This window comes from Lissotriton vulgaris, chromosome 6 (assembly GCF_964263255.1).
Source record: "Lissotriton vulgaris chromosome 6, aLisVul1.2, whole genome shotgun sequence".
In the NCBI taxonomy this organism is placed as follows: domain Eukaryota; kingdom Metazoa; phylum Chordata; class Amphibia; order Caudata; family Salamandridae; genus Lissotriton; species Lissotriton vulgaris.
The window spans coordinates 884,586,659-884,875,016 of NC_141694.1; positions in this window are offsets into that span (position 1 = coordinate 884,586,659).

The following is a 288,358-nucleotide window of genomic DNA, read 5'->3' on the forward strand; positions in this document are numbered from 1 at the left end:
GGGGGCGATCTCAGGCCTCACCAGGGCAACACGACTTGGGGAGGGGGCAGGAGCCAAGCGCCCCCTCTCAGTCCGCGCCATCTCACCGCCCCTCAGGAGCCTCCGTCAAGCGGTTTAGGGAGGCACCGTATCACATTGTTTTCCAATGCAGTCAGGTCCACAAATGGACCCCACTACTTTGAATAGTGAAGCTGCAGCAGGTGCAAATAAGGTTTAAACAGTGTTACAAGAACTGCTTAGAACTCTGAAGTATGGCACTCAATAACCAGGACTTATGCCATTTATGTAAGGCAGTGACATGGAAGCAACTTAGGGACAAAAAGCATGAACGAACATTCACGTATGAAAATCTTATTTGGAGAAGGGGTAGAATCCAAACGCCCCCTGCCAGTTCGCGCCACTACACTGTATGTGGAAAATCTGAAGCCATCATTCTACAAACTCTCAACGCTTGTTATCAGTGCATGACTTTCATGCTCGATCGATTGAGCTAGCCGGATCGGGCAATAAAAAGTATAAAATAGTTATGTAAATAGTTATTTAATAAAATGTTTTATTCTGTTTCTTTGGTGGTGTGTTGTGTATATTTATAATATTTGCATAGGGTTTGCCGTTATTTTGGGCGGTGTGGGTGGCGGAGTCGAGCTGTTTTGCAGCCCTCATGGTGTGGAGCTCAATTCATTTCACTATTTTCGTATTTCTCATGAAGGGTTGTTCCTAATGTTTGTATTTTACCGAGGTTAAAAAGAGATCGAATTAGTGGTCTACTGATTTTGCTCGATTACTTTTATTTTTTTACACGATTTTTCACTATCTGCAAAGACTAAACAGAGTATTGCGACTTTGTGCTTGTTTGTAAATAGAGAATGATCCAAAGAGAACCAATTGTAAAACAGTAAATGCTTGGATAATAATCAATCAAATGGAGAGACAAGCAGGTACGACGGATTACAACAGGGGTAAAGGTCTGCGTTAACTACCGTTCACTATCTGCAAAGAGAGAGTACTACTAAGAGAAAAGAGGGGAGTGGGGGGGGGGCAGCGTTCAAAGCACATCAGCGTGCATAAACACGAAAACGTTTTTACCTATCACGTACTTGACATTTGACAGCTTTTGATGTTTGCTATTAAAAAACCATTGAAATTCACAGAAAAAACCATAGGTTATACTCCATATATAGTTAGGAATTTGCATTTACAAAACCTTGAAAATTCAATGAAAAAACCATTGGTTTTAGGCCATATATAGTTAGGGATTTGCATTTACAAAACCTTGAAAATTCAATGAAAAAACCATAGGTTATACTCCATATATAGTTAGGAATTAGCATTTACAAAACCTTATTTTACTCGCATAAAACCATTGAAATTCCATATATAGTTAGATGCGCTAACTATATATCGCGCACCCGCAATCCACTGCTGATGATGTCACATATTACATCATTCATGACATGGTCAGTGACATCACTGATGACATCACTGATGACATCTCAAATGACATCACTGATGACATCACTGATGACATCTCATTTGACATGACTGATCACATCACTGATGATATCATTCATGTGATAATACGATGAACCTCTTCAGACTCTAATATAACCTTAGATACAATCAGTGTAAACAGACACTCAGAGACTGCCACTCATCCATGGAGTTACTCACACACCTAGTCAGTCATGCAAAGAATCAATCACACCTCCATTTCCTCAACTATACAGTTATACAAACTTTACTTATTCAAACATATACTAACACATATTTACTCTCTTATACAATCCCTGATACAAGTTCACAATGATCCATACAGCCACTCACACATTCACTGGCTCTTATGCACAGTTATTTATATATGTCAACTCTCACATGTACTGTGTTTTACATATGTACTTACTTTGACATGTAGCACTGAGATATCCATTCACTCACCAATACACTCATGCACACAGTCAACCGCCCATACAGCTGTTTCCACATGCACTTTTGAACCCATACATCTAGTGTATCAACTGCTCACACATCTATGCACAGAGTCACACACCTCCCAGCCACCCACACACACACTCAGTCTCCCATACATATACTTGGGCAACCAATCAATAATCCATATAGTTACTCATATAGCTACTGATCAACACATGGAACAGTTTACAGAACAACAGACATAATGATGCACAAATTGAGACAGTTTAGTCATTAACCCATGCACTCAGTGAGACACATTTAATCACTCACTCATATAGTCAGTCATGCACCTACTAAATCCTTCATCCAGACACTTATATATCCACTCATTCTTCAATATGTAAGAGATATTTTAACTTTACAGAAACATACAGTCACTGGATGATGTCATTTGAGATGTCATCAGTGATGTCATCAGTGATGTCACTGACCATGTCATGAATGATGTAATATGTGACATCATCAGCAGTGGATTGCGGGTGCGCGATATATAGTTAGCGCATCTAACTATATATGGAATTTCAATGGTTTTATGCGAGTAAAATAAGGTTTTGTAAATGCTAATTCCTAACTATATATGGAGTATAACCTATGGTTTTTTCATTGAATTTTCAAGGTTTTGTAAATGCAAATCCCTAACTATATATGGCCTAAAACCAATGGTTTTTTCATTGAATATATATATATATATATATATATATATATATATATATATATATATATATTCACTGAAAAAACCATAGGTTTCACACCAGTTATAGTTAGGAATTAGCATTTAAAAAACCTATTAAATTCACTGACAAAACCATAGATTTCACACCATTTATAGTTAGCTGGAAATTTTACTGACATAAAACCATTGAAATTCCCACGTTATAGTTAGTTGGACTCACTATAACTTGCGCGCCTGTAATGCACTGCTGATGACGTCACATATTACATCACTCATGACATGGTCAGTGACATCACTCATGACATCACTGATGACACCATCCAGTGAATGTGTGTCTTTCTGAAAAATAAATTTGTTTTATATATGTATTTGTAAAGGTCGATGGAAGAATAAATGTTTAAATAAGTGTGTAAATGGATGTTTTTTTAAACAAAATTGGTTGGTTAACTGGCTTATTAAGTGTATCTTAGTGAATACATATATTAGCGAGTATTGTTTAAATATTTAAATGTTTGTATCAGTGTTTCTCTTTGTGTATAAGTGGCTGCAGGGGTTGGTGACTGACTCACTGTTTGTATGTGTTTTGAAGACAGCATATGTGCAGGACTGTATGGGTGGATGAGTGTCTATATGTGTGTGTTAGTGAGTGAATGACTGTCTCACTAGTGTCTTCATTAGTAACGACATATGTTTTAATCTAGTATATGTGAGTATTGATGTATATAAGTGAGTATAGTATATATAGTGAGAGATTGTAGGAGTTCCTGTTTAAATAAGTATGTGTTTCTATAAGTGATTGTTTAAGAGAGTAAGTATGGGTAAGTTTCCTTAGAAGTAAGGTGGTAGTGTGTGTATAAATGTATATGCAAATAAATGGATGTTCAATAGTTTATTTGCATGTGTGAGTATGTGTGTGAGTAACTTTTGGATGACTGCTGATGTGTAACAGGATGTATAGGTGTATCACTACATATGATGAGTGAGTATATATATGAGTGACTATATAGAACTGTTGGTGAATGAGTGGATGTGTATATAGATGGTGGAATTACTGAATTGGTTGTTGTTACTGGTTTGGGTATCTCCATTTTTTTGAAAATGTTTGTTTCTATTTTTGAATATGTGTTTCAAGCGTTACATTACACTGAAATTAGGTCTGTCACTCTGTCACAAGGATGGTGTCATCAGTGATGTCATGAGTGATGTCACTGACCATGTCATGAGTGATGTAATATGTGACGTCATCAGCAGTGCATTACAGGCGCGCAAGTTATAGTGAGTCCAACTAACTATAACGTGGGAATTTCAATGGTTTTATGTCAGTAAAATTTCCAGCTAACTATAAATGGTGTGAAATCTATGGTTTTGTCAGTGAATTTAATAGGTTTTTTAAATGCTAATTCCTAACTATAACTGGTGTGAAACCTATGGTTTTTTCAGTGAATTTCAAAGGTTTTTTAAATGCTAATTCCTAACTATAACTGGTGTGAAACCTATGTTTTTTTCAGTGAATTTCAAAGGTTTTTTTAATGCTAATTCCTAACTATATAAGACCTGAAAGCCCACCAGGAATCTCCAGTATGAGCCAGGGGACTGCATTGCAGAGAGGTGTAATGAAGCCACAACCCTTTTTACACCTCTCTGCAACGCAGCCCCCGTGCATGTTTGAAGAGGGGGAACTAATTCCCCTTGCATACTGGGGGCCCCTGGGGGCCAATTAGCCCACCTGGAACTTCCAGTATGCGCCAGGGGCTGCATTGCAGAGGTGTAATGAGACTATGCCCCTTGTTACACCTCTCTGCAACGCAGCCCACTGCCGCGTTTGCAGAGGGGGAACTAATTCCCCTTGCATACTGGGGGTCCCTGGGGTCAACTGGTCCACCAGGAGCCTCCAGTATGCGCGAGGGAGCTGCATTGCAGAGAAGTGTAATGAGGCCACACCCTTGTTACACCTCTCTGCAATGCAGGCCACTGGCGCGTTTGTAGAGGGGGGACTAATTCCCCTTGCATACTGGGGGTCCCTGGATCATATCTGCCCAAACACCGATATTCCGAACGATTGTAAATTACTTTTACTACTCTCTACTACTCACTCTACTATTCACTCTACTACTCTCTACTACTCACTCTCTGCTACTCTCTCTACTGCTCTCTACTACTCTCTACTACTCACTCTCTACTCTCTATTACTCACTCTCTACTCTCTACCTCTCTACCTCTCTCTTCTTCTCTCTCTACTAATCTCTACCTCTCTACCGCTACCTCTCTACCTCTCTACCTCTACACCTCTACCTCTCTACCTCTCTCTACACGCACACATATACACATATATGCATATATATATATGCATATGCATTTATATATATGTATGTGTATGTATAAAAAAAACAACAAAACATTTTTTTTTTAAACAGCTACTTTTAAAACTGTCATTCTTTTTCCCCATGGTACACTCCCCGGTACGCTTACCGGTGCGCGTACCGGTGCGCGTACCGGGCGCTCACCCCGCGAAAATCAAATTTTTTTTACATTTTTTTTTTGCTCCGCGGGGCCCTTTTATGGCCCCCACATCAAACCTAGGGGGTCAAGGGGGTCTACTCTGCCCCCTTATGGTCATTTCCCTCTTTGTTTTGGCCACCTCTCGTGTCTCGATCCTACCGAGACACAAGATGGCGGCCGCTCCGGACTGTTTAGAATGTTTACAGACACCCCAGAGCCAATCAGCTTTCTGCGCGCAAGTCGCGGTAAGCGCCCGGTGCGCGTACCGGTGCGCGTACCGGAGCGCTGCTATAGATATATATTTTTTTTTGAACCTTAATTACTCAAAATCCACTGGAGGACATATCTTGAGACATAGCAAAGGCACATCGGGCTACCAGTCCCTACAATTTTGCCAAGTTTGGTGGAAATCCATTCAGCCGTTCGGGCTAAAAGTGAAATCGACCGCCCTATGGAAATTAACATGGGGAAAACGCGTTTTGGGACCCCCCTTTTATCTCGGCCCCCGCTTGACGAATCCCCCCAAACTTTCAGGGAAGGACCGGAACGCCGCGAGGCCATTTTGAGGAAATTTTGAGGCAGATTCGTCAACCGGCGCCAAAGTTATTCCAAATAGAATTTTGAGATTTAACATTGAAAAAAATCCTAACTATAACTACCTACTGGCGACCGCCAGTAGGTAATATATATATATATATATATATATATATATATATATATATATATATATATATATATATATATATATATATATATATATATATATATATACATTACCTACTGGCGGTCGCCAGTAGGTATATATAGTTAGGATTTTTTTGAATAGGGATTTCTGAAAATTCTATGTTGAATAACTTTGGCGTTGATGGACGGAATTGGCTGAAATGTTCAGGAAAATGGCACATTTTGTTTCTGAGCGTCCCCTGAAAGTTTGAGAGGGTTTCGTCATGCGGGGGCTGAGAAAAAAGGGGGGTCCCAAAACGTGTTTTTAACATTGAGTTTTCCATAGGGCGGTTGGACTCACTTTTAGCTTGAACGGCTGAATGGATTTCTATGAAACTTGGCAAAATTGTAGAGACTGTTTGCCCGATGTGCCTTTGCTAGGTCTCAAGATATGTGTTCCAGTGTATTTTGAGAAATTAACGTTCAAAAAAATATACATATCTGTGACAGCGTCCCGGTTAGCGCCCCGGTTCGCGTACCAGACGCGTAACGGAACTTCGTGAGGAGAAGCGGATTGGCTCTCAACATTCTAAACAGTCCCGAGCGGCCGCCATCTTGTCTCTCGGTAGGATCGAGAGACAAGAGGTGGAAATAAATGAAGGGGGAAATGAATGAAAGGGGCAAGGTAGACCCCTCCTGACCCCCCAGGATTGATGTGGGGGCTATTAAAGGGCCCCGCGGGGCAAAAAAATTAAATACATTTTTATTTGATTTTTCGCGGTGGAAGCGCTACCCGGTACGCGAACCAGGTAGCTCACCGGTAGCGTAACGAGAGTCCACCATCTTGTGTTTCGGACGAATTTAGTCACAAGATGGAGGATAAACAATGTTGGGAATGGGTATAAGGGGGCACGGGAGACATATCCTGACCCCCTAGGTTTTCTGAGGGTGGCTGAGGAGGCCCATATATGTAAAAAGAAAAAACTTTTTTTTTCAAATTTTCGCATGGTTAGCGCCCGGTCCGCGCACCAAGGGGAAAACCAAGGGAAATAGTAACATAATATTTTGGAGTGCTTTGAGGTAGGGTAGCTCTGAATAGAGCTGTTGTGTTGTGTGGGTGATGTAAGTACCAACATGTAGGTACCAATGAAGAGTCTGAAATTCAATGTACACCGTCTCCTCTGTAGATATTTTGTATGTTCTGATATGGGTTATTTAAATGTAAATGTGTGGAAAAGCACTTCATGCTTTAAAGCAATTGTAATTTTGAACTGACTGTTCTTTCCTCTTAGTCCTCCTCTTTGTTTTTTTTTCCCCACACTCTTCTTCAGCATGATAGTTGATAAATTCGTTCCCTCAAAAACTTTATATACATAAAAAAAATATATTAAATACATATAAAATATATTTTTCCTTTAAAAGAAGAATACATTTTACAGCTTTTGCTATTTGCTATTAAAAAAACCATTGAAATTCACTGAAAAAAACATAGGTTATAGACCATATATAGTTAGGAATTAAGAAAAAGCAATAAAGACTTTCACACAGTTTAGTAACTACACATTATATGTAGTGAGACTCTACAAATTAGTCAAGGAAACAATCAGTGACACTGTTACTAAATCCACCATGCACTCATTTATATTTATATATCCACTCATTCTTCATTGCAAAGTAGTGTATTTATAATACATATTTAAATATCAAAGCAAACCACATTCACTGGATGATGTCATTTGAGATGTCATCAGTGATGTCACTTACCATGTCATAAATGATGTAATATGTGACACCATCAGCAGTGGATTGCGGGCGCGCAAGTTATAGTGAGTACAACTAACTATAACAGGGGAATTTCAATGGTTTTGTATGAGTAAAATGTCCAGCTAACTATAACTGGTGTGAAACCTATGGTTTTTTCAGTGAATTTCAAAGGTTTTTTAAATGCTAATTCCTAACTATAACCAGTGTGAAACCTATGGGGCCTTTTTTACGAGCCCCTTGCGCCTCCGGAACGTCACTTTTTGTGACGTTCCGGTGGCGCCGAAGACTGAGTGATATTTATCAGGCAGGACTAGGCCACTTTTTGTGGCGTAATCCTGCCTGATAAATATCAGTCCCTTTAACGCAGTGTCCTGCATTAAAGGGGCATGCAATGGGTGTTGCTGGGGGCGTTCCCAGCAGCATCCATGGACTTGAGTAATTTATAGCATCCTCAAAGTCAGCCTTTCAAAAATTCCAAAGTAGAGGACATGAAAATCCAAATCCAAATCTTTCTCAAGAAAAGTCATAAACTGTGTCTGAGGGTCATATTTGCCAAAACGCCGATATTCCGAACGATTGAAAATGACTTTTCTTGAGAAACATTTGGATTTGGATTATCATGTCCTATACTTTGGAATTTTTGAAAGACTGACTTTGAGGATGCTATAAATTACTCAAGTCTGCCCGAATTGTGTGGGTAAAATTGATACCTAGTCACTTTTAATAAGAATGTACTTACGTTTCGTCTAACATTTGGAAGAAATATCTTGTTATATGACAACAGGATACCAACATACCTTGAAGAAAATAAGAACGCCCTGAAGAAGTTCTGTCGTACAGAACGAAACGCGTCGGCTGGCTGTGGTACATAAACTTAAGGAAAATAAAAGCATTTGAATATACACCAAGATTCAGCGCTTCAATAAGGACTCTAAGTGATATGATTTGATTGGACTTGTTGTGCAAGTGGTGCTGTGCCAAACTTTGGAATATTCTCCACTACTCTCTACTACTCACTCTCTACTACTCCACTACTCTCTAATACTCACTCTCTACTACTCATTCTCTACTAGTCTACTACTCTCTACTACTCTCCCTCTACTACTCACTCCCTACTACTCACTATCTACTACTCACTTTCTGCTACTCTCTACTCTCTACTACTCACTCTCTACTACTCTCTCTCTACAACTCACTCTTTACTACTCACTCTCTACTACTCTCTACTACTCACTCCCTACTTCTCACTCTCTACTACTCTCTACTACTCACTCTCTACTACTCTCTCTCTACTACTCTCTACTACTCACTCTCTACTACTCACTATCGACTACTCTCTACTACTCACTCTCTACTACTCACTCTACTACTCACTCTACTACACACTCTCTACTACTCACTCTCTACTACTCTCCACTACTCACTCTCCACTACTCTATCTCTACTACTCTCTCCTACGCACTCTAGTACTCACTCTCTACTACTCTACTATTCTCTCTCTCTGCTACTCACTCTCTACAACTCACTCTCTACTACTCTCTACTACTCACTCTCTACTACTCTCTTCTACTCTTTATTTACTACTCTCTACTACTCACTCTCTACTGCTCTCTACTACTCTCTCTACTACTTACTCTCTACTACTCTCTACTACTCACTCTCTACTACTCACTCTCTACTACTCACTCTACTATTCACTCTACTACTCTCTACTGCTCACTCTCTGCTACTCTCTCTACTGCTCTCTACTACTCTCCACTACTCACTCTCTACTATCTATTACTCACTCTCTACCTCTCTCTACTTCTCTCTCTACTAGTCTCTACCTCTCTACCTCTACACCTCTACCTCTCTCTACACGCACATATATACACATATATATGCATATATATGCATAAGCATTTATATATATGTATGTGTATATTACCTACTGGCGGTCGCCAGTGGGTATATATAGTTAGGATTTTTTCACTATGGAACTTTTGAAAATTCTATGTCTAATATCTTTGGCGTTTGTGGACGGAATCGGCTGAAATTTTCGGGACAAATGGCACATTTTGTTTCTGAGCAGCCCCTGAAAATTAGGGGGGGTTTCGTCAAGGGGGGGCCGAGAAAAAAGGGGGGTCCCAAAACGCGTTTTTAACATTGAGTTTTCCATAGGGCATTTGGCCTCACTTTTAGCTCGAACGGCTGAATGGATTTGCACGAAACTTGGCAAAATTGTAGGGACTGTTAGCCCGAAGTGCCTTTGCTGGGTCTCAATATATGTGCTCCAGTGGATTTTGAGAAAAAAACGTTTAAAAAAACAGATATATCTGTGACAGCGTCCCGGGTAGCGCACCAGTTCGCGTACTTTTCGCGTAACGGAGCTTTGCGAAGCGATGCTGATTGGCTCTCCGGTGTCTGTCAACATTCTAAACAGTCCGTAGCGGCCACCATCTTGTCTCTCGGTAGGATCGAGAGACAAGAGGAGGCCAAAACAAAGGGGCAAATGACCATAAGGGGGCATAGTAGATCCTCCCTGACCCCTTATGTTTGATGTGGAGGCTTTAAAAGGGCCCCGCGGGGCCCAAAAAAAAAAAAAGTTTTTTTTCGTGGGGTGCGCCTGGTACGCGCACCGGAAAGCGGTCCGAGGAGCGTACTATAAGGAAACAAGAATGATTGACTTTTAACTTATTGTATGTTTATTGATTGTTCGTTTTGTTGTTTTTTTTAGTTTTTTTTTATTTACGTAGCAACATGTAGGTACCAATGCAGAGTCTAAAAATCAATAAACGCCGTCTCCTTTGTCGATATCTTGCAAGTTGTTTCTGAAGTTTTTGTGGTATATGGAATTCATACCATAGTCTGTCTGGAAAGCCGAAACAATATGGAGGTAGGAGATGATAAAGAGATGTTAAATACACATTGGAGATAATATAGTGGAAGAAAGGAAGTAACTATGAGCAAACTTAGTATGTAACACAAGAAAGTTGCACAGTATATTTAAAGTCTGACTTCACATTATAATCAATTTGCTACTAGTTGACAATATACATATAAAAATGAATAATGTGTCAAACAATTTTTGAATTATGAAATAAAAATTTATTATTCTGATTCTTTTTCAAAATTTAAAAGAAATTCTAAAAATTCATTATCATTTTTTTTTTCATTTTCCAGTAGGAAATCTACTGCTTCCACACATTGCAGAAGTTCATTGTTCTGTGAATCATCATTGAATTCATGGTCAATTTCTGACTCTTTTTTGTTCCTGCTTCAATTTCCAAGTTATTTTTCTGTTGTCCTTCCATTTTGTAGGCTGAAAAATGAATTTTTAACAAAATATATCAGTACAGATAGGGCACTGTTGGGTTTAAGTACATACAGGTAGTTTGGTTTTTTAAACAGTGATTTTTTCGTTGGGCAGTGCATGGTATCAAACTGGAAGTAGAAATATGAAAAAAATTATCAAATAAACTCTTAGTCAATTCTGAATTATAGAAGACAAGTCTAACTCCATCCATAACTAAAACAGAGAAGTCTATTTTATTCTATAAGTATTACAGAGTGATAGAATATAACTATCAGAAAATGTTTTTCTAATTAGCTTACAGTACAGAACATACTTCAGTTTTTAAAATAATATCTTACCTTTTAAATACAACTTGAAGTTATCAGTTGAAATGTAGTGGATATGCACTTCAAGAAGTAGTAGTCAAAATGGCTGTGTTTCTTTCTCTTTCTTTATATATATTCAGGTACATAACCAATCAAATGTCATGATATAATAGTAGAAATTGAAAGTAATATTTTAATTGGTTGTCAATTCCAACACTTTCGATATGTTTTGTGAAGTAATTTACCTCAGGGATTTTAGAGAGTTCTACATGCTAAATGGCTAAATGGAATTCCAACGAAATTTGTGAAAATGGTAGGGATTGGTATGTAGTATGAGCTAATGTTTAATTGGTGAAAGTGTCTCCAGTGGTTTTTATGTAAATTACTTTCCCACCTTTTTTGAGCGAGTGCTTGTCAGTGCGTGTCCCGGTACGCGAACCTGCAGCGTTTCGGGAGTCCTCCATTTTGTGTTTCGGTAGAATTGAGATACAAGATGGAGGGTAAATAATGTTCAGAATGAGTAGAAGGGGGTACTTTAGACGTATCCTGACCCCCTAGGTTTTCTGAGGGTGGCTGAGGAGGCTCATATATGTCGAGAAAAAAAATTGAATTTTTCGCGCGGTGAGCTGCCGGTACGCGAACTGGGTAGCGACCCGGGAAGCGGACATAAGTGAAAATTAGTGAAAAAAGGTACATTCGAAATTTCAAAAGAGTAAATAAAGTTAAGGTAGCTCTGAAAAGAGCTTTTGGGTTCTGTGTAAGTTCTAGGTACTTATAAGTAGGAACCAATACACATTCTTAAATTTAGTATGAAAACTCTGTTCCCCTCATCTGAGAAATGCACGCCATCTCCTCTGTAGATATCTTGCATATAGTAACGCAAGTTATTGTTGTAGATAGCACCCATTCCATGGTCTCTCATGTAAGCTGAAACAGACTTATTTAAATGCTTCCTCGATTTTTCAATTTGTGGACAAAATTGATTGGACCACCTCCATTTTTGTCTTTGGCATATATTGGAATATACCAAGGCAGTTTGAGGAAAAAGTGTCATCAATTGCTCAAAGGTGTCTTTTAGGAGCATTTCCAGACCTACCCCCAGTCAAAGTGCCCAAATCATTTCCTCCACAGTGCACTATTATGAGGTCAGGGTTTGGCAAATGTAAAAAGGTTTTCACCAATGGTATCAATTGGTGACATTTCAATCCTCTTCGGCCAATCCATTTGATTTCCACATTTTGTAAATTGAGGTTGTGTAAATTTCTGTTATCAGCATACCTGTGAGCCCAGTGGATGTAGCTATGTCCAAGAATCCAGACTGAAAACATGGCTAGAGGAGTTTTTGCTGCAGTCAGATGAAGTGTGGGAATGAAATGGCAGTTGAAATAGTGAAGTTTGTAATGAAAAAAAACTGTGGAGTTTGAGTGCAAATGATTCATTAGTAGTGATTGGTGTATTTCCATTGCTGAAAACAGAAAGTTAGGGTGCATGGATGTGTTCTTTGAAAGATGTAATTTGAATGGTTATTTAAAAATGTTGTTATGAAACATTGCAGTGGATTAGCAGGTGTACTGAGAGTTCAGAGTTCATTTGAAACATTGTTGTGTGAACTTGTAAACATGAGAGGTCTGGCAGGCGGTAGTTGCTATGGAAAAAGGGCAGAAAGAGCAGAGGGGAGAAGCCTGTTGATTTGAAAATAGTGAGGGAAGAGTTTTGATTGGCTGACATGAGAGATATGTGTGATGAATATCAGCGTTTCAGTGGCTTTGTTGGTTCCAGCCTCTGGAGTGCATACCTTTAATTCTGCTAAAGAAAAATTGGTGTGTTTCTGAGACTGTTTTGAAATTCAAAAAGAATTTGTAAAGGTGAGTTATCGTTTCTATATTTTAGATAAAGACTAGTATGCTTTTTTGCGTAAATAAGAAAGCCAGCTGTGTATTTAAAATAATGTTTTGCGTCAAGTGTTTGCATTATGCTTTCAAAGACGATTTTGCATTCTTTTACCAATTGTAATTGCAGATAATGTAAAGTATTAGTACTGACAAGGTGTGTATGTACATAGGAGCTGTGCTGTGTTTTCAAACTATGATCAGAAAATCGTTTTTAAGGAAAAGGCATGCTTTAAAAAATTATGAGAATTTATTTACTTGTGATGTGACTCCTGCAATGCGTCGCTTTTGCGGAACAGATGCATGATGCATCTGTGTTGTTATTGCCCCATGCTGCTCTACAGTGTACATGTAAAAAATGATGCATAAGTGTTGCACGGGCATTGTAAATACTCTCCTATGTGTGCTTAGCCATTTCAAGCCACTTCCCCCTGGTTCAAGGGCCTTGTAAATACGTCCCCATGTGTGTCTGGTCATTTGTAGTCACTTTCCCTGTGGTGCAAGGCCCTTGTAAATACGCCCCCATGTGTGCTTGAAAAATTTTGATTTTGATTGTTTGAGTTACATAGCCATGTTAAAAGGTATTGAAAAAAAGTGCAAGTACCTTAAAAAAACGTTTTCATGTTTATTAGGGCATTTTAAGTCAGTTCCCCATGAATGTAGGTATATCATTGTTTTACATAAAAGGTTTAAAAACGTTTTTTGAAATCAATTGCATGCACACCAGAATCGGTATTTTGCCATCAAATTGGTTTTGATGGTAAAATACCGATTCGTTAAGGCTCCTGGGACTCTGAAGAGTCCCACCTACATATGGGTGGCTTCAAATCGGTATATTTACCGATGTTTTATTTTACCGAATCGGTAAAATTACCGGTTTGGTAATTTTACTGATTCAGTAAAATATTGCCCCCTACATGCCAAATTTTGTAAACCGGTCGGTAACGGCCAAAAATACCGTTTTTCGGCCGTTACCGACCGACCTACAGCTGGCCCTTAAAATCTTAGGGGCAGATTTATGATGGTTGTGCGCCTCTTTTGTGCTGCTGTTGCGTCACTTTTATAATGCAGGAGAGATTTACAAGATGCACCATGTTGCAAGATAGCAGCCGCGGGTCGTGGAGGGAGTTACGGTGGGGCAGGCAGGCGGGGAGGGGGAGGGGCAGGGTGGAGGGACCTAAACACTGGCATATGGATTATTGCAGGTAAGTACACAATTTAATGTGCGTAAAGTTTCATGTAGGCTTTTTGTTGCAGGGTGGGCAGTCATTTGCATGAAAGCCCTATAATACTATCACTATCAAAGTAAAATTAAAAACATTTTATTGAATCATCTTTATAGCATTGCTGAATCAAATTCTTTCTGTTATTGATTTACTGTTTGGTAATAGTGGTTAATAACATTTTTAATTATATTTTACCACAGATTCAACTGCAGATTATTTAGAAATTAGACTGTCTAAGGATAGAATCCGAAAGGCTACGAAACGTCAAAGACAGCAGATTACTAAATGCTTGCAGCAGTCCTCTACATTATAATCACCTCAACGCACGAAGAAAGCTCCGGGTAAGAGAACAAAATCATTCCTTAGAAACATTTGTAGAAACAAAAGTATAACTACAGAACAAGTTTTAGTCCAGAAAAAGAGAGCCAATTTAAATGGAAAGGAAAGGCCCGTCAAAAAAGTTGAAGGGAAAATACATTCAGGGACATTCGTAGGCGAATGTTCCGCAACAGGGTAATTGTCAATTTGCTAAAACAATTTAAGAAAGGTCAACAGAAAGTGGCATTTTATCAGAAAAAGAAAAATCTAGAGAAAAATATTGATCAGGCTTTCGAAATTAAGCGAAAGTTATTTATTTTGGTAATTAATAGAATTAGGAAACTAAACAAGGTAATCTATGTTTTCAAATCAAATAGTAGATGGAAGAGAGAAGTTAATCAAAATAATTTTTGTGAAGTTTTCTTAGGAGAATGGATGCGTAGTTCAACTAGTGAGGCATTTTTTAATGAGGAGAGTTATTTTCAGGACAATGATTTGGTGCATGCAGTTGACAGCAGTGGTCGAGCATATGAGGTAAAAGATGGTCGTTCGGTTGAAAAAGAAATACTTGTGTCTGCAGATGCAGAAGAGGTGTTAAGTGATGAGGTTTTAGGGAGACGTCCTAAGGGACCAGTGTACACCTGGAAGTGTAGTTCTATTTGCAGTGTGCGACAGGATTCCATCAATTTGCTTTGTGATTTTATACGGACATTTAATAAGAAAAGTTTAAAACAAAAAATAAAGTTGTTGCAAGAATTATATCCTTGCAGAGTGAGATAAGTGACAGGTTTGCATGGTCATTCACTGGCTTGTCTTTCTAGTAGAGTATGCCAGAGTGTTTTTCATCATTTCAGGATGCTAGCAGTGCATCATAATAAAGTGAGGAAATTAGTTAGAATGTTGTATTATGCTAAAAGTCCAGCAATTATGCTTACAAAATTAAGCAGAGCTCTTTTGCATGGTTCTGAAGTAGATGTGAACAATATTTGTCAAGAAATTGAGTTCTGTTACTTTGCTGGTAAAGAGAACAATGTTGATATTGAACCACTAGAAGAAGGTAATGTGGAAGACAGTGTACAGATTTTCAGTACACATAAGTTTCACAAGGAAATTTCCACGTTTATGGTGAAAACATGTGAGAGGCCTAATTTCACTTGTGTGTGTTGTCGACGGACTTATTATAAGAATCAGACTAAGTTAGTGGATTTACATGCAAAAAGTGATATGGAAAACAATAGTGAATGGAAGGATTTTGTCACATACTTGATGGTAGAAAATTGTTTTGATTTGGGAGCAGAGCAACGTATGTGTACTTATTGCTATAACAAATTAAACCAAAACCAGATGCCTGCTAGAGCGGTTTATAATAATCTGGAATTAGTTGACATTCCTTCTGAATTGAAGGATTTAAATACTTATGAATCTATTTTGATTCAAAGTGTCCATCCCTTTCAGGCTATTGTACGAATGGAGCCAAAGACAGGGAAGTTGCCTCCATCAGATTTACAGAGAGGATTGAAGGGAAGGGTTGTTTATTTGCCTTTGGATTTGAAGAAAAACATTAATACAATTGGAGTAGAGAAAGTGGAAGAGGAACCTCTGGTTATCATAGTTAATGGTGTTCCGACAAAGAGTAAGAAAATCTGGCAAGATTTAGTGGATGTTAGGAAAGTCAAAAAGGCAACATTGTATTTGATAAAAAATAATGAGTTCTACAAGAATGTATGTGTTGCAGAAGAGGAAGTAAGTGAAGAAGAGGACAGTGATTTGTGTCCTGGACAAATTGAGAAAGTAGAAGCCTCTAAAAAGGAAGAAATATATGAACATTATAGTGTTCATCCTTTGCATTCCAAGGAAGTCATGGGGAATGCTATTGAGTTGTTTCAAATTAAACAAGCCAAAGGGAGTCCCATTAGTGTTTGGGAGGAAAGTTTGGAAGCTCGATGTTTCCCACAGTTATTTCACACAGGTCGAGGAGGACGATATGATGAGCGACCTGTTCAAATTCCTGCTTCAGAATACCGGACTTTACGATTGTATGCAGAAGATCCTAGGTTTCGTCAATGCATTCCCTATTTATTTCATCTACTGTTTGAAAGTGATCTCTCTGGATTGTCTTATGCAGTGAACCACATCTTGAAAAGTGGTGTACAACTGCGAAATATCTCGGCAAGGGACTTTATGAATAAAGTCAATGTGCAAGACAGTATTTTGGATTCTCACCTGATTAATCTGATGGCATGTCAGCGTGGTACTAATGAGTATTGGTACCGTCATCATGGTGACTTAAAATGTATGCTGAGGAACTTAGGAACTCCCACATGGTTCCTCACTCTCAGCTGTGCTGAGTATTGCTGGGAAGACTTACTTGAATTTCTACGAGAGGCAAATGGAAACATTGAAAATATTGAATTCAAGACACCCGGAGAACTGTGCTCTTTGGATCCTGCGAATGTATGCAGGTACTTCAATCATAGATTTGAAGCTATGATGTCTTTCATCACGAACAAGAAAAATCCACCTCTTGGAGAGGTGTTGGATTTCTTCTGGAGAAAGGAGTATCAAGCAAGAGGAGCTCCTCATATACATATGCTGCTATGGATCAAAGATGCACCCAAATTTGGAACAGATCCGGATGACTTAGTGATGAGTTTCATAGAACAGTATGCTACATGTGCTGTTCCAAAGACAAATGAAGACAAAAGTCTAAGAGAACAAGTTTTACGGTTTCAAAGCCATCGTTGTGGAAAGTACTGTCGCCGTAAATTCAGAAACAAGGACAAGTACTACACCAAATGTCGTTTTGCATTTCCACGGTCGGTGATATCAAAAGGAAGAGTTAACAATTTGATGTCATCGCTGCGACATAATGTGACAAGGAAATCACCCAAAAACACATACAATTTGAAAAGAAACGAAGAGTCCAAGTACATTAACGACTACAACCCAGTGATTTTGTCCATGTGGAATGCTAACATGGATATACAGTTTGTGGCTGACAACTGTATGGCTGTGGCTCGGTATGTGACGTCTTACAAAAAGAAAAGACAGAACTCAAGGATATGTGGGAGGATATTTCCCATGAAAAGAGCCTCAGTAAGAAGTTGTACAGTTTCAGTCTGAAGATGTTGTCGCATCGAGAAATCAGAGCTTACGAATGTTCTGACCGGTTATCTTCAGCAAGTCTCTATGCCAAATCTAGGAGTATCATTTGGGCGAGTCTTGGTCTTGCTGCAACGCGTAATCGAGTTCTGAAACCTGTATGGGAAATTGAGTATTTGGCGGAGAAGGAGCCAAACAGTACAGATATTTTGAAGACCAACATGTTGGATACATATTATCCAAATAGAAGCAGTCACCTGGAGAATATTTGTCTGTATGATGTTCTTCAAAATTACGTTTTCAAGAGGAACATCAAAGAAGATATTGATAAAGGAGTGTATGCTGTAATTGGAAGTGAGGGATGTCTGGTCAAGCAAAAAAAATGTCAATTGATTAACCATCGAAAATTGGATTGCGAATCTCCAGAAAGAAAAGAGTTTTTCTATTTAGCTCTTTTGCAACTTTTCAAGCCTTGGCGTGCAGAAGAGGAACTGCTTGGGGATTTCCTCTGTTACGAAGACTCTTTCAATGCAGCCAAGGAGTCCATAGAATGTCCTGTTTTTCCAAAATATCTAGAAATGTTGAATGCAGAAATTGAGCAGGAAGCAACAATTGCAGCCGAGATTGCTAGAGACAGTTCTCAGGACAGTCAGAGTTCTGTTTCATTGAGTCAGGATCCACTAGGAGGACCAGTTATCGAAAATGAAGCTGCCACTGCCATGATTGAAGTGGAAAGAGCCATGGCACATGCTCAGGAGGATGCGGTTAACTTAGAAGATTTGGAAAGACAACTCAACGTTGAGCAGAGGAAAATATATGACAAAGTTACCAACCAAATTGAGCATGGATTAAGTCATGAGAAGAAAGAGTGCTCATGTACGTCGTTGAAGCCTGTCCGACTATACGTGAGTGGAGAAGCAGGAACTGGAAAAAGTTTCCTTATTAAAGCAATTTCATGTTATCTGCAGAAAAGGACTGAGTCATCGCTGTCTTGTGTTGTGACCGCTCCAACTGGACTGGCAGCTCATAACATTAATGGGATTACTTTGCATCGGTTACTGATGCTGCCAGTGGAGCATGATAACAAATTACAATACCACAAGCTATCTGGGGATGCTTGTTGTGAAGTATCTAGAGTGTTGAAGAAGATGAAACTTCTTATCATTGACGAAGTAAGCATGGTTTCCAATGTCATGCTTGCCTTTGTGCATTTGAGAATGCAGGAAGTTCTTAAAACAGAGTATGATGTGTTATTCGGTGGCAAACACATCATTGTTTTTGGTGTCCTTCTGCAGCTGACACCAGTGAAAGGACAACCAGTGTTTAAACTGCTTACACATGAAGATACCAAGAAATGCCTAGGGAGCATTGGCAACGTTAACATATGGTTAAACTTCAGTTATGCTGAGCTGCGTGAAAATATGCGTCAGGCGAAGGACGAAGATTACAAGAATATTCTACAAGATGTTAGAATCGGGAAAGTGACTGAGCGTGGTAAAGAAGCTTTACATGCACGATTACTGTCAAATTTATATCCAGAAGAAGATGTTTTGCCAGAGGATATTTTTCAGAAAATTACTGTGAAGAAATCTGGAATATGTTTGATGCCAACTCTTGCAGAATGTTCCATCTTCAACAACAAAATGTTGAATTTAGAAAAACAAGAGATTGTGAAACTGGAAGCTATTGACAAAATAGAGCATATGGGAGCAACAATTATTTTGTCTGAGAATTTGAAATCTAAATTGGATTCATTAGAGAAGACTATATCTAAAACTGCTGGTTTTGAAAAGACTCTGAATGTGTGCTTAAATTGCCGTATCATTTTGAGAAGGAATTTACATGTTGAAAGAGGTCTGGTAAATGGATCAATGGGTAATGTTGTTGATTTTGAGAAATACAGAAGTAGAGATGGAATTGAATTTTTAAAAATTAAATTTGATGGTATTGAGGAAGTACAGCTAATTGGTCGTTGCACAGCAAGGTTTTTGCTTGTAAAAGACTTATATGTTCGCCGTGAGCAGTTTCCTGTTTGCTTGGCATATGCTGTGACAATTCATAAATCGCAAGGTTTAAGTGTAGACACTGCTTTAGTGAATATTGGCAGTTCTGTGTTCAAAGAGGATATGGCTTATGTAGCATTGTCACGAGTCAGAACTTTATCGGGATTGTACTTGATTGACTGTGATGTCACAAACATTTGTGCGGATCTAGATTGTGTTAAGGAATACAATAGGTTAAGAAGAGAGTATGCGCCACATTCGCCTCAATATCCTTTGTTTGAGAAACGTGTGGTAGGCCGGAAACGAAGAAATATCAGTAATAGTAGGGAGGTTGAAGCAAAAAGACCAAAAGTCGATGATCCAAAAATTGTAAGCAGGAATAAAATGAATTCTGTTGAAAATGTTGTTGGTTTTCAATTTGAAAATAGTTCTGGTGTCAACTGCTATGCTAATGTAGTTGTTAATGTTCTCTTTTCACTACAGACTTTAAAAGAACAGATTGTGATCAATTCGGAACAAAGTTTATGCTGTTTCTTGAATTCTGTGTTAGAGAAATGTAGTGCTGATAGAACGAGAGTAGAAAGTGTGTCTGAAATTCGTTTTCTGTTAGACGAATGTTCAGGTCAAACAAAATTCTCTGAAAATATTCAGCAGGATTGTCAGGAGTTTTTAATGTATATGCTTGATGTATTGCAAGATGAGGGTGTAGATGTAGATTATCTGTTTGGCCTTTCTTATCTATGGCAGCATGACTGCGAGAACTGTAGGCTATCAAGTACTACTAGTGTAGACTCAGAAAGATTTATATATTTAACTTTGCCTGACAGTAAATCAGTATCCTTCAATAAGCTAGTAAAGGCAGCCGATCAAAACATGGAGTCTAACCAATGTAAGTCTGCAATGCTGTCCACGTTAATTTTACGAAGTTATGGCCAGTATGTCATTTTAATGTTCCAACGATGTAGGCCTGATGGAATTAAATTGACAACTTTAATTAATAATTTTGTGGCTTCGCAGTTGTCAATATCAGGAAGGACTTTTATAACTACTGCAATTATATATCATGACGGTCCTTCAACTAATTCAGGACATTATACAGCTTATTTAAAATCTGGAAACGGCTGGTCATTCTGCAAGGATTCTGTTTTAACTTTCAAAAAAAGATTGCCTTTCCACCTTCAAAATTCTTACCTGGTGTTCTTACAACCAAAATTTTAGGAAAGGAATCTTGGGATTTGTTTAGAGGAATTTTCAGAGGTTCTAATGGCTCCTACTCTATATGGCCTTGTGGATAATTGTAGTACAGAGCGAAAACTGTTTGTGTTTATAAGCTAAGTCAAGCAGCAGATCAAAATAAGGAGTAGAGGAAATGTAAGTCTGCAATGCTGTCCATATTTTTTATGGAAACTTATGGGTGAAATGTCATTTTACAATTTGAACTACATAAACTGGATGAAAAAAATTTGTTAAGTCTAATTAAAAATGTTTTGGCTACACAGTCATCGATTTCAGGAAGAACATTTGCAACTGCAGCTATTATATATTATGATGGTCCTTTGACAACATCTGGATATTACACAGCTTATTTGAAATATAAAAAAGGCTAGTCTTTCAGCAAACATTACCAATTGAGTACGAAGCAATGTTGCCTTTTGACTTGATTACTGAAGTGAGAATTTAGGGTAGGTAATTGGACTATAATGATTCTAGGTGTTGCTGTAATTTAGTGTGCTGTTTTAAATTGCTTTGTATGTCTCAGTTTTCTTAAAACGATGGAGTTTATCTTTCAGAAAGTGGCGGGCAGAAAATAGTAACAGCACAACAGAGTATAAGCTGTTCATAGGACATCCTTTGACGTCATAGAAAGTAAGTTACTTTTGAGGAGTTCTGATTTCTGCTTAGTTATATTATTTGGGTTTTTTAAACACAATCATTTTGATTGTGGTTTTTTTTTCCCCGCTGTTATATGATGAATACCTTCAACTCACTGTTTTCAGTGAAATTTGATATTTTCTGATAACAGCAAAAATAAACCATTAAATATGTATAATTAATTTTGTACTTTGAATTGTGATTTATATTATGTATTCATTTTGTCTCATGCTCACTCTTTTTTTTACTACCTTGTATTAATTTACATTTTTTTGTTCTTTCTTACCTAGATTAAAAGTATAAAAATGATAATTGACTACGTTAATGACAATTATAAGGTAAGTGTTTAGTACTCTTTACGTTACATGTCTATCAGATTTAACTTTTATTAGTTCCACTGCTTCATTTCTTTAACCCTTAGTTTCCTGCCTTTGCTACTTCCTTCATTTCTTTTTCTATTACTTATTTATACTACTCTTTTCACTCCTTTTATCAGTCCCTCTTTCAACAGTAACTGTGTGTTACTCCCTCTATTTGTCTTTCTTTTCACATTACTCTCTGTTTATTTACTCGTCTTTTTAAAAAAAATAAAAAAAATTTAGTTCGCTCCCGGTTCGCGTACCGGAGCGCTAACCGGGAAGCGAATCAAAAGAAATAGAGGATGCTAGAGTGCTAAACATTCTAGCAATTTTTTTTAAAAGGGAAGGTAGTTCTGAAAAGAACTTTTTTTTATTATTTTTGTTGTTTTATATTTTTTTTGTGTTTTTTTAGAGGAAGGGGAAACAAAAATGATTCACTACAAAGGGCTCAACAGGAGCAACAAAAAAAAAGAAAATTTACTTTCTTGGACGTTTTGGACATTGATGATGTTCATATGCTCTATTTATTAGAGTAACACTCCTCTCTCCACATGAAATTAATTTGCCACAAGCTATACATGTCATTTTCATCTGTCCAAAGTTCTTCTGAAGATTTGGGACCGTTTCCCTTGCCTCTGATTCTGTTATTGCTAGTTCATTGGTGGATGTACTGGCAGGCCGGGGGTTATCCAACAAATCTTGAATTTGTGCAGCACTATAATTAATCGGGTGCCACCTCTCCATGTGTCGATGCATGGTATGATTACCATAACTATATTTTTTTTCGGTACCTCTGGAGAGTACATCGTGGCAGATGAGGCAGGTAACCTACCTGGCATTTGCTTTTTTTTCATGTGGAGGAAAAGAAAAAAATTGCAAAATAAAATTTTCTTTAACATGGGACGTCCTTGGCATTTCTTTCAAAAACCCCCTTGTCCCTTGCTCCTGTTCCTCGTCTTCCTCTTCTTCCTCCTCTTGTTGGAAGATGATCTGTGGAGTTGGTCCTCTCTTCCTTGGTGGTGATGGTGGTGGTGGGGATCCACCAGCTGCAGCTACTACAGATGCCATGACTAAACAAGCAAAAACAGGTCTTTCTCTCATAAAAATGAAAGTCAGAGTGAGGAAAAAAGGTGGGACTTTCATCATTTGGGAAAAAAAAATGTTCTAAACCAATGAAAAGTGTTTATTTTACGTCATATGATCAAGCGTTCCATCATTAGGAAACTAAAAGTAAAATGAACCAATGAAAATTTTTATGAACTAGTCACATGACCTGTTATGCTTATGTTACGCGCTCCGCGCCGCGCCTCGGATCGTTTCCGGGGCTCTGCGTTTCGCGCCTTGGTTCGCGTTCCAGAACGCTTCCGGGTACGCTAACACGGCGCGTCATAAGGCGCATTACACAGTAACCCAAAACGTTGCGATTAAGTGACGCGTCACGATGTGGCTTTCTAACGCGGTACTTGCACTGACGGAACGTTTACCGGTTCGCGGACCGGCAGCGAAACAAGAAAAAATTATTTAAACTATAATATAAATTAAATTAAAAAAATATAATACAAAAATATATAAAATATATTTGTGAATTAGAATAAGAATACATTTTACAGCTTTTGATATTTGCTATTAAAAAACCATTGAAATTCACTGAAAAAACCATAGGTTATAGACCATATATAGTTAGGGATTAGCATTTACAAAACCTTGAACATTCACTGAAAAAAACATAGGTTATAGACCATATATAGTTAGGGATTAGCATTTACAAAACCTTAATTTACTCGCACAAAACCATTGAAATTCGCATATATAGTTAGTTGCAATAACTATATATTGCGCACCCGCAATCCACTGCTGATGATGTCCCTTATTACATCATTCATGACATGGTCAGTGACATCACTGATGACATCACTGATGACATCTCAAATGACATCACTGATGACATCTCAAATGACATCACTGATGACATCACTGATGACATCTCAAATGACATCACGGATGACATCACTGATGACATCTCATTTGACATTACTGATCACATCACTGATGACATCATTCATGTGATAATACGATGAACCTCTTCAGACTCTAATATAACCTTAGATACAATCAGTGTAAACAGACACTCACAGACTGTCACTCATCCATGGAGTTACTCACACACCTAGTCAGTCATGCAAAGAATCAATCACACCTCCATTTCCTCAACTATACAGTTATACACACCTTACTTATTCAAACATATACTAACACATATTTACTCTCTTATACAATCCCTGATACAAGTTCACAATGATCCATACAGCCACTCACACATTCACTGGCTCTTATGCACAGTTATTTATATATGTCAACTCTCACATGTACTGTGTTTTACATATGTACTTACTTTGACATGTAGCACTGAGATATCCATTCACTCACCAATACACTCATGCAGACAGTCAACAGCCCATACAGCTGTTTCCACATGCACTTTTGAACCCATAAATCTAGTGAATCAACTGCTCACACATCTATGCACAGAGTCACACACCTCCCAGCCACCCACACACACACTCAGTCTCCCATACAAATACTTGGGCAACCAATCAATAACCCATATAGTTACTCATATAGCTACTGATCAACACATGCAGCAGTTTACAGAACAACAGACATAATGATGCACAAATTAAGACAGTTTAGTCACTAACCCATGCACTCAGTGAGACACATTAAATCACTCACTCATACAGTCAGTCATGCACCTACTAAATCCTTCATCCAGACACTTATACATCCACTCATTCTTCAATATGTAAGACATATTTTAACTTTACAGAAACATACAGTCACTGGGTGTTGTCATCAGTGATGTCATCAGTGATGTCATTTGAGATGTCATCAGTGATGTCATCAGTGATGTCACTGACCATGTCATGAATGATGTAATATGTGACATCATCAGCAGTGGATTGCGGGTGCGCGATATATAGTTATTGCAACTAACTATATATGCGAATTTCAATGGTTTTGTGCGAGTAAATTAAGGTTTTGTAAATGCTAATCCCTAACTATATATGGTCTATAACCTATGGTTTTTTCAGTGAATATATATATACATATATAAACATATATAATCTGCATATTTATATAAATACAAATATAAATGCATGCATACATATACATATATGCATACATATGCATGTTATTTACATGAAAGTTTGAAAAACACTAATAAAAGCAAAGCTAAAAAGCCACCTCATTATAGACAGAATAGCCTTAACTTAAACCAGGGCGAGCTTTATTGCATTTTCAATGCTTGTTTACTTTGGTTCCATCAAGAAGGCATTCATATGTGTCTCACATTTGCCATAAATTCTGAATGTTAGCACTCTATTTGCTCATTAGATCACTGTAGTAAAGCTACTGCTCACCAGGGAAGTCTGCTGCTGGCATTCCAAGTGCATGTCTCTGTCTGCATGTCAGAATTTTTTTAATGAAAAAGAAGAGGATTTGAGAAGTCAAAATGTGCCCTAATTTTTCTTTCTTCAGCACTAATCATAATTTCTATGGCAAAATGAACCCCCTCATTTTGTTCCTTTGCAAAATAAATGTTTTAAGTGTTAACACTTTATTCCAATCAAGATAACTTCAGGTGTGCCATACTTTTGTCATAAGTAAGACTATTAGCGCCCTAGTTGTTCTTTAGAACACTCTGGGACATTCTGTCATTGGGCTATACTTGGGCTACATCTGGGGGATATTTGTGCTACATGTGGGCTCTTTTGTCTCTGGTGGCCATCTTGGGAGACTTGTTTGTTATGAAGTTTCTGAATTTCCTCATTTACTACAGTCTCCTCAGTAGGAAATACTTTCAGTTTTCTACTTTGATTCCATAAAGAAGGCATTCAGATGTGACACACATTTGCCATAAATTCAGAATGTTAGTGTGCTAGTTGCTTATTAGATTACTGTAGTAAAGCTACTGCTCACCAGGGAAGTCTGCTGCTGGTATTGAAAGTGCATGTTTCAGTCTGCATGCCAGAATTTTTTAATGAAATAGAAGAGGATTTGAGAAGTGACTCAAACTGTGACCTAATTCTTCTTTATGAAGCACTAATCATACTTTCTATGGCAAAATGAACCCCCTCATTTTGTTCCTTTTTAAATTAAATGTTTTCAGACTTACCACTTCATTCCAATCAAGATAGCTTCTGGTGTGCCATATTTTTGTCATAAGTAAGACTGTTAGCGCTCTAGTTGTTCTTTAGAACATTCTGGGACATTCTGTCATTGGGCTTTACTTGGGCTACATCTGGGTGATATTTGGGCTACATTTGGGCTCTTTTGTCTCTAGTGGCCATCTTGGGAGACTGCATGTCAGAATTGTTTAATGAAATAGAAGAGGATTTGAGAAGTCACTCAAAATGTGCCCTAATTTTTCTTTCAGCAGCACTAATCATACTTTCTATAGCAAAATATACCTGCTCTCATTAAATGTTTTAAGAGTTACCACCTTATTCCAATCAAGATGGCTTCAGGTGTGCCATACCTTTGTAATAAGTAGGACTGTTAGCGCTCTAGTTGTTCTTTAGAACACTCTGGGAAGCTGCAGTAGAACACAAAGGAATCAACTGACAGTCTCTGTCCTTGTTGGATGTACATGGTTTACTGAGAATGTCAGACTTCATTCTCACATGACTGAGAAAGATAATGTGAATTTACAGAAAATATGCTTTCAGTTTAGCTTATAGATCCCCTTCCAAACCACTGTGGGAAAAGCATGAGATAATAGTTTTCTTTCAAACATGATTCATGATATCCCAGCAGAAGTCTTTTTCACATGGTAAAATCACCTTAGAACACACCACAATTCCTAAAATGAGTATGGTACCATCAACAAATGATTTATAATGTAACTAAAGTCCTAAAACCTTCTATTAACTGCAATGCTTTTTAAGGAGGTGCTATCATGTATATAGGCCCCAAGATGGCTGCCAACACTTCTTGGATGAAGTGCTAACAGCCAATCAGATCTCACGATGAGATGTGTGGTTAGGCTCCGCCCAGATATTTATATATATATTTATATATATATTTTTTTTCTTATTATTTTCTCAGGAACTACTGGAGGTATTTACACCATTTAACCAAAAGTGTGATCTGCATACCAGACCCTACCATTTTCCCAAATTTGATGTAATTCCGTTCAGCGGTTCAGGCTGTAGCCGTGTCTAATCGTCCTATCGAAATTTACATGGGGAAAACACGTTTTGGGACCCCCCTTTTTTCTCGGCCCCCGCTTAACGAATCATCGCGAGACTTTCAGGGACGGAGCAGGCCATCTTCTTTGAGAAATTCGCGAAGATTCAACAACCGCCGCCAAAGTTATTCCCAATAGAATGTTGCGGATTTCCTATGGAAACTAGGTCCTAACTATATCTACCTACTGCGCGACTGCCAGTAGGTAATATATATATATTTTACCTACTGGCGGTCGCCAGTAGGTATATATAGTTAGGATTTTTTTCCTATGGGATTTTTGAAAATGTTATGTCGAATAACTTTGGCGTTTGTGGACGGAATTGGTTGAATTTATCAGGAAAATGGCACATTTTGTTTCTGAGCAGCCCCTTAAAATGTGGGGGGGTTTCGTCAAGGGGGGGCCGAGAAAAAAGGGGGGTCCCAAAACGCGTTTTTAACATTGAGTTTTCCTTAGGGCGGTTGGACTCACTTTTAGCTCGAACGGCTGAATGGATTTACACAAAACTTGGCAAAATTGTAGATATGGTTTGCCCGACGTGCCTTTGCTATGTCTCAATATATGTGCTCCAGTGGATTTTGAGAAATTAACGTTTTAAAAAACAGATATATCTGTGACAGCGCTCCGGTTCGCGCTCCGGTTCGCGTACCTGACGCGTAACGGAACTTCGCGAAGAGAAGCTGATTGGCTCTCCGGTGTCTGTCAACATTCTAAACAGTCCGGACCGGCCGCCATCTTGTCTCTCGGTAGGATCGAGAGACAAGAGGAGGAGAAAAACTAAGGGGGAATTTAATGAAAGGGGGAAAGGTAGACCCCTCTTGACCCCGTAGGAATGATGTTGGGGTTATTTAAGGGTCCAGTGGGGCAAATAAAAAAATTTGATTTTTCGCGGTAGAAGCGCTTCCCGGTACGCGAACCGGGTCGCTCACCGGTAGCGTAACGGGAGTTCGCCATTTTGTGTTTCGTTTGAATTAAATCACAAGATGGAGGAAAAACAATGTGGGAAATGGGTATAAGGGGGCACGGGAGACGTATCCTGACCCCCTAGGTTTTCTGAGGGTGGCTGAGGAGGCTCATATATGTTGGAATAAAAAAAAATCGAATTTTTCGCGCGGTTAGCTGCCGGTACGCGAACCGGGTAGCGAACTGGGAAGCGAACATAAGTGAAAATTAGTGAAAAAGGGTACATTCAAAATTTGGAAAGACTAATTATAGTTAAGGTAGCTCTGAAAAGAGCTTTTGTGTTCTGTGTAAGTTCTAGGTACTTATAAGTAGGTACCAATACACAGTCTCAAATTTTGTATGAAAACTCTGTTGCCCTCATCTGAGAAGTGCACACCATCTCCTCTGTAGATATCTTGCATGTAGTAACGCAAGTTATTGTTGTAGATGGCGCCCATTCCATGGTCTCTCATATAAGCTGAAACAGACCTATTTACATGCTTCCTCGCTTTCTCAATTTGTGGACAAAATTGATTGGACCACCTCTATTTCTGTCTTTGGCATATATTGGAATATACCAAGGCAGTTTGAGGGAAAAGTGCCATCAATTGCTCAAAGGTGTCCTTTAAGAGCATTTCCAGACCTACCCCAGTCAAAGTGCCCAAATAATTTCCTCCACAGTGCACTATTATGAGGTCAGGGTTTGGCAAATGCAAAAAGGTTTTCACCAATGGTATCAATTGGTGACATCTCAATCCTCTTTGCCCAATCCATTTGATATCCACATTTTGAAAATTGAGGTTGTGTAAATTTCTGTTATCAGCATACTTGTGAGCCCAGTGGATATAGCTACGTCCAAGAATCCAGACAGAAAACATGGCGAGAGGAGGTTCTGCTGCAGTCAGATGAAGTGTGGGAATGAAATGGCAGTTGAAACAGTAGGAGTTTGTAAAGAAAAAAAACTGTGGCGTTTCAGTGCTAATGGTTCATTAGCAATGATTGGCTGATTTCCATTGCTGAAAACAGAAAGTTAGGGTGCATGGATGTGTTCTTTGAAGGATGTAATTTGAATGGTTAAGAAAAAATTATTTTATGAAAGATTGCAGTGGATTAGCAGGTGTACTGAGAGTTCAGAGTTCATTTGAAATATTGTTGTGTGAACTTGTAAACATGAGAGGTCTGGCAGTAGGTAGTTGCTATGGAAAAAGGGCAGAAAGGGCAGAGGGGGGAAGGGTGTTGATTTGAAAAAAGTGAGGGAAGAGTTTTGATTGGCTGACATGAGAGATATGTGTGATGAATATCAGCATTTATGTGCCTTTCTTGGTTGCAGCCTCTGGAGTGCATACCTTTTGTTCTGCTAAAGAAAAATTGGTGTGTTTCTGAGACTGTTTTGAAATTCAAAAAGCATTTGCTAAGGTGAGATATGGTTTCTTTATTTTAGATAGAGACTAGTATGCTTTTTGGAGAAAATAAGAAAGCCAGCTGTGTATTTAAAATGATGTTTTGAGTCAAGTGTTTGCATTATGTTTTCCAAGAAGATTTTGCATTCTTTTACAAATTGTAATTGCAGATAATGTTAAGTATTAGTACTGACAAGGTGTGGTTGTACATTGGAGCTGTGCTGTGTTTTCTAATTATGATCAGAAAATCGTTTTTAAGGAAAAGGAATGCTTTTTAAATTTATAAGAATTTATTTACTTTCGAGGTGACTCTTGCAATGCGTGTTTTTTATGGAATAGATGCATGATGCATCTGTGCTGTTTATGCCTCATGGTGCTCCACAGTGTCAATGTAAAAAGCGATGCATAAGTGGTGCAAGGGCCTTCTAAATACGCCTCCATGTGTGCTTGGCAATTTTAAGTCACTTGCTCCTGGTGCAAGGGCCTTGTAAATACCCCCCCCATGTGTGCTTGGCACTTTTAAGTCACTTCCCCCTGGTGCAAAGGCCTCTGAGACTGTTTTTAAAATCAAAAAGCATTTGGTAAGGTCAGATATGGTTCCTTTATTTTAGAAAGAGACTAGTATGCTTTTTGGAGAAAATAAGGAAGGCAGTTGTGCATTTAAAATGATGTTTTGTGTGAAGTGTTTGCATTATGTTTTCCAAAAAGCTATTGCATTCTTTTACAAATTGTAATTGTAGATAATGTGAAGTATTAGTACTGACAAGGTGTGCTTCTACATAGGAGCTGTGCTGTGTTTTCAAATTATGATCAGAAAATCGTTTTTAAGGAAAAGGAATACTTTTTAAATTTATAAGAATTTATTTACTTGCGATGTGAGTCCTGCATTGCGTCGCTTTTGTTGAATAGATGCATGATGCATCTGTACTGTTTTTGCCCCATGGTGCTCCACATTGTAAATGTTAAAAACGATGCATAAGTGGTGTATAGGCCTTGTAAATACTCTCCTATGTGTGTGCATGGCCATTTTAAGTCACTTACCCCTGGTGCAAGGGTCTTCTAAATATGTCCTCATGTGTGCTTGGCATTTTTAAATCACTTATCCCTGGTGCAAGTTCCTTGTAAATACGCCGTCATGTGTGCTTGCACATTTCAAATCACTTCCCCGTGGTGCAAGGGCCTTGTAAATACGCCCCCATGTGTGCTTGGCCATTTCAAGTCACTTCCCCCTGGTGCAAAGGCCTTGTAAATACGTCCCCATGTGTGCTTGGCCATTTTAAGTGACTTCCTCCTGGTGCAAGTGCCTTTTAAATACGCCCCATGTGTGCTTGGCCATTTTAAGTCACTTCTCCCTGGTGCAAGGGCCTTGTAAATACGCCCTCATATGTACTTGGCCATTTTAAGTCACTTCCCCCTGGTGCAAGGGCCTTGTCAATACGGCCCCATGTGTGGTTGGCATTTTTATGTGACTTCCCCCTGGTGCTGTGTTTTCAAATTATGATCAGAAAATCGTTTTTAAGGAAAAGGAATGCTTTTTAAATTTATAAGAATTTATTTACTTGCGATGTGACTCTTGCAATGCTTGTTTTTTATGGAATAGATGCATGATGCATCTGTGCTGTTTATGCCCCATGGTGCTCCACAGTGTCAATGTCAAAAGCGATGCATAAGTGGTGCAAGGGCCTTCTAAATACGCCTCCATGTGTGCTTGGCCATTTTAAGTCACTTCCCCCTGGTGTAAGGGCCTTGTACATACGCCCCCATGTGTGCTTGGCTATTTCATATGACTTCCCCCTGGTGCAAGGGCCTTGTAAATACGCCCCCATGTGTGCTTGTCTATTTCAAGTCATTTCCCCCTGCTGCAAGGGCCTTGTAAATACGTCCTCATGTGTGCTTGGCCAGTTAAAGTCACTTCCCCCTGGTGCAAGGGCCTTGTAAATACGCACCCCATGTGTGCTTGGCCATTTCAAGTCACTTCCCCCTGGTGCAAGGGCCTTGTAAATATGTCCTCATGTGTGTTTGGCAATTTTAAGTCACTTCCCCCTGGTGCAAGGGCCCTCTAATTATGTCCCCATGTGTGCTTGGCCATTTTAAGTCACTTCCCCCTGGTGTAAGGGCCTTGAAAATACGCCCCCATGTGTGCTTGGCAATTTCATATGACTTCCCCCTGGTGCAAGGGCGTTGTAAATACGCCCCCATGTGTGCTTGGCTATTTGAAGTCACTTCCCCCTGGTGCAAGGGCCTTGTAAATACGCCCTCATGTGTGCTTGGTAATTTTAAGTCACTTCCCCCTGATGCAAGGGTCTAGTAAATATGCCTTCATGTGTGAAGCAAAGAGACTTATACCGCACCTTAAAAAAAATGGAGATAATGGACCTTTGCAGCAGTCCTCTAGAATTAAAAGTTGTGAAGTCACCAAAAAAATTCCGGGTAAGACAACAAAATCTTTTTTAAGAAACATTTTCCGACGAAAAAGTATCACTAGAGAACATGTTTTAGTTCAGAAGAAGAGAGACAATTTAAACGGGAAGGAAAGGTCCCTCAAAAATGTAACTGCTAGAGCAGGAGATAACTCTGTGCATGGTAGTAGAAGGAAAAATTTGTTTAGAGACATTCGTAGACGAATGTTCCGCAACAGGATAATTGGCAATTTGTTAAAATTTTTTAAGAAAGGTCAACAGAAAGTGGCTTTTTATAAGAGAAAGAAAAATGTAGAGATAAGTATTGATCAGGCTTTCGAAATTAAGTGAAAGTTATTTATTTTGGTAATCAATAGAATTAGGAAACTAAACAAGGTAATTTATGATTTCAAATCAAATAGTAGATGGAAGAGAGTAGTTAATAGAAGTAATTTTTGTGAAGTTTTCTTAGGAGAATGGATGCATAGTTCAAGTTGTGAGGCATTTTTCAATGAGGAGAGTTACTTCCAGGACAATGATTTGGTGCATGCAGTTGACACCAGTGGTCGAGCATATGAGGTAAAAGATGGTTGTCCGGTTGAAAAAGAAAAACTTGTGTCTGCAGATGCAGAAGAGGTGTTAGGTGATGAGGTTTTAGGGAGACGTCCTAAGGGACCAGTGTACATCTGGAAGTGTAGTTCTATTTGCAGTGTGCGACAGGATTCCATCAGTTTGTTTTGTGATTTTGTTCGTACATTTAATAAGAAAAGTTTAAATCAGAAAATGAAGTTGCTGCAAGAATTAGATCCTTGCAGAGTGAGAGAAGTGACAGGTTTGCGTGGTCATTCACTGGCTTGTCTTTCCAGGAGAGTATGCCAGAGTGTTTTTCATCATTTCAGGATGCTAGCAGTGCATCATAATAAAGTGAGGAAATTAGTTAGAATGTTGTATTATGCTAAGAGTCCGGCAATTATGCTTAAACAATTAAGCACTGCTCTTTTGCATGGTTCTGAAGTAGATGTGAAGAATATTTGTGAAGAAATTGAGTTCTGTTACTTTGCTGGTGAAGAGAACACTGTTGAAATTGACCCAGTAGAAGTAGGTAATGTGGAAGAGAGTGTACAGATTTTCAGTACAGATAAGTTTCACAAGAACATTTCCACGTTTATGGTGAAATCAAGTGAGAGGCCTAATTTCACTTGTGTGTGTTGTCGACGGACTTATTATAAGAATCAGACTAAGTTAGTGGATTTATATGCAAAATGTGAAATGGAAAACAATAGTGAATGGAAGGATTTTGCCACATACTTGATGGTAGAAAATCGTTTTGATTTGGGATCGGACCAACGTATGTGTACTTATTGTTTAAAGAAATTAAACCAAAACCGGATGCCTGCTAGAGCGGTTTATAATAATCTGGAATTGGTTGACATTCCTTCTGAATTGAAGGATTTAAATACTTATGAATCTATTTTGAATCAAAGTGTTCATCCCTTTCAGGCTATTGTACGAATGGAGCCAAAGACAGGGAAATTGCCTCCATCAGATTTACAGAGAGGATTAAAGGGAAGAGTTGTTTATTTGCCTTTAGATTTGAAGAAAAACATTAATACAATTGCAGTAGAGAAAGTGGAAGAGGAACCTCTAGTTATCCTAGTTAATGGGGTTCCGACAAAGAGTAAGAAAATCTGGCAAGATTTAGTGGATGTTAGGAAAGTCAAAAAGGCAACATTGTATTTGATAAAAAATAATGAGTACTACAAGAATGTATGTACTGCAGAAGAGGAAGTAAGTGAAGAAGAGGACAGTGAATTGTGTGCTGGGCAAATTGAGAAAATAGAAGCTTTTAAAAATGAAGAAATATATGAACATTATAGTGTTCATTCTTTGCATTCCAAGGAAGTCATGGGGAATCCTATTGAGTTGTTTCAAATGAAACAAGCCAAAGGGAGTCCCTTTAGTGTTTGGGAGGAAAGTTTGGAAGCTCAGTGTTTCCCACAGTTATTTCCCACAGGTCGAGGAGGACGATATGATGAGCGACCTGATCAAATTCCTGCTTCTGAATACCGGACTTTACGATTGTATGCAGAAGATCCTAGGTTTCGTCAATGCATTCCCTATTTGTTTCATCTAGTGTTTGAAAGTGATCTGTCTGGACTGTCTTATGCAGTGAACCACATCCTGAAAAGTGGTCTACAACTGCGAAATATCTCAGCAAGGGACTTTATGGATAAAGTCAATGTGCAAGACAGTATTTTGGATTCTCACCTGATTATTCTGATGGCATGTCAGCTTGGTACTAATGAGTATTGGTACCGTCGCCATGGTGACTTAAAATGTATGCTGAGGAACTTAGGAACTCCCACATGGTTCCTCCCTCTCAGCTGTGCTGAGTATGGCTGGGAAGACTTACTTGAATTTCTACGAGAGGCAAATGGAAACATTGAAAATATTGAATTCAAGACACCCGGAGAACTGTGCTCTTTGGATCCAGTGAATGTATGCAGGTACTTCAATCATAGATTTGAAGCTATGATGTCTTTTATCACGAACAAGAAAAATCCACCTCTTGGAGAGGTGTTGGATTTCTTCTGGAGAAAGGAGTATCAAGCACGAGGTACTCCTCATATACATATGCTACTATGGATCAAAGATGCACCCAAATTTGGAACAGATCCGATGACTTAGTGATGAATTTCATAGAACAGTATGCTACATGTGCTGTTCCAAAGACAAACGAAGATAAAAGTCTAAGAGAACAAGTTTTACGGTTTCAAACCCATCGTTGTGGAAAGTACTGTCGTCGTAAATTCAGAAACAAGGACAAGTACTACACCAAATGTCGTTTTGCATTTCCACGATCGGTGATATCTAAAGGAAGAGTGAACAATTTGATGTCTTCGCTGCGACATAATGTGACGAGGAAATCACCCAAAACCACATACAATTTGAAAAGAAACGAAGAGTCAAAGTACATTAACGACTACAACCCAGTGATTTTGTCCATGTGGAATGATAACATGGATATACAGTTTGTGGCTGACAACTGTATGGCTGTGGCTCGGTATGTGACATCTTACATCACAAAAAAAGAAAAGACAGAACTCAAGGATATGTGGGAGGATATTTCCCATGAAAAGAGCCTCAGTAAGAAGTTGTACAGTTGCAGTCTGAAGATGTTGTCGCATCGAGAAATCGGAGCTTTCGAATGTTCTGACCGGTTATCTTCAGCAAGTCTCTATGCCAAATCTAGGAGTATCATTTGGGCGAGTCTTGGTCTTGCTGCAACGCGTAATCGAGTTCTGAAACCTGTACGGGAAATTGAGTATTTGGCAGAGAAGGAGCCAAGCAGTACAGATATTTTGAAGACCAACATGTTGGATACATATTATCCAAATAGAAGCAGTCACCTGTAGAATGTTTGTCTGTATGAGGTTCTACAAAATTACATTTTCAAGAGGAACATCAAAGAAGATATTGATAAAGGAGTGTATGCTGTAATTGGAAGTGAGGGATGTCTGGTCAAGCAAAGAAAATGTCAATTGGTAAATCATCGAAAATTGAATTGCGAATCTCCAGAAAGAAGAGAGTTTTTCTATTTAGCTCTTTTGTAACTTTTCAAGCCTTGGCGTGCAGAAGAGGAACTGCTTGGAGATTTCCTCTGTTACGAAGACTCTTTCAATGCAGCTAAGGAGTCCATAGAATGTCCTGTTTTTCCAAAATATCTAGAAATGTTGAATGCAGAAATCGAGCAGGAATCAACAATTGCAGCTTAGATTGCTAGAGACAGTTCTCAGGACAGTCAGAGTTCTGTTTCATTGAGTCAGGATCCACTAGGAGAACCAGTTATCGAAAATGAAGCTGCCACTGCCATGATTGAAGTGGAAAGAGCCATGGCACATGCTCAGGAGGATGCTGTTAACTTAGAAGATTTGGAAAGACAACTCAACGTTGAGCAGAGGAAAATATATGACAAAGTTACCAAACAAATTGAGCATGGATTAAGTCATGAGAAGAAAGAGTGCTCATGTACGTCATTGAAGCCTGTCAAACTGTACGTGAGTGGAGAAGCAGGAACTGGAAAAAGTTTCCTCATTAAAACAATTTCATGTTATCTGCAGAAAAGGACTGAGTCATCGCTGTCTTGTGTTGTGACCGCTCCGACTGGTCTGGCAGCACATAATATTAAAGGTATTACTTTGCATCGGCTACTGATGCTGCCAGTGGAGCATGATAACAAATTACAATACCACAAGTTATCTGGAGATGCTTGTTGTGAAGTATCTAGAGTCCTTAAGAAGATGAAACTTCTTATCATTGACGAAGTAAGCATGGTTTCCAATGTCATGCTTGCCTTTGTGCATTTGAGAATGCAGGAAGTTCTTAAAACAGAGTATGATGTGTTATTTGGTGGCAAACACATCATTGTTTTCGGTGATCTTCTGCAGCTGACACCAGTGAAAGGACAACCAGTGTTTAAACTGCTTACGCATGAAGATACCAGGAAGTGCCTAGGGAGCATTGGCAACGTTAACATATGGTTAAACTTCAATTATGCTGAGTTGCATGAAAATATGCGTCAGGCGAAGGATGAAGATTACAAGAATATTCTACAAGATGTTAGAATTGGGAAAGTGACCGAGCGTGGGAAAGAAGCTTTCCATGCACGATTACTGTCAAATTTGTATCCAGAAGAAGACGTTCTGCCAGAGGATATTTTTCAGAAAATTACTGAGAAGAAATGTGGAATATGTTTGATGCCAACTCTTGCAGAATGTTCCATCTTCAACAACAAAATGTTGAATTTAGAAAACCAAGAGATTGTGAAACTGGAAGCTATTGACAGAATAGAGCATATGGGAGCAACAACTATTTTGTCTGAGAATTTGAAATCTAAATTGGATTCATTAGAGAAGACTATATCTAAAACTGCTGGTTTTAAAAATACTCTGAATGTGTGCTTAAATTGCCGTATCATTTTGAGAAGGAATTTACATGTTGAAAGAGGTCTGGTAAATGGATCAATGGGTAATGTTGTTGATTTTGAGAAATACAGAAATAGAGATGGAATTGAATTTTTAAAAATTAAATTTGATGGCATTGAGGAAGTACAGCTAATTGGTCGTTGCACAGCTAGGTTTTTGCTTGTAAAAGACTTATATGTTCGCCGTAAGCAGTTTCCTGTTTGCTTGGCATATACGGTGACAATCCATAAATCACAAGGTTTAAGTGTAGACACTGCTTTAGTGAATATTGGCAGTTCTGTGTTCAAAGAGGGTATGGCTTATGTAGCATTGTCACGAGTCAGAACTTTATCGGGATTGTACTTGATTGACTGTGATGTCACCAACATTTGTGCGGATATAGATTGTGTTAAGGAATACAATAGGTTAAGAAGAGAGTATGCACCACATTTGCCTCAATATCCTTTGTTTGAGAAACGTGTTGTAGGCCGGAAATGAAGAAATATCAGTAATAGTAGGGAGGTTGTAGCAAAAAGACCAAAAGTCGATGAACTGAAAATTCTAAGCAGAAAGAAAATGAATTCTGTTGAAGATGTTGTTGGTTTTCAATTTGAAAATAGTTCTGGTGTCAACTGCTATGCTAATGTAGTGGTTAATGTTGTCTTTTCACTAGAGACTTTAAAAGAACAGATTGTGATGATTGTGATGAATTCGGAACAAAGTTTATGCTGTTTGTTGAATTCTGTGTTAGAGAAATGTAGCGCTGATAGAAGAAGAGTAGAAAGTGTGTCTGAAATTCGTAATCTGTTAGACAAATGTTCAGGTCAAACGCAATTCCCTCAAAATATTCAGCAGGATTGTCAGGAGTTTTTAATGTATATGCTTGATGTACTGCAAGTAAGCATGGGCGAATTTTGCGAATCTCGCGTTCGCGAATTTTGCGGATTTGCGATTTTTTTTGTGTGTTTGCGCGGGTTTCTGCCAGTTCGCGAGGGTTTTGTACAATTTCGCAAATTGCAAACTTACCTGTCGGGTGGCAAGTTTCGCAAACTTGTTGTTTCTACGTGTCCAGCCTGTTTGGGACACTCTTCTTCATCACTGCCACTCTCTGTCACCACTGCCACTCTCTGACTACTCATGCCACCCTCTGGCCCACCCATGCCACCCTCTGTTTCATCACAGCACCCTCTGGTTGTCCAGTCAGTGTACATTATTGTGGCAACGCAAGCACACCTTCCCTGCCTCAAGTGACCTGAATTAATTTGGGGCTGATTAATGTGTCACAGAATATTTTTTTAGCTGGCACCTGCTTCCTTAGTGCTTCCTGATTAGTGATCTTTTGCACTTGCTAAGTGCTTTCATTGTTGCAAAATTAGTTACAACACCTGCCCTGCCCCAACTGACAATAATGAATTAGGGGCTGATTAATGGATTTGAACTTCCAGCCTGGCTCCTGCTTGTCTCCCTTAGCTGTAATTCAGGACCTTTGTGGCATATGTGTAACTATTCTGAGGTTCAGAGCAGGGTCACATAATAGTTGCAACTGGCAACTGAACTCTGGAGGGGCCCCTCAGGAAGCACTACAGGAAAAGGCTACTAATGATGAGCCTGAACTTTTGAACCTGGTAAGTAGTTTCAGTTTTGCTAAGATCGTATTTCTGCAATTTTGCACTTATTCGCGGGGCGCGAAGTTGTACTGGGAAGCCGCGAACTCACGCGAACAGTGCGAGCAGTGCGAGAAAAATCCGCTGCTCGCGGATTTGCGGATTTTTCGGGAGATTCGCGAATCTCGCGGATTGCGAATTTACCGAAAATCCGCAAAATCCGCGAGCGAAACGGATTTTCCGCCCATGCTTAATTGCAAGATGAAGGTGTAGATGTAGATTATCTGTTTGGCCTTTCTTATTAATGGCAGCATGACTGCGAGAACTGTAGGCTATCAAGTACTACTAGTGTAGACTCAGAAAGATTTATATATTTAACTTTGCCTGACAGTAAATCAGTATCCTTCAATAAGCTAGTAAAAGCAGCCGATCAAAACATGGAGTGTAGCCAATGTAAGTCTGCAATGCTGTCCACGTTAATTATAAGAAGTTATGGCCAGTATGTCATTTTAATGTTCCAACGATGTAGGTTTGATGGAACTAAATTGACAACTTTAATTAATGATTTTGTGGCTTCGCAGTTGTCAATATCAGGAAGGACTTTTGTAACTAGAGCAATTATATATCATGACGGTCCATCAACAACTTCAGGACATTACACAGCTTATTTAAAATCTGGAAACGGCTGGTCATTCTGCAATGATTCTGTTTTAACTTTCAAAAAAAGATTTCCTTTCCACCTTCAAAATTCTTACCTGGTGTTTTTACAACCAACATTTTAGGGATGGAATCTTGGGATTTGTTCTGAGGAATTTCAAGAGGTTATAATGGCTCCTACTCTATATGGCCTTGTGGATAACTGTAGTGCAGAGCGAAAACTATTTGTGTTTATAAGCTAATTCAAGCAGTAGATCAAAACAAGGAGTAGAGGAAATGTAAGTCTGCAATGCTGTCCACAAATTAAAAAAAGGCTGCTCTTTCGGCAATGATTAGAATTTGACTATGAAGCAATGTTGCCTTTTGACTTGTTTTCAGTAGTGAGAATTTAGGGTAGAAAACTGAATTATAATGATTCTAGGTGTTGTTGTAATTTAGTGTGCTGTTTTAAATTGCTTTGTATGTCTCATTTTTCTTAACACGATAGAGCTTATCTTTCAGAAAGTGGCGGGCAGAAAATAATAACAGCACAACAGAGTATAAGCTGTTCACAGGACATCCTTTGACGTCATGGAAAGTAAGTTACTTTTGAGGAGTTCTGATTTCTAATTGATAATATTATATGGGTTTTTTAAACACAATCATTTTGATCGTGTTTTTTTCCCCGCTGTTATATGATGAATACCTTCAACTCACTGTTATCAGTGAAATTTGATATATTCTGAGAACAGCAAAAATAAACCATTTAATATGTATAATTAATTCTGTACTTTGAATTGTGATTTTTGATATGTACTTATCTTGTCTCATGCTCACTCATCTTTTACTACTTTCTATCAATTTTAAAATTTGTGTTCTCTCATTCACAGATTGAGCGTATAAAAATAACACATGACTAAGTTAACGGTAATTATAAGGTAAGTGTTTAGTACTCATTCTGTTACATCTCTTTTACATTTAAGTTTTATTAGTTCCACTGCTTCATTTCTTTAACCCTCAGTTTCCTGCCTTTGTTACTTCCTTCATTCCTTTTTCTATTACTTTTTTTTACTCTACTCTTTCCACTCCTGTTCTCAGTCCCTCTTTAAACAGTATCTCTGTGTTACTCCCTCTAACTGTCTTTCTTTTAACATTACTTTCAGTTTACTTACTCTTCTTTTTTAAAAAAAAAAAAAATTTGAGTTCGCTCCCGGCTCGCGTACCGGCGCGCGAACCGGGAAGCGAACCAAAATAAATAGAGGTTGTCAGAGTGCTAAACATTTTAGCAATTTCTTATAAAGGGGAGGTAGTTCTGAAAATAACTTTTTTTTAATTATTTTTGTTGTTTTATATTTTTTTATTATTTTTCTGAACTTTTTTTTTTTTTTTTTTGAACAGTTTTATATATTTTTTGTTTTTTTGATGGGGGAGAAACAAAAATGATTCAATATGAAGGGCTCAACAGGAGCAACAAAAAAAAGATAATTTATTTCTTGGGACGTTTTGCACATTAGTGATTTTCAATTGCTTTATTAATTAAGTTTATGCTGCTCTCTCTGAAGCAAATGAGTTGTCCACAAAAAATGCAAACATGCTTCACACTTGCAAATTTCATTTGAATATTTGGGACCATCTCCCACGCCTCTGGTCCCGACACTGCCTCTTCATTGGTGGATGTACTGGCCACAGGTTGGGGATTATCCACCAGATCACGAAGTTGTGAAGCACTGTAATTTATAGGGTGCCACCTTTCCATATGGCGATGCATTGTATAATTACCAAAACTGTATTTCTTGTCTGTTCCTCTAGACAGTTCATCTTGCTCTCAGCAAGGCACTCGAAGCATGATACAGCAGCGCTGCCTCAAGAAAACAGCAGACCCAAAAGCATTCCGTGAGTTGTTTTTTTATTCCGCAACGAACAGCAGCATAACGTTTCGGCCTCTCAAAGGCCTTGGTCACATGGTGTTACACATTTACATGGCAGAATTTAAAGTGCAAGTGCATTTAGTGGTAACCAACCAAATTGGCAAAAAATTGCAGCAGTATGATAAACATAGTAAAAATACTATGCGTCGACCACATTTCAGACATTGAATATTTGCTTAACTTTCTTGTCATTATTAACAGTTTGCCGGTGTTGGGATAAATCCCTAAAACTCCACCTTCTCCCCCGCATGTATGTGCAAAAGAATAGATACATTGTGCTATGTCCGGTTAAATCCATTGATGACTTATGGTTCAAAAGAGTATAATGACAACTCAGTAAAAAACGACCCATGCATCTATTGCTCAATACCACCTTATGGTCTAAGTATGCAACATTATGTCTATATATGGCTAAATCCATATTAATGCTAGGGCAACACCGGATATAATAAAAGTCCAATCATTAAGACCATTATAAATGCACATACAAAGCCCATCCCGGGGAACAATAACGTATAATACATTCTGCTCTGTTTTAAACCGGCAAACAAAACTCATAAATACGCTGCATTGGTTGCATTACTGAAGTGTGAACATAGAATATAAAGTGAATGTGATTAAAATCATGAGACAGACACATCAATCTGATTACAAATATGACCATGATGTTAAACTAATTGTAGTCAGATCTGTCAAACTTGATGATAGGATCACTGAGCATATCCTACAGACGAATGGACAACACGTAGGTCAGCAGACCTCACTGGCCAAGCTGGAATTACATATACATAGCCATACTGTGGGATCTTTTAAATATGACATATAGTGTTGTCGTTAAGGAAACAGATATTCAAATATACAACAAACATACAGAAGAGAAACATCGTCTACAGACAGGTATAAAAATCCTCCGAAGAGTTAAGCCCATTGAGTGATTTGCTGTCTAACATGAGGATGTATCTCGTTTCTAACCTCCTCAACGCAGCTTCCCTGTTACCACCCCTTCTCATTGGTGCAATGGAATCTATGGCATAGTACTTCAGTAACGCACTGTTGCTGTCGTGCCTTTCCCTGAAGTGCCTAGCCACTGGGTACGCTGGGTCATTGGTTTTTATGGCCCTTAGGTGTTGTAAGACCCTTTTATGCACCTGCAGTTTTGAGCTGCCCACGTATCCTAATCCACATGGGCATTCCAAAACATACACTGAGAATTCACTTTTGCAGGTAAGTTTCTTCTTAATCCTGCATGGGGCATCTGAGAAGGGAATACAATACTCTGTCTTGTTAACCCCTTGTATGCAGGCCTTACACGAAGCGCATTTTCTAAAGCCTCTACTACCCGCCAACCAGTCTTGTCTAGCTGCTAGTTCGGGACTGGAAGTCACCAGTGCGTCCTTCAATGAAAAGGCTTTTCTATATGTTATTGCCGGTTTAGCGGGCATATCATTGCCTATGATTGGATCACACTTAACTAGGCCCCAATGCTTATTCACGATCTTACGTAAAGCGCCATGTTGGCTGTTAAAAGACCAGATGAGTCTGACAGGTTGTTGGACTGGAGTCAAGATGGAATTGCGTGACCCCCTATGTACTAAGGCTTCAGACCGAGGTATGGCATTAGCTTTCCTGATGGCTGCTGAAACTACCCTTTCATCATAGCCTCGAGCTAGGAATCGCTGTCTGCAAGCTTCTTGCGCTATTTTAATTTGGGCTTCCGTGCTGCACGCTCTTCTAATCCTCAACATTTCCCCGTAGGGAATGCTGCGGATTAGATGCGGTGGATGATGGCTCTGGGCATGCAGCACCGTGTTGCCTGCCGTGGGTTTTCTGTACAATGATGTTTGAATCTCTCCATTGATGATGTCAATTGCTACATCTAAGAAGGTGGCGTGTATATTGCTGATGTCTGAGGTAAATGACAAGTTATAGTTATTAACATTTAACTTGGCGATAAATTCTGTTGCTTGTTCAGTGGTTCCCTTCCAGATCATACAAACATCATCGATGTATCTGAACCACCGAACTATATGATCCCTGCAGATAACAGCGTATTCACCACTGAGGACCTGTCTCTCCCAGTACCCCATATGAAGACAGGCGTAACTGGGAGAGAAACAGGCCCCCATGGCTACCCCTCTGACCTGCTGGAAATGCTGTTTGTTAAACATAAAATAATTGTTGTTTAAACAGAAATTTATCATAGACAACAGCATCTTATTGTGTTCCACTAATGCAATTGGACGATACCCCAAATAATGTGCCACAGCCCTGAGTCCATCCGCATGGATGATGCTGGTGTATAGGGCGGTGACTTCAAGTGTGATCAGAAGGTAAGATAGATCCCAATCAACAGTACTTAGCTTTCCTAGAAAGTCACTTGAGTCCTGAACGTACGAGGGTAATCCCCCAACATACTCCTGCAAGAATGAATCCACATAGATCGTAGTTTTTTCTAGCAAACCCGAACATGCAGAGATGATGGGTCTGCCTGGGGGCTTTTCCGAATTCTTGTGAATTTTGGGGATCAAATAGAGGACAGGCATTATGGGGAAATCGTTCTTGAGGTATTTGAGTTCATCCATGCTGATGAGTCCTGATGATCTCCACCCCATGAGCATGGAATAAAATGTACTTTGGGCTTTTTTGATGACCGCCAAATCACAATGTCTGTAACAAGTGGTGTCATTCAGCTGTGCAGCTGCCTCCTCTAAGTACAGTTCCCTCGCCCATAACACAATATTGCCCCGCTTGTCCGATTGGCGGACAATCACATTGCCGTTCTTCTGGATCTTAGCCACTAGGTCAGTGTATTTTTTGTTGCAATTGTTCTTGCGTTTGTTGTTCCTTAATGTCTGTGAATATAGTGCCTTGATGTCTTTCACTGCAGCCTCTTGGAAGATGTCAATATTATCGTGCAACAACTGGGGTGTATAGGTGGATTTGGGTTTGAATTTTGTGAGGCTACTCATAGAGGTAGTAGGAGAAGTATCAGACAAATCAGTGTTTTGTGTCAAAGATTGTTCATATCTCAAGCTCTCCAAGTCTTGAATCAATGGCAAATCGTGTCCAATGAGTGTTGGACTATTGGAGATGATAGAATCAGTTCTAACCTCAGGCTTCCGAGACTTGTTATTCACAAAATGCTTTTTCAGTTTTAATTTTCTTGTGAATTTAAACAGGTCGATACGAGTATCCACATAATTAAAATTGCGAGGGGGACAGAAAGATAAGACCATGGATAATGTTTTTGTTTCGGAATCTGACAATTTCATTGAGGTTAGATTAATGATAGAAAAGTTTGGCACACCTGATAACTCTACTATTGCTTCTTCTTTTTGCTCCACTGCCTCTTGTATGGTTTGCGTTTTGGAGCGTCGTCTTGCCCTGGCTTCTCGGCGTTGTCTTCGTTTGATGCTGGGGGTTTTGAAACCTTTTGACGATCGACTCTGGGGCGCAATATATCCCTGTTGTCCTGGTTCACTAATTCCAACTCCTGCGCCATAGTGAACCGGGTAAACCCCAAACCCGAACGGGTTCTGCCTCCTTCATACTCCGAACCACTATCAATATTCGAGCTCAGATCTGCATTTGAAGAGCTCGCTGGCGAAGTTGCACGTTGGGCCCCTCGTTCTTTCGGAGGCCCCTGATTTTTGGGTGGTTGGGACAATTTCCTGGCGTCATATTTACGCGCAAACGTAAAAATGCGCCCTTCTAGGTAGTCAGTTTTGTCCCGCTGGAACTTGTACTGTTTTCTTTTAATGATGATATCCTCCTCCTTTTGCACTCGGGCCATCATCTCCTCTCGGAGTTTCACACTTTCCGCCACTTTATCAGCACCAAGACTCTCAATCTCAAGGTTCAGTTCATCTATTTGAGATTGTATTTTAATCCGGTCCGACTCTGCGTAATGTACTAGTATCTGTACTAATCTCTTTGAGGATTCCAAGTTACACTCAGCCCACTCTCTGAGCATCTCTGGGTCAGGTTGATCATATATATATATATATATATATATATATATATATATATATATATATATATATTCACTGAAAAAACCATAGGTTATAGACCATATATAGTTAGGAATTCGCATTTACAAAACCGTATTTTACTCAGACAAAACCATTGAAATTCCATATATAGTTAGTTGCACTAACTATATATCGCGCACCCGCAATCCACTGCTGATGATGTCACATATTACATCATTCATGACATGGTCAGTGACATCACTGATGACATCACTGATGACATCTCAAATGACATCACTGATGACATCTCAAATGACATCACTGATGACATCACTGATGACATCTTATTTGACATTACTGATCACATCACTGATGATATCATTCATGTGATAATACGATGAACCTCTTCAGACTCTAATATAACCTTAGATACAATCAGTGTAAACAGACACTCACAGACTGTCACTCATCCATGGAGTTACTCACACACCTAGTCAGTCATGCAAAGAATCAATCACACCTCCGTTTCCTCAACTATACAGTTATACAAACTTTACTTATTCAAACATATACTAGCACATATTTACTCTCTTATACAATCCCTGATACAAGTTCACAATGATCCATACAGCCACTCACACATTCACTGGCTCTTATGCACAGTTATTTATATATGTCAACTCTCACATGTACTGTGTTTTACATATGTACTTACTTTGACATGTAGCACTGAGATATCCATTCACTCACCAATACACTCATGCACACAGTCAACCGCCCATACAGCTGTTTCCACATGCACTTTTGAAACCATACATCTAGTGAATCAACTGCTCACACATCTATGCACAGAGTCATACACCTCCCAGCCACCCACACACACACTCAGTCTCCCATACAAATACTTGGGCAACCAATCAATAACCCATATAGTTACTCATATAGCTACTTATCAACACATGCAACAGTTTACAGAACAACAGACATAATGATGCACAGATTAAGACAGTTTAGTCACTAACCCATGCACTCAGTGAGACACATTTAATCACTCACTCATACAGTCAGTCATGCACCTACTAAATCCTTCATCCAGACACTTATACATCCACTCATTCTTCAATATGTAAGACATATTTTAACTTTACAGAAACATACAGTCACTGGATGTTGTCATCAGTGATGTCATCAGTGATGTCATTTGAGATGTCATCAGTGATGTCATCAGTGATGTCACTGACCATGTCATGAATGATGTAATATGTGACATCATCAGCAGTGGATTGCGGGTGCGCGATATATAGTTAGTGCAACTAACTATATATGGAATTTCAATGGTTTTGTGTGAGTAAAATAAGGTTTTGTAAATGCGAATTCCTGACTATATATGGTCTATAACCTATGGTTTTTTCAGTGAATTTTCAAGGTTTTGTAAATGCTAATTCCTAACTATATATGGTCTATAACCTATGGTTTTTTCAGTGAATTTTCAAGGTTTTGTAAATGCTAATTCCTAACTATATATGGTCTATAGCCTATGGTTTTTTCAGTGAATATATATATATATACATACATATATAAACATCTATCATCTGTATATCTATATAAATACAAACATAAATGCATGCATACATATACTTATATGCATACAGATGCATGTTATTTACATGAAAGTTGAAAAAACACTAATAAAAGCAAAGCTAAAAAGCCACCTCATTACAAACAGAATGGCTTTAACTTAAACGAGGGCGAGATCTATTGCATTTTCAATGCTTGTTTACTTTGGTTCCATCAAGAAGGCATTCAGATGTGTCACACATTTGCCATAAATTCTGAATGCTAGCACTCTAGTTGCACATTAGATCACTGTAGTAAAGCTACTGCTCACCAGGGACGTCTGCTGCTGGTATTCAAAGTGCATGTTTCAGTCTGCATGTCAGAATTTTTTTAATGAAATAGAAGAGGATTTGAGAAGTCACTCAAAATGATCCCTAATTTTTCTTTCTGAAGCACTAATCATACTTTCTATGGCAAAATTAACCCCCTCATGTTGTTCCTTTTTAAATTGAGTGTTTTCAGACTTACCACTTCATTCCAATCAAGATGGCTTCTGGTGTGCCATACTTTTGTCATAAGTAAGACTGTTAGCGCTCTAGTTGTTCTTTAGAACACTCTGGGACATTCTGTCATTGGGCTATACTTGGGGTACATTTGGGTAATATTTGGGCTACATTTAGGCTCTTTTGTCTCTGGTGGCCATCTTGGGAGACTGTATGTCAGAATTTTTTAATGAAATTGAAGAGGGTTTGAGAAGTCACTCAAAATGTGCCCTAATTTTTCTTTCTGCAGCACTAATCATAATTCATATGGCAAAATATACCCCCTCATTTTGTTCCTTTTTAAATTAAATGTTTTAAGAGTTACCACTTTATTCCAATCAAGATGGCTTCAGGTGTGCCATACCTTTGTAATAAGTAGGACTGTTAGCGCTCTAGTTGTTCTTTAGAACACTCTGGGACATTCTGTCATTGGGCTATACTTAGGCTACATCTGGGTGATATTTGGGCTACATTTGGGCTCTTTTGTCTCTGGTGGCCATTTTGGGAGACTGCATGTCAGAATTTTTTAATGAAATAGAAGAGGATTTGAAAAGTCACTCAAAATGTGCCCTAATTTTTCATTCTGCAGCACTAATCATACTTTCTATGGCAAAATATACCCCCTCATGTTGTTTTTTTTAAATTAAATGTTTTAAGAGTTACCACTTTATTCCAATCAAGATGGCTTCAGGTGTGCCATACCTTTGTAATAAGTAGGACTGTTAGCGCTCTAGTTGTTCTTTAGAACACTCTAGAAGGCTGCAGTAGAACACAAAGGAATCAACTGACAGTCTCTGTCCTTGTTGGATGTACATGTTTTACTGAGAATGTCAGACTTCATTTTCACATGACTGAGAAAGATAATGTGAATTTACAGAAAATATGCTTTCAGTTTAGCTTATAGATCCCCTTCCAAACCACTGTGGGAAAATCATGAGATATTAGTTTTCTTTCAAACAATATTCATGATATCACAGCAGAAGGTTTTTTCACATGGTAAATCACCTTAGAACCCACCACAATTCCTAAAACGAGTATGGTACCATCAACAAATGATTTATAATGTAACTAAAGTCCTAAAACCCTCTATTAACTACAATGCTTTTTAATGAGGTGCTATCATGTATATTGGTCCCAAGATGGCTGCCAACACTTCTTGGATGAAGTGCTGACAGCCAATCAGATCAGATGTGTGGTTAGGCTCCGCCCAGATATATATCTTTTTTTGAACCTAAATTACTCAAAATCCCCTGGAGCACATATATTGAGACCTAGCAAAGGCACATTGGGCTAACAGTCCCTACAATTTTGCCAAGTTTCGTGCAATTCCATTCAGCCATTCGAGCTAAAAGTGAGGCCAACCGCCCTATGGAAATTAACATGGGAAAAATGCGTTTTGGGACCCCCCTTTTTTATCGGCCCCCCCTTGATGAAACCCCCCCCAAATTGTCAGGGGCTGCTCAGAAACAAAATGTTCCATTTTCCTGAAAATTTCAGCCAATTCCGTCCACAAACCCCAAAGTTAATAGACATAGAATTTTCAAAAATCCCATAGAGAAAAAATCCTAACTATATATACCTACTGGCGACCGCCAGTAGGTAATATATATATATATATATTCACTGAAAAAACCATAGGTTATAGACCATATATAGTTAGGAATTCGCATTTACAAAACCTTATTTTACTCACACAAAACCATTGAAATTCCATATATAGTTAGTTGCACTAACTATATATCGCGCACCCGCAATCCACTGCTGATGATGTCACATATTACATCATTCGTGACATGGTCAGTGACATCACTGATGACATCACTGATGACATCTCAAATGACATCACTGATGACATCACTGATGACATCTCATTTGACATTACTGATCACATCACTGATGATATAATTCATGTGATAATACGATGAACCTCTTCAGACTCTAATATAACCTTAGATACAATCAGTGTAAACAGACACTCACAGACTGTCACTCATCCATGGAGTTACTCACACACCTAGTCAGTCATGCAAAGAATCAATCACACCTCCATTTCCTCAACTATACAGTTATGCAAACTTTACTTATTCAAACATATACTAACACATATTTAGTCTCTTATACAATCCCTGATACAAGTTCACAATGATCCATACAGCCACTCACACATTCACTGGCTCTTATGCACAGTTATTTATATATGTCAACTCTCACATGTACTGTGTTTTACATATGTACTTACTTTGACATGTAGCACTGAGATATCCATTCACTCACCAATACACTCATGCACACAGTCAACCGCCCATACAGCTGTTTCCACATGCACTTTTGAAACCATACATCTAGTGAATCAACTGCTCACACATCTATGCACAGAGTCATACACCTCCCAGCCACCCACACACACACTCAGTCTCCCATACAAATACTTGGGCAACCAATCAATAACCCATATAGTTACTCATATAGCTACTTATCAACACATGCAACAGTTTACAGAACAACAGACATAATGATGCACAAATTAAGACAGTTTAGTCACTAACCCATGCACTCAGTGAGACACATTTAATCACTCACTCATACAGTCAGTCATGCACCTACTAAATCCTTCATCCAGACACTTATACATCCACTCATTCTTCAATATGTAAGACATATTTTAACTTTACAGAAACATACAGTCACTGGATGCTGTCATCAGTGATGTCATCAGTGATGTCATTTGAGATGTCATCAGTGATGTCATCAGTGATGTCACTGACCATGTCATGAATGATGTAATATGTGACATCATCAGCAGTGGATTGCGGGTGCGCGATATATAGTTAGTGCAACTAACTATATATGGAATTTCAATGGTTTTGTGTGAGTAAAATAAGGTTTTGTAAATGCGAATTCCTAACTATATATGGTCTATAACCTATGGTTTTTTCAGTGAATTTTCAAGGTTTTGTAAATGCTAATTCCTAACTATATATGGTCTATAACCTATGGTTTTTTCAGTGAATTTTCAAGGTTTTGTAAATGCTAATTCCTAACTATATATGGTCTATAGCCTATGGTTTTTTCAGTGAATATATATATATACATACATATATAACATATATCATCTGTATATCTATATAAATACAAACATAAATGCATGCATACATATACTTATATGCATACAGATGCATGTTATTTACATGAAAGTTGAAAAAACACTAATAAAAGCAAAGCTAAAAAGCCACCTCATTACAAACAGAATGGCTTTAACTTAAACGAGGGCGAGATCTATTGCATTTTCAATGCTTGTTTACTTTGGTTCCATCAAGAAGGCATTCAGATGTGTCACACATTTGCCATAAATTCTGAATGTTAGCACTCTAGTTGCACATTAGATCACTGTAGTAAAGCTACTGCTCACCAGGGACGTCTGCTGCTGGTATTCAAAGTGCATGTTTCAGTCTGCATGTCAGAATTTTTTTAATGAAATAGAAGAGGATTTGAGAAGTCACTCAAAATGATCCCTAATTTTTCTTTCTGAAGCACTAATCATACTTTCTATGGCAAAATTAACCCCCTCATGTTGTTCCTTTTTAAATTGAGTGTTTTCAGACTTACCACTTCATTCCAATCAAGATGGCTTCTGGTGTGCCATACTTTTGTCATAAGTAAGACTGTTAGCGCTCTAGTTGTTCTTTAGAACACTCTGGGACATTCTGTCATTGGGCTATACTTGGGGTACATCTGGGTGATGATATTTGGGCTACATTTAGGCTCTTTTGTCTCCGGTGGCCATCTTGGGAGACTGTATGTCAGAATTTTTTAATGAAATTGAAGAGGGATTGAGAAGTCACTCAAAATGTGCCCTAATTTTTCTTTCTGCAGCACTAATCATAATTCATATGGCAAAATATACCCCCTCATTTTGTTCCTTTTTAAATTAAATGTTTTAAGAGTTACCACTTTATTCCAATCAAGATGGCTTCAGGTGTGCCATACCTTTGGAATAAGTAGGACTGTTAGCGCTCTAGTTGTTCTTTAGAACACTCTGGGACATTCTGTCATTGGGCTATACTTGGGCTACATCTGGGTGATATTTGGGCTACATTTGGGCTCTTTTGTCTCTGGTGGCCATTTTGGGAGACTGCATATCAGAATTTTTTAATGAAATAGAAGAGGATTTGAAAAGTCACTCAAAATGTGCCCTAATTTTTCTTTCTGCAGCACTAATTATACCTTCTATTGCATAATATACCCCCTCATTTTGTTCCTTTTTAAATTAAATGTTTTAAGAGTTACCACTTTATTCCCATCACAATGGCTCCAGGTGTGCTATACCTTTGTAATAAGTAGGACTGTTAGCGCTCTAGTTGTTCTTTAGAACACTCTGGGACATTCTGCCATTGGGCTATACTTGGGCTACATCTGGGTGATATTTGGGCTACATTTGGGCTCTTTTGTCTCTGGTGGCCATTTTGGGAGACTGCATGTCAGAATGTTTTAATGAAATAGAAAAGGATTTGAGAAGTCACTCAAAATGTGCCCTAATTTTTCATTCTGCAGCACTAATCATACGTTCTATGGCAAAATATACCCCCTCATGTTGTTTCTTTTTAAATTAAATGTTTTAAGAGTTACCACTTTATTCCAATCAAGATGGCTTCAGGTGTGCCATACCTTTGTAATAAGTAGGACTGTTAGCGCTCTAGTTGTTCTTTAGAACACTCTGGGACATTCTGTCATTGGGCTATACTTGGGCTACATCTGGGTGATATTTGGGCTACATTTGGGCTCTTTTGTCTCTGGTGGCCATTTTGGGAGACTGCATGTCAGAATGTTTTAATGAAATAGAAAAGGATTTGAGAAGTCACTCAAAATGTGCCCTAATTTTTCATTCTGCAGCACTAATCATACTTTCTATGGCAAAATATACCCCCTCCTGTTGTTTCTTTTTAAATTAAATGTTTTAAGAGTTACCACTTTATTCCAATCAAGATGGCTTCAGGTGTGCCATACCTTTGTAATAAGTAGGACTGTTAGCGCTCTAGTTGTTCTTTAGAACACTCTAGGAGGCTGCAGTAGAACACAAAGGAATCAACTGACAGTCTCTGTCCTTGTTGGATGTACATGTTTTACTGAGAATGTCAGACTTCATTTTCACATGACTGAGAAAGATAATGTGAATTTACAGAAAATATGCTTTCAGTTTAGCTTATAGATCCCCTTCCAAACCACTGTGGGAAAATCTTGAGATATTAGTTTTCTTTCAAACAATATTCATGATATCACAGCAGAAGGTTTTTTCACATGGTAAAATCACCTTAGAACCCACCACAATTCCTAAAACGAGTATGGTACCATCAACAAATGATTTATAATGTAACTAAAGTCCTAAAACCCTCTATTAACTACAATGCTTTTTAATGAGGTGCTATCATGTATATTGGTCCCAAGATGGCTGCCAACACTTCTTGGATGAAGTGCTGACAGCCAATCAGATCAGATGTGTGGTTAGGCTCCGCCCAGATATATATCTTTTTTTGAACCTAAATTACTCAAAATCCACTGGAGCACATATATTGAGACCTAGCAAAGGCACATCGGGCTAACAGTCCCTACAATTTTGCCAAGTTTCGTGCAAATCTATTCAGCCGTTCGAGCTAAAAGTGAGGCCAACCGCCCTATGGAAATTAACATGGGAAAAACGCGTTTTGGGACCCCCCTTTTTTCTCGGCCCCCCCTTGATGAAACCCCCCCAAATTGTCAGGGGCTGCTCAGAAACAAAATGTTCCATTTTCCTGAAAATTTCAGCCAATTCCGTCCACACACGCCAAAGTTATTAGACATAGAATTTTCAAAAATCCCATAGAGAAAAAATCCTAACTATATATACCTACTGGCGACCGCCAGTAGGTAATATATATATATATATATATATATATATATATATTACCTACTGGCGGTCGCCAGTAGGTATATATAGTTAGGATTTTTTCTCTATGGGATTTTTGAAAATTCTATGTCTAATAACTTTGGCGTTTGTGGACGGAATTGGCTGAAATTTTCAGGAAAATGGAACATTTTGTTTCTGAGCAGCCCCTGATAATTTGGGGGGGTTTCATCAAGGGGGGGCCGAGAAAAAAGGGGGGTCCCAAAACGCCTTTTTCCCATGTTAATTTCCATAGGGCGGTTGGCCTCACTTTTAGCTCGAACGGCTGAATGGATTTGCACGAAACTTGGCAAAATTGTAGGGACTGTTAGCCCGATGTGCCTTTGCTAGGTCTCAATATATGTGCTCCAGTGGATTTTGAGTCATTTAGGTTCAAAAAAAGATATATATCTGGGCGGAGCCTAACCACACATCTGATCTGATTGGCTGTCAGCACTTTATCCAAGAAGTGTTGGCAGCCATCTTGGGACCAATATACATGATAGCACCTCATTAAAAAGCATTGTAGTTAATAGAGGGTTTTAGGACTTTAGTTACATTATAATTCATTTGTTGATGGTACCATACTCGTTTTAGGAATTGTGGTGGGTTCTAAGGTGATTTTACCATGTGAAAAAACCTTCTGCTGTGATATCATGAATATTGTTTGAAAGAAAACTAATATCTCATGATTTTCCCACAGTGGTTTGGAAGGGGATCTATAAGCTAAACTGAAAGCATATTTTCTGTAAATTCACATTATCTTTCCCAGTCATGTGAAAATGAAGTCTGACATTCTCAGTAAAACATGTACATCCAACAAGGACAGAGACTGTCAGTTGATTCCTTTGTGTTCTACTGCAGCCTCCTAGAGTGTTCTAAAGAACAACTAGAGCGCTAACAGTCCTACTTATTACAAAGGTATGGCACACCTGAAGCCATCTTGATTGGAATAAAGTGGTAACTCTTAAAACATTTAATTTAAAAAGAAACAACAGGAGGGGGTATATTTTGCCATAGAAAGTATGATTAGTGCTGCAGAATGAAAAATTAGGGCACATTTTGAGTGACTTCTCAAATCCTTTTCTATTTCATTAAAACATTCTGACATGCAGTCTCCCAAAATGGCCACCAGAGACAAAAGAGCCCAAATGTAGCCCAAATATCACCCAGATGTAGCCCAAGTATAGCCCAATGACAGAATGTCCCAGAGTGTTCTAAAGAACAACTAGAGCGCTAACAGTCCTACTTATTACAAAGGTATGGCACACCTGAAGCCATCTTGATTGGAATAAAGTGGTAACTCTTAAAACATTTAATTTAAAAAGAAACAACATGAGGGGGTATATTTTGCCATAGAAAGTATGATTAGTGCTGCAGAATGAAAAATTAGGGCACATTTTGAGTGACTTCTCCAATCCTTTTCTATTTCATTAAAACATTCTGACATGCAGTCTCCCAAAATGGCCACCAGAGACAAAAGAGCCCAAATGTAGCCCAAATATCACCCAGATGTAGCCCAAGTATAGCCCAATGACAGAATGTCCCAGAGTGTTCTAAAGAACAACTAGAGCGCTAACAGTCCTACTTATTACAAAGGTATAGCACACCTGGAGCCATCGTGATGGGAATAAAGTGGTAACTCTTAAAACATTTAATTTAAAAAGGAACAAAATGAGGGGGTATATTTTGCCATATGAATTATGATTAGTGCTGCAGAAAGAAAAATTAGGGCACATTTTGAGTGACTTCTCAAACCCTCTTCAATTTCATTAAAAAATTCTGACATACAGTCTCCCAAGATGGCCACCAGAGACAAAAGAGCCTAAATGTAGCCCAAATATCACCCAGATGTACCCCAAGTATAGCCCAATGACAGAATGTCCCAGAGTGTTCTAAAGAACAACTAGAGCGCTAACAGTCTTACTTATGACAAAAGTATGGCACACCAGAAGCCATCTTGATTGGAATGAAGTGGTAAGTCTGAAAACATTTAATTTAAAAAGGAACAACATGAGGGGGTTAATTTTGCCATAGAAAGTATGATTAGTGCTTCAGAAAGAAAAATTAGGGATCATTTTGAGTGACTTCTCAAATCCTCTTCTATTTCATTAAAAAAATTCTGACATGCAGACTGAAACATGCCCTTTGAATACCAGCAGCAGACGTCCCTGGTGAGCAGTAGCTTTACTACAGTGATCTAATGTGCAACTAGAGTGCTAACATTCAGAATTTATGGCAAATGTGTGACACATCTGAATGCCTTCTTGATGGAACCAAAGTAAACAAGCATTGAAAATGCAATAGATCTCGCCCTCGTTTAAGTTAAAGCCATTCTGTTTGTAATGAGGTGGCTTTTTAGCTTTGCTTTTATTAGTGTTTTTTCAACTTTCATGTAAATAACATGCATCTGTATGCATATAAGTATATGTATGCATGCATTTATGTTTGTATTTATATAGACATACAGATGATATATGTTTATATATGTATGTATATATATATATTCCCTGAAAAAACCATAGGCTATAGACCATATATACTTAGGAATTAGCATTTACAAAACCTTGAAAATTCACTGAAAAAACCATAGGTTATAGACCATATATAGTTAGGAATTCGCATTTACAAAACCTTATTTTACTCACACAAAACCATTGAAATTCCATATATAGTTAGTTGCACTAACTATATATCGCGCACCCGCAATCCACTGCTGATGATGTCACATATTACATCATTCATGACATGGTCAGTGACATCACTGATGACATCACTGATGACATCTCAAATGACATCACTGATGACATCTCAAATGACATCACTGATGACATCACTGATGACATCTCATTTGACATTACTGATCACATCACTGATGATATCATTCATGTGATAATACGATGAACCTCTTCAGACTCTAATATAACCTTAGATACAATCAGTGTAAACAGACACTCACAGACTGTCACTCATCCATGGAGTTACTCACACACCTAGTCAGTCATGCAAAGAATCAATCACACCTCCATTTCCTCAACTATACAGTTATACAAACTTTACTTATTCAAACATATACTAACACATATTTACTCTCTTATACAATCCCTGATACAAGTTAACAATGATCCATACAGCCACTCACACATTCACTGGCTCTTATGCACAGTTATTTATATATGTCAACTCTCACATGTACTGTGTTTTACATATGTACTTACTTTGACATGTAGCACTGAGATATCCATTCACTCACCAATACACTCATGCACACAGTCAACCGCCCATACAGCTGTTTCCACATGCACTTTTGAAACCATACATCTAGTGAATCAACTGCTCACACATCTATGCACAGAGTCATACACCTCCCAGCCACCCACACACACACTCAGTCTCCCATACAAATACTTGGGCAACCAATCAATAACCCATATAGTTACTCATATAGCTACTTATCAACACATGCAACAGTTTACAGAACAACAGACATAATGATGCACAAATTAAGACAGTTTAGTCACTAACCCATGCACTCAGTGAGACACATTTAATCACTCACTCATACAGTCAGTCATGCACCTACTAAATCCTTCATCCAGACACTTATACATCCACTCATTCTTCAATATGTAAGACATATTTTAACTTTACAGAAACATACAGTCACTGGATGTTGTCATCAGTGATGTCATCAGTGATGTCATTTGAGATGTCATCAGTGATGTCATCAGTGATGTCACTGACCATGTCATGAATGATGTAATATGTGACATCATCAGCAGTGGATTGCGGGTGCGCGATATATAGTTAGTGCAACTAACTATATATGGAATTTCAATGGTTTTGTGTGAGTAAAATAAGGTTTTGTAAATGCGAATTCCTAACTATATATGGTCTATAACCTATGGTTTTTTCAGTGAATATATATATATATATATATATATATATATATATATATATATATATATATATATATATATATATATATATATATATATATATATATATATATATATATATATATATATATATTGTGTGTGTGTGGGTGTATGTTAGGGCAATGGTCATTTTAGGGTTTAGGTAAATAGAGGTTTTTGGGAGGCAAGGGTATTTTAGGGTTTATGGTCGGCATAGGTTTTGGGTGGCAAGGGCATTTTTAGGATTTAAAGTGGGTATGGTTTTTGAGAGGCAAGGGTATTTTTTAGGGTTTACGCTAGGCGTAGGTTTTTGGGTGGTAAGGGTATTTTTAGGGATTAGGTGAGTATGGGTTTTTAAGTGGCAAGGGCAGTTTTAGGGTTAAATGTGGGTGTAGGTTTTTGGGTGGTAAAGGTAGTTTAGGTGTTTAGAGAGGGTGTGGGTTTAGGGGTTTATATGTTAATAAGGCAAGATATATAATGTACCTCATCCCCAAATACTTAAAGATCCCAAGCAACTATCAGGAAGGCCGAACACCCCTGCCAACTAAAAGTCTTTTTGAAAACACTTCAAAATACGTAGATTATTTTCTGCAAGGATGTGTTAGAAATCTACCCTCATTTATTAAGGACACTGGTGACTTTTTAAAGAGAGTGAATGATATTCCACGGAGTGATAAGTACTTGTTGATCATGGTTGACGTTTCCTCTTTATATACAACTATCAATCATGATGATGGAATTCGTGCAATGGGGCACTGTTTGAAAAGTAGACCATTGAATTTGTATAAAAATACAATGATGTTGATCTCTATGATGAAGTGGTGCTTAAATTACGACTTTCTTTTCAATAATCAGGTTTACAGGCAGTTCATGGTACCGGAATGGGTATGGAGTTTGCCCCAGCTATGCTTGTTTGCATATGGGCTGGTGGGAGGAACAGGTATTCATCAATGACCATGGGAATGTAATAAATCAGCATGTCATTTGTTGGTTATGATTTATTGATGGCCTCTTCATGACATGGAGGGGATCATTCCAGTCTGTCTCTGAATTCATAGAAGCCATCGGCCAACATTGTCTTAATTTGCATTTCTCTTGCAATATAAGTACTACTCAAATAGAATTCCTTGACCTAAGTGTTTATAAGAGGGGGCAGATTAAAGACAAGACTATACTTCTTGTCTTTTTCCAGTAACAAGGAGGACAAGTACCTGTTAAAGGACTCCCGGCTTATTTGACTTATATTTAAAGTAAGGTTTTCATTTTATTTTCACTTCTCTTTCTGAGACTAAGCAGTAGCGAGACTGGTCCTGAAGAAAGCAGCTGGACACCTGCCTTGGATCCAAAGTCTGCAGAAACATACCGACCATTTAAATCATAGTAGTTATTTGTTATCACCTACTATATTTCCGCACTGGTTTTTAACTTTGGAAACGTAATACATCTAGACCCACAGTTACTCTTGGTGATGTATCTGGTTCTTGCGGGGTATGTGACTGTGCTGGTCTTTAAACTTACCCTCGGAACCTCTTTCTTACTGTAGTGCTATATACAAAAAAGACATCAGGCAACTCGACTTTGCATGCACGTAGTTTTCATCCTCATCATTTAAAGGCTAGCATCCCCTATGGGGAATTGCTCAGGTTAAGGAGGAACTGCAGTTGCATAGACAATTGACATGTAGAAAAGGATGAGATGTTGGAAAGAATCTTGTAGCATGTTTATACTAAGGTGTCTTTGTCTTTAGCCATAGCCAAAGTAGAATCGAAGAAGAGGGAGTCTTTACTATTCCCAAGTAGGTAAAAACAGAAACAGGAATCTGCCATCAGACTGATAACAACTTTCACTAGGCAAGAAATATATTTGCGAGGCATACTATGGAAACATTGGTACTTGGTGAGGCGGGTTTACATTTCTAGGCCCATGATACCCCAAATCCCCGCAGATAGCTTTTTGATTGGCGTATTACGTGAGGGATGCCTTGGTAAAGAGTCATCCTGAAGTAATTAAGTAAAAACTGCTGGTTGCAGGGAACCAATGGTGTATATAAATGTCATAAGTGCAAATCATGTGCCTAAGGAATCAATACTAAAGAAAATATGACACTATTCAGTGATCAACCAAGCAAGATTAAAGGTACAGTCAACTGCAAATCAGAGTTTGCAGTATATGCGTTGGTTTGTAATATGGCATGCGGTACATTGGCAGGACTATTTTATAGGTTCATCACAGAATATTGCAACTTTTAAGAGCAGTAAAGAACAAAGATTGGATGTACCTAGTGGCACAACATGTTTGCGGTTTACATGTTCAAGACACCATGTGTCTAACCCATTTTGCAATTGATACAATTCCAAGATACCCTGCGGGGGCAATCGAGAAAGAGCATTGAGACAATTAGGGAGCAAATACATTGTAAATTTATACACTTAATTTCCCAACAGTCTGAACACTAAAGAGGAACTGTATTAATTTCTATAATACTATTGGTCAGTAACTGGCTTCACATAGCACACATTTCATTGATATCCATGATCTTATTTAAAGTATGGTAAATTAATTTGAACTGAAAGAATTAAATGTTTTGGTGCAATATGAATTATCAAAAATAGTAACTGGGATGTAATAAGAGTACTCCATGTCAAGGGGTGTATGTATTTTTTATCAGTTTTTGTATCGGAAGTATATATATGAAGGTCCGACTTTTATGATACAGAAATTGCCCACTAGGGCTAAATTAGGTATCATGCATTCACAGCAAAAAGTTTGGTCTGTGTCTACTTTGGAATGCATTTATGCAGGAGAAGTACATTCAGGAAAATAATCTATTTGCAAAATCCAATAAAAAACTTGGTGCTGCATTGATGGAACCATATCCTTTACGTTATAATGATTACTGTGCCCAATGCATTATGCAAAATTACCAACTGCAATTTATTTATGTATTCATTTGTTGTATGAAATTCAGGGAATTCCTAATTGTTGGGTAATACATTTATAAATGTGAAATAAAAAACGATTTATGTTTGAATCTAATTTTGTATTGTTACAATGAAATGAAGGCAGACTATGAAATAATGTAGTAGAATATAATTTAGAAGGTAGTGTTGTATTTGGAAAATTGTTTTAAAGAGGTAGTGTGATTGAAGTTAATGACAAGATTAAAATTGATAGATGTTAAAAATATATAAAATTAAAAATAATAGTTAAACCAGAAAAGTGTATTGTGTTGTAGTACATTGCATTCATGCTTTTACAGATTCACATTGGGTGCTCAAATCCACAAAATATATATTTTTTTGAATATGTTTGTAAAAAAAAATTGATTCACTATTGTGTTATAGGGTGGCTCAAAAAGAAGCTCATGTTTTCATTATGAGTTTGTTGTAGCTACATGTAAGTGCGGATGCACAACTTTAGGTTGTTGAAAAAGTCTCTATTTCCTTAATCTGCGAAGTGTACTCCATCACGTCTGTATATGTCATCCATATCAAAATGTAGATTGTAGCCCATCCTATGGTCTCTGAGGTAAGCAGCAACAGCTTTATTGACATTCTTTCTAGCGTACTCAATCTGTGGACAAAATTAATTTTACCACTTCCATTTCTGTCTTTGGCATATATTGTAGTATACAAAGACAGTTTGAGGTAAAAGCAACATCAATTGTGCAAAGGCGTCCTTCATTAGCATTTTCAGACCTACCCCAGTCAATGTGCCAAGTCACTGCCACCACAGTGCACAACCATGAGGTCAGGATGTTGGAGATGCAAAAAGATTTTAACCAAAGGCATCAATTGGTGCCAATTTAATCCTCTCTGTGCAGTCCATTTAATATTCACATTTTGCAAAGCTAGGTCTTTGTCAATATCTCTGCGTTCAGCATACCTTTTGTACCAGAAAACATAGCTGTGCCCAACAATCCACACTGTAAGCATCTTGAAGGGATGTCTGGAAGTAATAAAAATATCTGTAGCTGAGGTAGTCAGTTGGCAGAATGAAAGGTGACTAAAATGGTGGACAAGATTCTGTTTAAAAAAAATAAGAAATCTGATTGGCTGCTTAAGAACATTGTACATTCAAAAATAGGGTGCATGTTGCTTTCTTTAAAAAGCATGTTTCTTATTGGTTAGTAATTTGTTTTTAAAAAGTACAGTAGATAGGATAAGGTGATATTTTGCAAACGTTAACCACACCTACTGTTTGCATTTGTATCCTTGTGTGCTGAACTTGAAAATAGGGTGAACTTGTGAACTGTCAGTTCAATTTAATGTTCCATGAACTGTTACAATAGAAACTGGTATTAAGCAGAACTGGGGAAGGGTTGAAATTTAACTGCGGCCTTAACATGTGAAATTGTAATTTATATATAAGTGATATGTTATTAAAGTATAATTTCCCAAGTCTGTACTATCTTTAGAAGTGGTTTGTTCTTAAAAAATAGTGGTATTTTTATTTGTAATATATTTTTGAACTCCCATATGGGAAGCACAAAAAAGAAAGAGAGTTGCAGAAGCAGATGAAAGAGGTGCAAAAAGAAGGAGGAGCAGTACAGAAAGAACCAACAGAGGTGTAGATGTAGGCAAGAGGGGTACAGATATTTACAAGAGATGTACAGAAAGAGATAGGAGCATTGCAGAAAGAAACAACAGAAATGCAGAAAGAGGCAAGAGGGTTGCAGAAAGAGGCAAGAGAACTTCAGAAACTGAAGAAGGATGTACAAAGAGGCAAAAGGGGTACAGAAGGAGTAACAGAAATATAGAAAGAAGCAACAAAAGTGCAGAAAGAAAGAAGAGGGGTACAGCAAAGAGACAAGAGGGGTGCACAAAGGGGCAGGAGAATTTCAAAAAGAAGCAAGATATAGAAAGAGGCAAGAGGGGTAAAGAAAGAGGTAAGAGAGTTGCAGAAAGAAGCAACAGAGGTGCAAAAGGTGAGAAGAGAACTACAGAAAGAGGCAAGAGAGGTGCAGAAAAGGGGAACAGGGGTGCAGAAAGAGGCAAGCGAGGTGGAGAAAGAAAAACCAAGGGTGCAGAAAGAGGTAATATGGATGAAAAAACAAGCGAGAGGTACAGAAAGAAGTAAGAGAAGTACAAAAAGAAGCAATAGAGGTACAGAAAGAGGCAAGAGGGATGCCGAAACAGGCAAGAGAATTACAGAAACAGGCAAAGGAGGAGCATAAAGAAGGAAGAGCAGTACAGAAAGAATCAACGAAGGATAAGAAGTAGGGAAGTGGGGTTCAGAAATGTACATGAGATGTACAGAAAGAAACAAGAGCATTGTAGAAAGAAACAACAGAAATGCAGAAAAAGGGAAGAAGGCTGTAGCTGGAAGCAAGGGTAGTGCAGGACGCAACAAAAGAAGTGCAGAAAGAAACAAGAGGGGTCCAGGAAAAGGCAACTGAGGTGCAGAAGGAGGGAAGAAGTGTGTAGAAGGAGGCAACAGGGACACAGAAAGAAGAAAGAGAGGTGCAGAAAGAAGCAAGAGAGGTACAGAAGGAGGTAAGAGGGGTACAGAAAGAGGCAAGAGGAGATCGGAAAGCAGTAACAAAGCTGTAGAAAGAGACAAGAGATGTACAGAAAGAGGCAAGAGAGTTACAGAAACTGACAAAAGTAGTACAGAAACATTCAAGGTGCAGAACGAGTGAAGAGGAGTGCAGAAAGAAGGAACAGGGGTGGTGAAATAAGAAAGAGATGTGTAGAAAGAGGGAAGAAGGATACAGAGGGGGCAATAGTTAGGTATTAAGTATAGGCAAAAACAAAGCAGCAGCCCTTCACATATTTCTGCTGTAAGTTTCACCATCTTTTTGAAACCATGCTTGCATGAGTTTGTACTGTTTGCTAGTGTGCTATAAATAAAAGATGCATACAAATATATGTATACTTCTGTTTTATATGTAAGCATATTGAAATGATTGACACATATGAGAATACATGTGCAAGTAGAGACATATCTCAATCACAACACTATGTAGGTCTTAAAACTTGACAGACTGCACTTTACATTTGATTTGGGTAGCAGTAGAAAAATCCTGTAGATGTGCTCTGTGATTGTGTTGTAGAGCTTGTGATGTCTTCTAATTGTAAGAATTGTGCTGTGTCTGACATAGATTTGCAATGCTACAAAAATATTTATTTATTTATTGATAAGAATATTTGTATAAAATTATTTTATTAATATAACATTATTTGACAAAACTATTAAAACTTTTCTTTGTTTTTAGATATCCATCGTTCTTAGTAATAAAGATTGAGTAAGGCATGAAAAGAAAAGAAAAGAAAAAAACAGTACCATTTAGAGGATAGAGAAAAGCAGAAATTAGATGTGAAGTACAACATGTGACATTGAAGAAAAAGACTTCTTGAAAGAGAACTAAAGTATTTGTTAAAAGAACTTTTAAAGAATGTTAATAATTTTTAAAATGGGGACACGAGAAAGAAAAGTACTACAGCCAATCAGAAGGAAATGAAAAAAAGGACAAATTAATGGAAAATCAGGTTATGGAAACACACTCTATGTAGAAAGAAGGACAAAAGAATATAAAGACATTAGGAGAAGAATGTAAAAAAGTAGAGTACTACAAAAGGTATTGAAAGATTGCAAAAAATATAAAAGAAGATCAGCATTTTACAAGAAAAAACAACAGATTAAAAGTGTAGTCGAAAAGGCTTTTGAATTGAAAAGAAGATTGTTTATATTAGTATTGAAGAGAATCAAAACATTGAATAAAACAATGCAATTTATGAAGGAGAAAAGTAGAAGAAAATGACTGGTTATTAGAACTAACCTGTGCAAAACAAATTCAGAAGAATGGAAGCACACTTCTTGTACTGAACCTTTTTTTTAATGAAGAAAGATATTTTCCACAAAATACAATAGTTCATGCAGTTGATACCAGTGATCGTTGTTATGAGGTCAAAATGGTTGTCCAATTGAAAAAGAAAAGATGGTACCTAGAAATGTGGAAGAAGTAATAGCTGAATAAGTTTAAGGGAGACATACACAAGCTCCAGTGTATAAGGGGGGACTGTCATAATATTTGTAGTATACGATAGGAATCTATTGATATAGTACGAAATTTTTTACTAGATTGTGGTAAAAACAAGAGTTAAAAAGAAGATTAAGATGTTGCAAGGACTAGATCTCTGTAAAGTGAAAAAATATACTAACTTACAAGGTCATTCTCTGGCTTATCTTTCAAGAAAAGTGTGTTGAAGTACTTTTCATCATTTAAGAATGTTAGCAGTACATCACTCAGAAATGCGGAAGTGAGTAAGAAGATTGCACTATGTGAAAAGTCCTGTGTTATCTTTAAGTGAAATAAAGACAGCTCTTTTGCATGGTTCAGTATTCAATTTAAAATAAGTTTCTGATGATATACAGTTTTTTTTATTTGGTCCCCAAGAGGAGTGTACAGAAAGTGAGAGCTTGATAAGTGTAGGTGTTGAAGAAGAGGTGCAGGATAGTACTACTGAGAAGTTTCTAGAAGAACTTACAAAGGTTTAGGTACTTTCTTGTAAAAAACCAAACTATGTTTGTATTTGTTGTTGACGTACTCACTATAGAAGTCAAACTAGGAATGTTGATGTGTATTTAAAAAGTGAAAAGGAAAACTATGATAAGTGGGGCTTTTTGGTGCTTATTGGTTGGTGGAAGGTCGTTTTGTGTTGGGTAGTGATCAACATATTTGGAAATACTGTTACAACAAATTAGAAGAGAACAAAATGTCAGCTAGAGCTGTACATAACAACCTAGAGTTGGCAGCTATTCCTCTGGAACCGGTAGATTTAAATATGTGTGAGTCCATTCTTATTTAATCTCTGCATCCGTTTCAGGCTATATTTCGTATGAAGCCTAAAACAGGCAAGTTGCCTCCATCAGATTTACAAAGAGGTTTAAAAGGAAGAGTTATGTATTTACCTTTAGATTTTAAGAAAAATATGGAAACTGTTGGTATAGAGAGAGAGGAAAGTGAACCTGTAGGTTTTCTAGTTAATGGTGTACCAACAAAGAGTCGGAAAACATGGCAAGAATTAGTAGATGTCACCAAACTTTAAAAGGCTACAATATATCTTGTACAAAACAATATTTGTTATAAAATGTATATGGGGTGAACAAGAAATATGTTTAGAAGATGGTAGAGAAATTTCAACTGGCTAAATAGAAAAAGTGGACAACTCCAGGAGTGAAGAAATTCATGAACATTACAGCATACATCCTCTACATTCAGAAGAAGTTATAGGAAATACTATTGAATTATTCTAAATGAAGAAATCAAAGGGAGCTCCCATGAGTTTATGCAAAAAAAGTTTAGAAGCTTGTAGTTTTAACAGCTGTTCTCACTGGAAAAGGTGGACGATATGATGAAAGACCAGTACAGGAGTGAACCACATATTAAAAACAGAAGTTCATCTTACACATGTTTCTGCAAAAGAATTTTTGGACAAAGTTCAACAAAGAGACGATTATTTAGAATCTCAGTTAATTAATTTGATGGTATGTCAATGTGGTACTAATGAGCATTGGTATCGGCGTCCCAGAGAACGTAAATATATGTTAAGAAACTTAGGAACCCCTACATGGTTTGTTACGCTTAGCTGTGCTGAATATGCATGGGACGATTTACTTGAATTTCTACGACATGCAAATTCAAATGTAAAAAACATTGAATTGAAGATAACTGAAGAACTGTGTTTTTGGATCCTATAAATATGTGCAGATATTTTAATCATAGGTTTCAAGCTGTGGTGTCTTTTATGTGCAATACAAAATAATCCACATCTTGGAGAAGTTATTGAATTATTTTGGCGAAAGGAGTACCAAGCCAGAGGTGCTCCTCATATACACATGCAATTATGGATTAAGAATGCACCTACATTTGAAACCAATTCTGATGAAACTTTTTGTCTTTCATTAAATACTATGTTACCTGCTGCCATTCCTAAAAAGGGAGAAAAAAACAGCTTAAGACAACAAGTTTTACGGTTTCAAAGTCATCGATGTGGAAAATATTGCCAATGAAAATACACGTCAAAGGGAAAATATTATACTAAGTGTCATTTTGGATTTCCAAGTCCAGTAATTTCAAAAGGAAGAGTCAGTCGTTTCCTGTCAGCAGTAAGGCACACTATAACTCAATAATATCTGAAGAATACGTACAACATAAAAAGAGCTGAAGATTCAAAGTGTATTAATGACTACAATCCAGTGATTTTGACAATGAGGAATGCAAACATGGATATCCAGTATGTGGCAGATAATTTGATTGCTGTTGCTCGCTATGTTAGGTCATATATAACAAAATCTGAAAAGATAGAATTAAAAGAAATGTGGGAAGAAATTTCACAAGACAAGGCACTCAGTAACAAGTTGTACAGCGTTAGTTTGAACATGCTTTACCATTGAGATTGAGAGATTGGATCCTACGAATGGGGAACTGGGTTTGAGTCTCGGTAATGACGCTAAACATCCTGTGATTCTGGGCAAATCACTTAATCTCCCTGTGCCTAACAAAAATGAATGTGTGTCCTCATGTAACATAACTGGTGCTATGTAAAGCGCTCTGATACCCGATTCGGATCCGGGTCAAGTTTGTGCTATATAAAACTGAAAAAAAGAGGATTCATTTAGGTATGTCTAGGTCTTGCTGTAACACGAAATCGAGTATTGAAATCTCTAAAAGAAATTGAATGAACCAGAAAGTACAGATATTGTTGAAACTAATATGTTGGATACGTACTTTTCCCAAAAGGAGCCCACATCTGGAAAACATATGTCTCTATGAAGTACTGCAACAATACAGTTTTTAGAGAAATGTTACAGAAAATATAAATTAAGAAAGAAATGCAGTTATTGGATGTAATGGATGTTTGGTAAAACATGCCAGAGGAAATCTTATTAACCAGAGGAAACTCACAGGAAACTCAGTTGCACTTCTGCAACTCTTCAAGCCTTGGGGCAGTGAAATGGAATTACTTGGAGACTTTGAGTGCTATGAAGATTCTTTTAATGCATGTAAAGATATCATTCAATGCATCATTTTTCCAACTTATCTACACATGTGAAATGAAGAGATTGAACAAGAATTTACTATTGCAGCTGAAATAGCTAGAAACAGTTCTTAAGATAGTTAAAGTTCTGCTCCACTAAGGCAAGATCCACTAGGACAACCAATCCTTGAAAATGAAGCAGCAGTAGCCATGAATGAAGTAGAAACAGCAATGCAGCAAGCACACCAGGATATTATTGAGTTGGGAAACTTAAAAGAAAAACTAAATATTTAACAAAAAGAAATATATCAGCAAGTGACACAACAGATACTAGCATGGTGTGCTGCATGAATTATTGTGCCAATGCTCTTCATTTAAACCTATTCAAATGTACATCAGTGGGCAAGGAAAAAAAAGTTTTTTAAATAAAGTTTTGGCCAGTTATCTGTTCATAACCACTGAATCACATTTATCTTGGATTGTAACCGCTCCAACTGGGTTAGCAGCACACACCATTAAATGGATTACATTACATTGATTACTCATCCTACCAGTTGAACATGAAAATAAGTTGGATTATCACAAGCTATCTGGAGAAGCTTGTTATGAAGTTTCAAGAGTACTCAGGAAAATGAAACTTCAAATCATTAATGAGGTGAGCATGGTCTCAAACGTAATGCTTGCCTTTGTACATTTAAGAATACAACAGATTTCAAAAACAGATTATGATGCTCTATTTGGAGGAAAACATGTCATTCTATTCAGCAAGCTACTACTACTTACTCCTCTAAAAGGACAACCTGCTTTTAAGACACTTCTCCATGAAGACAGTAATACATCTTTGGGAAGTATTGGTAATGTCACCATTTGGTCTTATTTTGAATATTGAATATTAAGAATATGAGACAAGCAACTGATGAGCATTATGGAAACATTCTTCAAGAGATAAGAATTTGAGTTTGAGTAAAGATGGTAAAGAAGCTTTACAAAGTCAGCTTAAAAAAAAAAGATTAGTGCATAATTCAACAATAATATATGCAATAAATTACAAATCGTTATCACACAAACAATAAAACGGACAGAAATATGAAAAAAGGAGAGAAAAGGAAATTATGCACTTTTTTTTACTTCCCTCGCACAATTAAATCCCACCCCTCCCTCCCAACCCACCCCACCCACAAGGAGTTGGACTCACTCAATTGTCTTAGTTTTTGTGCAAAAAAGAAAACTAGAAAAGAAAAATAATGAAAATGGACATTTGGAGTTTACCTATTCTTTTCAATCCATCTAGACAGTGGTGCCCACTGTTTGAGCCTTTAATTCGAGACCGCAAACCCCTTTTTTCATAAATAGCTTTTTCAAAATGATAATTGGCCAGTAGACGAGAAAGCCACTGGTGAAAACAGTTTGCTTTTAATGAACTTGTTTCCAAATGAAAACATAGCACCAGAAATAATATAAGAAAAAATTGGAGAATAGAAATCTTTAGTTTGCCTAATGCCAACACTGCAAGAGTGTTCTACATTCAATCAAGAACCTTTAAAATTAGAAAAACAACCAATAGTGAACATGGAAGCCATTGATAATATGAAAGACAATGGAGTTACCATTCTTCTCACAGAGAAATTACAGTCAGAATTGGATTCTTTGGAAAAGTCTGTATCTAAGAATGCTGGTTTAGAAAAGACTTTATATGTATGTGTAAACTGTCGGGTAATTTTACAGTGTAATTTGGATGCAGAAAAAGGTTTAGTAAATGGAGCAATGGAAAAAGTCGTTGATTTTGTTAATTATCAGAACAGAGAAGTAATTGAATTTTTGGAAGATTACATTTCATCAGATTGATGAGGTCAAACAGATTGGACATTTCGCTGTTCGTTTTTTGCTTGTAAAAGACTTGTCTGGTCATAAAAAACTGTTTCCTCTTTCTTTAGCATATGCAGTAACCATTCATAAAGTGTAGACAGTGCTTTGGTAAATATTGGAAGTATGGAGTTTAAAGAAGGCATGGCATATGTTGCATTGTCTCGAGTAACAACATTATCTGGTTTGTATTTGATTGATTTTGATGAGAAAAAGATTAGTGCGGATGCAAATTGTGTAAGAGAGTACAATCGGTTAAGAAGACTTTATGCTCCTAACCAAAAGTGAATATCCTGTATATGAGAAACCTGCAGTGTGTCTAAAATGGAAATATGACAAACATTCTACTGAGATTCAAAAAAAGAAAACAATTCAAGAGAATCATGAAGGTGCAAAAAAATATTCAAATGGACACTGTTGATGATAGTGTAGGATACCAGTTAGAAAATAGTTCAGGTATCAACTGCTATGCTAATGTAATTGTGAATGTAGTATTTTATCTAGATCTTCATTATGAAATTATGGAAAATCGAGAAAAAGATTCTGTTCTTTATTACATTACATTTTTCAAAAGATGGTAACTGATAGAACTAAAAACCATACTGTTTCTGGCATTCGGCATCTTTTGGATATATGTACGGGTTCTTCACAATTTACACTTAATATACAATAAGATGTACAAGAATATCTAATGTTTAAGCTTGCAGTATTGGAAGATAAAGGAATAGGAATTTAACATTTATTTGGACTAAGTTACAGATGGGCTCATGAATGTGAAGAGTGTTCATTTTCATCTCCCACTGAAATAGACACTGAACGTTTCATATACTTGACGATACCAGCTTGCAAATCAGTGTCTTCTAACAAATTAGTAAAAATAGCTAATCAAGATATGAAATGTTCCCATTAAAAACCAGAAATGTTGTCAACATTATATATAGAATTATTTGGAAAATATGTCATTTAATGTTGCAACGTTGTAGAGCAAATGGAACAAAATTGGAAACCAAAATTAAAAAGTTTGCGGCAAGTCCAGTATCAATTTCAGGAAAAACTTTTAAAGCAGTGGTTATTATTTTCAATGTTGGACCCACTACAACACCTGGACCCACTACAACATCTGGACACTATACTGTGTATTTGAAGTGCAATAAAGGATGGACACATTGCAATGATGCTCATTTGGAATTAAAATGTAGGTTGCCATTCGAATTACCAGATTCATATCTGATATTTTTTATGCCAAAGTTTTGAAAACATAATTCGGTCTATTGGGAAGATGTAAACAGAAATAAATGAGTTTATTTAGGATATTTTCAATGCAATTGATTTGAAAACATTATTCTGCCTTAGTGTTTGGATTATTGTTTGTGCTAATTCATGTTGCTTTTGGAAAATTGTGTTTGAAACAAGTGGTTTATATATTTGAGCATTATATTATGCGCAATGTAAAAAATGTACTTGAAAGAAATAAAAGACTTAATGTCGTTGAATAATGTAATGTAGAAACTATAGATAGGTAAACACATAGTTACACATGTTCTAAATAATAGTCAATGCTGATTTGTTTTTTTTAACAATCTCATTGATTGTTCGTTTTCCCCGCTGTTTATGATGATCTACATTGAAATCATGGTGTATGGTGACATTTAGAAGAATCTGAGAACAGCAAAAAAGAAAAACTGAAAATGGTATGTAATTCTGAAATTATATTGTGTTCTTAAAACTATAACATTATATTCGATACTAGTTTTTCTTCTTCTCTTTCACAAAAGGTAAAGGTGAAGTTTGAAAATACTCTAAATTCAATTTACAATAAAATCACTGTAAAATAGTTCCATTGAGTAGTGTATCCACATTAATAAAAAAGGTAAGAAGAAATAATGTAATAAGCATGATAATGTGAAATAATGTTTAGATACACTTTTACTGCACTCATCCATTCACTCAAACACTACCCATGCACTAATCTAAGCACTCCGGCACTAGTCCCACACTCATTCAATCACCCAGGTACTATCCATGCTCTTCCACAATCACCTAGCCAGTACCCATACACTTATAATATCACCCAGACACTACCTATGCACTCTCCCAATCACCCAGGTAGTACCCCTACACTCATGCAATCATCCAGGCATTAGATATGCAGTCCTCCAATCACCCAGACATTACCCCTACACTAAGGCAATCGCCTATGCATTAGCTTTGCACTCCTCAAATCACCCAGGCACTACCCTTGCACTCCTCCAATCACTCAGACAGTAAATATGCACTCCTATAATCACCCAGACATTACCCCTGCATACATGCAATCACTATGGATTGCTTGTGCACTCCTTCAAACACTCAAGCAGTACCCATGCCCTCCTCCAATCACCCACACATTATCTCTGCACTCATGCAATCACCCAGTCATTACCCATGCATACCTTCAGTCACCCAGGCACTACAGATGCACTTATACATTCAACCATGCACTACCCTTGCACTCCTCCAATCATCCAAGCACTACCCTTATACTCAAGCAATCACCTGGGCACTACCCCTGCACTCATGCAATCACCCAGGCAGTACCCCTGCACTCATGCAATCACCCATGCACTCATAAAATCCCCCAGGCACTATCTATACACTCATGCAATCAGCTAGAAATTACCCGTACACTTCTGCAATCACCCAAGTATTGCCTATACACTTCTCCAATCCCCTAAACATCATCCCTGCCCTCATGCAATCACCAAGACAGTATCATTGCACTCTGGTAATCATCCAGGCAGTATCTATGCACTCCTCTATTCATTCAGGCAGTACACGTGCACTTATAAAATGACCCAGTCACTATCTATGATCTCCTCCAATCACCCAGCCAGAACAATTCAAGTTATAAAATGACCCAGGTACTACCTATGCACTCCTCCAATCACCCAGGCACTACCCCTACATTCACACAATCAGCAAGACATTACCCCTAAACTCATGCAATTGCCCAGGCATTACCTATGCATTCCCCTAATCCTCAGCCATTGCACTTACAATCATGCAATTACTCAGACATTATCCCTGCAGTCATGCAATCACCCAAACATTACTCATGCACACCTTCAAACACTCACACATTATCCTTGCACTCATACAATCAGCCAGGCATTACCCAAGCATTCCTTCAATCACCCAGGCTCTACCCTTCCACTCTTCCAAACACGCAGGCACTACTCCTGTACTCATGCAACTACCCAGCCAAAACCTATGCATTTATAAAATCACCTAGGCACTACCCTTACACTCATGTAATCAGCTAGACATTACCCCTACACTCATGTAATTCCCCAGGCATTACCTATGCACACATCTAATCCCCCAGATATTACCCCTGCACTCATGCAATCACTTAGGCATTTTCCATGCACTCCTTCAATTACCTACACATTTCCTGTGCACTCACGCAATCACTTAGTCATTACCTATGCATTCCTCCAATGACCCAGACATTACCCTTGCACTCATGCAATCACCTAAGCATTACCCATGCAGTCCTTCAATCACTCAGGCAGTACCCATGCACTTATAAAATCAACCAGGCACTACCTATGCACTCACACAATCACCCAGACACTACTTATGTACTCCTGCAATCACCCAGGAACTACCACTACACATGCAACGACCAAGACATTACTCTTCCACTTATGCATTCACCCAGGCACTAGCTATGCACTCATAGAATAACTCAGGCACTACCCTTGCACTGCTGCAATCCTGCAGGCACTATCCATGCACTCCTCAAATCATCCAGCCAGTACCTATGCACTTAAAAAATCACCCAGGCACTAGGTGGTATAAAGAAAAAGGCCCAAACAATACTCTCATATCTCATCTTCACTGGTTCTTCCAGGTCTTCTTCTTCTTCGGGTGGAAGTTGCTGTGATGGTTTGGAAGCAGCCATTTTCTGATGGAAAAAAACTCCAAAGAAAGCAAAAGAAGAAGAGCAACACACAACAGGTGTGTCTCCTGAGATGCACTTGAAAGAATTAACAAAATGGGTGGGGTCCTTTAGGTTCTAGAATTAAAAGCTTCTTAACCAATGAAATTATTTCTTTTGAAGTCACAATGGATTCAAGCACCGGGCGCACAAGCAGCGCTCACCCGACGCAATTTCCGAAAACTATATTTAACAATAATAATATATCTTTTTTACAGTTACAAATATATGATATTTACAATTATGTTAAATAATCTCTTGGTATAATATACATATTAAAGTTATATACATATACTTTAATAAAAAACAATTTGCAGTGGATTTGCGCACCTGGCGTGACCCCCAGAAATATGTAAGTGACGTTACACGGACCGAGAATCGCACACCCTTCTCATACTGAATGCGCATCGTACACAACTTTACCAATATGGCGGCAACATTCTTGGATTTGTGCACCCACAGTGACTTGTACACAATCGGTACGTGAATCCACTTTAAAAATAAATTACATTCATATTTTAGAAAAGACAAAACATCACATTATTTTTATAAAAGTTTAAAAACTAAGCAAAAGTATTTTGTAACATTGTAGTTAGAAATTAGCAGTTAAAAGCCTTTGAAATTTACTATAAAAACATAGGTTTCAGGGATGTTATAGTAAAAAATTTGCATTTAAAAAACCTTGAAAATTCACTGAAAAAACATAGGTTTCAGGGACATTATAGTTAGAAATTAGCATTTAAAAACCTTACAAACTCACTGGAAAAACTATAGATTTCAGGGACGTTATAGTTAGAAATTATCCTTTAACCCCTTCCATGCTGATGACGGCCCCCATCCGTCATGCATTACAGTGCTCGTGTGCTGATGACGGCTGGGGGCCGTCATAAAGCCATTGATTCTTTAAAAGCCTAGCACACGAGGAAAATCGGCCCAGCATGAAAGGGGTTAAAAAGCCTTTGAAATTCACTGACAAAACCATAGGTTTTGGGAACCTTATAGTTAAAAATTATCCTTTAAAAAGGCTTTGAAATTCACTGAAAAACACATAAGTTTCAGGGACATTATATTTAGAAATGATCCTTCCTAAAACCTTTGTAATTCACTGAAAAAACCATAGGTTTCGGGGACGTTATAGTTAAAAATTTGCATTTAAAATACCATAAAAATTCAAAGATAAAAACACAGGTTTCAGGGTCGTTATAGTTAGTTTAACATTTCACTCATATAAAACCAGAGAAATTCGGCTGTTATAGGTAGTTGATCTAAATATAACTCATGTCCCTGCAATGCACTGATGATGATATCACATATTACATCACTCATCATATTGTCAGTGACATTACTGATGACATCACTGATGACATCTCAAATGACATCACTGATTACATCATCCATGTGCTAATCTGATACACCTCCTCACACCCTAATATAACCTTTCATACCCCCACTCTAAATTACAGACTGCCATTCTCAAAACCATAGACACACCAATACCAATAACTACATACCCACTCACTGATTCCTAGGTCTATATATACATCCACTCACTCACCCATACAATCACTCATACATGCAGTCACTCATCAATACAGCAACTATCATATGCACTTATATAACTATAAAGACAGTCACACACCGCCACTCACCTATAGAGTTACAAACACAGCTACTCAGTCATGCAAAGAATCAATCACACTGGCATTTACTCACCTATGTAGTTATTCACACACCTTCTCACTTATGCATACAGATACTAAGACATACTCTCTAATACAATCACTGACACAAGCACACACTCATCCATGCAGCAACTCGCACAATCACTCACTCTCACATACAGTAACTTATATACTCTAACATTCACATATACTGCCTTACACATATGCAGTTACTCATATATATACCACTGAGACATCCATTCACTCACAGACACAGTCATATGCACACTCACTCACCCATACAGTCCCTCACAGATGCACTTATGAACCCATACACCCAGAGATTCACCCATTCGAACATCCATGCAGGGAGTCACACTCCCCCTCACCCACCCACACAGACACTCAGGCACCTATACAGGTACCAGTCTACTAATCAATAACTCATATAGACACTCATGTACCTACTCACCAACCCATGCAGCCACTTACACACCAACTGACAGACTGATACAAACATTCACACAGATTAGTAATTCGCCCATGCATTCAGTAGGACATGTTTAATTAATCACGTCTACACTACTCACTTATACAGTCAGTCATATACTCACTAAACAATCCATGTATACACCATGACGTATATATTTCCCCAGATTGAAGCCCGCATCCTGACTCATACCCCGACGCTGATGGAGCCGATACAGACTCCGAAATGCATTCGCCATACCGGGTGTGTTGCTGCTAATAAAGGTGCCTCCACTGTTTCCCCTGATGTGGCCTCTCTTCTTCTTTGCTTGGACGAGTTATTTATATATGTGTGTGTATATATATATATATATATATATATATATATATATATATATATATATATATATATATATATATATATATATATATATATATATATATATGGAGAACATCACTTACAACGCATTTTTTACAACGCACTACCATTACATCGCAACCATTACAACGCAAACCATTACAACGCATTGCGCTGGGGGGCGCTCTAGGATAGGGAATATATTTAATTTACTATCCAACACCTTCCCTGCTATCCACGGGGACTGGAGTTGGAATAGTAAATTAAATAATTCACTATCCAGCGCCTAAAAGCATTATGCGTTGTAATGGACTGCGTGGTAAAAACCGCGTTGTAAAGGCATGCGATGTAAAAGCATGCGTTGTAGTGACACCAATCCATATATATATATATATATATATATATATATATATATATATATATATATATATATATATATATATATATATATATATATATATCCACACAGAAAGGTTACCTCTACGGAGAAGCCCAAAACAAGGTGAGTAATGCTTAAGTCCATTTATTAGTTCAGAGGCTGCCAGCATGGAGTGTGAAAGCATCGCAGCAAAATGTGCAGCCTTACGCGTTTCGGGCCAACGCCCTTTGTCAAAGGCTCAATCCAACATCAACTCACAGCGTGATGTCCATTAAATATTCACCAGTACTTGTCCAAGTGGGCGTGGCTGTTTCGCACAGCCTTCTGGTACCTGTAGTTGTATTCCCCAAGTGAGGTGCTGTGAGATGAACAGATACGGAAAATTTAAACCACAGTGGGTGCTCTGACTGTTTTCAAAAACACCATGTCAGCATGTGATAGTCTCTGGCAAGCTCCTTGTTCCTATTCACTAGCGCACACTTGTTAGCGTCACCTCAGGACCGCTACTGCAGCTGGGCTTCCTCCACGACCGGGTCGGCCGTAAACATATCCACACAGAAAGGTTACCTCTACGGAGGAGCCCAAAACAAGGTGAGTAATGCTTAAGTCCATTTATTAGTTCAGAGGCTGCCAGCATGAAGTGTGAAAGCATCACAGCAAAATGTGCAGCCTTACGCGTTTCGGGTCATCGCCCTTTGTCAAAGGCTCAATCCAACATCAACTCACAGCGTGATGTCCATTAAATATTCACCGGTACTTGTCCAAGTGGGCATGACTGTTTCGCACAGCCTTCTGGTACCTGTAGTTGTATTCCCCAAGTGAGGCGCTGTGAGATGAACAGATACGGAAAAATTAAAACCACAGAGGGAGCTCTGACTGTTTTCAAAAACACCATGTCAGCATGTGATAGTCTCTGGCAAGCTCCTTGTTCCTATTCACTAGCGCACGCTGGTTAGCGTCGCCTCAGGACCGCTCCTGCAGCTGGGCTTCCTCCACGACCGGGTCGGCCGTAAACATATCCACACAGAAAGGTTACCCCTACGGAGGAGCCCAAAACAAGGTGAGTAATGCTTAAGTCCATTTATCAGTTCAGAGGCTGCCAGCATGGAGTGTGAAAGCATCGCAGCAAAATGTGCAGCCTTACGCGTTTCGAGCCAACGCTCTTTGTCAAAGGCTCAATTCAACATCAACTCACAGCGTGATGTCCATTAAATATTCACTGGTACTTGTCCAAGTGGGCGTGGCTGTTTCGCACAGCCTTCTGGTACCTGTAGTTGTATTCCCCAAGTGAGGCGCTGTGAGATGAACAGATACGGAAAATTAAAACCACAGTGGGTGCTCTGACTGTTTTCAAAAACACCATGTCAGCATGTGATACTCTCTGGCAAGCTCCTTGTTCCTATTCACTAGCGCACGCTGGTTAGCGTCGCCTCAGGACCGCTACTGCAGCTGGGCTTCCTCCACGACCGGGTCGACCGTAAACATATCCACACAGAAAGGCTACCCCTACGGAGGAGCCCAAAACAAGGTGAGTAATGCTTAAGTCCATTTATTAGTTCATAGTGAATCCAAATGAAGAAAAGTCGTATTGATAATCATGTGACTTGAAACAAACATGTGCATTACCTTGTTTATGTTTATTTAACATGCCGGATCAGTTGGAGTTTATCGTGTGACCAAGACACATTTCTGTGTCGAAATGCGTAGCTTATTTGGGAATAAAAGAAAATCTTAAAAGCAACCTGCTTCTGAGTGCGCATTGCTTTTAGAGCACTTGATGAAACTGAATATTTATATATTCACTGAAAAAACCATAGGTTTCATATCGGTTATAGTTAGGAATTAGCATTTAAAAAACCTATTAAATACACTGAAAAAACCATAGGTTTCACACCAGTTATAGTTAGGTGGAAATTCTACTGATATAAAACCAATGAAATTCCCACGTTATAGTTAGTTGGACTCACTATAACTTGCGCGTGTAATGCACTGCTGATGACATCACATATTACATCACTCTTGACATGGTCTGTGACATCACTCATGACATCACTGATGACACCATCCAGTGAATGTTTGTATTTCTGAAAAATTAATATGTTTTATATATGTATATGTAAAGGTCGATGGAAGAATACATGTTTTAATAACTGTCTTAATGGATGTTTTTTTAAAAAAAAAATTGATTGGTTAACTGACTTATTAAGTGTATTTTAGTGAATACATATATTAGCGAGTATTGTTTAAATATTTAAATGTTTGTATCAGTGTTTCAATTTGTGTATAATTGGCTGCATGGGTTTGTGAGTAGCTATATTTGTGTTTATATGGGTTATTAGATGTTTTTTTAAGTATCTTTATAATTGTCTGTTTGATTTGTTGGGGGTGTTACTTAGCACATAGATGCATCAATGACTGACTCACTGTTTGTATGTGTTTTGAAGACAGCATATGTGTCGGACTGTATGGGTGAATGAGTGTGTATATGTATGTGTTAGTAAGTGAATAACTGTCTCACTAGTGTCTTTATCAGTAACTACATATGTTTTAATCTAGTATATGTGAGTATTGATGTATATAAGTGAGTATATGTGAGAGTGAGATATTAGAAGAGTTCTTGTTTTAATAAATATGTGTTTCTATAAGTGATTGTTTAAGAGAGTAAGTATGTGTAAGTTTCCTTAGAAGTAAGGTGGTAATGTGTGTATAGCTGTATATGCAAAAAAATGGATGTTCAATAGTTTATTTGCATGTGTGAGTATGTGTGTGAGCAAGTTTTGGAAGACTGTCGGTGTGTTAACAGATGTAAAGGTGTCTCACTACATATGATAAGTGAGTATATGTATGAATGACTATATAGAACTGTTGGTGAATGAGTGGATGTGTATATAGATGGTGGAATTACTGAATTGGTTGTTGTAACTGGTATAGGTATCTCCACTTTTTTGTAAATTTTAGTTTCTATTTTTGAATATGTGTTTCAAGGGTTACTTTACAGTGAAAGGAGGTCAGTCACTCTGTCACAAGGATGGTGTCATCAGTGATGTCATGAGTGATGTCACTGACCATGTCATGAGTGATGTAATATGTGATGTCATCAGCAGTGCATTACACGCGCAAGTTATAGTGAGTCCAACTAACTATAACATGGAAATTTCATTGGTTTTATATCAGTAAAATTTCCACCTAACTATAACTGGTGTGAAACCTATGGTTTTTTCAGTGAATTTAATAGGTTTTTTAAATGCTAATTCCTAATTATAACTGGTATGAAACCTATGGTTTTTTCAGTGAATTTCATAGATTTTTTAAATGCTAATTCCTAACTATAACTGGTGTGAAACCTATGGTTTTTTCAGTAAATTTCATAGGTTTTTTAACTGCTAATTCCTAACTTTTTATATGGACTCATACCTATGTGTTTTTTAGTGAATTTCTAAGGTTATTTTTTCGCAAATATATATAGCTTAGAAAGTTATGTTTTTCTAAAAAGGAATCCTATATTGTATATTAATATAATATTTTTTTTTTAAAAGAAGTATATATTTTTTTTTATATTTCACTCAGGAGCGCTCCCGGTGCCCGTACCGGTCAGCGCCCCGGTGCGCGTACCGGGCCACGTCCCGTCAGCGCACCACCAAAAAAACAGGAGTGAGCATGAGGAATGGGGAAAAAAAGAGAGTGGTGTAAAGAGAAAGAGAGCTAGAGGGAGAAACACAGAGGGACTGTGTAAGAGATAGTAAAACAGAGAAAAGGTATAAGAGGAAGTAACTGAGAAAAGGAAAATGAATAAGGGAGCAAAAGAAGAGAAGAAAGAGGAAGAAAACTAAAGCAGATGTTCTAGGAGAATGTGAATGGGTGATGACAGTAAAAGGAAGGAGAGTAAAGGATGAGGAATGAAAGGTAGTGACGGAACCAGAGAAAAGGAACAATGGTGATGGAGGGAAAGAAAATAGCAGTGAGTGTAAGTAAAGAGGAGTGATAAAAGTGGATAAAAGTGAAAAAGGGTAAGACATGGGGAGTGACAGAAAGAAAGAACAGAGAGAGTAAAGGAAGGAGTGTCAGAAAGGGACAACGTGAAGCAGAAAAAAAAGGAAAGAGAGGGAGTGTGGGTGAGCAGGGGCACTGAAAGAAGTTGAATGTGGTAGGAAAGAAAGGAAAAGAGAGGTAAATATGGAGGATAAGAATAAGTGAGGGAAGCAGAGTAAGAAAACAGGGGTGAGGTAGGGTGACAGAAAAGTAGTAAGGTTAAAACAAAGGGTGATGATAAATTACATTTTGTAGTCACACTTACCATATAATTAATGAAAATGTACTTGCATCTTTAAACTACACTTTGTATCTGTGAAAGACAAAAGAAAAAACAAGTTATACTTAGTAAAATATATATTTTAAAATAGAAGAAACAGGTCAAGAGGTAAAAAATCTAAAAAAGTTGACTAAGAAATAAAGCAATAGTGAAGGATACAAAAACAGAAATAAAGTAATGTAGAAAGAGAAAAAAGAGGGAAAAAGAAATAGAAAGAGAACAAATTACTGAAGATAAGTAAGATACTAAAAGAATGCGATATACCAAAACGAAATCAGGAAAGATAAGAAAGTAAAAGGAAAATGAGTGAAAAAGGAGAGGAGTCTAAATGAGGAACTAATAATAGGAAAGAGGAATGAAAGATGACTGAGAGTGAGGGAAGGGGAGTCACAGAGGGAAGGGATGAAGGGAATGAGGTTAATATAGAACGATGGAGGAAAAAGGAGTGAGAGAGTAAGTACACAGAAAGACAAAGGGAAGGACTGAGTGAACTGCAGTACGATGAGTGAGAAAGGAAAAAGAGTAAAGGAGCAAAAGAAAGAAAGAGAGGGGAGGAGAACTAAAGCAGTAGTACTGAGAGAAAGTGAGAAAGATGAAAAGTGGTGGAAGGGAGAGAGGAAATGCAGACAGTTGAAATTGGATTGAGGAGTTGTGAATGAAGTGGAGTAAAGGAACAGCGATGAAACAAAGTTAAAAAAGGCAGTGTAAGTGAGTAAAGAGAGCTAAATAAGGGTGGAAAAAGGAAAATGAGTGTGAGACAATGGGAATACAATATACATTACACAATGCAAACTATAGAATAACTTATACAATATGTTACATTGTTTATTTTTGCTGTTCTCAGAAAATATTGAATTTCACTTAAATTAGTGAGTTCAAACTCTTCATCATATAACAGCGGGAAAAAAAAACCACAATCTAAAAGATTGTGTTAAAAAAAAACATAAAAACGTACAACTCATATATGTACACTAATCTTTGATTCACTTACTTTTCCGTGAGGCCAAATAGAAGATAGTGAAGGTCCTTTTGGTGGAAAAAAAGTCTGCTGTTCTCTATAACTTCCGTTTCATCGACTTCCTATGAAAAAAGATCTAAGAACATCATACCTTACACTTTACTTACGTGTCAGATATATGAGTATTTTTTACTATGAGATCCACTTACAGTACCTATATGAGATAAATAATTTTAAACATTAGATTAACTAACTAACTAACTTTTATTAACTATTCCCGTCTTCAAAGGCAAATTACCTTTACTAAAACTTTGGTATTAAAAACATTAGGTAAGAATTTTTAAAGTCATAAGGCAAACGTTGTTTATAAGTCAAATGAGAATCATTGCAGTAACTCCAACCTTTTTTACATTTTAAGTAGCATGTATAATGTCCTGATGTTGTCGAAGAACCGTCATGATAAATAATAGCTTCAGTTGTAAAGGTTCTTCATGAAATTGATAACTGAGAAGCCACACAATTTTTGATACAAGTTGTCAATTTAGTTCCATTAGGTCTACATCGTTGGAAAACTAAAATGATATACTGACCATAACTTTGTATAAATAATGTGGATAGCATTGGACACTTACATTGGGTACAGACCATATTATGATCTGCTGCTTTAACTAGATTTTTAAATGACACTGATTTACAGTCTGGTAAAGTCAAATATATAAATCTTTCAGTGTCTATTCTAGTATTACTTGATGAACTACAATTGTGGCAGTCATGCTGCCATTGATAAGAAAGGCTGAAAAGATTATCTACATCTACACCTTCATCTTCCAAAACACCAAACATATACATTAAAAATTCCTGACAATCCTGCTGAATGTTCTGTGAAAATGTATCTTGACCAGAACACATATCTAAAATATTTCGAATTTCGGTTACACTTTCTATTTTTGCTCTATCACTGCTACATTTCTCAAACACAGAATTCAATAAACCACACAATCTTTGATCCCGATTTTCAACAATCTGTTCTTGTAAAGTTTGAAGAAAAAAACAACATTAACTACTACATTAGCATAGCAGTTGACACCAGAACTATTTTCAAACTGAAACCCAACAACATTTTCATCAGAATCCTTTTTCTTTCTGTTTTGAATTACAGTTTCATCTACTTTTTGTCTTTTTGCTACTACCTCACTGCAATTATTCTCATTTCTTATTTTTCGGCCTACCACACGTTTTTCAAACAGAGGATATTGAGGCAAATGTGGAGCATACTCTCTTCTTAACCTATTGTATTCTTTAACACAATCTAGATCTGCACAAATCTTTGTCTCATCACACTCAATCAAGTACAATCCTGATAAAGTTCTGACTCGTGATAATGCCACATATGCCATACCCTCTTTAAACACAGATCTTCCAATGTTCACCAAAGCACTATCTACACTTAAACCTTGAGATTTATGAATTGTTACTGCATATGCCAAACAAACAGGAAACTGTTTTTGGCGCACATATAAGTCTTTTACAAGTAAAAATCTAGCAAAACAACGACTGATTTGTTGTACTTGCTCAATACCATCAAATTTTATTTTTAAAAATTCAATTCCATCTCTATTTCTATAATTCACAAAATCAACAACATAACCCATTGCTCCATTTACCAGACCTCTTTCAACATTTAAATTCCTTCTCAAAATGATCCGACAATTTAAGCACACATTCAGAGTCTTTTCAAAACCAGCTGTTTTAGAAATACTTTTCTCTAATGAATCCAATTTTGTTTTCAAATTTTCTGACAAAACAATTGTTGCACCCATATGCTCTATTTTATCTATTGCTTCCAGTTTCACAATCTCTTCATTTTCTAACTTTAACATTTTGTTGTTGAAGATGGAACATTCTTGCAGAGTTGGCATCAAACATATCCCAGATTTCTTCTCAGTCATTTTTTAATAAATATTCTCTGGAAGAATGTTTTCATTTAGATACAAATTTGAAATTAATCGAGCATGTAAAGCTTCTTTCCCATGCTCACTTACTTTTCCGATTCTTACATCTTGTAGAACATTTTTATAATCTTCATCCTTTGCCTGTTGCATATTTTGAAGCAGTTCTGCATATTTGGAATTTAACCATATATTAACGTTTCAAATGCTTCCTAGGGACTTCCTGGTATCTTCATGCGTGAGCATTGTAAACACTGGTTGTCCTTTTACTGGAGTCAACTGCAGTAGATCTCCAAAAACAATAATGTGTTTCCCTCCAAATAACACATCATACTCTGTTCTAAGAATTTCTTGCATTCTCAAATGCACAAAAGCAAGCATTAGATTTGAGACCATGCTTACTTCATCAATGATAAGAAGTTTCATTTTCTTCAGGACTCTGGAAACTTCAGAACACGCATTTCCAGATAGCTTGTTGTAATGCAATTTATTATCATGCTCAACTGGCAGCATCAGTAAACGATGTAGAGTAATCCCTTTAATGTTATGTGCTGCCAGTTCAGTTGGAGCGGTTACAACACAAGACAGCGGTTATTCAGTCCTTTTTTGCAGATAAGTTGCAATTGCTTTAATCAGAAAAAGTTTTCCTGTTCCCGCTTCTCCACTTACGTACAGTCGGACAGGCTTACATGATGTACATGAGCACTCTTTTTTCTCATGTCTGAATCCATGTTCAATCTGTTCTGTGACTTCGTCATATATATTTTTCTGCTCAACGTTTAGTTGCTTTACCAAATCTTCTAAGTTAACTACATCCTCTTGAGCTTGTTCCATAACTCTTTCCACCTCATCCATGGCAGTGGCAGCTTCATTTTGGATAATTGGTCCTCCTAGTGGATCCTGACTCAATGAAGGAGAACTCTGACTGTCTTGAGAACTGTCTCTAGCAATCTCTTCAGCAATTGTGGCTTCTTGCTCTATTTCTTCGTTCAACATTTGCAGATAATTTGGAAAAACAGGACATTCTATGGTATCCTTGGTTGCATTAAAAGAATCTTGGTAACAGAGAAAATCTCCAAGTAGTTTCTCTTCTTTACGCCATGGCTTAAAGAGTTGCAAAAGAGCTGAATAGTAAAATTCTCCTTTGTCTGGAGATTCGCAACTCAATTTTCGATGATTAATCAAATGGCTTTTTCTCTGCTTCACTAGACATCCTTCATACCCAATGACAGCATATTTTCCATTAATGATATTTTCTGTGATGTTCCTCTTATAACTATAGTTTTGCAGAACTTCATACAAACAAGTGTTCTCAAGGTGAGTACTTCTATTTGGATAGTATGTATCCAACATGTTTGTCTTCAAAATATCTGTACTGTTTGGTTCTTTCTCCGCCAAATACTCAATTTCTTGTACAGATTTCAAAACTCGGTTTCGTGTTGCAGCAAGACCTAGACTCGCCCAAATGATTGTTCTAGATTTGGCATAGAGACTTGCTGATGATAACCGATCAGAACATTCATATGCTCCAATTTCTCGATGCGACAACATCTTCAGACTGAAACTGTATAATTTTTTACTTATACTCTTCATGTGAAATGTCCTCCCACATTTCCTTCAATTCTGTCTTTTCTTTTTTTGTGATGTAAGACCTAACATATCGAGCCACAGCAATAGAGTTGTTAGCAACGAACTGAATATTCATGTTAGCATTTCACATGGACAAAATCACTGGGTTGTAGTCGTTAATGTACTTGGACTCTTCGTTTCTTTTTAAAGTGTATGTATTTTTTGGTGATTTCCTCGTCACAGTATGTCGCAGAGAAGACATCAAATTATTTACTCTTCCTTTAGAAATCACTGGTCGTGGAAACAACATTTTGTGTAGAACTTGTCCTTGTTTCTGAATTTTCGACGACAGTACTTTCCACAACAATGGGATTGAAAGCGTAAACCTTGTTGCCTTAAATTGTTTTCTTCAGTAGTTTTCGGAACAGCACATGTTGAATACTCTTCAATGAAACTCATCACTGTGTCATCCGAATCAGTTCCAAATTTGGGTGCATCTTTAATCCATAACAACATATGTATGTGAGGAGCACCTCTCGCTTGATACTCCTTCCTCCAAAAGAAATTCAAAACCTCTCCAAGGGGAAGATTTTATTTGTTGGTAATAAAAGACATCATAGCTTCAAATCTATGATTGAAATATCTGCATACATTCATTGGATCCAAAGAACACAGTTCTCCAAGTGTTTTGAATTCTATATTTTGTATGTTTCCATTTGCCTCTCGTAGAAATTGAAGTAAGTCGTCCCATGCATACTCAGCACAGCTAAGAGTGAGGAACCATGTAGGAGTTCCTAAGTTTCTTAGCATACATTTCAATTCCCCATGATGACGGAACTAATACTCATTTGTACCACATGAGATTGATTAGCTGAGATTCCAAAATACTGTCTTGCAGATTGACTTTCTCCATAAAGTCCCTCGCCGAAACATTTTGCAGATGTGTTCCACTTTTCAGTATATGATTAACTGCATAAGAAAGCCCAGACAAGTCACTTTCATACAGTAGATTAAACAAATACGGAATGCATTGACGAAACCTTCGATCTTCAGCATATAATCTTAAAGTCCGGTATTCAGCTGCAGGAATTTGAACTGGTCGATCGTCATATCGTCCACCTCGACCTGTTGGAAATAACTGTGGAAAACAACGAGCTTCCAAACTTTCTTCCCATACACTAATGGGACTTCCTTTTGCTGCTTTCATTTGAAACAAGTCAATTGCATTCCCCATTACTTCTTTGGAATGCAAAGGATGAACAGTATAATGTTCATATATTTCTTCACTTCTAGACACATCAACTTTTTCAATTTGGCTGATTGAACAATCACTGTCTTCTTCTGTAGCTGTTTCCTCTGTTCCAACACATACATGTTTGTAGTACTCATTGTTTTTGACCAAATACAACGTTGCCTTTTTGACTTTCCTAACATCCACTAAATCTTGCCAGATTTTCTTACTCTTTGTCGGAACCCCATGAACTAGAATAACCAGAGGATCCTCTTCTACTCTTTTTACACCCATTGTATCAATATTTTTCTTGACATCTAGAGTCAAATAAACAACTCTTCCCTTTAATCCTCATTGTAAATCTGAAGGCGGCAATTTCCCTATCTTAGGCTCCATGCGAACAATAGCCTGAAAAGGATGGACACATTGAATCAAAATAGATTCATAAGTATTTAAATCAATCAATTCAGAAGGAATATCTACCAACTGAAGATTATTATGAACAGCTCTAGCAGGCATTCTGTTTTCATTTAATTTTTTAAAACAATAATTACAAATACGCTGATCAGAACTCAAATCAAAAGAATTCTCCACCAACAAATAAGTTACAAAATCCTTCCATTCACTATTGTTTTCCATTTCACTTTTTGCATATAAATCAACTAACATAGTCTGAATCTCATAATGAGTCCGTCAACAACACACACAAGTAAAATTAGGCCTTTCACTTGATTTCACCTTAAACTTGATAATTTCCTCGTCAAACTTTTCTGTACGTGAAATCTATACATTGTCTTCCACATTACCATCTATTACTATATCCATTTCTACACTGTCCTCTTTGTCCCCAAAATAACAAAACTCAATTTCTTCACAAATGCTCTTCACATCTAATTCAGATCCATGCAAAAGAGCACTGTTTAACTGTTTAGGCTTAAGTGCTGGACTTTTTGCATAATACAACCTTCTCACTAATTTCCTCTCTTTATTATGATGCACTGCTAACATCCTAAAATGATGAAAAACACTCTGACATACTTTTCTAGAAAGACAAGCCAGTGAATGCCCATACAAACCTGTGTTTTCTCTTACTCTGCAAGGATCTAACTCTTGCAATTTCTTCATTTTCTGTTTTACACTTTTCTTACTATATGTACGTAAGAAATTACAAAGCAAATCGATTGAATCCTGTTGCACACTACAAATACTACTACACTTCCATGTGTACACTGGACGCTTAGTACGTCTCCCTAAAACTTCATCAGCTAACACCTCTTCTGCATCTCTAGACACAAGTTTCTCTTTTTCCATCGGACAACCGTCTTTCATCTCATATACTCGACCACTGGTGTCAACTGCATGCACCAAATCATTCTCCTGGAAGTAACTCTCCTCATTAAAAAATGGCTCAGAACTTGAACTATGCATCCATTCTCCAGAAAATACTTCACAAAAATTAGTCCGATTAATTATTCTTTTCCATCTACTGTTCGATTTGAAAACATCAATTGCCTTGTTAAGTATCCTAATTCTATTGATTACTAAAATAAATATTTTTTCTTAACTTCGAAAGCCTGATCAACAATCTTCTCTACACTTTTCTTTTTCTTGTAGAAAGCAGCTCTCTGTTTACCTTTCTTCATATTTTTTAACAAATTTAAAACTACCCTATTGCGAAACATGCGTCTACGTTTGTCCCTGAATTGGTTTTGCCTTCTATTACTATACATACTGGTCTCTCCTGGTCCAGTAGTAACACTTTTGGGGGGCCTCTCCTTCCTTTTCAAATTTGCTCTCTCCTTCTGTATATTCACATTCCCATTAACATTTTTTTTTGCTCTACATATGTTCCGAAAAAAAGACTTAGTTGTCTTACCAGGAGCTTTTTTTGTGTTTTTTGAAGTACTTGTCGTGGGGGAGTGCTTTAATTTTGTTGCTGTTTTTGATTTTTTCCTTATGGCATCTTTCCTTCTCCTCTGCCTTGAAGGCATATTTCCTTACTTTTGAATTGTTGATTTCAATCTGTGGTAAAGACCATTATTAGCAAACAACAAAGGAATGACAATAAGCAAACAATATAAACACTAGTTTACAACATATCTAAGTTTATACCACAGCAACTATATAACTAGGAGTAAGACAGAGAAAAACAGCTAGACGGAGTAACACAAAGAGACAGACAGAGTCAGACAAAGAAACAGGTAGAGGGAGTAAAACATAGAGAAGGAGTAAGACAGAGAGAGTGTATATTATTTTGTAAGACAGAGAAAGGATGTAATAGGGAGAGGGAGTAAGTCAAAGAAAGGGAGAAAAAGAGTAAATCCGAAAAAGGGTGTAACAGGGTGTAAGACAGAGAGAGGGTGTTAGAAGGGAAGAGGAAGTAAAAGAGACTTAAACAGAGAGAGCCTGTAAAGGGGAGAGAGAGAGTAAGCTTGAGAGAGGGTGTAAGAGGAAGTAAAAAAAGAGAGAGGATATAACAAGAAATAGTTCAGACAGAGGATGTAACAGGAAGAAAGGAGGAGAATTAAAAAGTCAGAAAGAGGGAGAGAGGGTGTAAAACAGACAAAAGGTGTAATAGGGAGTAAGACAGGGAGAGAATGTTACAAAGTAAAATGTTGTAAGACGGAGTAAATGAGGAAGAGGATGTAAGAGAGAGTATGATTTGGAAATTGCTGTAAAAAAGAGAGAGAGGGAATAAATCAGAGACAGGGTGTAACAGAAAGTAAGTCAAAGAGAGAGTGTAAGAGAGTGTAACACAGAATCAGGATATAAAAAGGAATAAGTCAGAGAGAGGGTGTTAGAAGGGGACAGGTGGAAAAATAATAAAAATGCTTGGTAAAGAAATGTTGATGCATAATGGAATTGTATTTTGAAAATAAGTGACGTTTCAGTAGTGTAATAAAATGCTTGTACATATGACCTGTGCTCTGTTTTTTTTATGTTATTTTAAAAAAGATTTCTGGCACATGAATTGGTTTTACATTATTGACAAAGATTAGATAGTATCTGCATGATTAAAAAATATATATTAGCACATTTCACAATCATGTCACCTGTGTTTCCTCAGATTAGTAAACAGATTGAGCAGATGAGGTGAGGCCTATCCAGGGGTGCAGAGGAGGTGAGGACTGTGTCCAATACTGCAATGGACAAGACTCACCTCCTCTGACCCTTGGGCAAGCCTCACCTCCTCTGTGCCCCCTGGACAGGCCTCAATGTATTGGGTATAATTGATGGTGACAGGGTGCATATGAGGTGAGGCCTGACCAGGAGTGCAGATGAGGTGATGCCTGTCCAGGAGAACATAGGAGGTGAGGACTGTGTCCAAGAGTGCAATGGACAGGACTTCATAAAGCCTCTCCCCCACTGCACTCTGAGACACAGGCCTCACCTCCTCAGCACCTTTCACAATCATAAAAGGCATTTGGGCTTTCCTCACCTTCTCTGCACCTTTCGCAATCATGTCAGGTGTATTTCCTTAGATTAGGAATCAGATTGTGTTTTTTTTATTGTTGCTTTCTGTTATGTTTTTTGTTAATGCTTGATACCATTTTTTTGCTGCATAGAGAAATTGTATTTTGTAAAAAACTGAGGTTTCAGTAGTGAAATTGTTTGCTTGTACATATGACCTGTGCTCAGTTTATCTTAATGTTAATTTATAAATGATTAAGGGGCAAATGAATGGCTTTAGCATTTTTCAGAAGGATTAGAAAGTGTCTGCATGATTAAATAAATATATTTGCAATTTTCCAAAACTTGTCTGCTGTGTTTCCTAAGATTAGGAAGCACATTAAGCTTTTTTATTCTTCCTTCGTGTCATATTTCTTGAGAATACTTGGTAAAGAAATGTAATTGCATAGAGGAATTGTATTTTGTAAAAAAGTGAGGTTTCAGTAGTGTAATGAAATGCTTGTATATATGACCTGTGCTCTGTTTTGTAAATGTTATGTAAAAATTGATTTACAGCACATAAATTGGTTTTACATTATTCACAAGGTTTAAATACTGTGTACATGATTGCACGTTTCACCTGTGTTTCCTCAGATTAGGAAGCAGATTGTGCAGATGAGGTGAGGCCTCTCCAGAAGCGCAGAGGAGGTGAGGCCTGTCCAGGGGAGCAGAGGTGGTGAGGCCTGTGTCTAGAATGCAGTGGACTGGACTTCAGACACAGGCCTCACCTCCTTTGCACCCCTGGACAGGCTTCTCTCCCACTACACGCTTGAACACAGGCCTCGCCTCCTCTGCACCCCTGTACAAGCCTCACCTCATCTGCAACCCTGAACAGGCTTCACCTCATCTGCACCCCTGGACAGGCCTCACCTCATCTACACCCTTGGACAGGCCTCACCTCATCTACACTATTTATTCCTTCTCAAAAATGTTAAAACCATTCATTTGCCCCAAAATCGTTTTTCGCATCACATTTAGGAAACACAGCACAGGTCCTATGTACAAGCATACAATTTCACTACTGAAACCTCACCATTTCACAAAAGACAATTCCTCTATCTTGCATATGTTGATATTAAGCATTTCCAAAAAACATGCCACAAACCAACAAGAAAGAACCTCAATCTGCTTCCTAATATGAGGTAACGCAGGTGACATCATTCTAAAATGTTCAAATATATTTATTTAATGAGGCAAACACTATTAATTCCTTCTCAAAAATATAAAAGCGATTCATTTACCCCAAAATCATTTTTTACATAACATTTTAGAAACACAGCACAGGTCCTATTTACAAGCATTCCATGTCACTAGTGAAACTTCTCAATTTTACATAATACAATTCCTCTATGCAGCAAAATCTATTTACCAAGCATTATCAAAACACATGACACAAACCAACAAGAAAGAAGCTCAATCTGCTTCCTAATCTGAGGTAATGCAGGTGACATCATTGTAAAAGGTTAAATATATATTTATTTAATGAGGCAAACACTATTAATTTCTTCTCAAAAATATAAAAGCCATTCATTTACCCCAAAATCGTTTTTTCAATAACATTTTACGAACACAGCACAGTAAGGTTCAAATATATTTATTTAATGAGGCAGACACTATTAATTCCTTCTCAAAAATATAAAAGCCATTCATTTACCCCAAAATCGTTTTTTAAATAACATTTTAGAAACACAGCACAGGTCCTATATACAAGCATTCCATGTCACTACTGAAACTTCTCAATTTTACATAATACAATTCCTCTATGCAGCAAAATCTTTTTACCAAGCATTATCAAAAAACATGACACAAAGCAACATTTAAAAAACACAATCTGCTTCCAAATCTTCTCCATAGAGCATACAAGTCTCTATCTAAATTAAATGAATCATTACTCACCTTTACAAATGCTCTGGGAAATTGAGAACAGTGTCAGACACACCAATTTTTCTTTAGCAGAGCAAAAGGTATACACTCCAGACACTGCAACCATGACTGGCACAGAAAACCTCTAATTCTACACACATATGCCTCATTTCAACCAATTAAAACTCTTCCCTCACTATTTTCAAACCAACACCCTTCCCCCCTCAGCCCTTTCAACCTGTTTCCATAGCAACTCCCTCCTCACTGAACTCTCAGGTTCAAAAGTTTATTCTACAATGTTGCAAATCAACTCAGCAAGGATGTTTGACCTCTCAATACACCTGCTTATCCGGTGCAATCTTTCTTTAAATGACTTTTTCTTAACCATACAAATTGCATCTTTCACAGAACACAACCATGCACCCTAACTTGCATTTTTCAACTATCTGATTCCACCAATCATTGCTTGTGATTCTGCACTGAAACTCCACAGTTATTTTTTTGTAAACTCCTACTGTTCTAACTTCCCACACTTCATCTAACTGCACCAGAACCTTCTCTCACCATGTATTCTGTCTGGATTATTGGACATAGCTACATCCACTGGGCTCAACGGTATGCAGCTATCAGAAATTTTCACAACCTTGATTTACCAAATGTGGACATCAAATTGATTGGCCAGAGAGGATTGAGATGTCACCAATTGATACCATTGGTGAAAACCTTTTTGCATCTGCCACACCCTGACCTCTTAATTGTGCACTGTGGTTGAAATGACTTGGGCACTTTGACTGGGGTAGGTCTGGAAATGCTTTTAAAGGACACCTTTGGTCATTTGATGGCACTTTTTCCCGAAACTGCCTTGGTATATTCCAATATATGTCAAAGACAGAAATGGAAGTGGTCTAACCAATTTTGTCCACAATTTGAGATAGCACGGAAACATGTGAATAAATCTGTTTCTGCTTACATGAGAGACTATGGAATGGGTTCAATATACAACAATAACGCGCGTTACAGCATGCAAGATATCTACAGAGGAGATGGTGTGCACTTCTCAGATGAGGGGAATAGAATATTCCTCCTGAATTTAAGACTGTGCATTGGAACCTACTTGTAGGTACCTAAATCAGCCACAGAACCCAAAAGCTCTTTTCAGTGCTTCCCTACCTCTGATCACTCAAAATGATTATCTTATTCTAGCTTTTTTCACTATTTTTCACCAAAGTACGCTCCCGGTACGCTCCCCAGTGCGCGTACCGGGCGCTCCCCCCGCGAAAAATTATTATTATTTTTTTGCATATATGTACCTCCTAAACTCCTCTCAGAAAACCTAGAGGGTCAGGGTGTGTCTACCGTGCCCCCTTTTACCCATTCACAACATTGTTTGTCCTCCATCTTGTGTCTCAATTCTACCGAAACATAAAATGGCGGACTCCTGTAGCGCTCCCGGTGCGCGTACCGGAGCCCGCACCGGTAAGCGCTCCCAAAAAATGTGGGAAGTTAATTTTCTTAAAAACCACTGGAGACACTTTCACCAAATATAGAATAGGCCCTACTACATAGCAGTCCCTACCATTTTCCCAAATTTGATGGTATTCCATTGAGCCATTTAGGCTGTAGCCCTGTCTAAATATCCTGAGGTAAATTACATGACAAAAACACATATAAAAGTGTTAGAATTTACAACCAATTAAAATGTTACTTACATTTTGTACTTTTATATGCTGAGATTTGATTGGTTATGTACACGAATATATATGAAAAATGAGAGGGAAACACAGCCATTTTGACTAATACTACCTTAGGTACATTTGAAAAGAATTTTCACAGAAAACTTCAACTGCTTTGAAAAAGGTAAGTTGTTAATTTGGAAGGGGAACTATGTTGTACACTTTAAGTTAATTTGGGAAAACGTTTTCTGATAGTTATATACTGTCCCTCTGTAATAGTTATAGATTGAGATAGGCTTCTCTGTTATAATTATGGATTGAGTTAGGCTTCTCTGGAATAATTATGAATTTACTTAGGCTTCATCACATGCACTTTTTAATAGTTCTACTTCCTGCCTGAAACCATACACTACCCAAAAATTATTTCACTGTAAAAAACTCAGAAGTACCTGTCTGAACTTAAACCCAAAAGTACCCTAACTCTACTGATATAGTTATTTTTTATGCAATTTACAGAAAGAAAATGGAAGGAAAACAACAATCAAATGTTATTTCTTTCAAAGTAAAGGTTGAAAATCCAGAAGAAAAAAAAGATGAATTGGATTTCATGGATGACTCTTTGGACCAACAAATAATAGACTATTTGGAACAAATTGAATCATGTAATAATAATTATGAGGAAATTCCGGACAATATAATGTTGGAAGTTTTATTAAATTTTGAAAAAGAATCAGAAGAATAAATTTATATTTAATAATTTAATATTGTTTGAGACATTATTAATTTTATATGTAATTCATGAAGTAGTACCAAAATGATTATAATATAAAGTGAGACTTATAGTATACTGTGTAACATAGTAACTTTGCTCATAGTGACTTCCTTTCTCTCACTATATTATCTCCAATGTGTATTTTACATCTCTTTTTCATCATAAGGGAGCAGGATAGACTACCCATGATCCCCTAGGCCTTCTCAGGGAGTGCTTAAAGTATCTGTTTCTGCTTTTCTGACAGACTATGGTATGGATTCCATATACCACAATAACTTCTGTAACAACATGCACGATATCTACAGAGGAGACAGTGTACATTAAATTTAAGTCGCAACATTGGTACCTACATGTAGGTACTTAAATAAAAATTAAAAAAACAACAAGATTTTTTTTTTATACAGCTACTTTTTTTAAAACTGTCATTCTTTTTCGCCATGGTACGCCCCCCGGTACGCTCCTCGGTGCGCGTACCGGGCGCTCCCCCCGCGCAAATCGAAATAAAAAATAATTTTGTTTTTTTTGCCCCGCGGGGCTCTTTTATGGCCCCCACATCAAACCTAGGGGGTCAGGGGGGGTCTACCCTGCCCCCTTTTGGTCATTTCCCCCTTTGTTTTTGCCACCTCTTGTGTCTCGATCCTACCAAGACAAAAGATGGCGGCCGCTCCGGACTGTTTGGAATGTTTACAGACACCCGAGTGCCAATCAGGTTTCCGCGCGCAAACTTGCGTAGCGCGCTGGTACGGGCCCCAGTGCGCGTACCGGGGCGCGCTTATAGATATATATATATTTTTTAACCTAAATTACTCAAAATCCACTGGAGCACATATCTTTAGGCATAGCAAAGGCACATCGGGCTACCAGTCCCTACAATTTTGCCAAGTTTGGTGGAAATCCATTCAGCCGTTCGGGCTAAAAGTGAGGTTGACCGCCCTATGGAAATTAACAGGGGGAAAACATGTTTTGGGACCCCCCTTTTATCTTGGCCCCTGCTTGACGAATCCCCCCCAAACTTTCAGGGAAGGACCGGAGCGCGGCGAGGCAAATTTTAGGAAATTTTCAGGCAGATTCCTCAACCGGCGCCAAAGTTATTCCCAATAGAATGTTGCAATTTCCCTATTGAAAATAATCCTAACTATAACTACCAGTAGGATATATATATATATATATATATATATATATATATATATATATATATATATATATATATATATATATATATATATATATATATATATATATATATATATATATATATATATATATATATATATATATATATATATATATATATATATATATATATATATATATATATATATATATATATTCACAGAAAAAACCATAGGTTATAGACCATATATAGTTAGGAATTTGCATTTACAAAACCTTGAAAATTCACTGAAAAAACCATAGGTTATAAACCATATATAGTTAGGGATTAGCATTTACAAAACCTTATTTTACTCGCATAAAACCATTGAAATTCCATATATAGTTAGATGCGCTAACTATATATCGCGCACCCGCAATCCACTGCTGATGATGTCACATATTACATCATTCATGACATGGTTAGTGACATCACTGATGACATCACTGATGACAACACCCAGTGACTGTATGTTTCTGTAAAGTTAAAATATGTCTTACATATTGAAGAATGAGTGGATGTATAAGTGTCTGGATGAAGGATTTAGTAGCTGCATGACTGACTGTATGAGTGAGTGATTAAATGTGTCTCACTGAGTGCATGGGTTAGTGACTAAACTGTCTGAATGTGTGCATTATTATGTCTGTTGTTCTGTAAACTGTTGCATGTGTTGATAAGTAGCTATGTGAGTAACTATATGGATTATTGATTGGTTGCCCAAGTATTTGTATGGGAGACTGGGTGTGTGTGTGGGTGGCTGGGAGGTGTATGTCTCTGTGCATAGATGTGTGAGCAGTTGATTCACTAGATCTATGGGTTTAAAACTGCATGTGGAAACAGCTGTATGGGCCCTTGACTGTGTGCATAAGTGTATTGGTGAGTGAATGGATATCTCAGTGCTACATGTCAAAGTAAGTACATATGTAAAACACAGTACATGTGAGAGTTGACATATATAAATAACTGTGCATAAGAGCCAGTGAATGTGTGAGTGGCTGTATGGATCATTGTGAACTTGTATCAGGGATTGTATAAGAGAGTAAATATGTGTTAGTATATGTTTGAATAAGTAAAGTTTGTATAACTGTATATTTGAGGAAATGGAGGTGTGATTGATTCTCTGCATGACTGACTAGGTGTGTGAGTAACTCCATGGACGAGTGACAGTCTGTGAGTGTCTGTTTACACTGATTGTATCTAAGGTTATATTAGAGTCTGAAGAGGTTCATCGTATTATCACATGAATGATATCATCAGTGATGTTATCAGTCATGTCAAATGAGATGTTTTCAGTGATGTCATCAGTGATGTCATTTGAGATGTCATCAGTGATGTCATCAGTGATGTCACTAACCATGTCATGAATGATGTAATATGTGACATCATCAGCAGTGGATTGCGGGTGCGCGATATATAGTTAGCGCATCTAACTATATATGGAATTTCAATGGTTTTATGCGAGTAAAATAAGGTTTTGTAAATGCTAATCCCTAACTATATATGGTTTATAACCTATGGTTTTTTCAGTGAATTTTCAAGGTTTTGTAAATGCAAATTCCTAACTATATATGGTCTATAACCTATGGTTTTTTCTGTGAATTTCATTGGTTTTTTAAAAGCTAACATTTGTAGCTGTAAAATGTATTCTTCTTTAAATCCAAAAATATATTTTAGATGTCTATTGATAATTTTTTTTTTTATATTTTTTTTCTCCGCTTCCGGTAAGCGAACCGGGAAGCTTTCCGTTAGCTCATCTTGATGCCGCGATCTAGTACGCGAACCGGTAAACGTTTCGTTAGCGCAACTGTGACGCGTCGCGGAAGCGCGACGTATCACGTTGTCGCGTAATGCGTCTTATGACGCGCCGCGTTAGCGCTCCCGGAAGTGCTCCGGACCGCGAACCGGAAGCGATCCGAGGCGCGGCGCGCTCCGCGTAACGTGAGCGGAACAGGTCATGTGACTTGTTTATTAAAGTTTTCATTGGTTCATTTCACTTTCGGTTTCCTAATGATGTAAAACTAGGTCATGTGACCTAAAAATAACACTTTTCATTGGTTTAGAACTATTTCTTTTCCCAAATGATGAAAGCCCCCACCTTTTTTCTCACTCTGACTTTCAACTTTGTGAAAGGAAGACCTGATTTTTTTCTGTGATGGCTTCAATAGTAGCTTCAGCTTCTGCACCCCCAACACCACCACCCCCATCTCCTAATAGGAAGAGAGGACCCCCTCCACAATTTATTGGAAACATAGAGGAGGAAGAGGAAGAAGAAGACGGAGAGGAAGAAGAGGGACCACAATTTGTCCAAGAGTTACCCCGGGTATCTCATCGGAAAGAAAGCTTTATATGGCAATTTTTTAGCATTCCTTCTGGAGAAAAAAAAGTCAATGCACGATATGCTAAGTGCCTTATCTGCAAAAAAAAATTATCCAGAGGAACAAATAAAAAATACAGCTTTGGAAATCACACAATGCACCGACATATGCAGAGGTGGCATCCAATGAACTACAGTCGTGGAGAGATGCGTGAACTGCAACAAAACCCCCCAACAATGAACTACAGTTGTGGAGAGATGCGTGAACTGCAACAAAACCCCCCAACTGTGCCTTCAACATCTTCTGATCTGTCTCTGTCAGTGGCCGAGGCGAACGAAACAGTGCCCAACATACAAAAAAATTTTGTGCATCTAAAGCTGACATGCTTGTATTGTGGAACACTAATTTCATGCGCTAACATGAGTGTGAAATTGATTAATCTGGCTTTCGAGAAACACCAATGTTCCAAACGCAAGAATTTTTAATTTTTTTTTTTGCTCCTGTTGAGCCATTTTCAATACCTCTTTCTGTTCATTCCCTTTAAAAAAACAACAAAAAAAACAAAAAAGTGTTCAAAAAATCCAAAAAAATGAAATAATGTTCAAAAAAGTAAAAAAAAAAAAAAAATAAAAAAAAAAAAAGTTCTTTTCAGAACTACCTCCCCTTTTTACAAAAATTGCTAGAAAGTGTAACACTCTTGCAAGCTGTTTTTTTTTAGTTCGCTTTCCGGTTAGCTCTCCGGTACGCGAACCGGGAGCTAACCCCAAATTTTTTTTTTTTTTAAAAAAGGAGTAATTACAAGAGAACATGGCTAAGAACTGCTCACAAATGAGGCCTATTTTGAAACATGATGCTTCTTTTGCATTGCTTATGTCTCACAATAGTGATGCAATAACAGCGCAAAAGAGATGTAAAACCATCATAAAATTGTGTCAAACATTTTAAATGATTGTTATAGGATGCAAATAAGATGTGTGCTTTCAAGAGCTTTCTTTGAGGTGAGGCCTATTTCTTTTTTTTTTTAAAAAACAGTACCCAGAAGTACAGCACTGTAAGCATTAAAATTGACACTTACAGAAGACTCAGCTTCTCCATATCTACCTCACATTTCTAAATGTATATCATAAGTACAAAAAGCATAACATTAATTATACATGTTAAATTGTTTATTTTTGCTGTTCTCAGAATGTATCAAATTTCACTTAAATCAGTGACTTGAAGGTATTCATCATGTAACAGCGGGGAAAAAAAAACACAATCAAAATGACTGTGTTTAAAAAACCCATACAAGCTAAGAAATCTGATTTCAAAACTCCTTAAAATTAACTTACTTTCAATAAAGTCGAAGGATCTCCTATGTACAGCGTCCACTCTGTTGTGCTATAAATATTTTCAGCCCGCCACTTTCTGAAAGAAAACCTCCATCGATACGAAAAATATGTTACATAGAAAAAAAGACTTCTCTCATTCTATCACATGTTTCCACTAGGCCAAATCATGTTGCCGCGATTCGCAAGTCTTGTTATTCTTCCAATCAAATCCCGACATTTTCTATTTTTGCAACTTTCAAAAAGAAAACATTTGAGATTATTTTCACAATCCTGGACTACTAATAACTTACTCTTCTTTGTCACTCATGTTCTCCTTTTCCTATGACACTGATACTGCTTACTATGAAGCAGACTTACTTGCATCAAGTTTATATAGTTGGATTTTTAATCTAGACAGCATTGCAGACTTACATTCCCTCTACTTAAAATTTTGGTTTTAAAAACACCAGGTAAGAATTTTTATGGTCAAACGGCAATTTTTTTTTGAAAGTTACAGCGGAATCATTACAGAATGACCAGCCGTTTCCAGACTTTAAGTAAGCTGTATAATGTCCTGATGTTGTTGATGGACCATTGTGATAGATAATTGCTACAGTTACAAAAGTCCTCCCTGATATTGACAGCTGAGAAGCCACACATTTTTTATTAAAGTTGACAATTTTGATCCATCAGGCCTACATCGTTGGATCATTAAAATGACATACTGGCCATATCTACGTATAAATAATGTTGACATCATATCACATTTACATTGGCTACACTCCATGTTGTGATCCGCTGCATTTACTAGCTTATTAAAGGACACTGATTTACTGTCTGGCAAAGTTAAATATATAAATCTTTCTGAGTCTACACTAGTAGTACTTGATGCCATACAGTTCTCGCAGTCATGCTGCCATTGATAAGAAAGCCCAAACAGGTGATCTACATCTACACCCTCATCTTGCAATACATCAAGCATATACATTAAAAACTCCTGACAATCTTGCTGATTATTTTCAGAGAAGTCTGTTTGACCTGAACATTCATCTAACAGATAACGAACTTCAGACACACTTTCTACTTTTGTTCGATCAGTGCTACATTTCTCGAAAACAGAATTCAACAAACAGCATAAAATTTGTTCTGAATTCAACAGAATCTGTTCTCTTAAACTCTCTAGTGAAAAGAGAACATTAACCACTACATTTGCATAGCAGTTGACACCAGAACTGTTTTCAAATTGAAAACCGACAACATCTTCAACAGAATCCACTTTCTTTCTGGTAACAATTTTCGGTTCATTGACTTTTAGTCTTTTTGCAACAACCTCCCTACTATTACTGATATTTCTACGTTTCCGGCCTACCACATGTTTCTCAAACAAAGGATATTGAGGCAAATGTGGCGCATACTCTCTTCTTAACCTATTGTATTCCTTAACACAATCTAGATCCGCACAAATGTTTGTGACATCACAGTCAATCAAGTACAATCCCGATAAAGTTCTAACTCGTGACAATGCCACATATGCCATACCCTCCTTGAACACAGAACTGCCAATATTCACCAATGCACAGTCTACACTTAAACCTTGCGATTTATGGATTGTCACCGCATATGCCAAGCAAACAGGAAACTGTTTACGGCGAACATATAAGTCTTTAACAAGCAAAAACCTAGCAGAACAACGACCAATTTGCTGTACTTCCTCAATGCCATCAAATTTAATTCTTAAAAATTCTATTCCATCTCTATTTCTGTATTTCTCAAAATCAACAACATTACCCATTGATCCATTTACCAGACCTCTTTCTACATGTAAATTCCTTCTCAAAATGATTCGGCAATTTAAACACACATTCAAAGTCTTTTCAAAACCCGCTGTTTTAGATATAGTCTTCTCTAATGAATCCAATTTTGATTTCAAATTGTCTGATAAAATAATTGTTGATCCCATATGCTCTAATTTGTCGATAGCTTCAAGTTTCACAATCTCTTGCTTTTCTAAATTCAACATTTTGTTGTTGAAAATGGCACATTCTGAAAGAGTTGGCATCAAACATATCCCGGATTTCTTCTCAGTAATTTTCTGAAAAATATTCTCAGGCACAATCTCTTGTTTGGGATATAAATTTGTCAGTAATCGTGCATTTAAAGCTTCTTTCCCATGCTCGGTCACTTTTCCAATTCTAATATCTTGTAGAATATTCTTGTAATCTTCATCCTTTGCCTGACGCATATTTTCATGCAGTTCAGCATAATTGAAGTTTAACCATATATTGACGTTGCCAATGCTCCCTAGGCACTTCCTGGTATCTTCATGCGTGAGTATTTTGAACACAGGTTGACCTTTTACTGGTGTCAGCTGCAGAAGATCTCCGAAAACAATGATGTGTTTGCCACCAAATAACACATCATATTCAGTTTTAAGTACTTCTTGCATTCTCAAATGCACAAAGGCAAGCATGACATTGGAAACCATGCTTACTTCGTCAATGATAAGTAGTTTCATTTTCCTCAAGACTCTTGAAACTTCACAGCAAGCATCCCCAGATAACTTGTTGTATTGTAATTTGTTGTCATGCTCCACCGGCAGCATCAGTAGACGATGCAAAGTAATACCTTTAATGTTATGTGCTGCCAGTCCAGTAGGAGCGGTGACAACACAAGACAACGATGACTCAGTCCTTTCCTGCAAATAACAAGAAATTGCTTTAATGAGGAAACTTTTTCCAGTTCCCGCTTCTCCACTCACGTACAGTCGGACAGGCTTCAACGATGTACATGAGCACTCGTTCTTCTCATGACTTAATCCGTGCTCAATTTCCTTGGTAACTTCATCATATATTTTCCTCTGCTCAACGTTGAGTTGTTTTTCCAAGTCTTCTAAGTTAACTGAATCCTCCTGAGCATGTGCCATGGCTCTTTCTACTTCATTCATAGCAGTGGCAGCTTCATTTTTGATAATAGGTCCTCCAAGTGGATCTTGACTCAATGAAACAGAACTCTGACTGTCCTGAGAACTGTCTCTGGCAATCTCGGCTGCAATCGTTGCTTCCTGCTCAATTTCCAAAGTAAGCATTTCTTGATATTTAGGAAAAGCAGGACATTCTATGGACTCCTTGGCTGCATTGAAAGAGTCTTCGTAACAGAGGAAATCTCCAAGCAGTTCCTCTTCTGCACGCCAAGGCTTGAAAAGTTGCAAAAGTGCTAAATAGAAAAACTCCTTTTTTTCTGGAGATTCGCCACTCAATTTTCGATGGTTTACTAATTGGCATTTTCTTTGCTTGACCAGACATCCCTCACTTCCAATTACAGCATACACTCCTTTCTCAATATCTTCTTTGATGTTCCTCTTGAATATATAATTTTGTAGAACCTCATATAGACAAACATTCTCAAGGTGACTGCTTCGATTTGGATAATATGTATCCAACATGTTGGTCTTCAAAATGTCGGTACTGTTTGGCTCCTTTTCCGCCAAATACTCAATTTCCCGGACAGGTTTTAGAACTCGATTTCGCGTTGCAGCAAGACCAAGACTTGCCCAAACGATACTCCTGGATTTGGCATAGAGACTTGCTGAAGACAAGCGGTCAGAACATTCGTAAGCTCCGATTTCTCGATGCGACAACATCTTCAGACTGAAACTGTACAACTTCTTGCTGAGGCTCTTTTCATGGGAAATGTCCTCCCACATATCCTTCAGTTATGTCTTTTCTTTTTTGGTGATGTAAGATGTCACATACCGAGCCACAGCCATACAGTTGTCAGCCACAAACTGTATATCCATGTTAGCATTCCACATGGACAAAATCACTGGGTTGTAGTCATTGATGTACTTGGACTCTTCGTTCCTTTTCAAATTGTATGTATTCTTGGGTGATTTCCTAGTCACATTATGTCGCAGCGAGGACATCAAACTGTTCACTCTTCCTTTAGAAATCACCGGTCGTGGAAAGTTGAAACGACATTTGGTGTAGAACTTGTCCTTGTTTCTGAATTTACGACGACAGTACTTTCCACAACGATGGCTTTGGAAACGTAGAACTTGTTCTCTTAGGCTTTTCTTCTCCGTTGCATTTGGAACAGCACACGTAGAATACTGTTCTATGAAATTCATCACTAAGTCATCCGGATCTGTTCCAAATTTAGGTGCATCCTTGATCCACAACAACATATGTATATGAGGGGCACCTCTTGCTTGGTACTCCTTTCTCCAGAAGAAATCCAACACCTCTCCAAGAGGTGGATTCTTTTTATTTGTGATGAAAGACATCATAGCTTCAAATCTATGATTGAAGTACCTGCATACATTCACTGGATCCAAAGAACACAGTTCTCCAGGTGTCTTGAATTCAATGTTTTCAATATTTCCATTTGCCTCTCGTAGAAATTCATGTAAGTCTTCCCAGCCATACTCGGCACAGCTCAGAGTGAGGAACCATGTCGGAGTTCCTAAGTTCCTCAACATACATTTTAAATCACCATGACGACGGTACCAGTACTCATTAGTACCACGCTGACACGCCATGAGATTAATTACGTGAGAATCCAAAATACTGTCTTGGACATTGACTTTATGCATAAAGTCACTTGCCGAGATGTTTCGCATCTGTATACCACTTTTTAAGATGTGGTTCACTGCATATGACAGTCCAGACAGATCGCTTTCAAACAGGAGATGAAACAAATAGGGAATGCATTGACGAAACCTAGCATCTTCTGCATACAATCGTAAAGTCCGGTATTCAGACGCAGGAATTTGACGAGGTCGCTCATCATATCTTCCTCCTTGACCTGTGGGAAATAGCTGTGGGAAACACCGAGCTTCCAAACTTTCCTCCCAAACACTAATGGGACTCCCTTTGGCTTGTTTCATTTGAAACAACTCAATAGCATTCCCCATGACTTCCTTGGAATGCAAAGGATGAACACTATAATGTTCATATATTTCTTCACTATTAGACACCTCTACTTTCTCAATTTGGCCAGCACACAAAACGCTATCCTCTTCATCACTTACTTCCTCTTCTGCAACATATACATTCTTATAGTACTTATTATTTTTCTTCAAATACAAAGTTGCATTTTTCACTTTCCTAACATCCACTAAATCTTGCCATATTTTCTTATTCTTTGTCGGAACCCCATTAACCAAGATAACCAGAGGTTCCTCTTCCACTTTCTCAACTCCAATTGTGTTAATGTTTTTGTTCAAATCTAGAGGCAAATAAACAACTCTTCCCTTTAATCCTCTCTGTAAATCTGCTGGAGGCAACTTCCCTGTCTTGGGCTCCATTCTTACAATAGCCTGAAAGGGATGGATACTTTGAATCAAAATAGATTCATAAGTATTTAAATCCTTCAATTCTGAAGGTATCTCAACCAATTCCAGATTATTATGAACTGCCCTAGCAGGCATCTGGTTTTGATTTAATTTATTACAACAATAAGTACACACACGTTGATCCACTCCCAAATCAAAACAATTTTCTACCATCAAGTATGTGGCAAAATCCTTCCATTCACTATTATTTTCCCTTTCAGTTTTTGCATATAAATCCACTAACTTAGTCTGATTCTTATAATAAGTGCGTCGACAACATACACAAGTGAAATTAGGCCTCTCACTTGATTTCATCTGAAACGTGGCAATTTCCTTCTGAAAATTATCTGAACTAGAAACCTGTATATTATCTTCAACATAACCCTCTACTTCTGGGTCAATTTGAACATTCTCATCTCTACTACCAAAGTAACAAAAGTCAATTTCTTCACAAATATTCTTCACATCTATTTCAGAACCATGCAAAAGAGCAGCACATAATTGTTTAAGCATAATTGCTGGACTCTTAGCATAATACAACATTCTCACTAATTTTCTCACTTTATTATGATGCACTGCTAGCATCCTGAAATGATGAAAAACACTCTGGCATACTCTCCTGGAAAGACAAGCCAGTGAATGACCACGCAAACCTGTCATTTGTCTCACTCTGCAAGGATCTAAATCTTGCAACAACTTCATTTTCTGCTTCAAACTTTTCTTATTAAATGTCCGTATAAAATCACAAAGCAAATTGATGGAAACCTGTCGCACACTGCAAATAGAACTACACTTCCAAATGTACACAGGACCCTTAGGACGTCTTCCTAAAACCTCATCACTTAGCGCCTCTTCTGTCTCTGTTGTCACAAGTTGTTCTTTTTCAACTGGACAACCATCCTTCACTTCATAAGCTCGACCACTGGTGTCAACTGCAAACACCAAATCATTATCCTGAAAATAACTCTCCTCATTAAAAAATGCCTCACAACTAGAACTATGCATCCATTCTCCGGAAAAAACTTCACAAAAGTTAGTACGATTTACTACTCTCTTCCATCTACTTTTAGTTTTGAAATCAGAAATTACCTTGCTTAGTTTCCTAATTCTATTGATTACCAAAATAAACAACTTTCGCTTAATTTCAAAAGCATGATCAATAATTTTCTCTACATTTTTCTTCTTCTTATAAAATGCCGCTTTCTGTTGGCCTTTTTTTTTAATATTTTTCAATAAATTAACTATTATCCTATTACGGAACATTCGATATCGAATGTCCCTAAACTGTTGTTTCCTTCTACTATCATGCACAGAGTTATCTCTTCCTCTACCAGTAACATTTTTGATGGGTCTCTCCTTTCCATTTAAATTGCTTTTCTTTTTGAGGACTGAAACATTTTTTGGAGAAATACTTTTTTTATGACAAATATTTCTTAAGAATGATTTCGTGCTCTTACCCGGACCTTTCTTGGTGTTTTGACAAGTATTTGGGGAAGAGGACTGCTGCAATAAAACATCATCCTGCTGTCTTTGACGTTTTCTCGCCTTTCTAATTCTATTTTTGGTAGGCATTTTCCAAACTATGAAAGAATCTGCAGTTGAATCTGTGGAAAAATGTATTAAAAAATGTTATTAACCACTATTACCAAACAGTAAATGAATAACAGTCATCTAAAACTTAATGCCCTACTAATTATTTAACATAGCAACAGAGCTTTACCTAACCTTACCTGCCGTGAGGGGAACGGCTGAGAGCAGCAACGTCGGGTCCCGCACCCCAGCGCCAGTATCCACGCCGTGAGGGAAACGGCAGTCAAAGCAGCGGGTCCTGCAGCCTACAGTCGCCGCGAGGGCTGGGACTTCAATCCCCTGGTGCCCCGGCGGCTGTGGCGCGAAACTGACGACAGCAGAGCGCCCGGAGGCGCGTAAAGGGAGAGGAGCGGCGAGCGCTCCCTGGGAGCTTTACCTAACCTTACCTGCCGTGAGGGGAACGGCTGAGAGCAGCAACGTCGGGTCCCGCACCCCAGCGCCAGTATCCACGCCGTGAGGGAAACGGCAGTCAAAGCAGCGGGTCCTGCAGCCTACAGTCGCCGAGAGGGCCGGGACATCAATCCCCAGGTGCCCCGGTGGCTGTGGCGCGAAACTGACGACAGCAGAGCGCCCGGAGGCGCGTAAAGGGAGAGGAGCGGCGAGCGCTCCCTGGGAGCTTTACCTAACCTTACCTGCCGTGAGGGGAACGGCTGAGAGCAGCAACGTCGGGTCCCGCACCCCAGCGCCAGTATCCACGCCGTGAGGGAAACGGCAGTCAAAGCAGCGGGTCCTGCAGCCTACAGTCGCCGCGAGGGCTGGGACTTCAATCCCCAGGTGCCCCGGCGGCTGTGGCGCGAAACTGACGACAGCAGAGCGCCCGGAGGCGCGTAAAGGGAGAGGAGCGGCGAGCGCTCCCTGGGAGCTTTACCTAACCTTACCTGCCGTGAGGGGAACGGCTGAGAGCAGCAACGTCGGGTCCCGCACCCCAGCGCCAGTATCCACGCCGTGAGGGAAACGGCAGTCAAAGCAGCGGGTCCTGCAGCCTACAGTCGCCGCGAGGGCTGGGACTTCAATCCCCAGGTGCCCCGGCGGCTGTGGCGCGAAACTGACGACAGCAGAGCGCCCGGAGGCGCGTAAAGGGAGAGGAGCGGCGAGCGCTCCCTGGGAGCTTTACCTAACCTTACCTGCCGTGAGGGGAACGGCTGAGAGCAGCAACGTCGGGTCCCGCACCCCAGCGCCAGTATCCACGCCGTGAGGGAAACGGCAGTCAAAGCAGCGGGTCCTGCAGCCTACAGTCGCCGCGAGGGCTGGGACTTCAATCCCCAGGTGCCCCGGCGGCTGTGGCGCGAAACTGACGACAGCAGAGCGCCCGGAGGCACGTAAAGGGAGAGGAACGCCTCTCGCCCCGCGAGTCGCGCGCGCGGGAGAAGCCCGGGACAAGGGCGGGCCCTCTGTGGCCCTCAGTGGTCAGCAGTGGTCGGGCGGGCCACACCACCAACACTTGCGAGGAAGGTTAGTTCCTAATTAGTTTCTCCAATAATGGCTGATTGTACCGCTAAATGCATAAATGTTGACACCCTTACTCAGGATGCAGAGTCCCCTGTAACACTATTATCGTCGTTTGAGGCATTGATAGACACTGCATTCAACGAGATTGTTGAGACTGAAAGGAGATTTTCTATGGGTCCATTGAGTATAAATCAACCACATGCCACGAGCAGTCTCAATGGCAATACCCATACCCATATAAATCCTGAAATAATTGTTGTAAAACCCTCACATCCCATTGTTGAAGTACCAATTGTCCTAGACGATGAGGACACCGTCACGTACATAGCACCAGAAGTGACTCTTGGCCATGCCCTAGAAACAACACCTATCGAGGCTGCTAACAAGGTATCGGGCAAAGTTGCAGCAAAGAGAAAGAGGGGCCCTGCTAAAATAATCCATAATAAACGGAAGCAGCCACTAAGGACTGTCAACCAACCAACTCCACAAAGCATGTGGAATAAGGGGAAGAGTCAGAAGTTGGTCCAACACATAGCACCTACACAGGATCAACCGCATCTGGGTGATGTGGTCGTTATAAATAACGAGGGGTCAAATCATATATCTATCTCCACCCAGACTGAGTCCCCCCACGGAAATGACAAACCTAGTCATTATGCTAAGTCAGAGGGGAACCTTATCGAAACTATTGCAGAGACAATTTTTAAAAATTTGGAAGGTCAAATGATCAAACAATTTAATAATATTTTTAAAAGACTTGATAAATTGGAGAATTTAATTAAAAACGAGGTCAGCGATATTCATGCATTTTCCAGCAAATGCTCTTAGCCATGTTATCCACCTTCCATTGGATAACATGGCTAAGAACTGCTCGCAAATGCAAAAAAAAACCGGCCGCAATGCATGAATATCGCTGAACAGTCAGCGATATTCAAGCATTTTCCAGCAAATGCTCTTAGCCATGTTATCCACCTTCCATTGGATAACATGGCTAAGAACTGCTCGCAAATGCAAAAAAAAACGGCCGCAATGCATGAATATCGCTGAACAGTCAGCGATATTCATGCATTTTCCAGCAAATGCTCTTAGCCATGTTATCCACTTCCCATTAAATAACATGGCTATGAACTGCTCAGGGCCCCATGAGGAACCCTATCCATTTTAAAAGGAAAACATAACATCAAAGACACTCAAATGCCTTATAAATATGGCCCAAAACAACCTATGAAGCTCTAACAGTACATATCTAGAAATGTAATTGATTTCAAAATTCGTTTTTAAACACAGCATATAAATCAATTGTATACCTGCATTCATGAAGAAATGACTGAAAATGTCCTTCAGACACATGAAAGTGTTTTCTGGAATGCCCTAGCACCATTTTTGGGACACTATTAACATGGCTAGGTAACTCCCATAATCAAAATCTAAATTTGCCAAGCGCAAGTGGGAGCGTATTTACAAGACACTTGCCCCATGAAGAACACTTTCCATTTAAAAAGGTAAACATAACATCAAAGACACTAAAATGCATTCTAAATATGACCCCAAACAACCTATGAAGCTCTAGCAGTACATATCCAGAAATGTAATTGATTTCAAAATTCGTTTTTAAACACAGCATATAAATCAATTGTATACCTGTTTTCAAGAGGAAAGGACTGAAAATGTCCTAGAGACACAGGAAAGCGTTTTCTTGAATGCCCTACCACCATTGTTTGGACATTATTAACATGGCTATGTAACTCCCATAATCAAAATCTAAATTTGCAAAGCACAAGTGGCAGCGTATTTACAAGAAATTTGCACCATGAAGAACGTAAAAAAGCATAATAGACACTCAAATGCCTTATAAATATGACCCAAAACAACCTATGAAGCTCTAGCAGTACATATCCAGAAATGTAATTGATTTCTAAATTCGTTTTTAAAAACAACATATCTGTTTCAGCTTACATAACAGACCATGGAATGGGCTCCATGTACCACAATAACTTGTGTTACTGCATGCCAGAATGCTACACCGAATATGCAATTACAATTTCTCAAAGTAACAAAATCTATTTCTATATCACTACAGACAAAGCCACAGTTTAAAAACACAGCTTTCTTCATCATTTTCTCCTTAATTCATACTATTCTCTCTCTAAAATAAATAAATCTTTTCTCACCTTAGCAAATACTTTTTAAGTTTTGAAAACAGTCTCAGAAATACACCAAATTGTCTTCAGCAGAAGAAAAACGATGCACTCCAGAGGCTGCAGCTATTGAAAGCACAGAAAAACAGATATTCATTTCATATATCTCTCATATTAGCCAATCATAACTCTTCCCTCACTTTTTTCAAATCAAAACCCTTCCCCCCTCTGCCCTCTCTGCCTTTTTTCCATAGCAACCACCTCCTGGAAGACCTCTCATGTTTGCAAATTCACACAACAATGTTTCAATTGAACTCTGAACTCTCAGTGCACCTGCGTATCCAGTGCAATCTTTCATTAAATGTTTCTTCCTTGACCATTCAAATTACATCTTTCAAAGAACACATCCATGCACCCTAACTTTCTGTTTTCAGAAATGGAAATGCACCAATCACTGCTAATGATTCATTAGCATTGGAAATCCACAGTTTTTTTTCTTTACAAACTCCTACTGTTTCAACTGCCCTTTCATTACCACACTTCATCTGACTGCAGAACAACCTTCTCCCACCATGTTTAAGGTCTGGATTGTTGGACATAGTTACATCCACTGGGCTCAAAGGTATGCTGAGAACAGAAATTTACACAACCTCAATTTACAGGATGTGGAAATTAAGTGGTTGGGCCAAAGAGGATTAAAATGTCACCAATTGATACCATTGGTGAAAACCTTTATGCATTTGCCAAAACCTGACCTGTTAATAGTGCACTGTGGAGGTAATGATTTGGGCACTTTGACAGGGGTAGGTCTGGAAATGCTTTTAAAGGACACCTTGGAGCAATTAATGGCACTTTTTCCTCAAACTGCTTTGGTATATTCCAATATATGCCAAAGACAGAAATGGAGGTGGTCCAACCAATTTTCTCCACAAATTGAGAAAGCGAGGAAGCATGTAAACAAATCTGTTCCAGCTTTCATGAGAGACCATGGAATGGGCTCTCTGTACAACAATAACTTGCATTACTACATGCAAGATATCTACAGAGGAGATGGAGTTCACTTCTCAGATGAGGGCAACAGAATTTTCATTCTGAATTTAAGACTGTGCATTGGTACCTACTTATAAGTACCTAAATGTACCATAAACCCAAAAGCTCTTCTCAGAGCTACCCTTCATCTGATCACACACTTTTATTTTTTTTTTTCTAACTTTTTTCAGTAATTTTCAACAAACTACGCTCAAAGAGCGCTATCCGGTACGCGAACTGGAAGCTAACCGCGCAAAATTTCAAAAAAAAAGTTTTTTCTTCGCACATATAGTCCTCCTCAGCCACCCTCAGAAAACGTAGGGGGGCAAACTACTTGTACCATGCCCCCTTCTACCCATTCAGAACATTATTTACCCTCCATTTTATACCTTGATTCGACCGAAACACAAAATGGTGGACTCCCGTTACGCTCCTAGTTCGCGGACCGGACCGCTTTCCGGGAAGCGGTCCAAAAAAAAGGTGGGAAAGTAATTTATAGAAAAACGACTGGAGATACTCTCACCAAATATAAATTAGCTCATACTACATAACAATCCCTTTCATTCTCACAAATTTGATTGAAATTTAATTTAGCCATTTAGCCTGTAGACCTCTCCAAGTACCGTGAGGTAAATTACTTCACAAAACACATCTGAAGTGTTGGAATTGACAACCAATGAAAATGTTACTTTCATTTTCTACTTTTATTACCTGACATTTGATTGGTTATATACTTGAATATATATAAAGGAAGAGAAGGAAACACAGCCATTTTGACTGATACTTCTTGTTGTACATTACAATTGAATTATCACTAAACTCTTCAACTTGTTTGTAAAGGTAAGTTGTTATTTTTAAAACTGAAGTATATTGTACACTATAACTTAATATAGTAGACTTTTTCTGCTAGATATACACTATCCCTCTGTACTAGTAATGTATTTAGATAGACTTCTCTGTTATAGTTATGAATGGAGTTAGACTTGTCTTGGTTAAATCACATACACTTTTTTATAGTCCTATTTCCACTCTGATACTATACACTGCCAAAAGATAAATTCACTGATAAAAAATGACTATCTAAAATTAATCCCAACAGTGCCCTATCTCTACTAATATATATTGTTTTAATCCAAATTTCAGGCAAAATGGAAGGCGAAAACCAAGTTTCTTTTGAAATGGACCTGCAAGAGAGCAGCCAGGAATTGATTGAACAAATTGACATGGAATTTATGGATCAAAGCATGGATAATGAACTGCTGCAATGTGTCCAAGCAGTAGATGCCCTCCTTGCAAATGAGGACATTTTACAACCTCACAGCTTGCAAACAATATTTCAAGAAAATAATGACATTTCAGACACTGAAATGTTAGAAAGTTTAATAAATTATGAAAAACAATAAAAATTAAAAAAAAAATTAAAAAAAAAGAAAACAAAAAAAAACAAAAACAACAAACAAAACAACAAACAATTAACATTTAGTCTTTGAAAAGTATATCATTCTATTATCCTTAAAGTACGCTGCCTAGAACGCTTTCCGGTTCGCGTACTAGGCGCTCATCGCGAAAAAAAAAAAAAGAAAACATTTTTTTGAACCCTGCTGGGCCCTTTTAAAACCTCCACATAAAACCTAGGGGGTCAGGGAGGATCTACTATGCCCCCTTATGGAAATTTCCCCCTTTGTTTTGGCCTCCTCTTATCTCTCGATCCTACCGAGAGACAAGATGGCGGCCGCACCGGACTGTTTAGAATGTTGACAGACACCGAAGAGCCAATCAGCTTTCCGTGCGCAAAGTTCCGTTACGCGAAAAGTACGCGAACCAGATCGCTGCCCGGAGCGCTGTTACAGATATATATCTTGATTTAAACGTTAATTTCTCAAAATCCACTGGAGCACATATATTGAGACCTAGCAAAGGCACATCGGCCTAACAGTCCCTACAATTTTGCCAAGTTTCGTGCAAATCCATTCAGCCGTTCGAGCTAAAAGTGAGTCCAACCGCCCTATGGAAAACTCAATGTTAAAAACGCGTTTTGGGACCCCCCTTTTTTCTCAACTCCCCCTTGACGACCCCCCCCCAAAATTTCCTGGAGCTGCTCAGAAACAAAATGTGCCATTTTCCTGAAAATTTCAACCGATTCCGCCCACAAACGCCAAAGTTATTAGACATAGAATTTTCAGAAATCCCATAGGGAAAAAATCCTAACTATATATACCTACTGGCGACCGCCAGTAGGTAATATATATATATATATATACTGAAAAAACCATAGGTTTCAGGCCTTATATAGTTAGGAATTAGCATTTAAAAAACCTTTAAAATTCACTCCAAAAACTATAAGTTTTAGGGGTGTTATAGTTAGCTGGACATTTCACTCATACAAAACCATTGAAATTGCTCCTATATAGTTAGTTGTACTAACTATATTTTGCGCACCCGCAATCCACTGCTGATGATGTCACATATTACATCATTCATGACATGGTCAGTGACATCACTGATGACAACTTATAGTTTTTTGAGTGAATTTTTAAAGTTTTTTAAATGCTAATTCCTAACTATATAAGACCTGAAACCTATGGTTTTTTCAGTGAATTTCAAAGGTTTATTAAGTGTTAATTCCTAACTATATAAGGCCTGAAACCTATGGTTTTTTCAGTGAATTTGCAAGTTTTTTTAAATGCTAATTCCTAACTATATAAGGCCTGAAACCTATGTTTTTTTCAGTGAATTTCAAAGTTTTTTTTTAATGCTAATTCCTAACTATATAAGACCTGAAAGCCCACCAGGAATCTCCAGTATGCGCCAGGGGACTACATTGCAGAGAGGTGTAATGAAGCCATGCCCCTTTTTACACCTCTCTGCCACGCAGCCCCGGGCGGGGGAACTAATTCCCCTTGCATACTGGGGGTCCCTGGGGGCCAACTAGCCCACCTTGAACCTGCAGTATGGGCCAGGGGGCTGCATTGCAGAGAGGTGTAATGAGGCCACACCCTTTTTTACACCTCTCTGCACCGCAGCCCCTGTGCATGGTTGAAGAGGGGGAACTAATTCCCCTTGCATACTGGGGGCCCCTGGGGGCCAACTATGCCACCTGGAACCTCCAGTATGCGCCAGGGGGCTGCATTGCACAGAGGTGAAATGAGGCTATGCCCCTTGTTACACCTCTCTGCAACGCAGCCCCCTGGCGCGTTTGCAGAGGGGGAACTAATCCCCTTGCATACTGGGGGTCCCTGGGGGCCAAATAGCCCACCAGGAGCCTCCAGTATGCGCCAGGGGGCTGCATTGCAGAGAGGTGTAATGAGGCCACACCCTTTTATACACGTCTCTGCAACGCAGCCCCTGTGCATGTTTGAAGAGGGGGAACTAATTCCCCTTGCATACTGGGGGTCCCTGGGGGCCACTAGCCCACCAGGAGCCTCCAGTATGCGCCAGGGGCTGTGTTGCTTTGCCCCGGAGGGCGGCGGTCTCCGGGGCAGTGTGGGGGGATTGGGCACCCCCACACTTCTTTATCACTATGCCCCCGCGATTTGGTCCCCCTGGGGGGTAATTTTTTAAAAAACATACTGGGTTTAAAAAAAAATGGCCTTGGGGGTCTTTGTGGGACCACCGTAACAGGTCTAGGGGGTCAGGGTGTTTCTACTCTGCCCCCTTTTTGTGTTCTACACATTTTTTTCTGCTTTCTTGTGCCTCAGTCTAATGAGCACAAGATGGCTGTCAACACTTCCTGGTTGGGAGTGTTGATAGCCAATAAGAATGCAGCTTTCTCGGAAAGGTACGTGCACCGTCTGCGTACTGTACGCATACATACGCGGACCCGTGCGCGCACGGTACGCGCACCCCACGATTTTTTTTTTGATTTTTATTTTTTTTTTTTGCCTTGGGGGTACTAGTTGGACCCCCTGAGCAGGCCTAGGGGGTCAGGGTGCTTCTAGCCTGCCCCCTTTTTGAGTTCTACACATTTGGTTTTCTGCTTTCTTCTGCCTCAGGCAAACATGTTTTGCATCCAGCCATTAGTCACGCACCACGCCGGACCCGCCGCGATGAGGCTCTGAAAGCCGAATACCGAGAGGCTCTTGACCGAACCACACAATTACAAAACGTCCAGGAAACCGATCCTTTATCACGAAATCGAGCCTCTCGGCCGACTTAAAAACAGACTGCCTAGAGCACTTCTATCACAAGAAAAGACTACAAGAAGTACAATATAAACAGATAGATGCCACCAGTAATAAAAGACGATATCCTATGAATTATATACTACAAAGACAGAGCGATATCGGAACATCAATCCCAACATCCCAACATCGGGACGGCTACTTACTTACAAACATTTCGGCAGACTCTTAACTACGGTTACGAAATTATGACACAAACTTAGAAAACGCGACCATTAGAAAATCATAGCTATTTGAAGACCACTTGTGTTACATCCAATGTTACAATCAAGAGCTGGCGAATATAATAAATACCTACTCTAGTTTGCATATCAAGGTCTGGATACCTTTGGTTATAGCAATACACGGCCACCTGAGGAAGGCTACACTGGCCGAAACGCGCGTTGTGAACCATCTTGCCGTATTGCTAACACTATTTGTTCTATTTTCACTCACTGTCTGTTTATAACTGTTTTAACAATTTATGTATGAGATCTATCAATTATTTCCTGCTATGTAATAATATGGAAAAAAAAGAATTTTATACGCAATAAGAACATTAACAAAAGATATATAAAAAAAGAAAAAAAAACCTTATAATAAATAAATGAAACAATCTTTCTCTAAACTGGTTTATTGGGTGACTTTTTCACTTAAACACTGGGTATTGACAAACATAACTTGCGCAATGTTTGACATTAATGCTAGTATAGAGATAGTGTAATGGTTTCATTGGCATATTTACAAGCCCCTTGTGCAATGTCTAACATTAATGCTGGTATAGAGATAGTGTAATGGTTTCATTGGCATATTTACAAGCCCCTTGCGCAATGTTTGACATTAATGCTGGTATACAGATAGTGTAATGGTTTCATTGGCATATTTACAAGCCCCTTGCGCAATGTTTGTCATTAATGCTGGTATAGAGATAGTGTAATGGTTTCATTGGCATGTTTACAAGCCCCTTGCGCAATGTTTAACATTAATGCTGGTATAGAGATAGTGTCATGGTTTCATTGGCATATTTACAAGCCCCTTGCGCAATGTTTGACATTAATGCTGGTATAGAGATAGTGTAATGGTTTCATTGGCATATTTACAAGCCCCTTGCGCAATGTTTAACATTAATGCTGGTATAGAGATAGTGTAATGGTTTCATTGGCATATTTACAAGCCCCTTGCGCAATGTTTAACATTAATGCTGGTATAGAGATAGTGTAATGGTTTCATTGGCATATTTACAAGCCCCTTTGAGCAATGTTTGACATGGGTGCCAGCAGAAAATGCATGCAGAGTAATAAAATTGGCACACAGACAAGAATATAAAATGCTTTGAGAGATCTGTAAAGGATTTTACTAATGGCATAAATTGAGATGGAATATACAAAAAAGAGAGGCATATTTACAAGCCCCTTGCGCAATGTTTGACATAGGTGCAAGCAGAAAATGCATTCAGAGTAATACAATCGGCACACAGACAAGAATATGAAATGCTTTGAGAGATCTGTAAAGGATTTTACTAACGGCATAAATTGAGATAGAATATACAAAAAAGAGAGGCATATTTACAAGCCCATTGCGCAATGTTTGACATGGGTGCAAGCAGAAAATGCATGCAGGGTAATAAAATTGCCACACAGACAAGAATATGAAATGCTGTGAGAGATGCATAAAGGATTTTACTAATGGCATACATTGAGATACAATATACAAAAAAGAGGGGCATATTTACAAGCCTCTTGCGCAATGTTTAACATGGGTGCAAGCAGAAAATGCATGCAGAGTAATAAAATTGGCACACAGACAAGAATATGAAATGCTGTGAGAGATGCGTAAAGGATTTTACTAATGGAAAAAATTGAGATAGAATATACAAAAAATAGGCATATTTACAAGCCCCTTGCGCAATGATTTACATTAATGCTGGTATAGAGATAGTGTAATGGTTTCATTGGCATATTTACAAACCCCTTGCGTAATGTATATTATTGTCTGTGTGCCAGTTTTATTACTTTGCATGCATTTTCTGCTTGCATCCATGTTAAACATTGCACAAGAGGCTTGTAAATATGCCCCTCTTTTTTGTATATTGTATCTCAATTTATGCCATTAGTAAAATCCTTTACGCATCTCTCACACCATTTCATATGGTTTTCTATCTGCTATTCCTATCCCTCTCCATACATTCACTGCTTCCACCCATGTTAAAGATTGCACAAGGCACTTCTAAAAAAGGAGCATATTTACAAGCCAAATTAAACTATTAGCACTATCTCTGTACCAGCATTGAATTAAAGCATGATAAACACTTTAAAAAGAAGGCTACCCTGTAAGCTAAAAGATACAAATTGTGAGCACACACAGCAAACATTATGGAAAAAGATGAAAATATTATTCCTTAATTCACATACACACTCAGTGTGTTCCTTGTCAAAAAACTTAAAGCCAGACATTTCAACAAAAAACATTTATTATGGTAAATCGTTTTCGACAGAGAAAGTGAGATGAGACACACACACAAACAGACAGATGGTGTAGGCAGAGATTGAGATGACACACATATGCAAACAGAGAGATGGTGGAAGGAGAGAGTGAGATGAGGCATGCAAAGACGGAGATGGTGCAGGCAGAGAGTGATATGAGACACACAAAGAGAGATGTGAAGTAGTGTTTATATTGTTTAGTTAATGTAATTGCTATGTGCTATGTTGGTAGTGGTCTATAATATGTCATATTTTTCTTTTCAACAGATTGTAAATATCTACAGAATCATAATAGGTTATGCCTACCAAGAACCGCAAACAAAGACTTTGTAAGCAAGTTTTATCAATCAAGAGGACTCAATTAGAAGATTCATCCAGAATACAATCTTCAGAGAAAAGAAAAAATGCTCCTGGTAATGCACCTGTGCTTCCTGCTTTTTTGCAGGATAACTTGAATGGACTCTTGTGCAAAGGTTATTAGTTTCTGGCAACAAATGCATTACATCATCAAATTCTTAAGTTCAGGTGGGATATTTGCAACCATTGATGCTTACATTGGTGGTGCTGTTGCTTTAGAAGAAGTGCTGGGAGTAGAGCACTGCTCCTCTGATGATCTTTTAATTACAGCTTTACTCCAATTGTTTGGGTGTATATTCTGGACATGGCATTCCATGCTATAAGTTCCAAAGCTGTACTGTTTCTGTGGATGCCCTCTTGAAAGTACTGTGTGACAGATTTTACATGTGACAAAAGGCGCATTTACCTTTTTCTCTCTTTCTGTTTTTTTTTTAAATTTCCGTACTATGGACTCTCTCTGTGTTCTAGGGGTTTCAGGAACAAACTCTTCTGAAGATGAAGTAGAAGAATTAACTTTTTACACAAAACAATTGTTGCATCTGTGGTTCCTGTTCTTCTGCAAAATTACAATGGACTGTTGTCCGAAGACTACTAATTTATTGCAAAGTATGCATTGCATCATTAAATTTTTCAGTTCTAGCTGAATGTTCGCCACCATTGAAGATGGCATTGGTGGTACTCTGGTTCTTGCTGTAGATGTACTAGGAGAAGAGTCCTGCTCCTGACATCTTTGCACCACAGCTCTACTCCAATTGTTGGGGTGTATATTTTTTACATGGCGTTCCATGCTGTGGGTTCCGAATGAATATTTCTTATTAGGATTTCCTCTAGATAACACTGTGTCACAGATCTTGCAGGTGACCAGTGGTGCATTTACTTTCTTCTGATGTTCTGGAAAGCTGAAAAATTTCCAGACTAGAAAAAAGGTGTTGCTTCGCTGAAAGCCAAGGAAGAATGATGAACATGGGAGGGGTCTTTCAAGAATTAGAGTAGGAAGTATTATAAACCAATAAAATATTTTGGTATAAGGTCACATGGTTGGATGTAAGCTTACGGAGTGTTTATGGAGCGTTTACGGAGTGCTCACGTAAGCTTATGTTGCGTTTACATTTTATTTACGGAGCGCTTACGTCATCTTATGATGTGCTTACGTGGTATGCACCCTCGTGACATTTATAATTGTTTAAATAAAGTTATATATGTTGTTTAAAAGTGTAAAATAAACATGTTCTTTATTATCCCAGTTAATATGTTCATTTATTTAGTTCTTTTTTTAACCAGTAGAGGTAGTTGTAAAAAGAACTGTTTGGTACGCACCCTTACAAGATTTGTAATTGTTTAAATAAAGTTATATATGTTTTTTAAAAGTTGCTTAAATAAGTTATAAATGTTGTTTAAAAGTTGATTAAATAAAGTTATATATGTTGTTTAAAAATTAAAATAAACATGTTCTTTATTATCCCAGATAATGTGTACTTTTATATTGTACAATGAATATGTAGATATAACGATAAAACTTTTGGGGGTAAATAATGAATTGCTGTGAACATGCACATCTGTGCATGTACATTTGTGCCATGTGGCACACATACATGTCGTAAGACCATGTATGTGTGTGACATGGCACACAAGTCAGAATCAGGGGTGCAACAGACTGTCAAAGTGACAACCTGTCCCCTTTGACAATTCGGTAATTTTACCGAATCGGTATTTACTGATTCAGTAATTGCCATTGATTCCTATTGGCCTCAAGGCCCATAGGAATCAATGGCAATTACCGATTCGGTAAAATGACTGAATTAAACAGATTCGGTAATTTCAAAAGACAAATTACCTACATCCCATTTACTTACTGTTAAATATTGAAGTGGTATGATTTGGGACGCGATGCAGGTAGGCATTTACCGGTCGGTAACGGCTGAATTTGGCCGTTGCTGACCGGTAAATGCCTTTTCCTATGTAGGAGGCATTTATTTACAGATTTGGTATTTTTACCGATTCTGTATTTACCGAACCAGTAAAATTACTGAATCGGTAAATACAGACTCGGTAAAAATACCAAATCTGTCAATTCTAATGTAGGTAGCACTGTTGACAGTGCTAGAGGCGTCTAAGAATTTGTTATTTACCACCCAATACAATTGGGTGGTAAATAAGGAATTCCTGTGTACATGCACATCTGTGCATGTACACCTGTGCCATGTGGCACACATATGTGCCTAGGGCATGTATATGTGTCACATTGCACACAAGCCAAAAACAGGGGTGCTACAGGGTGTCAAAGTGACACCCTGTTCCCCCTGGCAGGATTCGGTATTTACTGATTCGGTAATTAGCGAATCGATATTTGCCATCGATTCCTATGGGCTTCAAGGTCCATAGGAATCAATGGAAAATACAGATTCGGTAATTATCGAATCGGTAATTACCAAATTTTACCAAATTGGTAATTAATTTGGTAAAAATACCTACATTCCCATTGCCAGTTTTTAAATACCGAATTGGTATGATTCGGTATTTAAGAAGTCGTAATTTGGGATTACCTATATCAGGCCCTCGGTATTAATGAGTAGGTAAATCGAGATTACATACATCTGGCCCATTGATTTGTAACATATTTATATACGTATGTTACATTTCAGTGCTTTGGAAGTAGTACTGTATACTATAGGTAAAAACCTTATAGGTTTATGCTGTACCACATCCTTATAGTTTTGCACTTTGACATTCACAATGACAAACTTTTACATACAAACATAGAAATGTAGTTCTTTCTTTAACCAGTAGAGGTAGTTCTAAAATGAACTGTTATTTTTTTTTGTTTGCTTGAAAAACGTAGCAAAATTAACTTTTTACACAAAATAATTGTTCAACAGGAACAAACTATGAAATTGAAAGAAAAAAATTACTTGCTGCATCTGTGGTTCCTGTTCTTCTATAAAATTACTTCAATGGACTGTTGTCCGAAGGCTACTAGTTTACTGCAATGTATGCATTGCATCATTAAATTTTTCAGTTCTGGCTGAATGTTCGCCACCATTGAAGATGGCATTGGTGGTACTCAGGTTCTTGCTGTAGATGTACTAGGAGAAGATTCCTCCTCCTGAGATCTTTGCACCACAGCTGTACTCCAATTGTTGGGGTGTATATTTTTTTCATGGCATTCCATGGTGTGGGTTCCAAATGAATATTTCTTATTTTGATTTCCTCTTGATAACACTGTGTCACAGATCTTGCAGGTGACCAGTGGTGCATTTACCTTCTTTTGATGTTCTGGAAAGCTGAAAGATTTCCAGACTATGGACTCCTTCTTCTTACTTGGGCGAGGGTCCTCTTCAACAAAGTCTTCATTAGAAGAATGGTCAGACTCTGGATGTTCAGCCATTTGGAAGTATTTTTCTGTAGCTAGGAGCTGCAGAAAAAAGGTGTTGCTTCTCTGAAAGAACATGAACATGGGAGGGGTTTTTCAACAATTGGAGTAGGAAGTATTATAAACCAATTAAATCTTTTGGTTTGAGGTCACATGGTTGGACGTAAGCTTACGGAGCGCTTACGGAGCATTTACGGAGCGCTTACGTAAGCTTACGTTGCGTTTACGCTCTATTTACGGAGCGCTAACGTAATCTTACGATGCGTTTACGTAGGACGCACCCTCAGGAGATTTATAATTGCTTAAATAAAGTTATATATGGTCTTTAAAAGTTTAAATTAACATGTTCTTTATTATCCCAGATAATGTGTACCTTTATATTGTGCAATGAATACGTAGATAAAACGATTTAAAGTTTATAAAACTTTCGGGGGTAAGATCTCGAAGCTTTCACGGTGCGCGGACGGAGCTCTTACGTTGCGTGCACGTGTGACCTACCCTCGCGAGATTTGTTACTACTTTAAAAAGTAATATACTGTTGTTAAAAGTTTAAAAAAACATTTTCTACATTAAAGCAGATATTGTCTACCATTAAAATCTACGTTAAAAACGTATATATTATGTTTTAGAAACGTAAAAAATTTTGTTGGGGTAAGAGCTCAGAGCGCTTACGGAGTGCGGACCCTGTAATCATATAAAAAAAAACTTGAAAATAAAAATATATATATATTATATGAAATAGATATTTTCACTAAAAAAAAATAGGTTTCAAGCCTTACATAGTTAGGTATTATTTAAAAAACCTTGCAAATTCACAAAAAAATAGGTTTTACGTCATATATAGTTAGGTATTAACATTTAAAAAACCTTGCAAATTCACTGAAAAAACCATAGGTTTCAGGTCATATACAGTTAGGAATTAGCATTTAAAAAACCTTGCAAATTCACTGAAGAAACCATAGGTTTCAGGTCATATAAAGTTAGGAATTAGCAATTAAAAAACCATTGAAATTGCTCCTATATAGTTAGTTGTGTTAACTATAATTCGCGCACCCGCAATCCACTGCTGATGATGTCACATATTACATAATTCATGACATGGTCAGTGACATCACTGATGACATCACTGATGACATCTCAAATGACATCACTGATGACATCACTGTTGACATCTCATTTAACATCACTGATCACATCACTGATGATATCATTCATGTGATAATACGATGCACCTCCTCACACTCTAATATAACCTTTAATACACCCAGTGTTAAACACAGACTACCATTCTTGAAACCATTGACACACCAATACCAGTTACTACATACGCACACACTGATTGTTAGCTCTATACACACATCCAGGTATTTATTTACCCAAAGATTCACTCATACATACAGTCACTCATCAATACAACACTATCATCTGCACTCAAACACCTATACAGACACTCACACTCTGCCACTCATACATGGAGTTACTCACACATCTAGTCAGTCATGCAAAGAAACAATCACCCTTTCATTTCTTCAACTATACAGGTATACACACAACAACCTTACTTATTCAAACATATACAAACACATACTTTGTTATACAATTACTGATACAAGTACACAATGATCCATAAAGCCACTCGCACAATCAGTTGCTCTTATGTATACTCATTTATGTAAGCCAGCTACCCACACACACACTCAGTCTCCCATACAAATACTCGGGCAACCAATCAATAACACATATAGCCACTCATATAGCTACTGATCAACACATGCAGTAGCTTACACAACAACAGACATACTGATGCACACATTCAGACAGTTTAGTCACTAACCCATGCATTCAGTAAGAAAACTTATTTAAACTTTATAGAAACACACAGTCACTGGATGATGCATCAGTGATGTCATCAGTGATGTCACTGACCATGTCATGAATGATGTAATATGTGACATCATCAGCAGTGGATTGCGGGTGTACGAAATATAGTTAGTACAACTGACTATATAGGAGCAATTTCAAAGGGTTTTTAAATGCTAATTCCTAACTATATATGACCTGAAACCTATGGTTTTTTCAGTGAATTTGCAAGGTTTTTTAAATGCTAATTCCTAACTGTATATGACCTGAAACCTATGTTTTTTTCAGTGAATATATATATATACATACATATATAAACATATATAATCTACATATCTATATAAATACAAATATAAATGCATGCATACATATACATGTATGCATACATATGCATGTTATTTACATGAAAGTTTGAAAAACACTAATAAAAGCAAAGCTAAAAAGCCACCTCATTACAAACAGAATGGCTTTAACTTAAACGAGGGCGAGATCTATTGCATTTTCAATGCTTTTTTACTGTGGTTCCATCAAGAAGGCATTCAAATGTGTCACATATTTGCCATAAATTCTGAATGTTAGCACTCTAGTTGCTCATTAGATCACTGTAGTAAAGCTACTGCTCACCAGGGAAGTCTGCTGCTGGTATTCAAAGTGCATGTTTCAGTCTGTATGTCAGAATTTTTTTAATGAAAAAGAAGAGGATTTGAGAAGTCACTCAAAATGTGCCCTAATTTTTCTTTCTGAAGCACTAATCATACTTTCTATGGCAAAATGAACCCCCCTCATTTTGTTCCTTTTTAAATTAAATGTTTTCAGACTTACCACTTCATTCCAATCAGGATGGCTTCTGGTGTGCCATACTTTTGTCATAAGTAAGACTGTTAGCGCTCTAGTTGTTCTTTAGAACACTCTGGGACATTCTGTCATTGGGCTATACTTGGGCTACATCTGGGTGATATTTGGGCTACATTTGGGCTCTTTTGTCTCTGGTGGCCATCTTGGGAGACTGCATGTCAGAATTTTTTAATGAAAGAGAAGAGGATTTGAGAACTCACTCAAAATGTGCCCTCATTTTTCTTTCTGCAGCACTAATCATACTTTCTATGGCAAAATGAACCCCCTGATTTTGTTCCTTTTTAAATTAAATGTTTTCAGACTAACCACTTAATTCCAATCAAGATGGCTTCTGGTGTGCCATACTTTTGTCATAAGTAAGACTGTTAGCGCTCTAGTTGTTCTTTAGAACACTCTGGGACATTCTGTCATTGGGCTATACTTGGGCTACATCTAGGTGATATTTGGGCTACATTTGTGCTCTTTTGTCTCCGGTGGCCATCTTGGGAGACTGCATGTCAGAATGTTTTAATGAAATAGAAGAGGATTTGAGAAGTCACTTAAAATGTCCCCTCATTTTTCTTTCTACAGCACTAATCATACTTTCTATGGCAAAATATACCCCCTCATTTTGTTCCTTTTTAAATTAAATGTTTTAAGAGTTACCACTTTATTCCAATCAAGATGGCTTCAGGTGTGCCATACCTTTGTAATAAGTAGGACTGTTAGCGCTCTAGTTGTTCTATAGAAAACTCTAGGAGGCTGCAGTAGAACACAAAGGAATCAACTGACCGTCTCTGTCCTTTTTGGATGTACGTGTTTTACTGAGAATGTCAGACTTCATTCTCACATGATTGAGAAAGATAATGTGAATTTACAGAAAATATGCTTTCAGTTTAGCTTATAGATCCCCTTCCAAACCATTGTGGGAAAAGCATTAGATTATAGTTTTCTTTCAAACATGATTCATGATATCCCAGCAGATGGCTTTTTCACATGGTAAAATCACCTTAGAACACACCACAATTCCTAAAATGAGTATGGTACCATCAACAAATGATTTATAATGTAACTAAAGTCTTAAAACCTTCTATTAACTGCAATGCTTTTTAACGAGGTGCTATCATGTACGCGTACCCCGCGATTTAAAAAATATATATATATATTTTTGGGCCTGGGGGTCCTTGTGGGTTCCCCTGAGCAGGCCTAGGGGGTCGGGGTGCTTCTACCCTGCTCCCTTTGCGTGTTTTGCACCTTTGTTTTTCTGCTTTCCTGTGCCTCAGTCTACCGAGGCACAAGATGGCTGCCAAAACTTTCTGGTTTGGAGTGTTGACAGACATTGGCAGCCAATCAGCATGCAGCTTGTGCTCGGAATGGTACAGAGTACAGTAAGCTTACAGTAAGCTTAAAGTAAGCTGCTATATATATATATATTTTTTCTCTTTTGATTTTCCCAGGAACTACTGGAGGGATTTACACCATTTAAACAAAAGGCACGTCTGCGTACCAGTCCCTACAATTTTGCAAAGTTTGGTGTAATTCCATTCAGCGGTTCGAGCTGTAGCCGTGTCTAAACGTCCTATGAAAATTAACATGGGGAAAACATGTTTTGGGACCCCCCTTTTTTCTCAGCCCCCGTTTGACGAATTCCCCCAAACCTTTAAGGGAAGGAGCAGAACTGAACTGGCCAACATTTTGGAAAATTGCACGCAAATTCTTCAATCGACGCCAAAGTTATTCCAAATAGAATGTTGCAGATTTCCTATGGAAACTAGGTCCTAACTATATATACCTACTGGCGAGTGCCAGTAGGTAATATATATATTTCATTGTAAAAACCATGGGGTTTAGGCACTCGTACAAAACCATTGAAATTCCTCTGTTATAGTTAGTTCTGCTAACTATAACAGTCAGTTATAACAGGTGTCCCACAGGGCTCCTCCCTTAGTCCCCTTTTATTTAATATCTACATGACTCCCCTTCTATATTTAACTGAGGCAATGTGGGTTAAGGTGTTGACCTATGCGGACGACAGCTAGCTGCTTTTCACCTGGGCAAAGGGGGAAGTTTCTGTGCTCCGGGCCGAACTCTGCCTGTCATCTATTTTTAAATGTATGGCAGAGGCACAGCTCAAATGTAATGAGGGAAAATCAGATATCTTACTCTTTGGCACATTTCCTCTAAATTTCTGAGAACAGCTTTGGCCCCCTGAGTTTTCATGCCCCACCTCTATTGGGCAGCCAGCTAAAAATCTCGGGGTCTGGTTCGAAGAAGATCTTTCGCGGACCGCATCAAGAAGCTGGCCGGCGACTGCTTTGCCCTACTGAAATCTTTTAGATGTTTTTTTCCCCTCCTGCCTCCGGCGGCAAGGCAAACAATTCCTTGAGCATTGATCCTGTCACGGCTGGATTACGCGAAGGCCCTTTTTGCCAGCATTCCTAGCTACCGGCTGAGGAGGCTTCAGGTGGTGCAGAATACTGCAGCCAGACTTTTATCGGGCCTGTCATCCAGGGATAGTGTCAATCTCCAGCTGCGATTGTGTCATTGGCTGCCCCTGGCTGTTACGGTGAAATTTATGATATTGGTCATGGCACAACGTGCGCCCAGGTAATTTTAAGCATCAGAGGATAGGGGGCTGCTCCTTCTCAGTCAAAGCGGCAGTTGCTTGGAATGCCCTTCCTCTGGGTATGCGTACCATCCAAGACCTTGGTGTATATAAGAAAAAATTGAAGACACATTTGTTTATGTGAAGCCCTCTGCTATCCCCCTTGGTTCCGCGCCGGGACACTTACGAGTAGCTGAGCGCATTACAAATTTTTCTAACGTAACATAACATATAGCTCACGCACCCTCAATCAACTGCTGATGATGTCACATATTACATCATTCATGACATGGTCAGTGACATCACTGATGACATCTCAAATGACATCACTGATGACATCACTGATGACATCATCCAGTGAAAGTGGTTTGGTTTGTTATTTAAATATGTATTATGTATATAGCAATCTGCATTGAAGAATGAGTGAATATATAAATATACAACAACAAAAGAGAGGTTACATGTGTCTCATAAGCCCAGAGACGGAGCCATGTAAAGAACAAGTTGGCCAACCCAATTTGGGAGGATAGGAAAGCCCTCACACACCGACCTAGTCAGTGTCATGCTTCATCATAGGGCCCCACCTCGGAGGCCGAGTGCCTCCTCGGTGTGCTACGACGCCAGAAGACTGCGGAGCAGGTTGTGTGATAGGGCGTGCAGTGAGGAAGATAAAATAAAAGTGTCTAAAGGGTATCTCAAAAAATACTTCATTGGTAGATCCCTATAACACAGTTAAAATTGGTCTTATGTGTCTGAATTTACAGCCAAAGGTAATGAATTGGTTTAATTCAGAATATTTAGTCAGTCAACATGTTTCAGCCTGTTAAGTGGTTTTAATTTACCTAGGCATTCATCAGGACTAGTGTAACCCCGGCGGTATGGACTCTCTAATCGTCCACCCTAACCTGAGGACGTGAAAGTGAAAAAAGAAAAATTAGTGAAAAAAAGTGCAAAAAGAAAGGGAGGACAAATGTTCAGACCCAAAAATCCTGATTTAGGATGTTATCTGCACCTGTGGAAAGGAAAAAACAAAGACAGACACAAACAAACATACAAGATAGACACAATGTCAATGGTAAGTATGAGTTCGAGAGTCTGTCCAACGTGCTCCAAACTGTGGCAAGCCAGTGTCAGTTGCTAAACACTAACATTATCACCATCCATATAACCCTGAAGAGGATTATACTACTAACACTAGGAAGTGGAGTGCATAACAGTGCTAAAAATGTGTAAAGTTACACAAACAGGGGAGGGGGGGGGTTAAAATATCACTGTGATAGTTCTCAATAGGAGTGATCAATGGACCAAGGGTCAGTGACCTCCTCATGTACACATCGTGATCTCAAAATATCATCTCACTTTAAAATGTGGCGCTAAATGCACCATGGGTCTCGGGAGGGGGGGTAGGAGCGTCTCTGGCACATCCTGTAAGGAAAAATGAAGCAGATGTTGGGAATGATCGATATCATTTTTACTTAGCTCAAAGGTTGCAGTAGCGTGACCCTGGAGTCAGAGAAGCGAACTCACGCCCTCAGCGCTCGCCACCCGTAACAGCACCTAGCTTCTCCTCATAACCGGACCCCGAAGATATAAAGCCGGGTCGGTCGGTGTATTTTAAACGGAGTAAACGCTGATCAGCGAGCTTCCGGGTGGGCGTTGATCGTTCCAGAAGGAGGCTTGGAACGCACGCATCACGCCATTGGGAGGCGATGATCGTGATGGTATCAAGGCTTGGATTTGAGAGCCAATCAGGGCTAGCAGTTGAATGTTGCTAGGGCGACCTGCTCCGAAATGCTGGATAAACAAAGAGCTCGCAAAGAGGCGAGTAGTCTTTACTCACTGAAGTAAGGAAAAGGGTACGCCGTAAGTTGTTTGCAAACGGCCTACCTTTCATTATGTCGATGTTGGGTGAGACAATACATTAGATAGACTCATTTGTTCGGATTGAGATCCCAATGCATTAGGTGCCATACGTGAGGGTACAGATGACTAGAGTTCAGAACAAGTTGCTCTATTTAGCAACGCGAGAAAGATCTGGACTAGGTTATTAGAAGATGGCAAAGTTTAACTAACTCAAGGTGCTTAGTGTGCCAATGATGCAATAGAACTATTTATGCAGATACTTTGGGAGTTTAGAGAACACTATGCACGAACAGCGTGCTGTATTGATCATCATTGCAGTTAAGAGGTGATGCATAGAGAAATTGAATACTGTGTCCATCACCAATTCAATTCAATAGATAAAGGACAGAATTCTGTTAGTGGATTCACTTAATTATCATCTCAGTACTGTATTCCACGGGATATCATCGCTCAATCCTACCACATTTGTACCCAGACGATAAATCCACCGCTGTTCCTTTTCAAACAGCCTGTTTGTTATGTTATTTGTGCCAGTGACTGTTTTTATGACTGTCCATATCATATCGTTGGTCGTATGATTGTTGGATAGAAAATGTCTGCTTAGCTTCGTGGTTGTTTTTTTACACCTGATATTGCTCCGGTGCTCACAGATACGCTGTTTGATTTTGCGAGTGGTCATACGCATATACCGGAGGGCACAGGGGCATGTGATTAAGTACACAACATTGGATTGAGTTGCAGTTCGTGTGTGAAACCTGCGTCCATATCTTCCCTTGTTCCAGATTGAGAGTTTTAGATGTCTCAGTCAGATGGCATACACTACAATATGTGCAGGGGTAGTGTCCTGTGACTTGAGGTAAGCCCCATGCCTCTGTGACTGAAGGGGTTCTTGGAGGGATTCTTTCCTTAGGACGGGTATGGACCAAGGCGTCCTTGAGACTCCGACCTTTTTTGAAAGAAAACAAGGGCTTTTCCCAGTCTTTTTTGGCAGATTTAATGATCTTCCAGTGCTTGTTGATTGTCTTTTTCATAATGTTCGATAAACTATTGAAGGTGGTCACACATGTGAGTGGAATTTCATCCTGGGTATCTGGTTTGTCCTCCAACAAAGCACTTCTGGGCTGATTTCGTGCTCTCTTGAATCCTTTATCGAGAATTGAGGTAGGATAACCCCTATCTTTTAGTTTAGCCATTAGTTCAGAGGCTTGCTCCTTGAAGTTGTCAAGGGTACTACAGTTTCGTCTCAGTCTTAAGTATTGCCCGTATGGGAGATTCTCCTTAAGGGGGCGGGGTGGAAGCTGGTGAACTCAAGTAAATTGTTTTTGGCAGTTGGTTTACAATGAGTTCTTGTAATAAGGCTTGTACTAGAAACAGAGATCACGACATCCAGAAAAACAATTTCGGTTTTACTAGAGGAATGAGTAAATCTGAGTTTGTGATCAAGGGTGTTGATCCAGACTAAGAACGATTGGAGGTCTCTGTCACTACCTGTCCACAATAACAGAATGTCATCAATATAGCGCTTCCATAACAATATGGAAGCAGCAAAGTTAGTGGAGGCAGGTAAGATATGTTTGGACTCAAAATCTGCCACATAGAGTCCGGCCACACTAGAGGCAAATGTACTGCCCATCGAAGTACCTGAGCATTGGAGGAACAGTTGGTTCTTGAAGGAAAAATAATTCTCCTTAAGCGCTATAATTGCGCACTGGATGATAAATGCCTTCGGAGTTTGGTAATTCCAATCAATGGAGTCGAGTGATGCCTCCAGGACCCTGATGGTGTCGTCCTGGGGGATGCTGGTATAAAGGCTCTCAACATCCAATGTTACCAGTGTGATGGAGTTCTCTGCAAAGGTAACATCAATTAGAAGTTGTAACAGGCTTTTGGTGTCTTTTAGATAGGTAGGTGTGGATTGCACAATAGGTTTAAGAAATTGGTCACAAAACCTAGACAGGGGTTCCAGCAGCGAACCAATTCCTGATACTATGGGACGTCCAGGAGGTGGAAGTTTGTTTTTGTGGATCTTTGGCAGTGTGTAAAAATAGGGGATTACATCACTGCTGCTATCCAGAGAGTCTGCCTCATTCTTAGAAATATGACCGTTTTCCTCTGCCTGTCTTACTAGAGTGGTGATCTTCCTAGTAAGATTGGTGGTCGGGTCTGTGGTTAGAGGAGTGTAATTCCTGCTGTCTCGTAGTAGGTCCTCGCAAACCTTTTCATAGTCTGCGGTATTTTGTAACACTATACCCCCACCCTTGTCAGCCGGTTTTATGGTAATGGTTGTGTCATTCTGTCAGACAGGTTGGTCACTAGACTTACATCCCGCTCGTTCCTGGTTGTGGGTTGTTGCTGCGCGTGTGATTCGCTACAGGATCTTCCTCTTCCCAGGAGACCTGGTTGTTGCCCCGCCTTCTCCCTCTCCCCCTCCGGCCGCTCTCTAAAAAACGCGGCCGGTATTGGTTTTGGAAGTTCATTGGAGGCATAAAGCCAGGATTCCAACCCATAAAAGGGTATAGTGGTTGTTGAAATGGGTAGGAGTGGGGATTCATTCCCATCTGGGGTGGTGATAGCCTTCCTCTGTTGGTCCTGTTGCCACGATTGCCTCTCTTTTTCCTCGAGTTGGAGGAATCAAGGCTTGATCCACTACTGTTGGAAGAATCTTCATCCGAGTAGTCGGTTTTACTTGTATTTTTGGTAGGGGCAGTATAAGATGCTGCGGAGTATGGGTAAACTTTTTCAAAATCAAATTTCTTTTGATCTTTCTGCAGTTTGGTGGCTTTTGATTGCATTAGGTTGTCTTTGTATTCATTGAGTTCTTTATTTAACTCATCCAACCTCTTTTTATATCCTGTCATTGTGGCTTTGAATTGTGATTCTGTTTCTCTGATTTCAATCATTAAAGCTTCAGAAAGTCTGAGCGCTGTTTTTATAATAAGGACGAGCCAATCACGTGTGCAGTGCCACGCGATCATGGCCCAGTCATTTCTGAATGTGGCATCATTCAGAAAAATCCGAGGGGCGTTGGTGACAAGCAAGCCCCTTGGTGCTGTATTAGAAATCAGGTACTGTTTAAGAATAGTGCCATGTAGGATGGTACGTATATGTTCCCGTTTTTTCTCTGAAAGGGTTTCCCATTCAGTGGTATTTGCTATGGCTTGGGATATGTGTGGATCTGCGAATAAGGAGGAGTCAGACATGAGTGCTTCTATTTCTGATTCAGAATATGTCAGGCCCAAGTTCGCCATGGTGATAGCCAAAGTGAGAGATAGGTGTACTTTAATAAAACAAGAAATGGTGATGGGAGGATTCGCCACGTCAAAGGATTAAGAACAAACTCTCACAGCTGTGCGCTGCTGAATATAAAGAAACAAAGGGAGAGACAGGGAGATTGAGAAACACTCTCTTGGTCCCCGGTTAAGGATATACAACAACAAAAGAGAGGTTATATGTGTCTCAAAAGCCACAGAGACGGAGCCATGTAAAGAACAAGTTGGCCAACCCAATTTGGGAGGATAGGAAAGCCCTCACACACCGACCTAGTCAGTGTCATGCTACATCATAGGGCCCCACCTCGGAGGCCGAGTGCCTCCTCGGTGTGCTACAACGCCAGAAGACTGCGGAGCAGGTTGTGTGATAGGGCGTGCAGTGAGGAAGATAAAATAAAAGTGTCTAAAGGGTATCTCAAAAAATACTTTATTGGTAGATCCCTATAACACAGTTAAAATTAGTCTTATGTGTCTTAATTTACAGCCAAAGGTGATGAATTGGATATATAAATATAAATATCTGGATGGAGGATTTAGTAGCAGCGTGATTGACTGTTTACTTGACTAATTTATATTGTCTCGCTAAATATATTAGATAGTGACTAAACTGTGTGAATATCCGTGTCACTCTGTCAGTTGTTGTTTAAACTGCTGCACCAGTTGGTTACTAGCTATGTGAAAGTCTACATTAGTTATTAATTTGTTAACTGAGTATTTGTATGGGAGAGTGAATGTGTGTGTGGTTCGGTGGGGTGTGTGTGACTGCCCAAAGATGTGTGAACAGTTGTTTCAGTAGGTATATGAGGTTAAGACTGCATGTGGAAATAGTTGTTTGGGTGAGTGAATATCTTTATGGGTGTGGTGATGAGCAAACACATCTCTCAATGGTACATGTCCAACAAACTAGAAAAATAAAAGGCAGTGTAGGTGTCAGTTGTTGTATATAAATAAGTATACATAAGACTCATTGATTGCATGAATGAATGACTGTATAGATAACTGTATACTTGTAATAGTGATTTCATAACACACTAAGTATGAGTTACTATCTATATGAATAAATTAAGTGCTATTTGTATAAGTGTGTAGCTGAGTAAATGTAAATATGATACATTGTTTGCAAAAGCGAGTAGGATGACTGCATAAGTGAATAGGATGTGTGCTGGTGTGTTCTGTCAATATAGGTGTCTAAGTATATTTGATAGTGTTCTATTGATCTTTGTTAGCATGTATGACTAAATCTATAGATAATTGATTAGATGTGTGTGTAGATCTAGGAATCACTGAGTGGGTTTTAGATACTTGTATTGCTGTGTCAATGGATTCAAAAATGGTACTCTTTATTTTACAGTGAGTGATGAAAGGTTACACTAGTGTATGATGAGGTGTTACTCATTGTCACGTGGATGATGTCATCAGTAATGTCATTTGAGATGTCATCAGTGATGTCATCAGTGATGTCACTGACCATGTCATGAATGATGTAATATGTGAAATCATCAGCAGTGGATTGCGGACGTGTGAGTTATAGTTAGCAGAACTAACTTTAACAGAGGAATTTCAATGGTTTTGTAGGAGTGAAATTTCCAGCTAACTATAACACTCCGAAAACCTATGGTTTTTTCAGTGAATTTCTAAGGTTTTTTAAATGCTAATTCCTAACTATAACATGTCTGAAACCTATGTTTTTTTCAGTGAATTTCAAAGGTTTTGTAAATGACAATTTTTAAATGTATTAATTGTTATATTTATTTTTTTATACTGATTTACTACACTTTTTTAAACTATTTATTTTTAGATATTTTATGTTTTAAATTACATTATAATTATATAATACATTACATTACAAAATATTCTTTCTCAGAATGAATTACTTTAGTTGAAATACTTTGCAAATAGGCAATAGACTTTTAAGTGCAGTAGTTACAGTTGTTGCAACGGGCAACACAATTTCAAACTCAATGCAACATTGAGCTCAATGGGAATTTCTAGCTAAAGGCAATTACTTACTTTATGTATTACTTTTGTAACCTCAGGACTGGATCCTAGATTGAGTCCTGGGACATATCCTGTAAACAGTTGAGTAAAACCGTTTTGGTTCCAGTAGTGATTTTTAAGGAATGTTATTGTATTTTAAAAGTTGACACTTAGAAACATTTTCATAGAAACACCAATGTTATTCTATGGAAGGAAATGTACTTAGCAAGTAAGTAGTGTTATTGTTACTTTTTATTACTCAGTGGTGGGTCCTGGATCTAGCACTGATGCATCTCCTTTAAACAGTTAAAGAATGCATTTAAGTTATACAGGTGATTTTTTAGGAGTATTTGTACTTTGTAAAAATCGACGCTTAGAAACTTTTCTTGTGAATACCAGACAATGGATACCTAGGGAAAGAAATACAAGTTACTAGAAAGTACACTTAGAATTACTTTTCAGGGTCAGTGCTGGGCTAAAAGATGCAGCACTGGGTTCTCTCCTGATAACAGGTGAGTAAATCGGAATTCGTTGTTCGAATGATTTTAGGTGAATATTTTAAAGTTCGAAAACTCCACACTTAGAAAAATTTCCAAGTAAAAAGAGTCAATGTTAGTCTATCGAATGAAATTCAATTTACTGGTAAGTATAGTTAGAATAACATTCAGGATCAGTACTGGGTTCAAAGATGCAGCACTGAGATATCTCCTAATAAAAGGTGAGTAAAACGGAATTCGTAGTTCGGCTGATTTTAGAGTGTCCCTAGGGTCAAACTAGCCCACTAGGTACCTCCAATAAGCGCCACAGAGCTGTGTTGCAGAGAGGTGTAAAAAGGGGCATGGCCTCTGAACACCTGTTTGCAACGCATCTCCCTGGCACATACTGGTGATCCCTGTCGGGCTATTTGGCCCTCAGGGACCCTCAGTATTGAAAGATAATTAATTCCCCAACTTAAAACCCGCAACGGGGTACAGTGGTGAAGGAAGGGGACGTGGCCTGAGGTGACATGTCTGCAACCACGCCCTGTGGCGTGTTTTAAGTCAGATAATTAATTCTTCCTCAATCCTGTGGGTCCCTGGGGGCCAAGTAGCCCACAAGGTACCTCCAGATGTTCAGGGATGTGGCAATCAACTGTGTACAAGGGAATGAACTTGCACATCAACAGTAATGTATTTATTTTAATACTCGAATAAATAAATAAAAAACGAATAGCACCTTTTAAAAAAAATAAGGATAATAGATGTTTTGGATGAGGAAGTGTATTAAAATTGTGGACAGAAACTGTACACAGTAACTAATAAATATACTTGTTTTGAAAAATAAATACAAAGGTATTTATTTTAATATTCATATAATAAAAGAGAGAAAGAATTAAAAGAAAAAGAAAGAGCGAATACGTATGAGGATATAAAACAAAACTGTTTAACAAGTTTTACTTTTACAAAAACATGTGCACAAGTTAAACAGTGGAAATGTGAGCATGTGTCAACTGAAAAACATGACAAAAAATGGGAGAAGCACTAAATTGGTTACATAGTGACTTCAATAACTAAAACATATATAAGCCACACCTGTAGGATGATAACTTTTGTTTCTGTGATTTAATTACGGGTGACCAAACTACGAGCAAGATAAAGTTTACGATCGTCGGATACATCTCAGTTTATCGTCCATTTCCTCAGAGGGAACATAAAGTTAATGCATATATTGTAATATATAAAACATTATGATCCCTCGAGAGGAGTTGGATGTATGTCGACGGAAGGAGGAATTAATTTTAAAGAGAGGTAAATTAATAGTATAAGTTTAAGCTTTATATATTTTTCTAATGCAAGTATATTATTATGATTTCTAAATGTAGTATGTAAAAGTATAATTGTACTTTAGAACCAAAATGACATAAGAACAGTTCATGTATTATCGTCGCAAATTGAAAATACTACAAAGACGCAGAAAAAAGAAGGTTTGAAATATGTACAAATCAAAAAAATTATCAAGTAATTCTCTTTTTCTTCTAGAGTGAAAATGGGTTTATCAGTACGTATATTGTGTAGTACTGTGACGTATTTTCACTCATGAAGAACTGGAGGTTTATCATTGAATGCTGTAGAAATGGAAAAAATATTAATGTCAATTAAGAAATATTAAAGTAATCCAGTCACAATGTTTTCATAAAGAGTAATTGAAAAGAAATGTACAAAAACAAAAAAAGAAAGATGAAGTAGTGAGGGAGTGTTTGTAGTAGTACTTTTATTCTACTTTATCTGAAAGTAAATCATGCCCTCTTATATTAATAAGAATTTGGGGCAACACTTTAAAAAAGATTTGAATAGAAAATAGTGTTTGTGGAGAAAAAAGGGAGTGTGTGCATATTTATATAGCGCTAAGTCGACCTAAAACTATATCAGCAATTTACACGAGCACTGTATTTACACTGCATTTTCAGGCAGGCATAGATTACGTCATTTCTCTTCAATAACAGGATGCGGACGCGACTCAGAGGCTCAAACAGTGATTTCCAGCACCAAGTTCAACAGTGTACCTGAATGACCACATACGTACATATATTAGCTGCCCTTCATGTGCCAAAAACTACATCCTAAAGCTTTCATAGCCCTGTATTACTACAGCTACAACACTCCACTGAATGTACAACAAACATTCATATTCGCAGAACTAGGTCATGTCTACCATCTTTTATGTGTGCAACTATGGATGAATATAGGGTCAGTGATACCCCGTACCTTCCATGTTGGCCATGAGGTAAAACTTTACAGATATAATGCCACATTTGCGTTTAAAACCGGGGTGACATCAGCACTACAACACAGACATCCTAATAAGTTGATTTCTCATGTAGCTCACGACGGAACCACACCCATAGCTCTGGAATCATGGTTCACAGCCTCGCGCAGCACTGGCATTAGTCAGTCCAGCCCACTCCGCTTATGCTTCCAGGAAACCACAACAAATTTAACAACACTTTCCTAAAGCTAAAGTGATGATAATTTTAATGCTGTCCTTGTAAATATGCCCCCAATATTGCGAGAAATACAGCGAAAATTCATGCTCGCAAGTGAAAACCTTGTTAATGTAAGAATGTGCACTTAACATATCAATCCACCTCGCATATTAAACATGTTTAAGTCTACTTCAGAACACATGTTAGGATCCGACATAAACCGCAATTAGCGAGAGTTTTCCTACCGGTCCTCAAATCCAGGGACGCCTTGTAAATACAACGCTGTTGTCATACCTCCCTCATATTTATTATATTCTCATAGAAACACCTACCTTCCCACTGAGAACACCTACATTGCAACTCATTGGAGATATGAGGCGACCCCTTAGCAAACCGTCTGCTAACATGCATTAATGCATCTTAGCATCACCTACTTAATAGGGCTATATCAATTTCACTATATTTTTGGCTTTTTTTTTAAATTGCGGCAAAATGCCACTTGTTAATATGCCTTCAAGTTTGCTATGACACAGAGAGAACCTCCACCCCCGCCCTTCCATAGCAAACATCAGTGTCCCGGGGGTAGACACCCCTAGACACAGCACGAGCCGCTCCTGGGGGGTGGTGTTCCCCAAGGCTTTCCACTGCTTCAGAATGGAGACCACGTGGCCCCCTCCCAAAATATAAAAAGCCCTGGAGAGTGGTATTCCCTGGGGCTTACATGGACCTTTGAGCTCCCTCACCCAATTATTTTGTAGCACTGAGGAATGACGGTCCCTGGGCTACAGGGCCCCTCTGGACCACCATCAAATGTAGTATTTTAGAACCTGAGATTTGACCATCCCAGGTAGCTAATTTTTAAACAAGCACAGGAGCCTGCGCTTCATTTTTATTTTTTTTACAGCGGATCCATGCACCCAGTGCACATTTCTCAGTTTAAAAAAAAATAATAATAATAATTTGGGGGGCCCTAGGGATCCATGTGGGACCTCCTGAGCAGGTCTAGAGGGTCAACATATTTCGTATCTGCCCCCTTTATACATTTTGAACACTTGTTCCACTAATTTCCAGACCCTCGCTTCTACTGAGGAACAAAATGGCTGCCAACACTTCCTGGTTTTGAATGTTGACAACCACTTGACAGCCAATTAGCATTCAGCGAGTGATTGGGACGGTGCGTTTAGCGTGAGCGCAAGATACGCGCATCCACCGAGACCATAGATATATATGTACTTTTACTTGTAATTTTTCCGAAACTACTGAACGTATTTACACCATTTAAGCAAAAGGCATGAGTCTGAACCGAGGACTATCTCTTTGCCACATTTGGTATAATTCTGTTCAACCGTTTGGGCTGTAGCCACAATGAACGGTTCCTATGGAAAATTGCATGGGGAAAACATGTTTTGGGACCCCGCCTTTTTTCTATGCCCCTGCTTCAAATGCAATATTTTAGACCAAGGGATTGGTCCTTCCCAGGTAGCTATTTTTTAAACAAGCACAGGAGTCTGCGCTTCGTTTTTATTTTTTTTATGGAGGATCCCTGCACCCAGCACACATTTCTCCGTTAAAAAAAAAAAGAAATTTTGGGCCCTAGGGCTCCTTGTGGTACACCCTGAGCAGGCAAAGAGGGTAAACATATTTCTTACCTGCCCCCTTTATACATTTTGAACACTTGTTCCACTAATTTTAGATCCTCGATTATACCGAGGACAAAATGGCTGCCAACACTTCCTGGTTTCGAATGTTGACAACCACTTGACAGCCAATCAGCATTCAGCGCGTGATCGGGAGGGTGCGCTTATAGTCCGCGCAAGAACCGCGCATCCACCAAGGCTATATATATATATATATGTACTTTTAATTATCATTTTCTCAGGAACTACTGAACAAATTGACATCATATTAGCAAAAGGCACTAATCTGAAACATGGACCACAACTTTGCCAAATTAGGTGTAATTCGGTTCAGCCGTTCGGGCTGTAGCCACGATGATCAGTACCTATGGAAAATTGCATGGGGAAAACACGTTTTCGGACCCCCATTTTTTCTCAGCCCCTGCTTAACGAATCACCCCAAGACTTTCAGGATAGGAGCGGACCGGAGCGCCCTACCAGTTTTAAAAATTTCACGAAGATTTGTCAACCAGCGCCAAAGTTATTCTAAATAGAATGTTGCGGATTTCCTATGGAAAATAGGTCCGAACTATAACTACCAACTGGCGACCAGTAGGTAATTCATATATATATATATATATATATATATATATATATATATATATATATATATATATATATATATATATATATATATAATTTCCAAGCAATTCAAAAAATACACCGCACTCTTCTCGGATGATTAAAGCAAGTTAATCCAGCTCAGTAAAACTTCCTTCACCTACGCGTTCCGAACAATAAATGTTCCTGATCACGGTAGTAACAAGTCCGTTTTTACTTTTTGTTAAACCCTCCTGCCCACTTTAACAATTAGGATGCATTGTGGGAGGGGTAGTTTGTGCTTAGTTCTATTAAAACCATTTATCATTTTCCTTCTACATATTGACAAGCCACAAGTTTTGTTCTCGACATGCTTAAAGCTTGGGTCAGGCTTTTATAATGTTGAAGGGCTGAGTGCCCTGTTTGATAGAAGAATTGGTTTAAATTCTTCTAAGTTATGTATATATATATATACATAACTTAGAAGAATTTAAACCAATAGGTTTCACAAACGTTATAGTTAGGAATTAGCATTTAAAAAACCTTGCAAATTCATTGAAAAAACCATAGGTTTCACACACGTTATTGTTAGGAATTAGCATTTAAAAACCATGCATATTCATTGAAAAAACCCTAGTTTTCACACGCTCTAGTTAGCTGAGCATTTCTCTCATACAACACCTATGAAATTCCTCCGTTATAGCTTGCGCGCCCGCAATTCACTGCTGATGATGTCACATATAACATCACTCATGACATGGTCAGGGACATCACTCATGACATTACTGATGACATCTCAAATGACATCACTGATGACATCATCCACTGAATGTGTGTCTTTCTGAAAAAATCAATATTTTTATATATGTTTATCTAAAGGTCGATGGAAGAATAAATGGGTAAGTAAGTGTCTAAATTGATGTTTTCTTTGTAAATTTCATTGTATAACTGACTTCTTAAGTGTATCTCAGTGAATACATGTATTAGCGAGTAATGTTTAAATATGTAAATATCTGTATCAGTGTCTCACTTTGTGTATAAGTGGCTGCATGGGTTGGTGAGTAGCTACACAAGTGTCTATATGAGTTATTAGTTGGTTTTTTTAGTATCAGAATGACTGTCTGTATGGTTTGGTGGCGGGTATTACTTAGAGGACTGATGCATGAATGACTGACTCACTGTTTGTATGTGTTTTGAAGACAGCATGTGTGCAGGACTGCACAGGTGGATGATTGTGTGTATGGGTGTGCTAGTGAGTGAATGACTGCCTCAATTGTGTCTTTATGAGTAAGTACATATGTTTTAAACATGTGTGAGTATCGATGTATATAAGTAAGGATATATGACAGTGACAGATTCAAAAAGTTCCTGTATAAATAAGTATGTGTTTCTATCACTGATTGTTTAAGAGAGTAAGTATGTGTACGTTTCTGTAAAAGTAAGTGTAGTGGTGTGTGTATAGCTGTATATGCAAACAAATGGATGTTTGATAGTTTATTTGTGTGTGAGTATGAGTGTGAGTAACTGTATGAATGAGTGTCGGTGTGTAACAGTATTTATAAGTATATGTGTACATATGATGAGTGATTATGTAGAACTGTTGGTGAATGAGTGCATGGGTATGTAGATGGTGGAATTACTGAATTGTTTGTTGGTAAGTGGTACTGTTATCTCCATTTTTTTAAAACATTTTTACTTTCTATTTCTGAAGATGTGTATCAAAGGTTATATTATGCCAAAAAGAGGTCTGCCATTCTTTCACAAGGATGATGTCATCAGTGATGTCATTTAAGATGTCATCAGTGATGTCATGAGTGATGTCACTGACCATGTCATGAGTGATGTTATATGTGACATCATCAGCAGTGCATTGCGGGCGTGCAAGTTATAGTTAGCTGAGCTAACTATAACAGAGGAATTTCAAAGGTTTTGTATGAGATAAATGTTCAGCTAACTATAACGTGTGAAAACTAGGGTTTTTTCAATGAATTTACATGGTTTTTTAAATGCTAATTCCTAACTATAATGTGTGTGAAACCTATGGTTTTTTCAATGAATTTGCAAGGTTTTTTAAATGCTAATTCCTAACTATAACGTTTGTGAAACCTATGGCTTTTTCAGTGAATTTCAAAGGTATTGTAAATGATAAGTTATAAATGTATTAATTATTATGTCTGTCTTTTTACACTAATTTCTTATATTTTTAATATACATATTTATATGTATTTAATTTTTAAGATTATATTTCATATTCTTATTATAAAATAATAACAAACCTAAATTGCGAAGTAATTTTTGGATTAATTATTGCTTCACTTCGGTTGCAAGTAAAACACAACTCCAGCAATGCTCTGGGGCCCTATGCTCACAAACCTGTATCAATCCTTACACCTGCTTCAAGCATGTGCAACGTTTTGACGCAGCATAACCTCAAAAGTGACTGAATTAAATGTTATACATCTCACTTAGTCACTTTAGGAGGAGTTGCTGCACCCCCTTCTGCACAGGAAAGCCTCTTCTGGAGCACAGCTTTACAATGTAATGCACCCTCCAGATGTGTCACATTGTTAATAGCACATACCATGGCACATCTTTTGTACCACTGCTGTGTCACAAAAATGAGGCAACGGCTGTGTAAAAGAGGCACAAGGGAATTGTAAATCCGCCCCTAACACATACAAATTCACCCAGGCAGTTTCACCAGCAGAGCATATTGAAGCATAGACTTCTAACATATTTATGTACATATGTTACATTCAAGTGCTTCGCACATACTACATTATACTATAGGTAAACACCTTATAGATTTATGCTGTAGCACTTCCTTATATTTCTGCACTTTCACATTCTCCATACACTAGTGTTATATTAATTCATTCATTTATGAACTACACATTCATTCTGACAAACTTTTACACACTAACATAGAAATATAGTTCTTTCTTCGACCAATGAAGGTAGTTCTAAAAAGAACAGTTTTTTTGTTTTGTATCTTTTTTGTGTTTTCTGAACAAATTGGTGATCTTCCTTCTATTTGAGAAGATTCTCACAGCAAATGCATCTTCTTAGAAAGTCAAAGTTGAATAATTAAAATGAGATGGAACTTTCAACACTCGCAATAGGAAAAGTTACGACCCAATCAAATCTCTACTTTTAAAGTCACATGGCTTTGCGTACGCTTATGATGCGCTTGCGCAGCTCTTTCAATATGAGTACGCTTGATCTTCTACCTCGATTTGTGTAATTATTTTTAAAAGTAATATAGGATTATTAAAAGTATTTTAAAAAATCATAGTTATCCCAAATGTCTGCCCTTAGTATCTACAATAAATACATAAATAAATGTTTTAAACCAAGTAGAAACATTGCCCCCTTTCGCGTACAGAACGCCGGACATGACGTCCCACCAAAGCTTTAATGCGACGCGTAACGTCAAAGCATATTCGTACTGTATGTGCGGGTACACACTGAGTATGATAAGCATTACAAACTATGGTGCGATCACCCTCTCAGTGACAAATCAGAGCTCAGGGTGCGCTAAGGAGAATGATTAGAAGTGCAGACTCATTGCAGATCTGATTCTGGGCCTGACTCTGCATACATTATAACACCGCCCCCATCTCTCTCTGTTGTTAATTGTTAGTGCACACACTCATACTTGCACATGCGCGGTCCACGCCCACCCACACTACCCACATGCCACCACCCAGGCATGCTTGCAATCATTTAGCCTAGAAACCAATACATTAGCCAATGTGATCTCCCCCAGGGCCATCATTCTTATAGACCGTGAAAATGCTACCAATGACGGCCCTGGGCTTGGTTTGGTCAGCCCCCGCGGTTCCCATATAATGCGGGCACTGACGTGAGCATGCTCTCTTTTGCCTGCCTCTGCTGCGATGAGACACAGACTGTCGAAAACACCCCAGACTCAGCGAAACCACAGCCTTTCAGGACACGACAAAAGACGACAGAAACAAAGGTAAGAGAAGACATCACAACATCAGCCTCCACTGTGAATTGTATATGCATAATACTATTTTTTATCCTTCATATGGCTTTCCTACCCCTCAATGGTTTTAAATTGTACTTACATAATTGAAATATTTTTTTATAGGTCACGAGGTCCTATACACCTCTAATCTTAAAAATTGTGCGTGCATACATATCTGTGTCCTATTTCTGTACTGCGCCATGTGCCTAGGCGTCTATTATTATTAATTATGCATCCATGATAGTATTTTTTTTCTGCGTCATGACGCCATCACAGGCCTTTATTAACTTATTGTTCTTCCTTTGTTTGCTGGAGCTGCAACAGTCTTAACTACGGAATATTAAGAACCCACATTAAAATTCACTTTTGATAGTAGTTACGCAACTCAGTTTCAATGACTAATCAAAATCTCCTTTTGTTTCCTTCACCAAACATCGTTCAGAAGCAACTACGGCCTATCGAGCAACAGCAATGGAATTCTCTGCAACTTATTGAATATACTTTGACGTATAGAAGCAGAGTTCAAGTGGACTGGTGAACTCCGGTGGCCGCACTCTTTATACAAGGTAAGCACAGCAGCCTAGATCTCCAAAGCCTTCATAGGAATGCATTAGAAATAAGTTGGCATAACGGGCGTCAGTAACGCAGTAGGCACTTCCATATAGACACCACTTGAACGCGGCACTATAACAAGTAAAATGCACCAGGTACACTGCACTCGTAAAACTGTAGTGTAACTTTTATTTATGAAAGGAGAGAGGGCCATATTATCAAACCTTGGCAACAGAATTATCGTCACTTTATTGTCAGGAAAGTGGCGATAATGGGTTTGATAATATATTCTATGGTATTCCAATCGAAGCTCATGTTAGATGTGAAGGACATCTGACATGAGTTTCGATTGGAATTCCATAGAGCATATTATCAAACCCATTATCGCCACTTTAGCGACACTTTACTGCTGATAAAGTGGCAATAATTTTTGTCACCCAGCCTTGATATTATTTCCCAGAGTGCGTACTGTACAGCAGCTTCCTTGTAAAATGTATAATGACCTCCGAGCAGTGACAACAGATAGGTTACAACAGTCTGACAAACAGATCATCAACCTTATTACTCCACGTTTGAGTCATTTTTAACATGGGTAAAGTTATGCAAAGAGCTAGTAAATCTACGTCTGGTTCAACAAAAAATCTCAACTCCAGACTCTGCGACACAGTTTTAATGTTGTTTCCTCTCTCTGTCACTCTCTGTAACATAATTTCTCTGTCTCTCTTAATAGAGATACTGCTGTCTGCTTGGACGTCTAGAAGATCAGCCCACCTGAAGTTGTCCATCCCAGTGCCTGCAGTGTTTGGCCGCAAGCTTTGCACAATGGTAAGCACACAGGCCTACATCTACACATCCTTCATAGGAATGCATTAGAAATAAGTCACCATAACGGGCGTCAGTAACGCGGTAGTCACTTCCATATAGACATCACTTGAACGCAGCACTATAACAGAACTGGAATGTACGAGTCACACTGCACACGTAAAACTGTAGAGTTACCACAACTTGTAATGCTTCAGCTCATTTACTCACATCAACATAATTCTAAACTCTAATTTTCTTTTTCTTTTGCAGATTACCAATCGGACACCTTTTGGAATCCATTTCACAATTTCTTTATAACATTGTTTAAATTATTTTGCCAGTTCTAATATAGTTATAATTGAGTTTCATTTATATTTATTGTTTAATAAAAGTTAATAAAAATAACTACATACTTCTTTTATTTTGTGGGGGAGGGGTATGACGGTCCACAATAAAAAATAATGTTGAAATACTATAGGAAGATATTCAAGACTAGGATTGAAAACTACTGAGTTCTAACTAACTGATATAATAAATACAACGGTGAGAAACTACCAAAATGGCGGTGGATGGAGTACGTAATCAACGTTTGGCTCCACGGCACTGCCTTTCAAATAAATATATAAAAAATATGACTATTAATACTGTACAAAATTACAGCACCGGATGAATCACACGAACCAGGAAAAGAAAGCAACAGATTTACTAACTGATATAAAGAAAGGTTTGCTCGTTGAACTTGAAGAAAAAAACGTGAACTTCAAAACGATGCTGATCATAAGAAGAGAGTACAACTGCTGCATCAAAAAAAGGAAAGCTTTACAAACGAAAAGCAATACATTATCGCCACTTTTTTCGACAGGAAACTGCTGATAAAGCAGTGATAATGTGTTTGATAATATGCCCTTGTAACTTCCCATACCAGCCCAGGTTCTAATCCTAACCTAGGCTGCTATGGTTATTCACAAGTACATATTATCAAGCCCATTATCGTCGCTTTATCGGCAGTTTCCTGCCAATAATGTGACGATAATGTATCGCCTTTTGTTGATAATATGGACCATTGCTCTTTTTTTTGACCAGTAAACTTAGGTGCATATTATTAAAGACCGGTGTTAAAATTCAGCACCGGATAAATCACAAGAACCGGGAAAAGAAAGCGACGGATTTACTAACTGATATAAAGAGAGGTTTCCTTGTTGAACTTGAAGAAAAAGAAAACATGGGCTTCGAAACAACGCTGAGCATGCGAAGAGAGTACAACTGCTACACCAAAAAAAAGGAAAGCTCTGCATACAAAAGGCGATACATTATCGCCGCTTTTATCGACAGGAAACTGCCAATAATGCGACGATAATGTGCTTGATAATAGGCCCTTGTAACTTCCCATAGCAGCCCAGAGTCTGATCCTAACCTAGGCTGCTATGGTTATTCACAAGTACATATTATCAAGCCCATTATCTCCGCTTTATCAGCAGTTTCCTGCCAATAAATGCGACGATAATATATCGCCTTTTGTTGATAATATGGACCGTTGCTTTTTTTTTACCAGTAAACTTAGGTGCATATTATCAAGGACCGGTGTTAAAATTATCGCAGTTTTATTGGCAAGAAACTGCTGATAAAACGGCGATAATGAGCTTTATAATAGGGCCTTGTTATTTCCCATAGAACCCCATGATAGCACCAGACCATAGGCTTCTATGGGACTTAAGAAGGACGTATTGTCAAGCCCACCCTCTCAACATTAAGAAAAATTTCAGACAATGCAGATACCCGGAGCTAGAAGGTCATTTTACATATCACTGCCCCAGAAATGTGGCGTTCCCCGCGACGTGTACCGGGACAGAGCGAGAGAGCTCAAAACATATTTTATTTTTAAAAAGACCCAAGGGGTGCCGCTCACGGAGACTGTGGGGAGTAGGACTGTAACCCCCTGCATACTTCAAAATAAAACTAGAGTAGTGCTGTTCCCCAGTGCTCGGGGCACCTTACAAGCCCCCATTATGCAGAAAAATTGCCCCTGTAAATTACTCCCGGGACCTAATTAATAAAACAGACTTCTACTTTTTTTCACCTTTTCTACTGCGTACAAGTACTGCACGAGTAACCCACCATTTTTTATTATTTTTTAAATACAAATTGACCCTAAAGATCCATGTACCACCCCCTGCCAAGGACTATAGGCTCAGAATGTTTCTACCCTGCCCCCTTTCCTTATTTCTCAACTTTGTTTAACTGTTTTCTTGTGACTCTGCTCTTCCGACAAACAACATGGCTGCCAATACTTCCTGGTTTGGAGTATTGACAGCCAATCAGCATGCAGCTCCTGCTCGTAATTGTAGGTATTTACATACGCGTATGCCGTGATTTTTCTTAAAAAAAATTAAATAAAAAATAGAGCCTAAATATCCATATACAACCCCCTAAGCATGCCTAGAGGGTCAGAATATCTCTAACCTACCAACTTCCCCTATTTCTCAACTTTGTTTTACTGTTTTCTACTGCCTCGGCTCTAGCAAGGCACAACATAGCCGCCAACACTTCCTGGTTTCGAGTGTTGACAGACAGTTCACAGCTAATCAGCATTCAGCTCGCGCTCGTAATTGAACAGATTTCAGTACGCATACTCTAGATATCGCTATGAATTTACTTGCAATTTTCTCAAAAACTACTTAACGAATTTACACCATTTAACAAAAAGCACAATCCACGAACAGAACTCTATCTCTCAGCCAGATTTTGTGTAATTCGGTTCAGCCGTTCGGGCGGTAGCTCTGGCTAAAGGTCCCTATGGAAAATTGCATGGGGAAAACACGTTTTGGGACCCCCCTTTTTTCTCGGCCCCCGCTTGACGAATCACAAAACTTTCAGGGACGGAGCGGAACTGAGCAGGCCATTTTCTTGGAGAAATTTGCGAAGATTCGTCCACCGACGCCAAAGTTATTCCAAATAGAATGTTGTGGATTTCCTACGGGAACTAGGTCCTAACTATAACTACCTACTGGCGACCGCTGATGTTTAAAAGGACATTGGTAAGGGTTTCCGGATCGGCACAGGAGGCTAAAACTTTGAATGCAGCACGCACTGGAGGTTACAGCGCACTACATGACCCAGCATGCAGCAAGTGAAAACAACAGCTGAAATGCGACGCCCAACAGAGGGTTAAAAAATGGAAGCACCAACACATCGAGGGTCGTGTAGGTGAGCTGTGATTACCTGAACCTGCGGCGCCTCTTCTCCTCTCTGACGAAGCTCACAGTGGTGAGCGAAATGCATTAGAGCCTAAACAGAAGATGCTGTTTTTAAAAGGACAATAAATATTTTTGTAAAACCGGAAAGAGTCTGCGACTCATTCCCACTCTCGTGTAGAGAGGTTTGTTTGAATATGAATGTGGCAAGGTCCAGCCCAAGAGTCACGCACCGCCCGCCAAGAGTGCCAGAAAGACCCAAAACCGGACCACCTTGTTTTGGAACGTGGAGACACGAAGGGTGCGGGTTGCCGCCACAGACTGGACTGTGGTTAGGGTCCCTGCTGATGTTTAAAAGGACATTTGTAAGAGTTTCCGGATCGGCACAGGAGGCAAAAACTTTGAATGCAGCACGCACTGGAGGTTACAGCGCACTACATGACCCAGCATGCAGCAAGTGAAAACAACAGCTGAAATGCGACGCCCAACAGAGGGTTAAAAAATGGAAGCAGCAACACATCGAGGGTCGTGTAGGTGAGCTGTGATTACCTGAACCTGCGGCGCCTCTTCTCCTCTCTGACGAAGCTCACAGTGGTGAGCGAAATGCATTAGAGCCTAAACAGAAGATGCCGTTTTTTAAAGGACAATAAATATTTTTGTAAAACCGGAAAGAGTCTGCGACTCATTCCCTCTCTCGTGTAGAGAGGTTTGTTTGAATATAAATGTGGCAAGGTCCAGCCCAAGAGTCACGCACCGCCCGCCAAGAGCGCCAGAAACACCCGAAACCGGACCACCTTGTTTTGGAACGTGGAGACACGAAGGGTGCGGGTTGCCACCACAGACTGGACTGTGGTTAGGGTCCCTGCTGATGTTTAAAAGGACATTTGTAAGGGTTTCCGGATCGGCACAGGAGGCAAAAACTTTGAATGCAGCACGCACTGGAGGTTACAGCGCACTACATGACCCAGCATGCAGCAAGTGAAAACAACAGCTGAAATGCGACGCCCAACAGAGGGTTAAAAAATGGAAGCACCAACACATCGAGGGTCGTGTAGGTGAGCTGTGATTACCTGAACCTGCGGCGCCTCTTCTCCTCTCTGACGAAGCTCACAGTGGTGAGCGAAATGCATTAGAGCCTAAACAGAAGATGCCGTTTTTAAAAGGACAATAAATATTTTTGTAAAACCGGAAAGAGTCTGCGACTCATTCCCTCTCTTGTGTAGAGAGGTTTGTTTGAATATATATATATATATATATATATATATATATATATATATATATATTCCAAGAACATAGAAAAATTCCAATGCGCACTCAAAGAAGGAAAGGATTTCACCAGTTTATTCCAAAATTATCGCTACGCGTTTCGACACCCGGCGGTGTCTTGATCACACGATCAACTGGTGAAATCCTTTCCTTCTCTGAGTGCGCATTGGAATTTTTCTATGTTCTTGGAGTTAATGTCTACCGGCGTTGGGGCTCTGCCGGCTCTTTGCGCCACCTGACTTTGGGAGTGATTCAGGAAGGACCCTGTTTTGGCTTGATTTGGACATATATATATATATATATATATATATTCACTGAAAAAAACATAGGTTTCACACCAGTTATAGTTAGGAATTAACATTTAAAAAACCTATTAAATTCACTGAAAGAACCATAGGTTTCACACCAGGTATAGTTAGCTGGAAATTTTACTGACATAAAACCATAGAAATTCCAACGTTATAGTTAGTTGGACTCACTATAACAAGCGCACCTGCAATGCACTGCTGATGACGTCACATATTACATCACTTATGACATCGTCAGTGACGAGTCAGAAAGCAATCCCATGGCAGATATTTTAGCCTTAGGGGCTACATAAAGAGACTGTAAAGCAACAATACATTTCTGACCAAAACCATAAGTCTCCACATATAGCTCAAAACATATTTTTTTTATAAAAAGACCGAGGTGTGCCGCTCATGGAGACTGCGGGGGGTAGGACCGTAATCCCCCCCCCCCGCATGTTCCCCAGTGCTCGGGGCACCATACAAGCCCCCATTATGCAGAAAAATTGCCCCCGTAATTTACCCCCCGGGACCTAATGAATAAAACAGACTTCTACTTTTTTTTCGCCTTTTCCACCGCGTACAAGTACTGCATGAGTAACCCGCCATTTTTTATTGTTTTTTAAAATAAAAATTTACCCTAAAGATCCATGTACCACCCCCTGACCAAGACTATAGGCTCAGAATGTTTGTATTTTACACAAAAAGGGAAATGACCGGTCACGGATATGTTGCTATACTAGAACCTGAGAAACAGAGGAGTCATGCAAAATAGTGGAGAGTTACAGATGGCTGAGATATTCCCATCAGACCACCCTTTGGCGGAGTCTCATCATATGGGATGTTTGTATTTTATCCAATCCGCCGCCCAAACCATCAGATGACGGTGCGGATATGGATATGGAATTAGAAGAACAATTTCTGCGGACTCTCAGAAATTGTCCTACGGGCAGATTCGCCCGCAAAGACCTGGGATGGTGGCTAGTAAAGGCTAAGAGGGAGTTTCTAGACATTGGTTTTTTGTAGAGTTCGCATTCCAATTTGCCATCCTTGGGAAAGATAAGAATGTCCAAAAAAGGCAATTCTACCCGGCTAAATTCGATGGTGAATTTCAGATATTGGTTTTGATGGTTCAACCAATTGTGATATGACTGAACCTCCGATGGGGTGCCTCGCCAAACCAGAAAAATGTCATCTATGTATCTCTTCCATAGCACCACCTGATGGAAATAGGGATCCGCAGAAATTGTTCTTCTAAACCCCTTTTTGACAAACACGCCTGCATCCTCTCTAGACAACTGCAGGATCGGCAATATCCTAGTCACCTGGTACAAAAGCCTGGAAACGCGCCTCCAACAACAACAGGGAGGCACTGCTTGAAAGAAAACCTGAAAAGGCTCCTATGGATAGACTCACCTTTGTTAGCACTTTTAGTGTCCTTTCCAATAAAATCCAAACAACAGTGCGAAAACATTGGGACATTCTGAACATAGCCCAAACAAACATCCCTCCGCCTCTGTTCTCCTTTAAAAAGGCCTGCAGTATACGATACAGCCTGGTCCATACTAGACCCAGAGTAAGAACAACAGAAACATTGAATACACTATGGAATACTCAACCAGTACGCGGCCATTTTCCATGTGGCTCTTGTAGCGCATGTGCTCAGACATACAAAGCTGACCAAGTGGACATAGGTACAGGTAATCCATGGCTACTCCGCAAACATACCAACTGTAACACTGAAGGAGGTATTTACATGATTGCCTGTCCGTGTTCTCTTCAGTATATTGGCCATACCACGCGTAAAATGAAGGTTTGCATCAGCGAACATAAAAGTACAATTCGTTGTCATAAGCAATCCACTTGTCTCACCAATCACTTTTTGACTATGAATCATCGAGCAGAGGACTTGAAGTGGGTGATCTTAGAACACCCATATATTCCACCCCATATCAGTGACAAAACCAGATTCCTATTTATCAAGGAGCAAAAATGGATCTTTAAGCTCCGCAGTGACATTGCGGGATTAAACGATTCTATCCCGTGGGTCTCGATTTGAATGTCTGATGTCTGTCTTAATATGACTCGCTGACACAACTGTAATGTCTCTATGTTGAGATTCTACATATTTTTACATACATAATTACATGAGAAAGAATATATATAGTGGCCCCTTGCAGTATCCCGGCCATTATATATATATATACATATAATGAAGGATTTATTCTTTCCACCCCTTGGTTATGCCTCAGTATCCCTATGAACATAAGACATAGGTAAAATCTTCCCCTTTTCTTTACATCGTTCACCAGTAGAGGTATGACTCCCTGGAATCGATGTTCTGTTAAAATACATTAAGACGTTTTCATGAAAATGCACTGGACTGTAATGACCTCTCCTGCCCTCGCCGAATCAGCTGCGATTTCTGCCCATGCCAGTTCATCCCTTTTGTAAACATCAGTGTTACCAATTAAGTCCTCAGTTGGGCTCATTTAATAAAGAGATTGCTTTGTTTACCATTATGACAGCGTGACGACTGCCTCGTCATGCGCATGCGCGAACGATTAGCGTATAACTATAAACATCAGCCGCTACATATGCCAAACTGCCAATTTGACGAATTGACCTGTCAATTGTTTGTTTGTTTACATGCCACCATAGCAATATACTATTCATTTGTACTCAGCGCTATCGCCAAAGCGAGATACTCTGGCGGCTGCGCGAGGGAGTAGTGTGGTAGCTTTCCTTCACACGCATGCGCGGCTGACTCGCGCATGACGTATGACGCTTGCACCGTCGCACGCATGCGCGGTCGATTAGTGCATATCCCTGCATTAATCTAACAATCTGTTTCAGTCAACGATCATGCGCGTTAGACAAGCGCTGTGATTTACCAATTACTCCGGTTTTCTGGCGGGTAATCTGCGGCCTAATTAATCACTTTACCAATTGGCTGTAGTATAAATAGGAGGAGCCTGGTCCTAGTCAATACCTCCACTTCCTCTTGGACGACAGAGAGAGGTACAGACGGACAGGTAAGGCAGCCTCCCAGCTAGATCATGGGCAAAAGTGCTTTTGATGGTCTTTTTTATCTTAAGATTTTAGAATACCTAGCATGGTGTGCATTTTGTCACTGGCCTAGACCTATGGGGTCTTCTCAGGTTCTGATGGCACTGCCTGCATTTAGAGAGTTAGATATACAAATGCTATAGCTATAAAGCCTGGGGCATTTGAATTTCAGTACTTATGCCCTTCTTTTTCATGCACCTTAGAGAGGGGCCTCATATTCCCGAGCGGATGCCGGGTGAGGTGAGGTCTTTTCCCACGCAGAGCGCGGTGAGTAGTCACAGTTTAAGTTACTCCCCTTTTTCTGTGAATAAGTGAGTCTACTGTTTGAATAAACAGAGTACATTTGACTTCTGTTTTATATGTTGTCTGTTCAGGTTCTTGTGAATATTTGGTTATACATGCGAAAATGAATTTTTTCATGTGCTTTTTTCTTTTTAGGATTAAAGTAGAATGCACTTCTTCCTTGTGAACATTGGGGCTCCAAGTTCCGGGTAGATATAAGTATTCCCTGATATATTTTGGCACTTAATTTCTTTTCACTTAAGCACTTTCACTACTATCTTGTTGCAGTAGCTTAGTTACCAGGTCCTGACGAAAGCCGGATAAATATCTCCAATTTGGCTGAAACACGTTGACCGTCCTGCACAGCGCCACAGTATAGTTATATATTCAGACTGCCTGGCGCGATTTTAACCTTGACACTCAGACAAATCCTATTAAAAATTATTTTCATGTCTGAGTCGTTAATTTTAAGTTTTCAGCACAGCACTGCACACCTTGAGCACTACTCTTTGAGTAACAGTTTGGCTAGAGTTTCTATTCCATATCCATATCCGCACCGTCATCTGATGGTTTGGGCGGCTGATTGAATAAAATACAAACATCCCATATGATGAGACTCCGCCAAAGGGTGGTCTGATGGGAATATCTCAGCCATCTGTAACTCTCTACTATTTTGCATGACTCCTCAGTTTCTCAGGTTCTAGTACAGCAACATATACGTGACCGGTCATTTCCCTTTTGGTGTAAAATGTCTAGGTATGGGGAAATGAAATGACAGGTCGTTAAATATATCCCCTTGACCCCTTTCAAATTTAGTTTTTCAGAATGTTTGTACCCTGCCCGCTTTCCTTATTTCTCAACTTTGTTTTACTGTTTTCTTGTGACTCTGCTCTTCCGACAAACAACATGGCTGCCAATACTTTCTGGTTTGGAGTATTGACAGCCAATCAGCATGCAGCTCCTGCTCATAATTGCAGGTATTTACATACGAGTACGCTGCGATTTTTCTTAAAAAAAAAATAAAATAAAAAATAGAGCCTAAACATCCATATACGACCCCCTAAGCAAGCCTAGAGGGTCAGAATATCTCTACCCTACCCCCTTCCCTTATTTCTCAACTTTGTTTTACTGTTTTCTTCTGACTCGGTTCTAGTGAGGCACAACATGGCCGCCAACACTTCCTGGTTTCGAGTGTTGACAGACAGTTCACAGCCAATCAGCATGCAGCTCGCGCTCGTAATTGAACAGATTTTAGTACGTGTACTGAACTCCGACTCTAGAAATCGCTATGATTTTACTTGCAATTTTCTCAAAAACTACTGAACGGATTTACACCATTTAACAAAAAGCACAGTCTGCGAACAGAACTCTACCTCTCTGCCAAATTTCGTGTAATTCCGTTCAGCCGTTCGGGCTGTAGCCCTGGATAAAGGTCCCTATGGAAAATTGCATGGGGAATTCACGTTTTGGGACCCCTCCTTTTTTCTCGGCCCCTGCTTGACGAATCACCCCCAAACTTTCAGGGAAGGAGCGGAACTGAGCAGGCCATTTTCTTGGAGAAATTTGCGAAGATTTGTCCACCAACGCCAAAGGTATTCCAAATACAATGTTATGGATTTCCTATAGAAACTAAGTCCTAACTATAACTACCTACTGGCGACCGCCAGTAGGTAATTATATATATGTATATTACCTACTGGCGGTCGCCAGTAGGTATATATAGTTAGGATTTTTTCTCTATGGGACTTTTGAAAATTCTATGTCTAATAACTTTGGCGTTTGTGGACGGAATCGGCTGACATTTTCAGGAAAATGGCACATTTTGTTTCTGAGCAGCCCCTGAAAATTTGGGGGGGTTTCGTCAAGGGGGGGGCGAGAAATAAAGGGGGGTCCCAAAACGCGTTTTTCCCATTCATTTTTCTATAGGGCGTTTGGCCTCACTTTTAGCTCGAACGGCTGAATGGATTTGCACGAAACTTGGCAAAATTGTAGGGACTGTTAGCCCGATGTGCCTTTGCTGGGTCTCAATATATGTGCTCCTGTGGATTTTGAGAAATTAACGTTTTAAAAAACAGATATATTTGTGACAGCGTCCCGGGTAGCGCTCCGGTTCGCGTACTTTTCGCGTTACGGAACTTTGCGAAGCGAAGCTGATTGGCTCTCCGGTGTCTGTCAACATTCTAAACAGTCCGGAACGGCCGCCATCTTGTCTCTCGGTAGGATCGAGAGACAAGAGGAGGAGAAAAACGAAGGGGGAATTTAATGAAAGGGGGGCAAGGTAGACCCCTCTTGACCCCCTAGGAATGATGTTGGGGTTATTAAAGGGTCCAGTGGGGCAAATAAAAAAAAATTGATTTTTCGCGGTAGAAGCGCTTCCCGGTTCGCGAACCGGGTCGCGAAACGGGAATTCACCATTTTGTGTTTCGTTTTAATTAAATTACAAGATGGAGGAAAAACAATGTGAGAAATGGGTATAAGGGGGTACGGGAGACGTATCCTGACCCCCTATGTTTTCTGAGGGTGGCTGAGGATGCTCATATATGTTGATACATGTCTTCCAGCGGCTGCGCGTGAGCGTTTTTTTTTTTTGCCTGGGTGACGTCTGTTAACGTTCGATTCGAAGGAAATCAGGAAGTGTTGACCGCCATTTTGTCACTGCGAGTAAATATATTGTTAAAAATAATTGTTATAAATTAATCCGTATTGATAAACATTGTCTGCGCCATCTTGCCTTTTTTCGAATGCCACACTTTTGTCGTGCACGGCAGCCATTTTAGATGCCTTGACCAGACCCACTCTGCACGCCGCCGATTCTCCGCATGGCTCCCCACCCTCGCAAGCATCTCCCCCACGCACTGGTCACCCCCGCTCTCTCTCTCATGCATGGGCCATAAACCTCCCCCCATCTGCGCTGCTCTTCCCTGAGAATCACACCCTGTGCCCGCCCGACACCTCCCTTTCACCCTATTCACTACCGCACCCTCTGACACTCCTCTTCCTCTGTGTCTGATTGTCCAGGCCGGTCCCAGGCTATCACCTAGCCCTGCGGATGTAGTTTATGGCCCCAACTGTAAAGAATCACCCCTCTTCAAAGGAGTTACAGTAGATCAAGGCCCCCACCCCATGAGATCCGTCACACCACACGCGTTCCTACTATCTGATAACGATCCTGTATTGTGATTGGGGAGGGGATTCTCACTGTAAGGGTGTGTGGGACCGAGCCTGAAGCGGAAGATTCCAGGGATGCCTTTTTGTACATCAAAGTCTTCACAATTATGTGTCACAATATATAGCACTCCAACAAAGTAGTAGGATTATAACACTTTAATAACTTATAAATATATACAACGCTCCAACAAAGTAAACACGTTAAAAAAAAAAAAAATTAAACAACTATTTACATGGCAGCCTGCTGCAACATCCATCTCAAAGCAACAATGGGCTGCTTTGGTCTGTCTTTTAGTCGGCAAAATCCGTTGGCCTGTGAGGTGGCGTCAGTAGCGGTCCGTTGTGCGAATAGGCCGAAGGCAGCACAACGCGCCGAGATCCGGACGGCACCCAGGTGGTGTCCAGTAAGTTGCCACAGTGGTCTGGCCATCCTACAATGCTGCGCCAAAAAACGGCGTGGGGCGCCCCGGGGGGGGGGGGGGGGGGCGGCGCGAACGGGCCTCCCCCGCCTCCCCAGGTGGAGGCTCCTCTGCTGCAGTGGGGCGCCCTTTAGCGTTTCAGTCGCCATTCAGCTGTTTAGTGCCCGCTTTTGCGGCACTGTGCCTCATCCGCCATTCAGCTGAGTTGCGCCCGCTCTTGCGGCTACAGCGTCTCGCCCACCATCCAGTTGAATTGCGCCCACTCTTGCGGTGCAGCGATAGGCGGCTGCCACAGGTCTCTTAAAATGGTGGCCGGCTCTTCGGATTTGGGCCTGGTCCACTAAAATGGCCCTGGGACACATTTGAATTCGGACATTTGCCTGCTAGGGCTTGGGCCCCATTCCCGAAAGCGTCCCCTCAGCCTTGAAGATTCTACAAAAGTCATCGGGGCCCCCGACTCCCGCAGGCTTCCGGTGGGGAGCAGCTGCCATGATTGCTTGCAGAATGGCCACGACGGAGCTACGAGATGGTGGTGCTCTCATGCTGACGCCAGCTTCAGTCTGAAACATCCAGAAACACTGTAGACTACCAATTCGATCAGTTCCGGTGGAGCCCCAACGTGACCCGGTAGGGAAGAACTTGCCCTCGCCTCTTTTGACTGATGGTTCTTGTTGCCTATCTCTTCTGTTGCCATTTAACGGAACCTTTTTGGACTGCCGAAAGGGGTTCTGGTCCAACCGCTGGTTGGTGGAGACATTTTGACTATATCCTGGACCTGCCCGGCCTCGCCCAAAATGGCGCCGGTATAAATGGGACTCGTAACTCCTTGTTGTGTACTGGTTGCCCAACCTTGATATCACGAGATACGTATGCAGTTTTGAAGCACATGGCGGGCGGGGAAAAGTACTGATTGAACATTTGGACATCCCTATTGATATTAAGTTTTGATGTGTTATTGATTACTGTACTATTGAAAGTTCGAATTAACGTCACCCATGGTACTTGCCCGCAAATGTATATCTAGATAATTTTATTGTAACTGGCCCTGTCGTACTTTAATTATAAAATGTACGTCCACCGATTCCGCAACTGTTAGACACCTTAGTTCTTGCAACCTAATGGCCCGCCCGTTACGTTCTTCTACAGTGTAAATGTCCCCTCATCAAATACGATTCCAGTTTGCTCCGTGGCCGGCCCACGTGGTTATAGGCCCGTATTTGTATACTGACATTTTCACAATAAAGGTTTTTAAAACAAAACATGGTAGTAGTACCTAGATTGGTAAAGTTTTGAATAATAGCCACTGTTTTCGAATCAGTAAAAGGCAAGTGAAATAAAGCAGCCCGATTACATGACGGTTAAAAGGTATAATACGCAGGAACGCAGTAAAGATAAATGGTCAAGGGCTGTTGTGTTTTCCACTCCTGCAACATAAAGTGATCGATAAGAATCCGATATTCATGCCTATCAGCGACTAAGACAGCAGGCCGAGCCTCTTTTGTTCAACGGCTCCCTCATGGGACATAGAAACGCCCTTTTTCTCGAAATAGGAATATTTTACTTGCAGGACAGTTGTAAATTTCCCGGGAAAATACATTAGCCTGGAACATTGTTAGTGATAAACTGTAAATGCATCTGGGTCCTTTGCTTTACAAGTCAGAGTGAGAAAAAAAAAGGTGGGGCTTTCATCATTTGGGAAAAAAAAATGTTCGAAAGCAATGAAAAGTGTTATTTTTAGGTCATATGACCAAGCCTTCCATCATTAGAAAAACAAAAGTAAAATGAACCAATGAAAAGTTTTATTAACAAGTCACATGACCTGTTATGCTTACGTTACGCGCTGCGCTCTGGATCGCTTCCGGGAAGCTGCGCCTCGCGCACCGGAGCACTTCCGGGTGCGCTCACGCGGCGCGTCATATGACGCATTACGCGACAACGCAGGTCCAGAATGTAGTCAAAATGTCTCCACCAACCAGCGGTCGTAACACAACCCCTTTCAGTAGTCAAAAACGTTCTGTTAAATGACAACAGAAGGGACAGGCAACAAGAACCATCAGTCAAAGAGGTGAGGGCAAGTTCTTCTCTACCGGGTCACGTTGGGGCTCCACCGGAAGTGATCGAATTGGTAGTCTACAGTGTTTCTGGATGTTTCAGACTGACGCTGGCGTCAGCATGAGAGCACCACCATCTCGTGGCTACGTCGTGGCCATTCCGTGAGCAATCATGGCAGTCGCTCCCCACCGGAAGTCTACGGGAGTTGGGGGTCCCGGTGACTGTTGTAGAATCTTCAAGGCTGAGGGGACTCTTTTGGGAATGGGGCCCATGCCCTAGAAGTCAAGCTTCTGAGTTCCACGGTTGCCCAGAGCCATCTTTAAAACACGAAAATGTTTTTACCTACCACGTACTTGACATTTTAAAGCTTATGATATTTGCTATTAAAAAACCATTGAAATTCACTGAAAAAACCATAGGTTATAGACCATATATAGTTAGGAATTAGCATTTACAAAACCTTGAAAATTCACTGAAAAAACCATGGGTTATAGACCATATATAGTTAGGAATTAGCATTTACAAAACCTTATTTTACTCACACAAAACCATTGAAATTTGCATATATAGTTAGTTGCACTAACTATATATCGCGCACCCGCAATCCACTGCTGATGATGTCACATATTACATCATTCATGACATGGTCAGTGACATCACTGATGACATCACTGATGACATCTCAAATGACATCACTGATGACATCACTGATGACATCTCAAATGACATCAGTGAATCAATTGTAAATAAATTCTGTGGTCACAGTCTCTACATTAATAAAGCCAAATACTGTGGATTTAAAAACAATGATATGGGCAATTTTCCAAACAATATATATATATGTGTGTGCCAAGGTGCATTGAAGACTGAGTGGGTGTATAAGTGTCTGAATGGATGATTTAGTAGGTGGGTGACTGACTGTATAAGTGAGTGATTAATCGTGTCTTACTGAATGCATGGGTTACTGACTAAACTGTGTGAATGTCTGTATTAGTCTGTCAGTTTGTGTGTAAGTGGCTGCATGGGTTGGTGAGTAGCTACATGAGTGCCTGTATGGGTTATTGATTGGTTGTCTGAGTATCTGTATAGGAGCCTGAGTGTCTGTGTGGGTTGGTGGGGGTATATGTGCATAGATGTGTGAGTGGGTAATTCACTGGGTGTATGGGTTCAAGAGTGTATCAGTGAAGGGCTTTAGGGGTGGGTGAGTGTATGTATGGGTGTGTTGGTGAGTGAATGGTTGTCTCAGTGGTACATGTATGAGTAACTATATATGTGAAAGGCAGTATATGTGAGTGTTGGGTATATAAATCATTATATGTGAGAGTGGGTAATTTTGAGAGTGTCTGTATGGATGGGTATGTGCTTGTATCAGTGAATGTATAATAGAGTAAGTATGTATTAGTATCTGTATGAATAAGTGGGTGGTGTATGTATAACTGCATAGGTGAGTAAATGGGAGTGTGAATGATTCCTTGCATGATTGACTAGGTGTGTAAGTAACTATGGATGAGTGGCAATGTGTGAGTGTCTGTATAGGTGTATGAGTACACTGATAGTGCTGTATTGATAAGTGACTGCATGTATGGGTGACTGTATGGGTGAAGGAGTGGACATGTGTGTAGACCTAGAAATTAGTGAGTGGGTATGTAGTAACTGGTGTTGGTTTTTTCTACGGTTTTGAAAATGGTAGTCTGTAACCTTTCTTCTACGGCCCATGACCATGCATGCCCCCTGGTACCTTTTAACCATTGGAACACGACTCCACAGGATTACCAACATTATCCTCAGAATCCTTTATTAGGATCTTGTCAGGGTCCCAAGAGAGGAAGATTTCAGAAGCAAAATCAAGTACACTAGGCAACAGACAATGAGCAGCCGATGGGTTGCAAACAGGAACATGACCAGTACACAGACCAACCAGGCCACAACCAGCAGACAAGTAGTTTAGTGGTCAACCTCACTAACCATGATCTATCACATACACAAGTGGAGATTCTGAAAAAAGGATTTAGGTTTTGTCCCCACTGAGAAAATCAACAAATTTAAATTGTGCAGAGAAGTAAATTCATTTATCAGAAAACTGAAGCTGAGGGCATAATTTGCCAACAAGGAACCCAGCCCAGAATCTCAAGATGACACAGGGCTCAAATGTGACATTGCCAGTTGAAATGTTGGCCTCTGAGAAGGCAGTGTTGAAGGAACTCGAAGGAATCCAACCAGAAAACACAAGTAAGTAATCATCAACTTTTGTCTATTTTCATTTGTATGCATACACAGTATTTCTATTTAACAAGCTACCATAGACGAGCGGACTTATCAAGGTCTTACCCACATATCTTTTCCTGTTTCTAATGAAAATAGACAGGAGTTGAAGATTGTTTACTAGTAATGTCCATGACTGGGACATTCAGGAAAGTTTTATCCTACATCTAAACATTTACGAGACGGAATCTCTGGGGAGATTTTATATACTCACAGGTGTTCTATGCTTTTTAGCCTTGGAGAAGTCCAGGGGGACAAAACACATGTCAGCTGCAGTGTTATGGATTTCTATATCTGTGACTCTGAATTTGAAGTAAAGGAGGAACTCAACTTCAGTGGATTGGATTTATTTGTTGTCAATGGCCTTTCACTCATTACAAGTTTGATTGTTATTGATTGGACTAGTGTATGCTTGAGTGCTTGATTTTTCTCTGGACATTGCTAACATACCCTGAGGGGTTTGTTAAATTAGCACCTAAGGTAACTTGGTGCTGAGCAAGACAGCACCACTTGAACATTGTTTGCTTATAAATAATGTGCTTTTTACTACAACCTATGATTTGTAATAGATGTTCTGTCACTCAGGCATAGTCACCAATGTTATAGTTAGGAATTAACATTTAAAAGTCCTAAGAAACTCAATAAAAAATAAAAAGGTTCCAGGGACGTTATAGTTAGGAAATGGAGTAAAAAAAACTCAGAAATGCACTGAAAAAAACAAAGCCTACAGGGACATTATAATTAGTCTCAGGTTTCATTCGTACAAAACCAGTGAAATTCAGCAGGTATAATTAACTGAGCTAACTATAACTCGCGCCCCCAATGCACTGCTTATGACCTCACATAATACATCACTCATGACATGGCCAGTGATATCACTGATGACATCATCCTCATAATCAACAACAAACTCATTCATACCCCTGTAGAACCTTTCATACACCCACTCCCACACAAACATTCCTAAACCCATTCACTGATCCATTCCAGTGCTTACATGCCCACTCATGGATTCATTAATCTACAGGCACATTTACTCACTCACCATTACAGCCACTCATACACCTACTCACTCACTAATACAGCCACTGGCATATATACTCACACACCCATACACAATGAGTCAGACACCCTTCGATCTACTCACACACCTACTCACTCACCCTCAATCCCACAGCCACTTACTCATATATATAGTTATACATACACCCACTCATTTACCCATATAGATACTAACAAGTACTCACTCACCTATACAGTCAGTGACACAAGCACCCACTCACCCATACAGCTACTCTCACATTTACTCACTACCCCATACAGTCACTTATATACCTAATGACTCACATTTACTGATTGTCACATATCCAGTTACTCACCTATATACCATTGACACATCTACTCACTCACCCACATAGCCATATACACATTCACTCACACATACAGCTCCTCACATACACACACTCACGAACCCATACAGCAGCTGAATCTCCCACTCACTCATCTATACACACCGTCCTGCACCCACTCATCCACCCACACAGTCACCCATACAGTTACTCAGACAACCAATCACTCACCCAACCAGCCACTCATGTACCTACTCACTCACCCATACAGCCACATAGACAGCAACTGACAGACTGATACAGACATTCACACAACCAGCTGTTCACCCATACCTTCCGTGAGACACCTAATTACTCACTTTTATAGTCAGTCACACACCCTCTGAATCATCCATACAGGCACTCTTACACCCACTGATTCATCAATACACCTTGGTATATATATTTAACATTCATAAACATTTTTAAAACACTTGCAGTCACTGGATGATATAATCAGTGATGTCATCATTGATGTAATTTGAGATGTCATGAGCCATGTCATTTGTGATGTCACTTATACAGTCAGTCACGCACCCATTGAATCATCCATGTAGGCACTCATACACCCACTTATTCACCAGTACGTCTTGGTATAAATATTAACATCCATAAACCTTTCAAAAACACTCATAGTCACTTGATGATGTCATCAGTGATGTCACTGACAATGTCATGAGTGATGTAATTTGTGACATCATCAGCAGGGCATTGCAGGTGCACGAGTTATAACTGCTGAATTTTTCTGGTTTTGTACGGGTGAAATGTCAGCCTAACTATAATGTCAGTGTAACCTTTGTTTTTTACCAGTGAATGTATATATATTCATTCACTGGAAAAAAGCAAAGGTAATGTTGAGGTTTGATATAATTATCTCAAGTAACTATACCTCATTCCCTAAAGAAACTATAACTCACTCCTCTGCCATGCACAACCTTGTCATCAATAATGCAAATTCAGATATTGCAGTTATGCTGTCAATGATGTTGATGATGTTTAGTGCAGGGCAGTGAAAACAAATTTGTATGACAGATTTTGGCTTTAGGGGTGGTACTGGTAGTAGGAATGGGTAATATGAGTATTTTAGGGTTTAGGGGTGGGCACTGATAAAGGCAGGTTTAATGACACATTAAAAAAGGGAATTTAATGAGTTTCCCCCAAAAAGTGAAAAAGAAGGAAGAAAATGATAGGAATGAAATTCAATATTAATATAGTTCATGTAGAGTGGCGAGTGAGGTGAAAAGACTGTGCGGAGGTGGGTGAGTTATATTAATTTTAAGGTGTACATAAGTATAAATGTGGGTTATAAGTATTGTTTATATTAATATTGAAAGTGGTGCAAAAATTATAGATTAAAAATGTAACTATACCTTTAGAATGTCTAATGTTTGCGTTGTTTAAGTTGGGTTTGTACAGCAAACATAAATAACGTTTTGCTAACTTTAACATATCTTTAACCTTGTTTTTTGTGTGAATTTCAATGTTTTTTCTAATCTCAGTTACAAATTTAAAGTAGTCGTCCAGTTTAGTTTTGTGGAGTGGAGTGGAGTGCTATTTAGTGGAGCGTAGCACATGATACTGGAGGAGAGTTTTGTAAAGTCTACTATGGTACTGTATATAATTATTTGGTGGAGTGGAGTACAGTGAAGTGGCATACAGTAAATTTGGATGCTGTACAGTGTTGTATATTGGAGTGGTATGGAATGTAGTGGCATACACTACCGTGGTATACAGTGGGATAGCAGAGTGTGGAGTGTGGTGAATTACAGTTATATTTTGTAAATACTGTAGAGTGTATTTGTGTCCACTGTGCTGGTATACAATGCAGTGCTAAGACTGGAGTTTTGCACAGTGTAAGAGCATATATTGGAATATTATATACTGAAAGAGCCTGCAGTTGAGTGGCATGCAGTAAATTCTGGTTCAGTGGAGTTGTGTAAATTGAAATAGCGTACACTAGAGTGGAGTACAGTGGAGTACCATATAGTGGAGTGTCATACAGCTTAGTTATTTTTAGTGGGCTTACGTAAAGTTGAGTATGGTACAGTGTTCTAAAATAAATGTCCGTAAAGTGCACTGGCATATATTGGAGTGCCAAGCAGTGAAGTTGTGCAGAGCGGAATACCGTACACAACAGTGAGGTACAGTGCAATAGGGTACCATTCTGTGATGTATACTTGGATAGCATAAAATGTAGTGCCATACAGTGTTGTAGTATAGAATTGAGTAGTCTTCAGTGTAATAAAGTTTAGTTTAGTGGTGGGAACTCTTTAAACGTATATTGGTGTGGAATATACTGGAGTACTGGAGTGTTGTAAAATTGAAGAGGGTTAATTTTTTAAGCATATATTCTTGTCATATACAGTGAAGTGTTTTTTAGTGCAGTGACGTTGAATGTAGTCTTTCAAAGTGTAATAGCATACAGTGGATTTTAGTAAAGTACAGTGGCGTATACTGCATTTCAGTACAATGGAGTGCAATAGAGTTGACTAGCATCCACTGAAATCATGTACACTCCAGTACTGTACTATGAAGTGGGGCACAGTCAAATAGGATATAGTGGAATAGCGCAAACTAGAGTTGCGTTCAATGAAAAGCACATATTTGTGAGCAGTACACTGTAGGTGTGTCCAGAAACTATCATATACAAAAGCATAATAAAATACAGTGGTGAGCCCTTTAATAGATTAGAGTATATTGTTGTCGACTGGAGTGGTGTACAGTCGAGTCTGGTGCAGTAGAGTGGGTTAATGTACAGTGTATTAGCATACAATATAGTTGACCAGAGTGTCGTAAAGGGAAGTGGCATACTTTAAATAGTGTACAGTGGAGCGCCGTAAAGTGAATTGTTGAACAGTAGAGTGGCGTAAAGTCGAGTGTGTAAATGAAAGGAAACATAGGGTTAAAGTGTGTGCAAAAATGTCAATTTTATATCTACAAAATATATATTATATATGTTAATGTGCATTTTCTAGCTGTATATGAAATAGTGTAAATAATGCTAAACATATATGTTATGTAAAACAGACTTATATACTGTGCTATGGTTCATGCCATACCACGTTACACAGGGCTCAAAACTGGATTGGTCATTGGACACTATAAGGCTGATTTTTACCTTTGTGTTTACGAAAGGTGAACACAAAACTGTGTCTATCAAAGGTAAAAATCAGCCTTATAGTTTTTATCACACATTCCCATTATTGTACGGTCAGTGCTTTGTTGACTTTTGGCTTAGAGTGTTATATATTTAAGGAACCATAAGTTTAATTGTTATTAACAACCGATTCCCTTTATTTCAGTGGTAAAATGTTACCGTACTTATTTAAAAATATGTAGATATTATCAACACATGGATCTTTAAACATTTTCTCCCTTAATAATTTTGGACTTGTTTGCAGAACATCAGTGAAATTTAGCATACTTGTTCTACCTGTTTCATTGTGGAAGGAGTTAACGTTTTGCAGGGCTTAGTCAATGAGATCCAAAGGAAAAAGGGGGTCCCAAAACGTGCTTAGTTCTAATGTATTTCACATACAAATGTGTATTTTCCATGCAGTGAAAACCATCAATCGCATTTTGTTCGAATATGGCAGGATTACATGATTATTTTGTGTAGTTTAGGTATGTAGTGCAACTAATTTATCATTTTTAAGGTATTTAAAGTTAGTGATATTTGTTGCTGCATTATTGTAGCGAAATAGGGGGTATTTAACAATACTACCACTGTGCATAGTGATTAAAAGTGATTGTCTAATCATTGGCTTTAGAAAAATTGAACGCAGTTATGTTGTTTTTAGCTACAGTTTGCCCATGTTCTGCATTACGCTTTTTCTATATAGGTAGGTATTAGGTGTGCTACTGTTGCCCTCACTATAACCACTTTAGTAAAGTAGTAAGACCCAGCATGATTGGATAGAATGCAGATAGACGGAGAGAAGCAGTGCGGCATGTTATGCAAGGGGAGGAGCTGCGCAAAGCCTGGCCTGCCAGACGGAGCGGAGACAGTTGTAGTGTGCATTGTGGAGTGAACCGCCTAACAATGCCTGCGCACTGCTAGGACCATAACACCGTAACTCTGTAGTTAAATGCCATCTTCTCCGCAGTGCCCCGCAGTACCACTGACTTCTATCGCCGTTGCGGTTATTTGCGCATTTGTCACCACTGCCAAAATGTCACTGTAGGGGTACCGAGGGCTGGTTGGTGCAGCGGCTGCTGCCGTTACAGCCTGCGGAGACCGCGCCCCTATTCCTTAGCTCACTAACTGACTTATTGAATGCATTGTGGGTGGCTGCAGTGTCATTTTGGTACTCTGCTGCTGCTCTATCATCTTGTCCAGCTTGTCGGACACGATGCAGGCACTGAGTTGAGGTGGAATGTGGTGGAATTCTGTGTGCAGTGGAAGGGTTACCTACGCCCCCAGCCTCCTGGCCAGATTTGACTTGATTTAGGGCCAGGAGCCTTTCTTCTCCTTTTCAAGCAGCACATGGAGTAACAAGCAAAGCTGTGGCCGGAGAATGAGTACCTCCAAGTTTCCTGATGAATTGGGATCAAGTCTCTCCGAAGAAGAAGGTGAGGAGGCTGAAAGGAGGCTGAGAATGGAGGACGTAGTGACCCTCTGGAAAGAGCATAGCCTGCCCCTCCCTGCAGACATGGCCCAGATAGGACTGGGTGCGGTTTGTGGGGTGGTTCTGTGAACTCGACTCAGTCTCGGTTTGCCCATCTTGCACGTTCGTAGGCACACTTGTTTTCCTGATTACCTCCTGTTTTAACTGCTTACATGTTTTTCACTTTTCAGCTTGGTTTCTCCAATGTCATATATTTTACATCTTCCTGAAGGACGCATTTGACTGTAAGCGAGATGCAATAGGGGGTCCTACAATATTTCCCCTTTTAATGTGCCACCTTATGTGCTAATGACACCCAGCATTCTCTAGCGTTCACTAGTGACCCCAGTGTCGTGACATTTCTCCCCGCCGGGGGTTTTCCTTTTCCCTTTTGGAAGCCATTCGCACTAGAAACTCCTGCGCTACTGTAGAAATCTGTGGTCCAACAAATAGTCACATCAGGGCTACAGAACATTCCCCGCCCCCACATACCCAAACCCGCAAAGGAAACACAGACAATTTAGTAAGTTTGGGTAAAAATTGCTGCAGGATTTATTTACATACAACATATGTAAAGATGGTGGGTTAGCTTACGGGCGATCCAGGACAGGCCGCATTCTCGCCACCTGCCCGCCTGTTTGAGCCAAACAGCACAGTGGCGAACCACCCAACTGCTGTACAATAGAATTAATTACTGACACGCCCATTGCTGGGCGTGACTAGGCAAACCCCCGGTTGCACAGGCCCACAACCGCCCGAAGGACTACTGGGGCGCCGACACGAATTCCTGCACCTCCCATGAGGTTACAGGTTAGGCTCTGGCACCCCTATGTGCCCGCTGAAGTACATCATTTGCACCTCTCCTCTTCCGGATCGCCCCGTAACTCCGCCTGCAACGAAAAACAAACACATTAAAATGCCCCCCAACCCCTACTACTGACACTCTGGGTAAGAGGAAGGGAGGGAAAAGAGTGTCCCGCAAGTTCACGACGGTGTCCGGGCGGCAAAGAGGCTCTACAGAAGGGCACCGTGGCTTAAGTACCCTGGAAGCCCCTCCCCGCCGCCCGGACGAGATTCACGGCCAGCCGCCTCCTCCAACCGGTGAGGCGGATGCGCCGGACATACAGCTGGGGGCGGGACCGCCCTCCGTGACTAGGTGCCCGCCCTCTTAATGGCCACTGCGTGGCCTCGGGCAGGCGCATAGTCACATCAGGGCTACAGAACATTCCCCGCCCCCACATACCCAAACCCGCAAAGGAAACACAGACAATTTAGTAAGTTTGGGTAAAAATTGCTGCAGGATTTATTTACATACAACATATGTAAAGATGGTGGGTTAGCTTACGGGCGATCAAGGACAGGCCGCATTCTCGCCACCTGCCCGCCTGTTTGAGCCAAACAGCACAGTGGCGAACCACCCAACTGCTGTACAATAGAATTAATTACTGACACGCCCATTGCTGGGCGTGACTAGGCAAACCCCCGGTTGCACAGGCCCACAACCGCCCGAAGGACTACTGGGGTGCCGACACAAATTCCTGCACCTCCCATGAGGTTACAGGTTAGGCTCTGGCACCCCTATGTGCCCGCTGAAGTACATCATTTGCACCTCTCTTCTTCCGGATCGCCCCGTAACTCCGCCACAGCCTGTGCGGTGGTAACCGCTGCCGCACATGCCCCCCACCATTGTTACCTATTCTACCTGCAACCTCTGCTCATGAGTGCTTCTTTTAAGTCCAGCAGGAAGAGGTCTAAGCCTACGGGCGTGAGGTGAACACCATCCTCCTCGAAGTACCCCTTCACCTTTTCCTGAATCAAATCATGTTTGATGAAACCCAGCCCTCTGCGCTGCGTAAATTTTTTCATGGCCGCATTTATGCGCCTTCTTGCTCTCTCGATTGCCTCGCTGGACTTAGCACCCCGCCAGTGTCTCCTAGGCACTATTTCGGACCACCAGACCTCGCATTCACGCAACAGGCTGCCAATGATGCCCAGGTCGGTCTTCATTTTGAGAAGTAGAGCGGATTTCCCCACGGAGGTAATGTCATTGCCACCCAAGTGGATTATTAAATGATGGGGAAGAGGTCCACCCTGGGCAAGGGCCTCCCGCAGTCGAAAGAGTAGGCTATGCCAACGCATGCCCGGGAATCCCCACCACACGCATTCTATCTCTGAAAAGGTACCAGTCCACTGCCTGATGGCAGCCCATCGTGCCAATCTGCTGACCATAGAGTGCCCCAAGACCCACACACGTGAACCTGTCAAAGAAAGACGCGATATGTTCAAGGGTGTTTATTCAAGATTCACATGTTATACACAAATATCACGAAGCACAGCAAACAAAATCAAACACAAAACTGAAATGGGATCAAGGCCTAACATAACGCTTATAACAAGCTGATTCCCAGCGCCCAACAGACTGTACCTGCCCTGGAGACATCCCAGCGCGGAAGGCCGATGTGGCCGCCCCTATACGGAAGGAGTGACTAGAGAACTTCTTCCCTTGAACCAACAAACCAGCCCTGTCAAGGCAAGCCAACATGATCTTGTCCATCTGGTATTTCGTTAAGGGGCTGAGGTCGGCATGCACTAGGAGGTAACCTGGCCCAGCAGGGCGCAATGCGAGGAAGGCTCGTAGGACTGCCACCGGGCAGAAACGAAAATCCCCAAGGGGGGAGAGTCTGATAAGAGACCCTTTCCCAGACTGATCCGTCTTAGACCTCCTCAGCGTAATAGACAACCCACTCTCGAAATTGATATCCTCCACACCCAGAGCATCCCGAGAGGTATCAGACTTAGAACGAGCCACCAGCTCACTACTCCTAAAAGCCCCGAAGAAAGCTAGGACAAAGGCAGTAGAAAAAAGGGCCGCCTCATACCGAGAGTGCACAACTGCCTGCAACACCTGTAACATGGCCTGGAGAGAAGGGAAATCAATGGGAGACCTGTCATCCGGGGCCCTAGGATCCTCCCGCGCCCAACCTTTCAAGGCAGCCCTAATCACAAAGGACGAGGTGGGATCCTGCCCCCCACCCAATCTAGCCTCATGACCAATGGCCGCTAGGTGGCCGCAAACCCAGGAATGAGATTTCTTCTGCTTCTTGGCCCATACTATAAAGGCATGAACTCTCTTCTCTATTGGCAACGCTTGCAAGCCCAGGTCAGTGATAACTTTAATGAACGTAGCACGATGACTTGCGTAGCGTTTACGTGTACTCAACGCTAAGGATTTCTCTCCTAGTTCCCTCATGTGCTGCTCCACTCCAAGATGTGCCAAAGCCTTGGCGCAAAGGGGGTCATCTCCTCTCTCGCCTGAGGGCAAACTGCCCAGAAACGATCCAGCTGCAAACGAGAGAGAGCGTCAGCTGCGACATTGGTGACCCCTGCAATGTGTCTGGCTCTAAATTCAACATTGCAATACAGGCACCTGCTAGCCAGTTCCCGGAGTAGAGACAGCACTAACGGGCAGCTGGCAGACAACCAGTTGATAGCCTGTACCACCGCCATGTTATCTGACCAAAACAAGACCTTTCTGTTGGACAGGACCTCCGGCCACAGGTGTAGGGAAATGACAATGGGGAAGAGTTCCAGGACAGCAATGTTAGCAGTAATACCCCGCTTGCGCCAAGAATTGGGCCAACCCTGCGCGCACCACTGCTCTCCCAGAATGGCCCCGAAGCCCTCGCGGCCCGAGGCGTCCGTGAACATGTTCAACTCAGGACTCTCCACCCACGGGGACCTCCATATCACAGTCCCATTAAAATCTGACAAGAAAACATCCCACATCTGCAGATCCTTCTTGAGACCAGAGGTCAACCTAACAAAATGGTACTGTTTGTTGATCTTAGCGGTAGCCTTGGCTAAGCGTCTTGCAAAAACGCGCCCCACAGGAATCACTCTAGCAGCAAAATTCAGTTTACCTAGCAGGCTCTGAATGACCCCCAGAGGTGCTTTATCTCTGCCTAGCAAAGCTTGAATGTCATTCTTCAAGGCCACCACCTTCTCTGCCGGGAGACGAGACACTCCCTGGACCGTGTCAAGCTCAATCCCCAGGAAGGTCAGCACCTGAGCAGGGCCCTCGGTCTTACCTGGCGCCAGTGGCACACCCAAACGACTTGCAAGCTCAATGAAACAGTCCAGGCCCTCCTGACACTCCTGCGTGCCCTCCCTCCCAATGAAAAGGAAATCGTCTAGGTAGTGAGACACCGCTGCCACTTTATATTCCTCTGTGAGGGCCCACTGAAGGAAGGTGCTGAAGGCTTCAAAGAAGGCACACGAGACAGCGCAACCCATTGGCATACACTTGTCGAAGTAGTATCCCCCATTCCACTTGAAGCCCAAGAGGTGCTGGCTGTCAGGATGGACCAGTAACAAACGGAAAGCTGCCTCTATGTCTGCCTTAGCCAGCCAGGCCCCCTCCCCTGCTCTCCTCACTAAGTCTATGGCCATGTCAAGGGAACAGTAAGAGACAGAGCAGGCCTCTTCGGGCAGCCAGGAGTTGACAGAGTTCCCCTCTGGGAAGGACAAGTTATGTATCAACCTGAAAGCCCCAGGTTCTTTTTTGGGGACAACACCCAAAGGGGACACGACAAAGTCCGGAAGGGGGGGGGCAGGAAAGGCCCAGCCACCCTCCCCAAGGCTACCTCCTTGATGATCTTTTTGTCAACAACCTCCGGGAGCTCCCTCACAGATTTTTGGTTTTCAGCATCTCTGCTGACTCTAGGACCCTGATAGGGGATCTTGAAGCCCTCGAGGAAACTTTGAGTCAGGACATCCCTATCTTTCACATTGGGGTATTGGTGAAGGAGGGCAACCAGCCTAGGTAAAATGATTGGAGATGGGCCTTTGGACCTAAGATGGGGGGGTCCCTAGCGGGCAGCACAGGTGGGCCAAGAGGAGTGGGGAGCGGGATTGGCTGCAGGGGCACCTCAATATGGGGGAGGGGAGGGAATGTCCTTGGAGATACTACTTGTCCTTGCTGGCAGCGTTGGCGGCGGGGGACCTCTTCTCACAGGACGACTCGGGGTGGGAACCACCGCATTTGCTGCAAACGCGGGAGAATCTACATGCTTTCCCCCAGGTGCAGTTCCCAGCATTGAACATCCTGCAAGAGGGGGAAACATTCTTCTTGGCATACTGTTTGTTAAAACTGCCCCCCCCGCGCCCCCCTCGAAAGGACTGTCTAAAATTGCTCTTCTTCTGCGAGAACTGCTTATCATTTTCCGTCTTCCTAACCTGGACCACACTGTTGACACCACTCTCTACTTTTCCTTTGCCCATGTGGACCATCCACAGTCTCACTTCAACCTGGTCCCATTCTAGCTCCGGGCAGACAGACATCTTTTTGCGGAACTCGCAATCATACAAGTACCACCCCATCCCCGATGTTGCTTCCGCTTCGTTAATTATTACACTATTGTATTGGAAAAGTCCCTGCGCCTGCTCTGGGAAACGCTCAGTTATTACAGCCGCCAGGATGGCAAATGCCTGGCGCCAGTTTTTTATTGTCTTCTCGGGCCAGGTTTGGAAGCGTGCTTTCTTCTCTTCGTCCTTCGAACCCATCCTTCTCACATCCACCCCATCCGCCCCCAGCATGAGGAGGGAGAAAATGTCTATGAATTCCCTACGCCAGATGCCCTCCTTAGCTGCCTGTGGAACTTGCCAGGCTAGGGAACATTTACCAGACAAAAGAGGTGCCATAGTCATCAGAGCAGTGGGCGCAGGGATGGTCACCGCAGCTGGCGGGGGGGCCACAGAACTGATAGCTGGCAGGGGTGGAGGAGCAGCTGATGTACCCACCTGGGGCAGGGCCGGGACCACCGCGGGCGGGAGGGCCTCCTGGGACACACTCGGCGCCGGCAGCAAAACCTGTGGGAGAAGCGCTCCAGACGCCAGACCAGGAGCAGGGCTGACAGGGGGAGCAATAACAACGTTGCTGAGACCAGCATGTTCCCCCCCTAGGGTGGAAGAACCCCCCCACACTTGCACCACGTCAGCCTCCTCAGTGGGAAGGAATGGTGCCGCTACCGGCGGAGTCATAGGATGAGATTGCATTGCAGGTGACCGTGCGATGGCAGGGGACAAGCTGGCTCTGATTTCTGACATAAACAACGCCAGCGAGTCTGTAATCTTACCCAGATCTTCCCGGGTAGCAAATTCCACACTTGAAGCCGCCGTGCGAGGGGGCGAGGGGGGCACACCCGGACCACCGCCGGGGGGATGCCGGGGCGTGCACTATCACATTTCTGACCGGGTCAGCCGCCCTGGTCTTAGAGGGGGGCTCCGCTGGGAAGTCCTTGACTGTTGGCTTCCTCGTGCGCTTGGACCTCACTGTGGCTGTGTCCTCTGCTACCTCTATTTCAGTTATTTGTGAGGCAGGGGCCGGCCCGGGGGGTTTAGGGGGGTTTGCCAGTAAAAGTCCACTGGCCCACGCCACCCCATTAACCTTTATCATATCCAAAAGGGCTTTCATCTGGGGGTCCTGAGACGGTCCTAGCCCGAATCCTCAACCTGGGACGTCTGCGTAAAAAGAGTGGGGGACCCCTGACTCTCCATGGTGCCTTCGGATGTAACCTGCAAAAGAGATAACCATGAGCCACTGCATTCTGACGACTTTCTACAAAGCCAGCACGCACGTACCACCCCATGTAGGCCAACTGCCACACACATCCCCTTGTCACAGTACATGTGGAGGGAAAAGAACCAATGCACCACTGGGGTGGATAACCGACCGAGGGCACCCCCCCCCCCCCTAGCGTAGTCCAACTCTTCGCCAGTACATACCTCAGCTACTGATCCTGAGAAAGCTAGGGAAAATCCGAGACTATTGTGCGGACCCGATGCTGTTCCACGACTGTGCGCAACTGCGAGGAACAAAAGAAAATTAGCTACTGTCACACCCATTGCCGGGCGAGAAACAACTTATCCTAAAACAACTCAACCGGCAAAAAACCCGGAATGCAAAAACATCACAATGTCCACATTAGTCAATTGGTGGCCTCGGAGCACCAGCCCACGAAACGCAGGCAGCTGGCACCCCGGGATACAACACATTAAAGATAAAGCCCCCCCTCTCCCGATGGTACATGCCTAGGGGGGGGAGAAAGAGCGGGGGGAGGGCGGGGCAATATGCGGGCCGAAGAACGGGTCTTAGAGGCGAAATTGCCCGGCAAGGCGTAATCTGAAAGAAAGAATATAAAATGTTATAACTAGGCCGGCGGCCGGCGAACCATGGCCAGCGCTGTGCACCATAGGTGAAGCAAAGCATCACTCCGAGGCCCCAGCCGTATGCAGCACCACAGATGACTGTGCCATACACGAAGGCGGCTCCTACGAAAAGAGCAGCGACATTAGTCCAACCACGCCACCACGCGAGGGAAGGGCGGGAATGGGGGGGGGGGGAAAGGGTACGGGAGGAGCGAAAGCGGGAAGCACCGGAACCCGCGCAGGCCCGTTCCCCAGCCCCGTGCTTGCACCCCCCCGAAAGGTATCAAATATACACACAACAGATGCGCAGAAATTCAAAATTGTTATAACTGTTCAAGTGATTCATATATTTCGAGGCCCCCGACATGCGGAGCGTGCGTCCAGCCACAGAGCTACTGTTGTTTAAATCGGCAATGCAGGATACGAACATAACCGGTAGAGGGAGACACGCTGGGCGCCCGTCGGGTCCCGCGCCCACGAGGACCGGACTCCGGAAAGCAACGCGCTCCGCCCCCTACCGCTTTTCCGACCTGGTGCTGACAAAAGCGCGAGTACCATACATAAATATCCACATCGCCAAGAAGACATCCGCAAATGAACAAGAAATCAACAAGTGGATCAAACAATGGCAGGCAAAGCGAATAGAACTGTGAATCAAAACCTGACGTACAAACAAATACAGGTATGCGGTGGCGGGTGTTCTTTAACTAGATAATCTCATCGGGATCTACGCCCACGTGGACCGGGCACCGGCAAAGTCAACGTCCCGCCCCTTCCCGCTAACAGACCAAACATATTACGGAAAGGCGCTAGCGCCCGTATTTCAAACAGTAGAAATAGAACAAAACCATACACAAGTGTTGCAATAATGACATGAAATACAATTGTAAGGAAGCGGCCGTGAATCACGCATAGCGCTCGTCGGGTCCCGCGCCCACGTGGACCGGACTCCGACATGCACCACGTTTTTGCACCCTGTTGCTAAAAACCTTCCCGCTCACCCTTGCTTATGCCACAAATACAGAAGGAACATTTCCGCCCACGCATATATGCAACCAACCACCACAGCAACCTTAAATGGCCGCCGGACACAACCCCCGACCCAATATGGCCACCGGAAGTGCCGGGAGGGAAGGTAGGAAGGAAAGACTCTGCGAAGCTACGAGACAAGACTTCGATATTCCTGCAATCCCCCCCTCCCAAGGACCAATGTATGCGTCGTGAAAGCGGCATAGAATGGGACAGGCAGGATGCACGGCTGCCGCGGCAGGGCCCGACAGGTACAGGCCGGACCCGCCCAGCACCCAACACCAAAGCAGACAAGGGGACCCGATTAGGCAACTGGACGTCCCCCCCCAACAGCAGCCCGCGTGAGAGGGCCGCCTCGCCAGGCTCACACCTTCGAGGAGGGAGCAGGCGGACAAAAAGGGGGGGGAAGGGCAGGCCCGAGGCCTCGCTCACCTTATCTGACGAAAATAGTAAAAGAGTGTCCCGCAAGTTCACGACGGCGTCCGGGCGGCAAAGAGGCTCTACAGAAGGGCACCGTGGCTTAAGTACCCTGGAAGCCCCTCCCCGCCGCCCGGACGAGATTCACGGCCAGCCTCCTCCTCCAACCGGTGAGGCGGATGCGCCGGACATACAGCTGGGGGCGGGACCGCCCTCCGTGACTAGGTGCCCGCCCTCTTAATGGCCACTGCGTGGCCTCGGGCAGGCGCAGAGTAAAGAGGCAAACTTTTGTTTGCAAGCCCGCAAACCAAAAATCATTTGTTGGTGATGCCCTCCTGGTGCTTGCGCTCAGGGCATTCAGGGCACTCAATCCCTCCTTCAGGATCACCCAAAGCGTCGCCAGGGGCCAAAACAGGGCAAGCTAGTTGCACCTCTGATCACACCAGTCCCCTCAAGTTACTAAAAACGATCAGGCAAAGTAAACCCCAGGGTCATCTGTTACACCTGAATTCTCATCACACTGTGTTGTTGATGTTCTTGAAGGGTGTGAGGGCATAGTGGTAAAGGATAAGGACCAAAGAGTGGCTCCCGGTGTAGTTAGTGAGTGTGAGGTGGGTCCCTGCCCTGCTCTTTCTGAGCTGAATGTTACACATTTACCTAAGTTTACCTATAAGAATATTGGGGGAGTAACTTTATTACCTCTATTAACACAGGTCACTGATGCGTGCACTGTACCGTAAGTGGGTGAAGGTGCCGAGATGGAAATAGACATACTTGTTGAAAATATTGAGGTTCAAACTGAAATAAATGTTGCTGATAAGTTGATGTCCTTATCTGAGGGGCCAGTGTCCTTGGTTGATAAATCTGGCCCTTTGAACAATATAGAGCAATCTCACAGTCATCTTTCCCTCAAAATGACCCTGCATATGCCACATATTGTAGACTGCAACCTCGAACCGGGGGATTTGGAGGATTATACTATGCCAGACATCGTCATACCAATGAAAAAATAATAATATTGGAGGCCAACTTGAAACCTCCAGTTGCCAAGGAGTTTGCACTGAGACTGTCATTGGATATTCATGCTAGTTGCCCCGTATGCCAACTTTGTAGATTAGCATCCCCTCTAGTGTGTCCTGTGTGCAATCATTAGATTTGTCAAATATGGAGGCGTCAGAGGCATCTCCAAATAAAGGGGTACATGATTTTTGGCAAATATTAAACATAGCAGATAACAGATTGGGGGAGGGGCAATCTTGAGATACTTTATGTTTTAAAGAGTGTTGGACCCGGCCCTTTTTGGCAGGTTCACCCTGAAACGTTTTGCTTTTTCCTAGCCTGTTTCTGTAACCTGGTGTTGGTGATTTTAGGTCTCTGTGCACTTTTTCACTGTGGTCCAGTGTAAAGTGTGTGCGCTCTCTGTGTGTGTGGTGAGAGTGACCTGCCCTCCCATAGGAATGCATGGGGAATATGTGTGACCATGGTAGTTCCTGATGTGTGGGGAGTGCAGGGTCGAGTTTGGTATGTGCAAACTCGTGAGATTGAATGCTGCGTAATGATGTATATGGCATGAATGTGTCTAGTGTGGAAGTGCCACTTCTAGACATGGGTGTGCGTGTGTAGTGAGGGTGCTGACATGTGATTGGCTGGAGCCGGGCTCCTGGATGTCTGGATGGGTCTGCCCAGTGATGAGTGGTGAGATTAGCATGCTGATATGAGGGAAGGAGAGACCCTTCACCACGGGAGGTTGAGCGCACGTTTACGATGCCACAATACACAACCTAACTACTACATGGAGTCATAAACAGAAGGCTGGTTTACTCATGAGGATTACAAAATTGAGTCTGACCAGAGGCTCTCCAGATTTCTCAGAGGAGAAACGACATCTAATTATTTCTTCTCACACGATATTACTGAGAGGATCACACAGTTTATTATAAGCCCTGAAGAAGTCTCTAGAAAAAGAGACAAAACGCGTTGGCTATGTGTTGGATGTTTTTATCGAATGGAAGAATTCTCTTAATCTGAGTAATAAAGGCAGAAAAGGATTTGAAAAAAGAACATCGACTGCATTTTGACAATTTTTTATGTGTCCATTTGGAATACATGTTGAAATATAATTGTGCATAAGAACTTGTATTTAATAGTACTGATTAGTTATCAGTGTGCTGAAACCACCCTTTGTTGTGTCAAGTATTTGTAGGTTGTTGTTAACAACTTGAGGGGAGTGGAGGGGGAAGCGCTCCCAGGTTTCATGCACCTAGTCACAAAACGACACTACCGCTTACGTAGAGTGCAGGTTTTATTGGCCTCTGCCCTCTGTAGTTTGTTAGTGAGGGGAGGAGTGCACCTGGGTCCTGAATGGGGCTGGGTTTTCCCCACACAATGCTGGCTCCGCCCCCTGTGGTGTGACTGATTACCCCTAGCCTGACAAGTGAATGGGAGGGGTGGCTGAGCTCATCAAGGGGGCTCCCAAACCAGCTGCGCCTGGTTTTTCCCCACCCTACACCTTTAGACAAAGGAATTCACTGTATAAAAAGGGGCTGTGTCCCCTTCCAAAATGTTCTTGTTTCTGACTTGAATCCTGCCAGGGGCGTGCTGCTGCTTTGGCCCAGGGGAAGACTTGCCTCCCTGGGCCCTGCCCAGCCCCTGGATACCTGATGGACTTTCCTTTTCTGGGAGCTGCTGTGCTCCACCTTATGTCCTGGACTGCTGAGGTCCTGGACTCCTGAAGGACTTGTTGCTGGACTCTGGGGCATCATTGCTCTGGGGAGTGCTTTGCCCTTGTTCCTAAATCCCTAAGCGCTTGGTAGCGCTTTATTTCTCCCCTAGGCGCCTGGGAGCGCTTTATTTGTCTTGCTAGCGCTTGGGAGCACTCTACTGGCTCAGCCGGTGCCCACCCGGTGAATGTCCCGTTTATTTGCTGATTTTGCACCCCTGGCAGATGCCCACCCCACCAGGGACCTGGTGCCGTTGTTTTGGCCCCAAGCGAGTGCCCATCTCGCGTCACGATTTAATTCCCGAGGGAGCCTACTCCTCGAAAATCACAGCCACCGGCCTGTGGATCTGCTGTAAGGCGCTGTCCCGCCTCCATCCCCCCAGGGCCGCGCTGCCATTGGCGGCCCCGGAGAAAGGATTGCCGCGCTGTGATTGGTCCCCGGCCGCAGGGACTCCCTTCGCGTCATCTTGGGGCCGCGCAGGGATTGGCCCGACCTTGAGGGCTTCCCCATGCGCACCCGGAAGTACTGAGAGCGGACAGGAGGCCACCCCGCGCTCCTGCCTTGCAAAGAAGCAGCATCTGTCCATGAGGCTCCCCCAGCGAGAGGAGAGCCCCGACGCGGAAGGAGAACGGCTGGGAGTGCCAGGTGGGGCTCCGGTGGGTGTTGAAGAGTAGCCCCGCGCTGCCTGACAGAAGAGACCGGCAGTGTTTCCGGCCCCCGCAGCACCAGTGAAGTCCCGGTGAGTGCGGGGGCAGTTGCTTCTTTCTCCCCAGAGCGGCCCGGTTGCTAGAGGGCCGCTCCAACGAGTGGGGCATTGCTTGTTTTAGAGCCCTGAGAGGGCTCCGGGGTTATTTGTCTTCTTGAATCCCTAGGAGGGGGACTCCAACGACGGCGCATTGGTGCGGAGAGCCACGAGAGGCTCACGGCGCCACCTTTGTATTTACAAGCCTGCGAGGCTCGAGGCGGCATTTCTCTTGTCTTAGAGTCCCCAGGAGGGGAACTCCAATGAAGGCCCATTTGTTTAGTTAGAGCTTGAAGGGCTCATGGGATCATATTTGTTGAGCCCTGCGAGGCTCCCAGCCCACAGTTGTTTTAGAACCCCAGAGAGGCTCTGGAGCGCCATACTGTTTGTTTAGAGCCACAAGGCTCTTGGGGGACACAAGTGTTTTGGCCAGAGCCTGCGAGGCTCCAGCGGTGGCCCATCCTTGTCTTCACAGCTGCCCAGCACTTAGTGGGCAGCTGCTACGTTTACGCCCCCCTGACATTGGACACAGGGCGTATTAGCCCCAACAAGGCCGGAGGGCCTAGGGACAGTCACAGATGGTGACTTATGTGAGTTTGGCGCAATTGTGTTTTCTTACACCTCTGAATGTGTTGGTTATACATCATGTGTTTTTCCTGTGTTGCACCTCTGAATGTTTTTAGGCATCATGTGTTTTCCTTCCCTGCACCTCTGAATGTGTTTTGATGCATTGTGTGCCTTGTTCTTACACCGCTGAATGTATGTTTATGCATCATGTGTTTTCCTTCCCTATACCTCTAAATGTTGTGATGCATCATGTGTAATGTGTTCTTGCTTATACCCCTATATGTATTGTGATACTTAGGTGGTTGTTCTTGCTAGTACAGGTGTTGCTAGTGAGGTCCTGGTTCCCTGCGTGACATTTTCCTAAGGTGGTTAGGGTTGCGTAGGTGGTACCTACCTGTTACCAGTGGTTACTGGTTGTGATCTATAATTGTTATTATGTGAGTTACGCCCCTAAAAATGATGTATTCTTAGGAGGCAGAGTCTAATGTGTTTAGACTAGTGAGGAGATTGCCTACTGTCGTTTTTACTGGTTAGGCCTAAGCATGGGCGAATTTTGCGAATCTGGCGTTCGCAAATTTGCGTATTTGCAAACTCGCAAAATCCGCGAATTCTCGCGAATTTGCGGATTTTTTTGTTTTTATAGTGTTCGCAAGGGTTTCTGCCAGTTCGCGAGGATTTTGTACCAGTTCGCAATTGCGAACTTACTTGTCGGCACGCAACGGTCGTGACTATGTTGTTTCTACGTCTGGTTCATCATCATAGGTTCACAGCACCCTCTGTTTCAACACTGCCACCCTCTGTTTCACCCATGCTACCCTCTGGTACATCAATGCCACCCTCTGGTTCATCATCATCACTGTAGATTATGGGGGGGAAAAGCAAGCACACCTGCCCTGCTTCAACTCACATGAATTAATTTGGGGTTGATTTATTAATGTGTCACTGTTTTAAAATTCCAGTCTGGTACCTGCTTCCTTATCTGTAATTTGCTTTCTGTTGCAGTGCAATTTTTTTTTCCAGGACCTTTGTGGCCTACTTGTAGCTATTCTATGATCCGGCTGTGAGGGTCAGAGCAGGGTCATACAATTGTTGCAACTAGCAACTGAACTCTGGAGGAGCCCCAGTCAGGAAGCACTACAGGGAATGGTTACTAATGATGAATTTGAACTTTTGCACCTGCTGAGTGCTTTCAGTTTAGCAAAACTCGTTTTTCTGCAGAACAGCAAATGTAATGCCCCAAACAAACTTACTTGTGAAAGTTGATTTCTAATCCAAAAGTGATCCAAAGAAAGTCAAAAGGCCTCAAATCCAAAAAAGGGCAGGCAAATGTCAACCTGAGGAGTTATTCTGATAAAAATCATCATTTTCAGAAGGTCTATGCTGCTTGCTAGTGGATTTCTTGTGCATAATTGCAAATTTTGTAATTTCGCGAGTGCGAGATTGTTGCTGCCCGCCGCACCTACATGTTCGCAATTGCGAACTTACGCCGCACGCCGCAAAATTGTATCACCAAGAAAAAAAAATCCGCTGCGTGCGAATTTGCGGATTTTCGGTAAATTCGCGAGCGTTCGCGGATCACGAATTTACTGAAAATCCGCAAAATCCGCGAGCGGAACGGATTTTCCGCCCATGCTTAGTTAGGCCCAAATGTGAGTTATGCGTAATGTGCTATGCCATTATGCCTGTGACACCTCTGAATGTGTTTTATGCATTATGTGTCCTTCTCCACACCTCTGAATGTTTTTATGCATCATTTGTTTTCCTGTGTTGCACCTCTGAATGTGTTTTGATGCGTCATGTGCCTTGTTCTTACACTGCTGAATGTATGTTTATACATCATGTGTCTTTCCTACACCTCTGAATGTCCTATGCATCATGTGTGAAACTTCTGATTGTTATTTGTTCAAAGTGCTATTTCTAACAGTATTTCTAGTTCTAAAAGTGTTGATTCTGACAGTGGCCCATGTGGCCCTGTCCTGTAAATAATCCCTTGTGAATATTGCCCGTGCCAGTTGGCACAATGTATATTGTGTGATTACTATCTGATGTGTTTTGACAATACAAAAGTTATTTTTATATAACCTTGTGTGTAGTTCCTTTTGTGGTGTGCCTAGGATGTTGTTGCTGTTGTGTGCGTGCCCAAATGCTTTACACATTGCCTCCGGGATAAGTATGTCTGCTTGTGCCAAGCTACCAAGGGGGTGAGCAGGGGTTATCTTGGTGTGTGACTCCCTTGCCCTGACTAGAATGGTGGTTTCTGCCTGGCTTTGGTGTCAGCCCTAGCCAGCCAGAATAGCCAGTTCTAACAAAGAGGATTCTGTCATCAATTTTATCCTTGCTGGAGATAACCACTATCAATTCTGATCAAATACTGGATGTCCTTTCACCACTTTTAATGGGGGTTCAGAAGCTCAATTCTAATAGTCCCAGCACAATTAAGATAGAAAAGGACATTGAAGTAAAATACCAGACATGCCAGACATGCATAGGGGTGTCTGAGTTGAGGTTCCGGAATACAAGGGGTCTCTCCCACTATACCATTTAGAGGTAGTCCTACGCTATGCTCTACCCCTAAAAAAAATTGATATTGGATCATTTGTACGTCAGTCCCGGGGGAAACACAAATGCAACTGCATCTATGAATCCATTACAGGTTTACCCTATTTTTAGGTTTAAATCTTTTTAATTGAGATTCATAAACAGATAAGAAAGGCCCAACACTGCAATACATACATTATCTCTTGGGCGAAACAGGCCCTGGATGTCTATCGTGCTGATGGGGGAAAGAAGGAACCAAACACAAAATATAAAGGAAATGAAACTTATTCTACCCTTCCCCACCACCCCCCTCCCCAACCCTCGTCCACTGGTCGGACTGTCGATGAAAGACCCCTCTAAGCCACCTTGTGCAACTGTGTGTCCTGTCTCTCTACTGTGAGCAGTTCAGAAAGGCGCAAGAGGCGTAGGTACCTTGGACATGTGAGTTTGTGGAACTCAGAGGCCAGGAGAGATAGGAATGGTTGCCAAAGATCAACAAAGGTGGATCCCCTCCTGGCCAGGGTAAGAGTAATCTTTTTTATCCTTGGACATGCCACAGGCGCTGCAGACAACCCCTGAAGGTGTGGGTGCGAGGGGTCCTCCAGTGGAGCAGGATGTTTTGTGTAGCAGAGCCCAGGGCAATCACAATCTGACGGCCCTGTCAAGATTTGAGCAGATATGTCAAGGGGTTTGGTAGGCCTAAGAGGACATAAGCAGGAAACCTCTGGATTTGGGTATCGAGGTGCTTATCTATCTAATCAAGGATTTGGGACCAATAGGGCTGTATATGCTCACAGTCCCAAAGGAGATGCACTAGGGTGCCCAGCTTCCAGCAATCCCACCAACAGTCGGGGCTCTGTTGAGGATCCGTCTTGTGAATGCGTACAGGTGTGTAGTACCAATAGGTGGTCACCTTTCTCAGTGTTTCAATCAGCCCCTTGTTGCGTGCCGAATGATGTGTCCTGCAATACACACCCTCCCCCACTTTATGGCTTAGGTTCCGACCAAGATCTCGCTCCCAGAGCGCGCAGCCTGCATTATACATGTGTGTGTGCCAGGAGTGCAGTGTCTTATAAAGGGCTGAAATTAGTTTCTTATCTGTCGTGCGTGTGATGAGCCATTTTTCATGGGGAGTAAGGTGGAGCTGGGCATGCGGTCTAATATATGGGTGTAGTGCCCAGTGACGGAGCTGCAAGTACTGTAACCTTTCACACTCGGGACTCCATAGACTGCTCTAATCTGAGGGAAAGTTAGAATAACCTCCACATCAAATAAGTGCCTCAGTGAGCGACATTCCATGGGGCGCCAGCGCGCAAAAGCAGTCTCGCCAATACCCGGTTGGAAGTCGGGATTGTCATAGAGTGGGTGAGTGGGGAAGGGAAGATAGTCAATTTATGTTTGCGTTTAGTCTGGTCCCAGGTTTCCAGGTTAATCCTAGTAATATGGGATGCATAGAGGTTGGGGACCTGTGCGCCTTGCGAAAGAAGGCGATCTTTTGTAAAGGTGTGCCCGCTAACGCCTGGTCCTGAAACAAACAGTGCTTCTCGGACTCAGTGCTGCTCCACTCGACCAGATGCCGTAACTGTGCTGCCTGGTAAGAGAGCTGTAGATCAGGGACACCTAGCCCACCCTCCTCAGTGGGTAATGTAGAGATGGTTCCCTTCATTTGGGGTCTGTGGCCCACCAAAAAAACAAATATAGTATTTGGGGCAGTACCGTCATTTTAGTAACAGCTACCCGACCTAACCAGGAAATCGGGTAGTGCTTCCACCGCCGCAGTTCTGAGTGTATCTGTGCCCGTAGCCTGGTATAGTTGGTAGAAACCACCGCCGGCAACGTGGATGCCAGCTGAATGACGAGATAGGGGACAGTATCTTCTGTCCATTGAATGGGGTGCTGAGTCCTGAGGCGCGCCAGGGTTGGAAGCAACAAAAAAAGATTAAGCGCAACCTACTTTTCTACATTAACCTTAAAGCCCGAGGCCTGCGCGAAGAAGTCCAGTTCCACCAGTGCTGGGACAGGGTCCAAGAGTATTACCAGGACGTCATCCACGTAGAGGCTGATGGTATGAATGTCGCTTCCAAATTTAATCCCAGTAATGAGAGAGTTATGTTGGACTTGTTGAGCCAAGGACTCCATGTAGAGTGCGAAGAGCAGGGGAAAAAGAGGACACCCCTGTCTTGTGCCCCTACCAACAGTAAAGCAAGTTGATGTATGCCCGTTAACCGGACGGCTGCTGTGGGAAAGCGATAGCAATTTAAGATGTGGGTTCGAAGCTTGCCCCCCATCCCGACACGCATTAGTACTTGTTCTAGATAGGGTCAGTGGACCCTATCAAATGCCTTCTCTGTGTCAATGGTAAGGAGCATATACTCTCCTTGCGTCTTAGAGGCCTTCTCTATCAGATGGAGAACCCGTTCAGTGTTGTCACTTGTCTGGCACTGGGGGATAAATTCCACCTGGTCAGGGTCAATCAGCCCCGGCATGTAGGGCGCCAGCTGAGAAGCGAGGATCCCATTGTTGAGCTTGAGATCAATGTTGAGAAGGGATATAGGCCGGCATGCCCCACAGCTAGCTTTGTCCTTTCCGGGTTTCGGAATAACAACTATGGCTGCCCTAGCGAGTGCAAAGGAATTGAAGAGCTGGGTTAAGAAGGGCGTCACTGTCTGGCAAAATGTTTTGTAAAAAGCCACCGAATAGCTGTTGGGCCCGGGCGATTTGGCAAGTTTGAGGTGCGCGATGGTAGCTATGACTTCCTCGACTCAAATATCTCTGTCTAAATGGTCTGCTTGATCCTGCGTTTTGGAGGGAAGCTGGCTTCCACTATGTAGGCGTCACCAAAGGGACCATCCAGTGATTGCCCTGTATAAAGCTGCGCATAAAAATCACGGAAAGTCTCGGCTATAACCGCATCATCTGTCACCGTCTGACCAGCAGTGTAGCGCAGCTCGTGAACCCCCTGTTTCTGTCTGGACTCTCATAGCTTCTGTGCCAAGAGGCGGCCGCATCTGTCTCCCTGGTGTAAAAGGCCTTTCCTGATCGACAGCTACCAGCTGTGCACGCATCACACGCAGTTGACGCCAGACCCTGAGCACCCCGGTCCGCTGGTGCATTTGCTCAAACTCTTTGGTTCGTTGTGTAAGGTCTTCCCTCTTCCGCTGGTGCACAGCATTGTCTGCCGTCGAGATCACTATGAATTCCTCCCGAATTACTGCCCTGAGCCCTACCCATTTCGTGAAGATGAGGGTGTCCTGATTATCGTTGTGTGTAAGTATGAGCGGGAAATCCGTTACGCTCGCGGATTTTGCGGATTTTTGGGAAATCCGCAATCCGCGAATTTTGCGGATTTCCCGCAAAATCCGCAAAAAAAATCCGCGAAAGTAACGGGTTCAAAAGTTGAACCCCCACTCATGCAACTATTTTACAATGGCGCCAGCAAGCTGCCAGCGCCGTTGTAAAAAAGTTAGCTTGCACAGGAACCACTAGATAAAACGAAGCAGGTGCTGCTTTATTTTATCTAAGTGCTTCCTGTGCAAGCTAACTTTGTAACTATTTTACAACGGCGCTGGCAGCTTGCTGGTGCCATTGTAAAATAGTTACATCCTTACACAGGTCACTCAAGGGACCCCTGCGCCCTTCAGGGTGATTGCATAGTAACACACACATGGTCACTCGAACTAGTTGATGCTCAAATTCAGTGACTCATTCATTAACCCAAAAACAATCATGAGCGTCTTCGAGGCTGGACAGGTGTGCCTCTTCCCAAATCTACCGTGGAAAATCAGCTGTGATGCTGGGTAGAGGGCGGCCTTTGCATGTTCGCTCGAACTAGTTGATGCTCAAAATCAGCGACTCATTCATTAGCCCAAAAACAATCATGAGCGTCTTCGAGGCTGGACAGGTGTGCCTCTTCCCAAATCTACTGTGGAAAATCAGCTGTGATGCTGGGTAGAGGCCTTTGCATCCTTGACTTTCATGAGCGCAATCCCCGTGCTGTTCCTGTGACCAGGAGCTTCTTTCTCTTCATATAATTGTGTTCACCCGGGTTGCTGCAAGTTCGCACGCATTTTGTACAATTTCGCAATTCGCGAAATTGTACAAAACCCTCGCGAACTTGCAGAAACCCGTGCGAACATTAAAAAAATCCGCAAATTCGCAAATCTGCAAATTCGCGGATTGCCAATCCGCAAAATCCGCTCATGCCTAGTTGTGTGTTAAGTAATCCTCTATGGCGTGCTGTACTTGAGTGACCACTTCTGGGCGGTGTAAGAGGGAATCTCACAGGCGCCACTGATGGGAGGGTCGCTACAGTGGGGGAAGTGTGAATGTAGCTTTGACTGGGGCGTAATCTGATAGGAAGGTGACCAGTATCTCCACATCGGTGGCTAGAGTACGGATGGACTCCGAGCCCAGAAGAGATTCAAGCCTAGCATAGGTTTTATGTGCACTCAAGAAGAAGGAATAGTTGCAGTTGTGAGGGTGGAAGCAATACCAGAGGTCAACCATACCCAAGTCCCTCAGTCTGTCCAGGCCTGTCAGGGAGAGCACCTCCATCTGGTCCGATCTCTGGGCCGACCTGTCCATAGTGTTGTCAAATTCTAGATTTAAGTAGCCTCCAAGCAGGATTCAACGTTCTACTGTCACTGTTTCTACTGTCGCTGTGACTTCTATCAGTGCTTCATGGAAAAATCTCTCCTGCCCCTCGTTGGGAGCGTAGATGGACCCAACTACAAACATCTGACCCCCTATAGAAAACCGTTAGGTAAGTAGCCTCCCCTTAATATCGGCCTCCTTCTGGAGGACTCTGCCCTGAAAAGCACAGGAGACTAAGATTGCTACCCCAGCAGTTTTAGTAGAGCTGGATGAAAAGAGTTGTGTCGGGAACATGCAAGACTTTAAGCTGTGACAGTCTAGTAAGTGTGTCTCTTGTAGGAGGCAAATGTCAGCCTTAGAACGCTCCAAGTATGAAACTACTGCTTTGCATTTAACAGGGTTCTTGAGTCCCAGCACATTCAGGGTAAAGACACACAGCTCAATGGGGTTAATCTAGGGACCAGGGAACCATGAATACAGCTAAGTATATAGGCTGGGACTGCAAAAAGAGGCAAGCGCTAGAAGCATCCCAGTGGTGTCGATGGGCATCTGGTGGATTAAGAATGGTGGACGAGGGACCCCAAAAAAGGACTGAAAAAGGAACCCTAAACAAACAATAACAACAATGAGAATAGTAAGAACCAGGGATGACCAGAAAAACGTTGCTGTGGGTTCTATAATGTGGCCAAGTATTGTCTCCACCCTCCCGCCCGCCACCTGCCCCAGAAGCAATGATGGAACGCGGGGTAACCATCCCCAGTTCGATGCTTTAAGAATGCATCTTCGCCAGAGCCTCGGTCTTGGACTCCAAGACCGTCTGCTGGCCCTTCGTGGTTTCCGCTAGGTCCGGGCACCTCGCTCTTTGCCTGGGGCCTTGTCACTGCCAGCCCTATGGGGAGACATTAGATTCGGCTGTAGAACTTTGCTGTTCATCCTCGTCTTGTGGAAGCTCGACTCCCAGTAGCCGGCCGGCTTCCTGAGGGAACGCAGCTGAAGTAGCTTGCCATTGTATCTGAAGATGAGTTGAAACGGATGACCTGAGGATTAGGAGATGCCCAGTTGGCGTAGGTGGGTTGTGATTGTACGGAACTGCCACAGTTTCTGGAGGGTAAGAAGGGTGAGATCCTGGAATAGCACAGGTGACTGGCCTTTGAAGGTAATGGGGTGCATGGACCTGGCTTTGTTTAAGATTGCTTACTTAGTCCTGAAGTCTTGGACACAGACCATGATGTCTGCAGGAGGGGCATTGCTAGAACGGGGTGGTCTGACTCTGTGAGCACGGTTCAATGTGATGGCTGCATTTGGAGGGTTACCATGGACAAGATTGAAGAGCTCACTGGTGAAAGCGATAAGCTCATCTGTGTCCGGTGTGACTGTTACTCCCCAGATCCTGATGTTATGCCTTTGGGAGCAATTTTCCAAGTCCTCCAGGTGAGTCTGTAGATCCATGTGTTGGGCCTGGAGTTGTGTGACCTCTTGCTCTAAGGTGGCTAGTACTATGTCCCTGCTGTCGCCTCTGTCTTCCATGGTGCCCACCCGCTTGCCTATACTGTCCATGTCCCTCCGGACATCTTTAATCTCGGATGTGAGGTCTATTTTAACAGTTTGGAGGTCCTCACGCAATGTCAGAAAGAGCAATTCCAGGAAGGCCCGGGTCAAAGGCTCCTCAGCAGGGTCGTCGGCTTTTGTGTGGGTGGCATCTGCCAGGTTCGAATGCTCAACTGCGCTACTACTTTGTTAATGAGAAAAAAGGTCTTTCAGATCTATCCTTTCTCCCAATCGTGGAGGACATAGTCTCACGCCCTCCCCCTTTGAAGTGGTTCGCTTGGGCTAAGGCAAAGCGGGCGACAGGCATTTCGATTCATAGGGGCTGAGGACAGCTCACACCAGACATGCCTATGGGGGTTGGCCTCCTGGTCGAAGTAGCGCTAGCCCATAAGGATCTCAATGGCACCCCTGGGCAGATCCACCCAGCGGGTCAAGCCAGTCTACTCTCCTGCTCCGTATCTGGGGGCAAAATCCTGGAACTTATGAGGAGGGGGCGGATGATGGTGCGCAGCAGGGGGCAACAGAGGTCTGCTCCACTGTAGTCGGCCTCCCAGGTCGGATAGCCATGCCCGGAACGGTGCGGGCCCTGGAAGTGTGCTATGTGCTGGGTTGTGTGGCAGACTGCCCAGGTGAATATATAGGGACGGACACCTGATAGAGGGCCGCACCAGTAGCCAGGGAGGCCCCCCAGTTCTGGGGCGGTCCGCTGTGTTAAGCCGCTGCCGCGCCTCACCCAATGTGTGCTATGCCCACGTACCTGTCGCCTTGAGAAGCAGTGGAGCGGTCTAGGAAGATGTCGCAGTCCATGGCGTGCTGGGATCCACAGCGGGAAGCAGGTTGAGAGGAGCGGAGTGCAGGTACTGTCCATAAAGATGGCGGAGCAAGCTAGATAGCACAGCAGGCCCACAAGCTGCACCCAGGCCTAGCTGGGTTGCTTCTGTGAACCGCTGCGTCCTGCTCTCGGCTGCCTCCACTTAACAAAGGTCATGCTTGCTCATCCCTAGTTGTGCTGGGCCCACATAGATGGGGCCTCGGGATCCGGGTCCCTGCATCAGCAATCCCAGGAATCAGCGGCAGTCACAGTCGTGTAACTCCGCAGAGGATCTCCCTTGATGCTGGATGCTCTTCTCCAGCCGGAGTCGCGGCGGTTGCCCCGGGTGACTCTGGGGCTGGCTGGGGAGAGGGAAATCCCTGCGTCTGGCCAGTGTTCGGGGGGACTCGTTTCTAACAGCAAGTGCTTGCAGGGGCAGTGCATGCAGAGCCCATCCCGAACTTCAGCCCGAGGCCCTTTACGCCCACCGGGCACTGCCACCACTCGAGGCTGGGGATGAGCATGGGACCCGCCATGGCACACAAGCTCTGTTGGTTGGCGATGCTGGCCCAAAGTACCAGTGGGTCGCTGGGTGGTGGCGAAGGGACTTGGACCGATGTCTCTTGGGGCTAGCCTCGGGAGAACCGCTCACACACGGGTCTCTCACTCTATGCGGCCCACCGCCTCGTTGGTTCCCGACAATCACTCAGCTCCATGACCCACAGCTCCAGATGGGGCCTGAACTCCAGAAACCCCAGGCAGGTGCACCGCCACTCCCCACCGAAGACACAGCAGTCGATGGAGAGCTATGCGCCGACAGGACACCGGGAAACACAGTTCTTGGCAGACAATGGGTAGGAGCTCAAGAAGCAGCGACCCACCTCGCCGCCATCTTGGCCACACCCCCTTACCCTATTTTAAAAAAAGGTAACACTAACATGTCCTGTATCACTGAATCATTAATTGACTAACTCCTCGTTAAATGGCCCACAGATAACTTAAATGCTGTTCTCCTTTAGGAGGGTGCCCCTCCCACTACTATTGTAGTTGACCCTTTATGGAAGGGATCAGGGGAGTTGGAAGGACAGGAAGATAGAGGGATACACAAATTTAACGAGGGGGAAGCTGGAAATATATGGTAGAATTTTAAGGTACATATCAACCTGGATGTAGCACCCTGAGGAATCAGGAAAGACCATGATTCAGTGAGCTTAACAGTACAAACTCATGTTGCTGTGCCAGATTTAAGTTTGGCCATGGATAACATCCCCCCATCCTTCCTGGCCCGAGTACTTTCCAAGCACATATTGATCCCGGCCAAGGGAAGTTCCTGGGGGGCGGGGGGGGGGGGTCTGACCTTGATTCTCGCACAGGGCAGTGTCAGTGTTGTGGTCTAAAGTTATGCAATAATGTATGAGCAGGACATAGATCTGGGCAAGCATCTAAAATTCTGATCTTTGCTTCCCTGTTTGATACAGAAACAGCTCTAGCTCTCAGCTGCATTTACTATCAGAAATAGAGGACGTGAGATTAGTCATAAGCAAAGATATTGAGCAGATTTACTTAGATTTTAGTAGTGGTCCTCCAAACACTAGTGTCACATTTAGTTCAGGGATAATCACAATGTTAGTGATGTCTAACACTGATTATTTTAGGGAAAAAAATCACTGTGTTTCCATATGTGGACCATTCTGTGGCTCTGCTCGAATCCCATAAGAAAGACTGCCAGGCACTAGGTAGTACGTTATCCAGAATAAGGGGTGTCATAAACCTGAAAGATATTAACATTTCGGTGGGTAGCTCCTCAGGAAAAAGAGAGATTACCATTATGTGCCCTGAGGTTCAAAGGGCCATCAAACATATAGGGAATAAAAAGATGGCCGAGTGGAGTTGGGTAGCTGGCTCACTGAATGACTTGAAAGAAAACACAAAACTCCTTATGCTGCGGAGGTATCCCACTGTGAAAAATCTTGTCCTGGAACCTAGCAGGTGTTGGAAATTCAAATTTTAAGTTAAACTAGTGCATGATCATAAAATATTTTTTCATCGGGAAACATGGAGCTGTGCAGATTTCAACTTTGAGAACTTTATTATCTTAAAGGTCATGAAAGTGGTGGCTTAGCTATTTTACTCAGCTGCACCATAAATTGGAATCCTGTGGTTTTTCTCCACCCTTCTAAGTTTTGCATGTTTTTTTTGGGTAAATGTATATATTCCGCCAGGGAGAGAAACTGATGAACTGGTTGAATCTATTTTTTCCTTTGTACCTAAGACTCGCATCTCCGAAGAGTACACATTGATATTGATGGTGGGTAATTGTAATGCTAAAATTTCAAACTGCTACTCTATGGCCTTTTTAACCTTGAGTTGGAGGACGTATGGTACATTCCTAAATCATCATTGACTGGCCATATTGCATCTGAAAGGCGGGGCTTGTCTTTTTAGCATAATCTGAGAATGAGTGATTTTGTGATATTGCATGGTACATTCCCAGACGATTCTCCTGCCTCTTTTACCTTTCATGGTCCAGGTGGGCATTCACTGATTGACTATATGCTAGTATTCTATCATTTCTTTGGTGCATGTAGCAATTTAAGGTACTGCCAACAAACTTGAGCGATCACAGTGGTCTGTCAGTGGATGACAACATGGAACTTTAGTTGCTGGAACTATGGAAGTGAAGGGATTACAGCATTTTTTAGAACAGAACTAATGGGTGTACTTTTTGGTCTAATACAAACCTCTCATGTCTTAGGAGGATTGTTAAAAAAGCGAGCCCTGGCCCTAGTCAGGAAAATCCCATCTCCAGGTTTGAGAAGATACTGGCCCTAATTAGAACACGCTGAAGTAAAAAGCAAGTTGGCAGCATTAATCCCTGAGTGGCTAAATCATGGGAGGTGAAAAAACTAAATTGTGAGATCAGTGCCCTAATGAGGAAAAAATGTAAGCAGCTTCCGATATCCAGACAAAGGGTAATTAGATGAAAACTGGCAGGAAAAAGAAAGCTGGCATCAGAGAGCAGAGGGGTGGAAGATGCGAATTGGATTACATTAAGAGAGTTTGCACAGTCCATGATACACATAAATATTGGGCTTTAATATCCATTTTTTTTTTAATGGCAGAACTAAGGCAAAAGCCAATATAATATATGACGTAGAATGGACCTTATACATCTCTCTGTTATATGCATTAAATCCCTTGGCTGGGTCGAATCCAGATTTTGCCTTTGATTCCCCTGTGGGGGGAGCGATTATGGCCCCCCTCATGTAATGAAATAGATGGTTCCATTAAAGGTGCAAGGTATTCAGGTGTGCTGGGCCCTGATGATTTACTAATTGCTATAGTCAAACAAGCCAGCGCAGCATGGGCACAATTCCTGTGTCTGGAATGTTCTTACTGCAATGCACATGGGACTATTCCGTCATCCTGGAAGGGAAGTATTGTGGTCCCATTATACAAAAAGGGTCCCAAAAAATTCCCCTGCTAGCTTTAGGCAGCTCGCAGTATTGTATGTGACTTGAAAATTGTTTGCCAAGAGCATACCACCTTCAAGACTGGGCTTTTGGAAACAGTTTTGTCCCTACAAAGCAAACCGGGTTCCGAAAACATAGTAGTACCCTAGATAATATTACTGCTCTTCAAACTTTAATTTAAAAATACCCAATGAGCAGGGGTATGGCCTTATATGCAGCCTTTATATATTTCTCCATGGCTTTTGACCGGGTTGACAGGGGAACACTGTGGAGAAAACTAGCCGCAATGGAGAATCCCTTGCACCTGCTCAGATTAATCATCGATTTGCACTCCTCCACTTGGACTCAGGTACTGATTGGAGGGACCCAAGTCCTGTCAAGTGAAATAGAGACTCACAACGGGCTGAAGCAAGGGTGCCTACTGGGTCTTCTTCTTTTCTCTCTTTACATTAAGGATTTGCTGAATAGGGTAGGGCTTTTCCAAAGGAGACCCCCCAAAACAAGGAACCATGAAGCTGAGCTGCCTGCTATATGCGGATGATGCCATTCTGTTAGACCTAACTCCAATTGGATTACAAAGGCGACTTATTGAGTGAGCATTTTATTCAGACGATAATTTTTTTAAAATACATATTTCAAAAAATAAAATTATGTTTATTAGATATTGGAGATGCCAAGTAAGGAAAAATATGCACTGGTTCTTGGGGAAAGACAAACTTGCTGTGGCGAAATTATACCTGTACTTAGGGAGACTTTTCACAAGTAAGTGCTCCAGTAGCGATCACACTGACCAATGCAGAAGTAAGGCAATCTCTCTGGCTTCTGCAATTGGCAGACTCTATAAACATTGTGGGAAAAGTCGTTTTGCACACTTTCTATCAGGTTATAAAATTAAAATCCCTCCTGTGTAGAGTTACGCCTGTGAAACAGTAGATGAACAGCAGTGGGATAATTTTGAGAAAGTAGAGGGGAGTATTTGGCGCCAAATGTGTAAGCTGAACTACACAGCCCCCATAGCGGCGATTTGGTTCGAATTTGCGCTACATTCCAATTATGTGTTCTCTATGGCTGCGTGCTTAAGATAGAGCAATACACTACTGAAAAGTGTTGATAACCCATTACGGTAAACAATGCAAGAGGACATTTTTTCCACCCTGAAGGGAAAAAGTGTTCTTTGTGTAGTTACGAGAAAGCTGTTTACTTGTTTGATTTTGAGAATAGTGGCATGGGCTCTCTTCCTAAACAAGTTCTGGAAACTCAAATTAAAAAACTTTTTACTTAGTCTCGCCTAAAAGACAAACTGCGCTGTGTGCAGCACATTCCAATAATGACATAATAGTGGGGAATAGTATTTATAAACAGCCACAACCTTATGCTATATGGAGACTCCCCCACGGAGTGCACAGAACTATCTTGTTGCTCTGGTTACATTTGATTCCCTTGAAAATATTAACAGGAGCTTGGGAGGGTCTTCCTAGGCAGGATAGACTTTGTCACCTATGTGGTACCAGTGTGCAAGACTTAAATAACGTCTTATTTGTCTTTCCCCTACTTCAACCTTCATGTCATTGTATCTAATACCAATGTTTTTAAAGTATAACATTGCTACAGCAGAGGAGGCCCGGACCTGTCTTCTGCCCCCCCGAACCAGTTTGCCTCCAAATCTTTTGCTTTTTAAAACAATTTCTAAATATATTTTAGAGAAGGACTATATTGCTCCATTTGTGAGTAGTGTCCAGGAGTTCCGATCACGTGCCAGAGGTGGAGGTGGAGCAAGAGAGTAGCCGGTGGAGAAGGCGAAGGCGAAGGCGAAAGAAAGGCGGCGGCGGACTTGCCGACAGCTTTTCCAGTGTCTTCAGCTTCCAGCGTTTCTTGCCGAGGGGGAGAGGTTGCACCCCCTCGCGTGCCGCACATCCAGCTGCTCGGCCAAAAGAGGTGAGGCCGCAAAATTAGCACAAGGCGCAGGAACCAGGATGCGAGCGCGGCTGCCGGTAGAGCCAGCCGCTAAGTTAGAGCCCGGGGAGCTGACCGGGAAGGCAATCTGACTAGGTCTGACTTGCCTGCGGTCTCCCTCGTGTGCTCCGCTCGCAGGTCAGGACCCTCGTAAGCTGCTCCGCCCTGCTGCTGCTGCCGCGGCTCCGGCTGTTGCTGTCTCATCTGGCTCATAACTCAGCCTCAGCTCCAGAAAGACAGAGAGACATAGAGACACCTACGTGCATGACTCATCCCGCCCCATCGGATACTTACACTTGCAATTCGCTGAATTTACAGCATACACTGAGAATTATAGAATACTCTCAGAAAAAAAACACTGCAGTCTCATAAACTGGACAAAACTGGTAAAAATCTCCTGCCTTAGATTATAGATTACAGGAGCCAGTAACCAGGGATCAGGATGTTCCAGGAGCCTTACTGCAGAGCTCAACAAGCCTCCTAGTCATAATCCTACCAGCTACGAGCTCGCTAGTTTCTCACACTCCCTAACTGCCAGCGCAAAATAGCAAATAGCTGGCGGTGCAGTAATGAGAACAAGAAATTCGACGCTCCTACAGCGCCAAGAGGTACCCCGCCCTCATAAGACAGCAAAGCGCCTTAAAGAAAAAATGCTGTACCCCTTTGGTCGAGGGGCCTCTAATATGGGATTGGATTATAGAGAAGAAGCAGAAGCGGAGGCGGTGGCAACAGTAATCTACAACGGAGACATTTCACCAACAACTCCACAGGCAAACAAGCTCCAACAGCGTCAGCCTTCGCCCCCATGCGGGTCAATGCCAGGACTAGACAAGGGCTCACCACCAAGTAGTCATAGAAAAATAATCGTCAATACTGCTAATAACAACAGAGACATACAGGACTTTTTTCCTCACAAAACTTCTAAATGTACATATCTGTACGTAGACCAAGACAATGATACAACAAATACGGACACAGCCGCTAAATCACCAGGAAACAAAATTCTTTTGTGCCCAGCAATCCGGCTATCTCCACAAATAACCATAACACCGGGCGGTCAACCGGTACAAACATAATCTGCATCGACCTTGCCTAATAACAACGCCGGTTTAGCTAGTCCCCACATAATAGTAGCTCAACAGACCTGGGACAACCAAAGGCTCTCTCCAGCTGACGGAGCAATCAATGTACAGCTGGCAGCAGGTCTGTCCCATAATAAGGGGGCGGGCAAAATTCGCATCTCAGCACTCAGTGCACATGCAGAGCCTTTCCAATATTCTACAACAATCCTAGTTAGCCCTGGACCTCATCATAATGGCATTAGTCATAGTCAGCAAGCCCAGGGGGACCATATATCGGACCATATATCGGAGAAGCAGCCGGCTAAACTGGACCATCATCTTGTACTGATCAATGACGTTTTGGCCTCGATAGTAAACACAGCCATAATGCACGCCGACAAGTTAGACGTCCAGATAAGCCTACTGCACACAGTTGCCGGCCTGATATCAGGCATAGATTTAAAACTAGAAGCCTTGAACTCTTTAATACAACGCGCCCAGGCAACTACCACAACCACATTTAAACCACAGGATTGTGGATGTAGCCCGGTGCTGCTCTGCTTGGAAAAATTGCCGGCAATAATGAATACACTGGTTGAAGATCTAAAAGCAGAAACGAGCAGGTACAAGAGCAATGAAAATACGAAGTCGGCAAATATAGACAACAGTCCACCTAGGACACAGACGATTATCGACTTTAACGGCAAAGAATCCCAGCAGGACATCCCAAAGACGTCGGCAGCTGAACTGAGTAGGGCTACAAGTAGGTCATTCAAAACCACCTTAGGCGAATACAGCACAGCTGTTAAAGAACAAGCAAACTTAATCAGCTTGAAGGCGACAAGCCCTGAAACCGGCCACCTATCCCGGAAAAATAATAAAAAATTAAAATAGTTAAACAAACAAAGACGAAGCAATCAGACTCAAAATGGTTCAATTAGGTTGTGGTTGCAGCCAGAAACTAATGAAAACCCTGTGGTCAGTATAACCAATGGCGTGCCTACCACACAGCAAAATCCCCCAACTCCAGACGGGAAAGATATTTGGCCGGACAACTCAACTAAAATGAGTCTAGCGGGCGGGCATCTCGAACTCCATGAGGAACAATCTACCCGTGCAGGCAGCCAGGGACCGTCTGTATTCCTGGCACCTTATCGAGACAGCCCAACGCCGATTAACGCAACAGACAAAGCTTTACACAGCAAAACCAGAATTCCAACAAAGGAAAACAACCAGAGAACACACGGGAAGGTCTTCAATGACTCCAGTAAGATAGCGTCAAACAAAACAAGCGAAGCTTTGCCGCTGATAACAAAAATGGGTCTCACAAACCACGCAAACAATGACGTAAATGCTGGGTCACGGCAAACCCGTCAGGATTTAATTTGCCAAGACCCTCCCATAAAAGGGACACATAAGCGACAAATCCCATATACACAGGAAGATCTGAAACTATGCCTCCAGCCAGAGTATGCCTCACAGGGCAAGTAGGACATACTCAACCGTAGCAATCTATTAAAACTCTTTGCGAACATCCCAGGCCTGGAAAATATAACATCAACTGACATCGACACAGTTTCCTTTTTCACGCAAGGTTCAGGTGACATCAACGAAACTACAGAATTGCTTTTCTCAAACCCAGACATAATCTATACATTAAAAAGAAACCACCAAATACTAGAAGATTTGGGCATAAAGATCACGAGTCGGCCGACAATAAAATACCCTATGCCTTTGAAACACGCCCACCTGCAGTACAAAATTGACCCCAGAACACTGGATAAACAAAGAGAGAACCCGAAGGTAGAGTTGTCACTTCCACCCTTAAAAACACTCTCTATACTCCATGGGAGCAAAAGTGGAACAAATATAAAATTGACAAGCGATGGGTTGCTTAAGGTCACTACAAACATTAGTAAAGGCACCCGGAGCTGCTCAATTCAGAACATCTCACATGAAGACTGGTCTTGGGTGCCTCGTGTCCTAACTTGTAATTCCTAAACTCTGTACTGTTGTAACTAAGACCACACTACCACACTGGCAGGCAGACTTACCAGTTATAGCACAGAAAAGGGAGATAACTGGGGAACAAAATGTATCCATCATGTCCTGGAATGTAGCTGGGATACTAAAACTAACACAAAATCCCACTACATCCCAACTCTTCACTGACATAGACATAATCTGCATGCAAGAAACGTGGGCTATTAAACCAGTTTCAATCAGGGGATTTGCGGACTATCATAAACCGGCTGTTAAAGAGAATATCTTCGGCAGACCGTCTGGAGGTATCTTCACTTATATTAGGCTTTCACGGAAGTTACAATTTAGGGAAATCCCAACAACGTCAAACTTGTACATGGCCGGCATCTTGAAATGCCTCTCATCAAGTAAGGGCACATTGTCTATATTATTGATTATTGCTTAATATAACCCTAATGGACAGGAAAACAAAAGAAAAACACTCTGAGTTACTAGAAGACATCGAAAATCTTCTCCTACAATTTGCCCAGATGGACTCAATAATACTCGGGGATTTCAACACACACAATATTGGAGACGAATTAGTAAAAAGCCACACTTCTCCCGCGACGGAAGCATTCAACGTCCTCTTGCATGCCTACCAGTTGGAATCAGCCCACTCCCTATCCTTAAAGGCTTCCCCAGGAAACCTCTGCCTGCCAACGTACAACAATCTTACCACAATTGACTATATACTTTTAAGTTCTCGGTTACAGAGCCTGATGACAGGGTACAAAGTTGCGCAACGGAAGGAAAGGGATCATGCGGCTCTAATAACAACTTTAAATCTGACAGCGGACAGCCACTATATACCTAATCTACTGGGATCGACAACTGGCATTGAACAGCACAAATTGGCAAGAAGGAATAAATGGGACGCAGGCCCTACACATAAGTTTGATGAATGGAAAAAAGTTTGGGTGGACGGCACTTTAAAGGAAACAAACAGGGGCACAATTAAAGACTGGGACCAGCTTGCCCACAATCTGGTTACACACCTACAAGAAGGGAAAATAAGAAAGACCAACTATCACCCGAGACAAAACCTCGGTGACATATCTGCAATCAGAAAAAGCGCGAAATTAGTGCGCAACATCCGAAAGACTTATCTGAAAACCGGTTAAATTAAAGATAAACAACTCCTGCAGGAAACAGTGAAACTACATTCAAAGCAAGTTTGGGCGGAAAAACGGAAACAAACTGAAGCAAAATGGCTAAAAATCTTCGGACTGCTGAGTCCCAGCAAAACGCAAGAGTTCTGGCAATACCTCAATACTCTAAATCAAGGGAATACGCAGAGAGAAAACTCAATTGACTCCAACACCTGGATAGCCCACGTGACATCTTTATATAAGGAGGAAGGCATCCAAAACCAATCAAAAACAGAATTAGACAACGCAACACAACTGTCTAACCCTAAAAATTCATACATAGTGGAAAAAAAGCTAGTTAACACAATACTAAAAAAAATCAGACCCAATGGAGCGCCAGGACTCAACGGTTTGCCGGGCTCCCTTTTTAGACAAGACACAGACTTTTGGTCCGAAAAACTGTCCGTGTTATATGCGGAATGTCGATTAGTAGGCAATGTACCAGATTCTTGGCGCGGGTCGCTCCTACATCCCATCTATAAGAAAGGGTCGAAATCAAATCCACAAAATTACCAGATGATTGCTCTCCTTGACATCGAGGGAAAAGCCTACGCCAATATCCTATTAATAGAACTTTCAACTTGGGTCAGTGAGGAAGGCCTCCTGCCATTCTATCAAACAGGGTTCAGACCAGGTGCTTCAACAGTGGATAACATCATAGCGCTCTCATACCTAACACATAAGGCAGTGGCACGTAAATCTCTCCCCATCTTTGCATGCTTTATCGACTATACTGCGGCCTTTGATGGTGTTGACCGCTCTATTCTTTGGCAAAAACTGGCTACCTGGAATATCGACCCACAATTACTTAAAGCAATTATATCTTTATATTCAAGCACATGGGTCAGAATCAAACTGTCAACCACGTCAGCTTCAGAGAAAATTGACACCAATCGTGGCTTGAAGCAAGGATGCATACTTGCCCCAATGGTATTCAATTTATACACCACAGACATGGGCAAAGCCTTGATGGGAGCATCACTAGTAACTCCCCGCCTTGGGCATACCAAGATTCAATTACTGCAGTACGCTGATGATCTGGTATTACTAGACCACACTAAAATTGGGCTACAAAAAGCGCTAATGGCATTGGGCACCTATAATGCAAAAAACAAACTGATCGTGAATGCAACCAAATCAAAAATATTATTATTTGGCCCTTTTCTGAAAAAAAATCATAAAATGGAAGATAGGACAATTGATGTTGGACTGCACACGACAATACAACTACCTGGGAGTTTGGTTTTGTGAAACAGGGCGACCAGGAACACACCTCGAGAAAATACGGGAAAAAGGGAAAAGTATCTCGTACGCCCAGGGGAAGCTGCATGCAACTCTACACAGCCCTACAACAACAGCAATTAAAAGAGTATTAAAGGCGAAACTAATACCATCATTAAATTACGCGCAGCAGGCCTTTCGAGCCAAAATATCAAGCACCCTGGAAAAAATCCACTGCTCGACCTACAAAAAATTATTCCACCTACCATCTAGCACCAGAAACACTCTGATACGGTCTCGAATTCGGCTTGACACAACAAAAGCCTGAGGAATTGGCCGCAATTAGTAAATATTTCTACCTCAACACTGCAGCCCCAGAAAACTCGCTGAAATCCAGCATAAAGAGTATTTTTCTGGAAAAAGAGAACCCGTGGTCAAATATACTCGCCTCTGCAAAAGAAACTCTGAACCTTGCTGTGAATAACTGGGACCCTAAGTTACTTAATTATGCCACCATTAAAAGCGCAACGAAACGACAAGTCCGGCTCTGCTCGCGCATCACTGACCTGGAAGCATTGGAATTAAGAGGCTTACACGAATCGCTAACACTCCCGCAGCGGGCACAGTCCTCGAAACAGCACCTTATCTAAGCTGTGGGCAAGGTGGCAGTCAATAGGATTTTAGCATTTCGATTACACCCGCTGCCCCTTAAAGAGCTTTACGCCACGAATAGACTTGAGACAACACATTCTGAATGCCGCTTATGCAAGTATAAACAAGAGAGCTTCACTCACATCCTGTTTTGCTGCCCGGGGCTGTCTGTCGAGCGTAACCGCTATCTAAAGCCAATTCTACTCAGACAAGGAATTAGAACGACAAAGGAGGCGGTGACCTACCTATTCACAATGGATATAGTGAAAGATATGGCTGTGTTCAGTAAATTTATACAACAGATACGTGGGAAGCTGATGGCCCAGCCTAACTTAGGCCGCGGGCGTTATCTGTTATGAGACATTTCAGCCTACGATGAAATGGACTAACGAATTTAGCTCTTTTAACTATGTTTTTACTCATTATTAAGTTTTTTGTTTTTTTCCTCTTTTCTTTTTCACTATTTTATTTCTGACATGAAAACAATGCTCACCAAAGTTTGTCTTCTTTAATGGTTTTGAGTAACCAAATAAAGTTTTTTTTATTCATTCATTCATTCATATATTGCTCCATTTAGTCGTAGGTGGCCGCATAGGTTTCCTTCTGAGCAAAAATTAATGAATCTTATAAGTAGTACTTTTCAGGTTCTTTCTATTAGAAGGTCATAATTATTAGTGAGTTTAAGGGTATGATATGTTTTATATTGACTATGTTATGGTTGCACTTTAAAGCGTTTTTTTAAATGGTGCTATAGTTGTGCTCTTTCACTTCTATCTCTTCATATGCTGCTATGAATACTATCATTTATAATTGAATATCTATTAGCCAGGAAATCTGCTTTGTGTATATAAACTAAATATTAATTCAATGTTTTTAAAGGATTTTGACATTTGTTACTATGCACTAGCACTCACACTTTTTGTCATCATTTATGGTGCTTGTTTCTGTGTATTGTGTACTGAAATTTGATTTTTTTAAATCATTTTGCATCTTAATCCTCATTGAACGAAATGTACTTTAGAAAATATATTTTAGCATCATCGTAAATGCACAGCTGAAGTTGCTTAAGAATCTAACAGTATAATTTGCTTTGCCCCACCTGTTTTAGTTTTGTATTTGAAAGGATTCAAAATCAATGTTGTGCCCACATCGCACCGTCTTGCAATTTACATGCAGTTCTGAATTTCGTACTATTTTATGAAATCTGTTACTCGTGATGCCTTGTGCTGTTAGCTTGGACCCCTTCACATTTGTGAGTGGCTTGCCACCATTTTAGGTCTCGCCTAGGCAGCGCATGTGCTGTCTCGTCGAGAGATGCTGTATACAGCATAGCGAGGGGAAGCTCCGTCCACTTTCCGGCCATATTTTTGATTGGCTTCAATTATAAATTCTGCATTTTGATTGATTTTCAGAATGTTAGTCCCTTCTCCTGACAGCCATGCCGCCATTTTTCTCCTTCCAGGGCTATCTGCCCCTTTACTTTCAAAACTCTTTTGTTCCCCTGCCTCCCCCATTCCCTCCCGCAGTCTGTAAATTCTCTGCACACCACCACCACCCACCCACTCCCGCTTGTGCCTTTTTGAACGCCCGCACTTTTGTTTACAAAGCAATAGGTCTCAAATAAATACGAATCCTATTGCATTTGTAAATGCTTGTCTTCTCCTCTGATTGGGTCAGTGAATGCACACTTTTTTTTGCCTGACCTGTCCAGACTCCCGCATGCGCATGATACTTTACATCGTACGTACGCACACCAAACAAGCATGCTGAAATTTGCAGTGAGGTGGTGATTTTAAAGTAAATAGTTATTTTTTCTCTCTCGAGAATAAGTTATGCAAGGGATTGTGTGATTAATGCAGTGAGTGAGTTGCTTATTATGGACTTTGCCCAACTCTACTCGGACATATTCCTTTTCCCTGCACTGGAGACGGCCGCGCCTATGGGTGGAAAGATATCGGGTGGACCTCGCTCCGCGCCACAGCTTTGTTGCTGTTAGAGAGCTGTGAGGTGGTGAGTATTAGGTAAGGCTTACACTACAGTGTGAGGATGGTCAGATTCTGTTTACTCGCCGAGCGCTGATGGGAACATTCTTTGCAACACCAACCAGCCATGACGCCCCCTGCCTCGGCCCATCTAATAAATATCGGTCGAAAATAAAAACGCGTCCGTCATATTTGGTAGAGCATACTTCACCATGTTGGGTGCATTACCTTAACGACAGGGAGGGAGCTTTTCTCAAAGCCTGCCCTGCACCTCTAGCTGGTCAGCCGAGCGCTCATAAATAGTATGGCAAACTAAGGGCAGCGCCATTGAGTATGGGCCGGAGGCAGGCACCATGACGATTGGTGAGAGAAGACTCCCTTATTTTCATTCTTAACTCACCATGTGGATCGCGGCGGGCCCATGGTTTCTCCTGCGATAGGCTGGCAATGGGGGGTGTGAGAGAGACAGGTGCTGAAGGGCCCACACCGTTCTGCAAGAAATTAGACCTGGTGGGCAGCTGCACCTGTTGCGTGTTTGGACAAGTGGCTCAAGTCACACAGTGATACCTAATGCACATTTGTTAATGTCAGCAAGCCTGCCCTCATACGACACAAATGTAAATTAACTCACAAACTCCAGGTACCCTGCAGAATATAAAGTCCGCAGTTTCGGCCTTTCGGGGAAGTCCTCACCCTCGAGGTCGCTAGCATGGGCCCCTGATCTTCTTTGCTGGCATCAAGGTGCTCGTAATTAGGGTGATGAAAATGCAGTGACTGAAACGTCAGAAGATATGGCGAGTGCCCAGCCTCCTAACTTTGAAGGCCCTGGCACCGCACCAGTGCACACGCCTAGACTGCTTAATTATGTGGGAATCACATTCTTTTCATGGGAAAGCTGTCATTTTCAAATTCTGCTCCAATACAAGTTTAACAGGCTGCAAGGCATGGGTGTACTATAGGGGCACCCTGCCCCATAAGTTGATATTGAGCCAGGCTCGAGGGCAGGGCTGCAGCTAATCTTAACCTGAACCTTACTGTGTCAGAGGTAGTGTGAAAACGCTGAGGCACATACTGTGAGACCCGCAGGAGGTGACTCTCACTTCTAAAGGAAGGAGAAAATGTAGATCAGCTGTGTCTTTTCCCTATTTAAAAACGCAGTGAAAAAGACAGAAAAAATCGCTTTAATTTAGCACCAAATCAGGCAATATATTTTAAACAATGTACACCTGTCAAATTGCTAGCAATATTTGGGTGTCATGCAAGATTTGGTTTTAACACTAGCATAATATGCATCTCACCCGCAAATGCACTGTCTGGCCTCCCCGTGAGTGTAATTTGATGAGAAACACTTCTCTTGCGGCTGTGAGAGAACTCTCACTTGCACAGCACTATGAGTTAGCAAAAGTGGACTGTCACTTCAATGTCTTTGTATTTGTAACATCACCACTAACCACCATGCAAGAGGCTGATACAGTGCCCACACCACAGCGCCCCAGTACAGTGGGTAGGTTTGTATAGCAGTGTTGCACTTGCAGGCTTCAGTAAAAGCCCTGATAACGTGATTCATATAGTCACCCAAATAATGCCTGTCCGACTGGCCTCCCGCATTTGAGCTGTTTTTCTGTGCCCCCATCATGCTACTACTTAATTTCACCTGCAGCGCAAACCAGTCTTTAAGCAAACTCTACCTAGGCCTGCCTGTCCCACTTACCTGTGCCAGTACTCCGACTGTACCTTGCAGACCCAGCTCCAATACTGCTCAAGGCTCCCAGCCTTGTGCACCTCCTTCCTTCCTCAATCTGGCATCTCTTTTACTCTCTTTAACTTCCTATGACCAGTTTCTTGTAACTCTTGCTCTCTCACTTTTTGCTCTACTTTTTGTCCTGCTCTGTGACTGCTTTCCTAATACTTTTTAATTATGGCTTTTAGTCATTCTACACAGCAGCCACAAAGTCCATCTGCACATGTGGTATAAAGATGAACCTTTTTCATTTATACAAGGCAATGAGACTCACTGATTTCATCCACATTGGGTGTACTAGAGCTATGTTTCTCGCATATCGTGGATCATGGTGTAATTAAATTACAACATTCCTCTATATTTGCATATGTATGTGCGTATGTGAGTGTCTCATAAAAACTGTGTTTTTAAGTGTCTCAGTGTGATCAATGGTGGAAATTGTATAATGGACTACACAAAATATCACTAGGCAGCCCAGGTATGGGGCAGTAAGGAACCCTGTAACAAAGAGCAAGGGACATGGCTAAATTCTTATAAGGTCCAAAAAGCGAGACCGATTTGCATTGCAAATGCTTGTTGGAATGGGTGGTTGTAGGAAAGTGGGTTTCTGTTGCAGTAACCCCCCCACTTTTTGCCAGACTACTGATGCACTTTCATTTGATGTGCCCTGGATCCCTGACAATCAGGTTCCCAGGGCCTGTGTTCTTTCCCGAAAACTAAACCAATTGGCATCTCTGACCAGGCCACAAGTCAGCCCCTGGTAAATGGTACCCCAGGTACCCAGGGCACTGCGACCAGGGAAGACCTCTGAGGGCTGCAGTACTTATTGTGCCACCCTTAGAGGCCCTGTACCTTTACATACACACACTGCCTTTGCAGGCTGCATGTTTTGGTAAGGAACAAAGTGAAGATTCGAATTGGCACATATCCCTGTGTGCCATGCCTACAACACACTACCCTTGCATAGACACTGTCTTAAACTTTGGGTCCTGAATAAATATTGTAGGAACATTTCAGTAGGTCTGAGAAAGTGCTAACTTTTCATACGTTTTCACAAATTATATAGCTGATGGCTGAATTTAATTTGGGAATTCTCTATATTTACAGAATTCCGACAGTTTATGTAAATACCCATGAAGTTTATTGCATAACATGAATACAAGTCCGGAACAATCTTTGAGTAAGTGATATACTTTGTTCTCTCCTCCTGAACTGATTAAACAGCAATTATCTAAATGAAATGAAATGAAATGAAAATAAATTTGTTAAGCGCGGTTGCTGCCCACGGGCGTCCAAGCGCTGAGTTAAAGCAGAGATGTGACGGAACAGGGGAGATTAGGACTAGGAGGGTTTGGTGAACAGTAGGGTTTTCAGCTTTTTCCGGAATGAGAGCAAGTCAGGAGTGGACCGAAGTGAGAGGGGGAGAGCATTCCAGAGTTTAGCGGTGTTCAACGAGAACAGCCTACCCCCGGTCCTGGCTCTCTTCACTCTGGGAACAACTGCCAGGAAAGCCTCCGTAGACCGAAGGTTCCTGTTAGGGTGGTAGGGGGTGACAAGGTTGTTATTAATTGCTGATCCCGTCTTCCAAAAGGCCCGATGCGCAATACACAGCGCCTTAAAAGCCACTCTATGCCTCACTGGCAGCCAGTGCAGGCTTTTCAGTCCAGGTCTGGCTGACTGGGTTCGCGGAATCTGGAGTAAGGTACGTGCAGCGCAGTTTTGTACCACCTGCAGCTTCCGAAGAGTCATCTCAGGGGCCCTACGTATAGAGCGTTGTTTGGGTCCAGGCGGGACTGGATGAGGCCTTGTACTGCCACTTTTTTGGCCTCTAGAGGCAGAAGTGGGAGGACCTTCCTCAAGGTTCTGAGTAGGCCAAAACAGGTGGCGGACAGCTTGGTGGCCTGAGTGGAGAAGGAGAGCTTTTTATCTAACCATACTCCCAGGCTCTTGACACTTTCCTTGGGGGTGGGGGGAGCGCCCAGACCGCAGGGCCACAAGGAAGTGAAAGGAACTGGCGAGGCTGGGCCTAGGAGCATGAGCTCTGTTTTTTCTCCATTCAGCTTGAGGGAGGAGTTGGTCATCCACTCCTTGACGTCCTTTAAGCATTTCAGCAGACCTACCGGGGGTTGCCTGTTGTTCTCTTGGGCCAATGAAACCACTAGCTGAGTGTCGTCGGCGTACAACACGATTTTCATGCCGTACGGTTCGACTACCCCAGCCAGCGGTTTCATGTATACATTAAATAGCACAGGGCTCAGGGAAGAGCCCTGCGGAACTCCGCAGCTGAGAGGTTTGCTGGATGACATTGTGTCGCCGTCGAAGATCTGAAAAGATCTGTCAGACAGGAAGGAGTCGAACCACCTTAATGCGTCACCTGAAACTCCGATGTCATAGAGACGGTTCAGCAAGGTGGCATAGCTGACCGTATCGAAGGCGGCACTTAGATCAAGGAGGATCACTGCCACTGATGCTCCCTGATCCAGTATCCTTCGAGATTCTTCGGTGACTGCTAATAAGGCGGTTTCAGTCCCATGCTTTGGTCTGAAGCCTGTCTGGGACGTGTGTAATAGGGAGTGGTTCTCTAGGAACTGGACCAACTGGGCATTTATATATTTCTCCAGCACCTTGCTAGCCCAAGGGAGGAGTGAAATGGGGCGGTAGCTGGAGTGGTCATCAGGGTCCAGGTTAGGTTTTTTCAACAGCGCCCGCACCATGGCTTGCTTCCAAGTTGTGGGGAATGAGCATGCGGATATGGACGAGTTTAGAAGTTCCAAGATTACAGGCAGGGTAGCTTCGCCTGCCTGCATCAGGACTTCTGGAGGAGCTGGGTCACGTGGAGAGCCCGACTTAACTTGGCGTGCCATTTTGCCAAGGGTGTCAAGGTCCATAAGAGGGAAATGATCAAGAGTTGGCTGGTCTTGGGAAAGAGGGATTCTAGGGGGGAGTAGATTAGTTGCATCCGGGGTTGAGGCTATTGTTGGGAAGGTGGAGTAGATTTTCAAAACTTTATTATGGAAAAATTCCGCCAGCTCATTACATTGGTCCTGAGTCTTGATCGGAGGGGGGGCAGTGATGACACTGGTGCATTGTTTTATTATGTGGAAGATTTCCTTGGGCTTTGATTTTGCTTCCAGGATTTTATCAGAGTAGTAGGTTGCCTGGGCCGTCCTGACCCCTTCTCTGTAGGCTTTGATCGCCTCTTTGTAGGATGCCTTTTTTTCCGGGAGAAAGTCTAATCGCCAGGCTCTCTCTCGTTGCCTACAAAGGCGTTTTAGCTCTCGTAGCGAGTCGGAGAACCAGGGAGCTGATTTCTGCGTTCTCTTTGAGGAGGATCTGCGGAGAGGGAGGATCGTATCTAGTGAGTTCGTGATCCAACCTACATAGTTTCCGTTTGCCACGTTGGGGTCTGGGCAGGGTGGCGGACGGGTGGAGTCCAGGTTGTGCATCCAGGATTCCACGGGGAGTTTTGACCAGTTTCTCCTCATTGTGACTTGAGGGGGTAGCTGGGGGGCTTTGTGGGTAGTCCATGTAAACGGAACCAAAAAATGGTCCGACCATGGGAGGGGGGTGGGTTGGTCAACAGTCAGATTAATGCAGTTGCTAAAAATAGGGTCGAGTAGATTGCCCTTTTCATGGGTCGGGGGTGTGACCAATTGGGCCAGTTGAAGAGCTCCAAGGTCATCTATTAGCTCCTTAGCAATGTGGTCTGAGGGGGAGTTAAAGTGGAAATTGAGGTCCCCTAAAACCGTATGATTAGCAGAAGATAAAATTCTTTTTGCTATAATCTCTGGGAGAGACCTATGGAACAATTTTGCAGGCTCGGGGGGGCGATAGATCAAAGTGCCGGAGAATGAACTATTTGCGTGGAACTCTATGCAGAATTCTACACTCTCGCATTCAGGGATAGATTCTGCTGTAGTACGGCAACGGTACTGGTCCTTTAATATGATGGCCAGACCTCCGCCTCTCCCTTCCGGTCTGTCTAATCTGAAGATGTGGTAACCAGCGGGTAAGGCTGAGACTATATCAGGCTCCGATTGAGCAGTGAGCCAGGTTTCTGTCAAGAAAATAGCGTCGGGCTTGTGTTCCTCGAGCAGCATGGCAATTTGTGTGCTATGCTTTGGCAGTGATCGACAGTTTAACGCATACATGCAATATTTCTGGGCTGTGGCCAACGGGGAGGTGTTACGAAAGGAGTGTTTGCAGTCCGAGCAGCGGGGGGGAGCTCTGTAGGAGCATAGATATGCATGCACTGGACAGCAGCTGTGCTTCCTATGCTGTGTAAGGCTGTCGAGCTATATGTCCTGCTCTGGAACGTGAGGGAGCCAGGGTTTGTGGCCCCTGGTCCCGTCTGGTCGCGGACGGGCGCAGACGGGCTTGCCTTTGGCGCGCCTTCGGCGCACCGCCGGCGCGCCCGCTGCGCCCGTCCGCTGCGCCTCCGAAACCAGCACATCCTTATATGACGATATAAGGGGGGTGTGGCCTATTCCAATGGGCGTGGCCCTGGTGTCCCGGCGATTCGCCTGCGACCCGCTGCAGCGCCTGACTCGGCTGCGCGGGGAGGGAGTCACGTGGGGAGCCAAGAGGTAGACTGTAGTTGTTGTTTTTAAAAAGCACAATATCACAATAACAAATTTTTAAAATTAGTCTTTAAAAATCCTGCTCTCGGCTTTCCGCCTCAAGAGCTCTACTTACACCCAGCGCTGGCGAGGAGGGCGCGCTTTTGTAGTGCAAAGGGGGCGTGGCCTATTCCAATGGGCGTGGCCCTGGTGTCCCGGCGATTTGCCTGCGACCCGCTGCAGCGCCTGACTCGGCTGCGCGGGGAGGGAGTCACGTGGGGAGCCAAGAGGTAGACTGTAGTTGTTGTTTTTAAAAAAAGCACAATATCACAATAACAAATTTTTAGGTTTCGAAACCTGGCGAGGGGCGAAGCCCCTCCCAGATCGAAATCTATTGTTTTCAATAGTGAGGTTAGGACAGCCTCTGTTTCCAATTGGTTAGCTCCATAAATGGAGACTAGCCATTGGGAGACAGAGGCTGTCAATCGCGCTTTCTCACGAAAACGCGATTCGGGGGCGTTTCTGGTGCTTTTTTTAAGCCCCGCCCCTTTGTCCCGGGCCGCGCTGCGATTGGCTGCCGGCCCGGGACACCCCCGTGACGTCATTCCCGGGCCGCGCTGTGATTGGCTGCCGGCCGGGAAACCCCCGTGACGTCAGCCAATCACAGCGCGGCCCGGGACCTGACTTGTTTTCTATCTGTATCTGGATTTCCTCGGCTCCCAAGAGCCCCTGCCGCCCAAGATCTGTAACGCGTTTTTTTTTTTTTTTACTACTAATATACTATTAAAGTTACCCATTCCCTCCGGAGGTCGAGCAAGGCGACGGCTGCAGAAGAGGGGCGGGGCCAGGTTTTGACAGCGCGGACTTCATTTCCCTGCATGCACGAGGTACGAGGCACTGGCGTAGCTAGGGGGGGGGGCGAGGGGGGCGGTCCGCCCCAGGCGGCACTATTTTGGGGCGGCAGATGCATGGCACTGGTGGCCCATGCTGCGGCCTTTATAATTTATTTGGGGACACTCAAGTGTCATTACAATAATGTCAGTGTCCCCAAATAAATAATAACAGCCGCTGCAATGGTCCGTCAGCGCCGCGCGCCCCCCGTGTAAAGTGCAAGCAGCACACCTACTTGTTAAATGCTGCCTGCAGTGCACGTACGGTGCGCAATGTAAACGTTTGTGGATCCCGTGACCGTCCCAGGGCCGTCAATCTTGTAGCGCGCGAAAGCGCTACCAATGACGGCCCTGGACCCAATGTTTGGCCAGCCCTCGCGCTGAAATTACAGTGCCAAGGGAAGGACAACACTGAAGTCCCAGTACTGCCTGGCAAATGAATGGGAAAAGTAAAGTGGCACACCTGCCTTGTGTTGACTGCAGCTGGTAAATCTGCAAAGACGCTGCAGCCCAGGAACAGATGCAGGCACGCGGGAAACGGCGGCACAGGTACTGCGCCATGCTGCCCCCACCTGCCCTCGGTGCGTGTGTCACTAGCGGAAGCGGTAATAAAGAGGGAAAAAGAAGCCGAGACAGCAGCAACCCGCCCGCAGCTCCAGCCATTTCCCCAGCCCACCGGGCTGCGAGGTCGCCTACATCAAGTACCAACTGCACGGAAGCGAGCGGCGGTCATTTTTACTGAAGCACTTCTGGCATGATGGTAAACTATATTATTTTTACTTAGAGAGCCATGTACACTCTTTACTCAGCCTTGTTAATAGCAAGCGGTATCTCATGCTGGACGACCCCGGGCCGGTGTGCTCAGCTAACCGTTTTTAATTATAATACTGCTCAATACTGTCACTTAAGTAAGAGGCCTGAGTGAGCGGCGGTTTTTTGTCTTAAAGCAGTGCACTTGTGTGGTACAATTTGTTTGCTAAAATGTGCGAAGACATATTTTATACAGAAAATTATGGACGTTGGGGCAAGTGGGGCAAATCCATAGTTGTACAGGAAAGCACAAAGCCACAGAATCATATATTTCCAGTGGCCCTGCCCTTGACTCACATTTTACTTAGTGCTTCTCGAAAGGTAGTCATTTTATCTCTACAAGGATTAGAACCTTCAGAATCTGAACACAGGGTCGACTCTTCGACTGAACTGCAGAAACTCTGCACCCTTCCCCGGGCGTGCCTTGAAACCCTAAGTGGTGATTAGCCCCGCTCTTAATTGAATACAGCATTGAACAGCTGAATGGTGGACATCAGCGTTCCAAGAAGTTTCTGTATTGCAGCTCATATGCACCTTTTAAAAAAACTTGATGCATTCGAGCAACGCGCTATTTTTCTGAAATACACAGAATCTGTGCAGAATATGGATTGTGAGGCAAACACAATAAATCACTTTTCAGTTGTATTAAAGTAAACACACATGTTTGCTAACTTTATCTGCTGCGCACTAAAGGCTGACTGGCAGCTGTGAGGTCTGTGTTGGGGCCTCTCACATCCTGTTTGACTCCTTGGCCCCGAGTGTCCCATATGGACCTCAGCGATGTTCCTGTGCATAATTGCCAAGGAGGAGCCGGGGCCCAGCAGTCAATGTTACAGTACAATAAGGTTACAAGGGCACTAAATTAGTGAATTGTGCTCCGTCACTGGTGCTTTGTAGCGTTTCTTTAAGGATCTTCTTAGAGTTTCTCATCAAATGGGTGTAATTTCTGATATTTATGTTTCACTGGTCTTTGCTTGATTTTGTTTGCAAGGAAGTGTCACTCGTAGTCGTTCATATGTCACTCATAATTACACAGAAATTATGAAAATTTCACACCAATCTGAAACCTTGGCAGCTATACTGTTAATCGGTATTCACGGAGCACGGTGCGTCTACTCGGGGTTCAACATGTCGGTGTAACATTCTGCGTGAAACGAGCCCTTAGCCTGACAAACTTCGCCACCAAGGAGCGGCCCCCCTCAACCCTGATTACGGGGTTCAACCTAGAAAAATCATATGTACACCAAGGCCCATTCTAAAGTCCCACCACGCACGTCTGTGCGTAGATAGTTTTATCTGAATGCACAAATTTAATCCTGTAGGTTAACTTTAAAAAAAAATGTTATGCTGTTTGTTAACTCAAAGTAGAATGATTTTTTTCTGTCTTAGGCACATTAGGTGTGTATACGTGAATGTGATATACACACTTATCATTACCCGAAGCCACACCTCCCACGTTCCCCTGTCAGTCAGCACATTATGTATAGGGGTTTAGTTGCCAAATGAAGTGGCTGCTAGGTGTCCTCAATCAACAGGACCACTCATATTCCACATCTAGCACTCCCTGGACTCCAGAATTGTGACCCTTCTGTTGCTCTGTAGTCTGTGGATGGCATTTCTCCATAACCCTTTTGCTGAAAGTTGCTGGCTTGTGGCAGTGGTTATGGGCCTACAGAATGTCTGTAGCCAGACTCCCCTGTGTAGATGTCAAGCTATTCTTGGAGAGAGCCAAATAATAAACTAGAAGAGAAGAATCACTAAACTCTATGCTGCTCTCGCTGTCACCTGGGCCCAGACTATTAACAGGATATCAGAGGCCCTAACACAAATCTCAGTTGTCTCAGGCCTATACCATAAACTCATTAGAGTCAGCTGACTCACGGACTCCGGCCGCCACAGTGAGAATGTGTGTGTTAGCATGATTGCTGGGCAAGGCTCGGGAGAGCCTGTGAGACACACATAGCGGTTAAGCGAGTGACCCCAGGGTACTTGATACTGCATTTGTTTATCCACTTAATCTTGCCCTGAGTGACCCCAGGGTGCTGTGCGCATCCCTCTTCAACTGCGAGTTCACGTAGTTAACACTTACTTGCACTAGTTAATAGACCAATCTTAAACTAGCATTCCAATGATACATGTGAGAAATATTTGTGCCTGAAATTTGACATTGAGGTGAGATTCAAAGTTCCTCACACAATCACAGGACTGCGGATGCCATGGGCGGCAATCTGAGGGATAGCCCCGGGCGCCACAAGCTCTAGCTACGCCCCTGGTACGAGGTCAAGCAGCCTATAAGTAAAAGCGGAAACAAAAGACGACAAGAGTGCCGGGCTGCTCCGGATAACGCCCCGTGTCAGTGAGTCAGGGGAATCTGCCGAAACTGAAAGAGGAGGAGCCGGTGAGTCACCGATCCTCCATTCCAGTACCGGCGACAGCAGGTCCCGTCTCCAGCGCGTCCCGCCGCCGCACAGTCTGCCGGCCTCTCCCATGGCCCTCAAGCGGATACATAAGGTGGGCATTGCAAACATCCTAACAAAAGAGGCGCCAGGGCGAGCTCACTGCCCAACTCTGCGCCTCTTCCGGGCAGATCGCTAGTGTTGCTTACAAGGCCGCTGTGGATTTAGACCGTGATCACACATCTATGAGTCCCGGACCAACACGTTGCCAGGTTCCCCCGTTAAAGTATCTTAGTCCCCTGTTTCTGGTTATTGGGTTGGGTTGCGCGGTTACAACGTCACCGATTTGTGTTCGAGGGTACCTTCCTGACTTGGTCCATCCCTCCCATTCGCCCGCCATATCTCTTGCTTCCGCCTCTCGCAGCCTTGAGGACGCGGCCTTGAAGTTGAAACAAGTAAATCAACGCTACCTTGCTCTTTTAGGCTTCACTGGCATGTGCTATACTTCTTTATCTGACTATCCCATATACCTTCAGATATAACCCATAAAGCATGAACTAATAAAAAGTGCACTCGCCCCAAACGCACCCCATATATGGTAGTGGTCTAATAAATAAATCGCACAGGAAGCTGGAATAAGACCTGAATGCCTTAAGTAGGGGCGGCATTCGTCTACCTGCCTGTACTTACTAGACTGTAGGAAAGCCGAGATCTATCGGCGCCTAAAAGCCGTGTAAATGGCAGATTTGCTATATGTAAACTGTGTAACATAAAACCCAAACATTGGGAGTAATCTTTTGTTAATGCCTTTTAGCGTGTCATACCTTTTGAGCAATCACATGTTGGTTTTCTGGTTCTGTGTGTTTCACTATTCACATCCTGTAATGGCTTATATTTGCTCGCATGCAAAGTCTTGTTTGGTTGAATAGCCTTGACTGCATGGAAATGAGACATGTCGTGAAACCACTTGGACTACATATTTCTATGAGGCATCTTATATGTCTGCTTTAAACAACATTTAAAGGGCGCTCTAATAATATGTATTTGACGCATTCTTACTTACTAATTTGCCTTATCACGTAGTGGGCGAATTAGTTTGGATTTGCCACGAAGTGTAATTCGTGTTTAGTTGATATCACGGAAGAATGGATCTTAGTGCCTTGCTTAGGTCGTTCGTGAGCTCACTATGTGTTTATATAGCTCATCACTAAATCACAACACTGCTTTCTACAGGGACAAAGTAGGTGCTGCTGTTGGCCAGAGCTTTGCATCTTCCTCTCCACATGCACAGTTTGAAGACCACTGTTTAGAGGAGGGAGTGTCACTGTTAAGCTGTTGGGCCCCTTAAAATGAGGATTTTTAGCAAAACATGCACTTTAATCAATGGAAATATATAATTTCTAGTCACACAGGCAAGGTTGCTATGTGAAGAAATATTTTTGGTTTCTAGGTGGCTAATTATGAACTCCATCCCAGATTATGTTCGTGACATTTATTGTTTTTTAATCTAATCTCTTGATTTATGTTCGGTTTCTGATGAACGTTATTTCTGTCTGTAGCCCAAATGATTTTTACTCCATAGTTTTTCAAACCAGGAGTCGAAAGGACAAGTAGACACTGCACAAGTAAATTACTGTGTTACAGTGCATGAAAGTTAATTTTAAAACTGGCATTCTTAGAAAGTTTCGAAGTGCATGGATTCGATGAGAAACATTAAGGGCCTCGGATATTTTATTCCCTCCTCTGATGGCAATATTCGTAAACTATCTGCTGCCTGTCTTTTTCCTAATGCTTTTTAGTGGAAGGACCAGTTTGTTTGCCCCTAATCTCTTCTCTCGCTAGCTGAGAATGTACAAATCATTGTTCGAGATTCAGAACTGTTAATTGAGACTGATTTATGAAGAATTGTGAGACCCTTGAATTGAATCCATGGGGTCAGTGAAGAACTAGAGACCAGCAGTCCTTACTGGATTCGTGATTGCACTAGATACTTTATTCTATATGACTTGCAGTTTATCTTCAGTGACTGTGAATGATTCATGAAAAAGGGAATCCCTAATATTGCATTGTCGCGAAAATGGCCTTGGCAGTTCTAGACTGATCTGCTTCAGAGTAAAGGCGACAAGACCTGCTTAGCAGCCTCAGGGTATAGTGGGAGAAAGATAGTTATGGCTTTTCATAGACATCTTGAAATTCATGTTCTGATGAGTTGATCCAGGGACTGGGCAAGAATGCTGCTTAACTTTAGAAAAACGCAATAAAGATCCACTTTAGTACTTTATATCAAATATTTATTGTATTTGCTCTTTCCATTCACAGCCAGAGCCTTTCTCTTGGACAATATTGGCTCTTAGAGCCTCTTGATACCAACCTACACACTGCTGAACAGGGTGGGGTGCTCAGAGGCGTGTTAATCAGCTGACAAATTGAACACAATAAAGTGGGCCACCTACATCCGCAATATAGGGAATGGCTGTTTGGAAAGCGAAGAAAAAAGCTGCCTTGATGCTTCTGAGATTGAAATCCTGACTTAGGCTCTGAATTTTATTGTTCGTCATAAATGCTTGCAGTTGGAAAGAGGGCACCTTCCCTAATGTTTTTACCAAAAAATATTTAAAATTGGGTGTTATTTCATATGCAATAACTAGATTATTTTAACTAATTTTGAATAACGTTTTTTTTTTTAAATATTTGACTTTGGCTTATTATTTTAATTCCATGTGTTTTCATTTCATTTTATTGTGTTATCTTTCATGATTTAAACGAAAACAGAAATAAGATTGACTTATTTTTCCAAAGAAGACCTACTCGATTTCCTTCATAACATTGGAGATGCACCAAAATATTAAACATACACTGGGTGGGGTGTGTCCAAGATGGCAACGGAGTAGGAGCCTTGCATCCCCGCTCTGCACCCAAGAAAAGTCTCCCTCATGTCTTCCTGCCCGGGCTCTCATAGTTACTATTGGGCTGCAGATGTTGAGCGAGCGATTTCGAGGTCTGTGTCTGAAGAGCTAGGGCCTGCAGCTGCAGTTCGGGGACCTGGAGCTGGGTAGGTGCATGGTGCTCTGGGGTGGGCGACAGATTACTGCCATCTCATCCCCCAGCTATGAAGAGGAGCGGCACTGCTGCCACAGGGCCTACACTGCAAGTTCCTGCAGCAAGGAAATGTGTAACATTCATAAAAATAAAGATGATGAGTCTTGGGTTGGTAGGTCCAGATGTAGGTTTAATCTTGGAATCAAAGGTTGATGTACAGGATAAAAGCAGGAATGTAATTCAGTAAAATCCCCAGTTTAGACCCCACCGGGAGCAGCTGCACTGCTGCTCAGCCTAAGATGTAACTGACAATCATCTCAAGCAGACACAAAAAGAACTCTAGGTGACATAGATGTAGGCTGAGCAGCTTAGAACAAACACTAAACAAGGATTTACAATGCAACGGTTTCGCCTTTGGAAATGTTAAAGCTATTTGCAATGTAAATGACTGCCATTTATTTATCTGTTTTCAAAACCAACACATAAATACAAATGTTGTCATTTACAATGCCAATAGCTCAAACTTTTCCAAAGTCGAAACCGTTGCATTGTAAATGCTTGTTTAAATTAGTCTTTAAAAATCCTGCTCTCGGCTTTCCGCCTCAAGAGCTCTACTTACACCCAGCGCTGGCGAGGAGGGCGCGCTTTTGTAGTGCAAAGGGGGGCGTGGCCTATTCCAATGGGCGTGGCCCTGGTGTCCCGGCGATTCGCCTACAACCCGCTGCAGCCCCTGACTCGGCTGCGCGGGGAGGGAGTCACGTGGGGAGCCAAGAGGTAGACTGTAGTTGTTGTTTTTAAAAAGCACAATATCACAATAACAAATTTTTAAAATTAGTCTTTAAAAATCCTGCTCTCGGCTTTCCGCCTCAAGAACTCTACTTACACCCAGCGCTGGCGAGGAGGGCGCGCTTTTGTAGTGCAAAGGGGGCGTGGCCTATTCCAATGGGCGTGGCCCTGGTGTCCCGGCGATTCGCCTGCGACCCGCTGCAGCGCCTGACTCGGCTGCGCGGGGAGGGAGTCACGTGGGGAGCAAAGAGGTAGACTGTAGTTGTTGTTTTAAAAAGCACAATATCACAATAACAAATTTTTAAAATTAGTCTTTAAAAATCCTGCTCTCGGCTTTCCGCCTCAAGAGCTCTACTTACACCCAGCGCTGGCGAGGAGGGCGCGCTTTTGTAGTGCAAAGGGGGGCGTGGCCTATTCCAATGGGCGTGGCCCTGGTGTCCCGGCGATTCGCCTGCGACCCGCTGCAGCGCCTGACTCGGCTGCGCGGGGAGGGAGTCACGTGGGGAGCCAAGAGGTAGACTGTAGTTGTTGTTTTTAAAAAGCACAATATCACAATAACACATTTTTAAAATTAGTCTTTAAAAATCCTGCTCTCGGCTTTCCGCCTCAAGAGCTCTACTGCGCTCTTCATAAAATTCTTGTCGCTAACATGAAGATAAAAAACAAACTGTTTACCCAAGCGCGTAATACACAGTTGATTTTAAAACCCTGTTATTAACGTATACTGTGCATGCATTATTTTCATGCCACTGGGAGCACTAAAAATCACGTATCTATAATGCGATATGTAGGACCTTTTTTAATATTATTTACCTTGTTATAGTTTCAGGAAGCTCATTTCCGTCCTGATGATTATCTAAATTTATGTAGATCGAAACGTCGTCGACTTACACAAGAAAATTCCCTTGTTTTATAGTATATTTATGTGGACCTTTCTTGTTGTTATGTGATGTCTTGTTTCACTTTTGGTCACTTATGTCACCTCCTGCACACTGTCACTTATGTGAGCACCTGAAACGTTTTCTATGAAAAGTTAAAACTATAAATAAATTAACATTGTACAAATTCCCTACGCATTTAGCTCCTTAGCGTGAATTTACTAAACGCTTCTGCTTTTTTTCATATGGGACCTTGTTTGGCCACTGTTGAACCACTGTTTCTTTAAAATATATGTTAACCCCAGGTTCTATTTATGGGGTACCCTTGTTCTTAGAACTATACCTGAGGCGTATCCAGGCATACTACTCTGAGTAAGAAAAGTAATCCAAAACGTAACTTACCTGGTATTTTACTGAAAATCCCATTCAAGTCTACTTATTGTACTTACAAATCATTGCATTTCTCTGAAACAATACTGTAAGTCAAATCTAAGTACATTTATTATTGCAATCCAAACTGTTTCCAAACTGCATTACTACTGTGAAGTATTTATTGCGTACCTGTGCCAGGCTTGCTTAGTTCTAGAAAATAAATAACTATCAGATTATTTGTATACAAAAACAATTGGTCTGAAGTTCAGTCTTTGAGTGTATGAATTCATTTGCTGATTGAGTGTGTACAACAATTGCTTACCACTGTCCTCTGAAACTACCTTACTGCTCAACCACACTACCACACTAACACAAATAGAGGGTAAGGTTCTATCTAACTTTTATCTCTGCCTACCTTTGGGATTCCACTGAACTCTGTGCACATTATACCTCACTTTGGTATAGTATATGTTAGGTTTCAAATTCCCATCCCTGCAACACATTTGTTTCGTGCTATATTAGGTTAACAATGTGTGGCTAAATAGATGCCATTTGTATTTATGTATGCAGCCCACTGAGTTACCCTCGTAATGTGCAGGGTTTCGTTAGTGAGTGTGACTCCATTTTGCATTTCATAATCCCTATTAGGCTGCTTAGACTGTGCCTGAGTAAGACCTCATGCCTCGTATTGTTGCTTCAGCAGAACACTGAATTTTGTTATTATTTTCTCTTCTGTTCAAGGCTGTTTCCAGAATTACTAAATATTAGGCCATTCTGCCCTCGCATGCCTATCTGAATGTGTAGTTTCTGCTCCCACTTTAGGAGAAACTGAGACCCAGAACTATGGCCTTGGATTCCTGATAGTATGTACCCATCTGGCAGGTGTTAGCTCATCCTACTGTGCCTCTTTGTTCATGTTCGGCCCAGGCTGGTAGTTTTCCATTGTGGGCGTGGTTGAAGTCTTCTCTGGATGAATTAGTATTCACTGTAGAAGTTTGGGTGGTCAGTCCCTCGGCAGACATCTTAGGGTGCAGGTCATGATGGACTCCTCTGCAGATAATTGCCAATAAAATGTAAGTTTGTATTCTCTACTGCCCGTAATTCGGTTGTCGGGTCGGGGGTGCGTTTGGTTAGTTGGGCGGATTGGGGTACCCAACATAAGACCAAGCTTTGTTCTCACAGCTGCCCTGTCTGGCTGATTGGGTGCCTCCTTGCCTAGTGGTCACCGGCTGGGGTCCTGAGAAGGTGCAACCTTGGAGTTGACCATTTGGTCCAAAGAGTCAGCAGTGAAGAATAATTTGATTCGACCTGAGTGCACCAGGTGAGTGATTTGAATCTTGGAAAAGGGCGCAATTCTTGGATGGCACAAGTCTATGGGCTGTGTCTTGAGACAGACTCCGGACTGTTTTGTCTGCAGTTTTCGTACTGCCTTGCTTGAATGACATGGTCTCTGGACTGTCTTGTCTCGAACTTGGTGGGTTTGCGGACCCTTGAAAAGACACAGTGTTTGCGAGCAGTTTACCGGACCACCTGGAAATTTGGCCCACGTTTGAAAAGGTCAAGGACTGTTCGCAAATATTCTGCCAGACCAACTGGTAATTTGGCTAATGCTTGAAAATGTCTGGGCCTGGAGCCAGTCTACTTGAATTTGGTACAGTCCCCGGACAGTAGGGAGTGGTCTCTGGACCGTTTGGTTTAGTTTGTGAATAATATTTGTTATTTTATCTTCTCTTTACTTACCGTTGCTGGAGTTATACTTGTCCGTTAGGGACGGTGCATGTGTCTTCTATTACGATGCCTTGTTTAAGCAAATTGGGGTGTTTTGGATGTCGATGTTGTTCTACTGATGCTCGATTGGAAGAGAGCCAGCCTGCGCCTCCTGAGGGTTCTCCAAATTTCGACGTTTACGTCAAACATGGTATTGGCCCTATTATGTTTAGCACATTCTGGCATAAATATACAAGGGACAATGCTGAGTTACAGTGGCCATTTACCAACTCATTTGATGAACAGAAATTGAATTTCTTGCAGGACAAATTGTTCGAAAAAAGAGCAGGCAGTCGATGTTTGATTCTCTGTGAGTATGGCAGAAGGAGGCGAAGCAATGGCGTATGAGAGCGGAGAAAGAGGCTTGGAAGAGACAGATGCAAACTATAATGCAGAAAGCAGTAGCCTATGAGAGAGGAAAGATAGACAAGGGCATAGAATGTGCAGATAGAAAGTTTCTGTTACAGACAGATAAATGTTATGTTACTAGAGAGGAAGGTGACGATTTTGTCAGCGAGCTATTCGATTCTCGCCCTCCTCCTCTTTATGCCCCTGAACGGATATACCCGACAGTCCTGACATCTCAGCCCTCCGCCTCTAGTGCAGCCCCTACTAGTGATTATGTTTCTAGCACTACCACCTCAGTCCCAGCCCACTTGCTTCTCCTCTACTCACACCAGTCACCGGAGAGGGTTCTGTTAGCTCCCCCGTCCTGTCTATTGGTTCTGTATCAACTACTATTCCACCTTTTACCCCTGTAACTCTGCCTCCCTACATCATGGTACCTGTCTCTGCGTCTGCTCTTTCCCCCGTGAGTGTGACACCCCATGGACTGTTGAATGTTGAAACTCCTGCGCATGGGATACATGAAGTGAGTTGGGCAGCAGTGGGACACCGAATGGAGAAAGTGTTGGTGCCCTCGGCTGTGGGTGATGAGGAAAAGCAAATGGTGGTGAATAAGGCAGCTCAGTGGGCACGGAACCCGATCTATAATGTGGAGGATATGTGGAGTGTGATGAAAGATTATGAGCTGTTTATACAGCAGCACACCCTTAAGCTGATGTCAGCCACGCTGCTAGGGTTGTGGGAACAGTGTTTTCAAGGTGTTGCACATCAAATAATCTACGACATACAAGACAGGGTCTATGCTACAGGTATGGCTCCCAATTAGGTTTTTAGCAATGTAACAACACTAGTGAGCTACCAAGGCAGATTGCTTCAGAAGGTTCCAATGATAGGGACACAGCATCCCATGAGGGAAGTCCATCCCATTTATCACCCTGAAGTACCAGAATTGCGTGATTCCACTGACACTGTGATTCAACCAAAAGTCGACACTCAGTTTCAGGAGCAGTGGATCTATACTCCTTTGAAGAGGAGTGAGGTCGGATCCCTAAAACGCCAGCTGCTGGATCCCCCAAAAAACTCCACTGCATATTATAAAGAATTGACGGAGGCGGCCTCCTACACAGTGATGACACTAGATGATATAGAGTTGTTTTTTGGTCTGTTGGTACCAGTGGTTATAAGAAGCCAGGTTCATACGCAGGATCATGTACGAGAGCTGGGTGGCACATGGGATGAGATCAAGGCAAGGGGTAAGAAACGTAAGCCTGGCGACAAGCTGAAAGCGGAGCTCCTAGCTCTGCCTGGGCGTATCATAACTTACATGGATTCCACCAAAGAGAGTGGACTTGGGATAAGTTGACTGCGTGTTGTCAAAAGAAGGATGAAAGTGTGTTGGGTTTCTTTACCAGATTTAAAGGGGTGTTTTCGATTTTAGTGGTCATGACCTGTCACAGGAGGGGGGTGTTTGTTTGTTTGTTAACAGATTTGTCACTAACTTGCTTCCCGCGATTGCGACACAGTTGCAGGCTTCGGAAAGCACTTGGACTACCTTGTCTCCGTCAGTGATACTGAGTATGGCACAGTATTATGAACATAGAGAGAATGAAGACAAATAAAGGGTAGAGAAAATGTCAGAGGATATTGATGCAGCAATTTGCAAGGGGAAGTGGACAAGGGCGAGGGTTGGGTTTGGCTCAACGGCTGGCCTGGTCTGGCAGGGGTGGTGCTTCAAGTCAAGTGCAACCCTCGGGCTCAATCCATGTGCGTACTGTAAGCAGGAGGGACATTGGCGGAATGAGTGTCCGGAGTTGTTGCAGAAAGGTGAGGCCGAGAGGTTGGGGATTTCCAGGACGCAGGCGGGGAGGAAGAGATAGAGGGGGGATGGGCAGAGCGGGAATTATTTAGATGACCCCCAAGGAAGACAGTACTATCATGACGACTATGACATGGATGAAGTAACAGGGTTGTCTCACAACTAGGACAGCCAAGGACAGGGTAGGGGAACAGTTCTGGTGCCTATAGATCAGCACGGGCCTTACATCACTGCTGATTTACAGGGTACGACTGAAATATTTTTAGTTGATACAGGGGCTATGAATAGCTCTGTTTCCCGTTCACTGGTCCTGGGGGCAGGTCTGTCCAGCTAGACAATGTTTTGGTGGGTTTCTCAGGTGTGCCGGTTGTTAGCTCCATTTCCAAGCCCCTTGCTTTGACTATTGGCCCCTTTACGGTTGACTCACCATTTTTACTGACGTCCAACTGTGGGGAAAATTTGTTAGGACTGGATTTGTTAAAAAGGTTGCATCCAACAAGTGTTTGTTCTCCAGATGGTGTTTACATGACTGTTGGACCGCAGGTGGCCCATGCCAAACAGTGCTTCACAAAGGATGCCACCTTCCTGCTAAGTTCAAAGATGTGCCACATACACTATGGGCTACAGGAGACACAGATGCGGGGTTACTCCAGATTCCACCGGTATCTATATAGAACAAAGACAATGCTAAATTGCCACGTATTCCCCAGTACATGATATCCCCGGCAAGAGAAAAGGCCCTGTTGCAAATAATTCAGGATTTGATCAGGTCCAGTATGGTCGAAGAGATAGTGGCGAACATGTATAATAGCCCTTTTCCTCCTATTCTTAAAAAGACACCCTTGGATTCTTCTGATGCCCACCCTGATGTTGACCTCTTTGTGATCGACCTTAGAGAGGTAAATAAGATTGTGGTTCCCCAAAACCCTGTGGTCCCCGACATTGCCATGATTCTGACAATTATTCCCCCATCAGCAAAATTATTTTCCGTAACTGACTTAAAGAATGCTTTCTTCAGGATACCAATCCATACAGATATCTGTTTGGATTTCCAAAAGCCGGTCGGAGCTTTAGATTCTATCATGCTCCACAAGGCTATACAGAAAGCATAAGTATTTACAGCCAAGCCTTGAAAGGTCAATTTGATTCTTTGGAGCTTCACCCGTAATGTGCTGTTAAAGTACGTTGACGACCTCCTTGTGGCTTCGGACACTGAGGATGGTTACAAAGAAGCCACAGTTAAATTACTGTTGCATTTGGCACATCGTGGACACAAGGTGTCACTCTTGAAATTTCAAAATTGTCGACAGGAGGTTACCTATTTAGATTACCTACTGGTGAAGGAGGGTTGCAGACTAACACCTGAGCGCATAGCTGCTATTACTAATATGCCTTTTCCTAAGACCCAACACTAGGTACGTGCGTTTATTGGGATAACTTCGTATTGTCGGCATTGGATCCCTAACTATTCTCTAATAACAAAACCCCTTCTTTACCTGACCAACAAAGATGTGCATGAACCCCTGACTTGGACATCTCCATGCCTACAAGCTTTTAAACAATTAAAGGTTGTGCTTTGCTCTGCTCCTGTGCTTGGTACTCCTGATTACCAGAAGCCTTTTATGTTCAATGTGCATGAGGGAGAGGTTGCGCGCGTTCTGTTCTAACTCAGGGTTTCGGTGGTAGCAGAGATCCTGTGCCTATTTCTCTGCCATGCTCGATAATGTTGCCAGAGCTCTCCCAAACTGTCTGAGAGCTGCTGCGGTGGTGGAAGTTTCTATCAGCCAATCCACAGGGCTCATCCTTGATACTGATCTCACATAAATGGTACCTCATGCTATTGAGTAAGACAAAGACGCAGCACCTTACTAGTACAAGTTTGACTGGCTATGAATTGACCTTGTTTGCTCCGCACATTACCATCAAATGATGTGCTACTGTGAACCCAGCCATGTTACTACTCCTCCCTTCGGAAGAAAAGGACAGTGATGTCCATGATTGAATATTTCGAACTGAGGAAGAAACGAAAGGACAGGTAGACCTGACTGATGTTTCCTTATCTGACCCCAAGGGGAACTATATGTTGATGGCTCTTGTTTAAAACTATCAGATGGGACCACCACTGCAGCCTATGCAATCACAAAGTTACACACTGTAGTTGAGACATTCCGTAACCCGCACCAATCGGCCCAAACTGCAGAGTTGGTTGCCCTCCTCAGGGCTTGTGATATGAGTGAGAGACTGGCTGTTAATATCTAAACTCACAGCCAGTACGCCTTTGGGGTGGCCCATAATTTTGGGTGCCTCTGGGCAGAGAGAGGGTTTTAGACCTCGAACGAACTGTGGATACAGAATGGCCCATTGATACACAGATTGCTGTCCGCATTGACACTTCCCAATAAGTTAGCAACAGTGAAATGTAATGCTCATAAAGCCATTACAGATGATGTTGGGAGGGGAAATGTGTTCTCAGACCAGACAGCTAAGGAGACAGCTTGATCAAGGATGAGAAAGATGTTGGTGGCAGGTCCCGCTAGGTGGGTACCAGACAATGGAATGTTCGAGGACAAACTGGAAAATGTCAGAGAAATTCAGGGTGAGGTGAATCTAGATGAAATGGCAATGTGGGAGGAAAGAACAGGTTGTTTGTACAAGGACGGGTATTAGACTGACTTGTCTGGAAAAAAGCGATGGTTGCCTCCAAATGCATTTGTGCTCATTGTTGTCACCAGGCCCATGGCCCAGCATATTTCAGTGTCAAAGGAATATGCAAGCTGCTGAACCCAGTATGGCAGAATGATAATATCGCTAAGGTAGCCACACATCTAGTTAAGCATTGTATCATTTGTTTGAAGCGTAACCCTGGGAAAGGTACTCCTACACCCACTGGTTACTTTGCACCGCCTTCCTTCCCTTTCGAGGGTCTCCAAATGGATTCCATCAAAATGGAACGAGTGAGCAACGTTAAGTATGTGCCAGTAGTGATTTGGGCATTCAGTAAATGGATTGAGGCTTACCCCACTAAAGAGAATACAGCTATGGCAACGGTGAAGGCACTTTTAAAAGAGATCTTCCCGCGTTATGGATTGCCACTCCTGATTTGGAGTGACAACGGAAGTTACTTTAATTCAAAAGTCATTGCTTTGGTGTGCACAGGTTTGCATATTTAGCAGAAGTTTCATCCAGCGAATCTCCCCCAGTCAGCAGACTTGGTTGAGAAGTACAATGGTATTCTCAAATTGAAGCTAAAAAAGATTCAAGAAATCACAGGACTGTGATGGTCAGATGCGATACCATTGGCTTTATTTTCTGCCAGAGCAACAGCGCATCCTAGAACAGGGTTGTCTCCGTACGAAGTAGTCTTCGGATGCCCTGCTAATGTCTGGGGCATCCCAAGACCTAAGTGCTTTTCCGAGAAAGAATACTGCCTGCTTGTACACTATCTGTATGAGTTGTATAAAGATCTTTGGGGCATATTACCAAGCAATAGCGATAATTATCGCTATTGCTTGGTTAGAGACAAAAATTTACCGCTGAGCTGCGGCGATTTTTATCGCAGATAAACCTTGGTATTATCAAGGTTTATCGCAAATGCGATAAAAATCGGCCCCAATGCATGAATATCGCTGAAAAGTCTGCGATATTCATGCATTACCGAGCTAATGCTCTTAGCCATGTTATCCACCTCCCATTGGATAACATGGCTAAGAACTGCTCAGGGCAGGTGTTAGCTTTTGGAGATATTTGCGCTTAGCACGAATATCTCCAAAAGTTGATAATAGGAGATAGCCGTGCTCCACCCTGCCGGTCGTCCGCGACCTCCATGATCTGTTGTTTGTTTGTCACTGCATATTCAATCGTTGCAGCTCATGGCGCTTTTCCGGCACATTCGACAGATTAATAACCCCTCCGAAGCTGATACACTGTAGCCAGGACTGGGGCTAATGCGAATCCGTCACTGAGGCACACCGCAAAGATCCACCGGGAACGCCGAGCAGGAGCCTCTCACTCACGCGTCTGAACAGGAGGGAGGAGCCAGCATAGCAACAAACAAACTTGCCTGACTTGACATAAGCTTCCGCTTTCCAACCAGGAATCATATCCTGATAGACTGCCTTGCTTTGCCACCTTGTTTTTGGTACTGTGCAGTATCGGAGGATAGGTAATAGGAGATAGCGATGTTAGCGACTGTTTCCAGTCGCTAACATCTTGGCACGCCCACTTTGCATGTCATTAGTGATAAATATCACTGACATGCAAAGTGGGGCCCAAGATGGTCGCTATCTCCTACTAGCTGTCGCTAACTGGTGTTAGCGACAGCTAGGTAATAGGGAGATAATTTTATCTCCGCTTTCTTGCCTTTTAAAGCCAAAAAAGCGGAGATAAACCCCCTTGATAATATGCCCCTGTGTTCTCTTCTCCAACAGATACATACCATGCTGCAACAAGTACCAGAGGGGCTTGGGCACCAAATAAAGCCCTGAGAATTTGTGCTTATCAGAAATCTTCACAGAAAAGCTGTTTGGAGCAGAGGTGGAAAGGGCCTCTCCTTATCCGTCTTGCCACCCGCACAGCAGTAAAAGTAGACGGCAGAAAATAGTGGATCCACGGTTCACATGTTAAACGGATACCTCTACCGCTCCCGTAGTACTGTTGGGTCAATGAAGGCATCGCTGATCAGATTGGCGAGAGGGTGCCAAGCTTCGTTCCCTTCTCTGATGCCTGATTGAGGTGGACGCAGACGGACAAAGAAAGCGACGCAGTCCTATTCGAGGCGATCCCACTAGAGATAAGAGCCGCCCCGGATAACACCATTTCTAATACACCAGAATCTGAGTCTCGATTCCCACTTGGCTGTGAGTTTCTACCCCTTTTCGTTGATGAATGACAAAATATAATTTGCGGCCCGAAAGAAGGACGGTGCACCAGCCGAACATTCTAGGAGTTAGGGAAGGACTTAAGCTTAGGGCGCAGGTGCTGTGCCTAAGGTACCTGTATTAGACTAGAGTGCGCTACACTGGTGCACTGTCCTGGACACAGGACAGGATAGTTGAGGGTACTTGACCAGGAGGGAGGGTGCCCTATCCTGAGAGAAGAGGATCTATTTTGTCTGCAAGGGCTGCAATCATTCAGCTCCTCTGTGGGAGTGCTTTATAGCACGCTCGTTGATGAAAGATAAGAGCCTTCCAGCAAGGATCTAAACGTACGCTGGGCGATTTGTGCCCCCCTGGTGCTGTTGTTGTAATAGTGGCTCCAATTTGTCATTTTCTTCCTTGTGAAACATATAAGTTGCCCTTGAAGTTTTATAAATGTATCCCTTTGGTGGTCCTATCCATGATGAAACAGCCCTATGTGGCTCAGCGACCAACTTCAAATGGGGCTGTTTGGTCCACAAGGTCCACTAAGAGTAAAATTGTGTTTGTTGCAATAATTTTAGTTTCCCAGCTACTTGTATTTGGGGTGTTGTTCTTCCAAGAAGAGAAATATCCTGTGCATGCTTGGATAAGAACTACCAAACCCCTCCTGAACATACTTTTGGTACTTTAGCATCTCACAAAGAAGAACACCGGAAGTCCTAAAAGGACAATGTTTTTCTCCAGACGTTGCAACATACACATGCTGTTTATAATACGACAAAAAGTTGGGTGTGTGGTTTGCTACCTTCTGTCATGCATCGAAGTGAGAACTTGCTGCCTATGCCATTATCCTATGCTAATAGTTGTGAAGGATGGTTTACCTTACTTAGTTTGATCCACTCATTCACTCAAGTTGACTCCTTGGAACAAAGAGGCACCAGTTCCCATTCTTTGACTATGAATGTGTATTCCCAGCATAGGTCCCCACCTGGTGTTTCCCCTGGAGATGGGCGGTTTGATTGAGTATTCTTAGGTTCTTGCCTCAGGTTGGCAGATTGATGTAGAAATAGGTCTTGGCGTAGGACTGCGCTACGCTTGCATAGTTTGTGCAACTACGAGCTACGCGAATTGCACGTAGCACCGTGCAAAAACACGTAGCAGGCATTTTTTGCTTGCTCGCGGTCCTCAACGTCAAGTTGGCGACTGTGAGCGAGCAAAATAACATCCCGGCAAGACTTTTTCCTGGTTCGCAATCAGTAATACCAAGTTGCCGATCGGGAGCTTGGAAAATAAACCTCCCGTTGAGATTCTCAACGCGGGGAGGTCAGGTTTCTCATTGCGAGTGGTCGCGTATGCTCGCAATGACAAACTACCAGTCCATGTTGAGAAATATGCTGCTCGAGTACAAATCTACTCGAGCAGCAGAAAATGACCGCTTGCACTGTGCAAGACGCGGTTTGCACTGATTTCACAGTGCGGAGAAGCATCCAGCACTGTGCAATCAGTGCAAACAGCATCTTGCCTAACGCCACTACGCAAACTATGCCCAGGGTTAGGTAGAAAGGCCAACAGAACAGGGATGGCTAGAGCTAGGTTTTTGCAGTTCAATGTATCAGAATATTACCAATCCTTCCGAGCCCTCAATGTCACTGAAGATAAGCCCATACACCTGGCAGTGGTAGATGTACTGGCTCCTTTTTGTGTTCAAGGGGCAGGAGACAAAGAGTTTGGGGACAGTAAATGCAACCCCACTTCCAAATTGAGGATGCCTAAGAGTCCGCCCTTGATCCTGCCACCTGTTTATTTTGCTTGTGGTGCTCGTGGTTATGTATGGTTCCCTGAGGGATGGTCCAGGCGGTACTACTTTTCTTACCTCCTTCCCCCACTTTATATAGCCCGTTTAAGGGGCACCTTCCTGCACAAAAACAATAAAGTGCTCTGATTTCTTCTTCCAATGTGTACTGTAGAATGCAGCATGCATTGAAAGAGGATCAAAAACCCTGGAGATAGGAAAACATTTCTCCTTGTTGCACCTTGCTGTGACACCCCTAGGGTGGCGTATCATTCTGACACATTTCCAGATTTACGATTTCAGTGGACATGGGTGTTGTGTGAAAACAGCTACAGGAACACCCATGTCACATGACATCCCTAGCACGCAAAGTGTTGCGTGAACAGGGGTGATATTTACAGGCACAGGTTAAGTCACACAGGGGGACTTTACCTGTGCTTGTAATTATCACTCGTGCAAAAGAAACAATTGATGGCCGGAATGCTGGTCAATGCAAAAATTCATCCCTAGTCACAAAGATATGTGTTAAATCCATCATACTTTTGCTTACCACACCACCCCAATTCAAACATTCACCCCCAGTCACAAAGACTAGGGTTAAATCCATCATGCTTTTGCTCACCACACTACCCCAGTTTTGACCCAGCCATATGTAAATCAGTCTTGACCCTGTTCGTTGTAGGAACAGTCCAGCCCGAACTGCCAAGCCAGGTCCTCCCTGGTCCAGAAACAAGCATCCTGGGACCGGTTTCAGGGCATCAATCTTAGTCAGCCAGGCTAGATTGAATCCAGTGGTGTAGTGAGCACGGGACCCATATCTGGGCATACCCTTCCCACTTAGGGCAACATATGCAAAAGAAACAAATGATGGACAGAATGCTGGGCAATGCAAACATTTACCCCCAGTCACAGAGATCTGGGTTAAATCCATCATTATTTTGCTCACCACACCACCCCAGTTTTGACCCAGCCATATGCAAATCAGTCTGGACCCTGTTCCTTGTGGTAACAGTCCAGCGCGAACTGCCAAGCCATGTCCACCCTGGACCGGAAACAAGCATCCTGGGACCAGTTTCAGGGCATCACCCTTTATCAGCCAGGCTAGCTTGATTCCAGTGGTAAGTGCGCACAGGACCATTGTGTGTGCATACCCTTCCCACTTAGGACGACATATGCAATAGAAACAATTGATCGACAGAATGCTGGACAATGCAAACATTTACCCCCAGTCAAAAAGATCTGGGTTAAATCATTCATTCTTTTGCTCACCACCCCGGTTTAGACCCAGCAATATGCAAATCAGTCTTGATCCTATTCCTTGTGGGAACAGTCCAGCCCAAAATGCCAAGCCAGGTCCTCCCTGGACTGGAAACAAGCATTCTGGGACCAGTTTCAGGGCATCACCCTTAAACAGCCAGGCTAGCTTGAATCCAGTGGTGTAGTGTGTACAGGACCCACGTGTGGGCATACCCTTCCCACTTAGGACAACATATTCAAAAGAAACAATTGATGGACGGAATGCAGCACAATGCAAACATTCACCCCCAGGCCTTAGTCCTGTCTCACAAAGCTCTCCATGGGCCCTGTCCAGCCTACTTGAGAGCCAGGTTTAAATTCTACCAGCCACCGCGACAATTATGCTCGGCTGCACTTAGAAACCTGGTTGTCCCTAGATTTCGGAAAACTCGCCTTGGGGGCCAATCCTTGGCGGTCAGAGCGGCCATTATGTGGAACAGCCTGCCAAACCAATTACGGCATACGACGGATTTAGCCATTTTTAAAAAACTACTAAAAACACATCTGTTTAAACAAGCTTTCTAGATTGCTGGTGTACGCTGCCTTTGTTTCCTCTACGCGCCAGGAAAGTCTCGACTAAGAGTGCGCGATACAAATCAGCCTATAACATAACATAACATAACAACAAAGATCTTGGTTGAACCCATAATTATTTTGCTTACCACACAACCCCAGTTTGGACCCAGCCATTAGCAAATCAGTCTGGACCTTGTTCCATGTGGGAACAGTCCAGCCCAAACTGCCAAGCCAGGTCCTCCCTGGACTTGAAACAAGCATCCTGGGACCTGTTTCAGGGCATCACCTTTCATCAGCAAGGTTAGCTTGAATCCAGTGGTGTAGTGCGTACGGGACCTATGTCTGGGCATACCCTTCCCACTTAGGGAACCATATGCAAAATAAACTATTAATGAACGTATTGCTGGACAATGCAAACATTTACCCCCAGTCACAAAGATCTGGGTTAAATCCATCATTCGTTTGCTCACCACACCACCCCAGTTTGGACCCAGCTATATGCAAATCAGACATGAGCATGCTCCTTGGGGGAACAGTCCAGCCCGAACTGCCAAGCCAGGTCCTCCCTGTACGGGAACCAAGCATCCTGGGACTGGTTTCAGGGCATCACCCTTTATCAGCCAGGCTAGCTTGAATCCAGTGGTATAGTGAGCACGAGACTCACGTCTGGGCATAACCTTCCCACTTAGGGCAACATATTGAAAAAGAAAAATTTGATGGACGGAATGCTGGGGCTGGGCAATGCAAACATTCACCCTCAGTCACAGATTTCTGGGTTAAAACAATCATTCTTTTGCTCATCACACCACCCTAGTTTGGACCCAACCATATGCAAATCAGTCTTGACCCTGTTCCTTGTGTGAACAGGCCAGCCCAAACTGCTAAGCCAGACCCTCTCCTGTTTGCAACCGCAAAAAACTGTCATACAGCTGGCCCTCTATTGATAAAATATAGGGCAGATTGTACAAACCATTTTTCCAGTAACAAACAGGCAAATTTGCAGAATCTAGCCATTTGCAACTGGAAAAATGCTTTTTTAAATGTACAAAATGCAATTCAGTAACTTGTTACCAAATCACATTTTGCGTTTGCGATTTGGTATTTGGAAGGGGAGTGCTTAGGGTTTCCCTTCTAAATTACCAAATATGATGGAAAATGCAAAGTTTCATTTTTTTCTCAAATGATGCCCGTTTTTCCTTTAGTAAAACAGGCTGAATTAAAAAAAGAAAGATTGCTTTATCAAAATCCATTAATAGACATGGTGGTTTGCTACCCTCAGCAGGCCATCATCCCTGTGATGGCTGCGATTCCTAATGGGCCACACATTGCGAACTAGCTCATAAATATGTATAAGAAGAGGTAGGTCTAGTTGCAACCTACTAGGAATCACTAATGAAACTCAAAAGAGTTTCAAACATTAGGAATACTGATTCCAAATTGCGATTCAGAGAGAATGACAACTTGGAAATCTGTATTTCTAACGTTAGTACATCTAGCCCATAGTGTCTTATAGTATATATGCTATTTTTTCTTTTTAAATTTCCATGGTAGTCCCTATTTGTTTTAAATATATGTAAAATACTAAATATTCTTTCCTACCTATTAACACTAAAGTGGTAATGGGTATGGAAAAAAAAAACATAATACTTACCTACACTGAATGGAGTAACGCAGAACACAGGAAAACTCAAACTTAAAACAAAATGCCTGCCTTTAACTTTTGTAAAGGTAGTCATTAGCCAATCAGCTGATGACTTGCCATCTCTATATACCTTGGGAGCACCACAATACTACCGCGGCTATAGAGATAGCTAAATCAAAAAAACTTACAAGATATAAAAAATTTACCCTACTGTAAAGAAGTCCTCTACTTCAGTTTTCCTCAAAACATCTTTATTTTTTCAATCATCTTCAGTGTAGAGAGATACATCAAATTCTTCCCAGCATTTTCAGTAACTGCCACCCATAACATTCTCTTCATCATGGGTTTCTAGCAGTCCACAAGGCAACTTTCAAGATGACATCTTCACACATCTCCCCCTTACCATAATTATAGTAACATGCAAAGTTTAACATAACTATATCAACAATTTCAGAGAAATGTGAAATACAATATGAAGAATACATAAAATATGACATGACAAAAACACAATGCTCCTAGAAGAATCTTACCCTTCACACCATGTATTTGATACAAATTCTATACTACACAAAAAATGTCATAAAATGTTATTTTCACATGCCGACACACATAAACTATCAATGATTTTACCTATGGATTGTACATTTTGCGTACGTTACCTCTACTCCAATTAGTGCCTTTCTCTAACACTACTACATTTTATTTAACTTCTCTGACCAGAAATGGTCCAATATTCTTGCTCTTACCCTTATAAATCCACTCATTCTCCCGCACCATCACCCAGTCACCACTCTGAATGAACTCATAACTTTTTCACACCTTTCCTCATTTTGTATGCTTCTTCTATCTTCTTTAGCACCTGTCCACTTTTTTTTCATTTCCTCTCTATCTGCCCAAACCTTATCATTATTGCTCAACTAAACATGACACACATTCTTGCTTGGTTCTCCTCCTTTTAAAGACACAAAGGGAGGCACTTCTGTCTCAGAATGAGAAGTGGTTCTGTGTGCCATGTCATCCTTCTCAAATCTTTTTTCCATTAAAACCCATGTGCAAGAACCAACTGAATATTTTCCTTCACAAGGTGATTGATTCTTCAACTAAACCATAGGCCTGCGGTATAATAATAGCTACTTAATCATGTTTGGTCCCCATCCTTCTGAGTTAACTTTTAATCTCTATAGAGACAAATTGTACCCCATTGTAAAACACAATAGTTTACGGAAGACCAGCATCCAGAATTCTTTTTCTCCAAAAATTGTATCACATTTGCAGTATTGATTTCACCCATCATCTTGATCACAAACCACTTGGGGTGATAATCAACTATTATCAAAATATATTTATGTCTCTAGCTAAATTTCTCCACAGGTCCAATAAAAACAATCACATGTCTTTCCCAGGGTCTTTCAGGAAAGTTAGTACAGCCCAATGGAAGTTGTCTCATTACTTTAGTTTGTCAGTGTTAGCACATATGTAACAATCCTTCACTATTTCCTGTATCTCACTAGCTGTGCCAAAACAACTGTCTAATCTTTGTAGTCATGCTTTGCACTGGATGTCCCTCATGAGCAATGCCCATTATCCATTTATGAACTTTACTTGCAGGTACAATCTGTTGTCTCATTTTAATTTTTCCTTCACAAACAACTAATTCATCTTTCACCTTAAAGAACTACTCTACGTCTTTGTCCACACTATCTGCATTATTCTGAATAATTTTCCCTTCCACCATTTTCTACACAGATTCACTCTCTCTGGCATAATTTCCCTCCTCGCTACACAAAGTATATTCACCACTATCTCCATCCTTCACAATGTCATTGCATATTTCTTCAGTACCGCTCTCCGCTAGCATTCTCAACAAACAATGTGCAATTATATTTTTGCCACCCCTTAAATAGTCCACTTCAAAATTATACTCCAACACAGATTACAGCCAACTCAATATGTGTGGGGTTATACTTTCTTCCAACCCACTCCCTCCTTCGAACACATAAGTTAACGTTTTTGATCTGTACGGATTTAAATGAAAGGCCCCACACATAGAACCTAAAGTGATTTATTCCCCCAAAACAAGCTAAAGCCTCCCTTTCAATGACCGAAGAGGTACACTCTGCTCCCTATAACCGTCTACACGCAAATCTAAAGATACATTACTTTCATCCTCAATTTGCATCAATACAACTCCGATACCCACTCCATTAGCATTAGTATTCACATACTTTTTACCTGATATATCAAAACGTCCCAGTCTGGGTGCTTAGCTGATACTCTTCCTAATCATCTGAAACACTTCCTGACATTCTTTATCCTGTGTTAACACTACATTTTTTCTTCATTATTTTCCTTAATGTTTCCACTATAGCCAAGAAATTATTTACATACTTAGCACAATATTCTGTTAATCTTAAAAAATATCTTAACTCATCTTTAATTTATTTGATGGTTCAGGTGCCATGCCCACAGTGATCACAATGTTTTTCTTTGGGCTTATACCATCAGGAGTTATCTCATGTCCCAAATAATCCACACATTCTTTCCTCAACTGACATTTGTCCTTTTTTATTGTTTAACCATGTTTTTCCAATTGCTCTATTACTTCTTGAAATGTCTTATCATGGTCACACACATCATTTCCCATAATCAATATATCATTCTGGAAACACCACACCTGTCTCATGTCACCAAAAAAGTTCTTCATTACCCTTTGAAATGAGGCAGGAGCTGAAGCTAATCCAAATGGCATTGTTCTAAACCTAAATATACCCAAAGGTGTAGGAAAAGAGGTTGAATATATCGAATCTTCATGAAGGTCAATCTGATGATAGGCAGCAGACATGCCCAGCACACTAAAAATGTGCCCATGCCCCATGGTTGACAACATCTCGAATATATTAGAGAGGGATTTCCTATCAACCCAAATGTTCTTATTCAAATCCCACAAGTCTATGCATTAGCGAAACTTTCCACCCTCGTTTGGGACTATTACAATTGGGGCCAACCACTCTGATGCCTTAATAGTTTCAATAGTCTCTTGTTGCAACAAACTTTTCAATACTTGGTGTAATGGTTTACCCATCATGTTGGGAATGTTCCTTATCTTAAGGACCACCAGCCTGGTTTGATTCTTCAGGATTTTTTTGCGTGAAAATCCTTTCAATGGGGCAAATGGTCGACTGAATAGTTTATGATACTTCCTTCCCACCACACTCCAATCATTCCCCATTTTTTTTCTGTTACCATCACCAGCTCTTTTGCGTTAGGATTTATCACAATGTTCAAATCCTTTTGGTGGCTCCATCCCAAAAGATCTGACCCACAATTTGTCACATGAACTCTTCCTCTCATGGTTTCACCATTACATCCTTTTGTCACCCAACACATCCCCAATATCTCTATTCTTTTACCAGTGTAGCCCACTGTTCTTATGTCAGGATCAGTTAATGATGGGCCACCACCCATTGGCCACTTCTCCTCGCAAGTCTTATTGGATGCAAGTATATACACTTCCAGAATCTGCTAATACTCTTATTAGTTTCCCTTCAAAGGACAGATCAAATTGTGGTTTGTCCAACTTGTCCATTTTTATACATGGCATATTTGACACATCAATTTCTTCACCTGTGTCCTCCCTTTGGATTCCCTTTTTCCTCTACCCTTTTCCTTTCCAGCATTTTAGCTCTACAAACATTCTCAACTTGACCCCTTGCAACACAGTTCCTACATAATACATTTCTCGCAATACAATTTAAACTGCAAGCAATGCGCACCACAATGAAAACACTAAGGGTCTGATTATAATATCGGTTGGAGGGTATCCGACGGACATCATTGCGCAATCGGGACCACCCAACCTCTGTTCTGCGATCAAAACCTCAGAATTACGATGGGACCCCACATGGTGCAGTCACATACTCCAATTTCCCTATGGGAGCTTGTGCTGCAGCTATAAACCGGCCGTAGCACAAGCTCCCGTTGAGAAATGGGAGATTGTGTTCACCCTGCCACATGGTGCATGGATGAACGTGCCCCCTTGGCCCCAAACTGGAGGCAGTAATGAGAAGAGGGCCCTGCTAGGGGCCCCCTTACTCGCTTTCTGAGATGCTTTCCATGTCAGAAAGCACAACATGGAAAGCCTGTGGGAAACAGAGCATCATAATCCGAACAATGGAAACGCCATCCATTGGGATTACGGTCCGGTCTCTGACTTTTGAACGGGCTCCTTGAGCCCATCAGAATCCAGTCGGAATTACCAGCTGGTGTCAATTCTGACCGTCTGGATTGTAATCAAGCGGTCAGAATTGAAACTAACGATTCCGGTTGAAAAGCATCCGACCTCGGGTCGGAGGCTTTCCAAACGAGATCGTAATAGACCCCTTAATTTCTCTGAATGGTATACTTTTTTTGCATCTTTGTATTTTTTGCAAGTCATTATTCATTTCCATTCCTTTCTTTTTTCTTCCCTTCAAGTTCCTTTATGTTGCTTTCCTCCCACTTGACTTCCATCAAGCCGCATGACCGACACGCCTAGAAAACAGGGACCTGAAGCAATAGAGATCTCCGCGACCGACACGTATGAAACACAAAAGAAAGTCAGTGTAAAAGACTCAGAGAAGACTCCACGAGCCAACAGCAGCGTCCAACTCAGTCAGAAGAACGTCTCCTTCATGCCAAAAAACACTAAGGAAAAAACACCAAAAAACACAGAACAAGCAATGACAAAGTCAATAAATATCTACAAAAAAAACTTGGAACAAAGACACACCAACAACTCCACCTATATAAAGGTCAGACATCACTACCATGATCTTTTGTAAATCCAACAGATTAGTACGCAGAGAACACCATCAGACAGCAACCACAGACACACTCACAACTCTCCCATCACACAACCTTCACACCATTAGCACCTCTCCAAAAGAACTCTCACATACACACAGCAAAACTGATACTCACCCTCCCTCACTTGCACTCTCACACACACATCACTCCCCACCACCACCCATCACCATGCCCTCAAAGAAGAATCCAAAGTTCACAGATAGGGAGTTATAAGTCCTGGTAGATGAAATCCTCAGAGTAGAGCCACATTTGTTTGGTACATTGGTCCAAAGGACCCCCATGTCACAGAAAACAAAGATGTGGGTGAGGATTGTGAACAAGGTCAACGCACAAGTACCAACGTTGCGTACAAAGGACAACAACCAGTACAGGTGGTATGATGTCTGCAGGAGGGTCAAGAAGCTCCTCAAGAAGGATCACGCCTTGAGTCAGGGTACTGGCGGTAGCCCTCCTGCCAAACCAGTATACTTCAGGTCCTGGGAGGAGAAGGTGTGGGACATTCTACCACCAGAGAGCATCCATGGTCTAGCAGAAATACCAGAGTCTGGTGAGTACACAACCAATATATTCAATATTGTGTGGCAATACATACACATCACTATCAAGGGGACAGTGAAACCATGCACCGTTAGCAATGCCACAGTAACCACAAGATAATCATCCCAAGATGTGTATGCTAGTCAAACACAATACCTGCCATCTCATAGTGATCTGTAACTGTGTCATGACATGTACAAACCTACCAACAAATAAACAAATAGAGCAAGGCAGTGGCACAAATCTAAGTACACACAGTCAGACATTTTGCCACCACAAACACACTACCTCACAGTGAAGTTGACTGACAGGGAGGAAAAGTGGGTATGCTGGTGAAGTGAGTGTATCCAAAAGCATGATGGGGTTCGTAGCCACAGATAATGCTCCCCCTCCCAATTGGCCCATCACGACCTCTCTGAACCATGCTGATATCACAGGGAGTGGAAAATACCTGACAAGATGGCTGACACTGGGTTCTGTTGTGGGGAGCACAAGGCCCTGGTAGGGGTGTGTTCAAATCAGAAGCAAGACACCACTGCCTGACATCCTGAAAGCCAACTTGCACGCCCTGCAATGGAAGCACGTTTCATGGTGGGATGACTGGCCGGGTGGGAAGGAGGACTGACAGCTCTGATGATACCTACCAGCATGTTTCGTCCCACACACCCCTCAACACAAACTCCACACAACTCACCGGGGATAATGCATTGCCTCACACTCGATTGAAATATCACACAAAGATCCACCAGACTGGGTTCTGCTGTGTGCCCCTTTTCTGTATCGTTTTTGGCCACTATAGGTGTGGCAGGGTATACTCAAACATGAGTCCCTTTCTCACTGCACCATCAGGATTCAAGCAAGCCGGGCCGAAGACGGCTGAAATGCCAGAAACCGGTCCCCGGTAGCTTGTCTCCTTTCTGGTGAAGAATTGGCTTGGTAGTTTAGTCTGCCCTGTTCCCATGATGCACTGGGCCAGGGACAGACTGATTTGCATATAGCCAGGTTCTGAGCTGGGATGGTGCAGTGAGATAAATAACGGTGATGGATCAAGCCCTGATCTTTGGACTGGGTAAGAGTGGTCTGCTTAATTCAGACACTCTGTTCATCACCACCCCCTTTTCTGTATCGTTTTTGGCCACTATAGGTGTGGCAGGGTATACTCAGACATGAGTCCCTTTCTCACTGCACCATCAGGATTCAAGCAAGCCGGGCCGAAGACGGCTGAAATGCCAGAAACCGGTCCCCGGTAGCTTGTCTCCTTTCTGGTGAAGAATTGGCTTGGTAGTTTAGTCTGCCCTGTTCCCATGATGCACTGGGCCAGGGACAGACTGATTTGCATATAGCCAGGTTCTGAGCTGGGATGGTGCAGTGAGATAAATAACGGTGATGGATCAAGCCCTGATCTTTGGACTGGGTAAGAGTGGTCTGCTTAATTCAGACACTCTGTTCATCACCACCCCCTTTTCTGTATCGTTTTTGGCCACTATAGGTGTGGCAGGGTATACTCAGACATGAGTCCCTTTCTCACTGCACCATCAGGATTCAAGCAAGCCGGGCCGAAGACGGCTGAAATGCCAGAAACCGGTCCCCGGTAGCTTGTCTCCTTTCTGGTGAAGAATTGGCTTGGTAGTTTCGTCTGCCCTGTTCCCATGATGCACTGGGCCAGGGACAGACTGATTTGCATATAGCCAGGTTCTGAGCTGGGATGGTGCAGTGAGATAAATAACGGTGATGGATCAAGCCCTGATCTTTGGACTGGGTAAGAGTGGTCTGCTTAATTCAGACACTCTGTTCATCACCACCCCCTTTTCTGTATCGTTTTTGGCCACTATAGGTGTGGCAGGGTATACTCAGACATGAGTCCCTTTCTCACTGCACCATCAGGATTCAAGCAAGCCGGGCCGAAGACGGCTGAAATGCCAGAAACCGGTCCCCGGTAGCTTGTCTCCTTTCTGGTGAAGAATTGGCTTGGTAGTTTAGTCTGCCCTGTTCCCATGATGCACTGGGCCAGGGACAGACTGATTTGCATATAGCCAGGTTCTGAGCTGGGATGGTGCAGTGAGATAAATAACGGTGATGGATCAAGCCCTGATCTTTGGACTGGGTAAGAGTGGTCTGCTTAATTCAGACACTCTGTTCATCACCACCCCCTTTTCTGTATCGTGTGAAGCACGGGGGATCTTTTTGGACTTGTAGCCAAACAAACACCAGGACTGCACTGTCAGCCATCTTGTCAGCACAAGTACACTCCCTCACAGGGAAGCAGAGTCAAAAGGAACGAAGTATGGCCATGCAGGGAAGGTGGGTGTATCCAAAAGCATGATGGTAGTTGCAGTCACAGACAATCCCTCCCACCTACATGGCCCAGCAAGCTCACACTGAACCATGCTCACCTCACAGGGAGTGGAAATGGACTGACAAGATGTCCGACACTGGGCTCTGTTGTGGGGATCACAGGGCCCTTCTGGGAACTGTGCACCAATAAAACAACAGGACTACACAGTCAGCCATCTTGTCAGCACATGTAATCTCCCTAGCAGGGAAGCAGAGTCAAAAGGAAGGAAGTATGGGCATGCTGGGAAGGGGGTGTAGCCAAGAGCATGATGGGAGTTGCAGTCACAAACAATCCTCACCCACCTACATGGCCCAGCAAGCTCACACTGAACAATGCTCACCTCACAGGGAGTGGAAATGGACCGACAAGATGTCTGACACTGGGCTCTGTTGTGGGGAGCACAATGCCCTGCTGGAAACTGTGCACCAACAAACACTGTCAGCCATCCTGAAAGATAACCTGCACCCTCTGCAATGGTGGCACGCTTCATTGTGGGATGTCTGGCCGGGTCGGCAGGAGGACTGACACACTGTCAGACATTTTGCCACCACAAACACACTACCTCACAGTGAAGTTGACTGACAGGGAGGAAAAGTGGGTATGCTGGTGAAGTGAGTGTATCCAAACGCATGATGGGGTTCGTAGTCACAGATAATGCTCCCCCTCCCAATTGGCCCATCACGACCTCTCTGAACCATGCTGATATCACAGGGAGTGGAAAATACCTGACAAGATGGCTGACACTGGGTTCTGTTGTGGGGAGCACAAGGCCCTGGTAGGGGATGTGTTCAAATCAGAAGCAAGACACCACTGCCTGACATCCTGAAAGCCAACTTGCACGCCCTGCAATGGAAGCACGTTTCATGGTGGGATGACTGGCCGGGTGGGAAGGAGGACTGACAGCTCTGACCATACCTACCAGCATGCACACACCCCTCAACACAAACTCCACACAACTCACCGGGGATAATGCATTGCCTCACACTCGATTGAAATATCACACAAAGATCCACCAGACTGGGTTCTGCTGTGTGAAGCATGGGGGCTCTTTTTGGACTTGTAGCCAAACAAACACCAGGACTGCACTGTCAGCCATCTTGTCAGCACAAGTACACTCCCTCACAGGGAAGCAGAGTCAAAAGGAACGAAGTATGGCCATGCAGGGAAGGGGGGTGTATCCAAAGCATGATGGTAGTTGCAGTCACAGACAATCCCTCCCACCTACATGGCCCAGCAAGCTCACACTGAACCATGCTCACCTCACAGGGAGTGGAAATGGACTGACAAGATGTCCGACACTGGGCTCTGTTGTGGGGAGCACAATGCCCTGCTGGGAACTGTGCACCAACAAACACTGTCAGCCATCCTGAAAGATAACCTGCACCCTCTGCAATGGTGGCACGCTTCATTGTGGGATGTCTGGCCGGGTCGGCAGGAAGACTGACAGCTCTGACCATACCTACCAGCATGTTTCGTCACACACAACCCTCAACGCAAACTCCACACGACTCACTGGGGATAATACATTGCCTAACACTCAATTGAAATATCACACAAAGATCCACCACACTGGGTTCTGCTGTGTGAAGCACATGGGCTCTTTTTGGACTTGTAGCCAAACAAAAACCAGGGCTGCACTGTGAGCCATCTTGTCAGCACAGGCAAACTGCCTCACAGGAAATCAGAGTCAAAAGGAGGGAAGTATGGGCATGCTGGGAAGGTGGGTATAGCCAAGAGCATGATGGGAGTTGCAGTCACAGACAATCCTCACCCACCTACATGGCCCAGCAGGTTCACACTGAACCATTCTCACCTCACAGGGAGTGGAAATGGAGTGACATGATGTCTGACACTGGGCTCTGTTGTGGGGAGCACAAGGTCCAGCTTGGAACTGTGCACCAACAAACAACAGGACAACACTGTCAGCCATCCTGAAAATAACCTGCACCCACTGCAATGATGGCATGCTTCATGATGGGATAACTGGCCTGGGTGAGAAGGAGGTCCTGATTTAAAACAAACAGCCACGGTCAGTAGTAGGAGTACCTGTCGGGCGGTGACGTGGGGAGGGGGAGGGGCAGGGTGGGGGTAGTAAACGATTGATTATGGAGGGTTACAGGTAAGTAAACATAGAAATTAAAAAAATGAATTTTGTTGTGCCCATTGCATCGCATTTGGGGATGCAGTGCACGCAACAAAATACCACTGATGCTGCTAAAACACATTGCACACATGGTACCAGTCACTCACAAAGTAAATGCACAGGCAAGATGTCTGACACATGGGCCTGATAAATGATGTGGCTGCAAATCACACATATGCACTGGCCAACCCAAACACGTTCGCATTCACAGCCATTGCAACCGTACGTTTGAACTCACTGTCTGGGGATGCAGTGTTCAGGGGTGCCCCCTGGCCTGGCTGTGAAGGTGTGTCTTGCAGATGACAAGTGTGGGGTTCCATATATAGTACTTGGCACAAAACACACAGGAACTCACATATACATCATTGACAGGGGACACTTGACAGGGAATGGAATGGACACACCAATATAGTTGACACTGTAGCATGGTCTCATTCACACTAGGTGTTGTTGTGAGCTGCATTCCACTCCTACATCGTTCTGTAACATATGCATCCTTCACACATCACACCACTCACTGTCATAGACAATGTAGATACAAGGGCTAAACTGGACTGCATTGCTAAAACACATTGCACATGTGGTACCAGTCACTCACAAAGTAAATGCACAGGCAAGATGTCTGACACATGGGCCTGATAAATGATGTGGCTGCAAATCACACATAGGCACCTTCCAACCCAAACACGTTTGCACTCACAGCCATTACACCTGTACGTTTGAACTCACTCTCTGGGGCTGCAGTGTCCAGGGGTGCCCCCTGGCCTGGCTGTGAAGGGGTGTCTTGCTGATTACAAGTGTAGAGATCCATATATAGTACATAGCACAAAATACACAGGAACGCACACATCATTGACAGGGGACACCTAACAGTGAATGGAACGGAGACACCAATACAGCTGACACTGTAGCATGGTCTCATTCACACTAGGTGCTGTTGTGAGCTGCTCCTACATAGTTCTGTAACATATGCATCCTTCACACAACACACCAATCACTGTCATAGACACTGTAGACACAAAGACTAACCTGGACTGCATTGGAGGAGACATGCTACTCACAGCAGCAAAACAGCAACACACACAACACTGGGTATCACTGTCATGAGCATGGAAAAGCCCAAGAGCTGCCGTGCTCAATCCACATCACCATGGAGAACATTGACAAGAACAAACACTTTTGCACGTACAAAACTGTGCACCAGCATCATTAGCTATGGTGATATCATCACTTCTATGAAATGAGATGGGAACTAGGAACCCAGAAAAATAAAACAGATTCGGCCCAGAGATCTTAGGCATACCAGACTGTGACCATGTTGTACCGACCCACCAATGTGGCGCACAAAGACTAGTAAAAACTGCTACCACACATGCCCCAATATTGTAATATATCCTAAGTGAAATTGGACGCATTGTTGTGTAGTTCCTATATTCTCAATAGGTTCTGCGCGTTGCAATAATATATCCTATAGATATGACGTAGGACTTAGGTCACTAGGTCTCTATCGAATATACTAAACTTAATTGTGAGTGCCAGCTATCTCAGAGGTCCCTAGAAACTTTCTCGAATACACAAGAAGGGATTAGTTTCTGACAACCGCATAAACATGACAACTTTGTTTCCCTAGGACTGGAAAATATCCTCAGAGTCATGGAAACAATAGATAAGTATTTCACTCAGCCAATCGTGCATGCTTCGTTTCTACAGAGGGTGCTCTGAAATAGAGAGACGGCCGTTTCAATAAAAGGTTTATTGAACAGTCTTCTTGGTCATGCAAGAGAGGAGAACTGCTACAATCGTTAGGCAGAATGCAAAGTATAATGCGTACAGCGGGAATAGTATTATAAAATAATACTGTAATAGCATTATATGGTTTCTAAGCCATATAAAAATACATACATAAATAACATAGGCTAAAATACTCAACTGGTGCTTCTAAAATACGCCTACCCCAATGTACCTAACCTAGGACTAGTATGAGGGAAGAAGTAAGTATTGTTTACCCTGGGTTTTAGTTCTGCCAAGAATTGCCAAAGGTTTCTCTAGGTTCTAATCAGCTCCATACCTTAGAATGAAGGAGGTCTGGTATCTCTGACTCAGGACTCGATTTCCCAACACCCAACAAGGGGAGTCAGAAACACTGGAGCTGGGTTTCTCAGCAGAGGAGGGCAGCTTCCTGATCTGTGCGTCAGCTTGGAGAGTCGGCTTCCTTCTGCACTTGCTGTAGCGAGCTGTGTTGGACAAGTAGGTCGTCGAACTGCACCGAACCACCATACTTTGCTATAGCAAGTGAAGGTATATTTATACCTTGAAGGTGTGTAGGAATGCCATGTTTGACTTAGAGTCGGGCATATGAACATCACAAATGAACCCCTAGGGAATAGTTGTTCATTGTAAAGTAACTGAGTTCTTGGGGAAATCAATATTCAAGCAAGGGGATGTCCCTAACGGCTTAAGCTGGTTTTCAAAGAAATAGTTGTGACATTTGGTGAACGGATGGAAGTAGACATGCCTGTATTTGGGTAGCATGGGTTATGCCTAAATAAGGGCTTAATTTCTATGCCTATATAAGGGCAACGCGAATTGTTCATATATAGGGCCATGAATCAGGAAAAGTCATTATGAATCTAAAACGCCATACAACGGTATGTCCTCGTCAAAGGTCAAATGTGAAAAGGGATGACACACCTGTGTCAGCCACGTGATGGCCCTTGAGTAGCAATGGCCATGTACAGTCAAATCTATACATGAGCTGGTCATGCACACACTTCGACATGCACATTGAAATGCTTCATGTTGGCTGGACAATGTGCCACAACAATATCAATCTCTGTCCGTGACAACTTAGGACAATACAGTATACAGGCACACATCCTGATGTACAGTTGCAAATATCATGTATGTGAACCATTGATGGCTGTAGAAACATAATTTACACTGTGTGTCTCTTCCAAACACAGGTGGTGCACGGGACACAGCAGCAAATTAATAGGAGTCCCTGTCCCAGACTCCGGTGGACCCTGAGCTCTCTGGTGTGGATCAGTCTCTGTCCTCTTCAGATGATGAAGAACAACCTGGCACCTCCGGTGAGTCATCATGCAGCACCAACAGTACAAACATCTGCACCCCCTGCACCCACACCTCCAACATCTGGCAACAGACGTAGCACCCCCGCCAACATGGACAGACTGAGGACACATTATTCAAACAGCACAGGGCCACCGGCCACCCAGGAAGCTACGGACAACACCAGTAACAACACCCAAGGGGGCCCAGGGTCACCTGTGCGTGCCACCGCAGGTCCTGCCCATGTGACTAGGGGTGGTTGGAGGGGTGGTAGGCTGAGGTCACAGCTTGCAGAGGGGTCTGGACTGCATGATGACCCCCACCTGCTATGCATCAAGGTTGCAGGATAGGGGCGGACGATTCTGCCATGTAGTGGGGATCCTCAAGAACATTCAACAGGAGCAGCCTGCCCATCATGTTCGCGTGGAGTCCAAGTGGGATGGACTTACTGTGGTGCATAGGGACATACTGACATGCCTCTGCCAGATCAGCACCAACATGTCCACACCTCCCTCTGTGCCCACAACATCTGCTGCTGCAAGATCTGCAAATGCCACAGGGAGGGAGGATGACTCTCGTGGAGAGTCCTCTGCACCGCAGATGCCTGCACCTGAGGATCCCCCCCTGAAGAAGAAGAGGGGTCATCCGAAGAAGGACAAGTAAGACACAGATGGACATACACATCACCCAGGAACACAAAACCTGTTCTGGAATTTGTTCTTTGTGTGCAAACTGTACACCTTGTTGTATATAACCCAACTCGCACACATGACATGTAGGGTTCATGTTGGTCTAATGTAGCAGATGACTGTGGACTTTACTCTGGATATTTCAGCTACCAAGACTTCAAACTCATCTGTGAACTTTGGATTCCAAACCTAATGTACAGCACCCACAATCCTGTGCACTATCTTCACACATGTATGTTATTCCAACTTGGTATGTGTCATGGAGATGATGATCTGTCAAAGGACACAGTGCATGCTAACTACTACGGCAATGTGATTACCGTAATGTGATTCATGGTGATTTCACACATATGAGGGAGACACACCAATAGGGCACCACAACACATACTCACCATGGCCATATAACTCATCGCCTACAAAGATGTTGACTAGAAATACAGTGGAATGCACAGACACCGCACCTATCCACAGTCAGTGGTAATGAGCCCACAGGTGACTTAATCACATGTCAGTCAGATGTGTGAAGACAGACAACGCACATAACAAAGTGAAGCACAGGTTCATTACAGATCACTGACTAAATATCAAGGGACAAAATATAGACTACCCAAAATAAAGATTCCAAAATATCGACGGACAAAATATTGAATTCCTATCTAGAAACAGGTAAGTACCAAAATATCGACCCCAAAATATTGTTTATATATATATATATAAATTATAAAAATATCGAATTTCTTAAAATAATGTAAAATTAAAAAAATATTAAAAATAAATAGCTAAAATATACTTAAAAATACTTAAAAAACCTTAAAACTATTAAATAACTAATTTAAGTTATAAAAAAAATACAATCATATCTGTTAAAACATATATATATATATTAACAAAATATTAATAAAAATACACAATATTATTACCGTAGGATAGCGGAGGTGTAAAAATTACTATTCCCACTCCTGGATGTGCAACAGTAGGGAAAGCGTTGGATAGCGTAGGGGTAAAAATTACTATTCCCACTCCAAAGAGTGCAACAGTAGGGAAAGCGTTGGATAGCGTAGGGGTAAAAATTACTATTCCCACTCCAGAGAGTGCAACAGTAGAGAAAGCGTTGGATACCGTAGGGGTAAAAATTACTATTCCCACTCCAGAGAGTGCAACAGTAGGGAAAGCGTTTGATAGCGCAGGGGTAAAAATTACTATTCCCACTCCAGAGAGTGCAACAGTAGGGAAAGCGTTGGATAGCGTAGAGGTAAAAATTACTATTCCTACTCCAGAGAGTGCAACAGTAGGGAAAGCGTTGGATAGCGTAGGGGTAAAAATTACTATTCCCATTCCAGAGAGTGCAACAGTAGGGAAAGCGTTGGTTAGCGCAGGGGTAAAAACTACTATTCCCACTCCAGAGAGTGCAACAGTAGGGAAAGCATTGGATAGCGTAGGGGTAAAAATTACTATTCCCACTCCAGAGAGTGCAACAGTAGGGAAAGTGTTGGATAGCGTAGGGGTAAAAATTACTATTCCCACTCCAAAGAGTGCAACAGTAGGGAAAGCGTTGGATAGGGTAGGGGTAAAAATTACTATTCCCACTGCAGAGAGTACAACAGTAGGGAAAGTGTTGGATAGCATAGAGGTAAAAATTACTATTCCCACTCCAAAGAGTGCAACAGTAGGGAAAGCGTTGGATTGCGTAGGAGTAAAAATTACTATTCCCACTCCAGAGAGTGCAACAGTAGGGAAAGCGTTGGATAGCGTAGGGGTAAAAATGACTATTCCCACTCCAGAGAGTGCAACAGTAGGGAAAGCGTTGGATATCGTAGATGGAAAAATTACTATTCCCACTCCTGGGAGTGCAACAGTAGAGAAAGCGTTGGATAGCGTAGGGGTAAAAATTACTATTCCCACTCCAGAGAGTGCAACATTAGGGAAAGCGTTGGATAGCGTAGGGGTAAAAATTACTATTCCCACTCCAGAGAGTGCAACAGTAGGGAAAGCGTTGGATAGCGTAGGACTAAAAATTACTATTCCCACTCCAGAAAGTGCAACAGTAGGGAAAGCGTTGGATAGCGCAGGGGTAACATTTACTATTCCCACTCCAGAGAGTGCTACAGTAGGGAAAGCGTTGGATAGCGCAGGGGTAAAATTTACTATTCCCACTCCAGAGAGTGCAACAGTAGGGAAAGCGTTGGATAGCGTAGGGGTAAAAATTACTATTCGCACTCCAGAGAGTGCAACAGTAGGGAAAGCGTTGGATAGCGTAGAGGTAAAAATTACTATTCCTACTCCAGAGAGTGCAACAGTAGGGAAAGCGTTGGATAGCATTGGGGTACATTTTACTATTCCCACTCTAGTGAAAATAAAATAATATCATTCACATAATTTTCAATTAATCAATAATTAAAATTTAATTATCAATAAAGAATTAATTATCAATTAAAACGTAATTAACAATTTGTTCTAAATAAATACCAATAAACTAATTAACATATTTAATTAATTATAATTACATTCCTTCCCAGCCTATTCCCCTATAAACCTACAACCCGCTACAGAAAATAAATTAATATTATTCACATAATTATCATTTAATCAATTAATTAAAAATAATCATTTAAGAATTAACTAATTACCAATTAAATATTATTTAACAATTTATTCAAAATAAATACCAATTAATTAATTAACATATTTAATTAATTATAATTAAATTACTTCCCACCCTATTCCCCTATAAACTCACAATCCGCTACAGAAAATAAATTAATATTATTCACATAATTATCAATTAATCAATTAATAAAAAATAATCATTTAAGAATTAATTAATTACCAATGATAAATTAATTAACAAGTTAATCAAAATAAATACCAATTAATTATTTAACATATTTCATTAATTATAATTAAATTACTTCCCACCCTATTCCCCTATAAACCCACAACCCGCTATAGAAAATAAATTAATTAAATTCACATGATTATCAATTAATCAGACTTGTGCCCCACAGTTGTGATGGCACCCACTATGTCAGACACCTCCACTGCAGTTGCCAGTGACCTTCCTGCACCCACCATCCCTTCACTGCCTCCTTCTGGTGAGCCCTGATCCTGTCCCTGTGGTGCCTGGTCTGCCCCTATGTATGCCCCTCTGAGTGAATGTCTCCTCTTCTTAGCAGTGCAGGCAAGTAACGGGTGACAGTTGTCATTCACACCCTATTTGGACTTTAGCTATGGACTGGACATGGACCTTTGTTATTTTCTGGACTTTACATTTGATTTTCCAATTTGCTGAATAAAGCATTTGTTGTTGACCTTGTGAATGTGATTTAACTGTACATTATGTTGATGAGGTTTACAATGACCTTGCTGTTATAATGCTGTTTTTTTCAATGTTAAATAATGAGGTGTTCATGTGATGTACTCCGTGAGATATGTATCCTATTCTGGTCGGTATCCATATCATCCTTTGCAGTAAACTGGTTGTGTCATGATTAACTAATATTGCACAGGATTGCTAACATTTCATTTGCATGGTCACATCTGTGGCTTGCACCCATGCACATATGATGTGCTTTCCATTGTCCAATTTGTCTATTTCCCTGAGCTTACACAGGAGTTGAATCCCCTCAAGTAAATGTGTTGTTCTGTGACATTGCCTGGGCCCATGGTGTGTGTTGTGTGGGCATGTCTGTGTGTGTGTTCCCATTCCTTTTTCTACACAGGATGTGTTCCCTTAATATGTGTTTGTTGTGTTAGTGATGCTTGCTGAGTTTTCCTGTGGTCATCCCACATCTTTGTCCTTGGCTTCCAGATATGTGTGTGCATGACACACTACCATTCATTTGTGTGTCATCATTGGGATTTGTCAGTTCTGAGTGGTGATAATGTGGTCAGACGCAGATGGGACACAGTCAGGGCTCACAAGGGCACTTGTTTGTTTGAAATATCATGTAGTTGTTCATAGGTGTTACCTTTCAGTGATTGAGACATGTGTATGTGTGTGTGACTGGCTGCTCCCACTCATCAGGTTCAGAGGTGCAATGTTGGCAGGTGTCAGCATGTGTGCCTTGTGGGTCTCCTTGGCTTCTGCATTGTCCTGGGACTGTGGCAGGGATTCCAAAGTTTACGGGAGCTTTGACGTCATGGCCATGTACCACATACTGAGCTGTATGTCTGTCATTCACGGTGGTTGTAGACTGTCCTTGTGTGATAAGTCTGTGCACCTTAGATCTTCCCAACATTACTGTGTTTGTCACAGGTGCCTTTGCGATGTCACCAGTCCATGTGGGCTTCACTGATGCACATTGGTGCAGTTCAGGGTGTGTGGTGTTGAGGGTGGACAGATGTGAATGTTTGCATGGCTCGGCCCCTACCTACCTTTTGTCCCTGGTTGACGGGCCATGCTGTGTGATTTGTGTTTATCTAGGTGCGATGTACGTTTGTGGTACAGGACACATGTCCGAGTTTCCCAGTTTGAACGACATATACCTTTGGCATCACAGTGGATGTATCATGCAGGCTTGTGTCACCTCAATGTATGGTCCCTGGGGGTAGTGTGTTGTGGGTCTGTCTCTTGCTGTTTTAGTTGCTGTTCATTCCAGCTTGTGTCACATGTGTCTGTTGGGATCCCTCTCATCTTACAATGCCTGATTGCCCACTAAGGGGTGCCCAATTCATGGGTTACTTTTGTATGGCACTGTGCCAACATCTGTGTCATTGTGATTCAGCCCCCCTCATGTGTTGTGTAGTTGCCTGGGGATACTGAGACACACACAAACACATGTCGTGTCAGATGTGCAGTGTGAGGTTGCCTGTTTGTGTTTGTGCATCTGCACCAGTGTATTGTTATTGTTGTTGCGGGCCATTGGCTGGGTGTTATTTGGGTGATTTCCCTTGCTGTCCCTGTGAGTCATATCTCATCATTCTGCACATTCATCCTGGTTGTTATGTCCCATTGCTGCCATGGGATGTGAATTTGTGACCTGACACCTACATTCTATACAGGATGTATTGATTTGTGTGTCTATTTTCGAGATGTGTGTATGCATTGTGATAGTCACTTCTGCTTTTGTGTCATTGTACACTGTATGCAATGTCAGCCCCCATGGGTGGTGCTTGTCTGCACATGGCCTAGAGTATGTTCATATTTTCACAGCACTGTTTGCCTCACCAAATCTCTGTGGGTATGTGACACAACCACTACTTTGTCACAAAAGTGTGTCACATGTTGGTACCAGGAATCATACATGCTGTTTGGCATTTGCAGCTTTTACCAAGATGACACTTACCTTTTGGTCAGTGTGATGATAGGGGTTTAGACCCCATTACCACAATGCTCAACATTTGCTGCAGTTTAAAACCCCATACTTTACTTTTCTTCTACACAGTGATGGGGGTTAGGGCACATTGGCACAGTGCTCATGTGTTTCTTGACTTGTGTAGCCCACACTCAGTTCTTGGTCACACATGTGATGGGAGTTACATTGTATGTTCGAAGTCATAATCACTGTTGTGGGCATTTGTCACAGACTACACACTGTTGTCATGATGTTAGAGGGGATGTATTTTGCTGACGTACCTAATGTTGGTGTATGATGGATATGTGGCGCATCACCCATCCTATGGGTGTGGGTGTTGATATTAATAGTCACACAGCCCCCTATGAGTGAGGGTGGCATTATTGATAGGCAACATACCCTCAATGAGTGGGGGTGGCATTAGTGATAGGCAACATATCCCCTATGAGTGGGGGTGACATTAGTGACAGTCACACAGCCCCCTATGAGTGGGGGTGACATTAGTGACAATCACACAGCCCCCTATGACTGGGGGTGGCATTAGTGATGGGCAACATACACCCTATGAGTGGAGGTGGCATTTGTGATGGGCAACATACGCCCTATGAGTGGGGGTGGCATTAGTGATAGGCAACATACCCCCAATGAGTGGGGGTGGCATTAGTGATGGGCAACATACCCCCTATGAGTGCGGGTGGCATTTGTGATGGACAACATACCCCCTATAAGTGGGGGTGGCATTAGTGATAGGCAACATACCCCCTATGAGTGGGGGTTGCATTAGTGATAGTCACACAACCCCCTCTCAGTGGGGGTGGCATTAGTGATAGTCACACAGCACCCTATGAATGGGGGTGGCATTATTGATAGGCAACATACCCACTATGAGTGGGGGTGGCATTAGTGATAGGCACCATACGCCATATGAATGGGGGTGACATTAGTGATAGTCACACAGCCCCCTATGAGTGAGGGTGGCATTAGTGATGGGCACCATACCCCCTATGAGTGAGGGTGGCATTTGTAATGGGCAACATACCCCCTATGAGTGGGGGTGGCATAAGTGATAGGCAACATACCCCCTATGAGTGGGGGTGGCATTAGTGATAGTCACACAGCCCCCTCTGAGTGGGGTTAGCATTAGGGATAGTCACACTGCCCCCTATGAGTGGGGGTGGCATTATTAATAGGCAACATACCCCCTATGAGTGGGGGTGGCATTAGTGATAGGCAACATTCCCCCTATGAGTGGGGGTGACACTAGTGATAGTCACTCAGCCCCCTATGAGTGGGGGTGGCATTAGTGATGGGCAACATACCCCCTATGAATGGGGGTGGCATTTGTGATGGGAAACTTACCCCCTATGAGTGGGGGTGGCATTAGTGATAGGCAACATACCCCCTATGAGTGGGGATGGCATTAGTGATAGGCAACATACCCCCTATGAGTGGGGGTGGCATTGGTAATGGGCTACATACCCCCTCTGAGTGGGGGTGGCATTTGTAATGGACAAAATACCCCCTATGAATGGGTGTGGCATTAGTTTTAGGCAACATACCCACTATGAGTGGGTGTGGCATTAGTGATGGGCGACATACCCCCTATGAGTGGAGGTGGGATTTGCGATGGGCAACATATCCCCTATGAGTGAGGGTGGCATTTGTGATAAGCAACATACCCCCTATGAGTGGGGGTGGCATTAGTGATAGGCAACATATCCCCTATGAGTGGGGGGTGGCATTAGTGATAGGCAACATAGCCCCTGTGGTGGGGGGTGACATTAGTGATAGTCACACAGCCCCCTATGAGTGGGGGTGGCAGTAGTGATGGGCAACATACCCCCTATGAGTGGGGGTGGCATTAATGATGGGCAACATACCCCCTATGAGTGGGGGTGGTTGTAGTGTTAGCCATGCAACCCCTATGGTGACCTGTTTCTAGTGTACAGGATATGGACCCCTGGGTATGTATGACATTTGGCGGGTATGTGTAGTTTGTTTGTGTGGTGGGTGTCTGACTTACTGGCTGCGCCATCCCCGTCTGTTCTTGATCTGGTCATAGATGTACAGTATTGGTATGACCTGCGTGATGGGATTCAAGATGTGTTCTTCTCGTACACGCTGCTTGTTGCTCCGTCTCGTATCCGTTGCTAGCTGGTCCGTCTTGTAGAAGTGGATTGCGTTCTGGCACGAATCGTACCTGATAGGTAGCTTTCCCGGATGCTGTGACATGCTGTACGTGGCGACCCGTACGGCACGTAGGAAGTACGCATCATACTTGACCGCCTGGTAAATGCAGGGAAAATGGTCTTGTGCGACTCGATTTGGCGTTTACGGATCCCGCTCGTACAGAAATTGTGGATGGCGTCATAGCGTACGTGTCGGTCCGGAATTTGGCACTTTTCCGTATCGTACTTCTTTGCACGGACGGTCCGGCACCTGGAACGATTTGGGCGTAAGGTAAGGCTACGGACAGCTCTCGGTGAGCTGTCCGACCGAGATCAGAATCAAGCCCTTAATATTAATAATGAACTAATAATTAATTATTATATTTCATTACCTGCCAACTATTAACCCCTACAAACACAACTCACACATATAACCTAAACAATATTTTAATTACATAGTTACATAATTAATTATAATTTAAACAATTATAAAAAATTAACAATGTTTAATAATTCTTATATTTTCCTACACACCCTTTTCCATACAAAAACCACAACATACCCCCCAAAAATATATAATACACAATTTACATAATTACTTATCAATTAAATAATAATAAATAATGTTTAAATAATAATAATGAATTTACTTCCCACACTATACCCATACAAAACCCACAACCCACACATTAAATGTAACTTAAAAATATATTTTATATAATTAACATACATAATTATCAATTACATATTTTTACAAATATTTAAAAATGTATTATGAATAAATTATAATTAATTAACTTCCCACTCTATACCCCGCTGAACACAGAGACCACATCACAAACCTAAAACAAAAGGCATTAATTAGACTATTAATTTAAATAATTATCATTAAAAAAAATAATGGTAATTAAAAAATAATTGTAAATTAATTATAATTCATTTACTTTCCAACCTAGTCCACTGAACACCCTCACCTAAAACTTAAAAACAAAAAAATACTAATGATACAATTAACATAAATAATTATCAACTAACTAATTAAATCTAATTTAAAAATATTAATTAATTAATTCACTTACCACCCTATACCCCTACAAAACCCATAACCCACACCTGAAACTTAACAAAAAAAGTATACATTTTACAATTAACATAAATAATTATCAATTAAAGAATTAATATTAATTTTAAAATGTTGACAATTATTTTTTATTAATTTACTTCCCACCATTTTCCCCTATAAACTCCACAACTCGCTTGGTACTAAAAATAACAAAAAACAATTACATTAAATGTAAAAAATACTATAAATTTACAAACTATATTAACAAACCTAACAATATTTAAACAACATGTTAAAAACTTATACAATTAACATATATATTAAAATACACAAAAAGAATAAAAAATCGATATATTAACAACAATATTTTAAACATCGATATTACTTACCTTAAAATCAATATTCTTGTCCACGACATTCTTGATCATGATATTTCTGTGTCACAATATTTCCAACTCAACATTTGTGTCAGTCGATATTACTAACTCGTTATTTTGTCTGAACACCAAGTTTTTCCACTATTTACAAGAAATGATGGGATCACCAGGCATCATACAGAAGACATACTCTGGTATTCCATTGTACCTGCAAAGAATCCTAAAATAAGAATCTAAAATAAAAATCAATAGTAATAAATCAAAACAAACTCAACTAAAACAAATAACGGAGAAATGTTTTGCAGTCCACTCTCTAGTCTTCCATTTTTCCTTTTTCTTCTTCCTTAACTTGATAGAAATAGTCTTTCTTCTATTGCTGTAGTTATTCTGTGAGTACTTCCTGTTTCCTGTAACTTGTTGAATGTTCTATTGTAGCCAAGTATGGAATTGAAAGTCTCAGGTAAACGCTTTATACATCACCTATGGTTTGGGATTATTTGGATCGGTATTTGAACTAAAACAGAAGAAATGCGCTATACTGACATTTTGAAATGCTATGTGCTTCAGGAATTTACAAGAAAATGTATCATGTGGCCCATTCGCATCTTCTGCTACAAGTTTAATTCAATTTCTGGCTCTCGACTCAGTGCACAAGGTTGCTGATCATGTTAAAATGCACGCACTGTAGCCCAATTCATTTATCTTTCATTGGTGCTCACTGCTACTTGTGTCAAAACAGGTTGCCTAGCAACTTAAAATGCATGCGCTGTCGCACGATTGGAATTTCCTTCTTGGAGCGCACTGCTGCTTGTCTGGAACAGGTTGCTAGCCAGCTTTCATGCTTTCTGAATCTTGAAAATTATAAGTGCACTGACTTTCTCGTGAACAGAGTAACACAGAGCTTTGAAGACGACTACAATCCGAACCGCTGGATGGAATTACACCAAATTTGGCAGGTAGGTAGATTTTGGCATGCAGATTACACTTTTAGTTATTTGATGTAAATCTGTTTGGTAGTTGCTGTGAAATTTGGGGGTAAGCAAATAAGGATATCTGGGTGGAGCCTAGGTACAGATCTCAAGGTGAGATCTGAATGGCTGTCAGCACTTCAACCAGAAAATGCTGGCAGCCATCTTGGTTCCTATATACATAATAGCACATCATTGCAATGAATTGCAGGGTTAGAGGGTCACTAAAAGGAGAAGTAATTTTAAATAGTACAATACTCATTTTGGGAATTGTGGTGTGTTCTGATATGATTTTACAGTGTACAAAAAAGCCTTCTGCTAGAAGTACATTCATCATTTTTGAGAGAAAACAGTTTTCTCCTATTTTTCCCATAGAGGTTGTAGAAAGTGCTCCAGAAGCTAAAATGAGAGCATATTTTCTGTAAACTCACACAAGTGACCTGATAATGATGTCAGTCGGAGATGCCTCTGACCAACATCATCGCGAATTGGGACCAACCGACCTCCAGTCGGCGGTCCAGACCACAGAATTACAATGTGATCTCACACAGTGCGGTCACATACTCCCATTTCCCCATGGGAGCTTGTGCTGCAGCCATAAACAGGCTCAAGCTCCAATAGAGAAATGTGAGATTGTGTTCATCCATGCACTGTAGACACCTCACGGTGCCCAAATGTGGTGCAGGGATAAACAGGGTACCATTGCTGCTAACCAGAGGCCACATAGAGAAGGAGGCCATGCAGGGGCCCCCAAACTCGCTTTCTGACAGGCTTTCCATGTTGGAAAGCCCAGCATGAAAACCGAGCATTGTAATCCTAATGGCAGAAATGCTATCCTTTGGGATTATGAGCAGGCCTCCAACTAGCCGACGGGCTCCTTGAGCCCATCAGAATCCAGCCAGAATAACCCGCCAGTTTAAATGCCGACTGCCTATATGCTAATTAGGCAGTCTGAATTGAAACTGACAATCTTGGTCGGAGGTTTTCTGACCAAGATCGTAACAGGCCCCTATGTTTCTCAGCCATATGAGAATAAAGTCTGATAATCTCAGTAAAACATAAACTTCCAACAAGAGCAGCCTGTCTGTTGATTCCTGTGTGTTCTACTGCTGCCTCCCACAGTGTTCTAAAGAATAACTTGAGCACTAACAGTCTTACTTATCACAAAAGTATGACACACTTGAAGTTATCTTGATTGCATCAAACTGGTAAAAATGTTTAACATTTAGCGGCTTTTGTCATCTATCAGCCTGCAAGCAGCCAAACTTAGATTGCCGGTTCCGACTTCTGGCTTAGGATGCAATTAGGGCAGTCACAAACACCCATTTTCCAACGGACATCAGTGCAGCGGGCGTAATAGGCCAGCAGCACAAGCTTCCAGAGAAAAATGCATGCCTCCCACACGCTGCAGGGATTTTTAGGAGGGTACCATAGGTGCCCCCCAGTCTCCATAGTGGAGGGCGAAGGGGGAAAGGGGCACTGCTAGGGGCCCCCAGTTAATTTTCTGACAGCCTTTCCATGTCAGAAAGACTGACATGGAAAGGCTATTGGAAAATGATATCATGATCCCAACGGCGATGCCTCCATCATTAAGGGATCATGAGCATATCTGATACTCTGACGGGATCAAAGAGCCCATCAGAACAGCAGTGGACGGTCCCTCCCCCAGATGCCTCTGCCTGCTGCATCGTGATGCAGGGGCAGGTATTGGTGGGACCAACACCGACGTGCCATCAGTGTCGGTCCCACCGACATCGTAATTCGTCCCTATATTTAAAAAGAAACACATTTACGGGGCTCCTTTTGTCATAGAAATTTTGGTTAGTGTTGTTAAAAGAAAAATTAGGGCACGTTTTTAGTGAGATCTCAAATATCTTTCTCTTCTATTTCATTAAAACATTCTCAATTGGACTCAAATATGCACTTTCAACACGAGCAGCAGACTGCCAGTTAGCTCCTTGGTGATCATCAGTTTACTGCAGTATTCTGATGAGGAACTAGAGTGCTTACATTCTGAACTCATGCCAAAAGTGTGTGTGGCACATGTGACCGCCATCGTGATGGAATTGAATTGGAAAACTGAAAGCATTTTCTACTGAGGATACTGCAGTCAATGAGGAGATTAGGGAGCTTCATAGCAAATAACTCTCTAAGATGGTCACCAGAGGGAAAATAACCCAAATGTAGCACAAATATCACCAAAATGTAGGCCAAGTATAGCCTACTTTCTGAAGTGTGCAAAACACCCACACATATTAGGCTTCTTTATGAAAGTGCAGGAAAGGGTTAACACATACTAACCACTCAGGAATGGAGTGACAAAATAAAATAAATTATAAAGATATGTTTTTATTTGCTACCTTCCGCATTATCAGAGGATGCAAAGTTGAAAATACTGCCATTTAGGGTGGCTTTGTGTGAGAGTGGTGTGCCATTCAATGCTAAGGGCCCAATTACGATGGCGGGTGGACTTTGTCTGCCTGCAACCATAACAGTAAACGGAACCGACCGCCAGAGGTGCGATAATCCTGCAAGGCCCATTAGGATTCGACCACCACCCTGGCGGTTGCATACTGCATATTTTACATTGTGGCGGGAGGTGCTGTAAGCAGCACCCGCCACAATGTAAAATATGCATGTTGTGCATTGGCATGCACAACTTGACAGGCACACGCAGTGCCTGCCACCTTGTGTATGCCAATGAAAGGGGGTATCATAGGTAACATGCCCCCAAAGCATTTTCCACTGGCCTTTCCAATGGCACATGATAATATGAATCAGGCACAGCCACCATATTATCTACCTTTTCCTCCTGGCAGGTAAACTGACTGGTGGAAAAGCGTCGGATGGTCTTTCCGTCCACCGCGGTGCCCCTCGCCATACTAATATGGTGGGGGGTGTCTCAGGGACATATGGTGGGCAGATCGCCACCGCCGGGCTGGTGGTGGCGATCCGCCCGGGATCATAGTAGGCCCTTTAGTGTTTACATTTTCCTGACAGTATTGTATCTATCTGAAAAGACCAAAAAAGTATATTTGCTCAATTAACTCAATGTTCAGGTATGTGAATTAGTTTGAATTAGGAGAAAAAAATTTGAAAATGTATATATGTATGTAAGACTATTATAAGAAGGTTTAAAATATTTTTGAGAAATTATTGGAACCATATGAGGAGATGTATGAGTGGTTTTGTGAGTGGCTTTGTATGTTTAATAGCAGGTGAGTAACATGCTTTATGAGTGTATGACAATGTGACAGTTTGTCTGAGTTGTAGGCTGGTGTGTGAGAAGTTGGTTCACAATCTGTTGCTTTGAATTAGCATGTTGAACATTTTCTGATTAGCATGGTGTAATTGGTAGTAAAACAAACTGTTGATTAAGAGTTAAACTGCTAGTTAGCAAGGCATTAGAGTATCTGGAAATATTTACATGTGTATAAATAATGTGTTGTTCTCAAAGAGTGTTTTTCTTTGAATTCTGGGTGTTATACTTCTGTTACACTGCTTTGTCAGACAACTACAGAAGCATATATACATTTAGTCACTTACCCAGAAACTACTTCTGCATGCAGCAGATTCAAACACAGTTGTAGTCATATCTATATTGCTCTCTAGTTTGTAACACAGGCACTGAGGTATAGCCACTTACATAGACATTTATAGTCATAGTGATACTTAAAATAGTCTGTCATATTCTGACACATGTACTTAAATGTCTCGTGGCACTGCTGCAGGTGTACTCCTACAATAGCTCAGATATGTTGTCAAGTACTGAAACAACCTTCTCATTTATGTAGAGAAATACTCTTTCAAACATGAATGATAATTAGTAGTGTAGGTCCTGTGTGTGCATTTTCACTTGGTGCTTGATTAGCCATGTAAAAGCTGTTTGTCAAGTCTTAAATCCAAGTTTCAGTATGCACAAGTCACATACGAGAGATTCTGTAGATGTGCTACAAAGCATGCTGGTTTGTGCTTAAAAGATGGGAGATGTTATATTCATTTCATTAAGTTACTTGTGCGCTTGCATGCCCAATGCCAAGTACTACATAGAGTATGTCATTCCTAAAGAAACTGACATGCATGTTCAGAAAAATATGAACATACATGTTCCGAAAAACATAAAGCCTCTGTTTCAGCTATTGAGAGAGCTACAGAAGCACGTATAACTTCAGCCACTCACCAAAAACTATTAATACATACAGCAGACTCAAAGATAATTGCAGTCACGTCTACGTGGCTCTGTCTTGCCTAACACGAGCTCTGAACTATTTGTGTAGCCACTTACACACATTTAGACAGTGATGGAGGCATTATAGCAGGGAGTTACATACCAGAACATTTACATAAACATCTCATGGCACTGATTGAGGTGTACTCCGAAACTCTCTCAGATATGTAGGCAAGTACTGTCACAACCTTGTCAACCATGTACAGAAATAGTATTTCAAAATGGTTGATGGCTCTATACTCTCTCACTCCAAGCTTCGGTTGGCATGTTATAGGTGTTTCTGAAATGTCAAACCCGCGTTTTAGTACACATAACACACTTCTAAGAATTGCTGTAGGTATGCCATAAAGCATCTACATATGCCCTTTTGTGTTGAATAAGTTACTTGGGCACTTGCCGGCCTCTATGCCAAGTACAACATAGAGTATGCCATCTCTAAAACAATTAACATAGATGTTCACAAAAGCTTAGAGCCTCTCTTTTAGTCACAGAGACAGCTACAGAGGCACTTATACATTCAGCCACTCACCAGAAATTATTTATGAATGCAGCAGACTCAAAATTAGTTGCAGTGACACCTACATAGCTCTCTATTGCCTAACACAGGCACTGATGTATTTGTGCAGCCACTTACATACACTGTTTGGCAGTCATTAAAGTATTATATCAGGCAGTTACATACCATCACATTTACTTAATCATCTCATGGCACTGATAGAGGTGTACTCCTACACTCTCTGAGATATGTAGGCAAATAATGGCACAACCTTCTCAACCATGTACAGAAATAGCCCTTTAAACTTGGATGATGGATACTAGTGAACCCCTGTTCTGTGTTCTCTCACTGGAAGCATCACTTGGCATGTTATATGTCTTTCTTAAGTGTCAAAACCACTCAAAAACTCATGCATCCTGTCACTGACCCATTCAGACACCCATGCTCTCACTTAGACATCTACTCAGTCAGAGACTCATTCAGACAGTGATGCACCCACACACACCTCCAGCGAGACACTTATGCAGGTAGTCCCAGACCCACTAAAATGCACACACATCCAGTCTCACACCTATTGAGACACACACACTCATACACGCAGTGACACCCACTGAGGCACTCTTCACTCACCCACACACTCATTTTTAAAGTTTACAGGTAGGACATAGAAGTTAAAAAACATTAGAGATTCCCTGAAAAAAACTAATTTTTACAGGGACGTTATAGTTAGGAAATTGATTTTTTTTTTAACATAGAGATTACAGGGACGTAATATTGAGGCTCACATTTCACTTGTACAAAACCAGTGAGATTCAACAGTTATAGTTACATGAGCTAATTATAACTTATGCCCCCACAATGCACTGCTTATGACCTCACATGTAACATCATTCATGACATTGTCAATGACATCACTGAAGACATCTCATCAGATAAAATCTGCCAATATCTGTGTTGTCTTTAAATGTATTGTAACTGATTTAACTACTGTAAATAGGTTAACACTAGTGCATGCATTATTTTTGCTCTTTTCGTTGATCTGATGATATATGACATGCACAAGGGTGGAAATAGTCAATGCTTAATTTGAGAATGGTGTTTGTCAGTTCTCTGCCCCAACACTTAATTTCAACATCAGCCCCTATGACAGTTCACTACATGGTGGGGATGCTTGTCTAATTCTCAAGTGAGCACACCAACAGAGTTCTAACTAATTTAATTTACATTGAAAAGTAATAATACCTGCTGCACAGACCATTCTTCTAGCTTTGAGTGGACTGAAATAGTTTTAATTATCCCACTTGTGAGAGAGTGAAGGTTAGTGGTTGTGTTGATAGTGGTATTGGCAGCGCTAGCAGTGTCATTGGGTGGTACATGTTGCAGTGGCATCTTGAGAAGGGCTCTGACACTTAGATTTTTACAAATTAAGCACTAAGTGCTCCTCTAAGCCCTTATAAGTTTGCCTATATCAATCTATCTAGTCTGAATAATATGCTTGGGGCGGAGGGAGGTGATTTTCAGAATGTTGGGTACACCATTTATACCCTTTTGTGAAGTAGGCTGCTCTCTCTGTGGCAGTCTTTCCAGGGCCAGCCCCTTTATATGTTGAGGTAAGACAGTAGCTCTAGATGCCCTACATTAAATAGTAACACACTACAAAAAGGTGGGAATATATCAGCCCTTTATTAGTGCATGGGAAGTGATCTAGCAGTAAAATGAAATTTTTATTGGAGAATGTAATATCCACATACCACTAATGAGTCTTTTATCGAGTCAACCCTGCCCTATGTGGTGGCAGTCACACTAGATCAGGGGTACTCATAGTACGGCCCGCGGGCCGCTGGCGACCCGGCAAGTCTTCCTTGGCGGCCCGCGGACCTTGCAGCCATCCTACCTGTGTCTTTTTTTTTTTTTTTTTAAAGTGTCCTGTGTCCACAAACTCTGCCGGTGGCAGCAGCGCTCTATGCGGCCGGGCGAATGCAGGGAAGGTCAGAGCGGAGATGGAGATGCAGGGGCGCCAAGAGGTGAAACATATCAAAGCCTAATTAACAAGTAAGTGGTCTTTTAAAGACCTCTGTGAAGTGCTCGGGTGCGGCCTGGAAGCTGTCTTGTCTCAGCCCCGGCTGACACACACACGCACGCCAGGTGAGGTGACAGAGGGAGGGAGAGGGAGAGAGAGAGGGAGGCAGACAGAGGGAGGGAGACACGGGGTTGCCTGCTTGTTGAATCCTTTTCCCATCAATAACCTCATATTTGTTGCTGACTGACAAAGGCAAGAAGTAAAAAAGCAGAAAGTAAACAGGGGTTTTAGGTAGTTTTTTTTTATTTGCAAAGTTTAACATAGCGCGAACAAGATCCCGAAGTATATCAGAGCGCTTTACAATAGGTTGGCATTTCCTCTTCATAATCCAACTATTTAAAATACCAATTACATTGAATTAGTGAGCTTTACAATGCTCTTCCGCCTTCCTGTCTCAACTTGACACAATTTAAGATGTTAGGAAAGCTAATATTTCCCAAATGCTAGATGTGCACATTAATTAACTGGACAAAAACGTAAATTAATTTTTATTGAAAATTTCATTTCCATACCTGAACAACAGTAACGATTTCTGTTACTACAATTCTAAAAGAGTAATATGAATGCATTAAAACATGTCTTGAACCAATGCTAAACCTAAGCCTAACACAAACCCGTGCCTTTGTGTTTATAAAATAGAATATTTCATAGTGAAAGGTTTTCATCTTAACACTTTCGGTATGTATTTAGGGCACCGATTTTTTATTTTTATATCCCAAACAGCAAACCGCCCGATTATGTTTTCTGAACACACAAGCAGATATTTTTAGGTTTGGTGAACTTCAAGCTTAATGAAGTCCTCTGCATTACTCATGTTGTATCATTGTTCACTTAAAACCATGAGTAATATCAAGATCACTCAGACTTTAAGTTGAGTATTAATACTTAGGAGCTTAGTGCCCACTCTGATTTTTCCCACTCAGATTTGATCCTCTGGTACCTTCTTGGATCCAAACTTCTACAACAGACCAGTGGTGTTGCAGAAATATGCAGAATCTTAGCGCTGTCTTCCCCTGCTGAATCACACTACCCCTGTGCACCACAACACTTTATGGTGGGTGACCCAGTAGTTCCAGGACATCAGACTAAAGCAGACTAGTGAGATCAGTTTTCGGGTGTAGACGTGTAGTCGGTACAGAGACAGAGGGAGAGTGAGACAGAGGGAGAGTGAGACAGAGGGAGATTGAGACAGAGGGAGAGGGAGACAGAGGGAGAGGGAGACAGAGGGATAGGGAGACAGAGGGAGGGAGACAGAGAGAGGGAGACAGAGGGAGGGAGACAGAGGGAGGGAGACAGAGGGAGGGAGACAGAGGGAGGGAGACAGACAGAGGGAGGGAGGGAAACAGAGGGAGGGAGGGAGAGAGGGAAACAGAGGGAGGTAAGGAGACGGAGGGAGGGAAGGAGACAGCGGGAGGGAGACAGAGGGGAGAGAGAGGCAGACAGAGGGGAGAGAGAGGCAGACAGAGGGAGAGAGAGACAGAGAGAGGAAGGCAGACAGAGGGAGGGAGACGAGAGGGAGGGAGACAGACAGAAGAAGGGGGAGACAGAGGGAGGGAGGGGGAGACAGAGGGAGGGAGGGGGAGACAGAGGGAGGGAGGGGGAGACAGAGGGAGGGAAACAGAGGGAGGGATACAGATGGTGGCAGACAGAGGGAGACAGAGGAGACAGTGTGAGGGAGGGAGACCGGGAGAGGGAGGGAGAGAGAGTGAGGAGGGTGACAGAGGGAGGGTGACAGAGGGAGGGTGACAGAGGGAAGGAGACAGACGGAGACAGACAGAGGGAAGGAGACAAAGGTAGACAGGGAGGGAGACAAAGGGAAGGGCAGAGGGAGGGAGGGGGAGACAGAGGGAGGGAAACAGAGGGAGGGAGACAGAGAGAGGGAGGGAAACAGAAGGAGGGAGACAGAAAGAGGGAGGGAGACAGCGAGAGAAAGGAGGGTGGCAGAGAGAAGGACACAGAGGGAGGGAGAAAGAGGGAAGGAGGGAGACAGAGGGAAGGAGGGAGACAGAGGGAAGGAGGGAGACAGAGGGAAGGAGGGAGATAGACAGAGGGAGGGAGACAGACAGAGGGAGGGAGACAGACAGAGGGAGACAGATAGAGGGAGGAAGATAGAGGGAGGAAGAGGGAGGGAGGGAGACAGAGAGAGAGAGAGAGAGAGAGAGACAGTCAGAGTGAGGGTGACAGAGGGTGGGTGAGAGAGAGAGAGAGGCGTGTGTGTGTGTGTCGAGTCTGGTGGCTCAGTGGATGAAGGCATCCGCTGCAGGGACCTGTGTTCAACCTCATGGTCACAGTTTTTCTGGCTCTAGCCCCGCCCCTGACACCTGACCCCGCCCCCACCAGTGCGGCCCTCGGACACAAACCACACTGTAAATTTGGCCCCCGAGAGAAAGTTTGCGAGTACCCATGCACTAGATGAAGTTGTTGATTGGTCACTATTCCCATAAGACATATGTCTGAATCTAGGAAGAGCAGGTACTAGACCTGGAGGAATCATGTTGCCATTGAATGTCTGCAATCCACAAAGCTCAAGATTTCTGGTTATAATGCTTCCTCGATCCCACTAAATGAATCGATTTCTGACAGATTTACTAATACCACCCTCAGCTAAACCAAGCCCTCATTTCCGCACACACTCTTGAACAAGTTGATTTCTCTATCAATGCGCTGGATGGATTCTTTAGGCATAACGCTTCCCACAATGCTTTGTACTGGCAGGCACTGTCGCTTTAAAAAGAAATGTAAATATAAATGTAGCTAACTTAAAAGCACATTTTTATTGATTCCGGCAAATGTGTTTATTTTACTATCATTTCTTCTTTAACAATGCACTTAGAATGCATACAGACAGAGGGCCATTTTAAACAAGCAATGTAATGTTTACACTCCGCATTGTGATCACTGCTTGTAACACTGCTCGAGTTGTCTTATTCAGCTGTAAACGTGTTTTTGATCATTTGTCAGTTGAACTTTAAGGCTATTGTACCCCAAATGTCACAAGCAGTTGCCTATGTCTTTTTTCAACTGCCATTAATTTGAGACTTTTGTTTGGGTAAATAGCTCTAACTCATCCCTCAATTTCCAATAAAGTTTAACTTGAAAGCAAACTATTCTAAACAAGCGCCCTTTCTATCTCTAGTGCAGTAATGGAAAGATGTTCAGAATCCTGCCCACAGATCCAGCTTTCTCATGGGAAGGAGACCAGGAAGTAGAATTTTGATGAAAAGCACGCTGTCGCGCGCAAGGTCAACGGCAACCACGTCAATGCAACGTTAGCAGGAAACGGGAAAGCGAAAAGAAATGTTTCAGTGAGCCAGATTTTATATCAGCGCAAATTGGACCGAAGTGACCGAAAACGTCTTCTGCAACCAATTAACAACTGCCTTCATTTTACTACACTTCTGCACGTTTCGAGCTCATAAAGTCCCATGGCAGCCGTCAACCAAAGGCAGCGACGGTATACCGAATGCGGTGGCCACAGAAAACATAGAAAGGAGATAATACATGAAACACCTGCATGCAGGTGACGGTTTCTGAGTACTGGCAGGCCTCATGAGGGAGAAACTGCAACCTGTGCTGCACCTGTTCACCACAGGGCACTTTACAGCGGCTAGGGATAGGCTTCGGAAGAGGGCCACCCCGACATTGCTTTTCTTTTATTGCGTTCTTTAGACATTACCCGGCTGCTGCAACACGAATAATAATCACATAAGTGGGTGTGGGTAGGGGGTAAAAGTGATGATACGTGATTACAACAACCAGAATGTATGAGGCGACCACACTAAATGCCGGGCCTGTAATCCGTGCCCACAATTGATGCATGGAGGTGGCCACCAATATGAGTGTTAAAGTTCGGCCATTAACGGTGTGATGACTACATCTCTGCTTGAAAGGCCGCCTTCACTCTTTCTCCCATTAGCCTGCTTAACCTTTAGTTGCCCCCGCGTGGAAAAAGGCTAGACAATGACAAACAGTTTTTATAGTGCTTTTAGTAAGACTGCCAACTGGCTCAATATCATGAAACTCAGTCAGCCAATCCTGGCTTTTCAGCCAACAACATATTGCAATCTGGTGCATACAGCGCTGCTTTTAACTTTAAACCACCACATAAATTGACGGCCGCTTAAAAGCTAGGATTGTCCAAAGGTGGCACGTATGACATGGAGCCACTTGGCAGCAATGCTTTACAATTTTACAAGGTGATCTAGTCCTTTTACAAAAATGTGCTTGGTATGCATCCAAACTGATAGTAAGCCCTGATCTCATATTTTCTGAGGATTTACTGTTTAATTTGAATCATGCATTACAAATTAAAAGTTTTAATCTAAGTTCCTCTAACATCTAGCACATTTAATACTTCGGCAACACCAGTCCAACTTCCTCAAAAGCAAACAAGCATTGGCGATGCTAAAAGGTTTGGCATTAGTGTGCTGTACCTTGCACTCTCACAGGCACACTGCACACCGATGAGAAGAGTCTTTCGCCTCCTGTTAACCGGGATAAGGAAGAACCAAGAAATAGAGTATGTCTGCTTTAGTTTGATGGAATATGAGCCCAATCAAGAGTGCATGAAACGGGGAACAGAGCACATGAGTGTATGTGGAGCTAAAAGTAAGAAATGAGATATTCAGGACAAGTCATCAACTAACATAGTCCCATGACATTGAAAAATTCAGTGCAGACATGTAGTGAGGTATATTAAAAATATACACCGATTTTTCCTTATCAACAAAGAAAATTAGAGGCTTTCAGATTTAAAATAATCTATTTAGTTGAGCACCCCGGCGTAATGAAAAAGCCAGCACTCTTTTTTGTGGGGCACTGGTGGATGTAACGGAATACATCTCCCATGATCCTTTGAGAGACGTGGCTGACACAAGAAAGATACCACACTCCTACCTACAGTGGAAGGCAGAGGGGAACTGCATCCCTGAAGACCCCAACACCTTGAAATGACCGTTGCCTACAGCATGATGTGCCATCACAGGCAGTGGGGAGATAATGAGGATATGTGCAACACACATCCTGGGTCCAGCGTGGAAAAGGAGAGCAAACATAGATGTGGAAACGAGGCATTGTACACTTCAATCAATCAATCAATCACTGCATTTCTAAAGCGCGCTTCATACTTGTATGGGTCTCAAGGCACTGGGGGGGAGCTGCTACTGATCGAAGAGCCAGGTCTTGAGAAGTCTTCTGAATGCCAGCAGGTCCTGGGTCTGTCGTAGGCTGGTAGGGAGAGCGTTCCAGGTCTTGGCAGCAAGGTAGCAGAAGGATCTGCCGCCGGCTGTGGTTTTCCGGATACGAGGAACTGAGGGGAGGGCGAGGCTGGCAGAGTGGAGGTTGCGGGTGGGGGTGTGGAAGCTGAGTCGGTCGTTGAGGTATGCAGGTCCGGTGTTGTGTAGCACGTTGTGTGCGTGGATGAGGAGTTTGAAGGTGATCCTCTTGTTGACCTGAAGCCAGTGTAGACTTCTCAGATGTGGTGTGATGTGGCTGCGTCGGGGGACGTTGAGGATTAGTCGTGCCGAGATGTTCTGGATTCGTTGTAGTCGTCTCAGGAGCTTGGATTTTGTTCCTGAGTAGAGGGCGTTCCCGTAGTCGAGTCTGCTGGTGACGAGGGCCTGGGTGACGGTTTTTCTCGTGTCGGGGGGATCCATTTGAAGATTCTGCGGAGCATTCGGAGGGTGTTGAAGCAGGACGCGGAGACAGCGTTGACTTGCTTGGTCATGGAGAGGGCGGAGTCGAGGATGATCCCCATGTTGCGTGCATGATCGGTGGGTTCCGGGACGGTGCCTGGCAATGTGGGCCACCAGGAGTCGTTCCAGGCTGATGGGGTGGGTCCGAGGATGAGGAACTCCATCTTGTCTGAATTAAGCTTCAGCCTGCTGTCCTTCATCCAGTCGGCGACGGCCTTCATTCCTCTGTGGAGATTGGCTTTGGCGGTGTGGGGGTCTTCGGTGAGGGAGATAATCAGCTGGGATGTCTTCAGCGTAGGAGATGATGTTGAGGCTATGTTGTCGTGCGATGTGGGCGAGAGGTGCCATGTAGATATTGAACAGCGTTGGGCTGAGGGTGGATCCATGAGGGATGCCGCAGAAGATCTTGGTGGTTTTTGAGCAGAAGGGGGGAGGCGGACGCTCTGGGTTCTGCCGGAGAGGAAGGATGTGGCCCAAGCCAGGACCTTCTCTTGGATTCCGGCGTCTTGGAGGCGTGCTGATAGGGTGCGGTGGCAGAACGTGTCAAAGGCGGCTGACAGGTCCAGGAGGATGAGGGCGGCTGTTTCTCCTTTGTCCATCAGGATCCTGATGTCGTCGGTAGCAGCGATGAGGGCGGTCTCGGTGCTGTGGTTGCTGCGAAAACCAGATTGGGAAGGGTCCAGGATGTTGTTTTCTTTGAGGTAGCGGGTTAGCTGTTTGTTGACAATCTTCTCTGTCACTTTTGCCGGGAACGGGAGCAGGGAGATGGGCCAGAAGTTGGGGTCTGCCTTAGGTTTCTTCAGTAGGGCGTTGATCTCTGCGTGTTTCCAACTTTCTGGGAAGGTTGCTGTTTCGAAGGAGATGTTGATTGCTTTCCGGAGGTGGGGTGCAATGGTTGTGCTGGCTGTGTTGAAGACGTGGTGGGGACAGGGATCGGATGGGGACCTGGAGTGAATGGAGTTCATGGTCTTGATGGTGTCTTCGTTGCTGACGGTGGATCAGGCGGTCAGGCGGCTGGTGTGGATGGAGGTTGTGGGGGTGGTGGTCTCAGTGGTGGGTGTGGGGGTGTCGGAGTTTGTTAGACCTGTCTGGCCTTTTGCGTAGTCCCTCCAATTTATTATTTATTTTGTCCCCTTTTTGCCCCTCATACCCTTATTCATTTTTTGTGTCCACTAGATTTTTCAAGGTGTTGGTCTGGGGGATAGGTGCTCTTTCGCCCTCATAGCTTTTACCTCAGGCCTAGAGGCCTTTCCTGACAGGAATTTCCTTGGAGTCACAAAATGGTGGCTACCAACTGTCACAACTGTCATACCTGGAACCTGTCCCATAGGCTAGAGTAGGGCATTCCAGAACCTTCTGGTCCCTTCTGGACCTCTGAGGGTCAGCCTATATAAGGTGGAATGCTGGTCAGCCATTTTGTCTTGCAGTGTAGGCTGGCTGGAGTTAAGGCTGGAGTATAAGACGGGGGTAGGATCATCAGAGGGTTGACCTCCCAGTGTTGGGACGCTCCTTACTGGTTCACCACCCTTCTACCCTTATAGTTGTTGTCCTGACCCTGCCTGTAGGAAATCCTGAAGACCCTGGGCACCTGTTCTCATCTGGTCCCAGTGAAAGGCGTGGGTGAGGGAGGTTGTACCTGTGGGAAGCCCCCTGCCCAGTGAGGACAGAGGCTCTAGTGCAGAATTTGAGGAAAGGGGACTCCTGGATACTTCCATCGGTAGCCAAGGGGACTGTGCGCAGAAGAGGAGTCATCAGACATTCTAATCAAACCTTTCTTCCCCCACCTCCCCGTTACCTGGGGTAGCCCCTTGCCAAGGAGTAGTCGGATTGACTGGATTGGGGCTAAAATCGAGGGCCTGGGGAGGCGTCTCCGAGTGTACTGGCCGCCTGGTAAAGTCTGCCCTCATTGCCCTGGGTCCGGTGTCTGTGGCGGTGACATTGTGTGAGGAGAATCATCATTTCCTTTCCTGCTTCTGATCAGCGCCGGCCCTGCTGACTGAACGCGTCAGTCGGCGCGTGTGGGCGGGACCGGAGGAGGTAGTCCGACGAAGCTGAGCAGGCTCTGGCCTGAGCCGCTACTCTCCCGCGCATGCCCGGTTGTGCCGCTTCCCTCCAGGAAGGCGGAGGCGGGACCGGACAGGGAAGCGCCTGGAGTGTAGCAGCGGCTCGTGGTTAGTGTTGTGCCTTCTTTCCCCCGCTCGAGCGCCACACGGAGAAGCTGGCTTGAGCGGGAGGGGAGAGCCGACGAGCCCCCAAGGGCTTGTGAGCCACAGTGTGGTTCGGTTCCTTTACCTCGCCGCCCCCCCCCCCCCGGTGATCAAAGACACCGACAACAGCGGATACTCTACAAGTAAGGAGGAGGTCGAGTGGGAGAAGTTGTCCTCTTTTAGTAAACAAAAACGAGGGCAGATAAGCAAGGCATAGTATTTATTTGAACAAAGGATCAAGCCCAAATCGTGCAGCGCCCATAAAGACTTCCATAGGGGTCGTCACAGATTGTTTGTTTTTCCACTGGATATCTAAATATTGGTTCATTGCCTGCCTTGTGACAGTTCTCCAGAAGAGCAAATCCAGAAATAAGGGAAGTGTGAAGGGTTAGCCAGTACTTCCTGATGTCAATGGTGGAGAGGGAGTAAATGTGTTAACCATTTTTAGAGGAGTGCAGTTACTGCTCCCTGGGAACTACTGTAATGTGATGTAAAGTTAGAAAGCCAAATAGTGAGCAAGTTTTGGCAACTTTGAGGAACTTAATAATCTCATGATTAAATGTAATGTACTGAACTGCAATTTCTGAAGACAAGAGAGCAGAGAATATTTTTATAAAACAGCTCATATTTTTACACAAATTTTGGTGTAGTGTCATTTTTGCGTGCTATTGCATTGAATTACTGCTGGGTGGTCTGCAACCTTTACACATGTGCCTCTAGTGATATTGTCTTACCCTAGGCCAGGCTACCCTAGGTGACCTGACATATTTAGGTTCCAACAAGTTGGTGTCTAGCGGTGGGATGTTGACTGTGGTTGCAGCTACTTTGCAGTAATTGAGTGTAATCCACTAGCCTACACCTGGACTTTTCTCCTAGCGGCCCTCCTAATTTTTACTTTTGTTTTTTCCAAATTTGTTTCTGGTGGTGGGGTGGAGGTAGCTTCAGGTTGCCCTTGTAACTCAATTTTCCTTGTGTGTCTAACTTTGAATTGCCTTTTGCAAAATGGAATTTGCACTGGAAAAACTGGACACTTATTCTGTGGCTCAGCTGAAAGATTTCTGCCAACAAATGGGGGTATTTTTTAAGCATTGTGCCAGGAAGGGGGAACTCCAGACCAGTTTAAGGGCTTGGGTGGAAGCTCACAAAGAAGGGAAGGAGGAGGATGAAGGGACAGACCGGGACACGGTTGTGGAGATAGATGGATTATTCCACTCAGAGGGGGAAAACCTACTCCCAGGACCAGTGTCCTACTCTAGGAGGGGCAGTAGTGTCTCCGGGGGAAGCTTGACCGAAGCAGAGCTCACTGACAGGAGGGAAATCAGGCAATTAAAATGGGAGTTGGCTAAGCTGGAGCAGGAGAAGGAAGAGCGGAGGATGGCTCATGAATTTAGGTTGAAAGAGTTAGAACTCCAGACCCTGCAACGGGGATCCTCTCCTGTTATGAATGGTGGCAGCGAATCCAGAGAAACAGCCAGGGAGTCCAGACCCTATTTTCCTAAAGACCTAATTGCTAGCTATAGACAAGGGGATGATATAGCCAAATGGTTGGCTGCCTATGAGGTCTCCTTAAGAGCCCATGGGGTGCAGGAGAAGCACTGGGGGGGGTGGTTTGTACAAGTACATGCCTCCTACTGGTCGGGACACCTTGCTGGCCTTGGAACCAGAGGAGCAGACCAACTACCCCACCATGAAGCTAGCATTGGTCAGGAAGTTTGGGCTAACCCCAGAAAGGTATCACCAGAAGTTCAGGGGGAGCCACAAGTTGAGCACCCAGAACTGGGTGGACTTCCTAGATTATGCAAGAAAGGCATTGGAGGGCTGGGTAAAGGGCAGTGAGGTGAAGGATTATGAGGGGTTGTATGATCTATTTTTGAAAGAGCATCTACTCGAGAAATGCTTTCCCGAGCTGCGCCAACACCTGGTGGACAGCAAGCTGACCAATCCCCGGAAGCTTGCAGAGGAGGCGGACATCTGGGCAAGTACCCGGGTGTCCTCAAAGGGGACTGGAGGGGATTCCCAAAAGGCCGGACAGGGCGCCCCCCAGAAGAAGGAGGGGGGAGATAAAAAGCGGGAGTTCTCTAAAGGTCCCCAAAACAGTCTTCAGGGAAAGGGAACAGGTTTCACCCCTAAGGCTAACCCGCCCAGAAACCCTAATCCTGGCCAAAGCCAGCAGCCAAGGGTTCTCCACTGCTTTGAGTGTGGTGGTGTTGGACATTATAAGGGAGATGTCAGATGCCCAAAGTGACCGCCCCCTCCCACCGGAGGAAAACCCCCGGGAGTAGCTAGTGTAGTGCTCGGGGAGGAGGTACCCTTACATAAGGGGGGTGAGTGGGTAGGTGTCACCTTAGTGTCCCTGGGAGAACGGGAGATGGTTCCTAAGATCCAGGTGCCCCCAAATACTGCTAAGTATGGGCAATGGGTCACCATCAATGGCCAGAGAGGGGAGGCTCTGAGAGATACAGGAGCCAGTATGACTATGGTGAGAAGTGAACTGGTGTCTCCAGAGCAGGTGGTTCCCAATGTACTCCACCCCGCCGCGATGGCTGACGGCAGAATGGGCCACTATCCAGTGGCTGAGGTTCCCTTTGAGTGGGAAGGGGTTGCAGGTTCACTTCGAGTTGCCGTAAGCCCTGCCGTGCCCGTTGATTGTCTGCTGGGGAATGATATGGAGCACAACGCTTGGAGAGAGGTGGAATACCGGACGCACTCTGCGATGCTGGGTACACCTGACTGGGCCTGTGTGAGCACAAGGTCTGCGACTGCCCGGAGAGGGAGTTCGCCGGGGTTGGAGCCTGGAACAATGGCCCAACCCGCTGCCAAAAAGGGACAGACCCGAAATCAGGAAGAGCCTGCTTCGGCTTCCACACCCCATGTGACAGATCGGCCACCTGCGGTGGTGGACCAGGAGTCTGTGGAGGGGGAAGTAGTCTCTCTGGAGGACCTACCCATCCCTGCTGATTGGCATGTGGAGGGAGGGCCTACCAGAGAGGAATTCTGTAAGGGTCAGAGGGAGTGCCCTACTCTTGAGGGACTGAGGCGACAGGCTGAAGTCCAGGCAGCAGGAGACGTTGCGGGACACTACCACATTTACTGGGAGGATGGACTCCTCTACAGTGAACCCAAGGTACCCTTACCTGGTTCATCAAGGGCCTTGGTAGTCCCGCAACAATACCGAGCCTTTCTGCTGGAATTGGCTCATGCCATACCCTTGGCAGGACACTTAGGTCAGGACAAGACCTTTGCTCGGCTTGTCCTCCACTTTTACTGGCCTCAGATGAAAGTGGCGTCCAACACCTATTGTCGGACATGTGTATCCTGCCAGGCCAGTGGGAAAACAGGGGTGAAGCTGAAAGCTCCTCTGGAACCACTTCCCGTTGTTAGCACCCCCCTTGAAAGGGTGGGCATCGACATTGTAGGGCCATTGGATCCACCGACAACAGCTGGTCACAGGTTTATCCTGGTTCTGGTGGATCATGCCACACGGTATCCAGAGGCAATCCCTCTGAGGACTGTCACTGCACCTGTGGTGGCTAGGGCCCTAATGGGGATCTTTACCCGAGTGAGTTTCCCCAAAGAAGTTGTGTCTGACAGGGGGACCAACTTTATGTCAGCATACATGCGGGCAATGTGGAAGGAGTGTGGAGTGACCTACCGGTTCACCACTCCTTATCACCCCCAGTCAAATGGACTGGTGGAAAGGTTCAACAAGACCTTGAAGGGCATGATCAGAAGTCTGCCTGAAAGCCTGCGGAGGAAATGGGACGTCCTCCTACCCTGTTTGCTATTTTCCTACAGGGAAGTGCCACAGAAGGGAGTGGGCTTCAGCCCCTTCGAACTTCTGTATGGGCACCCTGTACGCGGTCCTCTCAGCCTGGTGAAGGATGGTTGGGAAAAGTCTCCCAGGAAACCCCCCCAGGATGTGATGAGCTACATGCTGGCCTTCAGGAGCCAAATGGCGAAGTTGTGGAAGCAAGCTTCTGACAACTTGGAGGCCAGCCAGGCAGTCATGAAAGAGTGGTATGACCACAATGCTCACCAGGTGGAATTGGAGCCTGGCCAGAAAGTGTGGGTGATGGAGCCTGGAGAGCTTAGTGCCCTCCAGGATCGCTGGACAGGCCCATTTGAAGTGTTGGAAAAGAAGGGTAAGGCCACATACCTGGTGGACCTTAAGACCCCTCGGCAGCCCCTGCGGGTGCTTCATGCCAACCGACTCAAACCCCACCATGAGAGGCCCGAGGTCATCTTAATGATGGTGACTGATGGGGGAGAGGAAGCGGAAAGCGAACCTCTCCCAGATTTGTTCTCGTCTCAAGAAAAGGATGGGTCAGTGGAGGGAGTGATTCTCTCTCCCACCCTAACTCCTGAACAGCGGGAAGACTGTCGCCAGATACTGGAGCAGTACTCTACGCTGTTCTCCCTTGTCCCGGGAAGGACTCACCTGTGGACCCATGATGTGGACACTGGGGACAGCCCACCAGTGAAGTCAAAGACCTACCGGCTGTCCGACAAGGTGAAGGCTAGCATCCATGGAGAGGTTGCCAAGATGCTAGAGCTAGGAGTTATAGAACCTTCCAACAGCCCTTGGTCCAGTCCGGTGGTGCTAGTGCCAAAAGCCGCTCCACCGGGCACCACGCCAGAACTGAGGTTCTGTGTGGATTACCGGGGACTGAACTCAGTTACAAAAACTGATGCCCATCCGATCCCTAGGGCGGATGAGTTAATTGACCGGCTAGGAGCTGCCCAATACCTAAGTACCTTTGACCTCACTTCAGGGTACTGGCAGATCTCCTTGACAGATGGAGCAAAGGAAAGGTCAGCCTTCTCCACGCCTGAGGGACACTTCCAATTTTGTGTGATGCCCTTTGGGCTCAAAAATGCCCCTGCCACTTTTCAGCGGCTGGTGAATCAGGTCCTCTCCGGAATGGAGGGTTTCTCTGCTGCTTACCTGGATGACATTGCTGTCTTCAGTAGCAGTTGGGAGGACCATTTGCAACATTTGCAAGCAGTTCTCCAGGCCCTGGAACAAGCTGGATTGACAATCAAAGCCAGCAAATGTCAGATTGGGCAGGGGTCGGTTGTGTACCTTGGACACTTGGTGGGTAGGGGGACAGTGCAGCCCCTGCAGGCAAAGATTGAGGCAATCATGGCCTGGGAACCCCCCAAGACACAGACTGAGGTCCGAGCTTTCCTGGGCCTCACAGGCTACTACCGTCGCTTTGTGAAGGAGTATGGCACTATTGTAGCGCCCCTCACAGAGCTCACCTCCAAGAAACAACCTCGACAGGTAGTTTGGACGGAAGCTTGTCAGCAAGCTTTTGAGAAACTGAAGCAGGCAATGTGTGCAGCACCGGTTCTGAGGGCCCCAGACTTCTCCAGGGAGTTCATTGACCAGACAGATGCATCAGAACATGGCATTGGGGCAGTGTTATCGCAACTGAATGAAGAGGGCCTGGATCAGCCTGTAGTCTTCCTATCCAGGAGACTGCTTCCCCGGGAACAGAAGTGGAGTGCAATTGAGAGGGAAGCTTTCGCGGTGGTGTGGGCTCTGAAGAAGCTGCGGCCATACCTGTTTGGCTCGCACTTCCTGGTTCAGACTGACCACCGACCCCTTCGTTGGCTAATGCAGATGAAGGGGGAGAATCCCAAGCTGTTGAGGTGGTCCATCTCCCTACAGGGAATGGACTTCCGGGTGGAACATCAGCCTGGAGTGGACCACGCCAATGCAGACAGTCTCTCTAGGTATTTCCGCCTTAGTGATGAGGACTCCCAAGGGGTTGGGTAGCTCTCCCCACTTTCAGTTGGAGGGGGAAGCGTGTTAGACCTGTCTGGCCTTTTGCGTAGTCCCTCCAATTTCTTATTTATTTTGTCCCCTTTTTGCCCCTCATACCCTTATTCATTTTTTGTGTCCACTAGATTTTTCAAAGTGTTGGTCTGGGGATAGGTGCTCTTTCGCCCTCATAGCTTTTACCTCAGGCCTAGAGGCCTTTCCTGACAGGAATTTCCTTGGAGTCACAAAATGGTGGCTACCAACTGTCACAACTGTCATACCTGGAACCTGTCCCATAGGCTAGAGTAGGGCATTCCAGAACCTTCTGGTCCCTTCTGGACCTCTGAGGGTCAGCCTATATAAGGCGGAATGCTGGTCAGCCATTTTGTCTTGCAGTGTAGGCTGGCTGGAGTTAAGGCTGGAGTATAAGACGGGGGTAGGATCATCAGAGGGTTGACCTCCCAGTGTAGGGATGCTCCTTACTGGTTCACCACCCTTCTACCCTTATAGTTGTTGTCCTGACACTGCCTGTAGGAAATCCTGAAGACCCTGGGCACCTGTTCTCATCTGGTCCCAGTGAAAGGCGTGGGTGAGGGAGGTTGTACCTGTGGGAAGCCCCCTGCCCAGTGAGGAAAGAGGCTCTAGTGCAGAATTTGAGGAAAGGGGACTCCTGGATACTTCCATCGGTAGCCAATGGGACTGTGCGCAGAAGAGGAGTCATCAGACATTCTAATCAAACCTGGGGTAGCCCCTTGCCAAGGAGTAGTCGGATTGACTGGATTGGGGCTAAAATCGAGGGCCTGGCGAGGCGTCTCCGAGTGTACTGGCCGCCTGGTAAAGTCTGCCCTCATTGCCCTGGGTCCGGTGTCTGTGGCGGTGACATTGTGTGAGGAGAATCATCCTTTCCTTTCCTGCTTCTGATCAGCGCCGGCCCTGCTGACTGAACGCGTCAGTCGGCGCGTGTGGGCGGGACCGGAGGAGGTAGTCCGACGAAGCCGAGCAGGCTCTGGCCTGAGCCGCTACTCTCCCGCGCATGCCCGGTTGTGCCGCTTCCCTCCAGGAAGGCGGAGGCGGGACCGGACAGGGAAGCGCCTGGAGTGTAGCAGCGGCTCGTGGTTAGTGTTGTGCCTTCTTTCCCCCGCTCGAGCGCCACACGGAGGAGCTGGCTTGAGCGGGAGGGGAGAGTCGAGGAGCCCCCAAGGGCTTGTGAGCCACAGTGTGGTTCGGTTCCTTTACCTCGCCGCCCCCCCCCGACAACAGCGGACACTCTACAAGTAAGGAGGAGGTCGAGTGGGGGAAGTTGTCCTCTTTTAGTAAACAAAGACGAGGGCAGATAAGCAAGGCATAGTATTTTTTTGAACAAAGGATCAAGCCCAAATCGTGCAGCGCCCATAAAGACTTCCATAGGGGTCTACACAGATTGTTTGTTTTTCCACTGGATATCTAAATATTGGTTCATTGCCTGCCTTGTGACAGTTCTCCAGAAGAGCAAATCCAGAAATAAGGGAAGTGTGAAGGGATAGCCAGTACTTCCTGATGTCAATGGTGGAGAGGGAGTAAATGTGTTAACCATTTTTAGAGGAGTGCAGTTACTGCTCCCTGGGAACTACTGTAATGTGATGTAAAGTTAGAAAGCCAAATAGTGAGCAAGTTTTGGCAACTTTGAGGAACTTAATAATCTCATGATTAAATGTAATGTACTGAACTGCAATTTCTGAAGACAAGAGAGCAGAGAATATTTTTATAAAACAGCTCATATTTTTACACAAATTTTGGTGTAGTGTCATTTTTGCGTGCTATTGCATTGAATTACTGCTGGGTGGTCTGCAACCTTTACACATGTGCCTCTAGTGATATTGTCTTACCCTAGGCCAGGCTACCCTAGGTGACCTGACATATTTAGGTTCCAACAGAGTTGAAGCTGTCGTGGATGTCAATGATCTTGCAGTGAAAGAAGTTGGCCAGGGAGTCGCACAGGTCCTGTGATGGTGGAATGTCATTGGCGTTGGAGCTGGGGTTGGAGAGTTCTTTCACAATGCTTGGAGTATTGGAGTCAATTTGAGACCCCATGATGGTGATGAAGGAATTTAAACTTAGATTGAAATTAAGGCTAGGGGTGTGGAAAAGTGTAAATTCTATGTTAGCATATGCGGCAGCCATTTTGACTATCACATCCATTTCGTTTCTATCATATTCATTTTGCTCTCTGCTGTTTGCCTTTTCATCCAGCCTGTGTCTTTAACTTTAGCTGACCTCTCTGACATGGTCAAATTGGTGTATGTGCTGGGGGGCTGCAGTTGCCAGTGCACCTGTCTCAGATGTTATCAAATGATTGCTTATTGCTGCCATAAACATTCCTTACTCCCCCTCCTCGTCTCCTGACCACCTGGTCACCTTCTGCTCTTGTTTGCCTATAGCTATTTCCGTGCTTAAACTTGTTTCCTCAAGTTTTCCTTCTCATGCCATTACACTGCAACAAACAGTATATAAGGGTGTTGGTTTTTGCATTCAATATACTTCCTCTCACGACACTTGTGGGTGTTGTTCGAATGCAGTCCATGAGCGTTTAATAGACTTTGGGGCATGTTAACAAGGCGGTGCTATAGTATTATCGCCGTTTTTGCAGCCATTTTCGGCCGAAAAGCGGCGATAATTTTATCGCCTTATCAGCAAAGACACTCTATTATGTGTTTTGCTGACTTAGCGCCCATTTCCAGCACGCCTAACTTTGCATCGCTAATGAGATGCAAAGTAGGCGTGGCTGTGAAACCAACCAGGGAAAATATCACGAAGGCAGCTTTGCGATATTAACAAGGAAGGGTAGCGATTATTTAAATCGCGTTAAGTATGCCTTAACACAGGAATTTTACGTCTGTTAAATTCCTGACTAAGGCATACTTAACATGGAGGGTGGATTCTGTGGCTAAGACCACAGGCCCTATTATCTAGGATATCGCCGTTTTCCACACTATCTCTGGAATTTTTATCGCCTCAGCGATGTGCGTTGTTGATAACGCGCTAAACCGAGCGATAAATTCCAGAGATAGCCGGCGATGAATATGCAAGCACTAAGCGCGCTTTGCAATATTTATCGCCGGCCCTTGTTAATATGCCCCTTGGATTGTTCACTACAGTGCCGATCTCTCTTTTGTACATTTCCACAGTGGATACAGGAGCAGAATAACCAAACAACATCATCCCTTAATGAATAATGCATAGATACATATGTCTCAGGTGAATCCCGGCACAACGGAGGCACAAGCTTGCGGTCACATGAAGGACACGCTTGGCAAATAGGAGTGAAGTGTGTGAGATTTAAAAGAGGCAAATTACAATCTGGGACTATGTATTGATAAATCCAAATACTGAGAAGGAGTGCAAAAGGAGGTAGCACATACCCAGCAGTATGAATTATGTGTGTAACTGGTTTCAATCTGTAAATAAGTTAAAAACTATATGTAATCTAGATGTATGCTATATGTGGTGTGTCATGTCATTTATTACTTTTGAGGAGCATACACTGCACTAAGATTGATCACCAGGATTCTTACTACACAGTCTGATGATACCATGGATAAGATGATTGTGCAGCCTGCACAAGCCACCTAAGCGTGAGCCATAAACATAACACCCTCCTTTAGGGTGGCAGATTAAACAAGATTCAATTCACACACTCCTAAGAAATATCACAAAGGAGATATAGCTCTTTAAATGGTATCTCTATCTCCTAACATTATCTGTGACCCATCATTTGGCAATTGGGACACTAGCAGGCTTTAATACTGACCAAAGCAATACTACTAGTCCCAAAGCAGTTTATGTTGAAAAAAGCTGTGTCTCTGACATGCAGGATGTTTTCTTCCTGTATGCTGGGGCCTCTGATTGTTTCTACTGCCCAGCACCACCATGCTTCACATGGCGATCACAGACAGGGAAATATAATGACAGTGACAGTTGGTCTAGAATACACAGCAGTTTGACTGTCACCATATTCTGAACATTCTGTGTCATACTGACAGTCAAGTTCAAAGATATTCAATGGCAAAGCCAGATAAGGCTCCAGCATCAAAAACGGGAAGCCACAAGTTCACAATGTAACTAAAAACTAAAAGCCCACTCATATTTTATTTACAGATGGTTTGCAATGAAAAAACCCTTGCCATTCCTTTTATCAAAATGTAAAACCCATTCATATTGTATATGTCAAATAGTTCAAAATGTGAAGTCTCTCCCAATGGTGTTGGTAAAACAGTTTACCACATGAAATTCCTTATTGTTGCATTTCTTGGATTTCACAATGTAAAACCTCTTCTTATTGCATATGACATAGGGCTCATAATAAGAAGCCATTGTCTATGGTGTTCGGAAATAATTCACATTGGGAATATCCTTCTTTAGAAGGTACACAGTCAAAATATCGAGTAGGAAATATCGACCTACCATAATATCGAGTATGAAATATCGAAGGAGCATAATATCGAAGTCAAGAATATCGTAGGACAGAATATCGACCCTAAGGTAAGTAATATCGAAATTCTTAATATCGATGTTAGTAATATCGAAGTTAGTAATATCGATAGCATATATATCGATGTTACTAATTTCGATGACACTAATATCGATATTTGTATTATTTTATAGTTTTTTATTATGTATGTGTTATATGTTTAACTTAAGTATTTAAAATAATTACTATTATATGTGTATTATTTTATATAATAATAAATTAATTTATAATAAAATTGTATGTTTTAGTACCGGAGCGGGTTGTGGGTTTATAGGGGAATAGGGTGGGAAGTAATTTGATTATGGTAAAGTGATTATTAATTAGTAGGATTTATTAATGAATTATAATTAATTGGTAATTATTTGTTAATAATTGGAAAATAATTTTAATTAATTTATTAATTGATATATATGTTCTGTAGCGGGTTGTGGGTTTATAGGGGAATAGGGTGGGAAGTAATTTAATTATGGTAAGTTGATTAATAATTAGTAGGATTAATTAATTAATTATAATTATTTGCTAATTATTTTTTAATTAATTGGAAAAAAAATAAAAATAATTGATTAATTGATATATATGTTCTGTAGCGGGATGTGGGTTTATAGGGGAATAGGGTGGGAAGTAATTTAATTATGGTTAATTAATTAATAATTAGTAGGAATTATAACATAAATTTAATTAATTGGTAATTATTTTTAATTAATATTTAATTAATTTTAATTATTTGCTAATTAATTTTCATTAATTCATAAATGGATAAATGTGTTATGTTGTGGGTAGTGGTTTTATAGGGAAATATGGTGGGAAGTAATGTAAATTTAATTAATTAATAATGTATTAAAAATAATTGTATTGTTAGTAATATAATTGTTAATTAATTATTAATTGGTAATAAAATCTTATTAAATGGTATTATTTAAAATTTATTTCAGGTTAAATATATTTCGCTAAGCATGTATTTTATAATTATGTATAGGTATTGTATATGGTTTATATTTATTTAATAGTTTATATTTTTATAATTACAAAAATGTTTTATTTATAAGTATGTTATTTTAACCCTTATACTATCCAACGCTTTCCCTACTGTTGCACTCTCTGGAGTGGGAATAGTAATTTTTACCCCTACGCTATCCAATGCTTTCCCTACTGTTGCACTCTCTGGAATGGAAATAGTAATTTTTACCCCTACGCTATCCAACGTTTTCCCTACTGTTGCACTCTCTGGTGTGGGAATAGTAATTTTTACTCCTACGCTATCCCACGCTTTCCCTACTGTTGCACTCTCTGGAGTGGGAATAGTAATTTATACTACTACGCTATCCAACGCTTTCCCTACTGTTGCACTCTCTGGAGTGGGAATAGTAATTTTTACCCCTACGCTATCCAACGCTTTCCCTACTGTTCAACTCTCTGGAGTGGGAATAGTAATTTTTACCCCTACGCTATCCAACGCTTTCCCTACTGTTGCACTCTCTGGAGTGGGAATAGTAATTTTTACCCCTACGCTATCCAATGCTTTCCCTACTGTTGCACTCTCTGGAGTGGGAATAGTAATTTTTACCCCTACGCTATCCAACGCTTTCCTTACTGTTGCACTCTCTGGAGTGGGAATAGTAATTTTTACCCCTACGCTATCCAACGCTTTCCCTACTGTTGCACTCTCTGGAGTGGGAATAGTAATTTTTACCCCTACGCTATCCAACGCTTTCCCTACTGTTGCACTCTCTGGAGTGGGAATAGTAATTTTTACCCCTACGCTATCCAACGCTTTCCCTACTGTTGCACTCTCTGGAGTGGGAATAGTAATTTTTACCCCTACGCTATCCAACGCTTTCCCTACTGTTGCACTCTCTGGAGTGGGAATAGTAATTTTTACCCCTACGCTATCCAATGCTTTCCCTACTGTTGCACTCTCTGGAGTGGGAATAGTAATTTTTACCCCTACGCTATCCAACGCTTTCCCTACTGTTGCACTCTCTGGAGTGGGAATAGTAATTTTTACCCCTACGCTATCCAACGCTTTCCCTACTGTTGCACTCTCTGGAGTGGGAATAGTAATTTTTACTCCTACGCTATCCAACGCTTTCCCTACTGTTGCATTCTCTGGAGTGGGAATAGTAATTTTTACCCCTATGCTATCCAACGCTTTCCCTACTGTTGCACTCTCTGGAGTGGGAATAGTAATTTTTACCCTTACGCTAATCAACGTTTTATATAATTAATTGTAAAAAATTAAATGTTTATTTTATTTTTTATATTAGTTACATTTTATTTATGTTATTGTTTTATGTTTGTAAATGTATTAGTAATTTAGAATATATTTTATTAATTTATAAATTAGTAAAATAATTATTAATACTTATTGTTCAGTACAGATATATTATATATTTACTGTATATATTTAATTAATGTATTATTAATATATATGTATTATTTATTAATTTTAAACATTATTAGATACTTTTAACTATGTAGATTTTATTTATTAGTGTTATATACTTTATTTTACATTTATATATTAAAAGAAAAAAACCCGATATTTTTAACATCGATATTTTTTACATCTATATTATTTTTTCGATATTTTTGTACTTACCATGTTGTAGATAGGATGTCGATATTCTTGCCATCGTTATTGTTGATTCGATATTCCTGTAGGTCGATATTTAGGAGGTCGAAATTCTGTCAGTGATCCCTTTAGAAACTGTAATAGTGTTCACAATGTGAAAAGGCTTCCTAATGATTTGGTCATGGAGTTGCACCATGCAAAGCCCACACTTTTTGACCTGGTATCTGTGTAAGAAAATACGTTTGTATAGTGCAAGTTTCGGTTATGAAACAGACAGCCACATAGAACCGCCAGGGCACACAGAGCCACTGTGTGTCTCGGGATATTTGCTCTCTTTAAACTCTCACCACCCTGTGAGAGCTAATATCACAGGATGAGCCACAGTGAGCTGGAAACCCTGCAGAGAGCAAGTATACAGCTCATTGTGAGAAGGCTCAGCACAGCCAATGTCCTTCAGGGGATTTAAAATCTCCCTAGGGCGTAGGTAGCAGCCCCAAAACCTTAGGTAACTGGCTTTAAACAAGTGTAGAGAGGGATGGGCTCGAATAGTGCTGGCTGTAAGCCTCATACTCTCACCTTGGGCCTGATCTCCTCCATGGTTGATCATGGGCAATAACCTCAAAGCCCCACCCCATCAGCAGACCGCACCCTTTAAAGGCCAGACCCTCCTCACACGATAAAGTAAATTTCTAAATTGGCAGGTCTAGGTAGACCACGTGTGGCAACAGGTAAGGTTTCCATTCGTCACAGAGTACACACAGCATTACCCGCACATGTTTCATTTCCTCACAGAGCAGGTATAGATGTGGCTGAAACATTGCTTTTTCACAGAACTCGTACAACAGACCACCTTCACCCAATCTGCGTTGAATTGTTCTCCTACATATGGGAAATCCTGGGATATGGAATAGTTGATTAGAAATCCGAACTGCAGTTGTAACCACAGACATCCAAATTGGCTTCCTGTGACACAATAATATGCGTCGTCAGATATCACAAGCTGAATACAACACGTGCTGTGGAGATCAGGTGCACCAATCCTATAGAAAACACACTGCCTTGGAACCAGGAAAAAGGAAGGTAAATAATATTGGGTGCTGTCCTGAACCATAGCAACCTCACCAATTGGCCTTCAATGCAGATTCAAAAAATTGAAGGCACCAGTTCTGCTGGTTTACTTTTAAAGTAGAATGCAAAAGTTTGTCAAGGGTTATTCAAAAGACCCTAATTAGACATGCTTCATTCAGTAAGCCAACAGCCTTACCCTTGCAGGAACTCATGGCCTCAAATATTTAGACTTGTGAATATCTTCCAAGCACTAGGCTCGAAAAAAAAATGAAGAAATAAAGGTGGGTTCCCCGATGGAGATGTCCACACGATAGATCCAAAATTAAGAGTCACTTATTGGAGGAGTGTTTTATAGAGGGTTGTCTAGGAGCTTATTGTCTTTTTATGTCATCGTCATAGACAGTGCCAGTAAATGAGTTTCATACACCTCAAGACAGTGAGAACTGGGAGGAGGAGGTGGGTAAAGATGCCATAGAGACATGCACTTCAGACAGATTAATTTGGGAAAACCCACTGCTGAATACCTGACCACTGCTAAAGTGAGAATGTATTTGAATTACAGATAAGCGGACCTTGCTACATCTTCTGTAATGTTAAACTGCTTACCTACGGGGTAACCAATATTTTGTGGCAGTTGTGCAGGGGTCAAAGTAGTTGTCATGCTACTCCCGAAGTTTCTTAGGTTGATTTCCTCCATTGACAAGTCTACGTCCTTAAGCCAATAAGAAGCTTTAGGGAGTGAGAGGCAGATGTGCAAAGAATGTTCACAAGATGCCAATATTCCAAAGTATGCATCTAAGCATAAAACATGCATAATCCTTAAATGTATAGAGGGAGAAGCATATTTTTCAGAGGTTGGAACCTGTGTGCATTGCAACATCGCTGGTATCTTCATAAACAGCACTTTGAAAATAGCATTTTTGTAAACTCACTAGAAAGGGTATAACAATATGGAGTATTTCGGATCATGCTTGGTCTATTCACAGTTCCACAGCACGAATTGCAAACAAAGAGATATAACTATTAGCCATTGAGTGGCACAAGTGATGACACCATGCAGGTGATTTGCATCTGTGAGACACTCCTTGGTGATTCACGGATGTCCATAAATTTGGAGACCAAACTGCAGTTATTGGTCCTTTCAGGGTGAGAGTTAGACAATAATGACAGTTCAATGTGGCATAAGAGGTGAAATGACCAGTTTCTAGATCTATACATTTTTTAAACATACTGTCCATCCATCCGTATAATCCTCCTCTACCTTTTCACTGCATTTATCAAACAATCAATTATTTCGATCCAGCCATTAATCCAACCTTCCATCTACTGATCATTCACCCATCAATTCATTTAGCCTCACCATCAGCAGCAAGAGACGTACATTGCCCAGAGAGCAAACTCACTTTCATTTGCTTTTAGATCTTTAGCTAAAAAGCTTACAGGGCCATCATATAAACCTTTATTGGCAATGATAAAAGCAAAAGTGCTTCCCACCCTGTCATACGGCAGCTTTGGATTGCACGGGAAAGACGCGGAACTGCTCAACAAAATGCAGACAGCCATCTTTAAATCCACCTTCCAAATTCAACGGGGAGCTTCACCAGCTCGGACGAGATTAAAATTTGGAATAATAAATGAAATAGTGGGAAGAAAGTACGCAAATATCAAGTACTGGTACAGCTTGAAACAGAACATGGCAAACTCAGAACTGCACCAAGCACTGTGGGAAGAAATAAAAGCTGATGTTAAATCCCCACACAACCAGTACCTAGAGAAGGCCATAGCTGAGACTGGAACAAGAAATCTTTGGGAACTCAATCTGCCTTACCCAGCGTTCAAACAAGCCATAAACAAGTCAACAAAATTCCATTCTCTTCTACTTGATAAATCCACCTTCAGCACAAGAAAACACGCTTGGATGGTCATATCAAACTACAAAAAGCTCACTGCATCCCCATATCTAACAACTACATTCCCAGCTCATAGAAAGCAAAAGTTAATGGTGCTCCGTCTGGGAAATTTTCCATCAGCCATGGACCAACCAATTTGGGTGCACGACGGACCTAAAATCTGTAGACTATGTGGGAGCAGCAAGGAGGACTGCATTCATCTTGTTTGTATCTGCCCGAATCTAGCCCAAGCACGAGCCGCCTTCCTAAAAAAGGCTATGAACGAGCGAGGCATAAGAACTTGTAGATGGGCGATTATGTCAACTCTGAACCCAATAGACACCCGTTTGAACTGCCTATTATTAAAGTTCCTCGTGGCTCACGCCCAAGCGCTGAAACACAACTTGGCACCCTGCCCACAAAAGGATAACATAACTGCGGTTGTTTTGGAAGAGGGCTCTTTTGAACTTAATAATGCATAATATCAGAACTCTTGGAACTATAAACTATATGGATTGCTTGATCGTTTTTAAATAAAAAATTCTTGCACTAGACTCAGAATGTTTTAGAAAGAATTAACAGAGAATGTATCCATACACAAGGAAATTTTAAATGCAGTAGTTGATTTTACAAAATGTATTGTTATGGTTTTAATTAACTGAAACAATAAAAATTTGTAATTTTCATTTAGCCTCACTCATGTTCATAAATACCACATTATTAATAGGGTTCATGTAGTTAACAACATTTGTGGAAAATTAAGCACAATTACTCATATTTACAATGCATGCAAAGCTGTTGTTTAGCACTATATGTTAGCATGAATAGATACTTGCGTAAATTATTGATGTAGAGACACATTTCATGCTTAACAAATTATAGCAACATACACAATTCCTGCGATCAAACAGCCTGTCCCGTTCTGGTTGAATATTGCATAATAACATTAATGCCTTATTACTTACTGGTAATCTTCATTACTCCTGGTCCTGTTGTCTTCTCCCATTCATGATGTATGGAGATGACTATCTCCCAGACAGAAAAAAGAACAGAGGAATGCTAAGACCGCTACCCCACCCCCTCCCAGTCGGAGTACCTAACCAATACTTACCCAGCATGCCTCCTATACTACCAAGCCCCCAATGGGAAGGTTGCCGCCCCAGGAGGGAGGGGTGTCATGAAGGGGATGATGACAACGGCACCAGGAGTAATGAATATTACCAGTAAGTAATAAGGCATTTTTCCTTAGGTCCCTCCAGTGCTTGTCCCGTTCATGACGTATGGAGAATACCGAAGACAGAAACCGGTTATCCGAACCCCCAAAGAAATTCGCAAACACCATACCAAAGTAGCAGCCCAAGGGAAGCAAATGGGGGAACCACATGAAAAAAACAGCAGGAGCACACAGCCTGCATTGCACCCAACCAAAAAAGGGCAGACACATGAGCAAAGCCAGAGACAAACCAAAAGGGACACAACAAAGGCCCAGAATGTTATGTTATGTTATGTTATGTTATAACAATTTATTATGCGCACAGCGACTCCAGCGAAGGAGCATCCCGGCGCAGAGACACTAAGCAGTCATAACACAGCATGGAGACAATGCTACAGAAAAGTACTAAAACAGGGAAGCTAAAATAGGAAGGTTTTTATGGCTCTACGAAACGACAGCAAGTCCTCTATCAGCCGAATTTCAACTGGGAGGGTGTTCCAGATTGACGCGGCTCTCACCCTGAAGGAACGGCCCCCCATCCTGCTGAGCCTAAATCTGGGGACAACAGCACGGGCCTGCCCTTGAGATCGAAGATTGCGGGTAGGGACATAGAAGGAAATGGAGTTGGCCAGGATCTCGGGGCCTGGCCAACTCCAGTGCCAGGACCCAACACTACAGCTGGAAACACCAGCCCTAGAGACAAACAGAATGGAGAAGCCACCACTTGTGGTGGCACAAAGAAAGCACCCCACCACAGAAAAAGACAAGCAGAGCACCCAGGCCCCCAGAACCCTCAAACCCCTAAAACCACTGAGGGGAAGAGAGCCAACCCAGAAAACCAAGACAAAGGCAACAAGGCAAGAACAATCAAACCCAAGGCCATAAAAGAGGTACACAACAGAGACCACAAGCTTAAAGGCCAATCCTCAGAAGAGAAAAAGTGAGGCAATGGCTACGTGACCCACGCACATAGCCGTTAGCGTCTTCTGGTTCACCGTAGTACTGCAGACAAGACGAGCTGCTGGGGAATGGTTGCTGCTCTCTTGGAGCTCCGATGGTTCTGAGTTCTGTCCTGGGGTTTCTTGTGGCTGAAGCTGAAGCTGGAGGACGGAGGCTTGGAAGCTTCACTGTATCTCTCTTTCATACTGAAAAATCAACATAGGCGCACTTGAGCTCTGTGTAAAGCTCGGGAGGCGCTTCAAGAAGGGAGAAGGTAGGCGCTCTGAGTAGCAAGGCTGCACTGGCTGTGCTACACTGGTGAGACATCGACGCTAATGCCGAGCTGCGGAGTGCAAAGGGAGTGAAGGGACCCAGAAGAGAAGCGTGGTGTCCTGTAGAGGTACCGCTTATGTCAGAACAGCTGGAGCGCTAGGTGAGAGCTTTCGCATTTTTATTGATTGCTGTCTGCCATCTGTCATCTGTTATCTACGGCTGCCAAACCCACTGCGCTCCTGGACCCTGTGTCTCAGTCCGTCTCTCTACCTCCTCTGGAGCCTGGAAGTTTTTAGTCATTTCCATTATCTATTTATGGCATTTCCAATACCTCCAATACCTCAAGCATTGAAAAACCTGCTCTGCAGCGTCATAGCTTATATGCTGTTACCACCTGACTGTCTGCCTGCCCTCTTGCCTCTAAACCTGCCTGCAATTCCTCAACTCAGCGAACTCCTTCCATTAGAGTTCCAGTGCTGGGCACCAGGAGGTGATTGCCTTATACATTCCTGTTGGTTCAGTGACTTAATATCGGGGGACATATTATAGAATGCACAAAATATCGACTCCAAAATATCGAAGTACAGAATATAGAATCCCTATCTACAAACAGGTAAGTACTAAAATATCAAATCCAAAATATAGAAGGCTAAAATATAGTTACCAAAATATAGAATTTTTTTATGTATTAAAAATAATATAAAAGTAATTCAATATTAAAAACAATTAAATAAAACATACTTAAAATAATGTAAAAAAGCTTAAAATGTAAAATTAATAAATGTAATATAAAAAAAGTCGAGATTTTGTTGGATAGTGAGAGTGTAAAAATTACTATTCCCACTCCAGTGATTGCAAAAGTAGAGAAAGCGTTGGATAGCGTAGGGGTAACCATTACTATTCCCACTCCAGTGAGTGCAACAGTAGGGAAAACATTGGATAGCGTAGGGGTAAAAACTTACTATTCCCACTCCAAAGAGTGCAACAGTAGGGAAAGCGTTGAATTGCGGGAGGGTAGAATTACTATTCCCACTCCAGTGAGTGCAACAGTAGGGAAAGCGTTGGATAGCGGAAGGGTAGAAATTACTATTCCCACTCCAGAGAGTGCAACAGTAGGGAAAGCGTTGGATATCGTACGAGTAAAAATTACTATTTCCACTCCAGTGAGTGCAACAGTAGGAAAAGCATTGAATAGGGTAGGGGTAAAAATTACTATTCCCTCTCCAAAGAGTGCAACAGTAGGGAAATCGTTGGTTTGGGGGAGGGTACAAATTACTATTCCCACTCCAGTGAATGCAACAGTAGGGAAAGCGTTGGATAGCAGGAGGGTAAAAATTACTATTCCCACTCCAGTGAGTCCAACAGTAGGGAAAGTGTTGGATAGCGTAGGGGTAACAATTACTATTCCCAATCCAGTGAGTGCAACAGTAGGGAAAGCATTGGATAGCGTAGAGGTAAACATTACTATTCCCACTCCAGTGAGTGCAACAGTAGGCAAAGCGTTGGATAGCGTACGGGTAAAAATGACTATTTCCACTCCAGTGAGTGCGACAGTAGGTAAAGCTTTGGATAGCGTAGGGGTAAATATTACTATTCCCACTCCAAAGAGTACAACTTTAGGGAAAGCATTGGTTAGCGGGAGGGTAAAAATTACTATTTCCACTCCAGTGAGTGCAACAGTAGGGAAAGCGTTGGATAGCGGGA